Here is a 243,793-nt window from a genome sequence, read left to right on the forward strand (position 1 = left end):
ACATGAGTCTCTTGCATCTCCTGCACTGGCAGAGATTCTTTATCATCGCGCCACCTGGTAAGCCCATATGTATATGTACATGTATGTATACAACATATAGAGCGTAGCATACATATATATGTCTATACATATATGTTCCCTGTAGGATGGGAAAGAATCTGCCTGAGGTGCAGGAGACCAGGGTTTGTTTGATCCCTGGGTCGGGAAGATCCTCTGGAGGAAGGAATGACATCCGCTCCAGTCTTCTTGCCTGGAGAATTCCATGGACAGAGGACCCTGGCGGGCTACAGTTCGTGGGGTCACAAAGAGTCTGATACAACTGAGCAACTAACATACACCAATAATATGTTCAAAAGAAGATGCGGACAATATTTGAATCCCCAGTAGAAGTAGTCTGCACTCTGCCTTGATGGAAAAGAAGAATTTGAGTTGGAAGCCATGAGTCAGGAGGAAAGACACTCACAAGAAAGAACACTGGGATCCAAGAACACGTGGAGTGTGACTATGCTTCCAGCCAGGTTGTCATGGGAAGGTCAAGAATTCCCCTCGAAACGGTGACTTTCCGTGTCCCAGAGCCATCTCAGACCTCAGCTTCTTGGACCACAAAATTAGACCACATTTCCTTTTTTATAATTTTTAAATTAAAAATATAATTCACAGACCATAAAACTGACCCTTTTAAGGTCTACAGTTCAGTGGTTTTAGTACATTTGCAAAGTTGTGCTTCCATTATGGTTATATAATTCCAGAACATTTTGTACGGCCCCCAAAGAAACTCTGTACCCTTCAGTAGTCATCCTCCAGCCCCTCCTGCTCCCAACCCCAGGCAACCCCTACTACACTGTCTAGGTCTATGGATTTGACTAATACAAGTGGAATCATAAAAAATGTGGCCTCATGTGACTTCTTGCATTTAATATAATGTACTCAAGCTCCCTCCATATTGTGACATGCATCAGTACTTCACTCCTTCTTGTGGCTGAATAATATTCCATCCTATTTATAGACCCCATTTTTTTTTTCATTCATCACTGGACATTTGGCTTGTTCCCACTTTTGGGCTACTATGAATAGCCCACTCCCATGAACTTTCACATACAAGTTTTTTGTGTGTGTGTGAACATATATTTTCAGTTCTCTTAGGTGTATTCATAGGCATGGAATGGCTGGATCCTGTGGCAACTCTATGTTTAACCTATAGAGGAACTGCCACTGGTAAAGAATCCACTTACCAATGCAGGAGACTCGAGAGACATGGATTCAATCCCTGGGTCAGGAATATCCCCTGGAGTAGGAAATGGCAACCCACTCCAACAGTCTTGCCTGGAAAATTCCATGGACAAGAGAAGCCTGGCAGGCTACAGTCCATGGGGTTGCAAAGAGTCAGACACGACTGAGCACAGTTCAGTTCAGTCGCTCAGTCGTGTCCGACTCTGCGACCCCGTGAATCGCAGCACGCCAGGCCTCCCTGTCCATCACCAACTCCTGGAGTTCACTCAGACTCACATCCATCGAGTCAGTGATGCCATCCAGCCATCTCATTCTCTGTCATCCCCTTCTCCTCCCACTCCCAATCCCTCCCAGCATTAGCGTCTTTTCCAATGAGTCACTTCGTCACATGAGGTGGCCAAAGTACTGGAGTTTCAGCTTTACCATCATTCCTTCCAAAGAACACCCAGGACTGATCTCCTTTAGAATGGACTGGTTGGATCTCCCTGCAGTCCAAGGGACTCTCAAGAGTCTTCTCCAACACCACAGTTCAAAAGCATCAGTTCCTCGACACTCAGCTCTCTTCACAGTCCAACTCTCACATCCATACATAACTACTGGAGAAACCATAGCCTTGACTAGACGGACCTTTGTTGGCAAAGGAATGTCTCTGCTTTTGAATATGCTATCTAGCTTGGTCATAACTTTCCTTCCAAGGAGTAAGCGTCTTTTAATTTCATGGCTGCAGTCACCATCTGCAGTGATTTTGGAGCCCCAAAATATAAGGTCTGACACTGTTGCCACTGTTTCCCCATCTATTTCCCATGAAGTGATGGGACCAGATGCCATGGTCTTCATTTTCTGTATGTTGAGTTTAAGCCAACTTTTCACTCTCCACTTTCACTTTCATCAAGAGGCTTCTTAGTTCCTCTTCACTTTCTGCCATAAGGGTGGTATCATCTGCATATCTGAGGTTATTGATATTTCTCCTGGCAATCTTGATTCCAGCTTGTGCTTCTTCCAGCCCAGCGTTTCTCATGATGTACTCTGCATAGAAGTTAAATAAGCAGGGTGACAATAGACAGCCTTGACGTACTCCTTTTCCTATTTGGAACCAGTCTGTTGTTCCATGTCCCGTTCTAACTGTTGCTTCCTGACCTGCATATAGGTTTCTCAAGAGGCAGGTCAGGTGGTCTGGTATTCCCATCACACATGCATATATATAGGAACTGCCAGACTGTTTCCCAAAGCAGCTGCATCTGTTCATGTTTCTACTAGCAACATAGTAAGGTTCCAATATCTCCACATCCTCACCAATACTTGTTAATTGTCTGTTGTTCTTATCGAAGCCATCCTAGTGGGTGTGGAGTGGTGTCTCATTGTGGTTTCAATTTGCCTTTCCCTGATGGCAAACACATTTCCTTTTAATGGTCCAGTCATGGTATGTAGAGCTTCCCAGGTGGTGCAGTGGTAAAGAATCTTCCTGCCAGTGCAGAAGATGCAAGAGACGAGGGGTTGATCCCTAGGTTGGGACGATCCCCTGGAGTAGGAAATGGCAACCTACTCCAGTTTTCTTGCCTGGAAAATCTCGTGGACAGAGGAGCCTGGCAGGCTACAGTCCCTGGGGTCAAAAAAAGTGGGACACCACTGAACACACACCCACCGTGGTAGGTGTTTTCCCCCAAGCTTGACTGTTGGAAACTAACTCCACTGAAAGGGATCTCTAGAGAGGAATTTCTTGTGGTGCCACTTGAGCCCACAAACCAGCAGTTTGCCAAACTCAACATGGCTATTCCACCTCCTTTTGCAGACCATGCTGCTCTGCACCCTCTGCCCACAGACCCATATGGGAAGACTTCCTTGCAATCACAACTCAATGTTCATGCTGAAAATCCTGTCTCCAGCAGCCCTGTGGCTTGCAATCTTGCTGGGTTCAGAAAGAGGGGGACAGAGTGCTGTTCTGTTCCATTGGGAGGCAGAAAATCACTTTTCTCCAATTCTGATGAGGGACAGGGAAGCCTGGCATGTTGCAGTCCATGGGGCCACAAGAACTGAACACAACTGAGTGACCGAACAACATCAGCCAATTCTGGGGATAAATCCAGCTCCGCACAGAGTCTGAAAATTCTCTAAAGAAACGTTCTCAGGAATTCCCTGGTGGTCCAGAGGTTAAGACTTGGCGCTTTCAGTACCATGGGCCTAGCTTTGATCTCTGGTCGGGAAACAATGATCCCACAAGCTGAGCAGCATAACCAAGAAGAAAAAAGAAAGGAAGGAAGAAAATGAAAAAAGAAATGTTCCCTAAGCTTCTGACCAGCTCTCCACTGACGAACAGTGTTTACAGAGCCAGACGAGTAATGGAACGTACCTAGGTGAACATCCTCCAATACTCTTGTAAGCCTCTTCCCCAAATCCATCCTTCTTCTAGTTCAATGTTACACATTAACATAATTGATTGAGAGTGTCCGCTGAAGCCCTGGATTGACACAAGCCCTGAGCCTGGGCCCATCGATTAGTGATGTCTGCCATGAGCAAGGAATGGAAGGTTGTGGCATGCGTGTAACGGGTTTCCCATCCATACTCTAATCTTTCGTTGAGCAGATGTGGACCAAACACCTGAACACCAGGAAGACATATCCAGGTCATGCTGTAGGAAAACATGTGAGCATGCATGCTCAGTCCCTCAGTTGTGTCTGACTCTTTCTAATAAGCCTATGGACTGCAGCCCTCCAGGCTCCTCTGTCCATGGGGATTCTCCAGGCAAGAATACCAGAGTGCGTTGCCATTCCTTTCTCCGGAGGATTGTCTCAACCCGGGGATCAAACCTGCATCTCTTGCATCTCCTGCATTGGCAGGTGTATTCTTTACCACTGAGCCACCTGGGAAAGCCGAAACATGTGAGAAGAGGTTATAAAACTAAAATATGGTTTATCATAGAGGTACAAACACAGCGCTATGGCAAGACAGCGAAGGAAATTGGGAACTATGTCTGGGCAATCAGGGAAGAGTGTAGGACCAATTAAATAGGAGTTTGAACTTGGAGAAAGAATAGGAGTTTTCAGGTGAACGAATGGGGAAGACATAGCTAAGCAAGAAAGGATAACATGCATAAAAGAGAGAGAGGGTTTCTGGAATTTGGTTAAAGATTAAAATGTTGGGACTTCCCCAGTGGTCCAGCGGCTATGACTTGGTGCTCCTAGCACAGGGGGAGGCGGGGTTGGATCCCTGGTCCCTAGACCCCACATGCCACTACTAAGATCTGCCAGCCAAATAATAAAATAAATAACATAAAAAATAAACTAAAATGTCAACTGACTGAAACACAGAGTATATCAGGTCTGGTGGCAGAAGGTATAGCTACAAAGGTCACCTGGCAACAGCAAGGAACCAAAGTTCTTTTTAAACAACCGAAACACACACAATCAAAAACAAAAACCCACAGAGAGAGAGCAGCCACACATGTGTAGGAGAGAGAGATGGGGGAGCTAGAGGAATGAACTAATGACAAACAAACTTGGGGGACTTCCCTGGTGGTCCGGGTGGCTAAGACTCCATGCTCCCAATGCAGAGGGCCTGGGTTCAATCCCTGGTCAGAGAACTAGATCACACTTCCCACAACTAAGACCTGGTACAGCCAATTAATCTATTTTTTAAAAACCTTGGAAAACATGAAGTGGGGAGCCTAAAAACTCTCTCATAAAAAAAAATAAATAAATCAACAGGTGCTAAAACCTGCCCTCCCATGCCCTAAGGCTTTATGAATCCTTAGACCTCATAAGGACAGTAACCACCCAGTGTATACTCAGCAAATGAAGGGATGCAGGTTTTCTTGGTAGTCTCTCATTGGCCAGGTACATTTAAAGTATCCTACTTAATTCTCACAACAACCCGACAAGTCTTTCTCAGCCTCTCTATTTTATAAATAAGAAACTGAGGCTCCCAGAGGGTTCCCCCTTTTAGAGCCCATGTTGTAACTCAGGCCTTTTCAACAAGTACCTTCAACCCAAGGATGGAACTCTTACCCTGTGAATCGAATCATTGGTCTGAGAGCATGTGAATGGAATGAAAATGCATAAATCCTGGAGGCATCTCCTAGGGTCTAACCACAGGGCTACACAAATGCCATTAACAGCTGTGTCCTAGGGCTCCACAAAAATCAAAAGCGAAGTTGTTTATTTTTTAAATAACTCAAAATAAATAAAGACGAGTGATTGTTCCAGCATCCGCTGGATCTGTGTGGAGTGTCGGCATGGGGATGGGTTTTGATGTGGGGAAGAGTTAAGCCTTGAGTTATTATCAGAATTAGGGTGCTTTATTGGTTCACATCGTCCAATCTGCCCCAGCCATTATGGTTTTGCCGAAACATTAAACTACTTTAAACTTTCATTTTCCTCTTAAAACTAAATTAGTTTGGAGGAAATTGTATTTGCCCAGTTCTAGCACCAGCCTCGGGCAGAGAGAGTTACAGTACAGCGCACAGATAAACAACAATCAGGGCCTAATTACTAAGTGGTAAGAGCAGCGTTTCTCCAGTTACATTTGCTTTAGAGTCTCTGAGGTCCTGGAGGAAGGTAGCCCTCCTGATGATTTGCTCACAAAGCTTTGTGTTATTTAGATGGTGGTCTTCCTGCTTCTCTGGCTACAGGAAGCAAAAGAGCAAAGGCATTTATAAACCACCTACTGTGTGCCTGCACTGTTAGGTTCTAAATGTATTACTCAATCCTTACTACAGGTATTATGAGATTCCCATTTTATAGATAAGGATCCTTGAGATGAAGGCCAATGCATAGAGGACAATTGGTTGAGGACCTATTTCTAGGCCAGAAAATATGCTGGGATCTTTTTTAAAAACAACAACAACTATAGCAGAAGTCTATTACTTCTCTCTGAAGCACTTTCCTTCTTTGGAAAAATAACTGCTCTTATTTCAACCACACATACACTCCCAAAGAGCAGTCATGTGATTAAAGCTGAGCCAATCACGGACCTCACCACTCTAGCCACAGTGATTCATCCAAGGAGTGGGAACAAGGTGAAAGCCAAATTAATCACACTTCTTCCCCAGGATATCTCTACCTGCAGCTGGAGGTAGAGTTCTACCCTCTCTGATGGAGAAGCTACAAAAATCTCACATGGAGGCAAGTGAAAACCATTCTCAGAAAGGCAAAAAAAAAAAAAAGGTTGACAGACATAGAGGGAAAAGCTGAGAACTGGAAAAAGAAAGAAACCTGGCTGTATTCCCATCCTACCCAGAGTTAGGCTACTCAAGCCCATAACCCACCACCACCTCGGCCCTCCACGAGTTTAGTCAAGAGTCCTGATGACAACCTCAGTGCCATAGCTAACATTTACTGGGCCCATACTCTATGCTGGGCACTAATCTAAGTGCCTCAATATTGCTACATTCAAATAACTTAACGAGGTCGGTACCAACAGTCATCTCATACATTTAAGGAGATTGCATGCTAAGTCACTTCAGTCATGTCCGACTCTGTGACCCTATGGATTGTAGCCCACAGGCCCCTCTGTCCATGGGATTCTCCAGGCAAGAATACTGGAATAAGTTGCCATGCCCTCCTCCAGGCGATCTTCTTGACCCAGGGACTGAACCTGCATCCCTTCATCTCCTGCATTGGCAGGTGGGCCCTTTGAAAGCAAAGCACAGAGATATTAGAGTTACTTGTCCAAGATCTCAAACCTAGAGCTTCCAAAATGACAAACATAGAGTATAGATGGTTCTCATGTATCAGTGCTCACTTGCAAATTTGGGGGTAGGGGCTGAGAATCTCATGTCTCATCTCTATCGGATGGGGAAGACAAGTCTCAGTGTTTAAGGAAGAGTCTCAGTGTCATGGAGCCCAGATTTGCACCCAACTCCAAAGCTAACACACTCATTCCCTACCTTCAGTTAACTCAAGACAAAATCTTCCTGTAGAACCTGCTCGGATATCTTATCAGTTCACTGCCCTTCACTGATCTCTTTTTCTTTCTACAAACAGAAACATCTTTTTCTGTTTTCCCTTTCTGATGACTCTAAAGATGCTACATGCTACCCAATGTTATTCTTATCAGCAGACTACAGAGGGTGAGGGCTGAAATTTCCTGTTATACAACAGTTCCGAACTTCCTAGGCTGACTGCCCCTGGCAGAAGCTGCCCCAGAACAACCGGAGGGTTTGATGCTGCCAGAGCATGTCAGGGCTGCCCAGGCATTTGCTAGCCTCTTTCAGTTTTGAAAGCAAGAGAGTCAGGATGCTTGAAACAGAAGGAAGACAAGACAAGGAGAGAGGAGGCAAGGTGAGATGATACAGTGCTTTTGCAAAGCAGTAGTCAAGAGCAAACTGGTATCATGAGGGCTCCTTCCCCCGCTAGGTTCCTGGTGGACGGGGCATGTGAAGATGCTCTTGAACATGAGAATCTGACCAAGGTAATCTTTCACACAAAGACACTCCATTCAGATTTCCCTGGTGGTTCAAGGGTTAAGACTCCCTGCTTCCAATTCAGGGGGCACAGGTCCCATCCGTGGTTGGGGAACTAAGATCCCACATGCCACCTGAGGTGTCACCAAAAAATAAAGAGAAGTGAATAATTTTTTTTTTTTAATGCTTCATTCACCGAGGAACCCAGGACTCTTCCTAAGTGGGCACGGCAGTGGGCTTGGTGTGAGAAGATTTCCTTATCTTCCCATTAAACCTTGTGATTCAATGATATCGATGCACATGAACAAATATGGAAAAATCTCCAGGACCACATCCCCTTTGTAGGAAAAGAATGACACAAACTTTCAGGCACACACAAATCCTGCACCCTCTTCTGTCAAAGTCAGGATAGTCTCTCTGGTCACGGGTGTCCTCTTAGGCCATTATGTGGCCACAGAGCCAACAGAGGCCATAGTTGGTCCTCCAGGATGTCGGTTCAAAGGAAGCGTGACAGTCACATCAGAGGTTGCAGTGAGGTGTGGGGACGCAGCTGTGGGGTGTCCGTGCATCCCGACATGCAGGTGCTCCTGGACACCCCAGCTGCATGAATGGGTTGCTGCAAACTCATGCTGTGTCAGCAGAGCATCTGTCTAATGGAGTCTAGGGCTCTTGGGCCTCAGCTGGAAGGGTTCAGCTGGAGCCAGGGCAATGGGTCCAGATTCTTGGACCACAGACAGGATACCAGTGGGACACCATTGCCCCTTGAAGAGCGTCTTCCATTCTCCCATTCAACTGAAGTTCTGGGTGCATAACGAGCTTTAAAAGGCTTGAAAATGAGGTTGGCTTGCTTTCTTTTCTCAGGTTGAATGTCACAATTAATGTCACTAGGAAAGGTTCCTGTTCCTTTCTACTGTGTTTCTCTTTGCATTTTCCCTCTCTCTCTCTCCTTTTCTTTCTCTCTCCCTCTGAGTGTATGTGTGCATGCATGCACACACACATCTCTCCCTGTACACATGTGTGTGTGTGCAAGCATGTGCACCCCTGCACCTGTGTATCTGAGTATCTGTTTCTCTCTTTGGGCATTTCTGTGCCTCTTTCAATTGTCCTCAGGACTCTGGTCTGAACCCTCTCATCTTTCTCTCTTTTTTGATTCCACCCCTTGATTCTTCTCCCGTTTCTGTCACTCTGCATCAATCTCCCTCCGTCTTGCGTGTGTCTTTGATCTTCCTCTCCTTCTTCCATTGTCTGCCGAAGGAGAGTGAGAGAGAAAAGAGAGCGCCCTGACTCTCTCCCGCTTCCCTTTCTTCTCTCTCCATCAGTCCCAGAACATGAGTTCACGTTGCAGCCCTGCCACACAGCACCCTGCAGCCAGAACTCCGGGGACCAAGAGTCAGCCCTAAGCACAGAGGAAGCACACCCAAGCTGCTGATGGGTTTGGTAGGACCATCACTATTTTTAAGGAAGTTGCAGGGTTCTCAGTGGAGCTTCCCACATGGCTCAGTGGTAAAGAAGCCACCTGCCAATGCAGGAGACTCAAATTCGATCCCTGGGTCAAGAAGATCCCTGGAGAAGGAGATGGCAACCCACTCCAGTTATTCCTGTCTGGGAAATCCCATAGACAGAGGAGCCTGGCGGGCTACAGCCCATGGGGTCTCAGAGAGTCAGATATGACTGAGCAACTGAGCATCAACAACTAAGTTCCCAGTTTCTTTGATTTTTCCCCGAGAAGAGCAGAGACCACCAGGCTTCTCCACATCCCCGTCCAAGTGCCACAAACCAGCTTACAGTCAGCAGTTTTATTGTGAACTTTCTCCATTAAAAAACTCTTCCACTCGAGGACTGTTTGGGAATGAGGCTGAGAGAAAAGAAGAAAAGAATCATCGTGTACCCAGCTCTTGTCAGCTGCAGACTCTTTCCTCCCGCTATATGTATCTAGTCATAATCTCACACACATAAAATTTAAGCACCACTGCATTGTTAGCATTTTGCAAAGAGAAATTTCCTAATACCACCCCACCAATTTACTTGAAAGAAGAGCTGGGGTGGGCATTTACAGCTAATGGGCCAAGTTTTGCTTATCACGCTGCTGGTGAACCGGATGGCAGGTGCCACTGGTTTTCCTTTATTCCAGTCTTCATCCGTGTAACATGCGGGCTTATTATGAGCCTGCTGCTTCTCTGACAGGGACAAAGCCCCACTCTCAGTCTCTTGTTAGGGAAGATGGCAAAGGTACTGAGGGAAAATATTGGACGTTGGAGCCCCCGCCCCGCCCCGCCCCCAGCTGGAATTACGATCTTACTCCTGCACATACTGTCTTGGTTACTTTCAGCAAATCACTTAACCCTGATGAGTTACACTGCTGATTCCTTAAGTGCAAAATAAGGACAACGATCCTATGTCTAGGCTGTTGTAAGAATGGCATGAAACGCTCTATCTGCATGTCCCCAGCACATACATTGTACACACACGGCACATATAAGTTACAAGATGATCAGTGTCCATTCTCCTGTCCCTTCTAGGTCAGGGTACGACTCTAGCAAACTGAGTTCCTCAATCAATCAATGGCTGAAAGAGTGCTTGGGGTCTTGGGTGGGCTGTGGGTGGGTGGGATCAGACTCCCTGCTTCTAGCAGCTGACAGGGCTCCATGGAGGTCTCCAAGTTAAGATTTTTTAAAGCCCCTTTCCTCCTCCTGCTTCTAAAGTCTTTCCAGCTCAGGCATTTTACAACTTTAGCACTCCAAGAGCAGAATACTGGCGACAGAATTATAGGAGTCACAATTTTCTTTCATGACAAAAGCCCATATCAAATTGCCTTAAGCAGTAAAGGGTACTATTGGACTACATAACTGGCTATTCAAAGGATGGCCTCCTTCAGGCATGGCTAGATCTAGGGGTCAGTAATGGCTCTTGGAGTTCGTTCTCTCCAACTTGTAGTTCTGTTTTCCTCTGAGTTGGTTTTTTAAAATATTTATTTGGCTGCATCAGCTCTCAGTTGCAGCCTTCGGGATCTAGTTCCCTGAGCAGGGATCGAACCAGGGCCCCCTGCCCTGGGAGCACAGAGTCTTCGCCACTGGTTAGTCAGGGAAGTTCCCTTCTGAGTTGGTTTTAACATGGCTCTTTTCACAAGGTAGGTCTTACATTCCTGCTTTCCAATGGTTTTATTTTAAAATAGAAACTGGCAACAGCCCAAATCCAGTAGCCTGCCTGTTTTTGTAAATAAAGTTTAATGGGAACACAGCCACGCTCGTCCATTTTTGTATTGTTGGTGTATTATATTGCATTGTATTTTTCACTACAAGAGCAAGCTTAGTAGATGCAACAGGGATGGTATAAACACTTAACACTTGGATCTTTACAGAAAACACTCATCACTCTCTGATCTGGAAGGAAGAGTCCTACCTTTGCCCTGCGCAGGTATAAACTCCCAAGGGTCCCACTTGGTCCTGTCCCTCTCCCTGCATCACTTGCTGTGGCTGGAAATGGAGAAAGCTCCAGCTGGCCAGCCTTCATCACGGGCCTGCCCGTGGCTAGGGGTGGAAGGGGCACACTCAGCTGAAAGCCCCCTGAGGCCACAGGGAACGGAACACTGGCACTTCTCCTGGGGAAGAGCCATGGGCTGTCACCTAAAGAAGAGGGAATTCACTCTGTGCAGGAAAAACCAAGGGTTGTTGTTGTTGCTTCTGTTCAGTTGCTAAGTCGTGTCCGACTCCTTGAGACCCATAGACCGCAGCATGCCAGGCTTCCCTGTCCTTCACTCTCTCCCAGAGTTTGCTCAGACTCACATCCATTGAGTCAGTGATGCCACACACTCATCCTCTGTTGTCCCCTTCTCCTCCCACCTTCAATCTTTCCCAGCATCAGGATCTTTTCCAATGAGGCAGCTCTTCACATCAGGTGGCCAAAGCATTGTAGCTTCAGCTTCAGCCTCAGTCCTTCCAATGAATATTCAAGGTTGATCTCACCCAAGACAAAGATATGAATGAATCAAAATAGAAATCGAGCCCGAGGTAATGGGCACAGATGGAAGACTCCCTGCCTTTTGAAATAGGTCTCCAGCAATTCACTCTGATACAAGTTTGAGTCAATGAGCTGATGCTTCTTTTCTGGAAGAAGGACTATCACAGATTCCTGTGATCAAGAATTCTAGGGCTATCCGGTTCTTACCACTGATGATGAGTCAGTGGAGGAAAGAGAAAACAAAATAAAATACTATTGATCCTTGAGTTCAAGATATTGCCAAGGGCAGAGGCTGAATTGCTCAAGCCTCTTAAACCAGAGCTATCATCTGAAGCTGGAAATGACCCTTCAGACACTGCCCAACAGCCCCTAACGTGCTAGTTAAAAGACCTGGAGGAGCTAGTGCCTTACCCAGAGGGGCTATGAAACTAGCCAAACAATTTAGATGGGAATGTAAATACATCATCACCTCCCCCTCCTGCCAAGAACATGGAAGACATAGCCAATCTATCACAGAGTTCTTCAACCCCTGAGCAACAGAGCAGGCATGCACTCAGCACCAGTTGATAGTAGCATTAAATGTATTTATCTTTCCTCGTTAGCCAGATCCAAGATTCCTCGCCTGGCCACAAAGTGCCTCTCCCTTCTAAACTCCTGCCCATTCCCTCAACCCCCCAAACATTTTTCTCCATGAATGTCCATACACAACAGTCTTTTGCTCAAAAGCACTAAATAACAAACCAAATGTCCATCAAGAGACAAATGGAGGGACCTGCATGGTGGTCCAGTGGTTGAAAATCTGCCTTGCAATTCAGGGAATGCAGGTTGGATCCCTGGTCAGGGAATTAAGATCCCACACGCCACAGAGTAACTCAGTGCATGCACCACAACTGGAGAGTCAGTGTTCCACGACAGGGATTCTATGTATGGCAACCAAGACCCGACGCAGCCAAGTAAATAAATAATTTTTTTAAAAAAGAGACAAATCAATAAACCCAATGTAGTATATACATATAATGGAACATTGCTGCTGCTGCTGCTGCTGCTGCTAAGTCGCTTCAGTCGTGTCCGACTCTGTGCGACCCCATAAACGGCATTTTTCAGCCTTAAAAAGGAAGGAAATTCTGACACACACTACAGCATGGATAAACATTAAAAATTTTATGCTGAGGGCTTCCCTGGTGGCTCAGTGGATAGGAATCCATCAGCCAGTGCAGGAGACGTGGGTTCAGTCCTTGATCCGAGAAGATCCCGCATGCTGCGGAGCAACTCAGGCCGTGTGGCATAACTACGGAGGCTGTCTGTGCTCTAGAGCCTGGGAGCCGAAACTGCTGAAGCCCGTGTGCCCCAGAGTGTGGCACCAAGAGAAGCCACTGCAACGAGAAGCCCGCACGCCACAGCTAGAGAGTTAGCCCCACTTCCCGTAACTAGAGAAAAGCCCAAACAGGAACGAAGACCCAGCTCGGCCAAAAAATACATAAATGCATTTTTTTTAATTTATGCTGAAAAAAATAAGCCAGATACAAAAAGCCAGATAGTATATGATATTACTTATATGCATTTCATGGAATAGTCAAATTCAATGAGACAGAAAGTAGAATGGTCGTTAGCAGGGCCTGGGGGAGAGGGAAAGGGGAGGGAACGTTTAAGGGGTGCAGAGTTTCAGTTTGGAAAGACGGGAAGATCTGGAGATGGATGTTGGAGATGGTTGTGCAGTAAAATGAATGTACTTAAATGCCACCGAACTGTATGCTTTAAATGGCTTAAAAAGTAAATTTTATGTTTCGTATTTAAAAAAGCAAATGGCTTTGCATTACCAGAGTGATATTTAGCTTCTTCACCATCTACATCCATGATTCCAGCTTTATTTCCCCTATTTTTCATATTTTTAATGCTCCTACCACAGGTTGCTTTCCCAAGATGTCCTGCATGTTTGCTTTTATCACCATCCCTAAGTCAAGCAATTTCCCTGGGCTATGGGGTGGACGGTGATAGCTGTATTTCTTTTCTCCCTGGGACACTCATCCATTCCCCCACTCTTTTTACTTCCTTCTGGGGCCCCTCTTTCACTTCGTGTGACTTCAATATCCTGCAAATCTTACTCTAAACCCACCTTTCTTTCGTGTGTGTGTGTGCTAAGTCGCTTCAGTCATGTCCCACTCTTTGTGACCCTATGGACTGTAGCCCTCCAGGCTCCTCTGTCCATGGGATTCTCCAGGCAAGAATACTGGAGTGGGCTGCCATTTCCTCCTCCAGGGGAGCTTCCTGACCCAGGGATCGAACTCTCATCTCTTATGTCTCCTGCATTGACAGCTGGGTTCTTCACCAGTAGCACTACCTGGGAAGCCCTTCTTCTTTCATACTCTCTTGATTTCTTCAAGGCAAGTTCCGTACCTTGCCACCATCTGTTTCCCTAGACCTCAGGCTTACGGTGCCCCTGCCTTAATCACGCAGAGTCACACCGAGTTTGGGGGTGCATGACCCTTGAGAAACATGTCCCTGTCATGCCTGTAAAGCCAGGACATCTATTCTCCAACATTCTCATACATCAGCTCACCTGAGAGTTTGTATTAAAAGCAGACTCTGCACCCCTTCCCCATCACCCCCAGAAATTCTGGTTCAGTTTCCCTAACACTGATGGGCCAAGGGCCACACTTTGAGAAATCTGTGATATGTACCTAGGTGTGATATTTCTCTACATTTCTCTCCATCTTTCTTTCCCCTTCAATCGATTTCTGACTTAGTTTTGCACAATCACTGTTAGATACCACTAGGTACTATCATGCCTTCAACTGTTGAAAAGACCTTGATGCTGGGAAAGGTGAAAGGCAAAAGGAGAAGGGCGCAGCAGAGGATGAGATGATTAGATTGCATCACTGACTCAATGGACACGAGTTTCAGTAAACCACAGAAGATACTGGAGGACACAGGAGACTGGCCTGTTGTAGTCCATGAGGTTGCAAAGAGTTGGACATGACTTAGCAACTGAACAACAACTATCATTTTGAATCAATTTTTGTTTGTGAACTAACAATGGACTTTTTTATTATTTATTTTTTATTGACTTGTTTATTTATTTATTTGGCTACACTGGATCTTAGCTGTGGCATATGGGATCTAGTATCCTGACCAGGGATTGAACCCAGGCCCCCAGCATTGGGAGAGCAAAGTCTTAGCCACTGGACCTCCAAGGAGGTTCCAGATACTGTCATCCTGGTAACTTATCCTTCTACAAGTAGCATAATTAAGAAACCCCCCCATATGGTGTCTCTTTCATTCCATTAGTTACTGTGGGCTGTTTTAACCACTGAGATGATAAACCACAAGAAGGTGCCACCCTCCAAACGATGCGTGTGTGTGTGAGTGCATACTGAGTCACTCCAGTCCTGTCTGACTGCCAACACTATGGACTGCAACCCACCAGGCTCTTCAATCCATGGGATTCTCCAGGCAAGAATATTGGATTGGGTTGCCATGCCCTCCTCCAGGGAATCTTCCCAACTCAGGGATCAAACTCAAATCTCTTACGTCTCCTGCATTGGCAAGTGGGTTCTTTACCACTAGGGCCACCTGGGAAGCCCCCTCCAAATGATGAAAAGTACCCAATTTGTAGGTATGGTGTATAGGAGGCAACACTCAGCCTCCATTCATTCATCCAACTGATATCTACTGAGTTTGAGCCATCCCAGCACTGTGCCATGTAATTGTGTCCTGGGAATCCAGACAAATAGAAGATTGAATAATCTATCAATTAGAAGACCCAAACTGGTAATCTGAGAGGCTTAACTAACAGCCGTTGATAAAGCAGCGGTCCAGAGAGACAGACAAGAGGAAGAATGCCTCTAATCCACTAATTAACCATGGTCTTGTTCATTTCTCATTGCCTGCCTCCCCAAAACCCTTAGTCCAAAAAAAGTCAAGGTTTTGTGTTTGAACCAATCATGGTAACCAAGGGAGTGAAATATGCCAGGTGTAGATGACGTTTGTTTTTCTAAAAATTTCAAGTCTACATTGTTGTTAACCATGGTCACCGTGCTGTACACTAGGTTTCCAGTACATATTCGTCTTATAACTGAGAATCTGTGCCCTTTGCTTGACATTCCCCTTTTTCTCCCATCCCACAGCCTCTAGTAACCACTGTTCTATTCTGAGTTCTCTATGAGTTTCAGTTTTTCAGATTCCACATATAAGTGGGATCATGGGGTATTTGTCTTGCCTGTCTGGCTTATTTCACTAATGGCCTGCAGGCTTATCCATGTTGTTGCAAACAGCAGAATTCTTTATTATGACTGAATAATGTTTCATTGTATATATAATACCACATTTTCCTTATCCATTCATCCATCAACAGAGTTTAGACTGTTTCCATAGCTTGGCTGTTGTGAATAACGCTACAAAGGGCATGGGAATGCTGAATTCATTTCTCTAATTCATTTCCTTTGAGTATATACCCAGAGTGGGCTTGCTGGATTGTATAGTAGGTCTATATTTAATTTTTGGAGGAATATCCATACTGTTCTCTGTAGTGGCTGTCCCAATTTATATTTCCACCAACAGTGCGCAAGGGTTTCCTTTTCTCTACATCCTAGCCAATCCTTGTCAACCTTTTGACTTGTTACTGATAGCCTACCTAAAGGAATGGGAGAAAATATTTGCAGACCATGTATCTGATAAGGGGTTAATATCCAAAATGTATAAGGAACCATACAGCTTCACAGCGTCCCTGATGGCTCAGACTGCAAAGAATCCACCTGTATGCAGGAGACCCAGCTTCAGTTCCTGGGTTGGGAAGTTCCCCTGGAGACTGGAATGGCTACCCACTCCAGTATTCTTACCTGGGAAATCCCATGAACAGAGGAGCTTGGTGGGCTACAGTGCATGGGACTGCAAAGAGTCAGACCTGACTGAGCAACAAACACTTTCACTTTTCATACGACTTAATAGCAAAAGAAAAAAGCTACATAACCTGATTTTAAAATGAGTAAAGGACGTGAACAGACATTTTTCCAAAAAGCACATATAAATGGCCAATAGGTATACGGAAAGATACTCATCATCACTGATAATCAGGGATGATTCGCATCAGGGAGATGTGAATGAAAACCCCAACAAGCTATCACCTTGTATTTGCCTGTATCCCACTTAAAGGCTTAAAGGGGGGTGTTGGGTCAGTCCTACCCCAACTACAGAGGCTGGGATCCAGGCAGCGGCAGTTACCCAAAGGAAAATGCCTTGCTGTCATCAGAAGAAGGTGAGGGTTGCACTAATCCCACCAGGCGCTCCTTTCACCACTATATCCATTTCCAAAGCCAACTGGATAACTTGCTCCCGGGGATCATGACTCCATCTGGGAACCCCCATCACCACGACTCGTCTTTGCCCACCAGCTTCCTGGGGCTCTGTATCCTGTCCCTGAAGCCTGCCCACTTCACCCTGGCATGACAGGATAAAGAACTGGGAACCAGCTACTGGTGGTGGAAGAGACAGGCAGTCTCTGCTTGATCCCATAACAAACAGGCACCTGTCAGAGAGGAACTTAGACACGGCCCCTGAAGATCTCTTGCTTGTAGACTTTACATTTTTCCACCGCTCCCTGGTTTGGCTATTAATTAACATTATTATTGTCTTTCACTGAGATGGATGGGAATACTAATTGCTCCTTTCCCACCAATCTCTCCACAGTCATACTTGTCTTCAGATAAATAACAATCTAGGGACAAATGGTGGAGTCCCTACATTTAAGACTCTTTTTATGAAATGAACAAGAAAGAGGACAATGAGGTTGAACTTCCATACTTGAGCGTCCTGTGCCAACCTGTGTGTCGCCATCCAGGAACCCTCTGTTCTGAACTCTCCTCTCCACTGCCCTCAGCATCTCACCCTTCTGTCTGTCCCTCTTTCCGCAGCCTCTTCCTTCGGTGGCCACACTGCTGGTTACTTAGATGGTGGGCAAAGACAGGGAGAGATCTCTTTGAAATAGAGTATGACCTAGTGGGAGAAAGGGGGCCTATGGAATCAAACACACAAGACCCAAAGCTTTAGCTGGGTTGACTATGAGAAGTCACCAGTCCCTCAAAGCTGCCTCAGTTTCTTGGAAATAACGGAGACCACCCACATGAGAACACGTTCTGTTGCCATATGTGGTCTGGTCGCTGTCCATTTGTATACTCAGTCTCCAGTTTCCCTGATCGTAAGATGGAAATGAAGATAAACCCTAACTCAAAGATGGCAGGGGGCTTCCCTGGTGGCTCAGTGGTAAAGAAACCGCCTGTCAGTGCAGGAGCCTCAGGTTCAACCCCTAGACGGGAAGACTCCCTGGAGCAGCAAACGGAGACCCACTCCAGTATTCTTGCCTGGGAAATCCCATGGACAGAGGCGCCTAGAGGGCTACAGTCAATGGGGTCACAAAGAGTCAGACACGACTTAGCAAGTAAACAGCTAGGAACATGGTAGGGGAAATAGCAATTAGACGTGATCTAAAAATGACTTGAACGGAACCCCTGTATATACTGTTGGTGGGAATGCAAATTGGTGTAGCCATTATGCAGAACAGTACAGAGTTTCCTTAAAAAACTAAACAGAACTGCCATATGCTCCAGCAATCCCACTCCTGGGCATATATATGAAAAAATGAAAGCACGAATTCCAAAAGATACATGCACCTCAATGTTCATAGCAGCATTATTTACAATAATCAAGACATGGAAGGAACATAAGTGTCCACTGACAGATGAAGGAAGAAAGAAGAATACAATACATATACTATATATATGTAATACAATAGAATACTCAGTTCAGTTCAGTTCAGTTCAGTCACTCAGTCGTGTCCGACTCTTTGCGACCCCATGAATCGCAGCACACCAGGCCTCCCTGTCCATCACCAACTCCCAGAGTTCACTCAGACTCACGTCTATCGAGTCAGTGATGCCATCCAGCCATCTCATCCTCTGCTGCCCCCTTCTCCTCCTGCCCCCAATCCCTCCCAGCTATTACTCAGATATAAAAAAGAATGAAATAATGCCACTTGAAGCAACCTGGGTGGACCTAGAGATGACCAAACTAAGTGAAGTAAGTCAGACAAAGACAAATATCATATGATATCATTTATATATGGAATCTAAAAAGTGATAAAAATGAGCTTCTTTCTAACAGAAATAGACTCAGAGACATAGAAAACAAACTCATGGCTACACAAGAGGAAAGAGGAGAGGAATGAATTTGGGATTAACAGATACACATTAATATATATAAAACAGATAAAGACCTGCAGGACAGTGCCTGCATGCTAAGTGGCTTCAGTCGTGTCCGACTCTGCAACCCCATGGACTATAGCCTGCCAGGCCTGTCCGTGGGATTCTCCGTGCAATAATGGAGTAGGTTGCCATTTCCTTTTCCAGAGGATTTTCCCGACTCAGGGATCAAACCCGCATCTCTCGCAGTGTCTCGTGCATTGCAGCCGGATTCTTTACCACTGAGCCACCAAGGAAGCCTCCTGCTGTATAGTTTAGGGAACTATATTATTTTCTAATAACCTATAATGGAAAGGAATCTGAAAAAGAATGGATAGATAAATGGATAGATGTGTACAACTGAATCACTTTGCTTACACCTGAAACATTGTAAATCAATGCTACTTCAATTTAAAAAGAAAAAAAAATCACTTGACTTCACTCCTGGCATTCATTCACGCATTCCACAAAAGTTTTTCAAGCATCTTTTCTTGGAGATACTGCGAAGGGCAAACAGGAAAGGTTCCCAGTCCCACTGAACTCACTTTCTAGTGGCAATACGCAGCTTTGTTATTATTGTTGTCCAATCTTTGTGACCCCCTGGACTGTAGCCCGCCAGGCTCCTCTGTCCATGGGTTTCTCCTGGCAAGAATACTGGAGTGGCTTGCCATTTCCTTCTCCAGGAATATGCAGCTTATTGTGTAGCAAACTATAAATAAACGAAATAGTTTCAGACAGTGAAATATGCTATGAAGAAAATCAAAGAGGGCCTGGGAGCAGGGTTCCCTGGGAAGTGGGGCCGTCTGGTACTTTAAAAGGGTGGGCAGGAAAAGCCTCAGTAAAGATTGGAGACTTCCCTGGTGGTCCAGTGGTTAAGAATCTGCCGTCCAATGCAAAGGACGTGGGTTCAATCCCTGGTCAGGGAACTAAGATCCTACATGCCTTGGGGCAACTAAGCCTGGGTGCTGCAACTACTGAGCCTGCATCCCACAGCTAGAGAGAAGGCCCCCAAACCAAGAGCCCCCATGACCCAACTAAGACCCGACGCTGCCAAATAAATCAATAACTACTTGTGGGGTATTTTTTTTTAATAAAAAATAAGGATGATATTCAGACCTGAAGGAGTCAGCCACGCAATGTCCTGGAGGACAAGTGTCGGGTCAGGGGCATTTTTTAGGAGCATGATGAATGCCAGGGTGGGTGGAAGCCCGTGAACCCTGGGGAAAGATGAAGACACAGCCTCAGCGAGGCAGACACGGGTCAGCTCACAGAGAGGACTTCGGCTTTTATTTTAAAAGCAAAGAAGAGTCACCAGTGGGTTGAGACAGGGTAGAGCCACATAAGGTGATCTGCATTTCTAATGGATCATCCAGAGTTAAGAGACTATCCTGGTGCTTTGAGCAAGAGATGGGTGCCTTAGACCAAAACAGCAGCAGAGATGGAGGGAAATTATCTGATCCCACGTGCATAACTAGAGGCAGAGCCAAGGGGCCCTGCTGATGAGTGGGACTTAGGGCAAGAAAAGGGCAAGACAGGAGGCAGAGTGGCTCCTGGGTGTGGGGAACGGAGAGGGAGCATAATCAGTGTCTTAATTGCTATTGATCATCAGCTGCTGGGAAGAGTCGGGAGCCAAGTGTGTAGCTGGAGGGGTGGCAGGGGAGAGGAAAGCTTCCAGCCAGTTCTGAAAACACATGAAAAGTCCCTCTGTGGCCCAGAGTTCCCTGAACACACAGGCGCATGCTTTTCTGTCCTCTCCCTTCTCATCTGGATGCAGCCCCTCCCTTCCCTTCCGCGGGGAGGAGGGGGAGACCAGTTTCCAGTGGCCAAACTTTCCTAATTACCTTCACAGCGGCTCTCGGGTCCCTGGGAGACTCTCCTGAAAAAGAGAAATCGCCTCTGGATGCAGGCCCCAAGCAGGGAGCAGGCCTGCGATTGGCCCAAGATAATTGGGCTGTTGTCTGGGTCTCAGGGAAAGGTCTGTTTGGGAACATTAGCTGAGGCCACAGGCGTCTTGCTGGGCTGGGGCGTGCAGAGAGGCAGAATGAACCAAGTGGGGGGTGTTCTGGTCATCAGAAACGCTGCTGGGGCCCAGGGCTGCCTCGGGTCCCCTGGGGGTGGGGGTGGGGTGGGGGAGGATAGAGTAGGGATGGGGAGGACTGAGCCACCAGCCCGGCTGGGGGCTACAGCATCCTCTCTGGCCCCTTCTCTGGACAGGCGTGTTCCGCTTCACTGTTGGCTCTTCAGGGGTGTAGTGGACAAAGCATTGTTTTCCCAAAAGCCCTAAAATACCTGGGATTCCCCACCTGCTGCTCAATCCAATTCACTCTCCAGAACCCTCGTTTTCTCACCTGTAAACTGGAGATGAGGATGCTACATTACTGGTCGTGGTCAAGGATTAAAGGAAAATGCTATGGTTTTTCCAGTAGTCATGTACAGATGTGAGAGTTGGACCATAAAGAAGGCTGAGCACTGAAGAACTGATGCTTTCAAATTATGATGCTGGAGAAGACTCTTGAGAGTCCCTTGGACTGCAAAAAGATCAAACCAATCAATCCTAAAGGAAATCAACCCTGAATATTCATTGGAAGGACTGATGCTGAAGCTGAAGCTCCAATACTTTGGCCACCAGATGCAAAGAACTGTCTCATTGGAAAAGACCCCGATGCTGGGAAAGACTGAGGGCAAAGGGAGAAGGGGATGGCAGAGAATGAGATGGTTGGATGGCATCACCAACTCAATGGACATGAGTCTGAGCAAGCTCTGGGAGATGGTGAAGGACAGGGAAGCCTGGCGTGCTGCAGTCCATGGGGTCAAAGAGTCAGGCAGAACTTAGCAACTGAACAACACAAGGGAAATGATGAATGTGAAAATGTCCAGAAGAGCCTCCGGGATGTCCCATAAATATTACCTCCTCTACTCTCTACTTTAGATGGAGCCGCTCTTTTTTAAATATTTATACTTATTTATTATTTATTTGGCTGCATCAGGTCTTAGACACAGCACACAGGATCTATAGTCACCGCATCTGGAATCTAGTTCCCTGTGTGTGCACATGGAATCACTCAGTTGTGTCCAACTCTTTGCAACCTAAGGGACTGTAGCCCACCAGGCTCCTCTGTCCATGGGATTCCCCATGGAAGAATATTGGAGTCAGTTGCCATTTCCTACTCCAAGGCCCTACTCCAGGGGATCTTCCCAGCGCAGGGATTGAACCCATATTTCCTGCGTCTCCTGCATTGACAGGCAGACTCTTTACCACTAAGCCTCCTAGTTCCTGACCCCCTGCACTGGGAACATAGAATCTTAGCCACTGGACCACCAGGGAATCCCCTGATGGAGCCACTCTTAAGATGCCTTCTTTGTCCCAGCACCCAGCCCAAACCACAGGAACCCCCAGGCTCTTCCTGGATCCCTCAGTGAGATTTCTCTCCCCTGCCCCAAGCCCTGCCACCTGCCACCAGTCCTCGGCCAGGTTTCCATATTGCCTTTCGGCTCCTACTGAAGCCCCCTGACAGGTGATGCACCAGAGACCCTAACAGGTCCCTGTTAGAGCAATACCTAACATCACTCTGTGTTTACAAGGCACCAGGCACTGTGCTGGGCCTTTCCCAGGTGCTACCGCAGGAGGCAAAAGCTATTGCCACCCCCCGTTTCAGCAGTGGGTACAGGAAATCTGCCATCACCCTCCAGAAAGCCAGAGATGCTTGTTCCTTGGTGTTCTCTCTCCTCTCAGCAGCGTACACATCCTCCCTGGGTGTCCCAAGGTACCATCCACGTCCCAGTCTCAGCCACCATCCACCTCCCACCAAACTCATGGGGCTCCTTTGAGCTTCAGAGATCCTTCTTTCTCATTGGTTCACTTCTTCCTTATTAAACCCAACTCTGCCACCCTCTACCGGAGAGCATTCCCAGAGGCCCCTCTGGTTTAAGGATGAGAACGTCATCAAAATGGCCTAATTGCACCCTGGGGAGCAAGCGTGGAGTCTGATCACTGGTTTGCTCCTTACTGAGGAGTGGTAAGTAACTCATCGTTGGAAAAGACCCTGATGCTGGAAGAGATTGAGGGCAGGAGGAGAAGGGGACAACAGAGGATGAGATGGTTGGATGGCATCACTGACTCAATGGATAGGAGTTTGCGCAAACTCCGGGAGATGGTGATGGACAGGGAAGCCTGGCGTGCTGCAGTCCATGGGGTCGCAAAGAGGCAGACACAACTGAGCGACTGAACAGCAACAAGTAACTCACAGATTTCTTCCAGAGTCCCTGCTCCTGTAGAGTCTGGAGAAGGATTCCTTGTCCACTCCAGAAGAGGCAGATCATCCAAACTCTCTCCCACTTGAAGAGCCCATTGTGCTTTGTCACCCCATTCATGTTGGCTCCAACATGGCATGTTTGAGTGAGTTTGCAGCCCATCTCTCAACCAACCAGAACACCCACGCACTCTCTCGAGAGGACACCTTACCATCCTCACGCACTGCAACTGGCTGAGACGTTAACGAATTTCAGAAAAAATGGGTTCCATGAAGATCCAAGTTTCAACAGGAAGGTCATCTCAGCAGGGGTGTCAAACGAGAGATGAATGAAGTGTTTTCCCTGGAAGTGAGTCGGAGTCATAGGGAAAATCAGAAGACAAAACCAAAGTGATATATCCACCAGTTCATCTGAGATCAAAGTGAGCTCCAAACCAAAGCAGTCTGAGCTGGATTACTGGGGAAACGACAGAAGCCAGAGTCCACAGTGGGTCACATGAACAGCTCCACGAGGTATTTAGGTGGGAAGCAGTGCCCATCACCCGCCGTGTTGCTCCGCGTTACTCCACGACCTCACCTTGGCAGCCTGAGATCAGCCATGCTGGGAGTATATACACCACCGTGATTGACAAGCTCTACAAATCAGAATTTTGATTAGTTTGGTTTTGGTTTTGTTTTTTTGCAAGAAGCTGGTTGTTAAAGTTTACCAGCACACCAGTGGTAGCATGGCCGAGTGGTTAAGATCACGGGGGTTGTAACCAGACAGACTGGGAAACCTGAGTATGTTATTTAACCTTACTGAGCCTTGATTTTGTAATCTGTAAAAAGGATTGGGTTATTTTAAAGGAATTCATCAGATTAAATGTTCTCCTTGTATAAGGCATGTCTTAATGTCCATCAGCAGGGAAATGGATAAAAAAGGTGTGGTACATATAAACCATGGAATATTACTCAGCCATTAAAAAGAATGAAATAATGCCATTTGTGGCAACACAGAAGGACCTACAGACTGTCGCAAAGTGAAATAAATCAGACAGAGAAGGAGAAATGTCACATGGCATCCCTTATATGTGGAATCAAAAAAGAAATGGTACAAATGAACTTATCTACAAAACAGAAACAGACTCACAGACTTAGAATATGAACTTAGGACTGCTGAGGGGAAGGATGGTGGGTGGGATAATTGGGGAGTTTGGGATCAACATGTAGACAGTGCTACATTTAAAATGGACCACCAAGTACCTACTGTGTAGCACATACAATGTTATGTGAGCAGAGTTATGTATGTAACTCAGAGTTATGTATCTGGGAGGGGGGTTTAGGAGAGAATGGATGCATGTATGTGTATGGCTGAGTCCCTTCGCTGAGTCTACCTGAAACCATCACGACATGGTTAATCGGCTATACCCTAATACAAAATAAGAAGTTTTAAAAAATAAAATAAATGTTCTCCTTGTACAAAGCACTCAGTCAATGTCAGGCAGTCAGGAAACCCTCTTTGATCATTGTATCACAAATGCCATGCTCCCGGGGCTACTGTAACAGAGTTAAAGGCTTCTTTTCCCGTGTTGCCTTCCACGGTCATGCCTGACCAGCTTAAAGGAGACAGGCAGCTCAGAAACTGAAAAAAGCTGAATATACAGAGATGGTTTCAGAAGGGCCAGGGTTGAGAGGAAAATGTCGGTGTCTCACCTCTGCCAACTTACTTTTTGAGTGTTTGTTTCGAAAAAGAATAGAGTTAGGAAAGCCAAGTCATTCTAGGAGAATTTTTCAATAATTGCCTTTTTTTCCTTCAGATGTTCAGAGGTGATCTCCGCCACCGTCAAGATCCAAATAAAAAGAAAGTCGAGTGTCTCAGTGCAGAGCCTGGCCTGCGTCGTGAGCAGGGAGGTTATAACGAGAAGACAGCTGTCTCTAAGAAAAGCTAGTCCGCCGTTTTCACGTCCAATCTTTACAGATCAGGCCCGTGTGGCGGAGGTTGAATCACTCTCTCTGAAAACAAATGCAAAAACCTTTCAAGTTCATTCAAAGTCATTACAGCACTTTCCAGAATTGAATCCATTACCGTAACCTCTGTGGGTGTGTAAAATATGAAATGACCAGCACCCTAACATAGCCAGAGGATGGGCAAATTAGCAGAAATTTATTATGGAAGCTTTGGGAGCAGCCCCTGGTGTATTAAGTGTCTCGGTGACAAACAGCAATACATCATTTGTGAAATTTTGTTTGATGAAATTGTCTTGTCCGCTAATGGGGCTTCGCCTTGCTGATCACAGATTCTGCTGTCTACCAAACTGACGTGGGGGCTGAGCTTACCATGTTGCAACGGATGGCAACAGGAGAGCGCCATGGTGGGGATACGTCTGATATCCATTTTGTGTGACAGTCAGGATGGGAATGGAGTCATTCCAGACGAGCTCAGCATGGTTTCTCCTCCCTCCACCCCGTGGGTCATACTTTCAGAGCAGACTATCATTTAAACTTCTTTTGCCCTGCTCCTCACCCCCTTCTCACACCCTATTCTTTGCTTCTCTTCCCTCTTTTTATCTTATGGATCCACTTCTGAGCCAACTTTGTTAGCAGGCAAGATCAAGGTACCCTAAAAGATAAGTCAGCCCAGTGTAGTCCTTTCTCCTAGCTCCTGGTTTCTGGTTTATGTGTATATATATAATTGAATTCTTTTTAACTAACTTATCCATTTTGGCTGCATTGGATCTCCTTTGCTGTGCAGGCTTCCCACCGCCCTGACTTCCCTTTTGCAGAGCACAGGCTCTAGGGCGTGCTGGGTTCAGCAGCTGCAGCTCCTGGGCTCAGTAGTTGTGGCTCCCGGGCTCTAGGGCACAGGCTTGGCAGTTGTGGCACACAGGCTTTGTTGATCCGTGATATTTGGGATCTTCCCGGATCAGGGATCGAACCCGTGTCCCCTGCAATGGTAGGCAGATTCTTTACCACGGAGCCACCAGGAAAACCCCTGGTTTATGAGTTGATTTGAATCAAAGTTAGTTGGTTTGCTGGGAACGGAGAAGGAAAACCAGCAGTAGGATGAAACCCTCCAACATTCCAACACTAGCTTGCTGAGACCTCTAGGCTCACAATAACATACCCTCTAGAAAGAGGTGTGACTCTGTGACCTCGCTTCTCCCAACTTAGCCATGACTGGGAGACACCAGGCATGAGCCCCTGGAGCAAAGCTGCACCCTTTGGCTCCCCTTCTAGGACTTCGCTACTTGGAAGGCTAAGTAGGGGCTGTATAGCTCCGAAGCTGAGTCGTGGCACTCTGGGCTTCCCTGGTAGCTCAGCTGGTAAAGAATCCACCTACAATGCAGGAGACCCCAGCTCAATTTCTGGGTTGGGAAAAATCTGCTGTAGAGGGGATAGGCTACCCACTCCAGTGTTCTTGGGCTTCCCTGGTGGCTCAACTGGTAAAGAATCTGCCTGAAATATGGGAGACCTGGGTTTGATCCCTGGGTTGGGAAGATCTCCTGGAGAAGGGAATGACTACCCACTCCAGTATTCTGTCCTGGAGAATTCCATGGACTGTATAGTCCATGGGGTCACAAAGAGTCGGACACAACTGAGCGACTTTCGCTCACTCACTCATGGCACTCTAAGAGAAGCATCATGGAATCTTGAGCTTAGGTCATGTGAGGCGCACCTGGTTGGCTTGTGTGAGCTTAGTTCCTGAATCAGGGATTGAACCTGGGCCCCCAGCAGTGAAAGCACCAAGTCCCAAACTCTGGACCACCAAAGAATTCCCAGTTCTTGCCTTTATTGATTCTTTGTTATCCACTACTTTCTGGGATTCCTTATGTTATCACCTAGTTCCTTCTCAGTAAAACCCCTCTTTTTTTTTAACTGTTTGCTACAGCTCATTTCTATTGCTTGTAAACCAAATAGCTTTAATACAGTAAATACAGAGAAGGTATAAACAATCAAACTCGACTGAGCGATATGGCCAGTGATTTCCACACTGTTTATGTGGTGAGTAGAAGAGTCTGGGCTTTTAAATCAGACCCAGGTTTGATTCTAGTTTGACTGTCTGTTGGCTGAATATTAGAGCTGGTTCCCTCATGTCTCTGTGCCTCGATTTCTTCATCTGTAAAATGGGGATAAACTGCTAAGCTCTTGAGGCTAATATCTTTTTTTTAATTTATTTATTTTAATTGGAGGTTAATTGAAGTATAGTTGATTTACAATGTTTCTGGTGTACAGCAAAGTGATTCCGTTTGTTGCTTAAAGGTGCAGGAAAATGGTACCTAACAGAGCCCCCTCTTAGAAAGGTTAGTCCTCCGGAGAATAGCATGACCCATGCTGAGAAAGCTGATATGTTCTCCTAACCACCCAGGTGTCCCTTTAAAAAGACATCTGGACACCTTCGAGCAGGAACCAAAAGCAGAAAGAGCTCAGGTAATGAAACTCAAATCGCTACACATGTTCAGAGCCATCAATGACCACCTGAAACCTACATTTCTAGCCTACCCATCTCTCCAACTTCCACCATACCCTGGAATTCAGCCACATAAAGGCAATACTCCCAGCTCCCTGGTATGCAAGGAAAGTTAATGGATGTGGGTTAAGTTAGAACACATGAACATTCTTCCATCGATATTTTAAACTTGGGATATGAAGACACTGAGAGAAACCAGACACAAAAGGACAAGCATTGCATGATCCTATTTGTATGAAATGTCTGTAGACACAGAAAATAGAATTGAGGTTGCCAGGGCTGGAGGGAGGAGGGAATGGGCTTCTTTCTGAGGTGATAAAAATGTTCTGTAATTAGATAGTGATGATGGTTGGCCAACTGTGAATATACTAAAAACCACGGAAATGTATGCTTTAAAGGAGTGATTTTTTTTTTTTTTTTTTTTTTTTGTGGTGACACGCAGCCTGTGGGATCTTAGTTCCCGGACCAGAGATCGAATCCTCACTCCCTGCAATAAAAGCACAGAGCCTTAACCACTGGACTGTTGGGAAGTCACTTTAACAGGGTGGATTTGATGATATCTGAACTATATCCCAATTTTTGGAATTAGGAAAATAGTGGAAAATGGAAAAGAAGAAGGAAGAAAAAAGTGGAGGAAAGAAAGGGTTGGATTTAGGCTCTTAGGGTGGTGGCGGTCTTGCAACCCCGTGTACAGTACATTAGCAGACTCCTCTGTCCATAGGATTTCCCAGGCAAGAATACTGGAGCAGATTGCCGTTTCCTTCTCCAGGGGATATTCCCGACCCAGGGATTGATCCTGAGTCTCCTGCATTGAAGGTGAATTCTTTACCACTGAGCCACCAGGGAAGCTTCTTAGGCTCTTAGGAGTGGGAGATAACTGTTGGAGTTAACTCTTAGGGAGAGTCAGAGTTAATAAGGGTGGTGGTTCAGCTCAGTTCAGTCACTCAATTGTGTCTGACTTTTTGCAACCCCATGGACTGCAGCACGCCAAGCTTCCCTCTCCATCACCAACTCCCAGAGCTTGCTCAAACTCATGTCCATTGAGTCAGTGGTGCCATCCAACCATCTTATCTTCTGTCATCCCCTTCTCCTGCCTTCAATCTTTCCCAGCATCAGAGTCTTTTCTAATGAGTCAGCTCTTCGCATCAGGTGGCCACAGTATTGGGTGGTGGTTAAGAGTGTGAATTCTGAAGTCCCGCTGCCTGGGTTCAAGTCCCAGCTCCTTTGCTTACCAGCCATGCATTTGGGGCAGGTCACTTTACCTCCTTCAGCCTCACTCCCCTGGAACTAAGACGGAAATGATTTGGAAACTGTTGGGAGGATGAAACTAAATAATCCATGTAAAGTGCCTAGCGCAGTACTTGGCACACACTCAGGGCTTCAGTAAATATTTGTTCATTTCCTTAGAAAGGGAGGAAATCATTGAGTTGAAGGGAGAGGAGAATTGAGGTAGAGGAAAAGAAAAGGAAGATGAGTTGGGAAGCAGGAGGGGAGGAGGTTGGGGCTCTCTCTCAGGGATAAAGTCTGAGGGAAGAAGCTTGCTCGGAGAAACAGACCAGTACCTGCAAGAGAGATCAGGGCAGCCCCAGTACAGACACCGCAGTCAGAGCTCTCACCTTCCTGCTGCTGCTTGAATGAGATGCTCAAAACCCAGCCCTGCAGAAAGGACCCTAGCCCTCCAAAGTCAGCTCGTGTTTTCCAGACTGCTTGCGGGGCCCTGGTGAAGCAGGAACACAGAATGCTTTTCCTCTCCCTCTCCTAAGGCAAAGCTGGGTTGGAGGTGGGAACAGGAGAAGATGGCAGTGTTTAGTGAGCTCTCACCAGCCCGGGTGCCTTTCCATGCACGACCTTGGGGTGCAGTTTTCCTTTCCTTTTGATATCATGAGAATGCATTACATCTCAGCCTTCCATGTCCCCAAATCGACCCTGTGATGCAGGTATAGCCACCTCCATTCTATGGAGAAGGAAACCGGGACTCCGGAAGATGAAAGAGCTTTATCGACTCCTTCACTCATCCATTCAATCCATTCAACAATATTTATTGAGCACCTGCCTCATGCCAGACAATGTCTCCAGGCCTGTGGCTGCAGCAGGGGAAAGACAGAGTAGTTTACATTCTCCCAGAGGAAAAGAGACAAGAAGCAGGAGATAAATCACTGAACACAACGATTACAGACTGCGCCAACCTGGGGAAGGAAGGAGGGAGACAGAAGCACCGCTTTTCCTAGGGTAGCTTCTCGGAGGAGGGGACATGACAGGGTGAGATCGGAAGGGTGAAAAGAGCTGAGGTGTCCAGATCATGGGGAAGCGCATCCTGGCAAGTGCAAAGGCCCTGGGGCAGAACCAGCTCACCTTGCATGGTACAATGGCACCGTACAAAAGCCAGCACGGTGTTTAACTCTGAAGTGAAGTGAGCCGGAGTCACTCAGTCGTGCCTGACTCTTTGCGACCCCGTGGACTGTAGCCTGTCAGGTTCCTCCATCCATGGGATTTTCCAGGCAAGAATACTGGAGTGGGGTGCCATTTCCTTCTCCAGGGCATCTTCCTGACCCAGAGATCGAACCTGGGTCTCCAGCACTGCAGGCAGACTCTCTACCATCTGAGCTACCAGGGAAGCCCTGTTTAACTCATAGCAGGTACACAAATAGTATTTAATAAATGTTCATCCCTCACTGTTCATCTCAAAGGTTTTTGCCGCTTTCAAACCCATGAAACCAAAAGCAGCAAAGGTCTTCTCTCGGTCTGTATGCTCGGGACCTGGCATAAAGTGGAGACCTCTTACCAAATGGCTTAATAAGGAGGTTGTGTCATTGGCTACCCTGTTCTTGCTAAGTTTAGATGTCAGGGAGACCCAGATTCAAATCCCAACTCTGCCTGTCAGTGCCTGTGGGATTCAGGGCTCAATTCTTATCCAAGCCTCAGTCCCCTCACCTGTGAAATGGGCATAAAATTGTTACAGGAAGGGGGAACCCCTTCCAGGGCCCCAGACCTGGCTCTTGTCTAACACTTGGAAATGACCTGTCCAAAGAGACACTCCTGCTGACAAAGGAAGAGACTTTATTGGGAAGGGGCGCCCGGGTGGAGAGCAGGAGGGTAAAGGAAATCAAGAGAACTTCTCTGCCACATGGCTCGCAGTCTCGAGATTTACGGTGATGGGATTAGTTTCTGGGCTGTCTTTGGCCAAGCATTCTGACTCAGGGTCCCTCCTGGGAGTGCATGCATTGCTCAGCCAAGATGGATGCCAGCAAGAAGGATTCTGGGAGGTGATAGGACACGTGGCATCTCCTTTTGACCTTTCCCGAGCTCTTCCAGTTGGTGGTGGCTTGTTAGTTCCATGTTCCTTACTGGGATCTCCTGTCATAAAATAACTCACACAAATGGTTACTACGGTGCCTGGCCAGGGTGGGCGGTTTCAGTCAGCGCGCTTCCCCTAACACAGTGGATACTTCCCCATGATTTCGTTGTTAGCACAAAATGAGAAAATGTATGTAAATCCCAAACAAGATGCCTGGTCTATGATAAGACTTTTTTTTTTTTTTTCGGTCATGAGATTTTTCTGACTTGAGCCAATCACAATGAGCTCTTTACTCTGAGCCTGCACTAATTCCCTCTCCTGTGTTGTCCTTGAATCCTCATATGAGACCATTAAGGGAGGTAGTTTTTGCCCCACTTTGCAGGAAAAGGAAGCTATGCCCAGAGAGGTTAAGGAACTTGCCTAAAGTCACACAGCAGTAAACAGCTAATAAGCAAGATCTGACTCCAAATTAAACTCCAGTACCTCATGCGAAGAGTTGACTCATTGGAAAAGACTCTGATGCTGGGAGGGATTGGGGGCAGGAGGAGAAGGGGATGATGGAGAATGAGATGGCTGGATGGCATCACTGACTCAATGGACGTGAGTATGAGTGAACTCCGGGAGTTGGTGATGGACAGGGAGGCCTGGCGTGCTGCGATTCATGGGGTCGCAAAGAGTCGGACACGACTGGGTGACTAAACTGAACTGAACCCTTCTTTTCCCTATAAAGGGTGGTGGGGGAGCATTCTGTGAGCTGTTTATTTTTAGCAAGTTATTATTTTGCCCTCCCCATCATCTCCATGAGATCTGTCAAGCTGCTTGTTTCATGATAGATTCTGGTATGAATTTACTCACCCAAAATGCACTCACATATACACACTCTCACTTTCTCTCTTGCTGGCTGCGTGTGTGCTAAGCCTCTTCAGTCATGTCCAACTCTCTGTGACCCTGTGGACTGCAACCCGCCAGGCTCCTCTGTCCATAGGATTCTCCAGGCAAGAATACTGGAGCGGGTTGCCATACCCTCTTCCAGGGGATCTTCCCGACCCAGGGATCAAACCCAGGTCTCACTACATTTCCCCCGCATTGGCCAGCAGGGGTTTTTTTTACCACTAGCTGCGATTCATGGGGTCGCAAAGAGTCGGAGACGACTGAGCGACTGAACTGAACTGAGCGGTACCTGGAAAGACCTTCTCTCTTGGAGGAATCCTTAATTCCTGATAAGGCACCTGGCTTCCACCCACTGTCCCCCCCTTCTCTGCAGACGCCTCCATGCTGATCTAGTTAATAGGCCCTGCTGCGCCTTTCTGACCTGCTCCTCCAAAGCCAACAAGTACTCCCAAAGCATCCAATCATCGCTTCCCCCACCTCTTGCACAGTGGGGAGTGTCTCAGAAGGAAGCCAGAGCAGAAGAATGAGCTTCTAGGGGAGCAGGACAGACTTCCACGGATCAGAGGGGAGTGACTTAGCTGCTCCTGGCTCTGTTAACATAATGAGGGGATAACCTGGTATTTAAATCGCAGCCCAAGTGGTAAATCTGCATTGTCAGCCTTCAACGTGATTTACAAAATAATTTTTAAATGCATGAACCTTCTTCTTGATAAAGCACGGCAGTGGGGAGCGGGGGTTGCTATGGTAGCTTCTAAATATTTTATCTCCCAAGGTGAGCTGTTTGCCTTGTGGCCATCACTCATGGAGCTAGCAAGGGGGGCTTGAAGTGTGTGAGCTTCTGAAGACCCTCCTTCATCAAGTTCATTGCCATCAATTGGGTAGGGGGAGGGTGTGGGCAGTTCCTGTCACCTCTGGTCCTTGGAATCATGCTTTGGCTTGCCATCTTTCTGGAAAATGGCTGCTTGCAGACATCCCCAGCAGGCTTAAAGGTGCTTCACTCATTAGGACCTAGCCAAAGATCGCTGATTTTGAGGGTCTACCTGGGCAAGGATGTCTGGAAGCCTAAGGGGAACCTGCAGGGCAGACGGGGGCGCCACTTAGACAAGCACTTTGGAGAACAGGTAGGGAAAAAGCGGCCTCTCCAGCAGCTTTGCTACCTGGAAGATGACCAGGGCGAGAAGCAAGGACAAAGATGCCTTCAAACTGAGGAAGAGAAGAAATGCCACTTGAAAGAAGCAGCTGTTGTTTTGTTTTCTTGTATCACTAACTTCTTAGCCAAGGCAACGGTCACGTGCATATCCCTGAAGCTAAATGTTGTCCCACACCGGTTCTGAGCAGGACTCCCAAAGCCATCTTTGTCCGTGGGACTCAAATGAGAGTTCTTACAGGCCGATGGGGTGGGAGAGGTTCAGGAAGAAAGAGAACCAGGTATGGATTTCTTGACATAAGACAACCCTTTCTTTTTTCTTTCTTTTTTTTTTTTTTTTTTTTTTGCCATGTGGCTTATGAGATCTTAGTTCCCCAATCAGGGATTGAACCTGGGCCCTTGGCACTGACAGTGGGAAGTCCTCACCACTGGACCGCCAGGGAAGCCCCAAGACAAGCCATTTTTGACCTAAACCATTTTGTGATCTAAGCCTGGTCTCAATGCTTGCCCTTGAACAGGTCTCAGTAATTAATGATCTTAAGGGAACAAAAGGATTCAGGAACAAAGAAAAAGCAATTAAGAAACAACAGTTCCCAGATAAAACAGAGTCCTAGTTCCTCCTCAAGGGAAATACATTACAATCCAATACAAATCTTTGGGTTCTATAGAAACCAAGGCCTCTACCCAGGTGGAGGTAACTGCAGGCCGAGACCCCAGGTTGATCAGAACCTCAGTGCTGATGATGTTGACTCTTTCTGACCTTTGTGACTTCAATCAGCTAAAGCTTGGATTCTGTCAACCTTTGCCCTGATTCTATGCTGAATTTTTCTCTGCCCAAGCCCCTTCATGAATATGCATGTACCCTTAGCTTCTGTGTGTGTGCTCACTTGCTTCAGTCATGTTCATCTCTTTGTGACCCCATGGACTGTAACCTGGCAGGCACCTCTGTCCATGGGATTTTTACAGGCAAGAATACTGGAGTGAGTGGCCATTTCCTTATCTAAGGGAACTTCCCGACCCAGGGATCTAACCTGAGTCTCCTGTGTCTCTTGCATTGGCAAGAGATTCTTTACCACAGTGGCACCTTTAGCTAAAGAATTCCCCAATTTTGCTGTTCAGGAAGATACTGCTTTGGGAAAGATCCCCAATGCTCTCCTTACTTGCCGCAAGTAATCAATCTTTTCTTTTTCCCATCTTTGGCTGGTTGTGTCTTTTAACTCGATACCCACAAAGAAGTGAACCCAGTTTTCAGGTAACACCCTGAACGTCAATCCATCACCTTGGATCTGGCTCCTCACTGTCACTGGAAGAGAAGTGGTGGCTGGACAACGGGCCATGGAGGAACGGAATCAGAATATCTGGGAAGACGAGCCCAGGAACCAACATTTACAATCAACTTCTGCAGTGGTTCTCATGCACACTAAAATTTTAGAACTTCTGGGCTACAGAGCTTCTGAAGCACTGTGTTTGGACATTAGAATTTGTAAAGTGCAAGTTTTAAAAAGTGCTGATGCTCCAGATCCCAGCCCCCAGAAATCCTGATTTAATCAATGCTCCGTGTCACTTGGATGTGAAGAGCTTTAAAAGCTCCCCTCCAGCTGAGATGCAGCCAAAGTGGAGTCACTCAGTCGTGTCCGCCTCTTTGCAACCCCACGAACTGTAGCCCACCAGGCTCCTCTGTCTGTGGCGTTCTCCAGGCAAGAATACTGGAGTGGGTTGCCATTTCCTTCTCCAGGGTGGTGCAACCAAGGTTGACCTCTATGGAAGCAGAGGCACTTTAGGCTCTTGGATTCCCATGAATTTGTGTCTGCATTCAACTTGAACTTCTCTAAGTAATGGCACGCTCCCCACTTTACCTGGTTGGCCATTCCTTGACTGATCATCTGATTTTGAGACCTTATACCTCCAACTGAGCTGAAACTTCACCTCAATTCCACTTGCTGGTCCTAACTGCCTTGAGATCAGTCATCCCAATGGACAAAGTCTAGACTTGATGAAATTCGCATTTGCTGAAGTTGATGAGGTTGCATTCACTTTTCCCTGTTACATTTCTTCTCTCAGGGCCCTCACCTCTTTCCCATCCTCTAATCCCACCTGGAAGCCAGGGCTCTAATTGCTCTCCCTCCATGAAAACACTCTCAAGGAAAGTGTCAGAGATGAGTCAACTGCACCTTAGCATGGGAGAGCTGATGGAGGGGTGAGTGTTACATGTCAGCGACCTGACGCCAGCTGGTTCTACTCATGTAGGATCTTGGATGTGACCCATTCACTCTCTGGGCTTCAGAGCTTCCATCCTTAAAACAAGGAAGGGTTCATCTAGATCCATCTTCGGCTCCTGCAATCCCATCTGGGAAAGGTAGGAATAATGGCTGATGTAGCTGACCGATAGAAGGAGAATGATGGGGGTAGGTGTCGGGGAGAAGGAAGGAGACGAGAAGGGAAGGAGGGAGGAAGGAAGGAAGGGAAGAGACAAGGAAGGAAAGGGAGGAGAGTCAAACAGGAGATGAAGGATGGGAGGGAGGGAGAGAAGCAGAGAATGGGAGGAGGGAGGAAGGAAAGGAGAGACGGAGGACGGGAGAAGGAAAGAAGAAGGGAAGGAGGGAAGGGAGGGAGGCAGGGAGAGGAAGCGGGAAGGGAGAAAGGAAGGATGGACCCCTGGAGTCCTTTGAGAACTTTCTAAGGCATGAAGTAAAATATTTTGAAACTGTAGACAACACAACTCTTTATATAGTTACTTATTACACGGTGCTGGTGTGCTGTTTGAATCACAAATTGCATGCTAATGGTCTAATTCATAAACCATTGACATTCTTTATGAGTCCTTAGCATTCAGAAATGAAGAATTTGTGTGCAAAATGTAATTTGCATTGCAAAATCCAATAATTTAGTTTCTCATATTCATTAATGCCTAAAACCACAACACATAACTTATCCCATTCCAACTCCCTCTTTAGGACCCTGGGAAAAGAAGTGGTTCAGCCAAGATCTCAAGTACTGCCTTTTAGGGCCAAGTAGGGAACGGCTCTGAGAATCATCACCAGGGGCAGCCATGCTTTCCTTAAGGAGTGGACCCTGGAGGAGTCTGCACGCTAAGCAAATAGAGCTAGGAGAGCCTCTTCAGCACATGCTTGTTTCAACTCCCCAACTGAAGAAACCCCGTCTGAGACTTGCCCAGCTCAGATGGTAAAGAATCTGCCTGCAGTGCAGAAGATGCAGGTTCTATCCCTGGGTTGGGAAGATCCCCTGGAAAAGGGCATGACAACCCACTCCAGTATTCTTACCTGGAGAATTCCATGGACAGAGGAGCCTGATGGGCTACAGTCCAGAGGATCATGAGTGGGACACAATTTAGCAGCTACAATAACAACCAAAAGAAACCACATGAGTGTATTCCCAGCACCCAACCTACACATCATACATGCTTGAGAAATAACCCCCATTCACTCAGCAGATGTGCTCTGAACACGGACAGTGTGACGGGCTACCTCCTGTCACAGTGAAGATGCTGTGAAGAGCAACACAGATCGAGTCCCTGCCTCTGTGGGGCTTCCATTAGAGTGGAAGAAACAGGCAACAAACAAGTAAAGCTCACATAAATGAATGCAAGCAAGCAAACAAGCTCACATAGTGATAAGAGCTGATAAAACGGGCTTCCCGGGTGGCTCCGTGTTAAAGAGTTGGCCTGCCAATGCGGGAGACTCGGGTTCTCCCACAGGAGATGCACGTCTCCTCTCTGAGTCAGGAAGATCCCCTGGAGGAGGAAATGGCAACCTGCTCCAGTGTTCTTGGGGGGGAAAATCCCATGGACAGAGGAGCCTGGCAGGTTACAGTCCATGGGGTCTCAAAGAGTCGGACATGAATGAGTGACTAAATAAGAGCTGATAAAATAAGGTGACGAGGTGGAGAGTGGTAGGGATGGGCTCTTTAGATTAGGCGCTCAGGCTTATCCTGACAGTGGGGGGAACATTTAAGCTGAGATCTGGACCAACAAGAGGCAGCCACGGGAAGATGTGGAGGCAAAGCACTGGAAAGCGGGTGCGGCAAATGCAAAGGTCTTGGGCAGAGACATGGCTCTGTGTGTTCACAGAAGATGAGCAAAGGCCCAGATGGATGGGGTACTGCGACCGAGGGACAGTGAGTAGGTGAGGTGGTCAGAGGAGCACTGGATTATGTAGGGCCTCCCAGGCCCCCGGTCAGGAGTTAGGAATTTATCCTAAGTGTGACAGGAAACTCTGGAATGTGCTAAGTAGGTTAGTGGCACAATCTGGTCCTTAGCTCTAAAGACGCCGCTGGGATGCTTCATGACAAACTGAATGGTTGAATGAATGGGGATACAAAATATCTCCTCTGTGCGCCTAGGAGGGTGATGCCCACCCTTGAGAAGGACGCAGTCAAACATTTCAGAAACCCAGCGTGACCCCTGCTGTGATGGCAGCTGGCCGGGAGAGCCACTGCACCCACCTGGCACCCAGCTCCTCGATGTGAAGCCAGGAGTGACTCTCATTCGAAAATTCACTCAACATTCGCCTCCTCCCATCTCTGCACACTCTACAGCCTTGTCGTGAGACCAAGTCGTTCGTCAGCAAATCTGGAATATTTATTAGGCATATTTTAAAGGCCAAAGTGCTACCTCACTGAGCTCTGCCCAGAAAGGGACAAACCTTTGTAGTGCCAATGACCAGGATGAGGACGTGCTGGACAAAATTGCAGACGATTAATCTGAACAAATGGAACTCTCTTCAAAGGGGACTGAAGAATTCACTTAGGTGCCAGAGACAAACCAGCCTATAATGACCACCATTAAAATTTAATACAGTTTGCTTATTTTGAGGAAATTAAATTCCTCATGTCCTTTACGGCCATCACTTATCCTGCAGGGGAAATGTGAGAGACGGTAGGACTCCTCTGAGGGCAAATGTTGAACCAGCTGCTGCAAAGAGGGTCTCTCCAGAGGCATCCACATTGGTAGATGTTCATCCAACACTACTTTTCCTCGGGGAGAGGTGAGATAAAATGTGTAAGTCCTTGGTGGAGGTGTTGGAGGAAGAGGCACTGGTGGGCAAGGTGCACAGGGTGGTGCAAAGTCTCTAGTCTTCTCTAAGTCTCAGGATCCTTATTTACCAAAATGAGGTGAGAGGAAAATCTGTTCCGTGGGGTTGTGGTGAGGACTGAAAACAATGGCACGTGCAACAGGCTGAGTCCTGTGCTTGGCATCTGGTCTCATTGGATCCACATAACCATCGTCATGGTTACGCTGGATCCACGTAAGCATCATCATAGTTACATCGGATCCATGTAACCATCATCCTGGCCAATGGTGGTTGGGGTACCATTGTTACAGACGTACTACCTAGAGAGCAGCTATGGGGCTTTGGGCAAATCTCCTAATCTTCCCATCAAATGGGGTTACAATTGTCTCTTCCCTACAGAGTTCTTGGGAAGATTAGACAAGGCAACATATGCCAATACTTAAGACCGAATACAACTCCAGCTGTTCCCATCATTATTACCATCTTCATCATCTTCAGAGACTGACTTCATCCTCATTCGGGAGTCATCTTGGACCTAAGGCTGGTGCTCAGATGTTTTCAGAGGGGAACTAGGCAGTCGGAAGTCTCAGCATCCAGGTGCCTGCTCTCCCTAATCCCTATGCTTCTCCATACCTCAGTGTCCCCAGTCGGTGTGCCAGCAATCATATTGGGCCCACACTTTTCATTAGCACTGTTTTCAAATGAAATGCAAGAATGGATACTAAGGACCTTTGTTGTTGTTTACTTGCTAAGTTGTGTCCAACCTTTTGCAACCCCTGGACTGTAACCCACCAGGCTCCCCTCTTCATGGGATTCTCCAGGCAGGAATACTGGAGTGTGTTACCATTTCCTTCTCCAGGGGATATTCTTGACCCAGGGATCAAAGCCATGTCCCCTGCGCTGGCAGGCGGATTCTTTACCACTGAGCCATCAGGAAAGCCCACCTAAGGCACTAGAAAGGTTTTTTTTTTTTTTTTAAAAGCTCTCTATAAATATAAGGTGTGGATGGTTATTATTTATTAAGTAAAGAGGAAGGGGTTTTTTTGCTATTATTTTGATTCTTCCAGCCCTGAGATAGCAGATAAATCAGAGCAACATCAAGTTAGAGTGAAACATGTGTTTCCAAAATCCAGGGAACCAAGTTTCATGGGGACTTTTTTTTTCTTTTGGCAATCTTTGCTGAAAGACATTTGAAGTGAAGTTAATAATTGAAATGTAATGAATAATTGCAGTTTGGGGTCCATAGCACAATCATAATTGCCAGTTTATTACTTTTTTAATATATTTGCCGAGTATTAATAATATTGAAATAATGCAAGAAGATCATGGGGAAAAAATGAAATATATCATTTGTCAAGAAAAAAGGATTTCCAAACTGTAGGCACTGCTCTTATGAGTTCTGTGATGAATGTGGCAGGGCGCTGAATCCTTCATCATAGAGACATCACCTGCAAATTTGGGTTCCTGCAGAATTCTCATCAAGTCAAATCAACGTGAAGATCCAGAAGGTTCCTTGTGCAGACAGCCCTGCCATCTTTTATGTGCTTCTTGCAGAGGGGAGGGTGTGGGTTATGTTGCCATAGAAAGTCCCTGATCGAGGAAGAGCCCTGGCTCTTTGGTCTTGGACAAGTCCCTTCCCCAAACAGGCCTTCCTGGAAAAGTGGATGAACAGCATATAAAGTGGGAAGCAAAAACAGAAAAATAAGATAAAGGGGTTAGGAACTTCCATGCTGATCCAATGATGAAGAATCTACCTGCCCACACAGCGGACATGGGTTCGGTCCTTGGTCTGGGAAGATCCTGCAGGCCTTGAGGCAGCTAAGCCCGTGCACCACAACAACTGAGTCTGCACCCTGGAGCCCACGCTCTGCAGTCCAGAGAGAAGCCCCACAAGGAGAAGCCCCCGCACCACAACTAGGGAGTAGCCCACACGCAGCAACAAAGACCCAGCGTAGTCAAAAATAAGCAAATAACAAATTTTAAAATGACACAGAAAGCTTGGAATAAGACCTGGATCTCAACTCGGTTATCTCTAAGAACCCATTTTATTATTTCTCACACACACACCCCACCCCCCAGCCCAGGGACTGCCTGCTTTGAAAGTTCTTCATATACTAATTTGAACTTGACTCAATTCACAAATTTTACTTTGCCCACCTGAGGTGAGGAGCTGACTCATTGGAAAAGACCTTGATGCTGGAAATATTGGGAGCAGGAGGAGGAGCGGGCCACAGAGGATGAGACGGTTGGATGACATCATCGACTCAATGGATATGAGTTTGAGCAAACTCCAGGAGATGGTGAAGGACAGGGAAGCCTGGCGTGCTGCAGTCCATGAAGTAACAAAGAGTTGGACATGACTTAGCAACTGAATGGTGACAATTCACCAAGGCTTATCTTCTGCTAGAGGAGTAGTAGAGGGAAAATACATCCTCATCTGTCAAGGGAACAGGCTGATTTGGGCAGAGGCATCTCAGCACTGGAGAACCATGGCTAACAATGGGGAGGTCACAGCTAATTTATTACTACAATCAGCTGAAGTGATGATGTTCACAAATGAGGCTCTAAAACAAATGAGAGTGGATTTGAAGATCTCTCTGACAAAGCCATTCCTGCTTCTTTATGTACAGACACTTTACCTTTTATCTGCTACATGTCTAAGGCACTTTTGACATGCCCAGCACCCAGGGAGGAGGTGGGCTTACAGCTGAGGTTCCGAGGACCACCACCATTCCCGGTCTGTGTCTTCCACCCTCTGCTGCTGCTGCTGCTAAGTCGCTTCAGTCGTGTTCGACTCTGCGACCCCACAAATGGAAGCCCACCAGGCTCCCCCATCCCTGGGATTCTCCAGGCAAGAACACTGGGTTGCCATTTCCTTCTCCAATGCATGAAAGTGAAAAGTGAAAGTGAAGTCACTCAGTCATGTCCGAATCTTAGTGACCTCATGGACTGCAGCCCACCAGGCTCCTCCATCCATGGGATTTTCCAGGAAGAGTACTGGAGTGGGGTGCCATTGCCTGTAGGGTTGCCATCCTCACCCTATAGTAAAAGGCAATACACTGGGTCTGGAGGATGGGATCACAGCCCCAGTAAGCCTGGAAGACAGAGCCTTGAGCCAAAGAGGATTATTCTCCAGTCTTAAGATTTCATGGAATTTGTCTCATAGTTTGGACTCCCTTGAAATCTGGTTTTGCTTTTTTTCTTATTTTCTATTTCTCTTTTTGAGAATAGAAATGTCTGTCCCACACTTGTCCCAGAATTTCTTATGATGAGCTCTGCACATAAGTTAAATAAGCAGGGTAACAATATATAGCCTTCATGTACTTCTTTCCCAATTTGGAACCAGTCTGTTGTTCCATGTCCAGTTCTAACTGTTGCTTCTATACCTGCATACAGATTTCTCAGGAGGCAGGTAAGGTGGTCTGGTAGTCCCATCTCTTGAAGAATTTCCCGGTTTGTTGTGATCCACACAGTCACAGGCTTTGCATTGTCAGTAAAGCAGAAATAGATGTTTTTCTGGAACTCTCTTTTTTCTATGATCCAGCGGATATTGGCAATTTATTTGATCTCTGCCTTTCCTAAATTCAGCTTGAACATCTGGAAGTTCTCGGTTCATGTACTGTTGAAGCCTGGCTTGGAGAATTTTGAACATTACTTTGCTAGCATGTGACATGAAGACAACTGTGCAGTAGTCTGAACATTCTTTGGCATTGCCAAGTTCTAGCACCACGGATTAGTTTTGCCCCTTCTCGTAATTCATGTAAATAAAATGATACAGGTTTGTCATGCTGTCATGCCTCAATAATTTGTTCTTTCTTATCGCTGTAGAGCATCCCATGGTATGATTATACTAAAAATAATTTAACCAGTCTCCTGTTAATGGCCACTTGAGCTATTTCTAAGGTTCTTGTTGTTGCTGTGATTAGTATATTCTAAAGAAGATGTGGTACACATATCCAATGGAATATTACTCACCCACCGTTGTGTTTTAGAAGCTCATCATCTGTTGGATTTCACATGGTTCATGCTAGAGAGCAATTTGTCTCAGGATGACTCAGACCTGGTGTCTCTCCCATCTCTGATTGAGGTCATGCTTAGATGAGATTTAGGATTTTAGACTTGAAAGTTGATGTTGAGATGAGTTAAGATTTGGGAGCTGTTGGGATGTAATGAATACGTTTTGCAGGTGAGAAAGACATGAATCAGGAGGATCAGGAGTGGATGCCATAGACTACATGTTTACAGACCCACCACCACCACCAAATGACACCGAAAGCTCAGCTTCTCTGCACACCAGTGCGGAATTGAATCTCAGAGACAGCTTTGGGTGAAACAGAAAAGGGGCGCTTTATTACTTTGCCAGGCAAAAGGGGACGCGGTGGACTCATGCCCTCAAAACTGTGTCTCCCAACTTGGGGAAGATAGAAGTTTTAAAGTAATGATTCAAAGAGGGCATGATCATGTCATGGACATTCTTCTGATGAGTTGGTGGTGAGGTAAGTAGGAGTCAGCATCATCAACCTTCAGGTCCAACTGTTGGTCCAGGGTCTACATGCTTGTGGGCAGTCATACCATCATTAATCTTTAACTTCTCCCACCTGGAGGGCAATTCAGCATCTGCAAAACAGCTCAAAGATATTGTTGTGGGTATCAGTCGATGGGGAAACAGGACCTTGCCCTGAGGCTGCTCTTGACCGTTTCTCCCTGGTCTCGTATCCCCTCCCTTCCCTAATTAACAACTGCTTGAATCTGCCCAGTAGAACTCAAGGAAGGCCATGGAGGCTGAATGAAGCCTGTATAGCAAACGAAGCAACAAAGAATTAATCTCAAAAATATACAAGCAACGCCTGCAGCTCAATTCCAGAAAAATAAAAGACCCAATCAAAAAGTGGGCCAAAGAACTAAAGAGACATTTCTCCAAAGAAGACATACAGATGGCTAACAAATACATGAAAAGATGCTCAACATCACTCATTATCAGAGAAATGCAAATCAAAACCACAGTGAAGTACCATCTCATGCTGGTCAGAATGGCTGCTATCCAAAAGTCTACAAGCAATAAATGCTGGAGAGGGTGTGGAAAAAAGGGAACCCTCTTACACTGTTGGTGGGAATGCAAACTAGTACAGCCACTGTGGAGAACAGTGTGGAGATTCCTTAAAAAACTGGAAACAGAACTGCCATATGACCCAGCAATCCCAGTGCTGGGCATACACACCGAGGAAACCAGAATTGAAAGAAACACGTGTACCCCAATGTTCATCGTGGCACTGTTTATAATAGCCAGGACATGGAAGCAACTTAGATGCCCATCAGCAGATGAATGGATAAGAAAGCTGTGGTACATATACACAATGGAGTATTACTCAGCCATTGAAAAGAATACATTTGAATCAGTTCTAATGAGGCGGATGAAACTGGAGCCTGTTATACAGAGTGAAGTAAGCCAGAAAGAAAAACACCAATACAGTATACTAATGCATATATATGGAATTTAGAAAGATGATAATGATAACCCTGTATGCGAGACAGCAAAAGAGACACAGATGTATAGAACAGTCTCTTGGACTCTGTGGGAGAGGGTAAGGGTGGGATGATTTGGGAGAATGGCATTGAAACATGTATATTATCATATGTGAAATGAATCGCCAGTCCAGGTTTGATGCATGATACAGGGTGCTTGGGGCTGGTGCACTGGGATGACCCAGAGGGATGGGATGGGGACAGAGGTGGGAGGGGGGTTCAGGATGGGGAACACATGTACACTCATGACGGATTCAAGTCAATGTATGGCAAAACCAATACAATATGATAAAGTAAAATAAATTAATTAATTAATTTTTTAAAATGACAATTTTTTTTAAAAAATAGGGGACACAGAAAGGCTCTGTGCCCAGGAGACTGAGTCCTGATGGGTACCACAGATTCATATGCTGAAATTCTAACTCCCAGGGTGATGGTATGTGGAGGTGGAGCCTTTGAAAGGGGATTAGGTCATGAGGGTATGGCCTTCATGAATGCAATTTGTACTTTGGAAAAAAGACCCCAGAGAGCTCCTTATCCCCTTCTGCCTTGGGAGGACTCAGAGAAGACAACTGTCCATGAACCAGGAAGCAGATCCCTATCAGACCCCAAATCTGCTGGCACCTTGACCTTGGACTTCCAGCCTCTAGAACTGTGAGAAAGAAATGCCTGTTGTTTATACCCACCTAGTGGCTCAGATGGTAAAGAATCTGCCTGCAATTTGGGAGACCTGGGTTTGATTCCTGGGTTGGGAATTTCCCTGGAGAAGGGAATGGCAACCCACCCCAGTACTCTTGCCTGGAAAATCCCATGGACAGAGGAGCCTGGAAGGCTGCAGTCCACGGGGTTGCTGAGGGTCAGACACAACTGAGCGACTTCACTTTCACTTTTCACTTTCATGCACTGGAGAAGGCAATGGCAACCCACTCCAGTGTTCTTGCCTGGAGAATCCCAGGGACGGGGGAGCCTGGTGGGCTGCCATCTATGGGGTCGCACACAGTTGGACACGACTGAAGCGACTTAGCAGCAGCAGCAGCAGAGTTACTAACACTTTCACTTTTATGGGTTCGATCCTGGGTTGGGAAGATCCTCTGGAAAACAGAATGGCAACCCACTCCATTATTCTTGCCTGGAGAACTCCATGAACAGAGGAAACTGGCGGATTACAGTCCTTGCACAAAGAGCTGGACACTGCTGAGCAACTAACACACTGTTTTACATAAACATGGTAATACAGGTGCTCAAATATAATCTGGGTTTTTTTTTTTCCACCAGTTCTATTCTATGCCAGGAACTTCTTTTCATGACAGCAAAGCCCTGCAGAAGTTTTCCATTGTATTGGTTTACTATTAATAATTCACCATTGACATCCCCACAGCTATCCAAAAGTAGCAGTAAAAAGAACATGAAAGCTTTTTTGTGTACTTACAGGGAACAATCTTTAAGATCAGTTGTGAAGCGTAGAAAGCAAGGTTAGAACAGTGTTTACTTTGCTCCCATTTGTGTAAAAATAAAAAGAAAGAAAAAGGTGGAGTAGGAAGAATAGATAAACTGCTCTGTATATAAAAGAATATATAAAGCAGGTATATAAAAGAATATATACCTGGTCTGGAGAACCTAAAGGGATGGTGGTGCTGGGTGGTTTCTGGGAGAAGCCCCAGTGGGCAGGGACCTGAAGCTGGAGAGAGACCACTCATTACAGACACGAGTCTATCTTCTGAATTTGGGACCATATGATTGTATTAACCCAGACAAGACACGTGTGTGTTGTGTTTTTCATGTTTTATACACTTCACTGTGTATGAGTTAAGGTTTGGGGTCTGTCTTGCCTGGAGAATCCCAGGAACAGGGGAGCCTGGTGAGCTGTCGTCTCTGGGGTCGCACAGAGTCAGACACGACTGAAGCGACTTAGCAGCAGCAGCAGCAGCAGGATATAATGAGTGTATTCTGCATATGAGAAAGACATAAATCTGGGGGACCAGGACTGAATGCTATAGATTAGATCTTTGTCTATAGCCCTTTAGGTTCTCCAGAGCAGATATGTTTATATATTCTTCCTACTCCACCTTACTTTTTCTTTCTTTTTATTTTTATACAATAGCAAAGTAAACAGTTTTAACCTTGTTTTTTACACTTAACAACTGATCTTAAAGATTGTTCCCTGTCAGACAAAATCCACCCAGTGCTTACTGACCACTCAGTGTATAAAAACATATCATTTTAGACAGGGTGCTCAGGGCTGGTGCACTGGGATGACCCTGAGAGATGGCATGGGGAGGTAGGTAGGAGGGAGGGTCAGGATGGGGAACACATGTACACCCATGGCTGATTCATGTCAATGTATGGCAAAAACCACCACAATATTATAAAGTAAACAGCCTCCAATTAAAATAAATTTTTAAAAAAACATATCATTTTAGATGACACAAATGAGCTTATCTATTAATATGAAATAGAAACAGACTCACAGGCATAGAGAAGACTTGTGGTTGCCAGGGGGGTGTGGGAAGGGATGGATTGGGTGTTTCGGGTTAACAGATGCAAACTTTTATATATAGAATGGATAAGCAGCAAGGGCCAATTGTATGGCACAGGGAACTACATTTGTGCTCAGCCGCTTAGTCACGTCCAATTCTTTGTGACCCCACTAGACTGTAACCCGCCAGGCTCCCCTGTCCATGGGATTGTCCAGGCTAGCATACTGGAGTGGGTTGCCATTTCCTTCTCCAGAGAACTACATTCAATGCCCTCTAATAAGCCATAATGGAAAAGAAAAATAAACTTTTTTTTCAATTTATAGCTATTCTCCTTTCTTTTTAATTCTCATCAACTTCTACCATCTTCAAAAGATGATTCTGGTGTTGTTGCCTATAATTCTTGGAAATAAGTATGTAAAAGCAGCAATATGTATCATTTTAATATTATAGTGAAATTTGTGCTATATTTAAATTATACCATTATACCGTATGTATTTGAGACTTAAAAATATATCCCCAGTCACTGTATCCTCACTCCCCAACCAAGTACCTAGAATACAATGAAGGGCTCAATAAATATTTATTGACGAGTTTAATCCCTGGATAGATTAATACGTTGATTACTAAAATACCATATTTGTGAGTTGCTATTTTTTCCACAGTTACTTCCATTCTCTTTAAACTTGGAGGTTTTGTCACCATCTGGCTGTCATCTGTGTGAACGATATAGGGGGTGGTGAACAAATGTTTGAGATCCCTGAGCCATTTTTGCTCAGGCAGTCCAGGGTTCCAGGACAGTATCTGGAACACACGAGAATCAGGAGTCTTGTCCCTGTGGGATGCTTGGGGAGGAGGGGAGGGAAGGTGGGGGCGTGGCTGGGGAAGAGGATGGGGTGAGGCTGGGGGTGCTGTACAGTAGGACCTTGCCAGTTATCTATTTTATATGTATGTAGTGTGGATATGTTAATCCCGAAGTCCTAATTTATGCTTCTCCGCTTTCCCCTTTGGTAGCCACATTTCATTTCTGTTTTGCGTGTAAAGTTCATTGGCATCATTTTATTTAGATTCCATATATAAGTGATAACATATTGGTCTTTCTTTGGCTGGCTTACTTCGTTTCGTACGATAATCTCTAGGTCCGTTCATGTCACTGCAAATGGCATTGTTTCATCCTTTTTGATGGCTGAGTCATATTCCATTGTATTAAATTCACCCACTTCTCACTGACCACTTGGGATGCCTTATCATTGCAATGGGTACCAGGAACCAGTGACAAGCAAAGGGGACACAGTCCCTGCCCCCTTGGTGCTGACAGCCTGGCAAGAGAGTTGAGCATGAACCAAAGGATCAGCAAACTGAATGGAAAAGCGCTCCAGTGTCAAGTTCTACAGGAGAGGGAGGTGTGTGATGCTGCAGGAGCTGATAATGGGGGATTTGATCTCACAGGAGGAGTCAGGGAAGGCTTCCCTGGGAGTGATGTTTGAACCAAGATCTGAAGATTAATTAAGAATTATTCAGGTGGAAAAGGGAAGCAGCCAGTGGCCTGAGACAACTCGACAGACACAAAGAACCAAAAGAAGTCCCAAGTTGCTGGAGAGAGGCTGCCTGGAGGAGTGCAGTGGGGAGATGAGGCCAGGAGATAAGTATGGACCAGGCCTCTGCAGAGTCTAATGAGAGTAATGACCACAGTTATGATGACAGTGATCATATATTAGTCACTTGCTGTATGCCAAACACTGTGCCAGCCATGTCACTCATCTCAACCCCTAATAACATAAAAGTAGCATTACTATTATCTCCTCTCTACCAGTGAGGATCCAGGCTTGAGAGGTATTGTGCTCCAGTGTTCATTGCCGCAGTCTCTACAATAACCAAGACATAGAATAAAGAACATAAAGTGTCCACCGACAGATAAACGGATAAAGATATGATACAAACATGTAATGGAATATTACTCAGCCATATAAAAGAATGAGATAATGGCATTTGCAGCAACATAGACAGAGTTAGAGATTATCAGACTGAGTGAAGTAAGCCAGACAGAGAAAGACAAATACCATATAGTATCACTTATATGCACACACACACACACACACACACACACACGTGGAATCTATAAGATGACACAAATGAGCCCAGCTATGAAACAGAAACAGACTCACAGACTTAAAGAATGAACTTACGGTTGCCAGAGGGGAAGGATGGGAGGAAGGGACAGTTTGGAGTTTGGGATGGACACATACACACTGCTTTATTTAAAACGGATAATCAATAAGGTCCTACTGTGTAGCACAGGAAACTCTGCTCAATGCTATACGGCAGCCTAGATGATAGGTGAGTTTGGGGAGAGAATGGATACATGTAATAATATAGTAATGGCTGAGTCCTTTTGCTGTCCACCTGAAACTATCAAAACATTGTTCATTGGCTATAGTCCAATACAAAATGAAAAGTTTAAAACAAACAAAAAAATTTTTTAAGCAAAATTTACACTCCATGGGAGGAAAAAAAAAGTGCTGTGGTATACCAAGAACTTGAACCAGTTATGTCTAGTGCAAAAGTCCTTGCAGTCTTGGACTCAGGCCATATAATTTGTCACCCAAACAGGAGCAGCGATCATTATCAATAATGCCAAGAACACGAACATAAACCAAGACCATCCCAGGCCATACTAGAAAATATCTCAGATAAGGAAAATGGAAGGACTTTGTAAACAATCCCGTCCTTTAAGAGACATGAGACCTTATTAAGCTGAGCTTGGGGTTCAGGGAGGGAAAATTCAGCGTCACCAGAAGATGGTTTCTGGAAACAATTCTTCCCTCTGCTGCAACAGGAAACCCTGTTCTACTCTGGTCCCACCTCTGAAATATCCTTGACATTTCAAAAAAAAAATTTTTGTGTCAGTTTTATTAATGTTTTAAAATATAAATTAAAAATGTGACAAATGAATGAGAAACAGCAGTCTGTTTTAATGAAAATTTCATTCTCTCCATCAATAAATCATAGATCAGAGAGAACCCAACATGGGCCACAATATTTCTTGCCTGTCAGGGTAGGGGTTACTGGAGTTTACTAATGTTAACCTGGCAGGATTCCATTCGGGGACTGGGAATCCCTTGTCCCGGGAGGGTGGGAAGCCGGCCCCCTCCCACCCCCCCACACCTCGGTGCCCCTGGTCCAGACTCTGTTCCAACTTGAGGACTCATTCCCCAAATTTTCATCCAGAACCTCTACTATTTTGTCTTCTCTTTTTTGAAGTCTTATAAGACATGCTTTGGGCTTCCCTGGCGGCTCAGCAGTAAAGATTCCACCTCTAAGGCAGGAGACTAGGAGACAGGGGTTCGATCCCTGGGTCAGGAAGATCCTCCGGAGGAAGGCATGATGACCCACTCCTGCATTCTTGCCTGGAGAATCCCATGGACAAGGGAGCCTTGCAGGCTACAGTCCACACAGTCGCACAGAGTTGGACACGACTAAAGCAACTTAACACGCACTTGGAGGGTCTTCAGTTGCGGCATTTGGTATCTTTAGCTCTGGTGTGTGGGATCTAATTCCCTGACCCCGGGAATAGAACTTGGACCTCCTGCACTGAGAGCGCAGAGTCCCAGCCGCTGGACCACCAGGGACGTCCCCATCCGAGCTAGCTTTTAATCCGAAACTTGGCTCCTGCCTTCAACACCATCTTGGAAAATCTTCATATTTGATCTGGGGTTTACAAAGAAGTGAGTCAAGGACTTCCCTGATGGTCCAGTGGTTAAGAATCCACCTGCCAATGCAGGAGACACAGGTTCAATTCCTGGTCTTGGAAGTGACCACAGGCCATTAAGCCTGTATGCCACCACCACAGAGCCGGCCCTCTAGAGTTCATGAGCTGCAACAAGAGAGGCCACTGCAGTGCACTGGACAGTGGCCTCCACTGAGCGCAACTAGAATACGTCCGCTGGCAGCAACCAAGACTCAGAGCAGCCAAAAAGAAATAAAATAATAAATAAATTTTTTAAAAATTCACTTTAAGAAAAAGCAACCAATGGAATCAGTTCACTGTGTCCCGAATTAGTTGTTGGAGAGCTTTAAGTACACAAGAATGACTTGGGGAAAGTGGGGCAGCTGAAAATGCAGATTCTTGGGCCAGGGTCTTTTAAATGCTGATTCCCTGGTTTGGGGAAGTGGGGACCAGGAGTGTGCCTTAGACACAAGCATTCCACGGGGTCTAATGAAGGTCATTTGAAGACCATGCTTTCAGAAGCACTAAGCTGAACAAGCCTTGGCTGGAGCATGAAGTCTGAAACCTGGGTGGGCAGGGGGTGGGTGCTTGGGAAAACTGGGATATTTCTCAGCTCTCTAGTCCTCCTGGACTCTTTCCTCCTTTTACGCCCGAGTTGAGCAAACCTCGTCTTCCGAGGCCAGATTGAAATGCCAGAATGTATGGAGATTAATCACAGAATAATACAAACTGCCGCTTATCATCTCCCATATATTTGACATAATTACCCTACAAGCAACATGAAAATGTTATACTGTAATAACTCCCAGGCAGAAGAAAAAGCAGTGTTGCTGATAACGTGAAAATAGAGAAGACAGAATAGAGCCCTTCGAAAACTTTTAATTAATTTTCTCCCCTTTCAGCATAATTGATGTCAATTCAGGCTTCAGCATTTTCAAAGCGCTTGGCCTCAGAGCAAAGGAATTTAGGGCTGGAGGAGGCTAGCTACAGAGCAAAGTTGGGTCCTCCTGCATTTCTGCATCTTTTTAAATTATTCTATTGAAGGATAGTTGATTTGTGATGTTGTGTGATGTTGTGTTGATTTCTGCTGTATAGCAAAGGGATTCAGTTATATGTGAATATACATTCTTTTTCATATTATTTTCCATTCTGGTTCATCACAGGATATTGAATATAGTTCCCTGTGCTATATAGCAGGACCTTGTTGTTCATCCATCCTGTATATAATAGTTTGCATCTTCTAACTCCAAACTCCTAACTGACCCCTCCCCACCCTCCTCCAGCTTGGCAATCACAATCTGCTCTCTTTGCCTGTGAGGCTGTTTCTGTTTCAACATTCATTTGTGTTGTGCTGCAGACTCCACATATAAGTGAGGCCATGTGGTATATGTCAGTGGTATATGTCTTCCTCTAACGTCCTTCGCTCAATATGATAATCTCTAGGTCCATCCATGCTGCTGCAAATGGCATTATTTCATTTTTTAAGACTGAGAAATATCCCACTAAGGGCTTCCCTGTTGGCTCAGTGGTAAAGACTCCGCCTGCCCAAGCAGGAGACATGGGTTTGATCCCTGGGTTGGGAAGATCCCCTGGAGAAGGAAATGTCAACCCACTTCAGTATTCTTGCCTGGAGAATTCCATGGATGGAGAAGCCTGGCAGGCTACAGTTCATGGGGTTGCAAAGAGTCTGACATGACTTAGCTACTAGACAATAACAACATATGCTGGTAAAGAATCCACCTGCAATGTGGGAGACCTGGCATCGATTCCTGGGTTGGGAAGATACCCTGGAGAAGGACGTGGCAACCCACTCCAGTATTCTTGACTGGAGAATTCCACGGACAGAGGAGCCTAGCTGTCTACAGTCCCTGGGGTCATAAAGAGTAGGACAGGACTGAGTGACTAACACTTTCACTTTCATTTTCTGTGCATATAAAGAGGAGAAACTCACAGGTCTCCTCACTGAAGGAATTCTTTGTCTCCTGGGAAGCAGTCATGATCACAGCACAGTGCAGGAACCTGACATGGTGGAGGCATGTCCTGGGCACCATAGGAGTAAAGAAAGCAAAACATGAGGCTTCCTGGGGGAGTTGGGAGGGGCTTCCTGGAGGGGGTGGTGTCGAGTGGGGTCTTAATGGACACATAGGAGTTCATCAGTTTGCTTCAAGAAAGTGCAGTGATCTTACAGGAGCACCACATACGGGATGGAGGGGTCAGCAGACGACCAGCCTGTTAAGACAAGGGAAGGCTAGATCATGAAACACACAGAGGCAGACCCCGCTGCCGAGTTTAGATTCTATCCTACGGGCCACTGGCCTATAATAACTGTTTTGCATACCGGGATCCTGTTTCAATGTTCAGAAATTTCACGGCAGTAGTTTCATTGCAAATTATCTGAGAAAACATATCACAGCGAAAGTTATGGTAAGCTCAGTGATGCATTTAAATTAATTTGTACTTTGATCAGCCCAATCAAATCTACAGACGTTTGAAAAATAGCTGTACCCAGCAAAACATACGCTGTTCTCCTCGTAGCTATAAATAAAATATGACTGGGTCTATTCTACTCGGTAAACCTTCTCCCCAGCATCTTACATGGTGAGGCTCAACACTGAAGTACTATGATCTCTGCATTATGTCTTTCTACGTGGTTCCCACTTGTGGACTGCTTTTATCAGTTGCTTCTCTCTTCTATTTAATTACGCCTGTTCTGCACCTTTTCTCTTCTTTATAATTGCTTTCCACTTTCTTTCATGTTCTTTCTGGATAATCTGTTGTCAAATTGCACTCTGAGGTGTTCATCTAAATCAGTGGTCCTCCAACTTTCCTGCTCATCGGCATCACCAGAGGACTGGTTAAAACACAGAGAGCCCAGACTTCCCTGGTGGTCCAGTGGTTAGGAATCTGCCTGCCAATGCAGGGGACACGGGTTCAATCCCTGGTCCAGGAAGATCCCATAAGACTCGGGGCAACTAAGCCCATGGACCACAATTACCTTAAGCCCTCGAGGCCTAGAGCCCACCCTCTGCAACAAGAGAAAGAAAATGCAAGTGTTAGTCATTCAGTTGAGTCCAATTCATTGTGACCCCACAGACTGTAGCCCTCCAGGCTCCTCTGTCCATGGGGTCCTCCCGGCAAGAATACTGGAGTGGGTTGTCATTCCCTTCTCTATGGGATCTTGGCAACCCAGGGATTGAACCCAGGTCTCCTGCATTGAAGGCAGATTCTTTTACCAACTGAGCCATCAGGGAAGCCCAACCGGCTATACCCCAATACAAAATTAAAAGTTAAATGTTTGTTTTTAGTTTAATGTAGAAAATTAATTAATTAATTTTTAAAAATACAGATTGTTGGGCCCACACCAGAGTTCCTAGTTCAGTGGACTGGGGCCTGGAAATGAGCATTTCTAACAAATTCCCAGGTGATACTGATGCCACTGGTCCTGGGACCATTTAATTACATTATTTCTCTACTACTTTATTATCAGCCTGTCTATGGTTTCATGGATTTCTTACATAGTTTTATCTTCTTAAAATTTTCAAACTCCTGATTTCCTGGGTTTGGGCTCATACACTTAGGGTATATAAGGTTTTCAAAAAAACTGGCCGGGGTCCTTGGCTAAGAGGAGACTCTGCCTTGGGCCCGCCGGTGTAACAGACTGCACTCCGCTATCTGCATTGTCCTTCTGAGTGAGTTTGTTTCCCGGAACGTGTGGCTACAACAACTGAACCCCAGGCTCGCTGCATTGGGAGCCTGGAGTCTTAGCTGCTGGACGACCAAAGAAGTCTCAGTGCCTCACTTCCAAGTGGCTCATCCCCAACCTCCCCATGCCAACAGCCTCCAACCAGGGCACATCTGAAGTCTCCCCCTTTTTCTCCTACAAAGCTTTCCCACTCCTCTGCCTGCCTTTGAGCCTCTGCCAAAACACAAGGGAGTCAGCCACCATCACTTGTGTTTTGTCAAGCTCCGAATAAATAACCTTTTCTTGTTCTCATCTGATTGGTCCTTGTTTATTTCCTATGGAGGAGCCAAAGGAAAGCCACAGCCAACTGAACCCTGGAGAAAAGTGTTAGTTGCTAAGACATGTCTGATTCTTTGCGACCCCATGGACTGTAACCTGCCAGGCTCCTCTGTCCATGGAATTCACCAGGCAAGAACACTGGAGCAGGGAGCCATTCTCTTCTGCAGGGAATCTTCCCAACTCTGGGATGGAACCTGGGTCTCCTGCATTGCAGGCAGATTCTTTACCATCTGAGCCACCAGGAAAGCCCTTAGGGGTGTGGGGGGTGGTGTCTCTAAAAAAGCATTTCATGAAAAGAGTTACACTTATAAACCCCATGAGGGTATTTTTCCAGACTATGTACAATGGTGGCTGTGCACATGTGTTCTCAGGCCCTTCTTTGTAATTTATGTTAAAGGATCACGTGGCCTCAGGGATGGCAAACATGGCTGTAGGCGAGGGGAAGCCCTCTAAGAATTTTTGAGCTGAGACATGTATGATCGGTGAGTTAAAAGCACCATCTTAGCAGCTGTGTGGAGGATGAAGAATAAGGACGAATAGGATGAGTCAACCAGGGCTTCTTTAAGGAAACAGAGCTAGAACTCTAGATGAATCCGGCATCCAGCGCACCTTTCCTTGTCCTGAAGTGCATTTCCATCGTCCTTGGAGAGCCAAGCTTTCATTCCAGATCAGAAAGGGTGGGGTCATCGTCTCCCCAGGCTTTCCCATTGTGTTCTTAGGGTCTTGAGTGAAGCTACATGGAGCCCCAGGCCACAGTCATGGTTATTTAATTAGCAGGGTAGATTTTCAACAGGAAGCTAGGGGCATATTCACAGCTGAGAATCCCCTCTTAACTGCTGGGTATGGGATGCCCATCATTCCTTTGATGGGAATGAGGCTTGCTCTTTTGACCTCCACCATCCTGCCTTGCTGGGGCCATGGAAGTGATTCCAGGCTTGGTGACTGGAATCCCAGGAATGAGACTCCGGCCTGAACATTTGGCGAGACTTTAAATTCCATGAGAATGGGAAATGCAAACTTCACACTCTCAGAGACGCTGCAAGCGAGACCTCCCAGAAAGCCCTGCATGTAACTGCATCTGTGAGCATGCGCAGTCATGTCCGACCCTACAACCCCGTAGACTGTGGCCCGCCAAGTTCCTCTGTCCGTGGGTTTCTCCAGGAAACAATACTGGGGTGGGTTGCCATTTCAACCCTGATCTCCCAGTAAGGTCAGATGTCCCCAAGTTTGATCCAAGCCTCAGCACTTAGCAACGGCAAGATCCTGAGGGTGCAAGCGCCTCACCGCTCCACCCCTCCACTTCCTCCATTTGTAAGATGCTGCAACGTGAACATCTGCCTCTCAGAGAGAGATGGTGGATCTGAAGGACTTGGTAGTCTGGCGCACAGCAGATGCTGATGACAGTTATGACACACACATCTCAAGTTCCAGGTGACACTTTATGGCGTCCCGCAGTTGAAGTCAGCAGTTCCCAAATGCCACCCCTCGGGCGCAAGAAGATCCACAGCAGCTCTTCATGAGCTTTCATTCACCATCACCTCCACTAAACAGTCTTTTAGACTTCTTTTCTTAATTGCTACCCCACCCGTGAAATTTTAATAGCACAGATACACTGTACATTTATGGACTATAGTTCTTTGGAGAGTCAAAAGCCATGAATTTTTTTCACCTTTAACAGCCAATTTTTCTCAGCAGAGATGAAATCTTACATGCATTTTTGACTCTTCTCCCCAGCCAGAGGAAAGTTAGCTAAGATTCACTGTATCGATACATGTGCAAAGCATATACACACATGTATGGATGATGGTAGCTTTAATTAACGGATATGTTAGGGGAAGCACACTGATTGAAACCACCCATCCTGGCCAGGCACCATAGTAACTATTTGCATGAGCTGTTTTATGACAGGAGATCCTGGTAAGGAATCCAGAACTAATAAGCCACCACCAACTGGAAGAGTTCGGGAAAGGTCAAAAGGAGACACTGCATGTTCGTCTAGTTCCTAGAATCCCACTCGCTAGCATCCATCTTGGCTGAGCGATGCGTGCGCCACCAGGAAAGACTCTGAATTAGAATGATTGGCCAAAGACCACCTGGAAACTAATCCCATCACTATAAAACCCGAGACTGCGAGCCACGTGGCAGAGCAGTTCTCCTGGGTTCCCTTCCCCTACTGTTCTCCACTCGGGAGCCCTTTCCCAATAAAATCTCTTGCTTTGTCAGCACATGTGTCTCCTCGGACAATTCATTTCCAAGTGTTAGACAAGAGCCCAGTTTCGGGCCCTGGAAGGGGTCCCCCTTCCTGCAACAGATATGACAATGTAAAATATTTACATTTTACATAGAAGAGGGACCAGTGTTAAATAAAGCACCTCCTAAATTTAAAAATTAAAAAATGTCAATTTTCGCTCATGTTAAGAATGCATGGGGACTTCCCTAGTGGTCCAGAGGTGAAGACTCCAAGCTCCCAAAGCATGGGGCCCAGGTTCCATCCTGATCTGGGAACAAGATCCCACTTGCTGCAACTGAAGTTCCCGTGTGCCACAAATAAGACCCGGTACAGCCACAAAAACACATATTTTTGAAAAAAGAAGTTACATACTGTAGCCTCCACTCATGTCATTGTCCCTAAATGACAAAACTCTGGTGATGGAAAATGTGACCAACATGGGGCAGTGGTGGATATGCAACTCGAAAAGTGTAGCACAAGGCCGTTTGTTTGTGACCAGGGGAAAGTTCTGCGTCTTAATTATAGTGGGGGTGCAGGAATCTATATAGAGGAGGAAACTGCATAGGACTATACATCAGGGGCTTCCCTGGTGGTTCAGACAGTAAAGAATCTGCCTCCTATGCAGGAGACCCGGGTTCAATCTCTGGATCAGAAAGATCCCTTAGAGAAGGGAATGGCAACCTACTCTGGTATTCTTACCTAGAGAATTCCATGGATAGAGGAGCCTGGTGCGATACAGTCCATGGAGTCACAAAGAGTTAGACAGGACTGCGTGACTAACACTTTCACACAAACACACATACACACACACACACGCGCACACACATGCACACAGAAATGAAGTCTGTACCCCCTCTTGTCAAGTTCCCAAGCTTAACATTGCACCCCCATAACAGGGTGTCACCCCCGGGGTTCACGGGACTCTGTGCACTATTTTTGCAACTTCCTGTAAATCTATAATTATTTAAAAATATAAAGTAAAAGCCCCAGCAAAAGACAATGGCCGTTGCACCAGGCTTCTCTGGCATTCTCCAACTCTGAGACTTGAAGGGGAATCCTCGCTGGGTGGGCACCAGCCCCTGCCCTCTCTGCAGCCCCGAGTCAAGGCTGACACAGCTCTCACCCAGCTGCGCTGTGAGTCCAGAGCGCCTCTGATCCTCCCTCTCCTCTCTCTTCACTTAACGCTGCCTGTGTTTCACGCTCCCTGACTGATCTCCATCGTTTCATCCAGGCCCTTTGATGACTTAGCTCTGGTCACTCGCTAATCCAGCCAAGCTTCCTGCCTCCCACCAGGTTTTCTTCCATCTTCTCATCATCTCCTCTGTTGCTGGCCCTTTGCTGGGCTGAGAGGCCATGACCAAAATGCCAGGAGACTGGGGAACTACTGACCACACCTGGGGCCTCCCTCTGGCCTGAGGAACACTAAGCTGACCCTGGGACTTTGGCTCACCAATTCTGCATTCCCAGCCAAGACCTATGATTTAATGGGCATCGTTTCATAACACTTTGAAATTGGTGTGCTGGGAAAATCCAGCAACAGGTGGTTCCTTCTGCGGGTACTTGCAGCCAGAGAACTCATTCAGGACCACTACAGAGGCTGTTGAGTTTAAAGAATCAGGAGGTGGGGATTCACACAGTCGCATTACCACTTGCCAACAAGTGGTTACCTCTCCTGGAGACAGAAATAACTTGTTCTGGACCTACAGATGTGCTCCAAGCAGATGATAAGACAAAGGCAGGAAGGAGATTTGCAAACAGGACAGCACTTTGCCAATTAAATTTATAAGTTACTACCCTAGCGACTGGTGGTCCAATGGCTAAGACTCTATGCTCCCAGTTCAGGGGGCCTGGGTTCAGTCCCTGGTCAGGGAACTAGATTCCATGTGTTGCCACTAAAAGAACCCGTATGCCACAAGGAAAGATACAAGATGCCCTGCCGTGCAATTAAGACCTGGCACAGCCAAATAAATAAATATTTCTTTAAAAATAAAAAATAAAAGTTAGTACCATAGTTTCATCTTTCTCTTCTGAGAACACTTCTTTGCAGTTGCCTCACTGGTGGTTCCATTGATGTCTTTCTGTCATTAGACAAATCGAAGATGTCCCATCTAAAGGCAAGGAAGCTGGAGTATCTACAAGCTCTACCCTGTTGTAGGTTGAGAGATGCTCCCAGGGATCCTAATTCCCCTATGCTTACAGCCTAATCCAGGTATTAGGCAAGCAGACGTCTGAGGACAAAGAGAGGGTCGTGGATGCTAGATACATCAAACCATTGGGCCAGAAGGAAATGACAGCCAAAAGGAGACGAGTGGGCACTGACGGTCTCTGCTGTAAACACAGTATTCCACAGAGTGCTGTTCTAGGTGGCCTCCCCAGTGGCTCAGCAGTGAAGCATCCGTCTGCAATGCAGGAGACAAGTGAGACGTGGGTTTGACCCCTGGATCAGGAAGATCCCCTGGAGGAAATGGCAACCCACTCCAGTATCCTTGCGCGGACAATCCCATGGATAGAGGAGCCTGGTGGGCTACAGTCCATGGGGTCCCAAAGAGTCTGACACAGCTGAGTGACTGAGCAGGACCATGACTGTTCTACGTATCCAGTGCTGCCTAAAAAAACACCCCGAAACAGTATGATCTATCACCACAACCACGTTTGTTTTGCCTGTGAGTCCACAAGTCAGCAGGGCTCGGGGCAGAGAACTAGTCACTGCTCCACTCAGCCTCAGCCGGTGGTACAGCTCGGAGGATGGGATTTGGAGTCCTCTGAATGGTCACTCCATCACACGGTCCAGGGGTCGATGCTGGCTGTCTCCAGGACCACAGCAGGGACCAGAGCTGGCACACTGCAGATGGTCCCTCCACGTGGCTGCCTGGGCTTCCTCACAACATGGCAGCTCAGTTTCAAGGGCAGAGAGGAGCAGAAAGAGGCAAAAACCGGGCAGAAACTGCACTGTCTTTTATGACTGAGCCCCAGGAGTCATGCAACAGTACTTCTACTGCCTGTTGGTTGAGAGCAAGTCACGAGGCTAGCCCGTATTTAAGAGAAGAGGGGGACTCCCTGGTGGGCCAGCGGTTAAGCATCCACCTTCCAATGTTGGGGATCAACGTTTGATCCCTGGTCAGGAAGCTAAGATCCCACCTGCTGCAGAGCAACTAAGCCCGCATCACAGCTAGAGAAAGCCCGAACACTGCAATTAAGACCCAGCACAGCAGCCAAAAAACTTTTTTTTAATTTTTTTAAGAGAAAATGAATTAGATTTCACACTTTCAGAGACTCTGCAGACGTAGTTTAGAGCCACCACACTACACTTCCATTCAGTTTTACAAACAGAGCATTTCCTCTCTGTCAAGCATTCTGCTAGATACCAAGGTGACAGGACGGACAATTCATTTCGAAAAGAGATTTTAAAAAGAATTCTGGAGTCAAAGTGTTTAGGTTCATTGCCGTACTTATCTCAACAGTAGTTTTATGATTTGCATGAATTTTTGACTAATGCTAATTTCTTCAGAAATGATTCAGAAATACGTACGTTGTTCGAGAATGCTTTTGTGCTCAGGGCCAACACTTTCGGTGGGGCAGGGTGAGCACTGCACTAAAGCACTTTCCCCCTCCCCAAGGAACCAAGGTGGGGAAGAAATCCAAATTGCACCTGCTCATCAGACAGTGCCCCACTGCTGGGCTGGCTCATAAAACGGTGTTTTCTGGTTCCATGTGCTAAGCCATTCACCCCTACCTGGAGGGGGTATCTTTTATTTATTTACTCAAAGGTGCCAAAAATACAAACATAAGTGACAGAAGCAATATTATTTAAAATTTTAATAAAGTTTTTTTTTTAAGAAATGTGTCAAAAAAAGAGAAATGTGTCAAAATATTAATAGATGTCATCACTGTGTGGTGAACTATAGGAGGCTTTTATTCACTTTCTGTTGCTTATATGTATTTTTCAAATTTTCTATAATGAATACATACTATTGTTATGAAGAAAAAAGTAATAATAAATTGTTGAGACCCATTCAACTGTACCTGTCAAGCTGTCCAGGGAATGGAGCAGAAAAATCCCCTTGAACTTGGATCTGACCCTAGACCCTAGTTTGTGACCCTGAACACACTATTTTTTTTTCTCTGGAAAAGTTTCTTCATCTGTGAATGGGTGAACACCTCCCATCTTGGGTATTTTCTGGGATACCCAAAATCTCAAACAAGATCTCAGAAGTGAGCAAGCCGTAAGATGCTCTACAAATAGGAAGAACATTTCAACCCAAATACCCTCAAAATAAAGGGTAGGTCCAGCAGGAGCCCACAGGCATCAGAACTAGGGTGAGGCAGTGAGCCACCGGCCCTGGGTGCAAAATCTAAGACCACCTCAACGACTCGCTCATCTGGATAAATAACACAGCAGTTTCCTGCTTGTTAAAAAACAACTTTAAGCTTTTTATTTTGTACAGGACTATAGCCAATTCACAACGCTGTGATAGTTTCGGGTAGACAGCAAAGAGACTCCGCCATACATGTATCCATTCTCCCCAATACTCCTTTCCATCCAGACGGGCACAGAGCATTGAGCAGAGTCCCCCGTGCTACACAGCAGGTCCTTGTTGGTTATCCATTTTAAGTATAACAGTGTGTACATGTCCATCCCAAACTCCCTGACTACCCCTTCCCCCATCTGAACTTCCCCCGTAAGTTCACTCTCTGTTTACGAGCCTCTCTCTGTTTTGTAAGTTCATTTGTCTCATTTCTTTTGCGATTCCACTTTTAAGGGATGTCATATGATATTTCTCCTTCTCTGTCTGACTTACTTCCCTACTGGGACGATATCTAAGTCCATCCATGTTGCTGGAAATGACATCATTTCATTCTTTTCAATGGCTGAGTGATATTCCACTGTGCATATGTACCATATCTTCCTTATCCTTTCCCCTGTCAGTGGACATTTAGGTTGCTTCCATGTCTTGGCTATGCTGCAATGAACATTGGATGCACTGCTTTTTTAAGCTTCCAAATACCCATGGTGAAAAGAATAGCAACATCTGTAAATGAAGACAGGATCTGACTCAGCACCTCCACCAGCTTCACTCTCCTCACCCTGGTCTCGACCCTGAGACCTGGACTCTAGAGCAGAAGTGATTGGAGGTTTAGCGTCCAGGAGGGGAATGGCCTGAACTCCAGGTCATCCTTCTGGTTTGGAGGTCCAGCCTGAACCAGGGTCCAAATCTCCCAGCCTTTAACCAGGAGTATTTTCCATCATGCCAGGTGGTACCCACCCCCTGCCAGGATGACACTTTATGGAAGATGTCTGTATGTGTGTGTCCCCTGTCCCCACCATCTATACTAAAATCAACCCGAACAAGCAGGTGGTTTTCTCCAGAAAAGCCAGGAGGCTTAAGGAACAGCTTTAACACTGCCCCTGTTTCTCTACATTTTCACCCACATTTTGAGAACTTGGTGTTTCAATCCAAAGCTGAGCTTGAAGAGACTGAAGCCCCCTTCAATAGAAATAGCAGGCCCTAAGACTGCTTCACAGGAATCCTTTCTCCAGGACGATGAAAGATGCATTGGAGAGGGTTTCCATCCTTGACTTGCTCCCTTGGTGGAGGGTCAGGCCCTGCAAACAGCTGTTGCAGAGTTGCCTGCGGAAGCTGCCTGCAGCTGAACCGAGAAGGCAGCTGAACCGAGAAGGAGTCTGCATCCCGGCTTCTCTTGCCCTTCATCACAGCACTTGTCTCCATCTGTAATTACATGTGTGACATTTGATTAATATCTGTCTCCCCCAGCCCGCCCCAAGCCCAGGCTTTCAGCAGGCCGGGGTCTGCCTGCCTCCTGCTCACTGCTCCTCCCCCAGGGGGAGCACGGAGTAAGGCTCCTGGACATATTTGCTGAATGTATGACTCATGGAGTTAATTAAACCCGTGAACTAAGGCAAAGTCCAGGTCTGGAAATGAGCAGAATACTAAAAACAGCAGCCCCGGTTTACACTTTCAAATGAGAAGCCCGGTCTGAAGCTCTGTGCGGCAGAGACACATGAAATCAACTATCTCGAAGCCAGGCACTGCTGCAGGTACCTGTCTTAGGGCTGAGGAAGTAGAGACATGAGAGGCTTAAGCTGTTGGCCCATCACACTCTGCAGTCCCTCCCTGGCCACAGAGTCCAAGCAGAAAGGTGATGCTCACAGCAGGCGAACAGAGGGAGATGGGGGTAGCAGACCACACCCTGATCTGCCTTCTTCTGGGCTTGTCCCTCCTTCCTTCCCCCAGCCCCTCCTTCTTGGTGAGTCTGGTGGTCTCTGCTGGTTGTGCCCCATTGGAGCTGGGGCACAGACACAGCGGGCCTCTGCGCTCTCACACCACAGTGACCCTCTGAGCATCTCAAGGAGTCCAGAGGTTTACACCACCTTCTAGATACAGACTCTCCAAAGCACTGGACCGAGTAGTTCTCACCAGGAGCAACTGTGCCCCCCAACCGCAGGGGACATCTGGCAATGTCTGGAGACATTTGTGATCGTCACGCCTGAGAAAGGGCTGTAATTGACATCTTCTGGGTAGAGTCCTAGACAGCATATTAAAAAGCAGAGACCTTACGTTGCCAACAAAAGTCCATCTAGTCAAAGGTATGGTTTTTCCAGTAGCCATGTATGGATGTGAGAGTTAGACTATAAAGAAAGCTGAGTGCCAAAGAATTGATGCTTTTGAACTGTGGTGTTGGAGAAGACTCTTGAGAGTCCCTTGGACTGCAAGGAGATCCAACCAGTTCATCCTAAAGGAAATCAATCCTGAATATTGATTGGAAGGACTGATGTTGAAGCTGAAATGCCAATACTTTGGCCACTTGATGCAAAGAGCTGCCTCATTTGAAAAGACCCTGATGCCGGGAAAGATTGAAGGGGACGGGCGACAGAGGATGAGATGGTTGGATGGCATCACCGACGCAATGGACATGAGTTTGAGTAAACTCCAGGAGTTGGTGATAGACAGGGAAGCCTGGCGTGCTGCAGTCCATGGGGTTGCAAAGAGTCGGACACGACTGAGCAACTGAACTGAACTGAATTGGGTCGAGTCCAGAGATTGGGCACCCCATCAATGCACAGGGTAGCCCCCATAACACACAGTGACCTGACCTCAGACATCACTAGGGCTGAGGCTGGGAAGTCCCAGCCGATCTCACCCTCTGTGCTGACAAGCATTCCCAGGAATTCCCTGGCAATCCAGTGGTTGGGACTCTGCACTCCCAGAGAGGATGGTAGTCCCTGGCCGGGGAACTAAGATTCCACAGGCAGCACAACGCAGCCAAAAACAATAATAATCCGGAAAGCAATGTGCACGTGCGTCTGCTGTCGTGTCTGAGTCTCTGCGACCCCATGGACTGCAGCCCACCCGGCTGCTCTGTCCGTGGGATTCTCCAGGCAAGAATGCTGGAGTGGGCCGCAGGGGGGCCTTCCTGACCCGGGGCTCGCACCTGCATCTCTTGCATCTCTTGCACTGCCAGGTGGGCTCTTTTTTAGAAAAAATGTTTATTATTTATTTGGCTGCTCCAGGTCTTACTTGCGGCACACGGGATCATTAGCTGTGTCATGCAAACTCTTACTTGTGGCATGTGGGATCTAGTTTCCTGACCAGGGGTTGAACCTGGGCCCCCTAGCTTTGGGAGCTCAGTGTCTTAGCTACTGCACCAGCAGGGAAGTCCTGGCAGATGGATTCCTTACTACTGCACCACCTGGGAAGCCCTTTCAAAGCAATGCATAATTTTAAAAAAAAAAAAAAGGATTCCCAGCTGCCTCCTGTGTGGGTCCACTTGGACATCCCCTGAGGTCTCAGTGTCCTCCAGAGAGAAGTCATACTTTGCACCCCTCCTCCAGCATCACCAGTCAGCTGGCCTTCCAGCATTTTCCAGTCCTGGAAACACCAGTTCCACGCACATTACTATCCCACCTGGGAAACTGTTATCACCTGGGCACATCGGGCACCCACCCACTTCAGTAACCCCATCACCTAAATGCCAGCTCTGAATTCTTCTTGCCTTCCCATCACCTGCGCCCCGCCTGAGCCCCCACACTCCCTGCACCGACCAGCCTCTCTGCTGGCCTTGATCCCTGCAGCTTCACCACCACCCACTCTGGCCCATCACCCACGCAATGAGCAGAGAGAGCCTTCTCGAGCCTGAAAGTGTCGCCTCTGGGACTTCCCTGGAGGTTCAGGGATAAAGACTCTACATTTCCAATGCAGGGAGCATGGGTTCAATCCCTGGCTGGGGAACAGAGTTCCCATATGCCCCACGACTCAGCTGAAATATAAAAAAATAAAAGTATCACCTCCTCCAGAAAAATCCCCATTGAGGACAGCGTTTCCTTTTGGAGTGATGATAATGTTCTCGAACGAGACGGCGATGCTTGTTTACCATTGCGTAGGCGCTAAATGGCCCTGGACTGTGTGTTTTAAAAAGTTTAAACTTTTCTCTGTAGATATTGGACCGCAATTTCTTAAAAACCGCCCCCTTGACCTCTGGGCCCCTCTCTGTGGCTTCCACAATCTGGCCTCTAACTCTCCCTCTGGCCTTCTTTCTTGCTAAGGACCCAGATCAGTCACTGGGCTTTGCTGGGGACTGGAGCAGGGAGCGGCGGGGAATGGGGGTGCCTGAGACCTTGCAAGCGGAAACAGTGAAGCAGTGAGATTAAGAAAGAAAATTAGACTGCCTTGGTGCTCCAGTGGTTAGCACTTTGTGTTCCCACTGCTGAGGGCCCAGGTTCAATCCCCAGATGGGAAGCTAAGATTCCGCAAGTGGTGTAGTGCGGCCAAAAAAACAATAATAAAATAAATGGAAATTTTTTTAATTAAAAAAATAAATAGAAACTGCCCGGGCAGCCTGGCAGTTAAGAATCCACCTGCTGATGCAGGAGACACAGGTTTAGTCCTTGGTCCAGGAAGATCCCACATGCCAAAGGGCGACTAAGCCTGAGGCCAGAGCGTAGCCCCTACTCAAAGACCACAAGAGATTTAAAAAAAAAAAAAAAAGATGGCTGCTGGTTTTAGATGCTGCTTTTGGGATGACGTGTTACGAAGCAACAAAGAAACAGGCACCTGGTCAGCCAGCCTCGACCCGTGTCCCAGACCCACCTCTCACCAGAGGTGCGCGCTTGGGCCATCATTTCCCCTCTGGAAGCCTCAGTCTAACTTCCCTGGTGGCTCAGATGGTAAAGAATCTGCTGCAACGCGGAAGACCTGGGTTCGATCCTTGGGTCAGGAAGATCCCCTGCAGAAGGAAATGGCTACCCACCCCAGTATTCTTGCCTAGAGATTCCCATGGACAGAGGAGCCTGGTGGGCCACAGTCCATGGGGTCAGAAAGAGTCAGACACAACTGAGCAACTTCACTTTAGCTTCAGTCTGCTCATCACGGAAGAGAGAAAACCAGCACGTGCCTCACAGGTGTCTTCAGACAGAAGAAGAGAAAGTACGCTCAGCACGTGACAAGTACTTACTAGTGTAGCTGAGGTTACTATTCTGACGTGCTTTTTAAAGTACGGATTTGGCTACACCAGGCCTTAGCCGCAGCATGTAAATCTCTAGCATGTGGGATCTAGTTCCGCAACCCAAGATGGAACCCCAGCCCCCCTGCATTGGAAGTGCAGAGTCTTAGCCACTGGACCACCAGGGAAATCCCTATTCCGATTTTTTAGAACAACCCTGGTCATAGGGCCTGTATTCATTTCCCAAGACCACCATGACAAAGGACCCGAAACTGGGCACCTAAAAACAACAGAAATTTATTCTCTCACAACCCTAGAGGCCAGAAGTCTAAGACCAAGGTACCAGGGGACTTCCCTGGTGGTCCAACTCACTGCCAGGGCCCAGTCTCAGTCCCTGATTGGGGAACTAAGATCCCGCAAGCTGAGTGACATGGTCAAAAAAAAAATTTTATGAAAAAAAATAATAATAATAAGATCAAGGGTCAGGAGGGCCATGCTCGTCTGAAGACTCCAGGGCAGGATCCTTGCTGCCTCTTCTCGTCTCTGGAGGCTCCAGGTGCGCCTTGGCTTACGGCAGCATCGCTCTCTTCACCTGGTCCCCTCTCTGTGCGTTGGTGGCTTCCTATGGCTTCTTATGCCCGCCAGTGCCGAAGACAAAACAGACTCGGGTTTGATCCCCAGGTTGGGAAGATCCGCTGGAGGAAGAAATGGCAACCCACTCCAGTATACTTGCCTGGAGAATCTCGTGGACCTGGTGGGCTACAGTCCACAGGGTCGCATAGAGTCGGAGATGACGGAAGTGACTCAGCACACGCACACACGGCTTCTTATAAAGACACCAGTTACTGGATTTACCCTGATACAGTGTGACCTCGTCTTAACTAATTACATCTGCAAAGACTCTCTTTCCAAATGAGGTCATGTTCATAGGTACTAGAGTTACAAGTTTTGGAGTATACCCCTGAGCCCACGTGTGTGTACGCACGCATATACCTGTTCAAGTCCCACTCTTTTTCAACCTCATGGACCGTAGCCCACCAGGCTCCTCGGTCCATGGGATTCCCCAGGCAAGAAAACTGGAGTGGGTTGCCATTTTCTCCTCCAGGGGATCTTCCCGACCCAGGGATCGAACCTGCATCTTCTGCATTGGCGGACAGGTCCTTTATCTCCGAGCCAATTGGAAAGCCCTTGAACCCAGAGCAGTCCCTTTGCAGGTAGGCGACTACCTGAACACACACCTCCCCTCTCAGGGCCTCACGGGTGAAAGATGAACGTCAGGTGTGGACATCAGGCCGTCTAGGACTGACACCAGCTGGTTGCGTGGTGCAGACTCAGGACCACGTCCTCAGTGAGGAGGAAAACCGACAGCCTGCTCCAGGCATCACAGGTGAGGCCTCAGCTCGACGCTCGGGCTCCCCCAGGCTGCTGCTTCCAGGCAAGGACTCAACTACACAGGGAGGCGCAGGAGGGAGCAAGCCCCACGAAGGAGCAGGGAGGCAGGGGACGGGGGAACTCGGCTCTCCCAGCGCATAAATATTGTATTAGTCATCCCAGGCTTGTTCCTCCTCTGGGGCTCCGAGTATTCCATTAAATTAAGCATTTCTAATTGAGGAAATAGAAAGGAACACGGAACAAATGCCAATGTTCTGAGAAAGTCCCCATGTCCTCCTGACGGGGAGAGGTCCGCTCCCCAAGCTGTGGTTGGAATACAGGCGACTTAACCTGGTTGCTGATGAAAGGGCAGGATCTCCAGGGACAGCTGCATCAGGTGCCCTGGGGCAGGGGGATCCTCAGACCCCAAGGAGGGTGGAGGCGGAGGCAGAAGCCTGTGGCTCGGCTGAGTGATCGGAGCACCAGGTTTGGGTCTTGGTCCCGGCCCATGACCTTGGAGCGTCCTTGGCCTCGCGGAGCCTCTGCTGGTGTGCATCTGACGATGGGAACCACAGAGGACTCCCCCACCCCGCCCCTTGCAGGACAGCAGCTGGGCTCAGATGGGAGCCAGGACCTTAGGAAACTCTCAAGTGCTCCCAGGTGTAAGTCAATCCTGTCTGCTGGGTGACCCACCTTCAATGGTGCTCCCAGGAAGCTTCCAGAAGAGGCCAGAGCAGATGACCCGTGATTGGGCCCAGGGGAGACGCCTCCTACAGACCTTCAGCGACATCTGAGCAGCTGGGAGGTGATGTGCTCCCTCTCCACTGGCCTGGCCTCCCGAGAAAAGCTCAGACCCGCCAGGGAGGTGAGAAATGGAGACCCGAACACGAGAAGGGACTTTCCCAAGTCAGCTGTCCAGGAAGCAAAAGAGCACGTGTTCAGGAAGCAAAAGAGCACGTTCCCAGGAGCCGGGCGGCCCAGGCACAGCCCGCAGCCTTTTGATCCCTGAACCATGCTTTCTCCCCGCCAGCCTCAGCCCCACTTACAGAGTCTCTTGTCCCCTGGCTGGACCCCTGCTTATGAGAGAAGGTGACGGGGTAACGGCCACCAGAGAGCCACTAGAATAGGGGACGCCATTCCCCTAGGCGGGACTAGGGTTTCGCAGGACCTCGTGACCTGTTTGGCTAACTGGTGCGTTCCCAGTGCCTGGCTGAGGACTTGGCATGAAACGGCTCTCAGGAGAAGCTTGGGGGACTGAACTGGATTAAATGGGCTTGGGGAGGATGATCCGTGTGCCCATTTACAGGCAAGAAGACTGAGGCCCAGAGGGAGCCAGGGACTTCCCCAGAACCACACCCCTGAGCTGGAAGAAGTGCATCGGCTGTTCCTGGCCTTTCTCAGACCTGACATTTCACAGCTTCCCAGTCTCAGCTGGGCTTTCTGCGTTTTCCTGAACCTCCCTCAGTCTCTTCCTGTTTTTCCCTCTTCTTTCTCTCTGAACTTGGCTCCTTCCTTCTCTGTCTGCCTCTGCCTTCAGTCCACTCTCTCCATGCCTGCACGCTCAGTTGTGTCTGACTGTGCGACCCCATGGACTGTAGCCCGCCAGGCCCCTCTGTCCTTGGGATTTCCCAGGCAAGAATACTGGAATGGGTTGCCATTTCCTTCTCCAGGAGATCTTCCCGACCCGGGGATGAACCTGCGTCTCTTACGTCTCCTGCGTCGGCAGGCAGGTCCTTTACCACTGCACCACCTGGGAAGCCCCCTCTCTGTCACTATCTCTGTCTTTATCTCTCTAAGGGTGTTGATATGTTTCTCTGAGCCTCTTGTGTCTGTGTGTATGTGTCCATCTGTCATTCTGTCCTTCTCTCTCCCTCTCCCTTCCCCTATCCTCCAGACGCTCCAGGGGCGGGGCATGCGGGGCGGGGGGTGGTCCCAGTTCTAAATATCTGGGAGGCACAGGCTTCCCAGGTGGCACTAGTGGTAAAGAACCTGCCTGCCAATGCAAGAGATGTCAGAGACACAGGTTCGACCCCTGGGTCAGGAAGATCCCCTGGAGGAGGGCATGGCAACACACTCCAGTCTTCTTGTCTGGAGACTCCCTGGTGGGCTACAGTCCATGGCCCGGGCTACAGAGCTGAACACAAGTGAGCAACTAACACTTTCACTTTCCCTTCATAGGTGAGTGACGACGTGGATGAAGAATATGAGTGAATCACTACGTATTCATACATGATGAACGTATCTGTGGATGGCTGGGTGGAGGGTGGACGGTGAGTCAACCAATGAGTGAACTTTCTCGCCAGGCAGAGACGTCCTGAGTGGGGAGTGGGTCAGTTCCATGGACCATCCACATCAGAGTGTCCAGCCAGGTCTGGACCAAAGGACACAGGTCCAGGCAGAGCTCCCTCTGCGAAGGGGAGGCAAGTTCTTCCTCCCCCTCTTGTCCTATTTACTTTTCTGAAATAAAAGCACCCTCCCCTCAACCCCCGAAGCCCACCCTGAGTCCAAGCCCAGCCTCCTCCTGGTCTGAACACCCTGATGCCCCCAGATGATGGGAGAAGCCCCTCCTCCATCTGCTCTCCACCCCCAGACCAAAGGAGCTTCTGTAGGGGTTCTCACTCCACCCCTGCACAGCACAGTCACCTGGGGAACTCTTTTTAAAAAATACCAATGCCTGGGCCCACTTTCGAAGTTTGGATTCCTTTGGGCTCAGTTGTTAGAAGTTTGGTTTTATTTTAAAGCCCCTGAATGATGCTATTGTGAAGCCTGTGGTGAGAACTGCTGTGTTAGAGCCGATGCGCCTCTGCCATCCAGACAGCAATGGAAGGACTTCCCCGGTGGTCCAGCAGTTAAGACTCTGCACCTCCCCTTCAGGGGGCACAGGTTTGATCCCTGGTTAGGGAACTAAGACCCTGCATGCTGCACCATGCGGCCAAAACATTGAAAATATATTCAAATTAGGGATGGAATGAAAGGGAATGGGATGCGATAGGACAGAATCCCAAACACAGCTCAACCATGAAGAACCTCCTCACCATGGGCCAGAGGAACCCCCAGCCCTCTTCCTCTGCCTCCTCCTCCCCTCTCTAACTTCACCTCCTACCGCCATCCCCCAACACGCCTTCCTTCCCTCCCTCAAACACCTAAGCCTGTTCCCACCTCAGGGCCTTTGCACGTGCCGACACCTACCTGGTCGGCTGTTTCCCACATGGAGGGCTTCTCATCTGAGTCTCTGCACAAATGCCACCTCCCCCCAGAGGCCCTTCCTGACTGTCCTTCCGAGAGTACCCCGCCCCAGCACCTTCCATCTCATGACCCTGTTTTCTTCACCGCGTGAGTTTCTCATATGCCCTGCTGGTTCGCACGTGCGCCGTCAGTTTCCATGTAATGCCAGGGATCTTGTCATCCATGCCCACGGACGCATTCTCAGACCCCAGCGCAGTTTTCGGGACATAGCAGGCATTTGGTAAGTGTTTATTGAGTGAATGAGATCCTTTACAACTGTGCAGTCAGTTCCTTGAGAACACAGGTGCCCTCTCTTTGTCACTATTCCTTTTCGTTCCCATAGCCGGGTTTCTCACACTCAGCGCTTTGACAAGTGGGACTAGAGATCTTTCTTGTTTGGAGGGCATCCCGTGACCTGTGAAAGTTGAATAGCGGCCCCGATCTCCACCCACTGGAGGCCAATAGCACGCACCCGTCCCCAGGAATGACAACCAGAAATGTCTCCAGACACGCCCCAAAGGCCCCAAGTGGAGAGGGAGCAGCGAATCTCCCCCAGTGAAGAACCCCTGCCGTGAGCGTTTAACCCACTGAAAGGCTGAGAACAAATATCCTTGGTCTGATTTGAATATCAAGGCCAGCCTCTGGTGCAGGTCCCCAGTATGACCAGCAGGTGGCAGCAGAGCCCGCCCTCGCACTATCACAGTTTGCTCCCGCTTTGTGAAAACTTTTTCATCTTTCTCCCCAGACTAGAAACTGATTTTTGGAAATGCACTCACCCACTGCCACGAGGTCTTGTGATCCACTTTATTTGCACTTTTTCAGACTAGACAGAAAGGGAAGCAGCAGCAATGATTTGAACCCAGAAGTGCGCTGGAATCAGGTAGATATGAATTTCAGTCCCAATTGTACCCCCTTTCTCTCCTTAGCTTGGGCTTCCCTAGAAGCTCAGCTGATAAAGAATCCACCTGCAACGCAGGAGACCCCAGTTCGATTTCTGGGTTGGGAAGATCCACTGGAGAAGGGATAGGCTACCCACTCCAGTATTCTTGGGCTTCCCTGGTGGCTAGGGAGACCTGGGTTTGATCCCTGGGTTGGGAGGATCCCCCAGAGGAGGGAAAGGTGACCAGCTCCAGTATTCTGGCCTGGAGAATTCCATGGACTGTGTAGTCCATGAGGTTGCAACGAGTCGGACACGACTGAGTGACCTTCACTCTCTCCCAGCTTAGCCAATCTGCCCCTCAGTTCTGACCTGTACGCACTTTGCCCATCTCCATACTCATCACCGTCAGCCATATATTTCACCTGCCTCTGTCCTCAACCGTGTGGTAACTCAGGGAGCAAGGGCTCACTCTGGTGGGGTCACCACCCCTAGTTCCTAGCATAAACGGCCGGCCCTCGGAGGTTTGCTGAATGACTGATTGATGGGTTCACTGGACAATGTGGGGGCAGAGTAAGCAATGACTCAATGGGTGTCAGCCGTGACGATGACCATGCCCTACTAAGGATGCCCTACTTCACGATGATGGCCATGCTACGGTGAGGGGGAGGACATCACAGTGTAGGCAGTGACGTCGTGGCAAAAGCAATCATGTCATGGTAGAGTGATGTCATGGTGAGGATGATGACGTCATGCAGTTGGTCTTAGTGTTCTCATCTTATGTCCACACCAGGGGGCCCCAGGCCTGAACCATCAGCCCTTCCTGTGGAGTTTCTTTAACAGGTATTTTATTTTGTTTTTAGCCATGCCATGCAGCAGGTGGGATCTTGGTTCTGAGACCAGGGATCGAATCCACACCCCTGCATTGGAAGCACAGAGTCTTAACCACTGGACCACCAGGGAAGTCCCTCCTGGGGAGTTTCTTAAACCTGCAGCTCCCCGGCCCTCTGCACATCTCATGACTCAGAATCTTACAGAAGCAGGTTCTCAACCTTAGCTGATGTTGAGTCATCAGAAGAGGTCCACAATTATCAACGCCTAGGCTGCCTCCTCCTCCCGCTCCGCCCCCACCCACCCCCGGCCCCGGAGACCGTCAGAGCAGAGGTTGAGCCCCAGCATCAGGCCTCGTGATTCTAATGCGCAGCAAGGCAACAGCCAGCCCTGACACTTAACAAACTCCCCAGGTCAGTGTGATACAAAGGGTGGTCCCAGCCCAGGAGTGTCTGCAGCACCTGGAAACTGCTTAGAAATGAGCCCCACCCAGACCCACCGACTCAGAGACCCCAGTGGGCCTGGACTCCCGGTGGACTGACGTGTGAGCAGCACTGCCCCGGGGGAGTTCAGACACACAGCCACTCTGGGGCCCCCATCCCCACGGACCAGAATATCAGGAGGAAAGAGGGATGGAACTTTCTGGAGGAGGGAGGAAGAGTTATGATCAGTCCCCAGAGGTCACTCTAGCCATTGACCAACTCCTCGGGGACCTCCCAGCTCCCTATTCTAGACTGAACTTCCCCACCACACAAGAAAAAACCAAACTACAGTGATTTTCACCCCAAAGGAACCGAGTCTTCTCTGAAGAGCGTTCAGTGCCAATGGGGCCACGGAGGCGGGCACAAGCCCCCAGGCAGACCCGCCGGGGCCATGCCAAGAAAACACCTTCCCCCTCCAGTCACAGAGCTGCTATGCTGCTAAGTCGCTTCAGTCGTGTCTGACTCTTTGCGACCCCATGGACTGTAGCCCGCCAGGCTCCTCTGTCCATGGGATTCTCCAGGCAAGAATACTGGAGTGGGGTGCCATGCCCTCCTCCAGGGGATCTTCCTGACTCAGGGGTGGAACCCAGGTCTCCTGAATTGCAGGCAGGAGAATCATCATACCAACGAAGCCTGTAAGGAACCAGGTGAGCATGAGCCTGGCTGGGGCAGGTGAGGCAGGACACATCCACCACCTGGCTGTTGAGGAGCCCACGTCTCTGCGGTCTTCCCCCCGGTTCCCCACAGGGCCTCCTGCCTGGCCCCAGGTCACGGGGAAGCCTGAAGCCCAGTGTCTGAGATGCAGCCGCCTCCACACGCAGGATCCAGGCCGCAGCCAGTCAGCAGGAACCACCCAGAGAAACTGCAATGTCGGAGAATACGCCTGTAGCTTCCTGTGTTTCTCTAACAGTTACCTAACCTCTCTGGTCCTCCATTGTCTTAACAGACAGACTCATCCAAAGGGCAGGTGTGAGGATGCAGTGGAGCCAGAGGAAGTGCACAGAGGCTGCAGTGACCGAGGGGGCGCTTTGTGTGGTCTCACGGGTTCGGGCTCCTCCAGGCCACAGACACACAGGTGCCTGGACACAGCATCCCCCACGCCAGGCAGCGCTAACACGACCGCCAGGCCCGGAGCTCAGCCCACAGCAGCTCTCTGGTGGTGGCCTCAGACCAAGGGGAAGCCACAGCCCACCAGGATGGTGTCCCTGAGCACCGGCCCCTCCAGTCCAAGCCGCTCCCTCCGCCCTCAAGCTGGAGCCCCCCCCCGAATTCAGATGGCCTGGTCCTGCCGCTGTCTCAGGCTGAGCACGCGGGCTGCCGCCAGGAAGGTGGCCCCGGTGAGCAGCTCGGCGACGCAGCTGACCCAGCCCAGGGCCAGGGACCAGCCGAAGCGGATGTCCACCTGGTCCAGCAGTGTCTTCTCCTGCAGGAGACACAGCGCCTCCTGGAAGGCGGCGGCCGAGTAGGCGATGTAGACGCTGATGCCGGCAAGGGTCACCAGGGCTGCAGTGGACAGAGGAGAGCTGGTGGACCCCCACAGACACCCAGCACCACCCTCCTTCCCTCTGCTGCCCGTCCTCTGCCCCCCCGCCTCCTGCCACTGGTAGCTCCTCCCCATCCATCTTTCACTTGTGAGTGTGCGTGTCCCCTCTGTCCATGGGCTCTCCAGGCAAGAATCCTGGAGTGGGTTGCCATGTCCTCCTCCAGGGGTCTTCCCGACCCAGGGATGGAACCCAGGTCTCCCTCAAGTTGGCAGCTGGATTCTTTACCACTGAGCCCCCTGGGAAGCCCCCGTCTATCTCAGCTCGTGTCAATTCCTGGATGCCATCCCCCGCACCCCACAGCTGGCCAAACCACCCCCTCCCATGGTTTCACAGCGCCTCACGGCACTCCATCACTGCCCGGGTCAGAACTGGAATTTTGTATCTGTTTGTGAACCAGCTAATGTCCATCTGCCTCAGTGTGAGCCCCAAGGGGTCCGCCCTGGACTCCCCAGCACCCAGAACAGCACCCTGCACACGGCCGCTCCCTGTCCCTGTGTGATTAGGGCCCGCTGTCCAGTCTCACAGTCAGTGGACCCGGGGGGCTATTTAAACACATTAGCCTCAGTCTACATCTCAGCTCCACGCTGGCACCTGCCACATGTCAAGCGCTATATTGCCTGGTCTCGTGGCAAATCAGAGATGGAGACTTCTCCTGGGGAGGCGCCATTTGGAGAGTTCATCACTGGGCAAACTGTTAATGCCGATATTCTTAATAACATTACAGTGAATGGAAGGGAGCCTATGGTATTCTCCCCTCCAGGCACTACTCTGCCGTTCCCTCCATGGATTTGATTGTGTGTCATCCCTGTTCTTGTTTTGTGTTGCTTCTGTGACTGTGCAGGGTGTTTAGTTGCAGCTTGTGGGGTCTAGTTCCCTGAGCAGGGACAGAGGCAGGTCCCCTGCATGGAAAGCATGAAGTCTTGGCCGCTGCACCGCCAGGGAAGTCCCTGTTTTTGTTCTTTTCTTAAGGACCGTTTCAAATGACCCAGGAAAATTCCCTAGTGGCCCAGTGGTTAGGACTTCACACTTTCACTGCCAAGGGCTCAGATTCAATCCTTAGTCAGGGAACTAAGACCCCACAAGCCATGCAGTGCGGCCAGTAAGTAAATAAGCAGGAGGCTATAAAGCTCCGGAGAAGGCAATGGCGCCCCACTCCAGTACTCTTGCCTGGAACATCCCATGGACGGAGGAGCCTGGTGGGCTGCAGTCCATGGAGTCGCTAAGAGCTGGACATGACTGAGCAACTTCACTTTCACTTTTCACTTTCATGCATTGGAGAAGGAAATGGCAACCACTCCAGCGTTCTTGCCTGGAGAATCCCAGGGACGGGGGAGCCTGGTGTGCTGCCATCTATGGGGTCGCACAGAGTCGGACACAACTGAAGCGACTTAGCAGCAGCAGCAAGTGCTAGATCCCATCTTTGAAGCCCAGCCATTGCCTGACTTGCCTGATTTTAATCAATCAAAGCAAAGCAATGTGTCAGGATGGCAGGTGTGCATGAGACAGCGAGGGTCTCCCGCCAGCCTGTGACCCTGACCCTGAAGCTCTCGGGACTCAGCTTCTTTTATGAAACAGTGAAAACGATTCTCAGAACCTGCTCTCACCCCCAGGCTTCTCTCCTGGGACCACAGACCCAGGGACCCTGGGCAGGAAACCTGTTCACCCCTTCCAGCTAGGAGATCACAGCGGGGCAAACCAAGCCCCAGAGGGGATGCGGTCTCCCCCACCCTCCTTCCTTCTGGGGGACCATGCACGGCTCCTCCCAGCACCAGGGGCCCCATGCCAGCCAGGCACCTACCTCCAAAGAGGAAGAGGGTCCCCGTGAGCAGGAGGAGGCAGGAGGCTCGCAGGAGGAAGCTCAGAAAGCCCGTCATGCCCCCGAAAACCATGAGGATCAGGCTGAGCGGCAGCAGAATCACGAACGTCCCATGCATGGCTTAGGGGAGACAGAAGCAGGCAGTTACTAACATCCTTCAGTCAATCAACAAACACCTACCGAGCATTTCCTGTGACCAGCACCCAAACGCTGGGGGGAGGCGGGGAATTGCCACTACTACTGCCGATAATGATGATGATCTGGGCTTCCTGGTGGCTCAGGGGTAAAGAACCTGCCTGCTAACGGTGGGGGCAAACAGGTTTGACCCCTGATCTGGGAAGATCCCACATACTGCAGAGCAACTAAACCCACGCCCTGCAACTACTGAGCCTGTGCTCTGGAGCCCAGGAGCTGCGACTACTGAAGCCTGTGCTCCGAAACGAGCGAAGCCCTGGAACCTCCACTAGAGAAAAGTCCGAGCAGCAACAAACCCAGCACAGCCAAATAAGTAAACAAAATTATAGAAAATAGCCATGATAAGAATATGATTAATGTGCTGCGCTAAGTCACTTCAGTTGTGTCTGACCCTGTGAACCGTAGCCCGCCCGGCTCCTCTGTCCATGGGATCCTCCAGGCGAGAATACTGGAGTGGGTTCCCGTGCCCTCCTCCACGGCATCTCCTGACCCAAGGATCGAACCTGCGTCTCTTGGGTCTCCTGCACTGACAGGCGGGTTCTTTACCACTAGAGCCACCTGGGAAGCTGTGGTTATTGAAGCTGTTATGCCAGGCTTTGTGCTGTATAAGTACCATCTCGTTTAAATCCCACGCACCCTGTAAGTAGGTATTGTCCTTGTTTGTCCGCTTATTCACTCAGCACATGTGTATTGAGTACGTGCTGGGTGCCAGGCTCTGTCCCTAGATTGGCAGACGCATAAGCAAATTCACCAAGGTTCCTGCCGTGTGGGGTCAGCAGTGAACAAGTGATGAAGCTGAGAAACGGTGACAAACGCACCAGGAAGGGAGTGAACAACAACGCTGAGAAGCGGGCAGGGCAGCGGCTCTACTGCGGAAGTGACATCAGAGCAAAGACCTGAAGGAGGTGAGGGAGGCAGCCGTGAAGAGGGGCTAGAACTGAGGGACAGCAGGGGAGGATGGAGCAGGGAGGAGTCAGAGATGGGAGGGGGTGTGCCCGGAGGGGCTTCCTCCGGGAGAGCCAGCCAGGGTGGCTGAGGGGAGGGAGAGTGAGGACGTGGGGAGGGGAGATCGTTCAGAGCAGCTTGCGTGGGGCTCGGGGCTCCGGAGCCATCGGGAAGATTTTTCATTTCTCTCCGAATGAGAGGGCTTCCCTGGTAGCTCAGACGGTAAAGAATCCGCCTGCAATGCAGGAGACCTGCGTTCCATCCCTGGGTTGGGAAGATCCCCTGGAGGAGGGCATGGCAACCCACTCCAGTATTCTTGCCTGGAAAATTCCAACGGACAGAGGAGCCTCCCAGGCCACAGTCCATGGGGTCACCAAGAGCCAGACAGGACTGAGCGACTAAGCACAGCACTGATTGAGACAGAGGCCTCCAGCCTGCCTTGAGGCATGAGAGACATGGACTTTCACTTCAGTTTCTACAGGTTGCTCTGGTCGCTCTATTGAGAGCAGCCAGCAGAGGGGTGTAGGCGGTTGAAAGAAGGCTCCCAAGTTCACATCCAGACTTCATTTCCTTGGGCTCCAAAATCACTTCAGATGGTGACTGCAGACGGTGACTGCAGATGTGACCTTAAAAGACGCTTGCTTCTTGGAAGAAAAGCAATGACCAACCTAGACAGCATATTAAAAAGCAGAGACATTACTTTGCCGACAAAGGCCCGTCTAGTCAAGGCTATGGTTTTCCCAGTGGTCATGTATGGATGTGAGAGTTGAACCAGCAGGGAACACCGCCAGAGAAGATGCTTGAGTTCACATCCCGAAGGGTCTGCCCCAGCCATGCCCCCCTCTCCCCTCCCAGCCACGGGAGCCTGAAGAGTGACAGGTTGGGGGGGGGCGAGGATTGAACAGGAGAGAAGGGGGGAAGCCAGAGAAAGAACCACTCAGAAAAGTGCCACCCGTCCATCCCCTCCCCCTGCTCTGTCCCCAGACTGCGTGTCTCCTGTGAGTCACTTCATTCCTCAGAAGCTCCGTTTTCACGTCTCTGACCTGGAGGTCATGAGATGCGGTTCGCTGTGTTACCACAAGGACAATGTGCATGGAGGAGATGGAGAGGCCCATAGAGCCCGGATTAAATCAACCATGACCGCACCAACCGTACAGATGATGAAGGTGATCGTCCGGCCTGCCTTCCCCTGTATCACACCCCTTGGTCTGCAAGCCCCTAAATGCCAGCAGCCTTGGCGAGTCGAGGAGACAAGGCCCATCTCCTTCCCGGGGCTGTCACAGGACAAAACGTGATTCCAGGGCACGGGGACTTGGGGTCTTTCCTCCTTTGCTCCCTCCCTCTTTTCCTTCCTTCCTTTCTCAAGGAAAGATCTTGGACAAGGAAGCACAACAGCTGGTGTGAAAACCGGGTTCTGTTAAGATCAGTCTGGTGCATGCTACTGCCTCCAGACACTAGCTGAGAAATGAAATCATTTCTCATTTAGAAATTAATGAGGTTTCCCGGAGTTGATTCGTCCCTGCAGCCCCACGTGCGAGCTCCCCAGACACACTGCCGGCTGAGTTCCTGTACATGTTCAATTAAATATCTGGACGAGAACAGGTCTCCCCCTGGGAGAGTTGTAACATTTCCTGCTGAAATTTGGTTTAGTACTTTTTTATTTTTTTTTAATGTGCCTTGGTCTTCTGTTAGTTTTTTATTTTCAGGACTGCTGTCTGGGGACATAAATATTGATTCTGAGTTCTGTTCTACTTAGAAAGGTCCCCATCTCCAGGTACATCTCATTCAGAAACGAATGTCTAAGGGCCCCATAGAGCCTGGGCATCAGCAGGGCACAAGGTCTCTGGCCTCACTGAGATCACAGTCCAGGAAGGAGACAGACTCTCAGGAAAATAAAGGGGATGATTACAGACCGAGTGTCACAAAGGACATGAGCGTAATGATGTGGAAAAAAAACAAGGTGGCCACTTCTATAGCTGAGATGGCTGTTTTAATTTCCTAGAGCTGACATCATAAATTACTACAAACTAGGTGTCATGTATGGATGTGAGAGTTGGATCATAAAGAAAGCTGAGCACTGAAGAATTGATGCTGTCAAAGTGGGGTACTGGAGAAAATTCTTGAGAGTCCCTTGGACAGTAAGGCGATCCAACCAGTCAATCCTAAAGGAAACCAACCCTGAATATTCACTGGAAGGACTGAAGCTGAAGCTCCAATCCTTTGGCCACCTGATGCAAAGAGCTGACTTGTTGGAACAGACCCTGATGCTGGGAAAGACTGAAGGCAAAAGGAGAAGGGGGCAGCAGGGGATGAGATGGTTGGATGGCATCACGAACTCACTGGATACGAGTTCGAGCAAAATCTGGGAGATAGTGAAGGACAGAGGAGCCTGGCATGCTGTAGGCCATGGGGTCGAAAAGAGACTTGACTTAGCAACTGAGCAACAACAGCAGATGTCTTAAAAGCAGGAGGAATTTATTCTCTCACAGTGCTGGAGGCTCTAAGTCTAAAATCAAGGTGTCAGCAGGAACTTGGTCCCTCCAGAGGCTCTGGGGAAGACTCCTTCCTGCCTCTTCCAACCTCTGGTGGTTGCTGACAAGGCTCGGCATTCCTTGGCTGGTGGCAGCATCCTTCTGATGTCCACCTCCATCTTCCTATGACCTTCTTGTCTCTCCTCTGCGATTCTCCCTTTTCTTACGAGGACACTTGTCATAGGATGTAGGTTAGTCCACAATGATCTTGAGAGCCTTAACTATATTGGCAAAGATGTTTTTTTCCAAATGAGGTCCCATTCCCGGGTACTAGGATCATGTTTTTCTGGAGGGTGATACCCTTCAGTCCACTCCAGCATTGGGACTTCCCCGGTGGTCCAGTGGCTAAGACCCCCGCACTTCCAATGCAGGAGCCTGAGTTTGATCCCTGGTCTAGGAAATAAGATTCCACGTGCTGCGTGGCAAAAGCAAAAGACTCAATGAACCCAATCCACTACAGTGTTTACAGTAGGAGCACGACCCAGGAAGAGCTAAGATTACCAACTAGAATTAATCATGGGCCTTCCTGGTGACTCAGTGGTAAAGAGTCTGCCTGCCCATGCAGGAGACACGGACGTGATCCCTGGGCCAGGAAGACCCCACGTGCCATGGAGCAGCCTGGGAGCCTCAACTACTGAAGCCCGAGCACCCTAGAGCCTGTGCTCCACAACCAGAGAAGCCCCCGCAGGGAGAAGCCCTCTCGCCGAAACTAGAGCAAAGCCCTGGGCAGTGCTGAAGACCCAGAAGAGCCATAAATAAATACAGTTGTTTAAAATGATACTAATAATCGTGTTGGCGATCAGGAAGACGACGATGGTGCAGTTCCGGTCCTCCAAGGAGCCACGTTCTAGTGACAACAGATTCGAAAATTCACCAAAAAAAAAAAAAAAAATCTGCCTGCAATGCAGGAGACGCAGGCTAGACCCTTGGGTTGGGAAAATTCTCTGGAGAAGGGCATGGCAACCCACTCCCGTATTCTTGCCTGGAGAATCCCATGGATAGAGCAGCCTGGTGGGCTACAGTCCATAGGTCACAAAGAGTCGGACTTGACTGAGCACGCAGACACCTCTCTGCTCTCCATAACAGAAAGACTATTACTTCTTAACTACCCTGGGGCTTTCTGACCTCGCAAGCATTCCGGAAGCCTGCTCTGCCCATCAAGCTGTTCTTTGAACAGTGCGATAATGGATCGTTCACGAAGTTATTCTTGGCGTGAACATCTTGGCTTTTCTCAGGGTTTGCTTTTCCTTTGCAACAAAGCATTTCTGAATCAAAAAAAAAATCTCTTGCACCTGGGTACCTATTTGCTCTTGATGAAAAAATGACATGTTGCTGTCAACATTATTTGTATTATTAATTCTACATGGTAATCTTAGTTCTCAAGTGTTGAGCTCCTACTGCGGGCAGTGGAGAAGAGCGGGGTTCTGAACCCAAGAAACAGGCTAGGAATTTTTCTTCCGGTCTCAGCACCGTCACATTATACTGAAATTACCCTCGGCGTAGCATCATTCTAAGAGAGTAGAAACTGCCTGTGTTCAAATCCCAGATCATCCAGTTACTGTGCAAACTTTGGTCACTTACCCAACCTCTCCATGCCTTGGTTTCCTCATTTGAAAACTGAGGATAAATCACAGTGCCTGCCTCATGGGACTGTTGTGGAGATTAAATGGATGGAAACACATGAAGACCTCAGGACAGGGTCTGGCACCCAGCACCTGCTCTGTAAGCACTGACTGTTATTTTTACTGCTCTTCACCACTCCACAAAAGGGGTCCCACCTCCCTTTACTCCATGCCCCTGTTTTATTTCCTTTGTTACAGCTACTACTGTTTGAAGCCATTTTAGTTTATTTATTCACTGCTCACCAGGTGTTTGTTACCTGCCTCCTGCATTAGACACTAAGCTGTAGGCGGCAAGCACCCCACCAGTCTCACCATGTTTTATCCCCAGCATTAAGTAAAAAAAAAAAAAAAAAGGAGTTTGCAATGATTACCCCCATTTTAGGGCAGGAGGAAAAGGGGACAACAGAGGATGAGGCATCATGGACTCAATGGACATGAGCTTGAGCAAACTCTGGGGGACAGTGAAGGACAGGGAAGCCTGGCATGCTGCAGTCCAAGGGGTCACAAGAGTCGGACACAACTTTGCAGCTGAACAACAACAACAAAGCCCCATTTTACAGATGAGAAGCCTGAGGCTCAGGGAGATAACATGACTTTAACGCAGAAGACGCAACTCCCCTCCTGTTTTAGGTAACCTAAGCTGGATTCTTTGCCATCTCTGAGTGACTAAAACAGCTATGCTGGAAGCTTTGCTTATATGACCTCATTTCATCTCAAAGCAACCCATTTATTTTTTCAATTTATTTTTCATTGAAAGTGAAAAGTGAAGTCGCTCAGTCGTGTCCAACTCTATTCGAATCCATGGACCATAGCCCACTAGGCTCCTCAGTCCACGGAATTCTCCAGGCAAAAGTACTGGAGTGGGATGCCATGGTACATTAATTACTGCTGTACAGGAAAGTGACTCAGTTATCATATATATATGTTCTTTTTCATATTCTTGTCCATTATAGTTTATTACAAGATATGGAATATAGTTCCCTGTGCTATACAGCAGGACCTTGTTGTTTATAAAACAGCCCATTTATGGAAGCAGATGACCAGCCAGAAGTTACAGAACTGGTCAGAGGGACCTTATCTATGATGAGGCTGACCCCACCTCATCTTGTTGAGAGAGGCACATGACTCAGCCTGGCCAATCAGCACACTCCTTGCCCTCGGCCATACTGATTGGCTCAGTCCTAGGCATGTGATCTGATCTGATCCAATGAGAGACCTACCAGGAGTTGCAGAATGATTGGGCAACAGTCTCCTATTTTGGTTGCTGAGACTGGAGAGCATTTAGTTGAAAGCAGAATCCAGAGGCAAAGCCCAGAGAGAAAAAGAAAAAAAAATGTGTTTAACTCTTTAGGTCCTGGGGGTGGGGGGGGGCGTGAGCTTTTCAGCGCCATGGACCAGGAATTCCGTGTTTTGTTTCAACCAGTATGATTTGGGGGCTTCCCCGGTGGCTCAGCGGTAAAGAATCTTCCCGCAATGCAGGAGCTGCAGGAGATGCGAGTTCGATCCCTGGGTGGGGAAGATCCCTGGAGGAGGACATGGCAGCCCCCTCCAGTATTCATGCCTGGAGAATCCCATGGACAGAGGAGCCCGGTGGGGTACAGTCCATAGGATCACGAAGAGTCAGACACAACTGAAGCAACTTAGCATGCATGCACAGTGTGATTTGAGTTTCCATCACTTTCAAAAGGCTGATACAGCTAGCTTGGGTGGCTCTAAACTGTGGCTCTTTTATCTAAACTGTGCTGGGACTTCCCTGACAGTCCAGTGGTTAAGACGCTGAGCCTCCAATGCAAAGGGCAAATCCCTGGTCAGGGAACTAATACCCCACATGCCATGCAGCAGGGCCAAGAAAATATTTCTAAAATATAAAAGTAATAATAATAAACTGTGCTGAATTTGAAGATTGCCTCTCTCTGCCAAAAAAAAAATTCCCAGTCCCTAGCCAGGGAAGCAAACCCTTGACATCCCCAGAGCTAATCAAGAAGGTAAAATATCCAAGCAAGGTGGAGTTTTACTGGGTACAGAAGTAAGCTGCCCGCATGGGTTTTCTTGGAGGAAAAATCAATGGTTCTTCCCATACACCCTCAGGAGGGGGTCTGTCTAGAAGGCTGACTCACAGAGCATGCAGCTTGTCACTTGGTCTTCATCCTCTCTGACTCTTCTGCAGGTCCGAAAAGGAACACGGCCTCTTTGTGCAATAAAAGAACTTGGCCAGCATTCAGAACTCTTTCTGGGGATAAAGAGATTCTGGGAAAAAGCTGTCTCTGGGGCTGATTTTCAGTGAGCACGAGGTCTGAAGGGCCAGCCTCCTCTCTGATGATACAGTGGTAGCAAGAGCAGCTAATACTCGGGGTACACTTACAGGGCCAGACACTGGAGGAGGCTCTTGAAATACACTCTCTCATTTCAGCCTCGACTGTTCTTATAAGGAGAGATGAGAGTTATCTTCAATTTGCCCATGAGGGAACTGAGACTCAGAGAAGTAGAGGAATTCGCCCAAAGCCATCATGTACAGATGTGAGAGCTGAACCATAAAGAAGGCTGAGCACTGAAGAATCAATGCTTTCAAATTGTGGTGCTGGAGAGGACTCCTGAGAGTCCTTGGACAGCAAGGAGATGAAACCAGGCGATTCTAAAGGAAATCAACCTTGATTATTCATTGGAAGGACTGACACTGAAGCTGAAGCTCCACTACTTTGACCACCCAATGTGAAGAGCCGACTCATTGGAAAAGACCCTGATGCTGGGAGAGATTGAGGGCAGGAGGAGAAGGGATGACAGAGAATGAGATGGTTAGATGGCATCCCCGAGTCAATGGACATGAGTTTGAGCAAACTCTGGGAGATACCGAAGGACAGGGAAGCCTGGCGTGGTGCAGGCCATGGAATCACAAAGCGTCAACACGACTGAGCGACTAAATAACAACAACAACATGCCTGGCTGGCGGTGAAGCCGGGGCGTAGACCTGGGGCAGAGGGTGAACAGATGCACAGACTGTGGACGTGGGTTTTGCCTGTTTCTCAAAACCCTGGACCATGCAGGGCCGCTGCATTGTCAAGTTTCACAAAGAGGCCAGACCAGTGCTGACTGGTTAGCCATCCAGTGTACCCACTGATGTGATAAGTAGGCTGAAGGCCAGCATCCAGCCCAGCAAAGGGCCACAGATGTGACTGCATCTAAAAGAGGCTGGAAGGAACGGTACAGAGGACTAGAGTTTACTGATCACTTAGTATGTTCCTAGCACGTTTACATCAAATCATTCTTTGATGCAACAGGGAGATCACACAACAACAGGCACTAAGCCGGGTGCCAGGTAAAGGTCCATTTTTTCATCCAGCTAGTTCGTGGAATCCTGACCCCACACCCCTTTAGGGTTTTGTTATCTCGTTTCAATAAATATGGAAGCTGAGGCTCAGAGAGGTTAAGACACCAACCCCGGAATCACAGAGGGGTCCTGGTAAAGGTCTAAGCTGGGCTTTGACTTCTAGCCCTCAGTTTATGGGCAAAAATTCTTGATTATTCTCCACCCACCCCACCCCGCACCCCCCACCCCCCGCCCCGCCATGGGAAAGCCCTCTTGTTTACTTGATTAAACAAACAAACAAAAATAAGCTGGGCTTCCCTGCTGGTCCAGCGGCTAAGACTCTGCACTCCCAATGCAGGGGGCCGGGGTTCAATCCCTGGTTAGATCCAGGGTTAGATCCCAGGGAACTAGATCCTGCATGCCACAACTAAAAAGATCCCTCATGCCACAACAAACACCCAAGATCCTGTGTGTTGCGACTAAGACCAGGCGCAGCCAAATAAATACATTTTTAAGTTTTAAATAAATAAGCTGCATAGGCATAATTTCCACGTGCAAAGGGACACCCACCTTTGGTTTAAGGCTGTAGTAAGTGATACAGCATCTCCTGGTTATGTGGACCAGAGCTATCCATTCAGAAGCCTGCTAACTAACTCATAATAGGAGGTTTGGAACGGGAATTCCTGATGATGCTTGAAATGCTCTGAGAACACCCAGAGGTCTTCCTGGTGCAACTTGGAGCTGAGGACAGAGTTTGTGAGATCCTTTCCTTTCCTCCATGCCCCGCCCCTCACATTCCAAGCATCTAGTGGATATTTCCTTCAGTGGGACTTCACGCAGTGGTGTGCAGGTGGTGGTTTAGTCGCTAAGTCATGTCTGACTCTTGTGACTCCATGGACTGTAGCCTGCCAGGCTCTTCTGTCCATGGAATTCTCCAGACAAGAATACTGGAGTGGGCTGCCATTTCCTTCTCCAGGGCATCTTTCCGACCCAGGAATTGAACCTGGGTCTCCCGCATTACAGGCACGTTCTTTACCAACTGGGCTACAAGGGCAGCCCATGGTGTACTGGAGCTGGATTATATCAGAGTTGTTCTATTGCTAAATCCTGTCTTGCTCTTGTGACCGCAGGGACTGGAGCACACCAGGCTCCTCTGTCCTCCGCCATCTCCTAGAGTTTGCTCCAATTCATGTCCATTGAATCAGTCAACTGTTAAGTTTTCAGGAATATGCAGAACCAGTTGACGTAATGTAGACAGCTTGAAATTGACCACAGTGGGAATATTTACTGCACAGAGGTTGGCAAATGCCACAACTCAAGATGCTCCCCTCCCCCAGAGAGCCAATTGTTGAGCATTTTCCAGCACACCAGTGGACTTCAGAGAAGCAGTCCGGTTCACTCATGTACTCATTTATTCATTCAACAAACATGGATTGAGTTCCACCTCTAAAATATAGTTTGCATTCACTCTCACCCTGCTCAGCCAACCTTGGCTCGTGGGCTACTCTGTGCCAATGCTGTGTGTGCTAAGTCACTTCAGTTGTGTCTGACTCTGTGACCCTATGGACTGTAGCCCGCCCAACTCCTCTGTCCATGAGATTCTCCAGCCAAGAGTACTGGAGTGGGTTGCCACGCCCTCCTCCAGGGGATCTTCCCCACCCAGGGATCACACCTGCATCTCCTGCATTGGCAAGCGGGTTCTTTACTGCTAGCACCACCTGGGAAGCCCAGGCTCTGTGCTAAATACTAAATATTCTGTGCTAAATTCCAGCTGTGACAAGAGAGACATGGTCCCTGCTGGCATGGAGCTTGTTTAATGAGGGCGTCAGCTTTTAACTCTAAAAATGTCACACAACCTGTACTGTGAGTAGGAACTAAGTCAGGCTGGCAGGATGGGAGCAGGGGGACTCGAAGTGGAGGCAATGGCGTGTGCAAAGTCCCTGTGGCAGGAGGAGATGCGGCACCTTCCAGGAACTGGTGCATGGCCAACACAGCCGGAGAGGAAAGAGCAAAGGGGAGAGTGGAGCTGAAGAGGGGCCCTGGCAGCCCTCGTGGGCCATGCCAGGGACTTGTCTTTGTTCTAAGAGTCCCATCCCCAACCCTCACTAAGTCTATCAAAAGCTGCCCATACTTTTCAAGGTCTGTGGAACTCCGTTCTCATTTCCTCATCATTTCCTTTGTATGGCACCTCTCACTACACGTGTTTCCTCTTTGCAAAAGTAATTAGGATGGAGATGACAAGAACTAGAACTTTGTAGGAAGGCTGTGGGGATTAAATGAAGGCTGAAATGGAAAGCGTTCAGCTCCAGGTCTGGCCGCAGGTGAACTGAACTATGACTCTGATTTTTCCCCCCTCCCTCCAGTGTCTATTCAGCCCCTTTGCTCTCCCGAATTCTGTCCTCAATCCTGCCAGCTTTTCTGACTTCGGAGCACCGTGCCAGGCACTGGGAAGTCAGCCAGGAACAACAGACACAAGGCCCCTGGCGATGGGGAGCTGTCCTTTGCCTCCTGGTTTTCCTCTCTTGGATCGTTCAGCCAATATTTGCTGCATCCTGGGTGGTGCTGCCAAGCGCTGGTCCTCAACAGCGAGGATGCAGCGACGGCTGACCACGGGGTGTGCCAGGCAGCTCCCCAGGCTGGTTAAGGTGTCTTCTCGGGCTCCGAGTCACCCTCCCCCGTGCTGCTTGCCACTCTGAAATGGAACTGCGCACTTCCCCCTCGGTCTCGCCCGCTAGCCTCTGCGCCCCCTAAGCGCTCTGCCTGGGGCTTGGAGCGCAGCAACCCGCTGCCCCGCGCACCGAAAGCCTGCAGCCAACGTTTGTCGAATGAATCCCCAACCACACAACTTCACGCGTGGAGCCAGAGGGTCCCACCGCCTTCTCCTATACCCCTTCCCCCGCTCCTGCCCATGTCAGAGGCCACCTCTGCCGCCCTCTCCTCCGCAGGGCCCCCGCCCCCTGTTTGGATAAAAGCTCCCAAACTGGCGTCCAGCCCCGGGTTCCGCTCCCCATCTCACCCTTCCCGGACTCACTGAGAAGTTGTCGGCTCGAGTCGCTGACGGTCACGTTCTCCTGCCAGAAGGGGTTCATCAGCGGCGCACACGGGCTCTGGACTGGGTGGGGCAGAGGAATCGGTGGGCGTGGGGGGGGGGTCCCCGGGGGTTCAGACCCGGCCCGCGCCTTCGTCCCCACGTCCCTCCTGGATGTCCCACCCGGGGGGTGTGGGGGCGCGGAGCAGCGGTGGCCTGAGCGGGGCATCTCTTTATAGGGGCGATGGCAGCCCCAGGACCCCGGGCCACCTCCCGTCCGGCCCCGGACCTCGCGTTTCGCGGGCTCCGAGGCTTGAGAGCCGAGTGCGCGCCAAGCAACAGGTCCGGCCACCGCCCGGGCTCCCCGGGTGCCCCCTTACCCCGGCAGGTCCGCCAGAGGCCGGAGTGCGAGCTCAGAGGCTCGAGCTGGCTGTGGTTGGCGGCCCCCGCCGGGCCCCGCGCCCCCGGGCCGCCCCGCTCCAGGCGCTCGGTGTCGATGATGTACCAGAAGTCGGTGCCGATGGCCGCCGCCAGAAGCACGAAGCTGAGCGCCCCGGTCAGCGCCGCCGCGCCGGCCAGCGCGCCCAGGTGCACCCGCATCGCCGAGCCGCGACCCCGCCTGCCGCCCGCAGCTCGCGCGCCCCGGATCTGGGAGCCAGAACTGGGTCCGCGGGACCTCGATCCCTCCCTCCGCCCCTGGCTCCGCCCCTCAGCCCCTCACCTGCAGGATGGGACGGGCACCGCCTCCCCGCTCAGACCCCATCACGATCTAAAACCCCACCTCCATCAACACTCGCAGCCCGGCGTACCCTTTCGCTCCTGCTGCTCAATTGCTCGCAGACCTCCCATCTATCCGCTCCCGCACTCCCCTCGCATCCCACCTGTTCGCGGCTCTGCCGGGCGTCTGCGGTTCCTCCCAGCCCTGCCCCGCGACCCCACCGCCCACCCCCAGCTCAGGGAGTCTGCCCTCCGACGCCCTTCCCACAGCTCTGGGCTCAGTGGACGCGCTCTCCTCGGGGGGATTAGGAAGGACAGCTCGCACCTGTCCTGTTGGCAGGTCATCCTCAATAGCCCCTCCCTCCAGCTTCAACCACCCTTTCTCCAAAATCTCCCTCTTCAGTTGATTTTTCTAGGCTTGCTACACAGAAAAAAGACAGGTCAGTTTTTTATATAAAAATTCTTTAATGGATAATCAACAAGGTCCAACTGCATAGTACGGGGAACTATATTCAGTATCCTATGATAAACCACAATGAAAAAGAAAGAAGAATGTGTGTGTGTGTGTGTAACTGAATCATTTTGCTGTAGAGCAGAAATTAAGAAAATACTGTACGTGGAAACAACAGATGAATGGATAAAGAAGTTTGGTATATATATATATATATATATATATATATGTATAATGGAATATTACTCAGCCATGAAAAGGAATGCATTTGAGCCAGTTCTAATGAGGTGGATGAACCTAGAGCCTATTACACAGAGTAAAGTAAGTCAGGGAGAAAAACAAATAATGTATATTAATGCACATATATGGAATCTAGAAAGATGGTACTGATGAACCTATTTGCAAGGCAGCAATGTCCATGGGGGTGGCACAGAGTTGGACACGACTGAGTGACTGACACTTAGTGGAGACACAGACATAGGGAACAGACTTGGACACAGTGGGGGAAGGAGAGGGTGCGACGAATTGAGAGCGTAGCATGGGAACATATATTAATACACTTCCAAATGCAAAATTAGAAAGCCAGGGGAAATTTGCTCTGTGATGCAGGGAGCTCAAACCCTGTGCTCTGTGACAACGTCGAGGGGTGGGATGGGGTGGGAGGTGGGAGGGAGGCTCCAGAGGGTGGGGACGTATGTGTCCCTGTGGTTAATCCATGTTGATGTATGGTAGAAACCAACGCAATATTGTAAAGCAACTAGACTCCGATTAGAAATAAATAAAAATTTTAAAAGACCACATTGTAAATCAACTATCCGTCAATAAAAGGGAGTCTGGTTTCTAGTCTCGGCTCCTGGTCAGTGTGGAGAAGAGTAGGTGAAAAGTTGTAATTTACATTTTTTAAAATCTCACCCTCCCTACAGATTTTGTTGTGGAGCAGAGACTGTAGAGAGACAGCACAGGAAGAGAGGAAGCCAGTTAGGAGCAACTCAACAATAGAAGCACGAGAGGTGTTTGGATGGTCAGGCCCCAGTGGTGGCAGCTGCGACTAGGTGGGGAAGTGAATAGATTGTCTTTTTAATTGAGAGGGGTTGCCTTGATAGGATGTGGTGATAGACTAAGGCTGACAACTACTCTTTCCCTTGTTTAATCCTCTCTTACCAACACCATCCTACTCTTCATCACTAGCGTCCTCATCTCCACTAGCAGCAGCAGCAGCACCCTGAACAGAGCCATCACCAGCAAGAACACATGCTCCCCTTGATTTTACCACACCATTCTGCTCTAGGACCCCTTCAACCACCATCTGAGTAGGACTGATATCTCCCGTAACCATCCCCTTAGTTATCCCAGGTGGCACAGTGGTAAAGAATCTGCCTGCCAATGAAGGAGACGCATGAGACATGGGTTCGATCCCTGGGTCGAGCATCCCCTGGAGAAGGAAGCATCCCCTGGAGAAGCATCCCCTGGAGAAGGAAGTGGCAATCTGCTCCAGTATTCTTGCTTGGAAAATTCCATGGACAGGGGAGCCTGGTGGGCTACAGTCCATGGAGTCGCAGAGTTGGTCATGACTGAGCTTGAACACACGCAGTTAACCATCCCCACTAAAGAGTCTGCCTTCCACTCTATCATGTTACTATCATTATCTTCAATTACACCATCATCCAAACAGTCCTCAACTGTTCCATCAACATGTGGGAGCTTAACTGAAGGTACAATTCAATGAGGTGGGTCCCAGGACCCCCTAATAACGTCTTCAGGGTTTAATCTCTTCTCTCTCCATTCCTCTCCATCTCTCAGTTGTTGGTCCTCTCCTGGCTTTGTTGTTACTCAGATTCTCATTGGTTGGAACCCCAGGAGGTACTTTTTTCATCACTTAGCGATCCCAACAAAAAGAACAAATGTCTTTCTCAGTGGTGCAAGTCAGATTTCCAGGATTCCCTTCTCTGACCCAATCTCTAGGAATGACAGGAGTAGAAGGCACCGCCTGGCCAAGCCTGGATCAATCACCTGCCTGCTCCTGAAACCAAGGGAGGGTGAATCGGTCCCATCGCCACCATTTGAGTTAAGAGGCATCCTGGCTGCCAGATGTAGCAAATAAAAACAGAGGCCTCAGTGACATCTGAGGCCTTCCCAGGGGCGCCGGAGGTAAAGAATCCACCTGCCAATGCAGGAGACTTAAGAGATGCAGGTTTGATCCCTGAGTCAGGAAGATGCCCTGGAGGAGGAAATGACAACCCACACTGTAGTATTCTTGCCTGGAGAATCCTACAGACAGAGGAGCCTGGCGGGTTGCAGTCCATGGGGCCACAAAGAGTCAGACACGACTGAGCGTGCACACACACACACACACACACACACACAGAGTTACATTTGAATTTCAGATGAATAATAAAATTTTAGTATAAATATCCTCCATGCAGTATGTGGGAGACACTTATATTTTAAAACTGTTGTTGGACTTCCCTGGGGGTCCAGTGGTAAAGAATCCACCTGCTGATGCAGGGGACACAGGTTCGATCCCTGGTCCAGGAAGATCCCACATGCCGTGGGGCAGCTAAGCCTGAGAGCCACGACTGCTGAAGCCTGCATGATGCCCTGGACGCTGTGCTTCACAAGAGAAGGCACCGCCATGAGAAGCCCATGCCCTGCAACTAGAGGGTAGCCGCATCTACCACAATTAGAGAAGGCCCGTGCACAGCAACGAAGATGCCGCGAAGTCACTAATTAATTATTTAAGAAAGAAAATAAAACTGTTGTTGCTGTTTAATCTGAAGTTCAAACTTTACTGAGTATCCTGTCTTTTCTCTGGCAAATGTAGCTGGCTCCCCAGGGGACAGTGAAAATCACTCAGTCGTGTCCAACTCTTTTCGACCCCATGGACTACACAGTCCATGGAATTCTCCAAGCCAGAATACTGGAGTGTCCCCAAAGGACAACCAAGGCACTATGACCTCAGCCAGGAGAAGGGGCGGTGGCAGGGTGGATGAGACCCCCTCCACCCGGTAAGGGCACTTTCCTTCACTGGGTCCCATGTCCCTCGTCTCCATAAGGAGAACTTCCACGCCCCATTGCAAAGGCAACCTTGTAGGCTTTGATCATTCTATTTTTTCCTGAGGATTTTGATAGAATCTACCTGAATCATGCTCAGTCACTGTAAAATGAACAGAAAGTAATGTTTTTCAATGACGCTGGGGCCGTGGGGGAGGTGCACATCAAACCCTGGATGCTCTGACTACTCAGCCGGTCAACTGAAGACACAGGATAAAACTGGAAGGCTTCCAAGGCAGGAACCGAACAAAGCGCCACCTCTAGGAGTAAAGCCACATGCTGAACCCCAAGCTGGTAGAGAAGGGCTTTGCACAGGGGTTCAGGAGGCTGGTCTTGAGTCTTAAATCAGCATCTGTGTGAGCCCTGAGAAGTTGCCTCTCTGAGCTTCAGTTTTGTTTTTTTTCTTTCCCAGCTGCAAAAAGTGGGTAATCGTACCCACCAGTCCCAGCAGGGCACTATAAGGGTATCAGGATGGTGGGTGTGAAAATACTCTGTGACCAGGTTTCCAGATAAGAATCCGCCTGCCAACTCAGGGGACACAGATTCAATGCCTGGTCTGGGAAGATCTCCCCTGCCTTGGGGCAACCAACACAACTACTAGAGCCCGTGCTCCCTAGAGGCCGTGCTCCGCAATGAGAGAAGCCACAGCAGTGAAAAGCGTGCGCACCGCAGCTAGAGGGTAGCCCCCATCACTGCAACTAGAGAAAGCCCACGAAGCAACGAAAACCCAGTGTGGCCAGAAGTGAATGAGCGAGAGAAAGAAAGTCTGTTTAAAAAAAAAAAAAAAAGTACTTGTGACTTAGGCAGAGTCATACCAATATTATTACCAGAAGATGTGAGAGACACTTTGAGAAGCGGGGAGGAGTGCATTTCAGAGATGCAAGGAAGAAATATTTGAAAGAAAGAGAAGGGCAGAAGGGAAGGAGGGAGAAGTCAGGATGCTGGAAAGAAGGGTTTCCTTTCATTATGAAGCGTCGAGTGTCATGGGAAAGCCAATATTTTTTTTAATCAGTAAGCTCTGGATTTGTGCACGTGTGTAGCCCTGAGGCCCTGCCAGCCTCACCAGCCTCACACACCTGGACCTCGAACACATGAAGTTCGTTGCTGCCTCTGAGGCTTTGCACATGCTGTTCCCTTTAACTGAAATACTCTTATCCCCAATTTTTAAAAAATATCTCAACTTAAAAATTACCTCTTTGGAAGTGAAAGTGTTAGTCGCTCAGCTGTGTCCAACTCTTTGCCACCCCATGGATTGTAGCCTGCCAGGCTTCTCTGTCCATGGAAATCTCCAGGCAAGAGTACTGGAGTGGACTGCCATTCCCTTCTCCAGGGGATCTTCCCGACCCAGGGACTGAACCCAAGTCTCTTGCATTGCAGGCAGATTCTTTACCATCTGAGCCACGGGGGAAAACTCCTCTTTGGAAAGGGCTTACCTAATACCCAACTTTGGTTAAAAGCTCTCGGGATATGATGATTTATGATGATTCAGGTAGAGTTAATGCCCATCATAGCTCCTTAGGCTCGCAACCGCTTAGTGCATTTCTGCAGCATCCACTACACGCACCTGTGTCTTTCCATGTATGGACTCCTCTCCCCAGGTGAGAAGGCTGGAATTGACGGAGGGTGAAGACTCCCAGAACACCAAGCATGAAAGAAGTTGGAGGATAAACAGCCTCAGCTATCTCCCTCCTTCAGGGAGGGAAAAGCTCTGAGGCCTGTTCTACTCCATCCCCCAGAGTTTCCCAGTGGGAGTGAACCCCAGCCGCCCACGGCAGCGAAAAACTGATAGCCTTCCTTCTTCATCTTAATTTCCTACTCTTGTACCAGTGTGTCCTAGGATCACCCGCCCCAGTAAAATCACTAGTCTTAAATCCTTATCTCAGAGTCTACTTCAAAAGAAACCCACACTAAAACACAGGCTATCTTGGCAACCACACTGTCCCCATAGTAATTAACGGTTTTTAAGCAATGAAGTTGTTTTCTACCATCTGCTCCTTTGGACATTCAGGCAGGATGGTACATACTATAAGATGGTTTGTCCAACAGCAATCTCCCCCTTCACTTTTGAAGGTACCTTCTAGCCAGTGGTGGCCACGTGACAGACATAATCCTAACCAATGACTTAGAAGCAGAGTCTGCTGGGAAACAAAACAAAACAAAAAAAAAAAAGACCAGGCCCTGGGAGTAGAAGGCTTTTGATCCACTTGGGATAAAGATGTAATGTCTGGAAGCACAACAGCGATCTTGAAACCATGAGGCTAAACCTCCTGCTGCTAAGTCACTTCAGTCCTGTCCGACTCTGTGTAACCCCGTAGATGGCAGCCCACCAGGCTCCCCCATCCCTGGGATTCTCCAGGCAAGAACACTGGAGCGGTTGCCATTTCCTTCTCTAACGCGTGAAGGTGAAAAGTGAAAGTGAAGTTGCTCAGTCGTGTCCAACTCTTAGCGACCCCATGGACTGTAGCCCACCAGGTTCCTCCATCCATGGGATTTTCCAGGCAAGAGTGCTGGAGTGGAGTGCCATCGTCTTCTCAGAAACCTCCTAGTGAGTGGCAAAAACAAAAGATACAGAGTCTGAGGCTCTGATAGCATCACTGAACAGCTGCCCCATCCTTGAATTGCCTACCTCAGGAATTCTTTTTAGAAGATAAAACTAAGCCCCCATTTGTTTAAGCCACCCTCTCAGGATTGTCTGTGTTTGCAGATGAATTCCTTGCGAACCTCTGCAGACACGGATTGTGTTGGTCCTATCCCAAATACATCACTGGCTTTTAGGTTAGTGCATGATACACAGTAGATGTGTAATAAAGATTTGTGGATTCAATAAATGAAAAGTCTTCCCAAAAGTCTCTTCTTGCAAGCACAGAGCTTATTTTGTGTGGCAAACTCATAAGGAACCAACTCAAAGTTATAGACATATAGCCAAGATATTGGTACGGTTATTAAGATCACCACACTAGAAGGAAATGGCCTCTGTCTATTAAGTCTCATGAGGTCATGATGTTGTTAGGAGTCATTTGACTCCATGGACCTGACCTGTGCATAACCATTTAAGTGTAAAGCCTCCATCTGTCTGCTAGAAACTTCTGGAGGGGCTCACTGCCACTCTTCAAATCCTATATGATGTAATCAACTTTGAATGAAAAGGGATCAGTAATGCACTGGTCTAATTTTCCCATCACATGTCTGGCATGATACCAAGAGATGAAGGCTAAGCAGCCTTTTTTGGTTTCAGGGAATCTCTTCCCAAATTGGAATAAAAATCCCTCAGCCAGAGAGAAACCGCTTCTGGGAGCAACGTGGTAGGGAAAGAGCTAGGACCATGAGCCAGTGCACCTGGATTCCAGCACCACCAGGAGCCTGCTGAGAGATCTGGACTGGTTGCTTCCCCTCTCTGAGCCTCAGTTTCCTCATCTGTAAGAGGGGCTAGCACAAGTGCTCTTCTGGGAATCTATTCCTGCAGCAGCTTACATGCTGCACTGCTGCAATGTGGAAGGCATCACCATGCACCCGGGCATGTTGTGCGCTTGCTCAGTCGTGTCTGACTCTTCGCAACCCCATGGACTGTAGCCCACCAGGCTCCTCTGCCCATGAGATTTCCCAGGCAAGAATACTAGAGTGGGTTAACATTTCCTTCTCCAGGGGACCTTCCTGACCCGGGGACCGAACCCAAGTCCCTTGCATCTTCTGCATTGGCAAGTGGATTATTTACCACTGTGCTACCTGGGAAGCCTACGTATATAAGCAACCTTCTCCAGTATTCTTGCTGGGAAATCCCATGGACAGAGAAGCCTGGCAGGTTATAATCCATGGGGTTGCAAAGAGTTAGGCATGACTTAGCAACTAAACCACAAGTAGATACACAAATTTGTAAAAGCCTAGGCCGGACTTGCCCAGGCTTGAACAAAAGGAATTTTCCAGGCAATAATACATTTTAGGCATTCTAAGGCTGAACCGCAGGACACCTGGCTTTACTTTCCACCCTGTTCCACAGACCAACACCAACACATGCGACGTGAGGGGAAGAAACTGGGAAGCTGATGCCCACAGGCACACCGGGCCACTTGCCCCTGCAGTTCCTCATCACTGAGACAGAAATAGTAGGTTAGCTAGAAGCTTCAACAGTTCAACTAATGGGACTTCCCTGGCAGCCCAGGACTTTGCCATCCAATGCAGGGGGCGCACGTCCCGATTCCCTGGTCCGGAAGCTAAGATTCCCACGTGCCTCGTGGCCAAAAAAAACCCTCAAACCATAAAACAGAAGCAATATTGTAACAAATTCAATAAAGAATCTTGACTGAAGATCCTGTGTGACTCAACTAAGACCCAGTGCAACCTAATAAACAACTCTTTCCAAAAAGAAAGGAAGCAGGAGACGTCCCTGGTGGTAACTCAGCTGGTAAAGAATCCACCTATTCAATAGAGACAATGATCCACACACACAAAAAAAATCTTTTAAAAATGGTAATAATAAAGTGAGCACATTCAGAGACTTCCCTGGTGGTCCATCGGCTAAGACTCCACGTCCCCAATATAGGTTTACATCCCTGTTCAGGCGACTAGACCTTACACGCTGTGACGAAGACCAAAGATCCCATGTGACTCAACTAAGACCAGTGCAACCTAATAAATAAATATTAAAAAAAAAAAAAAAAAGTAAGCAGGGGACTTCGCTGGTGGTAGCTCAGCTGGTAAAGAATCCACTTGCAATGCGGGAGACCCCAGTTCGATTCCTGGGCCAGGAAGACCCACTGGAGAAGGGATAGGCTACCCACTCCAGTATTCTTGGGCTTCCCTTGTGGCTCAGCTGGTAAAGAATCTGCCTGCAATGCGGGAGATCTGGGTTCAGTCCCTGGGTTGGGAAGATCCCCTGGAGAAGGGAAAGGCTACCCATTGCAGTGTTCTGGCCTAGAGAATTCCATGGACTGTATACTGAGCGACTTTGACTTTCCCAGGTGGTAGAGTGGATAAGAATCTACCTTGCAATGCCGTGGACACAGGTTTGAGCCCTCATTCGGAAAGATCTCACACGGCACCGAGCAGCTAAAGTCCATGGGCCGCAACTACTGAGCCTGCGCTGTAGACAGCCCACCGGCCACAACTACCGGGACCACGTGCTGCCAACTGCTGAAGCCCACGGGCCAAGAAACTGCGTCCTGTGGCAAACGGAGCCCCTGCAATGAGAAGCTGCGCACAGCAAAGAGCGGCCCCCTTGCTCCCCGCAGCTGAAGCGAGTCCGTGCACGGGAATGAGGACCTGGCAGAAACAAAATTAATTTTTTTTAGGTGAGCGCAATTCTCTTTTCTTCCTCCCTCCTTCCATTCTTCCCCTTGGCCCTGAGGTTTTGTTCAGAAACACCTTTCCAATGTTAAGAAATCTCTCTTTTCTACAACAACCGAGGGAAATGAGGTGTCTAGACACAGGCCAGACGAGCCTGGCCTTATCCAACCGCAGCCACGACTTAAAGTCTGAATAGAATCCCCCAGAGAATGTGTAGGCAGGGACTCCTGGGATGGGCTGGGCCGGGAAGGTGTGGAAATGTTCAATATAAAAACCGTGTGTAACTTTTTTTTCTTCTTGGGAAAAAGGGGGGAAATTAAAATGGTATATTATCCAAGAGCTGGAGAAACCTCTATGAACCTGCCATGTACGTTTCTGATTTTTTTTTCTATGAATAAAATCATGATAGTAGCATTGATTAAGCTTTCTCCGGGGGCAGGGCCCTGCTCTAAGAGTTTTACATTCTTTGCCCCAGTTGTCATGGAGGTTCTGTGAGGTAGGTGCTGTACCATCCACCATTAACAGACAGGAAAATCCAGACAGAGAGAGGTGAAGCAATAAAATGATAAACAGAGCCAGGATGGTGGACAAAAGCACAAGTTCTGAGGGCAGACCACCAGGAGTTCTTTTCTTTTTCTCTAACTTTATGTATTCTTTGTGCAGGTAACATCGACACAAGTTGTGAAATGCACAGGTTTTAAAATGCAAAAGGTATAGGGACTTCCCTGGGGGTCCAGTGGCTAAGACTCCACACTCACAATGCCAGGGGCTTGGGTTCGATCCCTGGTCAGAGAACTAGATCCCACATGCATGCATGCATCCCTAAATTGTGTCTGACTCTCTGCAACCCTACAGACTGTAGCCCGCAAGGCTCCCATCCCTGGCCTGGGATTTTCCAGGCAAGGACACCGAAGTGGGTGGCCATTTCCTTCACCAGGGGATCTTCCCCACCCAGGGCCGGCAGATTCTTTACCACTGAGCCACCTGGGCTTCCCCTAGTGCCCATAAGCCTCACCTGAGAGTTTGCATGCTGCAACTAAGGATCCCACATGCCACAATGAAGATCAACGATTTGAGTGCCACGGTAAGACCTGGGGCAGCTTTTAATTCAAATGTTATAGAATGCCATATGCGAAAAATCTCCTTCCCTCTCCTCATTCCAATCACCAGGTTCCCTTCCCCGGAGGGAACCACACTTGGCAATTTCTTTGTATGTTCCCAGAGATGTACTGTGCAAGCAAATACGGTTTTGGACACATGTTTACATGTGTGTGTCTCTGCACGCCATTTCATTTTGCACAAACTGGCAGTCTACTCTATACCTTGCTTTGTCAAGTTAACCACTTATCTCACGGGTCATGCATCAGTCAAGGGTGGGTTCTAACTTAATCCATGCATATCTCTGAGAAGATACTTAACTAGTTCTTCCTGAAACAACACAGGTAAAAACATTTAGCTGGAGCCTTACCCATAGTAAGCACTCATGATATGTAAGGTCTAATTATTGGACTTTTAATCATGCTATGTGCAGAGTTTTCTCTTCAACTGTCATTACATCATTCAGTTGGACATCATTTGCAAACATATAAACCTCAATCTGCACCCTGCACTAGATAGAAAAATTAATTCCAAAGGGCTCACAGGCCTAAGTGCAAAAACTAAAGCTATGAAACTACTGGGGACTTCCCTGGTGGTCCAGTGGTTGAGAATCCACCTTCCAATGCAGGGGATGTGGGTTTGACCCCTGGTTGGGGAACTAAGATCTCACATGCCACAGGGCAACTACTGAACCCAGGTCCTGCGACGAGGGTCTTGAGTGCTGCAACTGAGCCCCGACACAGCCAAAAATAAATAAATATTTTTTTAAAAAAATAGGGGAGGACATAGGAAGAAATCCTGTGGCCTTGGAATCAGAAAGATTTCCTAGGCAAACACAAAGAACACAATTCACAAAAGAAAGACGTGATGGTCCCCAGTGAGCCCACCTTCATGTAATTCCCCTCTTTGTGACTGTGAGTGAGACATGGGACTTGTGTCTAACCAGCAGAATGCAGCAAAGGCGGCAGGATGTCATTTCTGTGGTTATAAGAGACTGTGATGATCTTGCTGGCATGCTTTCTGCGTTTGCCTTTTCAACCTACACTTGATGTTGCAAAGGCCAGCATGGCCAGCAGCTATACATGGCCCTCCAGCTAGTGAGGAAATGAGACCCTTAGCAAACAGCTCTGGAGGAATTCAGTCCTGCCAACAACCCGAGTGAGCTTGGAATCAGATCCTATCTCAGTGGAGCTTTCAAATGAGACCCCAGCCCCAGCCAATAGCTTGACTGTAGGCTTACAAAAGACTGAAGCAGGACTTCCCTGGTGGTCCAGTGGTTGAGAAGCCACCTGTCAATGCAGCGGCCACAGGTTTGAACCCTGGTCTGGGGAGATGCTACATGCCACAGGGCAAATAACCCATGCATGACATTTACTGAGCCTAAGCTCCAGAGCCCACGTGCCCTGGAGCCCTGAACAAAGAGGAGCCAGCACAATAAGAAGCCTGCACCCTGCAGCTAGAGAGCAGCCCTCACTCACTGCAACTAGAGCAAGCCCGAGTGCAGCAGCAAAGACCTAGCACAGCTAAAATAAATTAAAATAAATTTTTTTAAAAAGACTTAAGCAGAGGCCCTAACCTATCTACACCTGGGCTCCTGATCCACAGAAATGGTGAGCTAATAGAGATGTGCTCTTTAAGCCACTAAATTGGTGGTGATTTGTTACATGGCAACAGATAACTAATACAATTGGCATGTTTCTGAAGAGCAGTCAGGGGCTGTGTGTCGAGGACCTTAATAAGGGCATACTCTTGATCCTGAAATTCCACTTTAAGAAACAGAGAAGCAATTGCTCCGAAAGGTACATTCAAAGATGCTCATCACAGAGTTCCCTAGTCTGAGAAAAGTATCTGATGTCTCATGAGGACCTGCTGTTACAGAGTCCAGGCTTGCTCTGCTTGCCACATGACAGGCCAGTTAACCAAGAGACGAGGTGTTGAGGCAAGGAAAACGACTTTATTCAGAAAGCCTGCTGACCGAGAAGACGGAAGACTAATGTTTCAAAATAACCATCTTACAGGGGCTGGATGCCATTAATCTTGCAAATGTCTCCTAGAATGGCCAGTCTCAGGGAGGGGATGTGTTAATTTCTTCCTTCCTGTAGCCATCCACAGGTGGACAGGGTCCCAAACAAAGGCATTTTGGTTTAACCTTCAGGCAGAAGGGCAGGGATCCCTGAGGCAGGCTGTTATGTATGGACAGTATACATTTAGTGAACAGAAGCAAAGGTTAAAGTAAGAGAGACAGATCCAACATGGAGTCAGTTCTTCCCTGTAACACTACTACGATATGCCAGGTGCTCTGTATGTTTTACTTACTTAAGTCTCCCAACAATCTTATTCTTACAACATTACGCCTACTTTGAAAGTGAAAGTGTTAGTCACTCAGTTGTGTCCGACTCTTTGTGACCCCATGGACTGTAGCCTGTCAGGCTCCTCTGTCCATGGAATTCTCCAGGCAAGACTACTGGAGTGGGTAGCCATTCCCTTCTCCAGAGGATCTTCCCAACCCAAGGATCAAACCTGGGTCTCCTGCACTGCAGGCAGATTCTTTACTGTCTGAGTCACCAAGTCAGAACACACCTACTTTACATACTAGCAAATGAAGTCTCCAAGAGACGAAGTGACTCGCTGGAAACGAATCAGATAATGTTCATCAAACTCTTAGCACTGTGTCTGGCCAAAGGGTAAGTGCTCAATAAATCCCACACTGTTTATCCTCATTCAGTTTCAAGTTGCAGAAACCTAACTCAAAGGAGTCTAAGCTCAGGGACTTTCCTGGTGGTCCAGTGGCTAAGACTCCAACCTCCCAATGCAGGGGAACTGGGTGTAACCCCTGGTTGGGGAACTAAATCCCATTTACTGCAACTAAGACCTGGCACAGCCAAATTAATTAATTAAAATAAATCTTAAAAAATATTTTTTTAAAATAAGAGTCTAAGCTCAAAAGAGCTCATATAATTGGGGAGCTCTGGGTGGTTGGCTCCAGGCATGGCTATATCCAGGAGCTGGAAGGATCTCTATCAGCAGGACCCTGTCTTTACCAATCTATGAGCTCTGCTTGCTTCTGTTTTTCAGGCTCTGTCCACATGCTTCCTCCTGGCCTAGCAACCCTAGGAGAACAAAAGCATCCATCTCCCCAAATCCACAGGCTAATCTGAAAGGAGAATCTGATTGGCCTGATTACATCACCAGGAGGTTGGCACTTTATGACTGGCCATCCGGGGTCACATGACCATCTTCCAGGCACAGGAGTGTCATGATTAACAGTTCCCACCCAGAACCCAGGTCCACAGAGTGATTTAAGGAAGGCGTGTTGGGGACAGAGTGAGCATAGCTACTTCCATTTAGCAATTATGACTCCGGCGTGGACACTGAGGGAAGACGGGTCAGAACACCACCACCCTGCTTTGGGCCTCACGTTCTTTCCATTATGCACACCTCATCTCCCACCTCCCCACTTTAACCTTTTCACACTTCACACTGTCAGCTGGCCTGAAAAACACCTCCTCTGCCTGACAGTGTGCAGCAAAGAAGCGGCTCGTAAAAGAGCCTTCTTGAAGGGAAGTTGACTGGACGCAAAGGTCAGAGCAGATGGGGTTGACTTGCCCACTGGTCCTTGCACATCGGGGCTCCAGGGCTACCAGCATTTTCAGCGAGCTCAGGAAAGGGTCTCTAGAAGGGTCTTCTCTGTGTCCCTGCTGTTATTGTTTAGTCACTGCGACCACATGGACGGCAGCCCCGCAGGCTGCTCTCTCCCTGGGATTCTCCAGGCAAGAATACTGGAGTTGGTAGCCATTTCCTTCTCCAGGGGATCTTCCAGACCCAGGGATCGAACTCAAGTCTTTTGGGTCTCCTGCAAAATTAGATTAGATTAGATTAGATTAGATTACTGACTCCTGAGCCACCAGAGAAGCCCTTTCCATGTCCCTACCCAGATGATTTACAAAACTATCACAAATCAGCAAACATTTACTGAGTGCTTGCTGTGTCCTTGGCCCTGTGAGAAATACTGTACCCACATTGACTCCGTCCCCGCAAAAACCCTATGAGGAACATACTAGCATTATTCCCACTTTACAGATAGAGAAACTGAGGCACACAGAGGAAGCGATGTAATTTGCCCAGAACAAACACTCCTAACCCTGCAATCCTGATGCAAAGAGAAGTGAGGTGTTCAGAGCCCACTAGAAAGACCACCATATCCCCCGGAAAGCTCTACTTTAAGTCAGGCATATTTTCATAGGCATTACCAATGATGCCCCTTTCTGACTTGCGATGGGGGGCCAAGGGGAGGGGGTTCCCTGTCTGACCCTGGACACCATGTCCTAACACATGATTGTAGGTAAGGAAGATGCTGAATGGGATGCTTACTCCTTGGAAGAAAAGCTATGACAAACCAAGACAGCGAATTAAAATGCAGAAACATCACTTTGCTGACAAAAGCCTGCATAGTCAAAGCCATGGTTTTTCCAGTAGTATGGATGTGAGAGTTGGACCATAAAGAAGGCTGAGCGCCGAAGGACTGATGCTTTCGAATTGGGGTGTTGGGAAAGGCTCTTGAGAGTCCCTTGGACAGCAAGGAGATCAGACCACTCAATCCTGAAGGAAATCAACTCTGAATATTCACCGGAAGGACTGATGCTGATGCTGAAGCTCTGGCCACCTGATGTGGAGAGACAACTCAATGGAAAATATCCTGACATTGGAAAAGATTGAGGGCAGGAGGAGAAGGGGGCAACAGAGAATGGGATGCTTGGATGGCATCACCGACTCAACAGACATGAGTTTGAGCAAACTCTGGGAGATAGTGAAGGACAGGGAAGCCTGGCGTGCGTCCATGGGGTCGCAAAAAGTCGGACACAACTCAGCAGCTGAGCACCAAAATCTGCACTAAACTCGAAGGCACCCTGCTCTCTGCTCGCCAAGACGCTTCATGGCAGAACGGCTTCTGGGGCCGTGACGAGAGTTCCTTGGTGGAGATCTGGATGAGAACGTTGTAGAAAAAGACAGAAACGAGTGAACAGCCTTTGGCATATGCCAGCCAAACAGGCCTGCACGAGCTAAACACCGTTGCTGTTGCTGCTGCTAAGTCGGTTCAGTCGTGTAGTCTTTAGCTATTACTACTAATGAACGCTTGCAGCTAGACTTGTCCTTCACAAAGCTAAACAAAGCTAATTACTCTCAGACACCGTGTGAATTGTACTCTGCACCTGGCATTGTTCACCTCCTACACTCTCTGGTAGCAGTCTGCATTTCAAAAAGAAGGTCAAGGGCCGATAACTTCAGGGACACTGGACCCAGCTGCTCAGCCACCTGATGCCAGCTTTGGCAGTAAATTTGCAGAAGAAAAGAAATGCAAGGTCTTCACTTCCCGAAGCCCTGGATAAAAAACCTCTCCCTACTTCCCACAGAGAGAGTCACAGTTCTTGAGGCACAAGCCTCTAGTCCCTCTTTGCCTGGCAAAGAATAAAGCTACTCTTTGCTCGTTCCCCTGAACCTCTGCCTCCCTTTTGCTTTCGGGCATCAGTGCACAGCGAGCCAAGATTTTCCACAAAGCCTGCTATTGTTGTATCATGTGAGAAGCCACAAACGTAAACGAGTGGGCCTGGCTGTTTGCCAATAAAACGTTATTCACAAAAGCCAGGCTGGATTTGGCCTGAGACCAGAGTTCTGTGTGAACTGTTCAGGGACTGAGGAGAGACAAGTGTATTTATTGAGCAAACATTATAAACCATGGACCAAACTGGGCTGTTCCCTTTAGTCCCTGGAACCATTCTGTCATGTGGGGGTGCTACTTATCCCCATTTTACAGATGGAAGAAACTGAGGCTCTCAGACATCAATAACTTGCCCACATTCACATAGCTTGTTAGCAAAAGAGGACTTGAACCCAAGACTTCAAAGCCTGGGCCTTGGGGTCCACGTGGCACTGCCTCCCCTGGGGATGGCTGTTGATTCTGAAACCATGTACAAACCCCTGTGTCCTTGTCTTTTGAAGTGAAATGCTGACTCGAGAGGTAATGACCGGGAAAGGTGAAGAGGACTAGCTGTTGGGGCTGGAGAACTGGTAACAATTTAGACTCTAATGCTGCCCCTTAGCCGAATCACAGAACCCCCAGTTCCCTGAAAGCTACAGATAAAGGCCTGACACACTTTCCTGAGTTGCTTTTGCAGGAAGCCGACCCCCTCCAGATGGAACTGCTGACCACAAGAACACAGACCCTAGACTGGTTGCAACCAGAAGGCTAATGATACTTGAAGCTTCACCTCGATGCCAACCAATCTGAGAAATGTCCACAGGCTGATCACGCCCTGCTCCTTGAATGCTACAAAACTCCTCACTCCCCACTCCAGGGTAGGTCACACAGTCTTCAGGGCATCAGCCCACTGTGGCCCCCTTTGCCAGCCAAACCAATGAAAGCTACTCTTTCTACTACATCCAAAATTCTTGTCTCCACGTTTATTTTTTTTTAACTATTGTTTATTTCTGACTGTGCTGGGTCTTCATTGCTGCGTGTGGGCTTTCTCTAGTTGCAGTGAATGAGGGTTACTTTTCATTGCAATGCACAGGTTTCTCACTGCGGTGACTTCCCTTGTTGCGGAGCACGGGCTCTGGGGCACGTGGACTCCTGAGGCTGTTAGGATTTATATCTTGGGCTCTGCAGTTGTGGCTTAGGGGCTCAGCTGCCCCAGTGTGGAATCTTCCCAGACGAGGGATCAAACCCTTGTCTCCTGCACTGGTAGGTGAATCCTTTACCACTGAGCCACCAGGAAAGTCCCTGTCTCTGAGTTTCTATTTGGCACCGGGGAACAGAGGCCAAGTTTGGGCGACAGTTCCCATACCCAGTTCCAGGTCCCTTGTGGGTGCCCCCCTTCCCACAGCATCCCAGCCTCAGGATCCAACTTAATCCCAGACAACGTGAAGCACCTCCTGCCTGCCTTCCTGCCAGCCCACCTTCCCAGAACCGCCCCCGCCTCCCTGACTCTCTTGTTCTTTCCTTCTCCACTGAGCTCAGTGCTGCCCTGAGCTGCAACACATTTTCCCAACTGGGAACGAAGAAATCGAAATATTTGTTTTTTTGCGCAGAAGCTGCCCTTTTCAACCGTGGCTAAAATTCCCCCACAGAACAGGAAGAATAGACACAGTCACACCAAACATCAATACTTATTGAGTTGGCACCACCACGGCCAAAAGCTGGCTGGAGAGAGGAGGGGCAGACCACAGTGTAGCCACCTCCAGGAGCTGACAGAAGGAAGCCCAGGGCCCCCTGCGGGAGCACAGAGTCCCCTTAACTCAGCCCGGCAAGGGGATGGGGAGGGATGGAGAGGAGGTACTATTTAACGGCCAAGGCACAAGGGAGGGCATTCTGGGTACCCAGAGTGAGAGCATGGTCTTTGCAAAACCACCAGCACCCTGATATGCCTGGCACACCTGGAGTGGGAAGGGACTCTAGGTGGGCATCTTGGGTTTACGGCTGCCCAGCACCCTTCTCCTTCAGGCAATGGTATCCTAGTTTTTCTTAGGGGAACTAACTGCTCCGTTGCGCAGTCTTAGGGGACTGCCAAATAAGGTCCCCTGTTCACTCATGGCAAGGTAGACCAATTAGATGCTCCTGTTTCCGAAATCTGCATTGTGAATAGAGAACTCGATGAAGGAAAGTGCTTGAGGCTACAATTACCCCATTTCTAACGTAACGCCTTGAGCCAGGACCCTTTTCTTCAGTTCTAAATTTCCCAAGCTCTCTGGATCCTGTCCCTCTGAAGGGCTGGCTTTCCCAGCTTTTCCATTTGTTTGATGCTAGAGTCCCCAAGCACATGGTCACACTTTTTAGTGTATTTTTGCCATTGCTGGTTTCCAGGGCTTCCAATCAAGCCATCAAAAGCGGTATAGGGCTGGGACTTCCCTGGCGGTCCAGAGGTTAAGACTCCATGCTTCCAATGCAGGGGGGTTGGTGGGGAGGGGTATGGGTGTGATCCTTGTTCAGGGAACTGGGATTTCCCATTCTGCGTGGCACAGCCCAAAATTTTAAAAATTAAAAAGAAGAGGTACAGGAATATGGGCTTCCCAAGTGGCTCAGTGGTAAAGAATCCACCTGTCAAGGCAGGAGATGTGGGTTTGATCCCTGGGTTGGGAAGATCCCTTGGGGAAGGAAATGGCAACCCACTCCAGTATTCTTGCCTGGAGGATCCCATGGACAAAAGAGCCTGGTGGGCAAGAGTGCACGGGGCTGCAAAGAGTCGGACATAACCAAGCACGTGCACACACGCGCAAGGCTGTGCAGGGTCAGATGCTCTAAGAAAGCAGCAGAGTAGATTAGACATTAGAGGAGTGAGTCTGTCGTCAAAAGGTCATCTTGGATTATCTCTTAGAGCCCTAGATCCAAAGGTTCTTGTAAGAAGAAGAGAAGATATAGACACAGTAGAGACGGCCACACAAAGATGGAGGCAGGGACTGGAGTCTATAAGGCAAGGAACGCCCAGGGCTGTCAGCTGGAAGACAAGCGTGGGGTAGACCTTTCCCAGCGGCCTTCAGCGGGAGCCTGGCCCTGCCAACACCTTGCTTCTGGACTTCTAGCCTTTGGAACTAAGAAAGAGAGAGAGAGAGCGTGTGTATGTGTGTATATGTGTGTGCATGTGTTTAACCGGTAACTCATGTATGACTCTTGCAACCCCATGGACTATAGCCCACCAGGCTCCTCTGTCCATGGGATTTCCCAGGCAAGAATACTAGAGTGGGTTGACATTTCCTCCTCCAGGGGATCTTCCTGACCTAGGGATCGAACGCGGATCTCCTTCATTGACAGGCGGGTTCTTTACTGCTGACCCACTGGGGAAGCCCAGTCATAAGAGAAACTCCTGTTGTTCTAAGCCACCTAGTCTGTGCTCCTTTCTTACAACGGCCCTAGGAAACTCCTGCAGAGAAGGCAATGGCAGCCCACTCCAGTACTCTTGCCTGGCAAATCCCATGGACAGAGGAGCCGGGTAGGCTGCAGCCCATGGGGTCGCTAGGAGTCAGACACAACTGAGCAACTTCACTTTCACTTTTCACTGTCAGGCATTGGAGAAGGAAATGGCAACCCACTCCAGTGTTCTTGCCTGGAGAATCCCAGGGACGGGGGAGCCTGGTGGGCTGCCATGTCTGCGGTCACACAGAGTCGGACATGACTGAAGCGGCTTAGCAGCAGCAGCAATGCAGGAAACTCCTGCACTTGCCTCAAGGCGAGAGAAAGACTGTGCCGCGACCTCTGCCCTAGGGCTCCCTGCGGGATGGGGCTGAGGCTGGCCTTCCGCCTGACCTCTCTCTCCTGCTGGTATTCTCGCCTTCCCTGTCCTGGCTCCCTCACTCCCTTCCCAGTTTCTCCCGGAAACACTTCCTTGATAAATCACTTGCCCATGAATTCTCATCTCTGGGGCTGCTTCTGGGAGAACCTGATCTAAGAGGGGGAGGAGGGGCAAGGACAAGATTGGCCCTGAGGCTGCCTGACTCCAGAAAGTTGAAGCACATCTTAGAAGATTCCCTTGACTTTTCCAAACCACTTTTCAGGGTCGGACTGAAATGGAGCAGGACCCTCTGGTCCTTGCCCCGCCCCCCCATACCATGCCGTCTGCCTGCCTTCTGTCTGTGGAAAAACTTTAATCAAAGAATAAGTTTAATCAGAGAAGTGAGAAATGCACAAAAAAGGGAAACAATCAAAATAAAAAAGGAAACCAAATAATAATGATGTAGTCATTAAACATAGTCAAAGACCTTTAGTTCTTTCTCACGGGCTATTGATAATATTCTGAGCCACATCCTGAGAGCTGTCTTATAGATACTAAAACACCAGGTGGAGAAGTTAGCAACATGGAGACCAGACTGTACCCAGGACATGAAATGCCACAATTCCGAGAACTGACCACAAAGAAATGGGAACAAATGGACTCTGGAACTGAAGATTAACTGTACCTAAAACAACCAAGATGATGTCGGTCAGATCACCGATGACCAATCTGAAGATGACTGTCAGATTCTGCATGTAGTCCCCCAGCCCCGATTTCTGTCTATAAAAGCTCATGCCCCGCTGGTTGCCAGGGAAGGGAAAGTCAGCCTCTGGACAGATGTCCACCACCCTCAGCACCCCCAACCAGTGGCCGGCATCTGAAATAAAGCCTTTCCACCAACCTGGCCTGTTTATTGGCTTTTGAACGGTAAGCAGCCAGACTCCACACACTTTTCGGTGATAAGACCCATCTGGGCCAGCCCCCTAGGAATTCAGTGACTGTGAATCTCTGAGCCTCAGTTTGCTGGTCTGCAAAATGGGGCCAGTCTTGGTGTCTCCCTCTTAAGGCAGCTTGGAGAATAGGAGATGACCCGTGTAAGCATGCAGCAAGCCTCCGAGCCAGGTGCTGTGTTCTGCACTGCTTTGTGGGTCCAGGGTGGGTGCAGCCAGCCGAGTGTGAGTTCCCAGGTGAGGGCACCCCCATCTGAGGCAGGGCTTTTGAAGGAGGCCCTGGAAGACGTGGACCTTCCATGAGCCCTCTGCCACTCTGTATTGATTAGATCTGGTTTGCCAAATGTTTCTGAGATAAAAGGATCTGATGATGGTGAGCCATATGATCAAAGCAGCTCTGTGAGATCTAAAGGCTCACGGAGTGTCATCAGCTGACAAAGAGAAATTTCGAGTTGGAGAAAGGTGGGGAGCGGGGGGAGATGACAAAGGCTGGGAACAGAATCAAAGGGGCCCATCTGCAACCTGACTCTCCAACAACTCTCCACTCCTGTTCTGGGGGCAGGGGTGCCTATGTGAGGGTGGCAGGGGGGAGCACTGCAGGGGAGAAGGCATTAAATCAGCCTGTTCTGGTCCACCCAGAAGGAAGCCAATGCTCAGGGTGGTCAGCCAAAGTCTCACAGGTGGGGGCCAAAGTCTCATAGGTCTACTGGAGTCCAGAGCCCAGAAGCTCAACCCCTGCCTCCCTTAAGCTGCCTGAGACCCCTCCTGACCCCAATTCTGTGCTTTTCCTCCTCCCCCAGCCTATTCCCTATCAGCCAAGTCCGGCATTTCAAACCACAACATATTCTAGGAAGTCATTACTCAATACAGCCACAACCCCCAGAGGACTCTCGGACAAGAGAGATTTCCCTGGTGGTCCAGTGAGTAAGACTTCACCTTCCAATGCAGGAGGTGCTTGCTCGATACCAGGTTAGGAGTCTAAGAACTCACATGCCTCCAGGCCAAAAAACCAAAATGTAACACAAAAGTAATATTGCTACAAATTCAATAAAGACTTTTAAATGGTCCACTTTTTTAAAAAAAATCTTTAAAAAACAGACAAACAAAGAAGAGAGCCTTGCTATGAGAGGAGTCATGGGCATCCATCAAAGTCACCTGAATGTTGAGACCATGACTACCCACCTGTGCATCAGATTTCAAGGCACTGGGAGAAAAAGGAGCTACAGCTCAGATGGAGAGGTCCCTGGGGCTATGGACTGCGGGTAGAGGGAGCAGTTTGCAGGGGACACATTGAAGCTAAATCTCTGTAACTTTCCATTCAATTTTGCTGTGAACTGCTCCCAAAAAAATAACATTTATTAATATTCTTCATGTTTTAAGAAAAGAAGGATGGAAAGGAGGGGAAAATAAGGAAAGGAATGGATGCTAGGCCCACGACTTAACCCCTCTGACCTCTTTGTAAAATGGGAACAATACTTCTCTCATAGAGTTGTTGTGAGAATTAAAAGCGATTTAAAAAAAAAGTGAGATGCCTGGCACAGCCTCTGTTGGTTCGGGAATTACTAACCAGAACACGGCTTCGAGTTCCAGATTTGCTGCCCCTAACACAGCTAGCAAAGATCAATTCCTGCCCAAACTTGAAGGAAATAGATATATGTAAAATAAGATGAAATAGGTACCAGAGAGGAGACCCACCAAAAGAGGCTGTTGGGGCAGAGACAGTTGAAAAGCAGCTCTAGGGTCTCCCTGGTGGTCCAGTGGTTAAGAATCCACCTGCCAATGCAGGGGACACAGGTTTGAGCCCTAGTCCGGCAAGATCCCACAAGCCGTGCAGCAACTAAGCCTGTGTGCCATAACTGCTGAGCCTGAGCTCCAAGAGCCTGCGCTCTAAAACAAGAGAAGCTACTGCGAGGAGAAGCGCGATTACCAGAACAAGAAAGTAGCCCCCCGTGCGCTGCAGCTCGAGAAAGCCCACGTGGAGCAATGAAGACCCAGTGCAGATGAAAGTAAGTAAATAAAATGTTAAAATTATAAGAAAAAGAAAAGCAGCTACAAGATAATTTTTTAAAGGGAGGAAGGAAGAAAGGAAAGAAAGAAGTTAATCCTTCCCTGGGTGGGGGGTATGGTACATTAGTTTCCCCCCATCCCCCAATACTGCCCCCGCTTTTCAGAGGATGTACCCCACTAACTAGACACTACTGATTCCACTGCTTTGCTACCTACAATAAGGGCCAAGATACAGCGAACAGATACCTTGTGAGGAGATGGCCATAATCAGAAGAGGGAGGGAGCCTTGCAGGGAAGAGAAGGTGCCATTCAGGGTCTTCCCCCAACATCCTGGGTCCTGGGGTAATCTGGGGAAAAAAGGAAACAGAGCAGGCGCATGACACTTGGAAGTATTCATTACTCTTAAAAATATTCATTACTCTCCCGAAGCCAGACACGGGAAGAGAACAGGGTGACTTCTTAAGCTGATATCAAAAAGAGAACATTTTGATCCACTCCGACCGGGATTTTCTTTTCCCTGCCACGCACAGAGTCACTGGGGTGTCAGAGGGCAGCTTCTCTGAAGCTACATCGTCCCCATGACACGCGGGTGCAACAGAGCCTCCAGAGGCGCTCCGAAGGTCTCCAGCCTCTCCTTCATCCTGCAAAGAGCCCCTTATTGCACCCCAGGTGCTCAGGATAAGAATGAGGCAGGCAGGCCTGGCCCTGCTGTCTCGCATCTTACATTCTAGTGCAAGAGACAGATGATAAACAAGAAGAAATTAAACAGCAGGTCATTCTGGAGCGCCACAGGCTTAGGAAGAAAATAAAACAGGTGTGCAATAGAGATACTTGAGTGGATGGTTGGTGGTGTTTAGCTGCTCAGTCGTGTCCAACTCTTTGCAACCCCATGGACTGTAGCCCGCCAGGGCTATCAGAGGACCCCATGGCTGTCCTCTGTCCATGGGATTTCCCAGGCAAGAATACTGGAGTGGGTTGCCATTTCCTCCTCCAGAGGATCTTCCTGACCCAGTGATTGAGCCCACATCTCCTGAGTCTCTTGCATCGGCAGGTGGATTCCTTCCTACCGAGCCACCTGGGAATACAGAACTGAAGGTTACTTATACTTAAAATGATCAAGATGATGCTGGTCAGACCACCACAGAACCAATTTCAAGATGACTGTCAGAGCTCACTGCTGTTTCTACAAGCACCCCCTCCTCTGTCTATAAAAGCTCTTGCCCACTGGTTGTTGGGGGTGTTGTGGCCGGGGGCGGGGGGGAGTCAGCCTTTGGACAGGTGTCTGCCCTCCTCCCGGTTGCTGCTGCTGCTGCTAAGTCCCTTCAGTCATGTCCGACTCTGTGCGACCCCATAGACGGCAGCCTACCAGGCTCCCCCGTCCCTGGGATTCTCCAGGCAAGGGTACTGGAGTGGGGTGCCATCACCTTCTCCCGGTTGCTAGTATCCAAAATAAAGCAAACTTTCCTTTCCACCAACCTGGCCTCTTTATTAGCTGTTGAGTGGTGATCTGCCAGCCCCCCACTTTTGGTTACAGGAGGGCACTGATGGGCTCAGGGTTTGTTTGAGGGTGATGATCCTATTCTGGAATTAGACAGTGGTGCTGGCTGTGCAATGTGAATGTGAATACACAAAATCCACCCATTTTTACACTTTAAAATAGTGACTTTGATGGTATATAAGTTATCTCTTGGGCTTCCCAGGTGACTCAGCGATAAAGAATCTGCCTGCCAACCAAGCAGGAGACACAAGTTCAATCCCCAGGTCGGGAAGATTCCCTGGAGAAGGAGGTGGCGACCCACTCCAATACTCTTGCCTGGAGAATCGATGGGCAGAGGAGCCTGGTGGGCTACGGTCCATGGGGTCACAGAGTTGGACACGACTGAGCGACTGAGCAGCAGAAGCAGCAGACTGTTAAATCCTGGTTCCTTCCAGCTGTGATCACAGCACACTTCAGCCTGGGCAGCTTATAAACAACAGGAATTTCCTCCTCACTGCTCTGGAGGCTGCAAGTCGGAGATCAGGTCAGTGCGGACTGTGTGTCTATCTTATCTCTGAACTGTCTTTTCCCCAAGAGAACATCCACTGATGGCTCTCCTCTGGATCAGTCATTATGTAGGTGACTTTTAAGACTGACTTTCTATCACTATTCACCCTTCCGTCCAGTTTCTCACTGAAGCTTTCCATCCATGCCTTCCCTCTTAAAAAGTCTTTGAGGTAATCATATGGCTTTTATTTTTCAATTTGTTAATGTGGTGAATTACGTTGATTGATTTGCGGATATTGAAGAATCCTTGCATCTCTAGGATAAAGCCCACTTGGTCATGGTGTATGATCTTTTTAATGTGTTGGATTCTGATTGCTAGAATTTTGTTAAGGATTTTTGCATCTATGTTCATCAGTGATATTGGCCTGTAGTTTTCTTTTTTTGTGGCACTTTTGTCAGGTTTTGGTATTAGGGTGATGGTGGCCTCATAGAATGAGCTTGGAAGTTTACCTTCCTCTGCAATTTTCTGGAAGAGTTTGAGTAGGATAGGTGTTAGCTCATCTCTTTAACAAGTGGTGCTGGGAAAACTGGTCAACCAGAATAAAACTAGAACACTTTCTAACACCGCACACAAAAATAAACTCAAAATGGATTAAAGATCTAAATGTAAGACCAGAAACTATAAAACTCCTAGAGGAGAACATAGGCAAAACACTCTCTGACATAAATCACAGCAGGATCCTCTATGACCCACCTCCCAGAATACTGGAAATAAAAGCAAAAATAAACAAATGGGATATAATTAAAATTAAAAGCTTCTGCACAACAAAGGAAACTATAAGCAAGGTGAAAAGACAGCCTTCTGAATGGGAGAAAATAATAGCAAATGAAGCAACTGACAAACAACTAATCTCAAAAATATACAAGCAACTCATGCAGCTCAATTCCAGAAAAATAAACGATCCAATCAAAAAAATGGGCCAAAGAACTAAATAGAAATTTCTCCAAAGAAGACACACAGATGGCTAACAAACACATGAAAAGATGCTCAACATCACTCATTATCAGAGAAATGCAAATCAAGACCACAATGAGGTACCACTTCACACCAGTCAGAATGGCTACAATCCAAAAGTCTACAAGCAATAAATGCTGGAGAGGGTGTGGAAAAAAGGGAACCCTCTTACACTGTTGGTGGGAATGCAAACTAGTACAGCCACTTTGGAGAACAGTGTGGAAATTCCTTAAAAAACTGGAAATAGAACTGCCTTATGACCCAGCAATCCCACTGCTGGGCATACACACTGAGGAAACCAGAATGGAAAGAGACACGTGTACCCCAGTGTTCATCGCAGCACAGTTTATAATAGCCAGGACATGGAAGCAACCTAGATGTCCATCGGCAGACGAATGGGTAAGCAAGCTGTGGTACATATACACAATGGAGTGTTACTCAGCCATTAAAAAGAATACATTTGAATCAGTTCTAATGAGGTGGATGAAACTGGAGCCGATTATACAGAGTGAAGTAAGCCAAAAAGAAAAATACCAATACAGTATACTAACACATATGTATGGAATTTAGAAAGATGGTAACAATAACCTTGTATGCGAGACAGCAAAAGAGACATAGATGTATAGAACAGATTTTGGACCCTGTGGGAGAGGGAGAGGGTGGGATGATTTGGGAGAATGGCATTGAAACATGTATAATATCATATAAGAAACAAATTGCCAGTCTAGGTTTGATGCAGGATACAGGATGCTTGGGGCTGGTGCACTGGGATGACCCAGAGAGATGGTATGGGGAGGGAGGTGGGAGGGGGGTTCAGGATTGGGGGTTCATGTGTACACCCGTGGCAGATTCATGTTGATGTATGGCAAAACCAATGCAGTATTGTAAAGTAAAATAAAGTAAAATTTTTTAAAAAAAGAGAGAGAGAGAAAAAGGGGAAAAAAAGTCTTTGAGGACTTCCCTGGTGGCTCAGAGGGTAAAGCATCTGCCTTCAGTGTGGGAGACCTGGGTTCGATCCCTGGGTGGGGAAGATCTCCTGGAGAAAGAAATGGCAACCCACTCCAGTACTCTTGCCTGGAAAACCCCATGGATGGAGAAGACTGGTGAGCTACAGTCCATGGAGTCATAAAGAGTCAGACACGACTGAGCAACTTCACTTTAGCTATTTATTGTATAGTATCCAGGTTTTAAAAATAATAATAAAAAAATTTTTTAATAAAAAGTCTTTCAGTTTCATTATGAATTCATGGATTTTTAAAAATATTTATTTATTTTGGTTGTGCTGGGTCCTAATTGTGGCATGCAGGATCTTTAGTTGCAGCACAAGGGATCTTTTTTCTTTTTTTTTCAGTTTCAGCATACAAACTCTTAGTTGTGACATGTAGAAACTAGTTTCCTGACCAGGGATAAAACCTGGGCCCTCTGCATTGGGATCAAGGAGTCTTAGCCACTGGACCACTAGGGAAGTTCACTCATGGGTTTTTTTTTTTTTACCAAAGTAAAACTCATATAAAATACATCATTCTAAAATGTACAGTTTAGGGACTTATCTGAACCCTGGCCCAGCGATTTAAGAATCCACTTTGCAATGCAGGGGACAAAAGTTCGATCCCTGGTCTGGGAACTGACATCCCACGTGCCTCGGAGCTACTACGCTGGAGAGCCACCACACGCTACAACTAGAGAGTCTGTGCCCCACAACGAAAGATCGCACGTGCCGCAACTAAGACCTGAGGCAGCCAAATAAATTTTAAGAAATAAAGTGTACAGTTCAGTGTCATTTAGTATATCTACACTGTTGTACAGTCACTCTACCTGGTTTCAAGCCATTTTCATCACCCCCAAAGGAGTGACCCATCAAGCAGTCTCTCTCCACTTTTTCCCTCTCCCCTGTCCCTGGTGGCCACTAGTCTGCCTATTGTCTCTGTGGATTTGCCTTTTCTGGATGTTTCATTACACTGGAACCGTACAGTGTGTGTGCGGTCTTTTGTGTCTCCCACAGTTCACTGAGGGTCACTGTCCATCCACATCGTAACACGTATCAACACTTCCATTTTGAGGCTGGATAATTCCCCACTATAAGGAGAGACCACATTTTATTTTTCCATTTTTCAGTCGATGGACACGTAGGTTGTTTCTTTTTGCTACTATGAATAGCGACTTACCAACACTTGTGTCCAAGCATTGGCCAGAATGTATCACGCCAGGGGGGCCTTCACCACAACCATGCTGGCACCCTGATCTCAGACTGCCAGCCTCCAGAGTGGCCATTGTTTATACAGCACCCAGTGTATGGTCTGCTGTTACGCAGTTTCAACAGACGGAGACACATTTGTTTGAGTACCTATTTACATGGATTGCTTTTATTCAGTGCGTCACATTTTTTTCTCACCAATATATATTCAGAGGCTCCCGTGCTCGGTCGCTTAGTCATGTCTGTTTCCACGTTCTATTTCACTCCTTCTCACAGCAGTGCTTCAAGGTAGGTGGTGTTATCATCAGTACTTAAGAACTTAGAAACTTAAGTTTCAAAGAAGTAACTTGCCCGAGTGCCTAGCATGTGAAAAGCTCTCCACCATCAGGCATCAGATGAGTGTCTATGATTACTCAGTGGCCCAGCTGGGATTTGAATCCAGCTCATTGTACACCCAGGTCAGCTAGGTGCCTCTCTACACAGAGCCAGGAACCAGAGAGGCATTCACTGTGCCTGTGTAGCAACTGCTGCCAGAAGCTGGTGGGAGGTGGAGTGGGGTTGGGGACAGAATTATAATCACCTGTTCTCAGCAGATCCAGGGGAAGAGCTGTCTCTCCAGGAGGACAAAATCTAGGGCCAATGGGGAAAATGCATCAAGCGTTTGGTAAATGCATGACCTCTGCAAACGTGGTGACTCTGAATACCCAGGCTAATAATGATCACCTAATAGCGATTTCCTGCAAGCTGGTTTCTTTCCACATATCTGGCAGTCCGTCCGCTTTCCTCCGTTGCATACATGATCTGTCATTAGCCAAGGCAGCGCGGGTGATGTGTGCTCCAGGGTATGGGAGTTAGCACAGTAACCCTTGCATCGCCAAGCCTAGGGGAGCCTCTCAAAGGAAGAGAAGTGCCTGGGATGCCAGAAAGGGCTTTTCACTCTAAGGCTCCATCCAACAGACTCACAGGGTGGTTTTGCAGACCTGAGTCTGCACCCCAGATCTGCCATTCAGTGACCGGCACTTTGAGCAAGGCACCTCACCTGTCCGAGCTTCAGAGGTGTTTGTTTGTGTAACTGAGACTCAGGCGCCTGGGGGGCCACCTCTCCCTAACCGGCAAAGCTCTGCAAAGAAGGGCAGTGTTTCCTTCCCCTCTATTCTGAGCGTCTGTGGCTGTGTTACAAGTGAAAGTAAAAGTGTTAGTCACTCAGTGATGTCTGACTCCTTGCTATCGTATGAACTGTAGCCCACCAGGCTCCTCTGTCCATGGGATTTTCCAGGCAAGAATACTGGAGTGGGTTGCCGGTCTCTTCTCCAGTGGATCTTTCCAACCCAGGGACTGAACCCCAGTCTCCTGCATTACTGGCAGATTCTTTACTGTCTGAGCCAAGGGAAGTGTTATGTTGCAAACTACCCCCAAACATAGTGGCATGATGCCACCAGGGGTCCCCAACCTCTGGGATCTAATCCCTGACACTCTGAGATGGAGTTGATGTAATAATAACAGGCATAAATTCATAATAAATATCATGTGCTTGAATCATCCCAGAACCATCCTCCCAGTCCATGGGAAAATTGTCTTCCATGAAACCAGTCCCTGGTGCCAAAAACGTTGAGGACCACACAGACCATAAGAACATTTCTGCTATGTTTACAGATTCTGTGGGTCAGGATTTGGACAGAGCAACATGGGGCTGGCTTTTCCCTGCCCCGCGATGTCTAGGAAGAGGATCCTGGTAGCTGAGGTGACTCACAGCTGGGAGCTGAAAAACAAGGTCTTCAAGCATCCTTTCCAAGACATTTCCCACTGGGAGTCAAATTATGTTCCCCCTGCTCAAAGATACGTTCAAGTCCTAGCCCCAAACCTGTGAATGTGACCGTATTTGTTAATAGGGTCTTTGAAAGGTGAGCAAGTAATTATGAGGTCATACTGAATTTCATTGTTGTTTAGTTGCTCAGGCCTGTCGGACTCTTTGTGACCCCATGGATGGTAGCCCGCCAGGCTCCTCTATCCATGGGATTCTCCAGGCAGGAATACTGGAGTGGGTTGCCATTTCCTTCTCCAGGGGATCGTCCCAACCCAGAGACTGAACCCATGTCTCCTGCATTGATAGGCAGGTTCTTTGCCACTGAGCCACCAGGGAAGCCCCGTAATGAATTAGCAGGCCCTGATCCAACAACTGGTGTCCTCAGAGAAGAGATGTGGAACAGACACATGGGGAATATGGCCATGTGAAGATGAAAGGAACTGTGTCATTGAATCTACAAGTCAGGGGTCACCAGAGTCACCAGAAGTTGGGAGAGAGGCAAGAAAGGCATTATGGACTAAATGGGTCCCCACAGATTCATATGTGGAAGCCCTAACCCCCAATGTGGCTGTATTTGGAGATGGGGCCTCTAAGGAGGTAATTAAGGTTAAATGAGGTCATAAGGATGGACCCTGATTTCATAGGATTAGTGTTCTTATAAGAAGAGACAGCAGGACTTCCCCAGTGGTCCAGTGGTGAAGACATCACCTTCCAAAGCAGGGTGTTGTGGGTTCGATCCTCGGTTGGGGAGCCTTGCAGCCAAAAACACCAAACAAAACACAGATAAAAATGGCCCACATCAAAAAAAAAACCTTTAAAAAAAACAGAAGAAGAGAGACACCAGGGAGCATTCTTCCTTTCTCTCTCCTCACACACTCAAGAGAAGAAGTCACAAGAGGACATGGTGAACAGGTGGCTGTCTGCAGCCCAAGGGGAGATTCCGCACCAGAACCCAGCCATGCTGGCACCTTCATCCTGGACTTCAAGCCTCCAGAGCTGTTAGGAAACAGATTTCTGTTGTTTAAGCCACTCAGTCTACGGCATTTTGTTACTGTAGTTCAAGCTGATACAGGAGGATTCTTCCCGAAAGCCTTCAGGGAGAACTCAGCCCTACTGACACCTTGATTTTGGACTTCTGGCCCCCAGGACTGTGAGAAAATAAATGCATTTTGTTTTAAGCCATGAAATTGGTGAAAATTTGTTACAGCAGCCATAAATATTAATACATTTCCATTTGCAGGGCCTGGCCGGATGGTGAACGATCAATCAAGCTGAACCTATTCACCAAACGGTCTCAGCCGCCCCTCTAACATGTCTGGTGTTAGGCAGAATAAACTACATACATATAAGAAATAATATAGTAGAGCTTCGAACAATGCAGGGGTTGGGGGGGCACAGATTCTCTGCACAATCAAAAATTCAAATATAACTTTACAGTCTGCAGATTCAAACAACCATAGATTGTGTCATACCACAGTACTTATTTAGTGAAAAAAAAAATGCTTCTATAAGTTGACATATGATGCACAGTTCAAACCCATGTTCAAGGATCAACTGTAATAGTCTAAAAGTACTGTGGCTATATCTTGAGTGCTCATAGCGTGCAAAGGACGACGTTAACTGTTTTCCAAGCATCATCCAATTTTTCCCTTGCAGATATGGACAAATTTGGTATGAGTTGCTGATGAAAACTAGCAGCTGCTCCTGCCTCCAAGGCACTCACAACCTGGTAGAGGAGTCACACGCACTCTGATGGGGAGAGTGGAGAGGACTGGGCAGGCCCACAGACCCACCAACATGAACTGGCAGAGGAGGAATCAGGGAAGGCTGCCAGAAAGAGGTGACCCGCAAGCAGGGTTGCCACTCTGCCAAAACTTAGTGTAGGGAGGGCCCTCAGGGCAGATCTGTTTTGGGCTTCATGAATGAGGATGGGACAAAGTATCAGGGATCAAGGACTCCCCAGCCTCCTTCTCAAGAAAGGGTCCCAGAAACTGCTCTATAACACTCCTCTTACATTCCACTGCCTTAATCCCATTCGTTTAACCCCATGACTTCACTCTACTGCAAGGGAGGCTGGGAAATAGTTTTTAATTTAGAGGACTTTCCTGGTGGTGCTAGTGGTTAAGACTCCATGTTTCCACTGCAAGGGGCACAGGTTCAATCCCTGGTTGGGGGACTAAGGTCCCACATGTGGCCTGGTGTGGTCAAAAAAAAAAAAAGGATGAGAAGAAAAAAATAACACACAAAAAAAAAAACTGAGGGAGAGGCATGTGCCCAGCAAAATATTATACAACTATGGGAAAAGATGAGAATGGATACTGTCCATGCCTCAGGGCGCAAAGGTTAACGGGGTCCAGATAGAAGAGTTTGAACTTGACCCTGAGGATTGTTAGGAATCCTGCAATGACGGGAATTCCCTCAACATCACAGTGAGGGACCCAGACCCCCAGTGGGTCTCCAGCTCCCTAACACATCCCATCCCTCTCTCTTTCCCTCTTTCATTCGACAAATTGAACTTTCTGAGCAGTTCCCATGTACCAAGAGTGCCTGGGTGGGGAGAGACAATTATTTTAAATAGGATGGTCAGGGAAGATCTCTCTGAGAAGAGGATGCCTGATCACAAGCCCAAAGGAGGTGAGGGAATGGGGCAGGGCAGATGGGTGTCCTGGGGAGATGTACCCTCAGTGAGCAGAACAGTCAGTGCAAAGCACGTGAAGGGGAACACAACTGATCAGGGTGGCTGGAAGGGAGCAGAGTTGGGTGTGAGATGGGAATCGGATGCCTTCGAGAACCCTGGCTTCCCTTTCTGCCCAAGGTAGGGATTTGAACAGAGGACAGATGTGATCTGACTTTTGTTTTTAGAAGATGACTCTGCCTGCTTAAGGGGCTTCCTGGTGACTCAGGCGGTAAAGAATCTACCTGCAATGCAGGAGACCCGGGTTCAATCCCTCAGTCAGGAAGATCCCCTGAAGGAGGCAATAGCAACCCACTCCAGCTTTCTTGCCTGGAGAATCCCCATGGACAGAGGAGTCTGGTGGGCTACACAGTCCACGGAGTCACACAGAGTGGAACACGACTGAGTGGCTAACACTTCCACTTTCTGCCTGCTCTCTTCTCACAAGTTTTTAAATAAAACAACTCCAGAGGTGTCTATGTCATCTTCCCCAGTGACCTTCCCTCTTTCATTCAGCAAACTGAACTTTCTGAGCAGCTCCGATGCGCCAGGAGTGCCTGAGTGCCTCCCACTCAGACATTGCCTGAGAACAACCCAATCAAGACTAGAGTGAGGTTTCAAGATACACAGACAACTCTCCGTGTACTGTTCTGGGCAGTTCAGGAAACAATGTTTCCTTAGAGAATATTTATGTTGTTTGGTCACCGTATTAACGCCGCGCCAGTTTTATCCATAAAACTTACATTAATGCTCCGTAAGTGAAGTAAAACTGTTAGTCGCTCAGTCATGTCTGACTCTTTGCAACTCCATGGACTGTAGCCCGCCAGACTCCTCTCTCTGTGGGATTTCCCAAGCAAGAATGCTGGGGTGGGTTGCCATGCCCTGTTTCAGGAGATCTTCCCCACCCAGGGATGGAACCCAGGTCTCCTGCATTGCAGGCAGATTCTTTACCGTCTGAGACATGGGGGAAGCCCAAGACTTACACATGCATGCGCTCTTTACATCTGTGGTCCTGTGTGCTTGGAAACTTACTCAACGTGCAACAGCTGTATCGGATTTCATTTCCTACTAGATGCCAATTAACACGGAGGTTCTTCATTCACCTGATGTTGGAGACTTGATGAGTGGATGAATGAATGAAGCAAGTACCAGCTATTATATTAATGAGGACTAAGAGCAAGATGACACCACACTTAGTGCACAAAGCAAAGAAGAACTCAAGAGCCTCTTGATGAAAGTGAAAAAGGAGAGTGAAAAAGTTGGCTGAAAACTCAACATTCAGAAAACTAAGATCACGGCATCCAGTCCCATCACTTCATGGCAAATAGATGGGGAAACAGTGACAAGCAATTTTGGGGGGCTCCAAAATCACTGCAGATGGTGACTGCAGCCATGCAAGTAAAAGACAGTAGCTCCTTGGAAGAAAAGTTATGACCAACCTAGACAGCATATTAAAAAGCAGAGACATTACTTTGCCAACAAAGGGCCGTCTAGTCAAGGTTATGGTTTTTCCAGTAGTCATGTATGGATGTGAAAGTTGGACTATAAAGAAAGCTGAGCGCCAAAGAATTGATGCTTTTGAACTGCGGTGTTGGAGAAGACTCTTGAGAGTCCCTTGGACTGCAAGGAGATCTAACTAGTCCATCCTAAAGGAAATCAGTCCTAAATATTCATTGGAAGGACTGATGCTGAAGCTGAAGGTCCAATACTTTGGCCACCTGATGTGAAGAACTGACTCATTGGAAAAGACCCTGATGCTGGCAAAGATCGAAGGCGGGAGGAGAAGCGGGGATGACAGAGGATGACATGGTTGGATGGCATCACCGACTCAACAGACATGAGTTTGAGTAAACTCCGGGAGTTGGTGATGGATAGGGAGACCTGGCATGCTGAAGTCCATGGGGTCGCAAAGAGTCGGGCACGACTGAGCGACTTCACTTTCACTTTTCACTTTCATGCATTGGAGAAGGAAATGGCAACCCACTCCAGTGTTCTTGCCTGGATAATCCCAGGGACGGCGGAGCCTGGTGGGCTGCCATCTATGGGGTCGCACAGAGTCGGACACGACAGAAGTGACTTAGCAGCAGCAGCAGGGAGACCTGGGGTGCTACAGTCCATGGGGTCGCTAAGATTCGGACACGACTGAGGGACTGAACTGAACTGAACAGCAAGGATAATAATAATTAACAAATATCTAGCACAGCGCAGGCTCTAGAGCCCTATTAGCCGGTTCGAATCCCAGCCTCGCCACTTAGCTGGGTGACCTAGAGCGAGTTATGAAACGGCTCCCGCACTCGCAGGTCCATCCCACCCAGGAAAGCCACTCCCGCCAAACCTGGGCAGGTGAGAGCAAACCTGCGCAGGTGAGAAACGAGCTTCTTCCGGGCTGCCCCTGACGGCAACGCTGGCGTGCACGCGCGATTCGGCAGGTGGGCGTGGCCACGAAGCGACGCAAGGAAGACGGGTGCGCGGGGGTGGGGCCGCGCCTGCGCAGGCCGCCCCACCATGGCGGCCGCCTGAGGGCCGTGGTGAGAGGCTCGGGTGTGACTTCGGGCTGCGGCCGGCAGCGGGTAAGCCCTTTGGAGGAGCGGCGGCACGGGGAAGGATGCAGGGGACCTCTTGGCACCGAACCTGGCCTTGAAGCGCGGGCTTCCCCACGGACTTGAAGCCTGGGTCCCGGGTCAGCCTCAGTTTCCATAAGCGCGCATGTCGGGGGGCGGGGGGCGGAGCCCATGCCTGCCTGTGGGTTTCCGTCTGGGGTCCAAGCAGCCCCTGGGTTTTGGATTAGGAAGGGACGACGATGCTGGAGCTGTGACTCCTGATTGAGAGGGCATGCGTAGCCCGCCGGCTGGAGTCCTCGGAAGCGGCATGACAGAGGGAACGAAGAGTCCTAAGGACCGAGGACCCTGGAGCCCCCGACTCTGACCCGCGCCGTGGCCGGGGCCAAGTTTCAGGCCCCCAGCCCTGGGTCTCGGCTGCGGAATTGCACCCAGTTCCAGGCGACTTCACTTTGACTTTTCACTTTCATGCACTGGAGAAGGAAATGGCAACCCACTCCAGTGTTCTTGCCTGGAGAATCCCAGGGACGGGGGAGCCTGGTGGGCTGCTGTCTCTGGGGTCGCACAGAGTCGGACACGACTGAAGCGACGCAGCAGCAGCCCGGTCATTGATAACCCTGTGACACCTGGCAGAGAGAGAGCCTGGGAGGCAGGCAGGTGGTTCAACCCCCTAGATCCCGGCAAACTGGTTTTAGCGGGCAGCCCTGGCAGGGTTAGGATGACAGCGTCGGCGTCAGGCCCCCATAGCCTAGCAGAACCAAAGACACTTGTCAGCAACTCCTGTGAGATGAATCTGCAGCACGAAGGAGGGGGCGGAGGTCCCATTGCATTTGGGGTGTCCTTTCCCTCCTCCCCAGTCAGGAGAGGGGACTGAAGCCCATCCAGCCTCAGAATTCCCAGACCGACCGTGAGTCAGCTGTTCCTAAGTAGAGAAACTGATTATTGCCTTTTCCCATCTTCCAGCACATCCTTTAATAATTACTCTTATCAATGCTATAATGATTAAAGTGAAAGTGTGAGTCACTCAGTCGTGTCTGACTCTTTGCAACCCCGTGGACTGTAGCCCCACCAGGTTCCTCTGTCCATAGATTTCTCCAGGCAAGAATACTGGAGTGGGTAGCCATTCGCTTCTCCAGGGGATCTTCCCGACCCAGGGATCAAACCCTCTTCTCTTCTCTCTCCTGCACTGGCAGGCAAGTTCTTTACCAGCTGAGGCACAGGGGAAGTTGAGCACTTACTATGTATTGAACCCTGAAAGTGATCATTGTCTCATTTAATGCTCATGTAGACCCTGAGACGGAATTCCCAGAAATCTGGTTCTAGGAAAAGCCCCTTAAAGGGAATCCCCTTTACCTAGTACTTACTCCATTGTAGAGTGTTTCCTAGAAGGCTGGGGCATGTTGGATTTCAAAACAGAAATTTCAAGGAGTCTAGATCATACCACCTGAACGTACCCGATCTCATCTCATCTCAGAAGCTAAGCAGGGTCAGGCCTGTTTGGCACTTGGACGGGAGAAATTTCAACTGCAGATTAAGAAGGGAGCCTATTTTTTTGTCTATATTTAAAAGTATTGGTGTATAACTGCAATGTATACACCAATACATCTTTCAGTCCTCAGGGAGTCAAATATGCCTTTAAAACGCATGGTTGGCCTACACTGTGTTTAGACTGGATCCTCTGTGGATCCATCCTTATTTTTCAAGTCCTCATTGTTTGAGGTCTTTTGCCTGTGAGGTAGCAACCCTCCCCACCCACCCACCCCCCAGCATTTCTCCTCCATCACTTTCATTGACACCATGAAATCTTGCATCCGTTTGTCAGATTCAGCTCACAACCCACTTACTTTGTGCTGGCTTATCGCGTCAGATAGAAAGGCCAGCGTGGAGTGACTCTTTTATAGAAAACGTTTGTGTTGGTGCTTTTGCTTGCCCGTGGCAAGTGCTTAAATGTAGGAACTCCAGTTATGTGGACTCAGATTATAGACTGTGGCTTATGACTATCCCATTTTCCAGTTGAAGGAATGGAGGCTCAAGAGGTTTCATGACATTTGTGGGGCACACCGCTAGTGCACGCATCTACCCAGATACATCGGGGAGGGCGGTCAGACGGGGGTCAGGGGTTGTGGCAAGTTTGTGTCACAAACACCTGAAACCAACCCCATGACAAGAAAACTGTGGGGTTTATTAACAGTTGCTGTGCACCAAGGAGTCTGCTCAGTGCTTGACCCACAGCCTCCACATCCTGCTGCCCCCCAACCCTGCAAGCTGAGAATATAGCTGAAGAAACTGATCCAGAGAGGTGAAATAATTTTCTCAGGGTCACCCATGAGGTTGGAGACCAGATTTAGCACCCGCTCCGCCCAGCATCACAGCCCTCGGCTCTGTCCACATGCTGCTGCTGTTTGATGGTTTTTGACGAGGTGGAACAGTTGGATGGAGGAAGAGCCTTCCTGTTTTTGTTTCTTTTTTTTTTTTTGGCCATGCCTAAAGGAATGTGGGATCTTAGTTCCCTGACCAGGGATCAAACTCACCCCCTGCATTAGAAGTGCAGAGTCTTAACCACTGGACATCCAGGGAAGTCTCAAACCTTTCTGTTTTGTTTTGTTTTTCCCACATTTTAGAAAAGTTTACTTTTGTGTGTGTATGTTGGTTTCTGCCAAACATCAGCATGAATAAGCCACAGGTATATTTATGTCCCCTCCCTCTTGACGCTCCCTCCCCATCCCACCCCTCTAGGCTGTTACAGAGCCCCAGCTTGAGTTCCCTGAGTCATACAGCAAATTCCACTGGCTGTCTATTTTACATATGGTAATATCACCCTTTACTTCCTCCCCTACCCCCTCCCCGCGCCCACCCCCTCCCTGCCACCGTAACCATAAGTCTGTTCTCTATGTCTCCATTGCTACCCTGCAAATAATTTCATCAGTACCATCTTTCAGTCGTGCCCGGACTCTGCGACCCCGTGGACTGTAGCCTACCAGGCTCTTCCGTCCATGGGATTTTCCAGGCAAGAGTACTGGAGTGGGTTGCCATTTCCTTCTCCACCATATATATGCATTAGTATATAATATTTTTTTTCTGACTTACTTTGTATAATAGCCTCTAGGTTCATCCACCTCATTAGAACTGACTCAAATGTGTTTACTTTTATGGCTGAGTAGTATTCCATTGGCTCTGTGCACCACAGCTTCTCTGTCCGTTCATCTGTCGCTGGCCATCTAGGTTGCTTCCCTGCTCTAGCTACTGTAAGTAGTATTGCAGTGAACGTTGGGGTGCATGTGTCCTTTTCAGTTTTGGTTTCCTCAGGGTGTATGCCTCGGGGTGGGATTGCTAGGTCATGTGGTGGTTTTATTCCTAGTTTTTTAAGGAATCTCCAAACTGTCTTCCATAGTCCAAGCCTTCCTGTTTTTAACCGCTTTGCCTCCAGCATGAGTTTCCAAATTTTAGTTATTGCTGGGTCACCTTCATAATTTTTCAAAACCTATGAATCACCTGTACAGTGATTCCTTTAGTTGATTTTGCTTTAAATCCACTATTTTTAAAGTTTAAAAAGAAAATTTTAAAACAAATGATATGTTGGCAGCTGGCATCAATTTCTAGGAAGAAAAAAGATTATAGGGAAAAACTACTAAATGTGATGTGTAAATTGTGATTAAATACTGCTTTAGGAAAAACTAGCTGCCAGAGACAGTTGACTAATGGAGAAAACTGACCATGAACTGGGTTTTAAATGATATAAAGGAATTCTTAGTTATCTTAGGTCTGCTAATGGCCTTTTGGTTATGTAGGAGCATGTTCTTATGAGACAGACATGCTGAAGAATTATTTAGAATTAAAATGTCATGATGTCTGGAAGGTGCTCAGTTCAGGGGAGAAAAAAAAACCTAGATAGGTTGATTGATCACATATGACAGTGTGAATGATCATTGAATCTAAGCAGTGGATATATGGCTGTTTATTACACTGTGCCCTCAACTTGCTAGTATTTGAAATTCTTCATAATGAAAAGGTTGGAAAAAATAGAAAGGGTAGGAAAACTGTTTTCAGTATAAATGGAAATGTGGATCCCTTGCCATAAATAAAAGGTTACTATGAAAGTCAGCACAGTGCAAAACAGAGTGACAGTTCTGTGTATTATCTTGCCAGGGCTCTGAGACTTTCTCCTGCAGGATTATGAGAGGACTCGAAAGGGAAGCCTTTCTTGCAGGGTGACCGGGAGCGCTCTGCCCCCGGGGTGGGTCGTTCACACCGCTCCCCACAAACCCCGGGAGCTGCTGTTTAAGGACTTGCTCTCGCCCCTCAGGTGCTGCTGTCCATGGTCACTGTGGAGCCCGGGCCCATGGTCACCGGCTCCCGCACTGGCCATGGACGAGATCACCTTCAGAAGCGACACCGTGCTGTCAGACGTCCACCTGTACACCCCGAACCAGAGGCACCTCATGGTGCGGCTGAACGGCATGGGGCAGCCTGGTAAGAAGCCCACTGTGTTTCCTGCGTCCTCACAGAAAGGACGGCGGGGACTGGCTTGTCTCACTTACCCTCGCACCACTTCTTAGGAGCCCCTGTCTCACGGAGCAAGCCCCTGAGCTTTCCCGAGCACCTGCCGTGTGCCAGGCCTGATGTGATGCTGGGAGAGTGGAAGGAATGGGCAGAACTCTGCCCTCCGGAGCCCGCGGACCAGTCGGGGAGAGCTGGCCTCTACCAGGCTGGCGCCGCCCACCAGGGCTCCCTGGTTTTCTTCCCACACACCCTCCCCCACTCCTCTAGCCCAAGGGATCTTTTCTTCCTTTCTTTTCAATATTTACTTTTATTTAATTATTTGGCTGCGCCAGGTCTAAGTTGCAGCACACAGGTTCTTTGCTCTTCTTTGCCACACATGGGATCTAGTTCCCTGACCAGGGATCGAACTGGGACCTCTGCACTCAGAGTTCAGAATCTTAGCCACTGGATCACCAAGGAAGTGCCCCAGGGGATCTTTTGAAAAATGCAGATCACACCACCGCCCAGATTCAGACCCTCCGGTGGCTTTCTGTGCTCTCGAATGAAACCAGAGTCCTTACCTTGGCCTTTGAGGCCCGGCCCGGCCCCTGCCCGAGTGCCCACACCGCTCTCTCCCGCCATCAGTGCCTAGCAGCCACTTCCAGGTCCTTCTGTCCCTCACAGCGGGCACACACCTTCCTCTCTGAGCATCTTTGCACCTGCTCTCCCCCTACCCAGAACATTCCCCCTCCCAGGACCTCCCTGGCCGCCCTCCCCAGCTCCTGTCACCCTGTGTTTGCTTATTGCTCTGTCACGGTTGGTCACTCTCCCTTTCCCTCGTGTCCCCGTTTGGATTCCAGGATTCAGGGAACTGGCTCGGGACAGATGAGCTACTTGCCCCGGGGGGTCAGACAGCAGAGGCGGGGAGGACTCTGGCCCAGGACGGCCCACTCAAGTCCTGACACCTCCTCCCTCCAGCCTGGCACCGTACTCTTACCAAAACCTGTCCCAGTGACTCTGTGGGCCCCAGGTGGTGAGGGCCTGGCATCCCTGTCCCAGCCTGCAGACCTCAAGGCAGGACGGTACAGCAAGGAGGGCAGTAGCCCAGGGGTCGGGGAGACTGCATTTGGATCCTGCCTCAGCCATACCCACAGCTGTGTGACCGTGGTCGGCTCACGTAACCTCTGAGCCTCAGTTTCCTCGTCTGTGAGATGGAGCACCACTGTTGTGTTCACGGCCGCTGTGCGGCGTCAATGAGAGCACGTGAGCTGAGTGCCTGCAGCGTAGGCAGAGCTCGGCTGCTCTGAAGGCCGCAGCTTCACGGCCTAGTCACACGGGCCTTCTCTGCTGCCGTCACGACGTCCCCACCTGGCGTGAACAGAGTTCCTTCTGCTGTGCAGTAGGACCTTATTTGTCTCCTCCCCTCTCCCCCCGCCCAGCCTTTAAAACTCTTTCCAGATGGAAATTGAGGAAAGCAAATACAAAAGGAGACAGTGTAGAAATACTCTACTTGTGTGTTTCGCTTTCAGTCTTCCTGTCCCAGTTCAAGCTTCTGTGGGACCGAGACTCTCAGACTGACTCAGGGGCCAAGGGTGGTGACCACACAGAGGGGACCCCTCCCGCTGGCGCCGTCTGCAGCCGCACGGGGGCCTCCCTCCAGGCGGGGGCCGGCACCATCACCCCAGAGGGGTTGGAGGCTCAGCTGGACGAGGATGGGGACTTGGACGTCGTGAGAAGACCCCGGGCTGCCTCCGCCTCCGAGCCACCGGGGCCTCCGAGAGACAAGGTACATCCCACGATTCTAACACAGGAGGAAGACGACGTCCTGGGAGACGAAGCCCCGGAGAGCAGCCCCTACAATGTCATCAAAATAGGTAAATAAAGGGCCGCTCACCTGCCGCCAGGGCAGTGCCACAGTGGGTCAGGGCACACAGCCCCCTGAGCGCAGGCCAGTCCAGGCATCGCAGGGCGGGCCAGGTCAGCGGGACCTGAGCACGGACACTGGAGCCCGCCGGGGAGCGCGCCAAAAGGTGGTCTGATCCCCCTCCTACTCCAGCCTCCTCAGTGGCTCCCATTGCCCTCAGGACACAGTCCGTGTGCTCAGCTTAGCTCTGCCCACCTCCCCAGCCTCAGTTCCCACCACCGCCCGCCCTCTCACTTTCCTTGCGCTTCCTCACCTGCACGCCTCTGCTCAAGCGAACCACCGTCCTGGAGGGCCTGCCCCTGCCCTGCCTCCCTGGCTGACAAGTTCCCGGTTGTCATAGTCCGAGTCCCAGCTAGGCAGTCAGTTGTTCCAGAAGCCTGCTGCCGCCGCTGCCACCTGCATCAGCATTCTGAGCCCATGCAGCCGCCCGGCTGTGGGTCGGGGTTATCGGTGGACGACTGGGCCAGCAGGGGTGGGCACCAGGGAGACCTGGCAGATTGCAGAGCCGGATCGGGGCAGAGGAAGACGAAGAGGGAAGTAGGTCCATAGTCAACCTGGAGGAGCGGGTGGGCTGATCAGATGGCCATGGGAGTGGGAGCTAGAAGCTGGGGGTACGGTGCAGACACAGCGGCGGGAGAGGCGGGGCGGAAGGGGGTCTCAGCAGGCCCTCAGGCAGGGCCCAGAGCGTCCATACCTGCCCGGGGTCAGGGCAGAGGGCGTTGGCGGAGCAGGGATTTTGATCTCTGGAAATGCCAAGAGTGGAAAGCGGCCAGGACAGGAAGTAAGCCAGTAGTGATGAGGCACCTGTTGTGTTTTGATGAATCACCTCACATGGTCTTCACAGCCCCTCTAGGGCGTGGTTCAGATGAGGAGGTAACAGGCTCAAGGCCCTGCAGTATGGGGCCAGTAAGGGAGGTTCTGAACCCACGTGGACCGTCTCCACAGGCAGGACTCCGGCCACCCCAGCCCTGCTCGTCTGCGAGGAGGAGCTCTGATTTGAATCTGTTCACTGAGATCCAGAGTCCAGGTGGTGCCTGGGGTCCCAGGTAAAGGCCTTCCTCGATACTGGCCCAGGTCGGGGGCTTGGGGTCCACTGAACTCTCTCAAAAACCCTAATAGAACAGCCACTCTGATGGCAGCCCGGTCAGCAGCCCAGCGGACAGTGACCGAGCGCCTGCAGGTCTCTGGCCAGCTGGGTCTGGATCCCCCGGTGGGGACCCTTCTCTGTCTTCTGTGGATTGTCTCTAGTCCCTGTGGCCTTCCCAGGGATGACAGTGAAGTCGCTCAGTCGTGTCCGACTCTTTGCAACCCATGGAGCCTACAACGCTCCTCCATCCATGAGATTTTCCAGGCAAGAGTACTGGAGTGGGTTGCCATTTCCTTCTCCAGAGGATCTTCCCAACCCAGGGATCAAACCTGGGTCTCCCTCATTGTAGGCAGATGCTTTACCATCTGAGCCACCAGGGAAGTCCAAGGGATGAGTATTCCCATTTCACAAAGGAGGGAACTTGCCCAGGTCACACAGCTAGTCAGCAGCAGAGCCTTGACTCACACACCGCCCACGTTCCCTACCCACGTCGTGTGATCAGAACATTGGAAAGTTCTGTTGTCAAAAATCTAACAGTACTCGTGGACCAGCTAGGAATTCGCAGACACAAGGTTCCGAGTAAATTATGAGCATTTCCCCCACTTCATAGATAAAGAACTGGAACCCAAAGAGAAAGCAGAAGAGGCAGGGCTGGAACTTGGGCTGTTGGATCTCAAGTCACTTGCCTTTTCCATTGGCCTGTGACTCAGGCAAGTACTTTAACATCAGAGTTCAGTTTCCTCTTCTGTGAAATGGGTATAATCTCCCCTGGTTGTAAGAAACAGAGAGAGCCGGCCCACATAGAGCTCTTAGCACAGTGCCTGGCGCATAGTAGGTGCTCAGTAAACATGAGCTGCCATCAGGTTTCATTCCTGAGGATCAATCTGAGTGCGGAGGAGGGAGATAGCTGAGGAGGAGAGTCTGGGTTCCCACAGGTCTGGAGACTGTCCTGACAGCCGGGCACCCCTCAGACACTGAGACTATTTGCCTCGCCCCCTTTGCTAACCCTGGGGTTTCTCATGGGGCTTCCCAGGTGGCTCAGAATCTGCCTGCCAATGCAGGAGACTCGGGTTTGATCCCTGGGTCAGGAAGATGCCCTGGAGGAGGAAATGGCAACCCATTTCACTATTCTTACCTGGAAAATCCCCTGGACAGAGGAGCTTGGCGGGCAGCAGTCCATGGGGTCACAAAGATTTGGACACAACTGAGCGACTGAGTACGCATGAAAAGTCCCTTGGGCTGGGCTTTTATGCTCTCATGAGGCCACTGGGATTGTTTAAGTATAAACTGGCTTTCCCGTCAGGAGCTCCCCACCCTTGACCCTGGTTAGGGAGGCCTTTGAGCCCACGAATGAGGTGACATTATTTCTACATCTTGTGAAGGAGCAAACCATGGCTCTGGTCCTGAGAAGGTCGGTGACTCATGCCACCAGCCAGATCCGTGACCGAGCCTGGGTCACCCTCAGGTCTGTGAGCTCAGTCCACGTTCTCGCTCATGGGAAGCCAAGCACCCCTTAAATGCAGCCTGAGGCAAAACTTAAGTCCACGGGACCTCTGGGAGAAAAGACCAGGCTCAGACTACTGAGATCCCCATGGAAGGGTGCCCCTGGCTTGGCCAGGCAGACTGGAAGGAGGCAAAGAAAGATGGGATGAGGCCCCTCTGCAGGGGGACCTGAGTCACAGCAGGGACAGTGGGCCAGGGGCCGTGCAGGGGCCACAGAGACTGGGAGGAGGTGGGGTGGGGTCTTGGGACTGAAGGTCCAAGGCAGCTGGAGAAGAGAGCCCCCCGGGAAGGCCCCTTCTCACACACACACTCACTCAGACGCGCGCGCACCGCTTCAGCCTCGCTGTCTCTTCTCCCACGCTTGCTCCCTGCTCCCGGTTTGGTGGGGGTCGAGCTGCCCTGCTGTGCGTGTGTCCTGGCATTTGATTTGCTGGCCGTCACCATCTCGCTTCAGGACGCAAGGGCCGGCTCTCCTCTAACAGGAAGAATGTTCGCCGTCACTCTTTCTCCTTGATCTCGTAGTTCTGTGCTCCATCCCGACCCCAGCAACCGACACTAGATTGCGTTCTGTGTTTGAGCATACTTCGAGTGGAGTGTGGGGTATGTGTTCGTGGTTAAGTCGGGCCAAGTCCTCTTGTGACTGGTGTGTGCAGGCTTCAGTGATCTGAAGGAGAGGAATGCTCATCCCGCCCTGGAGGCTGGCGGAGGGCCGTGTGGCCTGTGTTTCTGCTGCTGTTTAGAACGCCCGCCTCCAGCCCCCGTCCCACTGTGTTGGCCACCTCCCCCGCACCCCATCTGTGTTCTGTCCATCCCCGTTTTCATGGTGGCCCTTTCTCTTTTGGTTTCCGCCCCCTCCAGAGCACACCATGGCCACCCCCCTGGAGGATGTTGGCAAGCAGGTGGGTAGGTCCCATCCACTCCCCGTGGCCCTGCAGGGTCTCTTGATTGCCTCCGGTCACCCGCCGTTCCTGCCCCCCTCCCCTCCAGGTATGGCGGGGTGCCCTGCTCCTGGCAGACTACATCCTGTTCCAGCGAGACCTCTTTCAGGGTCGCACCGTGTTGGAGCTTGGGGCGGGCACCGGGCTGGCCAGCATCATCGCAGCCACCGTGGCGCAGACCGTGTACTGTACAGGTAATGCCCCGCCATCCCAGGCTGGGGGGAGCATTCTCTTCACAAGGGTGTGCTGACTGGATAAAAAACGGAGGGAGGGAGACTGGGAATCTGACCTTGGCAGCTCTTGATTCTGCCCTCCTCCTTGGCTGGTTTTCTCCACCCTCCGCTGTTTTCCCAGCAATCCTAGGGTGCAGGACCAGCAGCTTGACTGGTACCTGTGCTCACACCCCCTCAAGAGAGTAAACATCTCAGGAAATCAGGAAGAATGTGCCTCTAATAAGGCTTAAAGATGGGTTTCCCAGATAGCACTAGTGGTAAAGAACCCGCCTGCCAACACAGGAGACATGAGAGACACGGGTTCAGTCCCTGGGTCAGGAAGATCCCCTGGAGGAGAGACCGGCAACCCACTCCAGTATTCTTGCCTAGAGAATCCCCATGGACAGAGGAGCCTGGTGGGCTACAGTTGCAGAGTTGGACATGACTGAAGTGACTTAGTATAAAGCTTCAGTTCAGTCGCTCAGTCGTGTCTGACTCTTTGAGACCCCATGAACCATAGCACGCCAGGCCTCCCTGTCCATCACTAACTCCCGGAGTTCACTCAAACTCATGTCCATCGAGTCGGTGATACCATCCAGCCATCTCATCCTCTGTCGTCCCCTTCTCCTCCTGCCCTCAATCTTTCCCAGCATCAGGGTCTTTTCAAATGAGTCAGCTCTTCGTACCAGGTGGCCAAAGTATTGGAGTTTCAGCTTTAGCATCAGTCCTTCCAGTGAACACTCAGGACTGATCTCCTTTAGGATGGACTGATCTCCTTTAGGATGGACTGGTTGGATCTCCTTGCAGTCCAAGGGACTCTCAAGTCTCCTGCAACACCACAGGCTTAAAGACAGTTTGTTTGTTTTTTTTCCTGATTATGGAAATCTTGCCTACTCTCTGTGGAAAATTTGTAGAACAGCAAATAAATTTCGTCATAATTTCACAATCCCCAGATAGTGTCAACAGTGTGCAGGTCACTGCATGCCAGACATGGGAAACCTGGGGTGAATGAAGCAGATGAAGTCGCTGTACGCGGGAGGCTTCGGAGGCTATTTTTTAACTGTGTAAATAATTTTTTACAGTCTTTTCCTTTGTGTGTACATGTTCCCAAATAACTTAGATCAAACTATATATATTCAGTGCCTTATCCTGTCAAAAATGTCAGAAAATAGAAAGCACATTTTCCGTTGTCATTAAAAGTTACTTATAAATAACTTTTAATGGCTGATTCATGTCAGTATATGGCCAAAACCACTACAGTATTGAAAAGAAATTAGCCTCCAATTAAAATGAATTAATTTTTAAGAATTAATGATCAAGCTGTATTTCATCCCCTTTTTTTTTTTTAACCATTCTCCTATTGCTAGACATTTGGTTGTTTTCATTTGGTATGGTTGTGTGTTGGTTTGTTTTTTTTTTTTGCTTTTCCTTTGTACTGCAACCAATACCTTTTTGCATCTTCGGTTGATAATCCTTAAAGCAGATTCCTGGGAGTGAGTGGGACCTTTCTTAAGGTTTGATGTAAGTGTGTTAGTCAGTCATGTCTGACTCTGCCACCCCATGGACTATAGCCTACCAGGCTTCTCTGTCCATGGAATTCTCTAGACAAGAATACTGGAGTGGGTTGCCGTGCCCTCTTCAAGGGGATCTTCCCAACCCAGGGATCAAACCTAGGTCTCTTGCATTGCAAGCAGATTCTTTACCGTCTGAGCCACCAGGGAAGCCTGTACTTAATGTACTTAATGATTGCTTTTTAAAAGTTCTATTTTGAAATAATGTTAGATTCACACAGAAGTTGCTAGAACAGTACAGAAAGTGCCTGCACCCTCCGCCCAGCTCCCACCATGATAACATCAGGGATCACACCCGCAAACTGACCCAGGGCAGTACTACCAGCTACGCTCCAGACTTGGCCAGCATGCTTTCTCAGGGACAGTCTACCAGTTTATAAGAAAGTAGGATCTCAGCAGGCTATTATTATTAATGTTACTATTTTTTGAATCTTTAGTAGCTGCTAGGCAGAAAGTGGTGTCTGCTGACGTGCTTTGCATTTCATCAGATTTTTAGTTTATGTTTCTGTGGCGCCCATCTTTTGCATCTGAGCTGAGAAAGGGGAAGCCTGGGAGGCAGGCGTCCTGCTCAGATACCCTGCGTCAGCCACTGGTCAGGAGTCTGCAGTGAGGCCCCTCTGTGGCTCCTTGGCAATTGGGTATAAATGGCCGGTGAATTTCACAGAGTCAAGCCACCAAGCAGCGCCCAAGTGCTGTGCTCACACCTGGAGCCTGACAGCGGCATCTCATCTCTTAGTGATTATCTTCCCCTTGAGAGGGTGTGCATGCAGGCAGCATATTACAGTTAGTAAGGCCTTTTCGTGAGCGCCAGCACCTGCAAGCTCACAATGACCCCAGGCAGCCTGTCACCATCCCCTCTTTCCAAGCGGGAGGTGCTGAGGTCAGGTGGCTGGCCCACAGTCACCCGGGGAGCCCCCTCAGGGCCGACCGAGGGGTGGAGGGTGGAAGCAGCCCCAGGGCTCTGGGTCTCCCTCCCCCACTCAGCCAGCACTGCTCCTCTCGAATCTGCTTGGCACGTTAGAATCCCACACGAGATGTTCTGACAGAAGTACCATAAAGACGTAAAAAGTGCTGACCCAATCCCGTGCTGCCAGGCGCATCCCTCAGTATTCTCTGCTCCTAGAGCCCCGGAAGCAGGAACAGGGCTTCCCACACCCCCACCACCCCCAGGCCCCGCACGGTCCCTGGGGTGAGACAGTGGTCCAGGCCCAGGGAGGTCTGGGGCGGGGGACAGCGGGGGGTGCTCTATGGCTGCAGGGAGCCCAGGAGAAACAGTCACAAGGCTTCCGGCGCCCTCCACATGCTCACTCTCCTGCTTGGAGGTTAATTTTGGCAAAGCACTGCCCTGGCCCCCTTCCAGGGCTCACTGAGCTACAGCTCAGTTTTGCTCAAGTGGCGGGAAGCCCTGCCTGGTCAGAGCAGCAGGCGGGTGGGGAGATGCGATGGTGGCAACAGTGAGTCGGGCCCTGGAGCATGGCCGTCAGCCCACTGACTCTGCTGTGTCCCCACCAGTCACATCCAGATGCCCTCCTGGCTCATCCGTCTTCCGGGGCATGAAAGAGCGAGCCTCAATTTGGAGTCAGAGACGCTTGGGTTCAGGCTTTCCTGATGGTCTAGGGATCCGCTAAGGATCCTGCCAATGCAGGGGACACAGGTTCAATCCCTGGTCCGGGAAGATCCCACATGCCGCAGAGCAGGTTAAGCCCCGGGCACCACAGCTACTGAGCCCATGCTCTAGAGATACTTAGGTTCTACTCCCAGCCATGGCTCCACCCAACCACATGACTCTGCCCCAGCCACTTCGTCTGTGATGAGGGACCGTGACACCAGCTCAGGGTCATTAGATCAAGGGTAGACTCGGGGAGTGTGTGTGTGTTTCATGAGCTCTGAAGATGCTGGAAGCTCTCATTTCTCCTCTCTGGAGTACAGAGTCTGCCCCACGAGGACAGTCTTCTCTAAGGAAGAGATCATAAGAAGGAGCCTTAAGGTGAACATACTTCATTTTGGCATAAAACACACAGGAGGAATGTTGGTTTCCGTTTTGCACATCTCTGCCACCAGGCTGTGGACAGGAGCTCTCTGCCAGCCAGAGCACGGAGGTGAAGGGCCGTCGCGGCCAGCGCTTCATGGCTGCCCTCTGTCTCCCCAGATGTCGGTGCAGACCTCTTGGCCATGTGCCAGCGAAACATCGCCCTCAACAGCCACCTGCTCGCCTCTGGAGGTGAGGCCTGGTGGGTCCCCGCCCGGGAGAGGGGCTCCTCTGTCTGGCAGGTAGGGCAGACACCCAGAACTGGGGCACCGGGAGGCGGGGTTCTGCCCACACCCATGGACGCTCCAGACAGTGGAGGGAGCGGAGGTCCTGGCCTCGTGTCCCTGCAGGTGCGCCGTGCCTCTGTCCTTCCTCCTCTCTGCCCACGCCTCTGCTGCAGCCTGCCTCCGCCCTCTCCTCCCCGCAGGCCACGAGGCCCCCGCCAGGGCTCCCCAGCTCCTTGTCTGACCGCTTCCCTCCCCACTGAGCATCTTCTAGGGGCAAAGTCTGAGCTCCTCCTCTGGCTCCAGACTCCCTGCTCTGGCCTAGCCGACTCCTGCCCCCTCTCCTGACAGCCGCACCGTCCAGCCCTCCGCCCAGTGAGCCACAGACTCACTTCACATGCCCTTCCTTCTGCCTGGGGTGCCCCCCTGCCCCATCGGCCTGACCACCCGAAAGAAGAAGCTGCTGATGGAGGCACACCCCTCCCTCACACAGCCGGGGGAATTTCCCAGACTCGGACAGGGTCAGCTGGTCCTACAGGCTTCAGACCCTTCAGAGATTGCCCGTCGTTCTTGGAGCAGAGACGCGGCTCCTTTGCTCGTCTGTGGGGTCTGGTCCCTGCCCACTGGCAGTCCCTTCCCTACCTCCACTCCAGACATCCTGGCCTGGCTGGAGACTTGGTGCCCTCGGGGCCTTTGTTTGGCTCTTTCCTCCTGTCTGTTTCCCTTCCCTCTGCCTCCTGTCAGTTCCTAATCGGGCTCAGGCCTCCAGCAAGGTCACAGTCCCCTCACAGACTCCCCTTTTCACCCTGAGCCATTGTGTTTGGACATCTGTCCGTGTGACTAGTTGATAGGGATCTGCCATTCCACTAGAGCTCCCGCCCCTGAGGGCAGGGCCCTATCTGTGGTGGACCCTTTGTGTCGTGTTTGCTGAGCACCCAGGACAGAGCAGGCCTGGAAGGGAGGAGCATGCATAAAACACCTCCTTCTGGAAGGCCTCCCTGACACCCCATCCACACGAGAGCCCCTCTCTTCCCTTGCACCTGGTACGTCCTTTTCATATCAGCGTCTGCTGCCTGCCGGTCTCCTGGAACAGGGACGTGCCCCATGAGACTGCTCCCTGGGCCAGCACCAGGCCTGACGCTTAACGTGAAAAGGGTGGGGTGGGGGACTTCCCTGATGGTCCAGTGGTTACTACTCCACGCTTCCACTGCTGGGGCCCCAAGTTCAGTCCTCGGTCAGGAAACCAAAGTCCCGGAAGCCACACAGCATAACCAAAGAAAAATAGTGGGACGGGTGGACCGTGAGGTGAGGTGTGAGGCTCACCTTCCCTAACTGTGCTCAGAGTTTGGGGGATTCCACTTGCGCTTGTTTTGCAGGCGGTATGGTTAAGGTCAAGGAGCTGGACTGGCTGAGAGACGACCTCTGCACGGGTGCGTGGCCTCCTCGCTCGGGCCCCCGTTCGTGGCTCCTCGCGCCGCCTCGAGGCCATCTGCCATGTGGCCTTGACTGGCCAGCAGGGTCCTGTGTCCACTGGCTGATGAGCAGCAGCTGCCCACCTGGCTGCCGCATGCCAGGCGGCCCACGCTCGTTCTGTCGTTTAGACTCGCAGCGTCACCGTCCCATCTGTCCCGTAGTCCCTGGGTCACGGGGCAATACGGGTGCTCAGTGAGGTACAGTGCCTGCCCAGGGTCACAGGCACCGGCCAGGCAGGGTGCGAACCCAAGTCTGTGACCTTGGGGACTGAGCCCATTTGCCTCCAGGAGTCGGGGTCACACAGCGAGTCCACGGGGCCAGGAGTGCCATGGATGGAGGGGCAGCCCCTGTTCTGTTCAAGCTGCCGGCTGAGGCAGCAGGTCAGGCCCCTCGTGGCTGAGGCAGGCCCGGCAGAACCTCCTGCTGGGATTCAGGGCTGCCCAGCGGTGCCCACTGCACCCAGCCTCACCCACTCCGGTTTCTTCTCCTAAAGCTTACTTCAGTCCATCTTGGTGAGAACTGATGGCCCACAGAGCAAGAGCTGAGCCCACGGTGTCCTTCCGTTTTCACAGACCCCGAGGTCCCCTTCAGCTGGTCCAAGGAGGACATCTCCCACCTGTACGGCCACACCACCATCCTGCTGGCGGCCGAAGGTGAGGGCACCTCTGCCTCACCGCACGTGGTCCTCGGGGGGTGGTCCTTGGGTGGTCCCACCACGCTCCTGCTGCTTCCCTTCTGAGCTGCGACTGTTCACATCCATACAGATTCCGACCAGGGGTCCTTGGGATGCGCTTAGGGATCCTCCTCCCTGACGTTTGCCTGTTTTCTTCCTCTCAGTGTTTTACGACGACGACCTAACTGATGCTGTGTTTAAAACCCTTTCCCGACTGGCCCATAAGCTCAAGAATGCCTGCACCGCCATCCTCTCAGTGGAGAAGAGGTAAGCTCCGTGCGGGCCAGGCCACCCTCGCCTCCCAGATGCATCCATCCGTGTTGTCGTCCTCCCTTTCTCATCCAGCACCTGCTGTCCCTGACGTGCGCAGCCGCGTATGACCCCTCACTCAGCAGCGTGTGTGCGGCTCTGCCACCCCCATCGCACAGCCACAGTGGGGGGGCTGAGATCTCAGGCTGGAGCTCCGAGGACCCGTCCAGGCCCCACCGGGCAGTGGGCATCCGGGAGCCTGGATGCATGGCCACTGCGCTCGCCGAGACGCTGCCCGTCTGTGCCCTGGGCCCCTGTCCGCGCTGGCTGCACTCACAGCCCCTCCAGGGCGTTCCCCTCGGGACGTCCTGACACACTAGGGCTCCCGTTGCGGGAGTGACCCTCATGGTGGATGCAGCGCGGGGCCCGCTACACACATTTTCCTCTAATTCATAAGCTGCTAAGTCGCTTCAGTTGTGTCCGACTCTGTGCGACCCCATAGACAGCAGCCCACCAGGCTCCCCCATCCCTGGGATTCTCCAGGCAAGAACACTGGAGTGGGTTGCCATTTCCTTCTCCAGTGCGAAAAAGTGAAGTTACTCTGTTGTGTCCAACTCTTAGCGACCCCATGGACTGCAGCCCACCAAGCTCCTCTGTCCATGGGATTTTCCAGGCAAGAGTACTGGAGTGGGGTGCCATTGCCGTCTCCTAGTTCATAAGCTGGCCCCCAGCTATCCTGAAGGCAGTTTAGAATCGATAGCAGAAGTCAAAACCGAGCAGACTGACTGACCCCGTAGTTCAGCTTCTAGAACTGGCCCTGTGGCAGCAATCGCAGCCAGGCACAGAGCCATCCAGTTGGGCACGGCTGCTCCAGCAGCTTTTACACGATGAGGCCCAGGACTCCCTCCTGCTTGGTCTCCGTGACCTGTGGCACCTTGTGGACCCAATCACTTGGTTTGAACGTGGACACCTGCCCCTCCCCTCTGAGCCCCGTCCTTCGTGGGTGAGTGGAGGTGGTCACTAACCCTTCTCCCTGGCTTCCTGCTCAGCACGCGGCCCCACTCGCTTAAAGTCCAGCGGGACGGGAGGGACCGAAAGCGCCGGGGGTGACGGCTCGCTCTCCGGTTGTGCACAGGCTGAACTTCACGCTGAGGCACCTGGACGTCACGTGCGAGGCCTACGACCACTTCCGCGCGTGGCTGCAGCGGCTGGAGGGGCTGGCCGGCGGGCGCCTGCGCTTCGCGGTGGAGCCGGTGGATGCCACGTTCCCGCAGCTCCTGGTGTACGAGCGCATCCAGCAGCTGGTAGGTGCACACACCAGCGCCGGGCCACCGGCTCTGGGTGAGGCCGTGGGTTGCGGGCATGGGAGGCGATAAGCCAGCGTCCGGATCAGGCCCGGCCCGGGCTCTCCCTGCTGATCGCTGCCATGGGCCCTTCTGGTCTGGCGAGGGCCCGCTGGGTGAATGGTCACCCTGCTTTAGGGCACGTCCTTTCCCTGTGGGCTGTGCGGACTCCAGGGGAAGCCGGCAGGCAGGGGAGGGGGCGCTTGGCTGGGCTGCAGACAAGAGTTGACGGCCACTCTTCACTGTGAAAGTGTGTGGCCTCGCTGGCCAGGGGGCCGGGTCTGATGGCCCAGGGCCTTCTAACTGTGGCAGGCAGGGTCTTCTCAGGGGGCCTCTGAGCTGTCACCCTGATTACAGGGCCAGGTGCTGGCTGGCTCCCCGCCTGGGCAAGGTGAGTTCCCGTGGGAAATGGCAGCTGGGTGTCCTCGGTCCCTCAGTCGTGTCTGACTCTGTGTGACCCCATGGACTATAACCCACCAGGCTCCTCTGTCCTTGGGATTCTCCAGGCGAGAATATTGGAGTGGGCAGCCTCTCCCTTCTCCAGCAGATCTCCCTGACCCAGCGATTAAACCCGGGTCTCCCGCATGGCAGGCAGATTCTTTCCCAGGGAAGCCCAGGTTAACCCTACAGACACGTTGCTTCCTATGACGGTTTTAAGATCAGCACTGGGGGAACATTTGGAAAGTGTAAAATCCCCGTAAAAATCCCTTAAAATGCCCAGGAGCTGAATTCGTAGAAGTCCCAAGGGCTTTCGTTCCCTTGGCCCCTTGTCTGCAGCCGCCCTTTCTCTGGGCCTGTGAAGACCAGGCCTGACTCCCAGGAGGAGGGGTCCTGCTCGGCTCCCCCTCGGCCTGTCCCCCCAGCAAGCACAGCACTGGGCGCACTGCCCCCAGGAGCAGGAGCTGTGTGACCTGCTGCCGTCCTGGCCCCTTAGACCATGGGCAGCCTCAGCCTCTCAGATCCGTGTCAGGACTCAGCACGCAGCTCCTCCATGGAAGAGCCCAAAGCCGTCAGAGGGGGTGCCTGCTCTTCCAGTAGCTTCCACGCTGCCCAGTGTTCGCATCTTGTTGGGGCTTCTCTTTTGCCAATTTACAGCCCTTTGTGAAACTAAAGTCTCGTTTGCTCACCTGGGAATCCGTCCCTCCGTTTGCTGCAGGAACTCTGGAAGATCTTTGTGGAACCAGTAACGGACCCCACCGTGTCTGTAGACACAGCTTCTCAACCATTCTCATGACATTTCTAATAAAATTGAAAGCTCACAAAGTCATGTGCTTGAGAATTTTATCATTGATTTTTTATCATTTAAAAAATACGGTAAATGGATCTTCTATGACGCAATACAGTTTAAACTCTTCATAACCAAAATCGGAGCAGATGTAAAAGCCGCGCCTGGCTGCCCAGGGTCCGGGCCCCCACAGCCATCTGCCGCGTGGGCGTCTCCCTTCCTCAGCCTGGGCTGGCCGCCCCCCGCCCGCCCTTCTCTCCACTGTGTGTCACCTGCGCAGGTGCCTGTCTGGTCTTTAACCCGCTTCCCTGGGCCTCTGCTGCATCTCACCCCTCACCCTGTCATCCCCGCTCCTCCCACCCCCGCTCTCCCTCCTTCTCTCCTGCTTTCCAGTTTGAGTCCCACCTTCCCTCCCTGCGGTCCTCTCCCCCAATCCCCTCGACGCTCCTGCACACTGTCCACACCCCGCCCCGGGTGAGCACGGCCCCATCCCGATGCCCTTCCAGCTCCAGCCCAGCCTCCCCCGCCCATGTCACTGCCCCCCAAGCACAGGTCCCATTTCTGTCCTGACGCAGTGGGCCAGGCTTCTCAGGTCTTGATTCATTTCATTTTCCCAACCACTCTCCTCTAGTAAGTCAGCAGCCTGGTTAGACCGACCCATTTAATGGTTAAGAAGACTAAGGCTGTTGAAGGGGAAAAGTCTCCGTGAAATCAGAGACCTGTTTGTCTTACACACCAATACATTGCTACCGTCTGACCCTGGCCCAAAGCAGGGGCTCAGTGCATTTTATGGAATTAATTGTTCAGAGAAATTGTTGCTTAGGATGGTGTTTTTCACTTGTGGGTGCTCTTGCTTCCAGGGGCACTTGGCTAAGTTTGGAAACATTTTGGGTTGTCACACCGTGGGGAGATGGGTGCCCCCGGCCAAGGAGGCTGCTAAACATCCCATACCACAGGACAGTCCCCGCAGCAAAGAACAGTCTAGCCCCAAAATGGTAGTGGTGCCAAGGCGGAGAAACCGTGGCCTGGAAGAAGAGCATCAGCTACTTTAGGAAAGAAAAACGGGCCTCGGTTGAACCTGCCATGAAGGCGACGCAGAAGAATGAGTCTCAGCCCTTCCCACAGGGAGTGGAACGAGATGTACACGCACCGTCTTTAAGTCTTACCAAGACCTTGAGAGACAGAAGGATCCCTATTTTAAATGTGAGAAATCTGAAGTTCAGAGAGGTTAAGCAACTTGCCCACCACCACACTGCTACCATGTGGCAGAGTCAGGCTCCCAGCAGGCCCGTGCTCGCCCCTCATCCCTGGCAGTGCCATCTCCTGGGAGCCTGTTAGACATGTAGCAGCAAGCCCAGCCCAGACCCGAGTCAGACCTGCATTGACAAGATCCCAGGCGATTTGTGAACACAGAGGTTTGAGAAGCCTAGCCTTTGAGATTTTACCCTTTTCCAAGGTTCCTATACACAAAAAAACTTCCCTGATTGCTAATCAGCTATACCCCAATACTAAATGTTTTCAATATTAAAAAAAATTAAATTTTTTTAAAAAAATTTAAAATTGTGAAAAAAGAAAAAACTTCCCTGATTGACTTGCCATAATCAAGCAGAGTAGCAGATCAAGATAGGATTCATTTATATTTTGATATGGATTTCTGATATAATTCCACAGTAATAAGAGAACAGACTCTGTATAATTTCAATACCTTTAGACCATGAAGTTTTTGTACCTTGTTTTATATCCCTGGATATGTTCCAGTGTCTCCTGGTTTATAGTCTATGGGAACTTGAATTTGTGTCTTACTGTTGTGTGAAAATTGTATAAATCTTAATTATGTGGAATTGGTTCATGGTGCTTTTCAGGTCTACTATATCCTACTTTTCTGTCTATTCTAATAGTTTTTGAGAGTTTGATATTGAAACTCCAGCTAAAAATCTTAATTTATCTACTTAAGTAATTGTAATATATAATGGAACTATATGTAACTTGAAAAGGAAATAACCTCTTGATGAAAGTGAAAGAGGAGAGTGAAAAGGCCAGCTTAAAACTCAGTCTTTAAAAACTAAGATCATGGCATCCAGTCCCATCAACTCATGGTGAATAGAAGGGGAAAAGGTGGAAGCAGTGATGGATTATCTCTTCTTGGGCTCTAAAATCACTGCAGATGGTGACTGCAGCCATGAAATCAGAAGACAATTGCTTCTTGAAAGGAAAGCTATGGCAAACCTAAAAGGCAAAGACATCACTTTTCTGACAAAGGTCCATGTAGTCAAAACTATGGTCTTTCCAGTTAGTCATGCATGGATGTGAGAGTTGGACCACAAAGAAGGCAGACCACTGAAGAATTGATGCTTTGAAACTGTCGTGCCAGAGAAGACTCCTGAGAGTCCCTTGGACTGCAAGGAGATCCAACCAGTCCATCCTAAAGGAAATCAACAATGACTGTTCATTGGAAGGACTGATGCTAAAGCTGAAACTCCAATCCGTCAGCCACCTGATGCGAAGAACTGACTCATTGGAAAAGACTTTGATGCTGGGAAAGATTGAGGGCGAAGAGAGTGACAGAGGATGAGATGGTTGGATGGCATCACCAATTCAATAGACATAAACTTGGGCAAACTCCGGGAGATGGTGAGGGATAGGGAAGCCTGACTTGCTGCCATCCATGGGGTCGCAAAGAGTCGGACACAAATTGGTGACGGAACAATGACTTTCATCATTTAAAAAAGAGAAAAGGGGAGGAAAAAAAGACAGGATTTATTAGTAATAAGTGTTCAAAACAGAGCACCACCGGTGACTTTCCCAGCACTCCTGGGGACAAGCCTATCAAGGTAACTGACACCAAGTGATAGAGTTTTCATGCCTTTCACCTGGTGCATCAGGGGACATGCTTTTATATGCAAACCACTCGGCCTGAAAGCTTCCTCTAAGTGGAGCCTGGAATTAATCTTGATTCACTATAATTCAAAGCATCATCAGATTTTCAGTCCTCGGAGTCTAAATGCACCCTTATCACCGTGTTTTACAGCTTTGCTTGAGCTTCTGGAAGTGCCTGTTTGGCAGTGATAGTTCAGAATCATCAGACCTTCAAGATGGTATATTAGGGTAGGGAATTAATCCAGGCCATTGGACTCAATTTTTTTTTTTTTTTTTTTGGACATATTCTAACATTTTCCGAAGATATACAGCCCAGGGAGGGGACTTAATGGTTCAGGCCTGCTGGGAAATATTTGGTGAAACCAACAAACAGGAATGATATGGGCCCAACACTTCTCATTCTGTGCATGGGAACCACCCAGGGTTTTGACAGACACAGTTTCTCAGTCCCGGGTGGGGCTCCATGCTGCAATTTAGCAGGCTCCCAGGTGACGCTGGTGCTGCTGGTCAAGGGACCGCAGGTCATCCCTTCTTGAGAGCACAGACTCGGGGGTTGGGCAGATCTGGGTTCAGTCCTAGCTCTGCCATGGACCAGCCAGGTGACCTTGGACAAACGACCTAGTCTGTCTGAGCCTCAGCTTCCTCATCTGTTAAATGGTAAGACTCCCCGTCCTCATGGAGCTACTGCAAAGATGATAGTAGATAAGCTGAGGAAGACGCACCAGAAGACTTCCCGGTGGTCCAGTGGCTGAGAATTCACCTTGCAGTGCAGGGGACACACGTTCCATCTCTGGTTAGGGAACTAAGATCCCGCGTGTCCTGGAGCAGCTAAGCCCAGATGCCGCAACTGCTGAGCCTGAGCATCACAACTAGAGTTGTTCCCATGTGATTCAATTCCACATGCCATAGCTGAGACCTGACACAGTTGAATAATTAGTTAAATATATATATTTTTTAATTTTTAAAAAAAGATAAACTGGGGATGTTTAGATGACAGGTATTGGCCCAATGCAGGCTTGTTGGGGTGGGAGCATTTTCAGTTTGTACACTGTGGCCTGCATGGTTTGGTCTGATTATCCTCTTCTCCTGCTGGATGGAATCACCGAGAGCCATCTCTTCCTATCTGTGTCAGTAAAAGGGGTCCTGGGAATTCCCGGGTAGCAGTGGTTAGGACTCCGTGCTTTCACTGCCATGACCCGGGTTCAGTCCCTGGTGGGAGAATGAAGATCCTGAAAACTGAGCTGTGCGACCAGAAAAAAATCCAGACACAATAGCTGGACAGAGAGCAAATCTGAAAAGTCACATTATACAGACCTGCGTAAAATCCCAGGCTCCGCGTTACACACAGAAGTCACTTTGGAGGACTTGGGTGGCCTTTAGAGGAGGAACAGGCAAGTCACCCTCGACGCTGCTGGTAGGGGAACCTGCTTCCTGGGGAAACGATCTTGGGGTCCAGGTATCGCATACAGTAGCAGTGGCCCCCGAACTTTTGGCACCACGGTTGGTTTCATGGAACAAAATTTTTCCACAGACTGAGGTAGTGGGCAAGGGGTGGGGGCTTAGATGGTTTGCGGAGGAATCAAGTACGTGACATTTGTTGTGCACTTCATTTCTATTGTGATTACATCCGCTCCGCCTGAGATCATCAGGCGTTAGTGCCCGGAGGTCGGGGACCCCCGTCACACAGCGTGGAGCTGAAGTGGGATGTCGTGTCTGCCCATCCGTGGTGAGCCCCTCGGGTGTGGGGCTGACCGTGCACCAGCAGGCCGATCCTGGCCCTCTGTGACTGGCATAAAGCTCCTTACAGGAGCCCCAGCTCGCTGGTCTCTGTCAAGGTGACCCTTAGGCATCTGGGCGCTCAACTGCAGCAGCCGTCCAGAGCGCCCCGGCACTCATCTCCTGAGGAGATGATGGTGCTGTGCATGCTGGGTTCCCTGCCCCTCAGCCTTCTAGAAAGCCACACAAGAGTGGTATTAGATCTCAGGAGCGTGACTGCAGGGTCAAACCCACCTCAGCCACTAGACCAGCACACGGGCTCAGGTGCTGAGCAGGCAGTCACCCCACAGATGAGGGAAGAAGGCAGCAGTTCACCCCTGGTCCCAGCAAGAACCTGGGAGAGGCCCCACATTCGGGGCCATTTCCCATCTGGCATGGTGGTACAGTGCCCCAAAGCCAGTATCTGTTAGGACTTGCAGGTCTGACCCTGATTAGTGATTCTGCCCCGAAACACTGGATAGTTTTGAAGTCTGCGAACTTTCAAATGATGTTATGGTCTCCTTCTCTGTCTCTGTCTGTCTGTCTGTCTCTCTCTCTCTCTGGCTTCCCGGGTGGCTCAGCGATAAAAAAATCCACCTGCAATGCAGGAGACACGGCTTCGATTCCTGGCATGGGAAGATCACCTGGAGGAGGGCATAGCAACCTGTCGGGGTCTAGCCCCAGTAGGATCTAGGGGAACCTGAAGGAAAAACGGTGTCGGCGGATGATTTAGAGAGAGAAGGAAAGAGTATTGTAGATAAGAAAATAGAAGAGAGAAAGGCTGATATTGCTTGGTTTACACAGAAAGCTAATAAAGTCTTAGAAGCTCAGGCAGATAAGTGAATGCAGGGAGCCTCTATGCTCCAAGGGATCAGCCTGAAAAAGAGAGGGAAATAAGAGAGAGAGGGAGATAGAGAGAGGGGGAGAGAGAGAGGGAGAGAGAGAGGGGGGAGAGAGAGAGAGGGGGAGAGAGAGAGGGGGAGAGAGAGAGGGAGAGAGAGAGGGGGGGAGAGGGAGAGAGAGAGGGAGAGAGAGAGGGGGAGAGGGGGGGAGGGAGAGGGGGAGAGAGGGGGAGAGGGGGGGAGAGAGGTGGGGGAGAGAGAGGGGGGGAGAGAGAGAGGGGAAGGGGGGGGGAGAGAGAGAGGGGGAAGAGAGAGAGAGGGAGAGAGAATGATTGACGCGGGGAGACCAAGCTGCTTCGGTGAGCGAGGCCCATTTTTTTTTTAATTTTTAAAAGGGTCTTTTATACCTTTACTTGTACATAGAGGGAAATGAAAGATGCAAAGTCATACAGAGTCAGCCCAAACATTACATCTGTTTGGTCTTTATCGAAACCAGGATTTTTTCTGCAAACCTTTCCCATAGACAGTGTTGTGTACATTATCTTCTGGCCTTGGAGGCCTGTGGACATTTTATGACCCTCTTTTGATAAAGGCTGTTCAACCAGAAAACTTATTTTTCCTTGAAATGTTTTTTCTTTATATTTCTAATCTATGTCAGCCTCAGAAAGTATTAAACAAGTTACATTTTTCACGGAGCAAAGGTGCAGTGAGTTACAAGAAAGAACCAATTAGCTCGAAAGTCTGATGTGGTTAATTTCAAGGCTACACTTGTTTTTCTTACTTTCCAACTATGTTAACTAATGCTCTCCCAGGTGCACAGTGGATAAGAGATATGGGAACTTAGCAACAAGCATTGGCCCAATAATGAAATCCTACACCAGCACGACTCTAATAACTTTTAACTCTTTAAAAGGCTCTATGTTTTAAGCTTTCCGTGCCTCTCACAGTTATGAGGCTGTAAATAATCATATGTGTAGCTGCAAGAGTCTGGATATACCTGCCAAGCAAGCTAGAATGCTAACAGAGGGGGTTTGATTTGAAATATTTTTCTCATGTCCAAGAGACTTATTAGCTATAGCCCTAAGTTGATTTTCTCCAGAGAAAGGTGGTCAGGGATTAGCCCCCTGTTAATGTCTGAGGAGTTGGTGAAAGTCATTAAATGGTAAAACAGACAGATTCTGGTTTGGGGGTAGATGCTCCAGAAAGCCTAGGGAGCCCATTGGGTCCTGAAGTCTTGCTTAACAGTTCTCTTCCACATGACCTTGCCATGGGTGGGATCTCCCGTGATGGCTTCCGACAGCAACCCACTCCAGACCTCTTGCCTGGAGAATCCCATGGACAGAGCAGCCTGGTGGGCTACATACAGTCCAAAGGGTTGCAAAGAGTCGGACACAACTGAACACTAGGCATGCACACACGCAAGGTCTCTCTACCAGCAGACTGAGAAGTCAGCCTGCTGGCTTTGTGCATTTTAACCCTCAGTTAAAACCACAGATTTCCCTGGTGGTCCAGTGGCTAAGACTTGGAACTCCCAATGCTGGGGTGGGGCGGGGTGAGGGGGGGGCAGGTTTGATCCCTGGTCAGGGAGCTAGATCCCACATGCCACAATTAAGGGCCTGCATGCCATAACTAAAGATTTAGCATGCTGCAACAAAGACCCAGCACAGCCAAATAAAATATTTCTAAAAAAAATAAAGCTGCAAAGGGCGAGGGCAGCCCTTCAGACCAAAAAGAGACCTGTGGGCTTGGGTGATGGAAGCAGCCCTAAATGCTCAGTCCTCTGTCCTCTCACAGGCACTCTTCTCATCAAAACAGTCTGGTACCCGGGGACTGTGATTTCTGTGCTGATCAGAAAATATTGATGGATGATTGGAAAGAGCATAGGAATCAGAGAAACAATCCCACCATTGATGATCACACCCATAGGAATAAACCAGTGAAGTGCAGTGGACAAATGAATCAATGGAATAAATCAGTCTCTGTTGATTGATAGATGCCTGATCCAAATGGGTCTTGAGTTTGTTTCCCATAGGGAAAGCTTGCTGGTTTTAAGCAGCATAGTTATAATGATTAAAATCTAACTTTATTCTTAAGCTGCCCTCTGTATTATGTGTGCGCGTGTGTGTGTTAGTCACTCAGTCATGTCTGACTCTTCGAGACCCCCATGAACTGTAGCTCACCAGGCTCCTCTGTCCATGAAATTCTCCAGGCAAGAATACTGGAGTGGGTTGCCATTCCCTTCTCCAGGGGATCTTCCCAACCCAGAGATGGAACCCAGGTCTCCCGCATGGCAGACAGATTCTTTACGATCTGAGCCACCAGGGAAGCCTGTCCCATGTTGTAAAACCTTAATTAATTAGAACTCAACCCACTAAACATGCTTCCCCATCACTTCCAAGGCTCAAGCCACTGGGAGTTAAGCATAATATGGGGACTTGAAAAAAGTTCATAGCACAGAAGTCCCTAAACACCTGGGCAGTGAGGAGCCACCTAAAAAGATGGTGACCTCAGAGCCTGAGAAAGCCTGAGACAGGACTTCCCTGGTGGACCAGTGGTGAAGACTCTCCCTTCCAGTGCAAGGGGCACAGGTTCAAGCCCTGGTAAGGGAATTAAGATCCCACATGCTGCAAGGTGCAGCCAAAATAAATAAAGAGAACTCTTTAAGTTAAAAAAAAAAAAAGTGAAGTTTGTCTTTAAAAAAAAACATGCTTTAGATAGATCGGGAGTTTAGGATTGACATGTACACGCTGCTATATTTATAATAGATGACATGGACCTACTATATATAGCACAGAGAAAGCTGCTCAATATTCTGTAACAACCTAAATGGGAAAAAGAATTTGAAAAATAATAGATATACGTATATGTATAACTGAATCACTTTGCTCTACACCTGACACTAACGCAACATTGTTTTTCTTAATACGTTTTGAAAAGTAATTAACACATACTGTTAAGAGGATGAGATGCGACAGAGAATGGGGTGGTTGGATGGCATCATCGACTCAACAGACTTGAGTCTGAGCAAACTCCGGGAGATGGTGAAGGGGAAGCCTGGTGTGCTGCAGTTCACGCGGTTGCAGAGAGTCAGATGCGACAGAGCAAGTGACCAACAAGAACTCATATTGTTAATAAGCTGTGCTCCAATATTAAAAAGAAAAAAGACCTGAGTAGACTGCTCCTCTGGGAGATTCAGATGAGTGAATGAACTGCCTGGGAACCAGGGCTCCCGGGCCTCCCTGCTCGGCCCCAACCCGAGGTGACAAAGGAGTTCTGAAAGCTCCTTTTCTCCTCCCGCCTCGCTTCTGAGCAGGCCCCTGAAGGCCTTTCACCACGGGGTGGCGCCCCAGCCTCATGAATCGACTGCAGTGAGGCATCCAGGACATAGTCGTCTATCCCCTTGGCCACTGGCAGCCTCTCCCAAGCGGACCCCAAGAGTCACGGGGGGACTCTCCACCCAACCCATGCTACATTATTCGATGGCACATGAGTTCCGAGAGCAGCCAGAACCCAGCTAACCCCATACCCTAATTCGGATCAAGCCTGGCTTGCTGGTGGCTCAGATGGTAAAGAATCCGCTGACAATGTAGGAGACCCAGGTTTGATCCCTGGGTCAGGGAGATCCCCTCTGGAGAAAGAAATGGCTACCCCTCGTCTTCTTGCCTGCACAGAGGAGCCTGACAAGCTACAGTCTTTGGGGCCACAAAGACTCAGACATGACTGAGCAACTAACACACCATGGCTCTCATTTATCAGCCCACCAACCCTGAACCTGTTTTAGAGGTAGGTAAGCTGAGGCTCAAAGAGCACACACAGGCTGAGGTCACACTACTCTGAAGTAATAGGAGTGGAATCTAAGCCCAGGTCTGCCTGGCTCTGTAGCCAGCATTCTTCCAATTACCCTCTTGCCCAAGGTGAGGACTGTTTTTCTGAAGGCAAGCAGGAATCCTGTGGATCGGAGACTATGTTATGATGTTGTGCTGGGATAGAGCCAAGGGTCTGAAGGCCTGGACTGAGACATGATTCTGCCTCAGGCCTTAGGAAACAGTGGACATGTGAACCACACAGGACCATTCCTCTGGGGCCAGAGTGTCTGGACCAAGTAATCAAGCTCAGAAATGGGTCCTGTGAGCAGATCAAGGCGTTTCCAGCTTCCAACTTACCACAGAGAGAGCCTGGAGCTGATGGTTTGGGTGCAGGGGTCAGGGACAAAAGGAACTGAGCCTTTTTCCCCCTACCCTCCTCTGCTGGCAGCTCCTGAAAGGCAATGAAGATTGGTGGCTAGAGCATGGTGCCTGGCATCTGAACTAGGCTCAAGGCAGCCCAACACTCGTTTCTCTGAGCCTCGATATTTGTGTCTCTTAAAGATGGTGCTTGATGCATGTAAAGCATGTGGCCCACCACCTGCTTCAGGAGAGGCACAAGAGCGGCGGCCGTCATTTTCAGCTTCATCACCACTGCCACCACCATCACCAGCATCACTCTTATTAAGTGTCCACTGTCCCATCTCGATTGACCGCCTGTCTCAGTGGGGGTTGGAAACTCCCCAAGCAGCTAATGATGTAAAACCATTTTGCCTAAGTGTTGTTTGACTGACAGGATGGGTTATTTTGGGGAGGGAAAAAAAAATCACTCGAGCTCTTGAGTGCACCATCCCTGAAAGGTTTCCACGACAACGCACCCCTGGATGTTCCAGGGGGAAGGCAGCCACGTGGGGGAAGAGCGAGAATGAAAATCAAGAGATGGGGAGGGGTCCCCCCTACTCCGCCTATTTTTCTGGCTGCATTTGTACAGCAGGATGCTTTACACAGGTTCTCTGTTTTACACCTCATCAGGACCTTCAGGGCTAAGCACTGTTACATTTTCCAGATGAAGAAACTGCGACTCAAAGAGATTAAAACTTGCCCAGGGGGTGCTTTCCTGGCCATCTGGCGGTTAGGACTCTGAGATTCCACTGCAAGGGACACAGTTCGATCCCTGGTCTTGGAACTGAGATCCCACATGCTGCGCGGTGTGGCAAAAAAAATATATATATATAGTGTTTCCCCGGTAGCTCAATGGGGAAGAATCCGCCTGCCGATGCGGGAGCCTTAAGTTTGTCCCTGATTCAGGAAGATCACATGCCACGGGAGAACTAAACCCATGCACCACAACCACTGAGCCTGTGCTCTAGAGCTCAGAAGCTGCAACGCCTGAAGCCCGAGTACCCAGAGCCTGTGTTCCTCCAGAGATGCCACTGCAGTGAGCAGCCCAGCCCTGTAACTAGAGAGCAGCCCCTGCTCACCACAACTAGAGGAATGCCCTTGCAGCAACGCAGACCCAGCAAAGTCAAAAAAAAAACACACACAAGAGACTTGCCGTTTGGGGCCAGATAGCTCTTTGTTGCGGCCCGTTCGGTGCACTATGGATACTGAGCAGCATCTCAGGCCGCTTGCACTAGCTTGCACTAGCTTCCAGCAGCACCTCCCTCCTCCCCTGCTCATGACAACCCAAACCCACTCCAGACAGAGCCAGGCATCCCAGTTGCTGACCCTGGGCTAGGTTAATAGTCTTTCCGTACACGTGTAGGACACACTCCATCGGTAAAGCTCTGTCAGAGGACCTGCCTCCTGGGATCCCATGCAATCGTGTGACTTTGCAGTCTTTTAACAGTGAGGATCCTGGGAACTGGGGGTGAGCCCAGTGCCTGAGCCAGACAGACACGGGAAATCAAGGGGAAACTCAACCGTCTAACCTCCTTGCTGGGCAGACACATCTTGCTGGGCAGTACCACCTCTTCTTATGGGCAAGGAAACAGAAATCAGGGTTTCCCAGGTGTCTCTGCAGGAAGGAATCCACCTGCCAGTGTCGGAGACGTGGGTTCGACCCCTGGTTTGGGAAGATCCACTGGAGAAGGAAATGGCAACCCACTCCAGTATTCTTGCCTGGAGAATTCCATGGACAGAGGAGCCTGGCGGGCTATACAGTCCATGGGGTCACAAAGAGTCAGACACGACTGAGCAGCTAAACAAAACACAACAGCAAAACTGAGAGTCGGAGGAGGAGCGGCCCCCGGGGGACCCTGGGCCTGTGAGTGGCAGGGCTGGGTGGGCACCCAGTGAGTGGTCTCCACTGTAGCCTCTAAGGGCTCCAGACCTCAAAGATCATGTTGGTTCACATGGACCCACCCAGCTCCACTTGCTGTGTGGTATCACAGACTGGAGGGTGGGCTGAGGCAGGCAAGGGTCACAGGCATTCCGCTCAGGACCCAGTGTGATAGATGTCAGGCCCTTGGTGACACATAGGACCATGGTATAGGGGGGAGCGCTGTCACCTGCCTGTGGCTACAGAGGAGAGTGGAGGATATTTAAACGTTACATGCTGCAACAAAGATGGAAGGTCCCTCCTGCCACAACCCAGAGGCCTGGTGCAGCCAAATATCTTGAAGAAAAAAAAAGATATTAAGGAGTTCCCATCCTGGGTCTCAAAAGACACTTGCTCCTTGGAAGAATAGCTATGACAACGTAGACAGTGTATTAAAAAGCAGCGTCATTACTTTGTTGACAAAGGTCTATATGGTCAAAGCCATGGTTTTTCCATTAGCCATGTACAGATGTGAGAGTTGGACTATAAAGTCTGAGTGCTGAAGAATTGATGCTTTGAAACTGTGGTGTTGGAGAAGACTCTTGAGAGTCCCTTGGACTGCAAGGAGATCAAACCAGTCAATCCTAAAGGAAATCAACCCTGAATATTCACTGGAAGGACTGATGCCAAAGCTCCAATACTTTGGCCACCTGAAGGGAAGAGCTGACTCATTGGAAAAGATGCTGGGACAGATTGAAGGCAGGCGAAGGGGGCGACAGAGGATGAGATGGTTGGATGGCATCACCGATTCAATGGTGATGGAAGTTGGTGATGGACAGGGAAGCCTGGTGTGCTACAGTCCATAGGGTCACAAAGAGTCAGACACGACTTGGTGACTGAACAACAAATCCTGGGTCTCAATCAGTCTCTGGAAGACACCTGGAGCCCCAGGCGGCCCCACAGGAAAATGGTGAGGCTGTGGGAAATGCAAACAAAGCTGAGGTGAGCAGGGCTTTCTCCACCTGCCAACAGTTTTCTTCACAAGAGTCACAATGAAGCTATTGGAGAACCAGCTTGCGAAGCACTTGGCTCTGAAAATCCTTCTCACAGGCTCCTCCAAGCAGAAACAAGGCAGTGCCTCCTGAATGTCCTATGCCAGGCCCTAACCCGCAGTGATGCTCCATACGTAGACGAATGAATGAGTGAACAGATGAATGGAGACTCCGCCGCCCACTTTGTCTCCCCTGATTGCCTTAGACCAGGGCTTGGCAAACTTTTCCTGAAAACGCCAGATGGTAGATATTTTGGGCTTTGCAGGCTGTATGGTCTCTGTCGCAACTGCTCCTCGGCTCTGCCGGGGTAGCACAAAGACAGCCACAGACATCCAGAAGTGGGTGGCGCGACTATGTTCCAGTAGAACCTCGTGCACAATGAAATGTGAATTTTATGCGATTTTCTTGCGATACAAAATATTCTTCTTCATTTTTTTTCCTACCATTTACAGTGTAAACCCCATTTTATAGCCCAGATTGCAGGTCATGTAAACGGATGGTGGGTTGCATTTGACTACACTTTTGCTTTTTGTTTTTCATGTTAACTATTTGTTCTTAGTACAAAAGCAATGTATATATATATATATATATATATATATATATATATATATATATGACACAAGAAACATGCAGATAAAATAAAATTATAGTCATCCACAATTTGAACATGCAGAGATAACTACTTCTGCTCTACTAGTGGGCATTTATTTTTTTTTTCAGTTATCGATCTATGTATCATCTATATTGGTGATGTCCAGTGTGATAGACAGGAGCTTCCCTGGTGGCTCAGCGGTAAAAGAATCCACCTGCAATGAGGGAGACATGAACTCGATCCCTGGGTAGGGAAGATCCCCTGGAGGAGGAAATGGCAACCCACTCCAGTATTCTTGCCTGGGAAATTCCACGGACAGAGGAGCCGTGTGGGCTACGTCCATGGGGTCATGAGAGTTGGACACAATTTAAGGACTAAATCACCACCACCACCAATGTGTGACTATTTAACTTAAAACAAAAGTTAGATAATATTTTAAAATTCCATTTCACAATCAACTAATGACATGTCAAGTGTTCCATACCTACCTTGGCTGGTGGCTACCATATTGAACAGCACATTTCTACCATCATGGAAGGTTCTATTAGACAGTATTGATTTATTGATATCTATTTATTTAGATTTACCAAAAATAGAATACCAAATAAGCTTTTTTTGGCAAATATCTTTTACCCACTTAATATTTTGAGTAAACCATTCAATATTCAATACCTATGTTTTATTTAATTCCATACCATTCAATATTCAACATCTATGCTGTATTGGAGGCATCTAATTTCATGCAACAGATGTCCTTTCTGAGTCCCTGTTGTACTCAACTTATAAGTACTTATAAGTTGTTTCTAGATTTTTGCTACAAGAAACAAAATGACAGTAAACCACTTTATCACTAAACTTTAGCACCTTTCATTGTTTTAGGATAAATTCATAGAGGTTTAACTGCTAGATCAAAGGGTAAGCTTATTTCTCAGATTTTTTGAATAGGAATACTCAGTTTCTTCCCAGAAAGGCTTTGTACATTGATATTCCCTATAGCAATTTATGAAATTGTCCACTTCCTTGAAACTTCCACAAATAATCCTAATTATAATAATAAAAACAAGGCCATTTTGGTAGATGAAATTTTCCATCTCTTTAACTTGCCTTTCTTTGGCAAACCTTCCTTCCTTCCATATTTACTGACCATTTTATTTCTTTGGACAGTAAAAGGGATTATCTGCATGGCTTGGGTTTTAAGGAGAAATGTATAACCCAGGCCTCATAAAGTTCTGCAAGGTGACAGCATTAACATACCAAAGGGACTGGCAAAGCTCTCGGTTTTAGCAGAACGGTGGTTCGGTGGTACGTTCTATCTGTTCCTTTGCAGTATTCTCCGTTTGGGGCTGCACTGGGTCTTCGTTGCTGCGCTCAGGTTTTCTCGAGCTGCAGTGAGCTGGGGCCACTCTCTAGTAGTGGTGCAGCGGCTTCTCGCTGCAGTGTCTTCTCTAATTCTGGAGCACAGGCCCTAGAGCTCGCAGCCTGCGGGAGTTGTAGCCCACGGGGTGAGTCGCCTCTCGGCATGTGGGATCTTCCCAGAGCAGCGATTAGACCCCGTCCCCTGCACTGGCAGGCAGCTTCTTAACCACTGGACCACCAGGGAGGCCCTCCTTTGTACTATCCTCATGTACTGTTTCTCTTGGTCCCTGTAGTCCCAGACCACACTAGACGGCAGGTGGTTTGTTCGGCAGTTTTTGAATGTATTCATTCGCTTTGGCGTGCTCAGTTGCTTTAGTCGTGTCCGACTCTGTCACCCCATGGACTGTAGCCCGCCAGGCTCTTTTGTCCATGGGATTATCCAGGCAAGAATACTGGAGTGGGTTGCCATGCCCTCTTCCAGAGGATCTCCCCAACCCAAGGATCGAACCTGAGTCTCCTGTGTCTCCTACATTACAGGTGAATTCTTTACCCACTGAGCCACCTGGGAAGCAACCCCCCCCCCACCACAACTTTTTTTTTTTTTCTTAATATTTATCTTAATTCCCAGGATTATAGTCCTGCTCGCCTAATCGAATATAGGGCAGCCTGGATTCATGGAAGGCAGGAAGGAAGGACCTCAGGGTTTTGCAAGATGCAAACAAAGGAAATAGTTACCTGATCAGGCTGAGTGGGGAAACCCAAGCTGTATTCTTTCTTGGCATTTTTAATTCTGTAACAGCTATTTATCATGAGCACTTGGTGAGCTCTTGTTGTTTTCTGATGGGCAGTTTCCTGTGTCTTTGATTTTACCATTGAACCAATGCATCCTCTTTCCAAATACCTTTAGAAAGCTACTGGGCTGGCAGTTATTCACACTTTAGTATTAGCTAGTCTTCATACAGCACTTTAATTTTTGTAAAGGCAGCTTCATCACATCTACCCTCTCACTTGTGCTCATGAAGGAGGCGTTAGTGCCCGAGGAACCATGGGCTCCTAGTCCAGTGATTTTTGCACTGCCCCAAGGATGCACTAGCTGGGAGGTGTTAAATGAATAGCAGCTCAGAGAGCTGAGAGCGAGAAGACCCTGAGCACTTGCCCGGAGGGAGGGTGTGCGTGGGCGGGGTGGTGGTGGTGGGTGGAAGGGGACTCTACGCTCTTTTGCCCTCCCTTTCTTACGGAACCTTGTCTAACTCTGAATCTAGATTTCCCGGAGCCCGAGATCTAAGGCTCATGGTGCAGAGGGGGCAGCTACACACGTCTGCAGCCCCCAGTATCCAGAAAAGGGGCAGGGGGCAATTAAGGTCTAGGTTAAACCAGCCTATAGAGCCTCTCCCCCCCGCCCCCCATTTCAGAGACTGGCTCCCCACACCCCAGCTCGGCTGGGGCTCCTCGCCGCCGCGGTCACAATCCGGCTCCTCCATCCCGGCCCTCGCGGCCCCTCCTCCGGGCCCCCGGCTCCTGCGCCCCCGGGAGGCCGGACTCTGCCCCGGGCCCGCCTTCCCCCGCCCTCCCGGGGGCGGTGGCCCGTGGCGGGCGCGCTCATTGGCGGTGGCGCGCGCGAGGGCCGGGACCCGCAGCGCTGATTGGCCAGCGCGGCTCGGCGGAGCCCAGGAGCCCGGCGAGTCGCTGGGGGAAGCGAGGCAGAGACCGGCCGCCGCCGGAGCGCAGGACGCCGATCGCTCAAGTCGCAGCTGGGCGGATTGGAGTCCGCACATTGGAGCAGAGGCCTGGAGGTAAGGACCTGGCGCCGGGTCGCTTGAGGCGAGCCCTTGCGCGCTAGCTGAGATGGAATCCTTCGGCCCTGCCCCCCAGGGAGCAAAAACGGGGCATCTTCTCTTAAGAGACCGAGCCCTCATCTTTCCGAGACGCGGGTCCCTCTGTCCCGAAAAGAGACAGCCGTCCACCGTCCAGAGAGCAAAATAGTTTCCTTTTCCCTTCGGACATGGGCCCTTCCTTCCTGGCCCCCCAGCTCTAGAAATAAAATTGCTCTCCCCACATTCCCCCTTGGAATGGAACGTGCTTCCCTCCGCCCCCAAAGTGGGTTCCAGCCTCCCCGGGTTTCTAAGGCCCATCATTTCTTGGGAGACGCATGTCTCTACCCCGTCCCTAAAAAACTAAGTTTGGATTCTTCTCCCCACCCTCCCTTCTCAGCTCGGAGATAACGGGGTGCTTCCCCCAGGAGGGAAAATAAGCCCCTCCCTAAAAGAAGGATATCGCTGGCCAGAGACGCTGCATGTAACCCTCAAATGCAATCAGACCTCCGTGTAACCCCACCCCCCCCAACTCAGAAACTGGACTCAATTCCCTATCTCCCCCCGCCCCAACCCCTCTTCATCCATCAGAGAGAGAAGACTGATTGCCTTGAACACCTTTACATTTAAGGCATTTGGGAGATTACTCCTCTTTCTCAAGATGCAAGAGGAGGGGTTTTCACATTCAGAAACAGGGCAAGGCTCCGGTCACTGGTCTGGACCAAGCCACACACCTCACCCCACCCCTTTAACCCTTTTGCACAAATCCCATCCCATAACCACCCCCCTTACCCTGTCCCATCCCTCCCACCTCTCTACTCCACCTAATCCCATCTCCTTTCCTCTCCCACGATTGCCAGAGATAAGAGCAGAGGTTGAGGTTTAGTAAGAAGGTTTAGAAGACTGAAACCCTTAGAACTGGGCTCCTCGGCCTAGAGATCATACCGGAGCCTCCAAACTGCCAGCAGAGATGGCCTCTGAGGCAGCAGGACCAGTGAGGACCACCACCCCCCCCCAAAATACACACACATACACAAAGGACTGTGTTCCAAATAAACTCCCCTGAGATGGACCAACCTGTCTCCTGGAGAAGAGGGTGTCCATGCAGAGAGAAGGGCCCCCATTTGCCTCCTGGGGCTCCCCCTTCCTAGCTCCTGTGGACATTGCCCTGTGGAATTCCCTAGGCCCTTAGCCAAGAGAGATGCTTGCAGGAGCCATCCATCGGACTGGCTTCAGTGAAGCTGGACTGAGGGACAGGTTGATGGTGACCTGATGGGGGCAGGGAACCGCTTTGATCTGGCGGGTCAGAGTCAGGGGTGGCAGCAGAGGAGAAAAAGCAAGGAGCTTTGCTCTGGAGCTGCAGCTGAGAGGTGGAGAAAGGAGAAGTGTGTGTCCCAGATGCCCAAAGAGGTCAGCCCCGAAAAGAGAGAAATGGCGCTACCTGGAGACCTTAGACCTCCCAGGGACTTGAGACCAAAGATCTTGCTCCTTCATTTGACACTTGAACAAGCAGACGCACCGAGACGGGAAGAGACTTGCTCAAGGTCACCCAGCCAGAGAGTGGCGAAGCTGGTCACAGCCTCTCTGGGACTCGTGGACCGGCAGGGTCCGGAATACTACCTCCCGTCCTCACATTTAGAACCAAGGTGGTTGGGCACCAGGCTCCCCACTTGTCAGAGGTGGTGCAGAGGCTCCGCCAATGTCACGCAGCTAGGAGGGGACACAGCTGGAACTCGGTGCCGCCCCCCAGCAGGCCGCTGTGTAGAATCCATTCCCAGGCCCCTGCACTTCCCCGCTCAGCCTGTGGCATCTTTTTATTGAGCCAACTGCCAAATCTAGGGTTGCCAGAATCCGAATGGACTCAGGATGGCAAGTGAGATCAGTTGCATTAGTCTGGAGCTGCTGCTGCTGCTGGAGTATCTCTTGCAGGCGAGGCTTGCTCCAGGCTCTTTGGACAGCACCCCACCCCCACCCCCACCCCGCAATGGAAGTCACAGCCCCTCCCTCCAGGGCCCCCTCCTTATCCATCCCTGCCTTTTCCCTGTGACCCCAAGTTCTCTGCTGCCATGTGCCACCCTAGCTCAGAGCCTGCTTCTTTTCCTGAGGCATTGAACCCCCACAGAGCAGCAGTAACCAGGTCCCTACAGATGGGAGGGTCTTGAGGTGGGGACTCCCCCCTGCCTCCAGCTGAGGGCTTGGCAGTGCTCCAAGTTGGAGCAGGGATCCAAGTTCAAGGTGCCAAGGTGAAAGTTCACAGGATGAGGGAGAAGCTTAGTGCAGTGGGGGTCGAGGGATCCATCTCTGGCCCCTCTATTCAGGGTCAGAGCCCAGACTTGCTACTTAGTATGTGTCTTGGTGGAATGATTAACCTCTCTGCAGCTAATTCCCTTAGTGTCCTTATTAGGGTAAAATGAGTTCGTCCTGGTAAAGTACATAGCATATGGCGAGTGAGGGGAAGCAGTGATTATGACAAGTCATAAAACCTCTAAACCTGGGTAGGGAGCTTATGCTTTTAGGTAAGACTTATGACTCCCAACGTAGATCATCTGTCAGGCAGCGAACAGTCAGCTCTTGCTTGGAGTCTAGGATGGTGTCTTCCCAGAGAGATGGTACGGGATGTGGAATGCACCCCAGGCCCTAAAGTCAGATGGAGCCGGGGATCTACTGGTACCGCTGGCTGGGCAATGTTGGGCAGGTCATCACCTCTCTGAGCCTCAGTTTCCCCATCTTCAAATTGGGCTTGTTGTGGGAAGAGGCTAGGCATCAGATAAAAGATAGGTCTAGAGCAGGGTTTTCTTTTTTTTTAATCATCAACAGTGTTGCCATTTGGGGCCAGATCATTCTGTGTTGCCAGGGGCGGGGAAGGGGGGCTGTCCCATGCATTGTAGGGTGTGGAGCCGCATCCTTACCCTCTACCCAATTAAAGCCAGTTGCTACCATTTCTAGTGATAGCAACTAAAATCATCTCCAAGCATGTCCTCTGGGGGGCAAAATCCCCTTCCCCACATTGAGAACTGCTGGTCTAATGTAGATTCTCCACTCATAGTGGATGATTGACGTTAGGAGAGCATCCTTCTTACTCAGGCTCCTCGTTCCACTTTGTGCATCATAGAGGTCATGTGTCAACTGCTGAGCCTCCTAATGTTGAGGGCAATATTAACCCCTCACATTTCAACAGGAAAATCCAGAGCACCTCCATGTGCATTACTATAAGCTTCCCATTTTACAGGTGAGCAAACTGAGGCCCACGGAGGTTAAAGGACTCTGCTAACAGCATTACCCCCATCCCTGCTAGAAGTCAAAGCAACTGTCCCTGCTGGAAGTCAAAGACAGTTTTAGAAATAACCTAGTTCTGGAGCCATCTCAGTTCCTTTAGCAGTCTCAGAATTTTAACTGCATGCTCTGGGGCCCAGCCATCCCATGGCTAAGAAAAAATCTCCTGTAGAAATGCTAGGCCAAGAAAGAATCTCCTGTAGAAATGCTGGCCAATGCAAGAATGTTCACCCAAGGGCTTGGCAATCCAAGATGGGAAGGGGTTACATTATGTGGAAAAATGAGCCGTCTTTTTAGGAGAATGGGGTGGAACTATGCTGCTGACCTGAAGAGATCTCTAAGACATCATTTAGTAAAAATGATAGTCACAAGATCGATATATAGGTATTTTAGTAAGTATATGTACATACATATAGGGAAGCAAGAAACATGAAAGGGGCCTCTCTGTGTGTGTGTGTGTGTGTGTGTGTGTGTGTGTGTGTGAATGTCTGTCCATGGGGGAGGAAGAGGAAACAGGATCCTTTAGCCAGCTTACCGTGCATTAAAGGTGAGCCAGACACAGCCCCCAGAGGTTGAGACTTGCTCGAAGTCCTTTAGCCACGAAGATGGCAGGGGATGAAGACGGCAGGGGATGACTGCGTCCCGAGTTCTGCACACCAGGCTGGGGCTCTTTCAGCTGCCTGGCCCCCAGGAAAGAGAGGCAGGCAGGGTCTGAGGACTGGACATTCCTGCACACCCACTCCCTCTTTCCTGGAAAGTGGTCATGCCAGAAGCTGCCAGTGACCGGAACTCAGGCCTTTGAGCTTCCTAAGAGTTCTGGAGCCAGGAGACAGAGATGTGAGGCCTCATGTCCACAGGCTGAGCCTCCGTCCTGCCCACAGGGGGTTCTTGTCACCAGCATCCTGGTGGGGCCTGAGGTCACACTGACCAGAGCTGAACTGGGCTTCCACCAGCATGAGGGGGGCTTCCCTGGTGGCTCAGATGGTAAAGAATCCACCTGCAATGCGAGAGACCTGGGTTCAATCCCTGGATGGGCAAGATCCCCGGAGAAGGGAATGGTTACCCACTCCAGTGCTCTTGCCTGGAGAATCCCATGGACAGAGGAGGCTGGCAGAGCTGCAGTCTGTGGGGTCATAGAGTCAGACCCGACTGAGCCACTAACACTTTCACTTCCCATTTTTCCTCGCATCATGACAGTCTAGGCTGTGGCCATTCTGTCTGTCAGTGTTTTCCCATCTTTAGAAGGTGAAAGAAAGGAAAGAAGGAAGGCATAAAGAAAGAAAAGAAAGAAAGGGAGAAAGAGGGGAAGGTAGACGGAGGTGCAGTGGGAGAACGCAGCTCTGGGTTACTGTGAGGACTGGCTGAAACCCTTGTTCAAGCACCTGGTACCTAGCCCCTCTTCAGTAGTGTGAGCCCTGCTCTCCCCCTCTCTCTCCTTGTCTGCCCTCCTTGCCAGGAAGCCCGGGACAAAAGCGTCGTGGGTGACAGCTGGGGGGCCTGAGGGCTTCCACAACGCCCGGCTGGCTGAATCACCACCCGCTCCCCACTGCATCCCTGCAGAAGGCCCAGGAGGTGGTTCTGAGCTGTGTGTCCTCCTTTGTCTCCACCACGTCTGACTAGCCTCGCTTTCCTAGAGGCACCAGGCATTTTAAACTGTTACCCATCCCAGGAATGGCATCGCCTGATACAGCCTCTAATCACACACTCTCTCTGTCTTGAGGTCGACTTCCCAAGGGCAAATTGCACTCCTCCTTCAAAAGCTGTCTCCGTGACCCTTCCCGCCCCCAGCCTCCCCCCAGTGAGGATCCTTTTATCCTCAGAACTGAGCGCTTAAACATCCGAGGCTTCCTTGGGTCTGTGACTGTTGGCTGGGTTTCCTCCCCGTCTGTATCCCTGGGGAGTAGACATACATTCGAGTCTCTTTCACTTCCATCCTGAATGCAGAGCACCATTCCTGGCACACAGTAGACACGGGATGAGCGTTTACTGCGCAGCGTGTGCAAGAGAGTGCTTGTGTGCTCATTCGTGTCCGACTCTTTGCAACCCCATGCACCGTAGCCCACCAGGCTCCTCTGTCCATGGGATTCTCCAGGCAAGAATACTGGAGTGGGTTGCCATTTCCTTCTCCAGGGGGCCTTCCCGACCCAGGGTTTAAGCCAGCATCTCTTGCCTCTCCCCCATTGACAGGCGAATTCTCTATCACTGCACCACCTGGGAAGCCCCAGGTGATTAAAACAATGTGTATGGGATCTCAGTTCCCTAACCAGGGATCAAACGCATGTCCCCTGCATTAGGAGTGGAGAATCTTAACCACTGGACTGCCGGGTAAATCCCTTAATAATTTTAAAAGGTACAATTCAGTGACATTAAGTACTTTCACAATGTCGTGCAACTATCACCTCTCTCTGGTTCCAGAACTCTTTCATCATACCGAAAGGAAACCTGGTCCCCATGAAGCAGTCACCCTCCCTTCTCCCAGCCCCTGCCAACCATTTGTCTGCTTTCTGATTCGATAGATTTGCCTGGTCTGACTGCTTCATATAAATGGCATCATCCAACTTGTGGCATATTGGTCTGACTTCTCTGCGGTAGCATATATCAATACTTTGCTCCTTTTCATGGCTAAATAATATTCTATTGCGTGGATTATAGGCCAGTTGGTTTATCCGTCTGTCAGCTGAGGGACATTTGGGCTTCCGACTTTTGACGGCTATGAATGATGCAGCTGTGGACATATGTGGACAAATTTCGGCTTGAAGATCTGCTTTCCGTTCTTTGGGGAGTGGAACTGCTGGGTCCCACGGTAGCTCTTTGCTTAACCTTTTGAGGAACCGCCATGCCAGACTCCACCATTTTACAAGCCCACCAGCAATGTGCGAGGGTTCCAATGTTTTCCACATTTTTGTCAACATTTGTTATTTTCCGATTACTAGTATTACAATGTATTACCTTATTCTAGTGCATATGAAGCGGTATGTGATTGTGGGGGGTTTTTTAATCTTTTTTTCTCACTTTTTCTCATTGTGGTTTTGATTTACGTTTCCCTAATGATTAGTGATGTTGAACATCTTTTCATGTGCTAATTGGCCTTTTATGTATCTTCTTTGGGGAAAGGTCCATTTAAGTCCTTTGCCCATTTTTGAATTGGGATGTTTGTCTTTTTGTTGTTGTAAGAATTCTTTATATACCTAAGTACATCTTTGTCTTGCTATTTCCTCTAGCATTTAAATATTCACTTAGCTCCTGGGGGTCAGGAGTCACTTTGGGATGTCAAAGTGACTACAGTACAGTTTCTGCCCTCAAGGGGTTCCTAATTTAGAGCAAAGTTTCTTTCTTTTTTCTTTTTTTTGCCTCACTTTGCAACTTTCAGAATCTTCATTCCCCAACCAGGAATTGAACCAAGGCTCCAGCATTGAAAACACCAAGTCCTAACCACTCAACCACCAGGGAATTCCCAGAACAAAGTTTTTTTTACACTATTGCCACGGCTGGGGTGGGGTGGGCATGGAGGCGGGTGGGGTGTCCTGTGTACTAGGGGATGTTCAGCGGCATTCCTGGGTTTTATCCCACTCAATGCCAGTAGCACACTTTCCTCCCAGTTGTGACAAGCAATAATGTCCCCAGACATGGCTAGATATCCCCTGGCTGAGCATCAGTGGTTTAGAAGCTTAGACAGGCATGTCTAGCTACAACTTCTTGTGCCTAACAAGATGCCTAGTGGGCATTCACAACTTATCTGTTGGATGTTGGACAGGTGGGTAGATGGATAGATAGGTGGAATAATGAATGCAATTTACAGGGTCTGGACATGTGCCTGAAAGTCGACTATGTGAAACAAAACATTGTTCTTCCAACTGGAATATTGTACCCCTTTCTGCCTAGCACACTAATTCTCAGGCTTGCACATCAGAATCCCCTGAAGGATGTATTAAAACAGAGATCAACAGGTCCCACCACCAGAATTATCACTCTGTCGAGTCACTGGCCTGGCAGAATTCTCCCAACCTGGTTTCCATGCCTCTTGGGAACCCTGCACCCAACTACCCCGTCTCACCAACCTGTCCATCCTCGGAGTCTCACAGTCTTAACTGTCAGCCTCTCCCACTTGGGCACTAACATTTATTACTTTGAACGATCAGCAAGCAGGGCTTCCCCAGCGGCTCAGCGGTAAAGAATCTGCCTGCGATGCAGGAGATACAGGAGACGCGGGTTCGATCTCTGGGTCAGGAATATTCCCTGCAGGAGAGAATGGCAGCCCGTGCTAGTAATCTTGCAGGGAAAATCCCATGGATAAAGGAGCCTGGCAGGGTACAGTCTGTGGAGTCACAAAGAGTCGGACACGACTGAAGCAGCTGAACACACATCAGCCACCTATTGGTTATCTGTCTTTCAGCCGCTGCTCGGAGAGTTCCTGCAAAGCTGGGACTCACTGTGTCCTGGCATCTTGCTGCTCAAAGTGCGGTCCAGCGCCCAGTGGCATGACATCGCTGGGGAGCTGGGGGGAAAATGCGGGCGCTTGGGCCCCACCCAGCATCCTACAAAATGCAGTCTGCTGTTTAACACTATCCTGGTGGGACGAGGGGCTTCGTGTGCTCCTTCAGGTCGTTTGGGAAGCTTGTCCTTGGCCATCTCTGTGACCTCACAACTCAGAGCTAACCCCTGTAGCTTCGCTGATGTGTTACCTTGACAGCAGCTGTTATACTGTAAATGGTGCCTGAGCCGGAACATCATTAGGGTGTTACTGGCCATCCGTATCTCCGCTTGATGTATTTTATCTCTTGGAATGCGTGAACTGACCTTGCTTCACCCATTGGAAAGCCAGAGGGGCGGCGTCTTGCTCAAGGTCAGGCGATGACCATAAGGCAGAATGGAGAGATGGCCATCCGTTCCCTAGAGGGGAGCAGTTGAAATGCCACGGTTACAACACATGAAAATACAGGGCGGAAGGGTAGAGTTCGGAGGCTGCTGGGGTGCTTTTCACACGTGGAGAGCTGGGAGATGATTTAAAAGTGGGCCAAAAACGGGAACTGAAATGGTATTTTTTAATTAATTAATCTGTTTTGGCTGTGCTGGGTCTTCGTTGCTGTGCGGGTTCTCTCTAGTTGCGGTGTACGGGCGTGTCACTGCGGTGGCTTCTCTTGTTGCAGAGCAAAGGCTCCAGGGCGCATGTGGGCTCAGGACTTGCGGCTCTGAGACTGGGCTCACAGGCCCAGGAGCTGTGGCTCACGGGCTTAGTTGCCCCGTGGCATGCAGAGTCTTCCTGCACCAGGGATCAAACTCGTGTCCCCTGCATTGGCAGACGGATTCTTAGCCACTGGACCACCAGGGAAGTCCTGAAATGGGTTTGTTTTTTTTTTTTTTTTTTTCATTTATTCAGCCAGTGTTTGTTGAGTACTCTGTAGATGTCAGACTTTGGCATCCCATGCATGGTACTAACAGGGGAAACAAGGTCTCCCTCTTAGTGGCTTCTGTCTAGGTGGGCAGTCGAGCAACCTGCATTCGTTCATTCCTGAGTGAACATGCCTGCTTGTTGCACACTCCCGCTTGTCTTATACACTAATGGTAGGGTGTGTGTGCATGGTAACAAGAGACAAACACCCAGCTTCCACGCCAGACGATCTTCTAGGCCAGCTGTCAGGATGTGCTGTGTGCACTAAGTCACTTCAGTCGTGTCCAACTGTTTGTGACACTATGGACCATAGGCCACCAGGGCCCTCTGTCCATGGGGTTCTCCAGGCAAGAATACTGGAGTGGGTTGCCATTCCCTTCTTTAGGGGATATTCCCAACCCAGGAATCGAACCAGAGTCTCTTATGTCTCCTGCATTGGCAGGCGGATTCTTTCCCACAAGTGCCACCTGGGAAGCCCAGCTATCAGGGAACAGGCCCATAAACAACCAGAGAGAAGAGTACCAGGAAGGTGGGAGTAGCTAGAGAAGGAAGAGGTTCTCTGTCTCTGTACCTGGGCATGCTGGGAAAGAAATTTCTGGAGGAAAAGGCAGAAAAGACAGGAAAGATATTCTCAATAGATAGTACACAAACAGGGGCTCACAGACTTCATGGAAAACTCTTAAAATCTTCAGGAATAAGTAAAAAGGGGGGTAGTGATAAAACATTGACTCCCTTAGAGATACAAAGATGAACACTTAATGATTCTGTAAAGCTTATTCAATGAAAGAACCAAGCAGATGTTGGAAGAGGTTCAAAGGAAAAGTCAAATAAAGCACAGTTGTCTATGGAGTAAAGGAATGGTGCAATGCATTGCAAACAGAGGCAAAAAAATGACTGGACAAGACAGGATTGGCTCCTCTGTGAGATTCCTGGGCTTCCCAGGTGACTCACTGGTAAAGAATCCGCCTGCCAATGCAAGAGACGTGGGTTCGATCCCTGGGTTGGGAAGATTCCCCTGGAGGAGGAAATGGCAACCCATTCCAATATTCTTGCCTGGAAAATCCCATGGACAGAGGAGGCTGGCAGGCTACAGTCCATAGGGTTGCAATGAGTTGGACCGACTAAGCAGCTGAACATGCGCACACACATCAGATTCCTACGACTTAGAAAGAGTTGGGAAAAAAAAAAAAAGCTTGAAGATAATGTAATGAACAAGGCTAGAATCAGATATCTTAAAAGTTTGTGTGGTATGTAAACAATGCATGGTTTTCCATTGAGATGGCTTTTCTAATAAAAAAGCAGTGTGCAGAGGATGGGGGAGGTGTTTGGCAGAGGCTCCCCAGGGTGGATGGCTAAGAAGAGGGGAGCTGTGAGAAGGCCAGATCATAAACAGCCTGGTGACCCTTGATGCTGAGTTTAGACTTGACCCAGAGACCCCTGGGGAACCTGGAAGGGTTTTAGGTAAGGAGGTGACCTGATTTGATTAGCACTTGAGAAATACTCTTCAGGAAGCTTCATGGAGAGTGGACTGACTGTAGGAGGAGCCTGTTTGTTAGAAGATGAGATGGTGGGGGCTTCACATAGAGTCCAGCTCAGCAGATTTTTTTTTTTTTTAAGGGGCAGATAGTAAATATTTGAGGCTTTGTGGGCCATGCAGCTATAGTCACAACCACTCGACTGTACCGTGAAATGTAAATGAATGGATGTGTTTGTGTGCTAATAAAACTTTATTTACATAAACAGGCTGGGGGGGCCGGAGGTCTCCCACCTCCCAACCAGTTTGTCGATCCCTGACCTAGAGCGGCTAGAGCTGTCCATGGTTTTGACAGGCCTCCTGTATCCCTTTCTCTAGATGTTTAGAGTCTACCGGCAGCTATTGGTCAGGCTTCCCTGATGGCTCAGCCCCTGTTAGTGGGAGCAGGGACACCGGTCCCCTAACTTTGCGTGTGGGTTCCCTGAGGGAATCAGACAATCGCGGGGGCGGATCCCTGGCCTTTCAGCAAAAGCTTTCAGGACCTCGAAGCTCCTTCAGGGCGAGACTGGCTGAGCAGCCTCTTAAAGCAGCCAAAAGAGCAAGCCACCACCACCACCTCGGCAGGGCCATTCCCATGCGAGATCAGAGCCTGCCTCCCTTCTCCTTGCCCAGAGCTGTAAATAGCTCTCTGCTGGCTTTGCAAGCCGAGCGCCGTTCTGGGGACAGGCTGGAAATGAGCACACGAGGAGCATTTGTGCAAATTACTGCCTGCATGCGGATTTGCACGGCTGGCGTTCTGCCCCAGCTGTAAGTGCACAGTCCTCCCAGGGGCTGAAAACGGGACTCAATGAAGAGCCACCCACAGAAGAGCATGGACGCCACGACCTAGGGTCAGGGTCCCAGAGGCATCCAGGGCTGGGCTGCCAGGGTGATGATCAGCTTCAGGGACAAGAGGAAACATTCAGAGGACCCTGGACAGACTTTCAACTTAGGCTCTGTCCATCCTATTGCAACGGCCCATAAACACTGGCAGCTCATATTTGCCGAGCATTCAGCGGGTGCTAGGGCTGTTCTGAGGGTGTATTTGCTTATCTCATTGCTTGTAACAACCTAAAGAGGAAAGACTGATCAGGTTTCAGAGGTGGGAAATGCAGGCTCAGAATAGATGATTGACTTCAGGCGCTCATAATAAAAACATCAAGTCTAGAGAGAAACCCAGGCATACAGACCATCTGCTAATACTAAGCCCCATGGATGCCACTGTTCTCTCTGGCCTCAGTTTACTCATCCGTCCATGGGAATAATCTTGACTTATCCTTTGATGTTCACAACAGAGTTTGCGAAGACCAGCTGCGATGGCAAATGAGAAAGCAGTGTTCGAAAGTCCAAAATCCTGAATAAAGCTAGGGGTGAGTGGGTTCAAAGTTCAAAGCGCTTCCAGAGGCAGCCAACAACTTGGATCATTTGCAGTAATTGATCAGGTTCAAACCTGTGCAGCCCCTTGACATCCTGCTATGGGCTTAGGTTGGAGTCCGTTGCTTAGATGTTCCTTTGGTGTCAAGGAAGAAGTCCTATGTTTGGAAAGCAGCTGTGTATCTGGCCTCCTGAGCTCCCTGGAGGTTGTGACTTCTGGGTCTCAGTTTCCTCATCTGTAAAATGGCAACAATACTGCCTTTTGAAATAGCATATTGGTGGTTATTAGGGCTTCCCTGGTGGCTCAGTGGTAAAGAATTTGCCTGCCAATGTAGGAAACTCGGGTTCAGTTCCTGGTCTGGGAAGATCCCTTGGAGAAGGAAATGGCAACCCACTCCAATATTCTTGCCTGGAAAATCCCATGGACAGAGGAGCCTGGCAGGCTACAGTAAATGGGATCACAAAAGAGTCAGACACAACTGAGCTCACACACACACACACACACACACACACACACACACATACACACAGAGATTAGATGGTAAGAGTGAGTGGTCGGATGCTTTCTACCTGCCAGGCACTGGGTTCTGTTTGGATTATCTCATTTAAAGCTTTCAATAATCCAGGTGGGAATGACCTTCTTTGTGGTTGTGGAAACAGAATCAGAGAATTTTTTAAGTTTCTTGGCCAAGATCACAGATGAAAGAAGGGCCAGAAACTGGACACATGAAACATAATCCGGTCCATAGCAAGACTATTATGGCAACAAACTGGTTGCCCCATTTAGACTCCGCCAGCTGTGTGTATGAGGAGTCCCCTTCCTCCATACCCTCTCCAGCTCCAGCACCTCAACTTGCTATTATATTTCAGCCATTCCAGGAGTTGTGTATTTTTTTCTAACATTTCTCTACTAACTGAATCCATCACCTTTTCTATGCTATGCATGTTGACTACCTGGAATTCCTGTTTAAGAAGTGCCTATTAAGATCGCTTGTCCATTTCTCTTTGCATTTGTCTGTTTTTCTTTTTCTTCTAGATTTTTAAGAGTTTTCTTAATCTTTCTGGATAAAGATCCCTCTGCCAGTTATGTGTTATGGATCTTCCTCTACTCTGTGGCATGCATTCACTTTTCAGTGGTGACTTTGGGTTATTGGGACTTTAATTTTTAGATGAGCTCATACTCATCTTTTTTGTGTGGTTTTGTGTGCTAGTTCAGGAATTTAAAGTCCTTCATGTTGCCCCTCTATTTTCTAGAAGCTTTCACATTTAGTTTTTCATATTTATCTCTAACATCTGCCTGGGGTTGATTTTTAGGTATTGAATGAGGTAAGATCATGCTAAATTTTTCTTTCTGTATGAATAATCCCACTGAGCCAACATCACAGACTCTTTAATTTATTTATTTAGTTTTGGCTGTGCTGGGTCTTTGCTGCTGTTCGCAGGTTTTCTCTGGTTGTGGCGAGCGGGGGCTACTCTTCATTTCGGTGGCTTCTCTTGTTACAGAGCAGGAGCTCTAGAGCGCAGGCTCAGTAGTTGCGGTGCACGGGCTTAGTTGCTCCGAGGTACGTGGGATCTTCCCGGCCCAGGGACTGAACCCATGTCCCCTGCATTGGCAGGCGGGTTCTTATCCCCTGGGCCACCAGGGAAGGCCTCGGATTGCTTCTATGCTGGGGAATCTGTTACCTCTGTAGTAACACATGGGTCCTGTGGCCTCATCCCACAGTTCCTGGCTCTGAGCATCTTTGTTTTGCCGGCAGTGGAAGCAACAGTTTTTCCTCGCAGGCAGCCCAGGTTTCGCTGGCGATAGCATCTGCCAGGCTCGACATCAGGTCTGGAACCCTTCCGTCCCCGCCAGCGAGCATGTCCTGCCTGCTGGGCATTTGCAGGACGTGCCTGATGCAGGCCCTGCGCCATGGACTTGAGCCAGTGCTCTTCATTCATTGTCATCTCTGCTCATCACCCCACGGATGAGCAAACAGCAGCCCAGAGCACTCAAGCCACTGGCCTAAGACCACACAGCTTCCAAGGGGCAAACGTGATGGTTTTCTTTCTTATTTAAAATGTTGTTTATTTCTTATTTTAGTTTTGGATGTGCTGGGTCTTTGCTGCTTTGCACAGGATTTCTCTGGCTGTGGTGTGTGGGGGCTACTCTCTAGCTGCGTCGTGCGGGCTTCTCACTGAGGTGGCTTCTCTTGCTGTGGAGCATAGTCTCTAGGCTTGCTGGCTTCAGTAGCTGCGGCTGTAGATGCAGACTCCATAGCCGTGGTGCACGAGCTTAGCCGCTCTGTAGCGTGTGGGATCCTCCCGGACCAGGGATCAAACCCGAGTCCCCTGCATTGGAACGCGGAATCCTATCCACTATGCCTCCAGGGAAGTCCATGACGGGTTTCAGCTTGCTACGAATTTCATTTTCTAAACTTGAATAGTACTTTTTTTTCCCCCCTCTTCCAAATGGTGGATCCTATTCTTCAGTAATTTCACCTGAAGAATTCCAATTTTGTTTAGAGTCTGGATTCTAAAATATTCCCAAATCTCTGCCTAAGACCCCTCATTCTGCCCTTGGCACTGCTTTTTCAATTTTGTGCCCAGCATGAGGTTTTGTTTCTTTCTGCACCACGTAGAATAATTAAGAAGATTTTAATGTGTCAAGATACATGTCTGCTGGTTTTTTACAGAACTGGAGGCGGGGGGAGAGAGCTCTGTCTATGCCAGCACTCAAAATCTCATTAAATGGATCCATCCCTGTTTGGGGAGGGCTTCCCTGGTGGCGCTAGCAGTAAAGAGCAATGTAGGAGATGTAAGAGACTTGAGTTCAGTCCCTGGGTCGGGAAGATCCCCTGGAGGAGGAAATGGCAATCCACTCCAGTACTCCTGCTTGGAGAATCCCACGGACAGAGGAGCCTGGTGGGCTACAGTCCACCGGGTTGCAGAGAGTCAGACATGACTGAAGTGACTTAATACGCACTGTTTGGGGATGGGAAATCCAGACAGAGCTGACAAGATTGATGATGTTTTCATGAAACTGGGCATCTGTTGTGTTCCTTGTGGGTTCTTATTGCAGGAATTTTCTGGCAAGAGGACAAAGAAGCAGAAACTTTAGAGTCTGGAGAGATGGTATAGTTTTGGAATAAGGATCCACTTCCCCCTCCACAGTGGGATGCGTGGGGGGTGGAGATGACTACACTTCCGACTACAGATTTCCATTAGTCCCTCCATTTGCAAACTGCGCTTCCCATACTGGCTCCCACTTCTGTTTTCTGAGCACCTACTCTGCACGGTGGCGTGCTGGGTGCTCCAGTTACCCTCACCTTATAGTTGTTGTTTAGTCGCTAAGTCATGTCCAACTCTTTACGACCCCATGGACTGCAGCCCACCAGGCTCCTCTGTCCATGGGATTCTCTGGGCAAGGACACTGGAGTTCCCTTCTCCAGGGGATCTTCCTGACCCAGGGATCAAACCCACATCTCCCTCATTGCAGGCGGATTCTTTACCACTGAGCCACAAGGGAAGGTCACCTCAAAGAGAAATAAAGCAACTATACTCTAATAAAATTAATTAAGAAAGCAAGCTGGCCTTGGGCCACATCTGGGATAGTGCTCACGGACAGAGAAGGAGAAAGAAACTCTGGAGGCCACCACATCCTAACACCAGAGTTCCAACTGGGGACCCTCAGAGGGTGAGTTCACACAGCTCTGTGCCCCATTCTCCACCCACACAGCGCACATCCCCGACCTCCTCCCCGTCCCCCACCTAAGACCATGCTCTGGGAGCCGCTGAGCTGGTACTGGGAATGCTGGCATCCACCTGTGTCTACCCCGAGTTCATAGCCAGAACTTTTTCCCCACCTCTCTTCAACTCTGTGGAATGAAAAGCCCCAGGTTTGCCTGGGGACATCCTTTGGAAAGAAGTGGCATGTCAATGCCACATGGTGATCGGGGAAAGCTGCTGAGTCTGCAAGGCTGGCAATGGGAGCGAGAACTCCTCGGAGACGTCTGTGAAAAGACAGGAATGAGAAGCAGATGGTTCCTAGTGGCTGTGATAAGAGGCCAGTGACTTGGTGTACTTCTCATTTTCTGCAGGAGCCAAATGATGGTAGAGATTATGTTTCTCCGCGAGCATAGTATCACCCCATAGCACCGTGCTCGTGATTCTGCAGAAAAGCAGGCCCCATTGTCACTTATTCAATACAGCAGGGGTGGGGGGTGGGGAGGGGTGAGACTTACTTAACCTTCTGTGGGTCTCAGTGTCCCCATCTGCAAAAAAGCTCTGCCTTTGCCTCACAGGATGTTTACAAACATCATTGATCAGAGAGCAGAGAACACCAAGGGGCACTTCAGCTTTCTTTGCCTTGGCTTTCTCATCCACTGAATGGGAAGAAGTCTTCCTTGTGGAGCAATTCTGATTCCTGTGCTGGGTCCTCGTTGCTGTGCACTCCTTTCTCTAGTTGTGGTGAGCGGGGGTTACTCTCTAGTTGCGGTGCATGTGCCTCTCACTGCGGTGGCTTCTCTTGTCACAGAGCACAGGCTCTAGGGCTCAGTAGTTTCAACACTCGGGCTTAGTTGCCCTGAAACATGTGGGGTCTTCCCAGAACAGGGATGGACCCTGTGTACCCTGCATTGGCAGGTGGGTTCTTAACCACTGAGCCTGATGCCCCAGCCCCAGAGGTGTCCACATCCCAAGGACTGAGCAACACTCAACACGTAAGTTATATTTTGCGTCAACAATAAGAGAGAGGTGAAGGGGAGCTTGCATCCTGGGGCAGGGAGACAGATGTATCCATGAACAAATGGAAAACGGCGAAGGGCCTCAGTGAAAATCAGATTCCGTTACTTGAATTAATGGGAGTCAGCAAAGCCATGTAAGAGTCAGACCATAAAGAAGGCTGAGCTCCAAAGAATTGATTCTTTCAAACTGCTCTGCTAGAGAAGACACTTGAGAGTCCCTTGGACTATAAGGAACTCAAACCAGTCAATCCTAAAGGAAATCAACCCTGAATACTCACTGGAAGGATTGATACTCCAATACTTTGGCCACCTGATGCGAAGAGCCAACTCATTGGAAAAGACCCTGATGCTGGGAAAGACTGAGCGCAAGAGAAGGGGGTGACAGAGGATGAGATGGCTGGATCGCATCCCTGGCTCAATGGCCATGAGTTTAAGCAAACTCCAGTAGATACTGAAGGACAGGGAAGCCTGGCGTCCTGCAGTCCATGGGGTGGCAAAGAGTCAGACACGACTGAGTACCTGAAGAAAGAAAGAGAGGCCTCTCTGACTGGGTGGTTTCTGAGCTCTGAAAGATGCCAGTCGTTCAGAGACAGGGAAGCATGTTCCCAGGTTGGGGGCTAGGCTCTGCACAGCAGGCGCACGCGGGACCCAGTCCAAGGACTTTGAGGTTATAGTGAGAAGGTGGGGTTTTATCCTCTTTGCAATCAGACACTGTTGGTAGGTTATTAACCACGGAGTGACGTGATCTGCTTCACTTTAAAGCAATCGCTCTGGGTTCAGCCCTCGCTACAAAACTGGTCCCTGCTGCCGGAGAGGTTGGGGACCACTGCTCTACAGTGACCTACAGCATTTACAGCAAATAATACCGCTTTCAGACACTAGAGTGATGTACAGGTTTTCACTTAAAATTTTTTCTGGTCAAAAAGCAAGATGGGGGCCTTCCCTGGTGGTTCAGTAGTAAGGAATCCACCTGCCAATGCAGGAGACATGGGTTCGATCGCTGGTCCAGGAAGATCCCACAAGCCACGGAGCAGCTAAGCCGGTGCACCACAACTACTGAGCCTGTGCTCCAGAGCCCGTGAGCTACAGCTATGGAAGCCCGAGTGCCCTAGGTCCCGGGCTCAGTAACAAGAGAAGCCGCTGCAACAAGAAGCCCGCTCACCGCAGCTAGAGAGCAGCCCCATCTCGCCGCAACTAGAGAAAAAGCCTGCTCAGCAACGAAGACCGAGCACAGCCAGAAATAAATAAACAACTTTTTTTAAAAAAGCAAGATAGGATGTCCCTGGCGGTCCATTGGTTAAGACGCCACACTTTCCTTGCAGGGGACTCCGGTTAGATCCCTAATCAGGGAACCAAGATCCCACAGGCCACACGGAGCAGCCAAAAACTAGGGAAACAAAAAAAGCAAGATCACGTCAAGGTGGGTGTGGGGGAATCTTGTAAATGTTGGTAAAGACAGAAAAATGGGGCAGACAGCAAATGCTGGCTCCGGAGGAGCACACACCTCCAGCGCTGCCGGTGTGTCAGCAGGAAAAAGAGCCCGTGCGTGCTGCAGCGGGTGGCATGGCCAAACCCGCGCAGCGCGCTTTCTCTACAGACTGAACTCTGAACCTGGAGACCCGTGCGTCACCGCTGCGTCCTAAGGAAGATAGGATCGATCTGTGGTTTCAAAGCTTGGAAAGCTTGCATCAGTGTCGGCTAACTTTTTCTGGAAGGGCCAGATGGCCAGTGTTTTCCGCAGTGCGGCTACATGCTTTCCGTCGCAGCCACAGAAACGAACAAGCAGGGATGAGTCTTCATTTGCAAAAATCACGCAGCTGGCCACAGTGTGCAGACTCATAGCCTAGAATTTGAATCCCCGGGCTGCCAGGCCTCAGCACATGCTCTTGCCTGGCCTTCCAGGAACCCCAGGTTTCCTTTCCCAAGCTCCCCTTTCCTTCTGTGTCTTGGGATGAGTCTAGAAGTTTCGAGTTGTGGCGACAAGACGTGCGCTGCGCTCCCTGACCCTGCTGACCTACTTTCAACTTTCAACTATTTTACACCTGGGATCAGAATCCAGTTTGACCTGGTTCAGTGCCAGAGAACAAATGTCCTCTTTGGAGTCTATCTGAGAGCTCATCTCTTCCCACACCTTCGGAAACCAAACTGAGCACAGATCAATGTCCCAGTGCCTGTGAGGCTCTCTGTGAATGCCAATAATGTCAAGTTATCCAGTACTTATTTTCCTGCGATTAGCTGTCTAGACACATTGCGCTGCCATCAACACAAGGCTGCCCGTGTTATAGTTTCTTTCTGTGTATTATTAGAGAAGGAGAGAGGCTGCTTTCAGGTCATTAGAGAGGATTCAGAAAATACCAAGAGGTGGAAAACAGTAGACTTCTCCATAGTTCCATATCCAAGGCAAAACGGTGTTGAACAGAAATTTCATTTCTTTCCAGCCTTCTTTTTCCCGTATTGGTTTATGGGCTTGTTTTTGCGTCTGTATGAAATTCTAGCCAGACTGCATATAAAATTTTATGGTCTTTTCGCTCTCATTTATATCACTTCAAAAATCGTTCCCCTGCCATTCTACATGGTTTTCAGTAAATAATTGTCATATCACAACTTATTTGAGCAGTCCTTTGCTGCTGCTTGTTTACATCGTCTTTAGTGGTCCACTCTTCTAAAATACACTGTTCTGAACAACAGAGCCTGGAACTATTACTTTATTTAAGATTGATTGCATTAGCTACGTTTCTGGGGGTGGAATTATTTGGGATTCAAATGTTTAATATCTCTTGACTCTTTGGGGCTCCATTGTTTTCTAAAAGTGTTGAACCCAGATACCGTACATCACAATCTGTTTGGAGAGAGAGCGGGCATGATGTTCTGACTCTCAGATCGGAAATGCAAATAACATAACTCCCAGGTGCTTGCTTGCTTGGTTGGTCCTACCTTCTGGGTCTCATTTCAAAGAGAGGGAATTGACTCCATAGTTAACACACACCCTTAATTTCACAGGTGCTATTTCTTGAGGTTAACTGTTTGCTAGCAAATTGGCCACATTTCTAGAACTTCTATACTTGTTGGATTAGGACTTTGCACACAAGAGGATGTCATTCATTTTTTTTCTTTTGCCTTTTAGTTAACTATAAGGTGTTGAATATAGTTCCCTGTGCTATACATTAAGACCTTGTTGTTTATTTTATATAAAGTAGTTTGTATCTGCTCATCGCAAACTCCTTGTTTATCCCTCCCCGCCTCCCTTTCCACTTTCGTAACCATACATTTGTCTTCTATGTCTGTGGGCCTCTTTCTGTTTTGTAAAGTTCATTAGCATCATTTTTTTAGATCCACATGTAAGTGATATCATATGATGGATATCAATAATTTTGTAATATAGGTGTGTCATTTTGGAGAAGTTTATTTTCTTCTAAGTCCTGAGCTCTCTTATCTATAAAATGAGAATAGTAAGAATCCACTCAGGTCAGGAAGCAACAGTTAGAACTGGACATGGAACAACAGACTGGTTCCAAATAGGAAAAGGAGTACGTCAAGGCTGTATATTGTCACCCTGCTTATTTAACTTATATACAGAGTACCTCATGAGAAACGCTGGGCTGGAAGAAACACAAGCTGGAATCAAGATTGCCAGGAGAAATATCAATAACCTCAGATATGCAGATGACACCACGCTTATGGCAGAAAGTGAAGAGGAACTAAAAAGCCTCTTGATGAAAGTGAAAGAGGAGAGTAAAAAAGTTGACTTAAAGCTCAACATTCAGAAAACTAAGATCATGGCATCTGGTCCCATCACTTCATGGGAAATAGATGGGGAAACAGTGAAAACAGTGTCAGACTTTATTTTGGGGGGCTCCAAAATCACTGCAGATGGTGATTGCAGCCATGAAATTAAAAGACGCTTACTCCTTGGAAGGAAAGTTATTACCAACCTAGATAGTATATTCAAAAGCAGAGACATTACTTTGCCAACAAAGGTCCATCTAGTCAAGGCTATGGTTTTTCCTGTGGTCATGTATGGATGTGAAAGTTGGACTGTGAAGAAAGCTGAGTGCCAAAGAATTGATGCTTTTGAATTGTGGTGTTGGAGAAGACTCCTGAGAGTCCCTTGGACTGCAAGGAGATCCAACCACTCCATTCTAAAGGAGATCAGTCCTGGGTGTTCTTTGGGAGGACTGATGCTAAAGCTGAAATGCCAGTACTTTGGCCACCTCATGTGAAGAGTTGACTCATTGGAAAAGACTGATGCTGGGAGGGATTAGGGGCAGGAGGAGAAGGGGACGACTGAGGATGAGATGGCTGGATGGCATCACTGACTCAATGGACATGAGTTTGGGTGAACTCCGGGAGTTGGTGATGGACAGGGAGGCCTGGTGTGCTGCGATTCACGGGGTCACAAAGAGTCGGACACGACTGAGCAACTGTACTGAACTGAACTGAACTGACTCAATACATAGTGCTCGAGTGCGGGGCACTGTGCTGGGGACCCATCCCTTCTCTGGGGAATGGGGAATGGCCTGGAAGACACAGATTAGGGAAATACGCAGGGCTTCCCAGTGGCCCAGCAGTTAAGATTCCAGCTGCCAGTGCAGGGAACACTGGTTCAATCCCTGGTCTGGGACGATTCCAAATGCCACAGGGCAACTAAACCCATTCAGCACAATTGCTGAAGCCCACGCTCTCCAGAGCCCATGTTCCACAACAAGAGAGGCCACCACAGTGGGAAGCCCGTGCACAGCAGCAAAGACCCAGCACAGCCCCAAATAAATAAACAATAAAAATTGTTAAAAAGGAAGATATACAAATAAATGTAGATGTGCAATCTGTGATAAATGTGAAGGAATAATAACACAGGGAGCGGTGAGAAATTCCAGCAGGATAAGCATATTTCCATGAGGTTATAAAAAAAAAAAAACAAGCTTCTCTAAGGAGATAACATGTGATGTTGGAGACCTGTGTGTGTGTGTGTGTGTGATCTCAGTTGTATCCAACTATTTTCAACCCCTTGGACTACAGCCCACCAGGCTCCTCTGTCCATAGGGTTATCCCAGGCAAGAATACTGGAGTGGGTTGCCATTTCCTTCTCCACAACTCCAGTATTCTGGCCTGGGATAACCCTATGGACCGAGGAGCCTGGTGGGCTTTAATCCACAGGGTTGCAAAAGAGTCAGACTTGACTTAGCAACTAAACAAAAACAACGTTATATATAACCTTAAAAAAATTGGAATTACTGTATCAGCTCTCTAGAGAACATGATGCTGCCATCACACCACTTTTCATATATATCCTTCCATACTGAAATCCCCCCAAAACAACGGGATTTACCTCATTTTCATTAAAGAATAAGAAAGAAAATACCAAAAAACAAGAACACTGGAGTGGGTTGCCATTTCCTTCTCCAGAGGATCTTCCTGACCCAGGGATGGAACCTGTGTCCCCTGAATTGCAGGCAGATTGATTACAGTCTCAGCCACCAGGGAAGCCCCAAATAGGACATACAACTAACTTTAAAATTTCATCTCTTTCCCTTTTTTGGTAACATATTCAGTGGCGGGGGGTGGGGGGCAGAGTTTTAACAGGGATATTCAGTCATTTGAGAATGGCTCAGGTCTTTTTTTTTTTTTAATTTTTATTGGAGTACAGTTGACTTACAATAGCTAAGTGAATCAGTTATACATATATCAGCTCTGGTCTTTATCATGTCCTATTTTAGATGTTAGGTGATCTATGAATTTCCCAATGATTTATATCTTTTTATTTAATTTTAAAATTTTATTAAATTATAGTTGATTTAATAGAAGATTTTAAATTACATACCTGACTCGCATTTAGAATTGACCCTTGACCAACAGATTGAACTGCACAGATTGTTTTCAATAAATATAGAACCTAGAGACTTCCCTGGCAGTCCAGTGCTTAAAGACTTTGCCTTCCAGCGCAGGGGATGTGATTCAGTCCCTTGTGGGGGAGTTAAGATCCCACATGCCTTGCAGCCAAAAAATCAAAATATAAAACAGAAGCGATATTGTAACAAACTCAACAATGACTTTAAAATAATGATCCATATCAAAAATATCTTTTGAAAAGTACAGTACCTATATTTTCACCTTAGAGGTCTTTGAACTAACTAAGCGTGGTGGAGAGTTTGTGCAGGATTAGAGCTCACAGTATGTGGAATACAAAAAACTAAGATTTGCATCCTGATTCTGTCCACATATGTCAGCTTCCTGCCCCTGGGTGAGTCGTTTATCAGTTCTTTTGTTTTTGAGGCAGAGAGAGCGCTACGCAGATTTTGGACTGTGGAGGTCGGTGCCCATGATCCCCATGTTGTTCGAGGGTCAGGTGTCTATTTTTAACTGCACTGATCTAAATGGGGCTCCCCAGGTGGCACAGTGGTAGAGAATCCACCTTCAATGCAGATGACACAAGAGATGCAGTTTTGATCCCTGGGTCAGGAAGATTCCCTGGAGAAGGAAATGACAAGCTGCTCCAGTATTCTTGCCTGGAGAATCCCATGGACAGAAGAGCTTGGTGGGCTACAGTCCCTGGGGTAGCAAAGAGTCGGACATGACCAAGTGACTGAGCATGCACACACACAAAGTTCTGATTTAAGAAGTAGGAATGATTAAGGAATGAGAAAATCGTGGACTTGGCAGCCAGAAAGATTTGGGGGTACCCGCGTAGCACCCTTCTGTATGTTATCGGGGAAGCTCATTAACCTCTCTGTGTCTCTTTCACATCTGCAAAATAGGAGGAAAAATCCCTAACAGAAAGGAGTTGTTTTGAGGCTTAAAAGAGATTATATAGGAAAAGTGCTTACCTCAGTCCTAGACACAAAATAAGTGCTCAGACAGAAGCGACAGCTACAGCTTTTGTTCCAGGTGCTTAGGGGTGTTTGGCATTCAAAAGTGCCTGAGCATGCTATAGAGAACAGTATGAAGGTTCCTTAAAAAACTCAGCATTCAGAAAACTAAGTTCATGGCATCCGGTCCCATCACTTCATGGCAAAAAGATGGGGAAACAATGGAAACAGTGAGAGACTTTGTTTGGGGGGGCTCCAAAATTACTGCAGATGGTGACTGCAGCCATGAAATTAAAAGATGCTTGCTTCTTGGAAGAAAAGCTGTGACCAACCTAGACAACATGTTACAAACCAGAAACATTACTTTGCCAACAAAGGTTCATCTAATCAAAGCTATGGTTTTTCCAGTAGTCATGTATGGATGTGAGACTTGGACTATAAAGAAAGCTGAGCACCAAAGAACTGATGCTTTTGAACTGTGGTGTTGAGAAGACTCCTGAGAGTCCCTTGGACTCCAAGGAAATCCAACCAGTCCATCCTAAAGGAAATCAGTCCTGAATATTCATTGAAAGGACTGAGGCTGAAGCTGAAGCTCCAATACTTTGGCCACCTGATGCGAAGAACTGACTCATTGGGAAAGACCCTGATGCTGGGAAAGATTGAAGGCAGGAGGAGAAGGGGATGACAGAGGATGAGATGGTTGGATAGCATCACTGACTCAATGGACATGAGTCTGAGCAAGCTCTGGGAGTTGGTGAAGGATAGGGAAGCCTGGCGTGCTGCAGTCCATGGGGTCGCAAAGAGTCAGACATGACTGAGCGACTGAACCAAAAAAACCCCTAAAACTAAAGTTACCATGTGATCCAGCAATCCCACTCCTGTGCATCCCAGTGTTCACAGCAGCAACGTTCACAATAGCCGAGACAGGGAAATAGCCCATCAGCAGGTGAATGCATCAGGAAGAGGTGGTCCATGGACACAACGGAACACTACTCAGCCACGAGGAAGAATGAAATCATGCCATTTGTAACAACATGCATGGAGCAGAGATTATCATGCTGAGCAAAGTCTGAAAGAGAAAGACAAATACCGTATAATACCCCTTATATGCAGAATCTAAAATGCAACACAAAGGAACGTATTTGTGTTACAGAAACAGACTCAGACACATAGAGAACAGACATGCTTGCAAAGGAAGAGGGGCGTGGGGAGGGGGGGAAGGATTGGGAGTTTAGGATCAGCAGATGTAAACCATTATTTATAGGATGGATAAACAACAAGCTCCTACTGTATAGCACAGGGGACTATATTCAGTATCCTGTGATAAACTATAATGGAAAAGAATATTTTAAAAGAATATACATATACACACGCATATAGGTGTGATTGAATCACTTTAGTGTTCGACAGAAATTAACACAACATTGTAAATCAACTATAATTTAAAAAGAAGTGGGCTGGGGCTTCCCTGGTGGCAGGGTGGTAAAGAACCCGCCTGTCAATGCAGGAGACGGGGATCCAATCCCTGGTCTGGGAAGATCCCACACGCTGCGAGGCAACTAAGACCCGGCAGCACAGTTACTGAGCCTGTGCTCTCGAGCCCAGAGCCACGACTACTGAAGCGCCCACACCCTAGAGCCCATACGCTCCGCAGAAGAGAAGCTACTACAGTGAGAAGCCCACACCCTGCAACTAGAGAGCAGCCCACACAGCAACAAAGACCCAACACAACCATAAATAAATAATTTTACAGCAACTAAAAATAATACAAAGTGGGCTGAGCAGATCTGAAGGTAACTCCCTGGGCATAGCAAGATGGCTTCGGGATACGCTTTTCACCTCTATCACCACCTTTGATCTTGAGAACCACCCTGCAAGGTATAGTCAGCCCCTTGCAGAGCTGGGGAAACTGAGGCACAGAGGCCCTGCAAGGTCCAAATGTGACCGCAGACCAGGTGTCCTGTCAACCCCGTCGTGCTCCCTTGAAATTTGCCACACTTCCGAAGTGTGTTCCATTTTTTGCTTCACCCTCTGGTTATGTATGGCGCTAGAGGGGGCAACCTGGTGGGCTGCCTTCTATGGGGTTGCACAGAGTCGGACACGACTGAAGTGACTTAGCAGTAGCAGCAGTGGTGAAAGAACCCACCTGTCAACGCAGGAGACTCAAGAGATAAGGAAATGGCAACTCACTCTAGTATTCGGGCCTGGAGAATCCCATGGACAGAGGAGCCTGGTGGGCTACAGCCCGTGGGGTCGCGAAGGGTCGAGCACAACTGAGCAACTAACACACACTCTGCCGTCCTCCTGAAACCGGGAAGAAGAGCCTCGTCGAGTACCGACCAGCCCCTGCAGGGCTGACCTTCCCTGAGGGTGCAGTGGGGGTGCTATGTGTTTTCTGGGGAGGCTCACAAAGCAAGGAGGCATTTCTCATGAAGAGCTAGTGTTGACACTTGTAACTGCTCATAAAGCCATGTTCCCCAGACCCACTGGTCCACTTAAGTCTCAAACCAATGTGATATCCAAGTCTAAGAGCTGCTGGGGACTCAGGGGACATTGTCCCATTCTGCTCCTTTGCAACTTCTTTGGCTTAGATTTTGATCAGTTGCTCTCCCAGGTATTTATAGAAATGTGTGCCCCCACCAGCACGATCAGATAGTTCATGATGATCAATCAGTGTGGAGAAAGCGGAGCAAGAGTGAGATGGCAGTCAGGAGGCTGGGGCAGCCATCCACCTAAGCCACGATGGGGACCACAACTGGGACAGGAGAAAGAGGAGAGCATGGAGGCTGGAGCTGGTGTGGAGGGGAAATGCCAGGGCGCAGTACTGAGCGAAGGGGGGGAGGGAGGGATCAAGGCTGCGTCTCGGGTTTCCGGCTTGAATAACTGGGTAGACAGTGGTTCTACTTGGTGCTGTGCTGAACACAGGGAATGGAATAGAAGCGGTGAAGGGGAAAAACGATGGTGTTTGGCTGGAAGTGTATCGAGCTTAATGTGCAGGACTCCGGTTGGAACAAGGAGGAAGATTCAGGGATGGGGAATCATGTGTGGAAACCATGAGCGCACATGAGCACTCCCAGGGATGGATGGAGGGATGGATGGATGGATGGATGGATGGGTGGGTGGACGAGGGGGAGACTGGGTGGGTGGATGGATGGAAGAAAAGATAGGTGGACGGGTGGATGTTTAGGTAGATTAGTGGGAGACTGAGTGGGTGAATGAATGTAAGAAAAGACAGGTGGACAGATGGATGGATGTATAGGTAGATTAGTGGGAGACTGGGTAGGTGGATGAATGTAAGAAAAGATAGGTGGACAGATGGATGGATGTATAGGTAGATTAGTGGGAGACCGGGTGGGTGGATGGATGGAAGAAAAGATAGATGGGTGAAGGCAACTGGAAGTATGTAAAAAATCTGATTTGTGTAATGATCTTATATAATTTGAATATTTTTTTTCAAAATCAATACTGTGATACTACTTTTGAGTTGAGGCTCATATATATCTAAATCTGAACATTGTCTTTCTATTTCCTTTTCCTGTGAAACTTGTTGATTATGTATTATGCAAATAGTTTTCTCCTAGATGGACCTCAAAGGCATGTTGCTAAGTGAATAAGTCAAACAGAGAAACACAAATACTGTATGATCTCACTTATATGTGGAATCTAAAACAAAAGTACCCACAAAACTCATAGGAAAAAAGGTCAGACTTGTGGTTGCCAGAGGTATGGGCTACAGGAAGGGAAAATTGAAAGAAGGCAGCTGAAAGTTATGAACTTCCAGTTATAAGAGAAATAAATACTAGGGATGAAATGTATAAGGATGACGATAGTTTACACTGCTGTATAATATACAGGAAAGTTGTTCAGATAGCAGACCCCAAGAGTTCTCATCCTAAGGAAAATTTTTATTGTATCTATGTGAGATGATAGATGATAACTAAACTTACTAGGTGATTAGTTTACAGTATATGTAAAACAAACCATCATGCTGTATACCTTAAACTTAGTGATGTATGTCAGTTATTTCTCAATAAAACTTAGAAACCTTTTAAAAAAAAAAGATAGATGGGTGACTAGATGGATGGTTGAATGAGTGGGAGACTGGGTGGGTGGATGGATGGAAGAATAGACAGATGGGTGAATAGATGGATGGATGGATGGATGGATGGATGGATGGATGGATGGATAGAAGGATGAGTGGGAGACTGAGTGGGTGGATGGATGAATGGATGAGTGAGAGACTGGATGGATGGATGGATGGGTGAATAGATAGATGGGTGAATAGATGGATGATGGGTGGGAGGATGGATGGATAAATGAGTGGATGGATGGATGAATAGAAGGATGAGTGGGAGACTGGGTGGGTGGATGGATGGAAGAAAAGATAGATAGGTGGATGGGTGGATGGACAGCTAGATGACAGAAATCTAGATTTTATTCTATTTAGATTGAATCAGGTGGAATTGCTGTTTTGGTTGTTAAAAATGATCAAATATTTAATTTTTTGCAGGCTGAAGCACTTGAGGGGGAAGGGTACTGATGTCTGCAATTTGCTCTGAAATGCATCAACAAATCAGGAGGGTTAATGGATGAAGAGAGGGGTAGATGCTGTGATGAAGTGATTATGGTAAAAACGTTAACAGCAGAAGCCGGGCTGTGGGCGGACAGGTATTCAGTGTCAAATTCATCTTTGCTGTATGTTGGGAATTTCCATAATAAATTCAGGGAAAATGTTTTCCAGTGGTCAAATGTTGACATTTTCGTGTCGTTTCACCGAGTGTTTATTCCTCATTTCGCCAAAAGATCCTTCCAGGTTTCCTTTCTGTGTCATCAACAGATCTGCCTTGCTGAGACTCCTCTGGCCTTATTCTTCCCAGAATTGGGGGCTGGGGGCGGGGGTTATTGTCCCCCACACCACCCCCAAAGTTCAGGTTGAACTGCCCCAACGTGCTGATTACCGCCCCAAGTTCACCGGTATCTGGCTTGTAATAATTATAGATTTCCTCTGCGATTTGATCGCACTGGTTGCCACGGCAACGGCGTAATAGCTCAACTGAAGCGCTGTCGCGGTGATTTAGAACCAACCCGTCTCTCTTGCATCCTCCGGTCTGGGCGACCCCACCTCCTTGCCGTCGTCATGGCAACTGATGAGCAGCATGTGATGGAAAGCTCTGGGCTCCCCCCACTCAACCTCCCCATCTTGTGACCATTTCCACGCCCTCTTCTGGGCCCCGCTGTGGTCAGGCACTGACCCCAGCTTGGGCTGTAATGGGGAGGCTAGAGTAATCCCTCAGACCCTCTCCCACAGAGGCGGGTCAGATGGACTGTAAGGACCAGGGCAGCCGCCCCTCCCCCTGGCCCCAGAGGTCTTAGAGATGACCTGGCACCCCTCAGAGCCCCTCAGGGCTGTGACACAGGCTGGTTCTGCCACCACCGTCCAGGGGAAGCCATTTAGTCTTCCACAGCCTTGGGTCTGTGCTTTGTAGGCTCAGGAATTCCTGAGCTGGCTAGAGAAAAATCAAGAGAGAGGCTCCTGGAAGAGGTCAAGGGGACAAAAACAGCCTATTTCAGAAAGTCCCAGAGCAGGTGGTTCCTGTGGATCTTTTCCTTTCTGCTTCTGTCCGGAAATCTTTCTCTCTGTCTCTCTGAATCCATCTTTCCACCTCACGCTCTCTCTCCCTTCCCTCCTCCTCACCTTCTCCCCATCTCTCTCCTCTAAGCACTTGCTAGGAGCCAGCTGAGTGCATCCTTTTCCAAAGCTGCTTTGCTTCGGAGGAGCCCTGTTCCCCCTCCAGTATCTGAGCCAATGTTCTGGGGACAGCCTGGGAGTCTAGAGCATCCTCCCAAGGGGGGAACTGGTACCCGGCGGCGCCTCTTAGGACGAACCAGCTGGCCGCGTCCCTGAAACTCTGCAGGATGGCATAGAGGAGACATTGTAAGCAGGCAAGAGCTGGGCTTGCTGCAGGACCCTGACGACCGGGCACTGTGAGTGCAGACGTGTGTGTGTGTGTGTGTGTGTGTGTGTGCATGTATTTGCACGTATTGCATGTATCTGCTGACATATGGAGGTGTGTCACTGTTATCTGTGGTAGCGGGTGTGTAAGTGTGTACCCCGCGGCACATGTGCGAGTGTCCCTGTGGGTGACTTTCTATCTGAAGGACACACAAACCTGCATGACAGATTTTTTAAGGATATTTTGCCAAGAGAACATGGCAGGATGAGCCCTCCTATTTTAATTTTTTATTGAAGTTTAGTTAATTTTTTTTTGATGTATGAGCTCCTTTCAAATGATAACAAGATAAACAAAGATGGATGTTAAAATGCTAAGTAAGGAATTGAATTTGCATCAGTAGGTTGGCAGAACCACTTCTGAATGCATCTGCCTTCTGGCCCTAGAAAATGAAGTGAGGGTCACCTTGAAAGGGCATTTTTGCTCAAGCCCCCAAAGAGATCCTTGCCTTTTGTCATAAGGGCTAAAACAGCACATAGGCACACACACACGTACACACACGTACACACACGCACACACACACGCACAACTTCCTCTTTGAAACTCGAAGGCTCAGGGGGTCCCTTCAGGGTACATTTCGCTTTCTTCCTCCACAAGACAGGAGGGATTTGCTTGACATATGGGGGGCTTATGACAGGGAGATGTAGGAAACTTTGGCTGGAACATGCTCACAGTGTTTATTTCTGTGGTCGATTAGAAGTTCCTTTTGTATTTTTTGACTGAAGCAGCCCAGGCCTCAAGAGGCAAGCAGGTTGAGAAAGGGAGATTTGATTTCCAGGGCAAGATGTGGAAACCCTGGCAACTTGCCGTTTAAGATCGAGCAGTTGGTGCGTGAGGGCAGGAGGCCACGTCACTCCCTGGAAGGGAATTCTTTGTGCTTCTCCGTTCCTAAATGTCTGGGAGGCTTGGCGGCTAGTATCTGCGGGTGAACGCTGCTGGTGGGCTGGGCAGTGCCCTTGGCATTTTGAAGGAAAGAACAGATCCAAAGACAAGGACCAGCCTCAGGAAGGTTCCAGTTCACGTAGGCATGGACCCTGCTTATTCAGCACCTCGCCCTCGAGACCTCGCTGCTATTTGTGATTCTAAGTTGCTGCCCTCATTCTCCTACGCTGCAGCCTCTGTCTGCAGAGGCCCTGCCACCCTGGCCCACCTGCCAAAGTTCTAATCACCTTTAAACATCCTCCGTTACTGCTTCCGGGAACCTCTTAGACCCAGGTAGACCGGATGCCCTACGTCTTCCTCTGCAGGCCCCCAAGTCCTCTGCATCTCTGGCATCAGGTACCCTGTAGACTGCTTTCTGCATTTACCCATGAGCTACAGTTAACTTTACAAGGAGTCAGAAAAATATGAACACATTCAAAGTGACCCGCCTGGACTCTTAAAATATCAGTGGCATGAAAGGCAAAATGGCTGAGAAATGGTCCCAGGTTAAAAAGAGATGAAAAGAAAGAAAAAAATGAGAGAGAGAGAGATGAAAGAGCCTTGCACGTGAGTGTAGTGATGAGTGGTTCCCAGGGGGAGTCTGAAAAACAGAAAGAGCCACCAGACATGTTTTGGGGACAAATGGGGAAATTTGAATACAGAAAATATTTGATACTATTATGTAAAGAATCCACCTGCCAGTTCAGGAGACACAGGTTCTATCCCTGGATTGGGAAAGTCCCCTGGAGAAGAAAATGACAACCTGCTCCAGAATTCTTGTCTGGGAAATCCCATGGACAGAGGAGCCTGGCGGGCTGCAGTCCATGGGGTTGTGAAAGAGTTGGACACGACTTAGCGACTAAACAGCAACAAATTAAGTCAATGGTGAATTTCCTGAAGGTGGCATATGTCGTGTCTCAGATCATTTGTACTGAAGTTCTAGGAGACAAGGTCTCGTTTTCAGAATGTACAGGCTGGAGGATTCAGGGATGAAATATCACAGAGTCTGCAAGTACCTCTCAAAGAATTCAGAAGAGAGAGAATCAGTACCTTGATTGATAGATGGGATAGGTGCATATGTGGCTCAGTGCTAACGGCTGGTGATTCTGCGATTATAGTTGGTTGGTGAGCAACTCGCAACTTTCCTGTGGGTTTGAGACCGTTTGAAGCCCCACCACGTGCTGGACATTCTGCCTAGCTCCGTCCGTGGACGGCCTGAGAACCCCTGGGAACCACTCATCACTACACTCATGTAGTCCGTGGACGGCCTTACGTAATGCTCAGAGAAGCCCCAGGTTGGGGGAGCTCTGTCATACCCATTTTCCAGTTGAGAAAACAGAGACAAAGCCAGATTCCGGCCCCAGCCCAAATCCGCACAGTGCCACCGCTCTACTGCCTCCCTTCTGGGGAAATTACGAAGGGAAGTCTTGCCCACTTCCAGTCTGAATCTGAGTGAGTTCACATCTTCACTCTGGTGTAGAGGTTAAGAGCATTGGATCAAGAGCCAGCCTGGGCTTGTAGCCTGGCTCATCTGCTTAGTGGTTCTGTGTTTTGGGGCAAGTCACTTAACCTCTCTGTGCTCCCATTTCTTTTTTGGTAAGAGAGGATGATAACTGTAACTGCTACAGAGAGCCATTCTAAAAATTAAAAGCCCTAGTATATGTAATGGAGAAGGCGATGGCACCCCACTCCAGTAGTCTTGCCTGGAAAATCCCATGGATGGAGGAGCCTGGAAGGCTGCAGTCCATGGGGTCGCTGAGGGTTGGACACGACTGAGCGACTTCACTTTCACTTTTCACTTTCATGCATAGGAGAAGGAAATGGCAACCCACTCCAGTGGCTCAGATGGTGAAGAATCTGCCTGCAGTGCAGGAGACCTGGGTTTGATCCCTGGGTTGAGAAGATCCCCTGGAGAATAGAATAGCAACCCACTCCAGTATTCTTGCCTGGAGAGTCCCATGGACAGAAGAGCCTGGCCGGTTACTGTCCATGGGGTCACAAAGAGTCAGACACGACTGAGCAACTAATACACACACACACACACACAAACACACACAAGTGATGTCTAAATATTGTTGTTGCTATTCCTATTACTCTTGTAAACCTGGCATCCTTGCCTCAGCCAGTAATGGATAATCCTAGAGGGGTCTTTCTCTTCCACACCCAGGCCTGGCTTGCTTTCTAGACCCTGGCAGTCTCTACAGAGATATCAGGCCGGGGTTGGGGGGTGTGGTAAGAGACTATCTTATCCCACCTCTTCCCAGCAGAGCTGCCCTCCACAACTCACCTGCGAACCAGTTTCTCAGGTATGCTGTAAAGACCTCCAGGGAAATACACACCAGTTTAGTCAGAGCTCGTAAGCCCATGAGCTCCTCGGAGCCTTCAAAGTCCGTCCCCAAGGCTGGAAGCAGGCGCCTGTGTTTCGTCTGTTGGGTGTCGCTCTCACCGCTTGACGTTTTAGGGGCAGCTCCGCAGGGTGATCAAGAAAGAATCTCGACCGGGAGTGTTCATCCATTCCCTCGTGGCCTTTCGGTTTTGTGAACCGGATGCTCGCACACCTGAAAAGTCATCCTAGGAGTGGACTGTGGGGGCCAGGGGTGGGTGGGGGGTCGTGTCTCAGTCCTGAGCAGCTGGGGTGGTCCTCGGTCACCCTGGTCCCCCTCCACCTCCCCCTTTCGAGAGGTGGGAAAGGAAAGGACTGTCACCATGGTGATCACAGAACCCAGGCTGCCTCGGCAGGACCCTGTGCTCAGAGCATCCCGCGTGTGAGGTGCTGCTCGGTGCTGGAGGTGATGGGTTGAATGAACAGGCCACTCTCTGTCAAGGGATGCTGATGACTCTCATCACAATGGGAGATTATCTTCTTTGTTTATTTATTTATTGTCTGTCTCTTCGGCCGGAACAGAGGGCCAGGACTCTGCTGTCTGGTCCCACCACCGCCGCCTAGGTCGTCGGGATTTACTGTTGTGTGTTTAGGTGACAGGCGGTCAGGAAATAGCAGAGCCTGATGGCAGACCTGTGAATGAATGAATGAGTGAATACATGCATTTCACAGGCTAAAGGCAGAGACAGGGATTGTGAACAGATTGTCACAGTACAGGTGAACATGCGTAAGAATATGTGTGTAAACCTGTGGCTAATCTAATCATGACAGATACTGACAGTTGGAACAAGGTGATAGGTAGAGCTAAGTTCGTCTTGGGTGTTTGCTTTTTTTTTTTTGCACGGGGTAGGGGGCCACCGTTCAGATTGCAGAATCTTTGTTCCCGATCAGGGATCGAACTTAGGTCCCCTCCAGTGGAAGCTCAGAGTCCTAACCACTAGACCTCCAGGGAATTCCCCTGAACTTTTTTATTGAAAAAAAAAGAAAAGAATGATTGCTGAGATTTCCCTGGCGCTCCAGTGGGAAGCAGGGGGCGTGGGTTCCATCACCAGCTGAGGAACAAAATTCCACATCCCTCAAGGTGCGGCCAAAAGAAAAAAAAGAATGATTACTGGAGAAATACAGATGAGTGGTGTATAACCCTGAACTGAGTGCCAGGAAGGCTTCTTGGAATTGGTGGCCAGAAATGGCTACTCTGAAAAAGCACCCAAGATTCAGGGAATACCCACAGGAGGAGGGGGCAGAGAGGACCATCCAGCAGACAGAATCTCGTGAGAGATGACCTGGAGGCAGCAAAGAGCAGAGTGTAGGTGAGTCAGCGCCCAGGGGACAGGGGGAGGGGCAGGGCATACAGGTTGCAGGCGGTGGGGGGGTGGGGGTGGGGGGTACCCAGATAAGCAGCTGGGCTTTATCCTGGGGATAGCAGGGAGCCAGGGAATGTTGGGGCACCCGTGTAAACTAAGATGATTTCAATATAAAGCTTTTAATTCCTTCCTGCAACCCTTACCTTTTTGCCTAGAGGATGGCTGGGGGTTTTGTACCTGTCTCAAGGAGTATCCTTCCCTGGTGGTTCAGTGGTAAAGAACCCGCCTGCCAATTCAGAAGATGCAAGGGACTTGGGTTCGATCCCTGGGTTGAGAAGATCCCCTGGAGGAAGAGGAAATGGCACCCACTCCAATATTCTTGCTTAAAAGAGAATCCCATGGACAGAGGAGCCTGGCGGGCTATCCATGGGATGGCAAAAGAGTGGGACACGACCGAGTGACTGAACAGAAGCAAGGAGTATCATTTTAGAGATGTGCTTTTTTTACTTAGCAAGTCTGTTTTCCTAAAATTGTCTAAACGCATAAAATGGAGGCATTTTTCTCAACAGGAGGTAAGGTAGAAGTAAGGCAGAGAATGGCTGCTGATGACAGAAACCAAGGGGGGTTTGGACACCTGGGTGGGTTTCTCCTCCAGGGAGCATGCCAACCAGGATAAATTCCATCCCAGGTTTTGTTGTTGTTGTTGTTGTTGGCAGCGGGGGGAGGCGGGGGAGCTGTGCCACGAGGTATACAAGGCTACCTCCGTGGCTCAGCAGTAAAGAATCCACCTGCAATGCAGGAGTTGTAGGAGACTCAGGTTCAATCCCTGCATCAGGAAGGTCCCCTAGAGGAGGGCATGGCAACCCACTCCAGTATTTTTGCTTAGAGAATCCCATGGACAGAGGAGCCTGGGGGGCTACAGTCCATGGGGTCGCAGAGTCAGACATGACTGAGCAACTGAGCGCAGACGCATGCAGCATCCGGAATCTTAGTTCCCCAGCCAGGATAGAGCCCAGGCCCCCTGCAGTGGACACCCACAGTCTTAACCACCGGACCAGCAAGCAAGTCCCCATCCCAGTTTTATTTACTCTGAATATCTGGCTCTATGTGGACAAAAGACAGGAGAGGCGATTGATGTTTTGCACTTCCTTGACACTCTACTTTGCACACTGATAATCACCAGCAGCTGGGACCAGCCTTCCTCCTCAGGTTCAGGTCCCAGCCCTTTCTTTGGCGCTCTATTGTGTCCTCGGGGCCCCACTCCTTTCAATAAAAAAGCTAAACAAGGCATTGCAAGCTGTAGGGTTAAGAGCTTCAGCCACCTGCCCTCTGGTGCCTTGGGAAGCCTCCCTAAACAGACAGGTTACATTTGATGTCTCAGATGCTGCCAGACTGCAGGGGAGATGGGGGGAGGTGGATAAGACTGGCATGAGGATCTTGGAAATCAACACACATGTGTCATCCAGAAGGCCCCAGGTTTTGGCCAGGGTCACGTGATTGACGGCCATTGTGCCAGTCAACAGCTTGATTGGTTCAGAAGACGATGCATCAGGGGCTTTTTCATGACTCTGTCCTTGGATCTCCCCTCCTCTTCACTGTCTCTCCTGCACCAAAATTTTAAAAGCATAGGCTAGAAGAATTAGGAAGCAAGAAAAGGTAGGCAAACTTGGTCATATATTGATTTTTTTTTAAATTTTATCTTTTGGCCATTCCACATGGCATGCGGGATCTTAAGTCTCCAGACCAAGGATTGAACCCATGCCCCCTGCATTGACAGCGTGAAGTCTTAACCACTGGAGCACCAGGGAAATCCCTCATACACTGATGTTTGAAATGTGCAGGCAGCACTCTCCGTTCCCTGGAGCGGTCCTGAGTGCTGTAGGGTCACAGAGATGTTGCTTCTTGCACACCAAGGACCTTACGTGCCTTAGGGTAGGATAGAGTGCCTCGTGGAATTCAGACCTCTGCACCCTGAAAGGGAAGGTGGGATAAGAACTGGGATGTAGGGAAAGTGCCAAGTGTGGGCTGAGGTTGGAAATGAGTGCGAGGCCAAAAGATGAAGACTTTCTTGGGACTTCCCTGGCAGTCCAGTGGGTAAGACTCCATGCTTCCAATGCCAGGGGTGTGGGTTCGATCCCTGGTCAGGGAACTAAGTGTCCTCATGCTGCAGCCGAAAAAAAAAAAAGAAAATGCACAAACCAAAAAAGATGAAGATCTTCAGGAAGACTGCAAACAGTGACAGCTGTTAGGTATTTTTGTCCCTGTAAAGGAACTGTTTGTTGGTCTCCGTTGATTGATGAGGTTTCTGGGTAAGGACCACAACCACCAATCTGGTAATATCCCCCGATCTTGGTCTTCAAGCCCAGAGGGCCCTGGTTCCAACCCAGCTCCACGATCTCTGGCTGTGTGTCCTTGTGCAACTGTCTGAACCTCTCTGAGCCTGTCCCCTCACCTGAAAAATGGGAAGAGTAGAATTTGCATTTGGGGAGCAGATGAGATGGTGTGGGTCACATTCAGCCCAGCAGGCATTTGTTTGCTGAATCATAGCAGACCCTCCATCAGATCCTTTGAATTTCTGAAGCTAAGGCATTTCCAGGGGATTGTAGGAATACTGTCAGGCGTAGGTGGTACCTCCGATCACCAAAAGAGTGTTTCCAAGTTGCCCTCGGTGCAGACTGGGGAGAAAATAAATGGCCCGTTTGTAACACGCTGCGGTATTTGCACCCTCAGCAGTTCCTGGAGTCCTTAAAACGATCTGGTTTCTCTGAACAGGAAACGTGTCTCTTCTCATCACGCGGGCCTTATCTGCTGGTTTTTCCTGTCCACCCCCCAACCCCCCCCCCCACCTCTCGCAGGAACGCTGGGTCCCCAGGGCAGAGCAGAGCCTGTGTTCACTGGATTGACACCTGGTAAACATTCACGAAACTGAGCAAACAGACTCCAGTCCGCTGGCCCAGGTCAGCTTGTTCAGCGTTGGCACAGCATCTTTCCCAACCCAGATTCTGTTCTCTCACTCCCGCTCCCTTGTGGAGTCAGAAATCCGGAACTCACCCAGCACTTCCAGGACGTGCCTTTCCGCTTATGTCCTGCCTCCAGAAGGAAGCCTCTGCCTCTCCCATTCAGGGCTCGGGTTCGAAGCCTTGTCTGTTCTTTTCTCCTGTATCCTAGAGACGCCGTGTCCACGCTGCCTGCGTGAGGGATTTAAGTTCACCTTATTCTCCTGACGGGGCTTCCCAGGAGGCTCCATGGTGAAGAATCCCCCTGCCAGTGCGGGAGACCCGGGTTCGATCCCTGGGTCGGGAAGATCCCCTGGAGGAGGGCATGGCAACCCACTCCAGTATGCTCACCCGGAAATTCCATGGACAGAGGAGCCTGGCGGGCTACAGTCCATGTGGTCGCAAAGAGCCGGACAGGACTTTGTGACTGAGCACACACACACACATTCTTCCCGATAGAGCCTAGGGGCCTGGGGCAGTGTGGGCAGGTGAACTGGGAGACAGAAACCTAAGGATGGAGAGTTTGAGGCAGACAAGCTTCTGTCTCGTGGAAGCTAGATCTTCAGGCTCGAGCAGAGCCACAGATTTGCACGTGCAAATGGTCCCTCCCAGGACGTTAGACTGTAGAAGAAATGCCTTCCCTACAAGGTGGAGGTTTCTTTGGAAACTGAGAACGTGGCCTGCGAGGAGCAGTCTCTTCTACATCCTGTGTGCAGGCTTCAGTTGGCCAAATTCTGTGCCTTGTGACCATGTGGGTAGGTTTAATTCTTCCCATTTCACAGATGAGGAAACTGAGGCCCTGGTAAGCTCAGCAACCTTTTTTTTTTTTTTTTTTTTGGCCATGCCATACAGCTTGTGGGATCTTAGTTCCCCAACAAGGGATTGAATCTGGGCCCTTGGCAGGGAGAGTGCGGACCTCTAAGGAATTACTGAACTGAGCAACTTGCCCAGTCATCGAGCTACTAGGTGGCACATTTGAGCCCAGTTTCTGGCTGACGTTACTTTCTCAAATGCACCCTCGGTCTGTCTTAGGAGTCAATACTTGCCCGTTTCTAACAGTATTCCTCTCCCCTTATACAAGTCAGTGATGATTGTATGGTGTTCCATCAGCAGGTTATAGGAAATCATGAATTCATGAAAGCAGGGAGGAAGGGCCGGGGTCTGTTTTGCAGAGAAAGCTGGGGTGGGGAGGGGGCTTGGAGGAGGGAAGCCAGGTCCGAGATAAAACCTTCTGTCCCAAGGCCATCATCACAGGCCCTTGAATGGGGCCCTGTTAGCCATCTGCAAAGGCCAGGCCTCTGGCTTTATTGGTTGCCATGGCGACCCCTGGCCTTGACAATGGAGGCCCACTTAGCTTGAGCCCGTCATTGTGTCCCACTGAGTCTGCAGAAAAGCCGACAGTTGGGGCTGCAGACAGGGAAAGGAATGTCCCCAGCCTCTGCCAGCGTTTCTGTCTCCGTTCCAAGAGCAGATAGAAGAATGAGAGAGAGTATCTGGGGGGGCCTCAGAGAAGTCCAGAGGTTCCATCTCCAGCCAGTGACACATGCGAATGGTAGAGAGATGAGTCCGTCTTCATCGGATGGTTTTGGCGCATTTAGTGTGTATTCAATGATGGTTTGCAGCGCGGCACTGGGGCTGGGGATAGCTGTTCACCCGCAGCTAGGCCATGAGTCAGGTGCAATTGGGGTTGTCCCCATTTTACAGAGGAGGAAGCTGAAACCCAGAGAGGTTACTTAAGATGCTCAAGGTCACACAGCAGGCGAAAGAGGCTGGTTTCACATCAGGCACTCCAGCTCCCCAAAGGGCCACCTTGGTCTTCATCTTTTTCTCTTCTTTTTCATCTTTGGAATGTTTAACTTTCAAAGCCATTTCCAAGGACCTGGGGACAGTGGAGACCGGGGTCAAGTGCAGGGCCCACCGTCTACCCCTTAGGGAGGCGGTTGCAACCCTGCCTCGGGAGCGTCGCCAGTCCCAGGTCACACTCACGGGTGTCCCCGGAGGGAGGGGGTGTCATAGATGGAGGGCTCCCCTGATTCTCACCAGCAGCAAGGGAAAGAATCACTGGCTTTTGAGCCCCAAGACCGTGGGGGGTCATTCACCTCTGAGCCTGTCACCCGAGGCAGACACAAGATGTCACACAGAAGGTTCAATGCACACAATAGGTGAGCCGTAAGCGGCAAGCAGCACTGGGATTGATTGTTGTCGTTCAGTCGCCAAGTCGAACTCTTTGCAGCCCCATGCAGCATGTTTGTCTTCCCTGTCCTTCACTGTCTCCAGAGTTGGCTCAAACTCATGTCCGTTGACTCAGTGATGCCATCCACACGTCTCATCTTCTGCCCCCCTCCCCACCAGCTTCTCCTCCTGCCCTCAATCTTTCCCAGCATCTGTGTCTGTCTGTTTATTCTCTATGACTTTTTATTCATAGAAAAAAATCAGAAGCTTTTTTTTTTTTTTGCCCTTTCACTTGAATTCCTCTCGCCCTATTGATTTCAACATTGCTTCTGCCCAGCCCACCCTCCAAATGCACCAGGAAGATAAGAGGCAGCAGAGAGAACTAATTAGCATTTTAATTAAAGGAACCGGGATAGGGAGCGGTGGGTGGAAACCCAAGGACTCCTGTATCTGGTGAGACCAGGGTTTCAACTTGTTTTGACTGAAACCGCACACTGAGAAACAGATTCTTTGTAGGGGCTCCACGTGTCTGAAACAAAGGTCACCCCCCACCTACCGTGCGCTCTGATGGTTCCTATTTTCTTTAGTTTATTGATTGATTGAAATTTCTCTTTTGGTTCTCATCATGGCAAGGAGAAAAGTTCCTGTCTGATGCTAGCCTGCTTTTAACACCTGTCTGAGAGCTGCTCGTCTCCATCTTAGCAAGCAGATGGGACCCTCTGCAGAAGATGGGGCCCAGCAGAGGCTGGAAACCTTGGGCAGTCAACCGCATCCAGCTTTTAATTTCACAACCTGCCTTGATTTTATTACGTTCTTTCCCCGATCACTTTTATTTGCAGCAAATGAAAGTTTGAGGGAAGGATGCTGGGCAGTGATTAGTAGGGGCTGTTGTTGATCAGTCGTTCAGTTCTGTCTGACTCTTTGTGACCCCATGGACTGCAGCTTGCCAGGCTTCCTGGTCCTTCATTATGTCCCGGAGTTGGCTCAGACTCATGTCTATTGAGTCAGTGATACCATCCAACCATCCCATCCTCTGTCACCCCCTTCTCCTGCCCTTTATCTTTCCCGGCATCAGGGTCTTTTGCAATGAGTCGGCTCTTGGCATCAGATGGCCAAAGTATTAGAGCTTCAGCATCAGTCCTCCCAATGAATATTCATGGTTGATTTCCTTTAGGATTGAATGTTTGATCTCCTTGCAGTCCAAGGGACCCTCAAGAGTCTTCTCCACCACCAGCTATAGGAAAGTAATTTTAAATAGGAAAGTTTAAAAAGCAAGTTGATCTCGAGAAGTACGTTAAGTGGGGACTTCCCTGGCGGCCCAGAGGTTAAGACTCTGTGTTTCCACTTCACAGGGCATGGGTTCAATCCCTGGTCAGGGAGCTGAGATCCCACATGCCGCGTGGTGGGGCCAAAAAGACAAGGATTTCAGGGGCCAGGGGTGCCTGGCAAGCAGCCTGTTTCCCATTCAGAGTCGGGATTTCTCCAGCCCTGCCTTGATCCCAAGCCTCAGGGTGGGCTGGTGCTCAGAAAGCTCCCCCTCCAGCCCTGGATTCCTCGGGCCACCCCATCCCTTTTCCAGATGTGCAGCAGATTGCAGCCGGGGGGTGGGGTGGGGCCCGGTGGAGGGGAGGCTAGTGCCACTGCTGGGGCAGGAGTGGGGGCCAGGGGCAGCGCTGCAAGGAGTTCTCCATAAACTGCGCCCCAGATGCTTCTCAGGGTCAGAAGAGGCCTCAGCAACGACATGATCCTACACCCACGTTTTACACACAAGGAAATGGAGGCCGGAAGTGGGGTGTGTCTTCGATTCCAGAGCCAAACAAGGGCTGTGGTGGACAGGCAGAGACTCAGTGACTTCGGAGTTAGGGGAGGGGAGTACTACTATTAAATTGCCCTTTTAACACGGATTTCAGACCTGCTCACTAATTTTATTTTTTTAATTATTATTTTTGTTTTTAGCTGAGCACGGTCTTCATTGCTTTGCACCAGCTTTTTCTCTAGTCGCGGAGTGTGGGGACTACTCCCTAGTTGCTGAGTGGAGGCTTCTCATTTCAGCGACTTCTCTTGTTGTGGAGCATGGGTTCAATAGTTGTGGCTCAAGGGCTTAGTTGCTCCTCAGTTGTTCTGTAGGATCTTCCCGGACCGGGGACCCCGGCATCGGCAGGCAGGTTCTTAACTACTGGACCACCAGGGACATCCCTGGATTTACATATCCTCGAAGTTTCAGACATAAACAGAACCTTACAATAGGAGACCCTTTATGTCTGGATTCCTGCACTTACGATGTCTTTAAGGTTCATGCATGCTGTATCAGTGCCTCTTTCTTTCCTTTTCATGGTGAATAATAATCCATGGCATAGACAGACCACATGGTGCTCATCTGCTCATCCATCGGAGCCCGCTGGGTTGTTTCCACCTTTTGGTGATTGTGAATGGTGCTACTGTGAACATGTGTGTTCATGTTTTTCTTCAAGTTGCTATTTTCAGTTCTTTTGGGTGTATATTTAGAAGTGGAATTGCTGGACCATATGGTAATTCTGTGTTTAACATTTTGAGGGACCCATAATTCTCAAACCACCCACTCTAAGGCTGGGGGTTTAGGAGCTGGTCCCTGGCTTCTTCCTTGCCATCAACTCCCACCCGACTTGATGTTCTCCACTCAGCTCATCCTAGCAAGTCCCTCCCCCCAACTCATCAATGACCCCAGCATCTCATTAACATCCTGAGTACCTATGCCCTCCTTGCCCTCTGGGACTTGGCTGAAGAGGTTCCTTCTGGATAAGACAAGAGCAACTGGCACCTTCCTTCCTTCGGAGGGTCTCTAGTGGGTTCCATCTGGCAATTAGAAGATTTTTTTTTTAATATTTGTTTACTTGGCTGCGCTGGGTCTGTTGTAGCATGCGGAATCTTGAATCTCTATTGAAGCATGTGGGATGGTATAGTTGCCGCTTCCGGGGCTAGTTCCCTGACCAGGGATAGAACCTGGGGCCCCTGCATTGTGAGCATGGAGTCTTAGCCACTGGACCACTGGGGAAGTCCCATGACCTAATTCTGTGCATCTTCCATTTCACCGCTCTGAGATATCATGCTTGAGTCCATGGGCATTCCTCATCCTTTTATGCCTTTGAGCATTAGCTCAGCTTCCCAGGTGGCCCTAGTGGTAAAGAACTCGCCTGCCAATGCAGGAGACATAAGTGATGTGGGTTCGACCCCTGGGTCAAGAAGATCCCCTGGAGGAGGGCATGGCAACCCATTCCAGTATTCTTGCCTGAAGAATCCCATGGACAGAGGAGCCTGGCACAATATGGTTCATAGAGTTGCAAAGAGCTGGACACGACTGAAGCAACTTAGCATTCATTTCTTCATTCATTACCTCCCCTTTCTTTCTATGGCTTCTGGAACCTTGCAGCTTTTCAAGGGGCAGCACCGCCACACACATACGCTTAGAATTAATTCCTCTGTTCCCCTGGCAGCTTGTTTATACCAGCAAAGGTAAAGATTCCATTCTGTCTTATGCAGAATTAGCTGTTGACAGTGAACTGGGCATTTCTTTATCTACATATCCTGCCAGGTTATTTTAAGGATTTATTGACATGATGGGTAAAGCAGTTACTACATTAAATTCTCCTGTTTTCTCCCCCTCATTCCTCTGACACTAAATTATGAGCTTTAGAAAGAGAGCAGCATTTTATTCATCTTTGCTTTCTCCTGTGTCTAGATAATGCAGTGCCTTTCGTGAAACAGGTACCTGATTAATTTTGTTGATTGGATTAGGGGGCCAGAGAAAGTGAATGAATGACATCAACTCTTCTGATTGTTGGAAATATATTGTGCTGAGAAGTAACCTCTGATAGAGATCAGGTTTCGTTATAAGGTCAGTTTCAACTGCGGGCCACTGAAATGTCACCGAGATATATTTCCCAATGTGACATTTTGTAATTGAAAGTGTACGGGTGTGACTTTCACTTTTGCAGAGCTTTCAAATGTTAATATTCGAGTTCTCCGAGATTCTCGCATTTTCAAACACATATCTAATGGAAATTGAATAGTGTGGAGTCCTTAGTGCTCCCATTTGAGACGAATAGTCTTCAAAGAGAGATAGCAATCGCTCTTTCTGCCTAGTTGTGTTGTTGCGCTTAGTCACTCAGTTGTGTCTGACTCTCTGCAACCCCATGGACTGCAGCCCGCCAGGCTCCATGGGATTTCCCAGGCAAGAATACCGGAGTGGGTTGCCATTCCCTTCTCCAGGGAATCTTGCCAACTCAAGGACTGACCCTTAGTCTCCTGCGTCTCCTGCATTGGCAGGCAGGCCTTCACCACTAGCACTATCTAGTTACCAGGCTGCTAAATTAACAGGGTTGCATTGAGTTGTCTGTTCTGGAATAGATCAAAAAATCCATTGAGTTATCACAGAAAGAGTCTGGTTTCTCAGTTAATTTATGGTCACACTTTCCAAGACCATGCTTTCCTCAATAATATTTTCTCAGGTGAAAAGCAGCAAGATTTCCTCTCTTAACAGGAATATTTGTATTCATCAAGCCCCTTGCTTCTATAGTTAGGTGTTTTGCTAGTCACTGAATTAATCCATGTTGTCATGAGCAAGGGTTTGGGGTTAGGCAGCCCCAAGCAATCCTATCATCAGGCCAAATACCATGACCTCTCTGAACTTCTATCTCCTCATATCAGAAATGGGGAGATACCGTACTCCCTGGATGGTTGAGCAAATCGAGGGGGATCAAATACCCTTCAAAACAGTCACTTCTTGGAGGAGGAAATGGCAACCCACTCCACTATTCTTGCCTGGAGAATCCCATGCACAGAAGAGCCTCGCAGGCTACAGTCCATGGGAGTCGCAAAGAGTCGGATGTGACTGAGCATGCTCACACATTAATTAAATGCATCAATATGTTTTTAGAGAGGGATATGATCAATTAGTTTGAGAAGCACTGCCCTGGGGGTCTTCTGGTCTCACTTATTTCTTTCCCACACCTAGAGTTGCTAATATTTCCCACCCTATCTCTTTTGACTTTTTTTTTTTTTTTTTTTGGTGGCAAAGGGAAATAATAACATTTCAGCAAAAGATGGAAAATTTCAAAATCACTCCTATTCTAAGCTTTCAGATAATAGTGGTTTCCACTGTGTGTCTATGTGTTCCCTTCTAATCTTTGTCCACATGCAAGATATATTTTTTCATAAAAGCCTTCTGTTACAACATTGAAAAAAAAAAAAAAAGGCAGTCACTTCCATCCTGGAGGATTCTGGTGGCTCAGATGGTAAAGAATCCATCTGACATGCAGGAGACCCAGGTTCAATCCCTGGGTTGGGAAGATCCCCTGGAGAAGGGAATGGCTACCCTCTCCAGTATTCTTGCCTGGAAAATCCCATGCACAGGGGAGCCTGGTGGGCTACAGTCCACGGGGTCACAAAGAGTCAGACACGACTAATCACATACAGGCCACACCACAGCAGAAACCATTGCAGCATTGTAAGGTGACTATACTCCAATAAAAATGAATGAATTAATCCATATACAGTGAGAATCAGAAAAATAATAAGATAAATGAAGGCATCCCATATTCATGTGATTGCCATTTTGTGAATAAAAATTATATTAAAAAAAAAAAAAGCAGAACCTGAAAATTCCACATCCTGGAACCCTCTTGGTCCAGAACACACTTGGGATGGTTGGTTGTGCTGGAGAAGTCCACCCCTCAAAATGGGCCCCGGCTACTGTTCTGGATCTGCAGGGTTCCCAGCGACCCAGCCACCAACATTCTGGGTGTGGACAGGGCGGGGGGCCTCCTGGCCTCCCCCACTGAGCGGTCACCAGGACGCCTGCTCTAGAGTTTTCTCCATCTGAGTTTTTCCATCATGTAGGACACAGGCTGCTTATCCAGGTGGACGAGGCCCTCTCACCAGCTTGCCCACAGAGGGTCCTCCAGCCAACTCTGTCCTCTCTCTTTGTTTTTCCATCTGGAATGTGGGTGTAATAATCCTACCTAGATACAAGGTCAAGAAAAACACAACGTGGGGAACTTCCCTTCCAATGGCTGAGACTCCAGCTCCCAATGCAGGGGCCTCAGGTTCGATCCCTGGTCAGGGAACTAGATCCCACATGTCACAGCTAAGAGTTCGCACACTGCAACTAAAGATCCCCCATGCTGCAACTAAGACTCAGCGCAGCAAAATAAACTAGAAAATTAAAAAAAAAAAAAAACCCACAAGGTGAACAGGCTTTGATTTAAAGTGTATATACTCTGGAGACCTCCCTGGCAATCCAATGGTTAGAATTCTGTGCGTTCACTGCCATGGCCTGGGTTCAATCCCTGGTTGCGGAACTAAGCTTGTGCAAACCAGGCAGTCAGAAATTTTTTAAAAAATAAAGTGGGACTTCCCTGATGGTCCAGTAGTTAAGAATCTGCCTGCCAATGCAGGGGATACTGGTTCGATCCCTGGTCTGGGAAGATCCCACGTGCCAGGGAGCGACTGGGCCCAAGTATCACAGCTCCTCAAGCCTGTGCTCCTCGACAAGGGAAGCCACTGCAGTGAGAAGCCTGCCCACCACAACTGGAGAGTAGCCCTGATGGCCTCCACTAGAGAAAGCCCTGGAAGACCCAGCAAAGCTAAAAAAATAAATTATAATTTTTTTGAATCATAAAAAATAGAGTGTGCCTTCTGCATGAAAGCAAAGGCTCTGATAGTAGCAGAACCTTCTCTACCATGTGGGGAAATGGTGGGGAGTGGGATGCTTGGCCAGCAAGGGCGTGGCCTCTGTTGGCCTGACTCTGAGTTTCTGGTTTCTTTCAGGGCCAGAGCGTGTGACGGGGGTCTCTGTTCCCAGCGGAGGGGACCATGGCCTCCATGTTGCTCACCCAGCGGCTGGTCTGCAGCTTCCAGCACAACTACCGCCTGTTGGTGCCGGGTAAGCCCTGCGGGATCTTGGCAAGGACTGGTCCTAATGGAAGATGCAATCCAGCCCAGAGACTTAGGGGTCCAGAAGAGTTCTTGGGGACAAAGGGAACTGCTGTCCCACCCACCCCCAAGAAACTGTCCCCTTGGCTGCCCCTCCCATCTCCAGCATGTGCTCCTGTGCCCGGGAGGACAGCTCAGCCATGAGCAGGGAGCTGATCTGCCCTGGAGCTGCTCTGCTTGCCAGAAGGGCCCAAACCATCCCCACAGGGACTGTTGGGGGAAATACAGAGCTAGGTTTGCTGCCAAGAAACAAGGAAACTACAAAAACCCTTGTAATTCACCTAAAAGCTTCAAGGACGCTAGAGAGTGGGCCCTATCCAAGGAATGGCCACCCTGCCCCTCCCTCTCCCTTACCTCCACTCACCCTGCACCCAAATGGCCAGCAGCTCATGCAGTCACCGCAGCCCCTCTCAGTTCAGTTCAGTCGCTCAGTCGTCTCCAACTCTTTACATCCCCATGGACTGCAGCACACCAGGCTTCCCTGTCCATCACCAACTCCGGGACTTTACTCAAACTCATGTCCATAGAGTCGGTGATGCCATCCAACCATCTCGTCCTCTGTTGTCCCCTTCTCCACCTACCTTCAATCTTTCCCAGCATGAGGGTCTTTTCCAGTGAATCAGTTCTTGCATTTGGTGGCCAAAGTACTGGAATTTCAGCATCAGTCCTTCCAATGAGTATTCAGGACTGATTTCCTTTAGGACTGACTGGTTTCATCTCCTTGTAGTCCAAGGGACTCTCAAGAGCCTCCTCCAACACCACAGTTCAAAAGTATCAGTTCTTCAGTGCTCACCTTTCTTTATGGTCCAACTCTCACATGCATACCTGACTACTGGAAAAACCATAGCCTTGACTAGACAGACCTTTGTCAGTACAGTAATGTCTCTGCTTTTATATGCAGTCCGTCTCAGATGCTTCCATTTTTCTCTGCCTCACTGAGTTCAGGCAGCATAGCCCAGTGAGCACCCTGCCTGTATGATCTCAGGAGACCTCCCTCCATAGGTCCCACAAGGAAGGAAAGGGTGAACCCCAGTTTACACATGAGAAAACTGAGGGTCAGAGAAGGCAAGTCACGCAGCCCCTTGAATGCAACTCAGATGTGGGAAATAGAGCCCACCGTCCCAAACCCAAGGAGTGGACTTGGAGACACCAGGTGCAGCGAGAAGCAAGGCTTTAATGATGATGTTGCAAGATCAGGCGTCTGGTGGGCAAGTTACAGTGGGGTTTTTATCCTCTCAGCGCCCAAGTCCCTCCCCCAGTCCCTCACTGGTTGTGTACTACGGGGTTAACAATCTTCCTGGGAAAGTCACCTGGATTTATTACTCCCCCTTTGTCTGGATTTTCCCACGCAAGTATCCTAACAGCTATTACATCAGCAAGCTGTCCCTCTAGGCTAGCTGTCCTTGAAAATGGACCACTATAAGTTTTTCTTACGTCAGTCCAGCTCCAAACACTGGATTATTATCCACCCCCTCAATGTGCCTCCTGGGCTCTCTGGGGGCTCTGTGGTAAAGAACCTGCCTGCCGATGCAGGAGACGTGGGTTTGATCCCTGGATGGGAAAGATCCCCTGGAGAAGGAAGCGGCAACCCACTCCAGTATTCTTGCCTGGGAAATCCCACGGAGCCTGGCGGGCTGCAGTCCATGGGGTTGCAGAGAGTCGTGCATGACTTAGCGACCGAGCATGCATGCAGCTTGCCTCCCAGCAGCTCTGGGAGGAGGAAGCTTGTGGTAGCCTGCTTCGGATGCCTGCCCCTCCACGTCGCCCCCAGTTCTCAGAGCTCCATGCTTGCCACCACGATGTCCCCTTCTTATTGTGTGTCCCATCTGCCTTCTGAAGACAAATTGTCAGTGGAGTCCTTGGTCTCCTTGTTGAATGCGGCAGGCGTTTCTATCTTGAGTGTGATAAAAAGCAGGAGTGTTCTCTCCTCTCCCACAGGCTTTATTTTTAAATATTTTAGATGTGCAGAGAAATTGCAAAGACAAAGAGATCCCACACGCTGTTCACCCAGTTTTCCCCAGTCTTATCATCTTGCATCACCAGGATGCATTTGTCATTGCTGAGGAACTGACCTTAGTACTTTGATCTGAACCGAAGAACTCTAGACTTGCGTGTGAATTTCGGCAACTTTTTCTCGGGGCCTCCTTCTGCTCCAGGGTCCAATCCAGTTTCATTGTCTCCTCTGGTCTATGAGTTTTCTCCATTTTTCCTCTTTTTTTTAAAACGTTGATAGCCTTGAGAAGTTATTAGTGGGTTTTGAGGGTTTGTTTTATTTAATTAGAAGATAAGCATATTAATGCTTACCCCTAATTATGTAACAAATAAACTCCAATGATGCAGGCCTGTTGTGTTCCAAGTAGAAGGGAGAGTCATTAGCACGGAAGATTCATCAGGTCTTAGCTGCAGCTCATGACTACCTACCTAGCACAGGCTTAGTTGCTCCACGGCTTGTGGAATCTTAGTTCCCCTGACCAGGGAATGAACCTGCATTCCCCACATTGGAAGGCAGATTCTTAACCACCGGACCAGCAGAGGAGTCCCAGGTGTTTTGTTTTAAACAAACGCAGAGCAAATAACTCCAGTTGAACTTAATCTTGATTTTGGCTAGGCTCACATAGAGAACCCTTGCTGTTTGAGAAAATGGCATTTATTTATTGCTCTCAGAAGAAGATCTAGAGGACATTAAAAACATCGGATGGCAGCTTTTACAGTTTGGAGTTAAAAACTGACTCTGTGGATTGCACAGTCATGGAGGGTAGTGAGCATCATTATCAGACCCCAGAGGATTGGGTTGAATTCACCCATCCTGCCTGGTCTTGCCTGTCAGGGCACGCCCCTGCCTTCTGGGTGTGCTATTTTATTCATGAATGAAAATGTTGGATCATTCAGTGTTGATTCAAACTTCTTCCTCCTTTTGGTAGTAATTTGCCTTTGGGAGAAGTGAGTTGTTTTGCTGCGAATGTTTCATTTCAAAAATCCACACTAGATGAGATGGACTATACACCCATGATGCTCACAGCATCTGGGAAAGGAGAGGTCCAGTGGACAGACTGCCAGCTTTGCCACTTTCCATCTGTGTGACTCTGGGCAAATTAATTGGCCTTTCTGAGCGTAGTGTCTCCTTTAACATAAGACTCATAATAACATTTACCTCCGATAGGGTTGTGAGGATTACGCGAGGTAATCCATGGAAATAACTCGGAATAATGTCCAGTATGTTCACCGTGAGTGTTCAATAAACGGACATCTGCTCACACAGCTGGATAGAAGGGGTCCTGGAAAAGGCTTTCTTGGTCATTCAAATCGTGTTCTTTTTTCTCGTGGTTTATGGCACTACATGTCTTCATTAAGTGTTGTGTTGGCATTTGGTTATTTTCCTCTACGAAAAATCACAACTGTGATACAGTAAGAAAAGTACAAGTTTTCTGGACTCAAGTTCTGGCCTTGCAAACTCACTAGCTATGTGACCTCAGGAGACTTGCTTAACCTCTCTGACCCTCATCTGTGAAACGGGGACAGTATCTTCTCACAAGAAGGTTGTGGATTAATCAAAACAATAGGTGAGGGGCTTCCCTGGTGTTCCAGCGGTTATGACATCACCTTCCCGTGCAGGGGGTTCAGGTTCGATCCTTGGTCTGCGATCTGAGACCCCACAGGCCTAGGGGCCAGAGACACCAAAACATAAAACAGAAGCGATATTGTAACAAACTCAGTAAAAACTTTAAAAGTGGTCCGCATCAAAAAAAAAAAAAAAAGGTCTTTAAAAAAAGAATGAAATAATAGGCGAGCATTTTCCTGAATATATGTGAGCTTCTCCATCTTCCTTTTTCCAATAGCACATTTGCAAACAAAAAAAAAACCTCACCAGACTGCGATTTTCAGAATTTCTGCCCAGCATTTTTGCCCTGTCCCATCCACACCCAGAAAGACTTGGAACACGGTAGGAACCAGTGCGGTTCCTGACCCAGGTGCATCTGCCTCGCGCCTGGCTTGGCATCCCTGTCTCATGCCCCATCCATCTCCGCTGTGCCTCCCAGGTCCTACCCCACCCCGCCTCCCAGCCCTGTTTACTTATGGTCCCGGCATCCTCGTAACCACAGCTCTCCAGGACCTCACACGCTCCGCCTCAAGATCCTTTCAGCTGCAGGTCCCACTGCCAACTGCCTCCACCCCTGGTATTCCTGCTTTCAAACCCCCAAGAAATTGCTACAATGTAACGTCAAGACATTTTCTGGAGAAAGGAAAAGAGGACTTGTGTGTCCTCATGAGAGGACAGCTTAGAGAATGACTTACTGCTTATAGATGTCCCACTTTCCGCCCTTCTCTGGAAAAAAAGGAAGATCAGCAGGTTAAGAGCCCTATTTATCCAAGTAGACCTGTTGAATGCAGGTCTGGTTGGAATCAGTCTTGACCAGCAATGCTGAGTTCAGGCCAAGGAAGCGAGAAACAGTTGAGTGTGTATGCGTTGTTTTTTTTTTTTTTTTCTTAAAGTCATCAGTATGGTCCATGATTTTTAACTCTCTGCTGTTGGAATAAGATCTTTAGGAATTCCTTTTTCATTGTAAGATCAAACAAAAGATAGTAAAAGCTGGTATCTTCATGCCTGAAAATAAGGGTGGTATTGGATTTTAACTGGATTTTATGTTCAAAGGGCTCCACTTTATTGCATAATTAATTCAGAAACCTTCTTTGATATTCCAAGCAATTATGAAACATTAAGAATTTATGTTTTCTAATATCATGGCTTTTTATAGATTGGCAGGTCATGTGTGTGTGTGCGTGCATGTGTGTGTATGACAGACACTAGCGTGTTTTAGTATTTGTTTCCCCTCCTGTGTAATGCAATAAATAGCAACTATCCCTCAGGGTTGTGTAAAGATGAAATAAGATCACATACATGATTTGTTTTTCTTTTTTAAAAAAAATTATTTATTTATTTTAATTGGAGGCTAATTACGTTACAATACTGTGGTGGTTTTTGCCATACATCAACATGAATCAGCCACGGTGTACATGTGTCTGTCCATCCTGAACCCCCCCCCACCTCCCTCCCCACCCCATCCCTCTGGGTTGTCCCAGAGCACCGGCTTTGAGTGCCCTGCTTCATGCATTGAACTTGCACTGGTCGTCTGTTTTGCATATGGTGATATACACGTTTCAATGCTATTCTCTCCAGTCATCCCACCCTCGCCTTCTCTCGTGTAGTCCGAAAGTCTGTTCTTTACATCTGTGTCTCTTTTGCTGTCTTGCCTACAAGACAAGCAAGACATCTTGCCGTTGTTACCATCTTCCTAAATTCCTTGTATATGTGTTAGTATACTGTATTGGTGTTTTTCTTTCTGGCTTACTTCACTCTGTATAATAGGCTCCAGTTTCATCCACCTCATTAAAACTGATTCAAATGCATTCTTCGTAATAGCTGAGTAATACTCCATTGTGTATATGTACCACAGCTTTCTTATCCATTCATCTGCTGATGGACATCTAGGTTGCTTCCATGTCCTGGCTATTATAAACAGTGCTGCAATGAACACTGGGGTACACGTGTCTCTTTCCATTCTGGTTTCCTTGGTGTATATGCCCAGCAGTGGGATTGCTGGGTCATAAGGCAGTTCTATTTCCAGTTTTGTAAGGAATCTCTCACTGTTCTCCGTAGTGGCTGTACTAGTTTGCATTCCCACCAACAGTGTAAGAGGGTTCCCTTTTCTCCACACTCTCTCCAGCATTTATTGCTTGTAGACTTTTGGATCGCAGCCATTCTGACGGGTGAAGATCACATACACGATTTATGTGAAACATCTTATTGTTTAGTCACTAAGTCATGTCCGACTCTTTCTGACCCTAGGGACTGTAGCACCCTCTGTCCATGGGATTCTCCAGGCAAGAACAATGGAGTGGGCATGCCACACCACTTTCAGGATCTTAGCTCCCCAGCCAGGGATTGAACCCTGGCCAGGACAGGGAAAGCATCAAAGTCCTAACCACTGGACTGCCAGGGAATTCCCATCTCCTGGATGATTTTTAATTGACACAACTTGGAGCACAACTCGAGGAGATGCCTCTGACCTCTAGTGGCTGGAGGCCAGGGATGCAGCTAAACATCCTATAGCACCCAGGGCAACCTCCCACAGCAAAGAACCATCCAGCCCATAATGCCAGCAGTTCCAGGGCTGACAAATTTGAGTCTATATATACATATGAAGGAGACACAGGTTTGATCCCTGGGTTGGGAAGATCCCCTGGAAAAGGAAACAGCAACCCGTTCCAGTATTCTTGCCTAGAAAATTCCATGGACAGAGAAGCCTGGCAGGCTACAGTCCATGGTGTCCCAAAAGAGTCAGACATGACTGAGCGTGCACACACAATACATATGGATATAGATTAATTTTTTTTACAAAATTTGGATAATTTTTATTATGGATACATAATATTCCCAATATTCTACTGTCCATGAAAATGATGGGACATGGCACATTCTATTTACTGACCCTCCTTTGTTGGATGTTTAGGCTGTTTCCTCTCTGTTGTTGTTAGAAATAATGCTATGGTGAATATTTTTAATCTACATCTTTTTGCACTGGTCCAGTTATTTTCCGGATGAATCCTGAAAACTGAGATTGCTCAGTCAAAAAGACTAGGAAGTCGGCATCACCTTAGCCTCACGACAGTGGGATGTGAGCATGCCTGCTTGCCTACAGCATCACTGGCAGCAGGCTTTCCCACTTCTTGAACTCCTCAGGGTGCTTGTGGTACCCATGTCTGACCACACTCAGAGTTCTGGGATCGTCAGGCTGGCGTGGGTCTCAGGCCCTGGCACTGCCTCTGTTGGGCACTCCCAGCGTTGTAAGGGCAGGATTCTCGTATCCTCTATGCTCAGGGGTTTCTCACCACCTCTGTTTACTGCAGGTTCCAGACACATCAGTCAGGCTGCAGCCAAAGTCGACGTTGAATTTGACTATGATGGACCTTTGATGAAGACGGAAGTCCCAGGGCCTAGATCTCGGGTGAGTTGAGCACACTTGAGTGGTGTGTTTCAGAAAAGAGCGAAAAGGGCCCATGGGGCAAAAACACAGCCATGCTGAGGGCCCTGTATCCTTAGCTGCTTTCAGAGAGTTCACCGTTAGAGATCCAGAACTTTAAACCAGGCCATCCTTCCATAAGAAGTCAAAGAAGTCTTTCTAGAGGATATGTTCAGTTCAGTTCAGTTCAGTCGCTCAGTCGTGTCCAACTCTTTGCGACCCCATGAATCACAGCACGCCAGGCCTCCCTGCCCATCACCAACTCCCGGAGTTCACTCAGACTCACATCCATCGAGTCAGTAATGCCATCCAGCCATCTCATCCTCTGTCGTCCCCTTCTCCTCCTGCCCCCAATCCCTCCCAGCATCATAGTCTTTTCCAGTGAGTCAACTCTTTGCATGAGGTGGCCAAAGTAAGTTATCAATTGCTGTAATAGTGCTGCATAACAAACAGTCCCAAAACCTCATGTTTTGCCATACATCAACATGAATCAGCCACGGTGTACATGTGTCTGTCCATCCTGAACCCCCCCTCCCACCTCCCTCCCCACCCCATCCCTCTGGGTTGTCCCAGAGCACCGGCTTTGAGTGCCCTGCTTCATGCATTAAACGTGCACTGCTCGTCTGTTTTACTTATGGTGATATACACGTTTCAATGCTATTCTCTCCAGTCATCCCGCCCTAACCAAGTTGCTCATGCATCCATGGTTAACTGGCAGTTGGGTAGGCAGCTGTGTTGGGCTCATCTGTGTGCCTGAGGGATGACTGTCCACTAGTTGATCTAGGTTAGGCTAGTCTTGGGTCGCTGTGGTAATGTGGCTCTGCTTCACGGGTCTCTCATATTCCAGCCAGCCAGCCTGGGCTTGTTCTCACGGTGATGGAAAGGAGTGCTTGCCCTGTGTCTCTTGAGCCAGGCTCCCCACTGACCCACCATTACTTCCACCTTGTTCTGTTGGCCAAAGCAAGTTACATGGCTTGTTTCTGAGTCCAGAGTCAGGGGCTGGGGCAGAGCAACCCACCAATAGTGAAAGAACCTGGCTGTGTGATGTAGCACAGGGCGTGTGTGGCAGATGCCTCCCTGAGCTTGACCTTAAAGGGCCACAGGGAGCAACTGGCAGGAGTGTGTTCCGTTCTGGGTGAGGGGAATGGTGACAAGCCCGCAGGGGGACAGTGCATGGTGTGCGAGAGACTTTGGGCAGCTCAGAATCCCTGGAGTAGATGTTAGAGACACAGACAAATGTGGCGAGGGGTGTTGCGGCTTCTCCCCAAAGAAGCTACAAAATCTGCATACACCACCCTGTGCAGGTCTGGTTAGCCTTGATTCTGGGTCCTGAGTCCAATACTGTTTCCAATGTTTGCATCTAAAACATAACAGTGTAAACCTTTGTGATACAAATTTCTTTTTTCTCTGCATATTTTGCAGGTTTTATCCATACACAGTGTCTTTGTTTTTTAAAAGTCAAACGATGTTTCTTTTGACATTGAAACTATTTAATAAACTAGAAGTCCTTGTGCTCATGTAAATAATTGTAGCTATTTTGCATGGTCTTTTGCTAACAAAAGAAGACTTTTTTCATGCATATTTCTGTTGATGAGGGGTGAATTTTAATTTAATAATAGTAAAATAGCTGGAATAAATTTCATGTTCTTATCATGAATATTATTCTGTATTTTCACATGGAAATATATGATTTTATGACACTAATTGCTAAAGTTTACTTTCTGTGACTTCTTTTCAGAAGTGAAATCCTTGTAGTAGTAAAACCCCGAGTTTATAATTCCCAGCTGCTATGTACAATTGTACAAGTGATTCATGGAATGTTCAGATCATAATTATAAATGGTGCAGATTTCTATTTCCCTAATGGTGTGTTAGAGCTTTTTTTTCCCTAAGTAAAAAAAGAACCCATGCTTTTCTGGACATTAGATAAATATCTTTAGCTCCATTTTTTGTGGTTAAATATTTTAGTTTACTTGATTGTTATCTTTGAAGTGTCCAACCCTCCAACCTGTCTGTTGTACTGGTAATTGAACTGACAAGAATCATTTCCCACCGACTATTTCTCTTAAGGATTTTAAAAAATATGTATAATACTGTTGACTAACTATTAAGTTACTGACATGAAGGGGGGAAAGCCCCAAGACTTGGGAAAAGATGAAAGATTTTAAGCAAGTGTATGTCCTTGCTATGATGCTTTTTTCTTCTCTCCTGCAGGAGCTAATGAAACAGTTGAATATAATTCAGGTGAGTGGGGATGAAATAGCCATCCTATCTTTGCTTCTTGGTTACAACTTAATCTGTGCTGATTCTTTTTATAAAACATGCTTTTGTTCTAAACCTTTTTTCCCCTAATTTCATCTGTTATTTCTTCTTTGACTCGTTGGTTTTTTTTTTTAATATTTGTTTAATTTTTTATTTGGCTAAGCTGGGTCTTAGTTTCAGTATGCAGGATCTTAGATCTTTGCAGCATGGGGGATCTTTAGTTGTGGCGTGTGGGATATAGTTCCCTGACCAGGAATTGAATCTGAGCCCCCTGCCTTGGGAACATGGAGTCAGCCACTGGACCACCAATGAGTGGTGTCCCCCATTGGTTATTTATATAGTGTAATTCACACATTTTGGTGAACTTCCCAAACTTCTGAGATTTCTAATCTCCTTCAACTGGGGTTGGAAAACTTATTCTGAATGATTTCAATCCTTGGAAATTTATTGACCCTTTTTTATGGCCTGGCATGTGGTCTATTCCAGAAAATGTTCTGTATGTGCTTGAGAGGGACGTATACCCTGCCTTTGTTGGGTGGGGTGTTCCACACGTGTTTGTGAGATCTGCTGATTTTGAGTGTTGTTCACGTCTCTTTCCTTGTTAATCCTCTGCCTGGTTGTCCTATCCGTTAGTGAAAGCCAGGGACTGAAGTGTCTAGTCTTATAGAATTATCGTTTCCCTTCAGTTCTGGCAGGTTTCGCTTCATATATTTGGGGCTGTATATCAGGTTTCCCAAGTGGCTTAGCGGTAAAGAATCTGCCTGCAGTGCCGGAGACATGGGTTTGATCCCTGGGTCAGGAAGACTCCTGGAGGAGGGCATGGCTACCCACTCCAGTATTTTTGTCTGGAGAATCCCATGGGTGGAGGAGCCTGGTGGGCTGCAGTCCATGGGGTCGCAAAGAGCCAGACGTGGCTGAGCAACTAAAGAACATCAGCTGCTTACATGTTTGTGGGCTTCTTTGTGGATGGACCCTTCTGTCACCATAAAACGCCTCTCTTTACCTCTAGGAACGTTTTGTTTTTTTAACCGTTTCATCTGATATTAGTATAAAACATCCAGCTTCCTTATGATTACTATGAGAATCATGTATGTTTTCCTATCTTCTTACTCTCAACCTAATTTGTATTCTAGAATCTAAAATATATCTCATGTAGATGACATATCACTGAATCTTTTAATCCAGTCAGACAGTTTCTGATTTTTTTTTTTTTTGACTTGCCTAATCCATGCACAGTTAATGTTACTATTGATGTAGTTGTATTTACAGGTTTGGTTTTATTTTCTGATTTTTTAAATGTATAACATTTGTTTATTTGGCTGCACTGGGGCAGTGGCATGTGGGATCTAGTTCCCTGACCAGGGATTGAGCCCAGGCCCCTTGCAGGGGGAGCAAGGAGTCAGCCACTGAACCACCAGGGAAGTCCCTGGTTTTATTTTTTGTTCTCTTTCTCTTGTCCTTTTTTGTTCCTCACCTTATTTTCTACTATTTTTTGGTACATAATGTGAAAATCTTCTAGTGTACCATTTGCATTTCTTTCACTATATAATATATGTATTATATTATCAATATATAATCACTATCGTTTTTTAGTTTTCTTAGGCCCTAAGACTTACCATATACATCTTAACTTTCCAGAATTTTCTTCAGATTTATTTTTTAATCTTTTCTGTTGGGATAAATAAAACACATACAGAAAAAAAAAATCATCAAATACAAATCCACAGCATCATAAACGATTATAAAGCAAATCACCTATGTATTGATAATTACCTGCAGGGCAAAAAATCCTACACTGTCAACAACCACAGACACCATCCATGTGTCTTTAAATGGTCAGGACATCGTTTGCACCCAGGTCTCCTGCACTGCGGAGGCTTCCCAGGTGGCGCTAGTGGTAAAGAACCCACCTGCCAGTGAGGGAGACATAAGAGACACGGGTTTGATCCCTGGGTCAGGAAGATCTCCTAGAGGAGGGCGTGATAACCCACTCCATTATTCTTGCCTGGAGAATCCCATGGACAGAGGAGCCTGGTGGGCTACAGTCCATGGGGTCACAAAGAGTCGGACACAACTGAAGTGTCTTAGCAGGCATACTCCTGCATTGCAGGCAGATTATTTACTGTCTGAGCCATCAGGGAGGCCCTTTACTTCAGCAGTTCAAGCTTAGTCCTGAAAGACTGAGGGTCTAGGGAATTTCAGTGATCCAGTCTCTTCTTTCCCCAAGAATGCAGAGGCTGTACACTTTTTCTGCAATTATGAAGAAAGTCGAGGCAATTACCTGGTGGATGTGGACGGCAACCGGATGTTGGATCTTTATTCCCAGATCTCCTCTGTCCCTATAGGTAAGAGCTGGAAAATAAATCCTTGGATGGAGCTTCTCTCTCCATGCTTATCTGGACTTCAGTCACTCCTTCCAAGAGACACATCCTTGTGTGTGTGGCCAGACACTTCCCTCAAGGGCAGAGAAAAAGAACAAGTCATTTGCAGAGGGTATATTACAAAAATAACTTTACATGTCTTTTCTCATATACTCCTCCCCCAAAACCCAACAAGTATGGGTCTGGGTGAATATGCCTGTTTTGTAGGTAGATAAGCAGAGCTTGGAGAGGAAGCACAGGTAGGCTGTGATGTCCAACGTCAGCAGTCTTAGGACTCCTGGAAGAAGATCGGAGGTGGGGATTCAGTGACAGTGGTTAATTAAGGGAGAGCTTGGTGGGGAGGCGGAGAGGAGGGAAAGGGGAGGGAGAGAAACAGCAGAGAGCAGAGGGCAGGTGAAGAAGGATGAGGTCTCAGCCAGAGACCAACCACAGCCTGATTCCACGGGGCGGAGGGGGTGGGGGCTCTGGAATGTGAATTACACCCCAAAGTCAATCCCAGACCAAAGTGAAGAGGCTGATCTGTTGGTCCCCCTGGGCCAGTCGGGTCATTGCGCATCAGCTGCCAGAGGGAAGGATACGTCATCTTTCAGGCAAGGCAGCTTCCATTCATCAGGGGCAATTTGCCGGAGGAGGTGGCTGGAGCCACTCTCAGTGTCCTCCTCCCCCCAGTATATAGGCACACGGAGCAGCTGGAAGAGGGGCGGCCAGCCCAAGAGAGTGTCTCTCTCAGCAGGCTCGCCTCCTGGCCATCCAGAGCAAGGCTGTCCTACTGCAGGAGGGAGAGGCAGGGCTGATGGGCACATGCTGTTTGTGGCTTGGCTGGTCCGTGTTTCTTTGGCCGATGGAGTCCTCACGGCATCCGCCGGTCTGTAGGCTGAGTATCTGTGAAGCCTGTCCCTTCGTGGATAATCCTGGAGCATTCACAGCTTCCCACCCCCCTCCAGCCCCCTCCGCTCACCCACTTAGGGTCTTTCCGCAGAGATCCACCCCTCCATTAGGTTTCCACGCCTCCTCCGCTTTCGCCAAGTTGGGTCCCTCAAACCTATTTATTTCCCTTGAAGATGAGATCCAACAACAGGCAGACAGATGACTCATTGTTTCTGCTAAGTTCATCATTCAGAGATGCCTTGGCCTCTGATGGCGACTTGGAGTCTGAGATTTACGAATCTGTCTCTCCACGTCCTACCAGAGTGAAAGGGTAAAATCTCGCATTATCCTGAAACCATGGGCCTGTCTCTTCCTGGCTAACCCCTACATCCTCCCCACCACCACTCAGGGATCCTTCAGGTCAAGTCTCCAGCAGCCAGCTTCTCTGCGGGGCTAGGTGAATTGGGCTGATCAGACTGGCAGCAGTTGTTAAAAGACCAGAAGTTCTAGGAGTTCTAGAAGTCCCCGGGGGCTCAGTGGTAAAAAATCCACCTACCAATACAGAAGACACAGGTTCGATCCCTGACCCAGGAAGATCCCACATGCCCTGGAGCAACTAAGCCCGTGTGCCCCAGCTTGTGAACCCGAGCTCTGGAGCCTGTGCCCCGCAACGAGGGAAGCCACCGCAAGGAGCAGCCCGCGTGTCACAACTGGAGAGTAGCCCCAGCGCTCCCAAACTAGAGAAAAGCCCACACAGCCACGGAAACCCGGAGCAACCCAAAATAAATACATAAATAGGATTATTTTTTATAAAGACCAGAGGTTCTGAAAGTTCTCTCTCTGGCCACCTTTGTTCCTACATCTGTAATTATTGAAATAATTTTTTTAAACTAATAATTATTGAAAATGTCCTGTCTGGCATAGTGTCTTCCAAGGACTTCCTAGGTGACCCTAGTGGCAAAGAACCTGCCTGCCAGTGAGGGAGACGTAAGAGACACGGGTTGGATCCCTGGGTCGAGAATATCCCCTGGAGAGGGGAATGGCAACCCACTCCAGTGTTCGTGCCTGGAGAATCCCATGGACAGAGGAGCCTGGTGGGCTACAGTCCATGCGGTTGCAAAGAAGTCTGCTGAAGCAACCTAGCCCACATGCATAATGTCTTCCATGTTCTCTCATTTAATCCCTACAACCATCCTATAATGTCAGATCTTTTAATATCACCTCAGGCCCATCAATAGGGAGTCAGGTTTCAAGGGGTTTCAGGGTTCCCCCGGCCGTTTCCAAGGAGGCTGAAGGTTTGCACCAATGACTCTGCCTCCTAAGCTTACTTCTATAATAGCAGCCTCCAGACAGCTGCCCCTGCCCTGCAGTGTGGGCAGGGGAGGGAGGGGGCCCATGATATCAAAGACTTGGGTGTGCAGGGACTTCCCTGAGGGTCCAGTGGCTAAGACTCTGCGCTTCCACCACAGAGGGCACAGGTTCAGTCCCTGGTCCGGAACTAAGATTCCACCTGCTGCTCGGTGTGGTTAAAAAAAAAAAAAAAAATCCAGGCGTACGATTTCCTGATCAGAGGGGCTAGCTCTGCTCTCATCTTTCTTTCTGAAGCCAGTAAGAAAAGTTGCATCTGTGACTTAATGTGATTCCCTGACACTGCCTTTATCTACTGAGGCAGAAAAGTCATCAACATCCAGGCAGCATGGTAAGAGTCAGAGCCGAAAGACCTCTGGCCACAGGTCAGTTGGAAAACCCCCCCGAGTATTCCTTCCTTGGGGAACAAGCAATTCCCAACCTTGGTCCCGGCACCCCTGGGCATGGGGTGGGTGGTGGAGAGACTGAGGAAGAGTGTTAATCTCTCTCTCCCCTGGTCCTCACACCACTGCCCCGATCTACACCCTCTGCATCCGACAGAGTGAAGTTAACAGGGCTTTTCCCAGGCAGGGCCCCAGGAATGGGCCTTCGTGTGTGAAAAGGGTTGCAGGGTTGGAAGGGAAGGCAGGGAGCAGGCGATGGAGTGAGGGGCAGGGGACCCCCGGAGACAATGCTGGTCTCTAACGGTATCTTCCTCTCCCCAGGTTACAACCATCCTGCTCTCATGAAACTTGTCCAACAGCCTCAAAATATGGTGAGTGCCCGGGGTTGTGTTCATGGAGATTCAGAGGGTGACTAGGGCAGCCTTTGGAAATGGTCCATCCATTCAGTCCTCCCTGAAATATTTGTTGAGTCCATACTGTGTGCTAAGCCCTTGGAGCGCCTTGCCAACACGGCGCCCTGCTCCCACAGAGGCACAGTTAACCACACACATAAGCAGAGAATCACAGCCATACGAAGCGCTCCCAAGCGAGGCAATCAGTGCTGTGTGGGCACTAGACAATGACCATGATACTAACGAGCAATAATTAAGAGCATAAAATGTATAAATACTGTGACCGGCACAGATTGAATATTGCCAAGTCTCTGAGGCGGCTACTGTTGTTATCCCTGTTTTACAGATGAGGGAGCTGAGCACAGAGAGGTTACGTATTTGTCCAGAGTCACACAGCCAGAAGAGGTGCTGGAGATAAAGAACCCAAGGGAGCTGGGCTTTTTAGGGATGGACGGGCTGGGGGTTGGGGAAGAGTGGTCCCTGTAGGGAGTGGAGGGTGGGAGGGAGAGGTGCGAGGAGCTTCAAGAACAAAAGAGCCAGGCAGAGTCCAAGAGTGATGGGGTGGCAGGCAGGGGCCGCGGGCAGCTTCTCATCCTGGGCATTGCTGCCGTCTGGAGCTGGATTCTGCTCGGTGGCGGGGGCCGTTGACTGATGACGCTGGCGGTAACACACATGGAGATGTGCACACACACTAACCGCACTGTGTGTGTGTAAGTCGCTCAGTCGTGTCTGACTCTTTGCAACCCCACGGACCGTAGCCACCAGGCTCCTCTGTCCACGGGGTTCTCCAGGCAAGAATATTGGCGTGGGTTGCCATGCCCTCCCCCAGGGGATCTTCCTGACCCAGGGATAGAACTGAAGTCTCCTGCATCGTGGGCAGGTTCTTTACCATCTGAACCACCGGGGAAGCGTACTACTGAATGAATTTTCCCCTGTAACCCAGTGTTTCCCAACTTTTTCTTCCTATTATCACTCCCTTAAGGAGCCTTTTTTTTTTTTTTTTTTGGCTGCACCATTCTGCTTGTGGGATCTTAGTTCCCCAACCAGGAATTGAACCCACAGCCCCTGTAGTAGAAGCACAGAGTCTTAATCACTGGAACACCAGGGAAGTCTCTCCAGAGGCTTTTTAGACATTATTTTCCTAATTGTCCTCCCCAACCATGAAACTTTAATACCGCCCTGTTTTAATTTCCTGTTGCTGGCATCACAAACTACCACCAGCCTTAGGGATTTAAGACAACAGCCGTTTGGGGTCTCACAGATCTTGTGGGTCTAGAATCCAGTGAGCAAAGCTGAATGCTCTGCCTAGCAGCTCACAAAGCTGAGGTCAGCTCTTAGCTGGAGGCTCCAGGGGAGGATCTGCTTTGGGGCTCATTCACGTCGTTGGCAGAGTTCGTTTCACGTGGTCCCTCCACCATCAAGCTAGCAGTGTATGATCCAGCTTTCTTTGTATCCCTTCTCTGCCTCTGCCGGAGGTCACAAAGGGCTCATGTGGTTGCAGTTAGCCCACCCAGAAAATCTAGGACTGTCTCCTTTCTGAGCTGAATAGGAAGCTTAATAACATCTGCAAAGCCCTCTCTGCTGTGTAACATATTCACAGTTGTGGGGATGGGATAAGAGTAGGGTATCTTCTTGGAAGCCATAATGGTGCCCACAACACATCTATGATACATGGTGTGTATATACGTATGAAGAAGTGTGAAGCATTAGTCACTCAGTCGTGTCTGACTCTTTGCGACCCCATGGACTGTAGCCCGGCAGGCTCCTCGGTCCATGGAATTCTCCAGGCAAGAATACTGGAGTGGGTTGCCATTTCCCTCTCCAGGGGATCTTCCTGACCCCGGGATCGAGCCTGCATCTGCTGCATTGCAGGCAGATTCTTTACCGCTGAGCCACCATGGAAGCCTCCCCTTACTTCTAACAGCACATAGACAGAATCGTACTGCGTGTGCCCTTTATCACGGTCTGGCTTATTTCACTCAAAATCCATCTGGAGATGTGTCCTTGGTAGCCAAAGGGCATCCATCCTCCCGGCTTTAATCGTTCCACTGTGTGAACGCGCTGTAATTAGCATCCTACCTACCTCGGATGAGCATCTGAGTCACCTCCCACAAAGGCCACTGCTGCGGACCTTCCAGCGTGTCTGTCGGTGACACAGTCATGCGTCCCACGGTACAAGGTGTAGGCAAAGGCAGTCCATCTCTGCAGAAGTGTGCACACACGGTCAGCCTCCGCAGATCCCCGGATCCCCGGACAGTTTTCCCTCTGGGCACTCCCCAACCCACCCCCCACCCCGGGCCCCACGTGTCGTTAGAGCTTCCATTTTTCTCAGAGTGTGACATCATGTCCACACATAAGGGGTGTGATTCCCAAAAAGAAATCAAAGAAAGACAGGACTGAAAGCCTGACCGTGGCAGGAACCAACTCCTATTGGTTTATAGTATTTGTAGACTTGACTGTCTCGGGTCTCAGCTGCAGCCCGTGGATCTTTGTGCGTCATGCAGGATCTTTGGTTGCAGTGCACGGACTTCCTGGGCTTCCCCCGCCCACCCATGGTTCGGTGGGTAAAGAATCAGCCTGCCAGTGCAGGAGCTGCAGGTTCGATCCCTGGGTTGGGAAGATCCCCTGGAGGAGGGCATGGCAACCCACTGCAGCATTCTTGCCTGGAGAATCCCATGGACAGAGGAGCCTAGCGGACTACAGTCCATGGGGTCGCAAAGAGTCGGACACGACTGAGCACGCACACACTCTAGTTCAGCGCGCAGGCTCTTCAGCACAGGCTCAGTAGTTGGGGCAAAGCTCCACGTCATGTGGGGTCTTAGTTATCCAGCGAGGAATCGAACCCATGTCCCTGCACTGTAAGGAGGATTCTTAACCACTGGACCAGCAGGGAGGTCCCCTCTCCAGCCATAAAGAAGCAGCAGAAGATAACAGGAAAAAACTCGGCTCCTCTTTACCTGTGGGCCGGTGCACCTGCCTGGGAGGGACCTGGGGATGGTTCTCGCCTTCGATGGGTTGACAAGTTCCGGGGCTGCTCTGGCAGAAGCCTCGTCCCCCCCACCCCCCAAACCCAGGGTGTCTGGCGAGGCCTGTTGGTGTCTCCAAGCATGTGTTTACATTCAGAGCCCGGCTTTGTTTCGAAACGTTCTGTGGATCCCAGATGCCTCAGCAGTTGGTGCTAAAAAACTCTGTCAACAAGCACGCCAGACACATTTGCCGTGTCAGCTGCCTCCGGAGGCAGAGTGGCCCCAACAGCACATGATTTCCAGGCCCAGGGATTCTGATTTGCGGGGGCAAGGGGGTGGGGAATGCCCTGTGACCACCTATCCCTGCCAAGAACCTGGATACCACCCCTCATCCTCCCTTCCCCCACCCAGGCGGGGACCAGTCCTAGCTCCCCCTCTTCCAGTTGGAGTTTCCCATCAGCCCCTCTCCATCACTCCCTCCCACCTCCATGTCCATTCTCACCTCCTCCAAACCATCCTCCAAACTGCTCTGTGCCTGGAACCCTCTCCCGGTACCCACTGCCTTCAGGATGCCTCCCAGCTCCTCCTCTTCACGTGCAAAGCCCTTTGTGATCTGGCTCCTGCTTCTTCAGCTTCATTTCTTTCTTTTTTTAAAAAATTAATTATGTCGTTCTTGCAGAGGACTGGGTGTGGGGCAGGGAGACTGGCACAGCCTTAGAGAAGTGACCGTTGACCGCCACAAGCTCAGCAGAGTACATCTGAGGCGTCAGACAGGACAACCTTGATTGATGTCTTCCAAACTCTTAGCAAGAGATGTGCTCAGGTGGTGGTCATGGTGTTTTACCTGTCCTGGGCAGGCTATTGCCAAGTCATTGAAGTCCTGAGATGGTGCTTATCAACCCTTTCGTACCCCAACCACATCATCTATAATCCATGTGCCGGGTCACCTGGATCTAACCAGTTGCAGTGAGAACTTATGTCCCCGGGGCGGCCTCATCACACTGCTCACGGGCTGTACAATAATCACTGGTCATTGCCTGTGCCTGGTCACTGCAATAAATGATGAATGCTGACTGGCATCCGTGGTACTTTGGCTGGGCTGGCCGTAGGGCAGCTGACCTTGTCAGCTAAGGCATCAGTGTGACCGCCAGGCTTTCCACCTGCGTGATTCTGTCCTTTAGGACTAGCTCCTGCCTCATTCGTAGGCTGTGTCCTCTCACTGGCTCCTGACGAGCACCCAGGAGGGCATCCTCATTTTCTCAAATAAGGACCAGAGAGGTTACGTGACTTGCCCCAGGTTGCACAGCCACGTAAACCAAAGCCCATTCTCCTCCTTCTGCACTTTACAGCTGCTGAGTCTGATGGCAAGGATTCTAGAAACCTGTCCTCATTGATTCTGCTACCCAGAGTCCCAGATACCTTCTGTTCCTAATGAATGTCACGCTTTGCCGAACAAGAACACCACCCCCACATCTTGCCTGGGCCCAGAGAGGCAGTCAGCCTGGCCATCTCCTCTGCGAGCCGCTTCCCCCACTACCTGTGCTGGAAATTCACCTCCTCCCTGGGCTCATGATGTGTTTGATTTCCTCAGAGGCACATTGACTGTGTGTGGGTGTGCTTAGTTGCTCAGTCGTGTCTGACTCTTTGTGACCCTATGGACTGTAGCCAGCCAGGCTCCTCTGTGCATAGGATCCTCCAGGCAAGAATACTGGAGTGGGTTGCCATTTCCTTCTCCAGGGGACACAATGAATGTCCTGAAGCCAAAACAAAAGGCCACTCAGCGGCTCCCACAGGCCACCCAAGGTCTCCGGTCTCTGCCAAGCCGACTTACCAAAAGCATCTATAGTTTCAGGTGGAGGCTGCCTGCAATACCAGCAGAGGCTGGGATCAGAAGTCAGCCAACCTGGGTTTGACTCACAATTCTGCCTTTCTGTCTGTGTGACTTGAGGCAGGTTGCTTGACCTCTCTGGTCCTCCATTTCCCCAGCTCTGCAATGAAAAGGATTAACTCCCCCCATTGCTTATTAGACCTAGCCAGCTAGTCACAAAGAAGAAAAACAAGAGACACGAGGCTACCACAAAGTCTAGCAGGCCACGCCAAATCGCAGTGCCACAGGAGAATGGGTACTGGGGCCCGCCTGTCCTTGAGTTTCCTCCTGTTTGGATTTGCGCTGAGTTTATTTACACAGCTGAGTCTGAGAGAGAGGGGTGCCTGAGAATTTCCAGGCTCAGTCAATCCTTCCTTCCTTTTTAACTTGACTCCCAGGATCTTAGTTCCTGGACCAGGCATTGAACCTGGGCCCCTTGCACTGAAGGGCTTCCCTGGTGGCTCAGATGGCAGAGAATCTGCTTGCAATGCAGGAGATGTGAGTTCGATCCCTGGGTCAGGAAGATCCCCTGGAGGAGGGAATGGCAACCCTCTCCAGTATTCTTGCCTGCAGAATTCCATGGACAGAGGAGCCTGGTGGACTACAGGCCATGGGGTTGCAACCAGTCAGACATGACTGAGCAGTTAACACTTTCACTTGCTTTGAAACCGGAGTCTTAACCACTGGACCGTCAGGGAAAATCCCCCAGTCCACTTCTTGATGACCTCTTTGCTTATCTGCTGTGCAGACCCCACTCAGACTCTTACTTCCTTCAGGGGGCACTGGCTGCACCTGGAAAGACAGATCAGCTCTGTCCTTATCTCCATTTGCATTTCCATTTGCATCTTTTCCATAAGGGTGGACACATGTTGATACATTTATCAACACCCACAGAAGGTACACCACTCAGTGACCCTAACATACAACTGTGACCTTTGCACATGCCATTTTACCAGCAATACGACATTATCATCAGTGAATGCACCTGCGTTTGCTTAACCTAATTTTGGCGTTTAGTGTGGTTCTCCTTTTTGTTGAGCGACGCTTCCTCATTTCCAGAGTTTCAGAAGCGAGTGTCTATGTAGCGTCCGGTGTGCGCTGCTGATTTCCTTACAGAGGGACTCCTTCTCTAGACCTACATCTATCAAAAAAAGAGTTTTCTAACACTACTTCTCTTCATCGGCAGCTCTTTCATTAGCCAGCTTCTTCATCAGATTGCTCTCCTACGCCTCACTCTCTTTAAAATTTAGAGTTACTGAGACCTCTTCCCCTGTGGTTTTTTAAATTAATTCACATGAGGTGAGATCCATCCTTTGCCATATACAATTCTAGGGGTTTCAACAAACGCATAAACTGGGAATTCCCTGGTGGTCCAGCATGGTTCCACGATAGGGAGCATGGGTTTGATCCCTGGTCAGGGAACTAAGATCCTACAAGCCACCTAGTGGGGCCAAAAAATAAATACAACTTAAAATGTTTTTTTCAAGTTTATTTGAAAATTTTTCAATAATTTTATTTATCATCTATTTATTTTTTGACTGTGCTCGGTCTTCATTGCTCTCCAGGCTTTTCTCTAGTTGCAGGGAGCAGGGGCAACTCTGTAGCTGCAGTGGACGGGCTTCTCATTTTGGCAGCTTCTTCTGGTGCAGAGCACAGGCTCTGAGGTGTGCTGGGAATCTTTGGAAAAGCAGGCGGGCAGTTTGTCAACGTGAGGCTGCCGTCAAGGCGTCCTTCTTAAATAAAACGTTTTGGTGTTGTTCAGTCACCAAGTCATGTCCTACTCTTAGCGACCCCATGCACTAGTATGCCAGGCTTCCCTGTCCTTCACTACTCCCAGAGTTTGCTCAAATTCATGCCCAATGAGTCAGTGATGCTATCTAACCATCTCATCCTCTGCTGCCCGCTTCTCCTCCCTCCTTCAATCTTTCCCAGCATCAGGGTCTTTTCCAGTGAGTCAGCTCTTTGCATCAGGTGGCCAAAGTACTGAAGCGTCAGCTTCAGCATCAGTCCTTCCAGTGAATATTCAGGGTTGATTTGTTTAGGATTGACTGATTTGATTTCTTTGCTGTCCATGGGACTCTTAAGAGTCTTCTCTAGTACCACAGTTCAAAAATGTCAATCCTTCAGCACCAATTCTTTCTTTATAGTGATAGTGCCATTGCCCAGCCAAGAAACTAACACCGTTTTTAACCGAGAGCCATCCTAGTGGATTTCTCTAAAAGTGCAGGAAAATCTTCATTCCTGGAAGTGTGAAACACATCCACTCTGAAAAGCATCGCCGGTGGGCGGGACCTGGGTCAGGCAAGAAATCACTGCCGGCATCCTGGCTTTTTTGCAGAGCACATTCATCAACAGACCTGCCCTCGGAATCCTTCCTCCGGAGAACTTTGTGGAGAAGCTCCGGGAGTCCCTGCTCTCGGTGAGTGACTCCATGGGGACAGACCGCAACACGAGGACCCACCTCCGCCCTCCCCACCCTGGCCCTTGGCTCTGATCTCCAGGAAGCCAGAGTAGCTGGGAAGGAAAGGGTTGGCATCCAAAGCAGTTAAGGATGGGGTGTTTCTGCATTAGTCTCACTCTTCCTGCTCTTTCTTTCAGGATGAGTCTTTTTTAATTTTTCCTTGCAAGAAAAGCTGGGATCCTTTGCATGCTGGGGGATGGGGTAGGGGGAAAGGGAACCCAGGGAACTTAAATTAGCATGGATCCCACAACTGGAGCTTTGCCTGTGTCCTTCAGTCCTCCCTGACTTTGGGTTTCAGTGGCCACGACGATCAGCATCCTTTGGAATCCTGACTTCCCACCTGTAAAATGTACAGGCAGAGGCGGGCAGGGCCATCAGGAGGGACCTGTGGGCTTCATTCACCATTTTTCCTCTCTGGCCTCCAGCCCCCAGGCCTTTCTGGGCTTCTTGCCACCTTCCCGGTCTGGCTGCGTCCAGGACTCCATACCTGGTTCCCTGCCTGCATGTATCGGCCCAGCTGAAGGGAAAGGGGAGTGGGGAGCCCACGACTGTTTCCCTCCTGACAGGTGGCTCCCAAAGGGATGTCCCAGCTCATCACGATGGCCTGCGGCTCCTGCTCCAATGAGAATGCCTTCAAGACCATCTTCATGTGGTACAGGGTGAGGTTTGGGGCATGCATACGTGCACGCACACACACACACACACACACACACAGGCTCCTCAGCCCACACACACACACACACACACACACACACACACACACACACAGGCTCCTCAGCCCCCAGCCGCACAATCAGCCCTTGTCCAATTATCCACCCCAGTTGGCCAGAATATTGGACATCAGTGACCATGTCCAAAATCCAGGGAGGGCCACTGGCTAGTCAAGCCTTTCGAAATATCCCAGCAGAGAATGGTACAAAACCTCCCCAGTGTGCTATGCTAGTTTACCTGGAATAACGTACCATCTCACAGATCTTCACTGTTGCCAATAGAACAGGGATGAACCTTATCCGTCCATCTGTTTCATTTCGAGCACTGTGAACAATCTCATGCCTCCGTCCATACATGTGCCATTGACATGTATGAGCAGTTCTTGAGAAAGCACCCCCTCGTGGCCTAGATGTGGGTGCAAAGCAGCAGCTCTCCCTGCCCCAGAGCATCTCTGAAAATCTTTTCTGTTCCATTTTGTCAGAGCAAGGAAAGGGGCCAGTCGAGTTTCTCCAAAGAGGAGCTGGAGACGTGCATGGTCAACCAGGTGAGCCCAGCACCCCCTCTGCCCAGGTCCTGGGGCCTGGGGTGCGTGGGGTCCTGTCCTCCTCAAGTTGGAGTGTGTCTCAGTTTGTACAAAAAAAAAAAAAAAGAAACACAACATCTGTGAAGTGCGATAAAACAAGCTGCATCTCATATCACATTTGGAGATGAACAAAGGAAAATGACCAGAGGGTATTCTGGAGTTTGTGGGAGAAGGCCCTGGAGTTTTTCCTGGGAGTCTTGGGGTCCCAATGGAGTTGAGCCAGGTCAACCTCCCAGAGACTCAGGAGCCCCCAGGGTGGCCTCTGCAATGTCCCCAGCGGCTCTTCCTGAGTCGCCTGGAGGCAGGTCTGATTTCCTTGCCAAGTGGAGGGTCAGAAGGCAGTGCTGCTGTGCTGTTCGCTTAGGGCCAGGAGAGGCCTGGGCATTTGTGAATTCCTCCTGCTCCCAGGGGCAGCCCTGGAGGGCCAGGGAAAGCTGGTGTTCCTCCCCTCCTGCTGGTCCAAAGCCTGGGCGTGTCCTGTGAGGGGCCCAGCTCAGCATCGGGTCATGGGCGGCAGGTACCACCCCCACACCTGGCCCACCTTGGGCTCTGGGAGTCAGAGCCACCAAAGCAGGGAAAGGAGAGGGGCTGGGAGGAACTCGAAGAGTCCATCGACAGCTGGGGTGGTGATGGCAAGGAGAAAGGGGGTGGTGGGGGCCCTGGGGCAGCACGCCCACCCACCTTCAGGCTTGGCCAGGAAAGATGGGCACCCGTGATGCAGAACTTGTGAGAAGACAGAGGTTCAGAAATGTATCTCATGGAACCTCTTGATTTAAAAAAGAGAAAAAAATCCATGGGCTGGAATTTGACCTCTGGTGTCCAGTTTGTAACTTCTACCTGCGAGGGGACCCCTGGGTCCTCTGAGATTTCATGCTCCTCGAGGTTCATGGGAGCAGCCACTTAGGTCCCTAGTTCACAATCCTGACCGATGGTTGTTTCCTGGTTCCAGGCCCCTGGGTGCCCTGACTACAGCATCCTCTCCTTCATGGGTGCTTTCCACGGGAGGACCATGGGTAAGGAGGGCCGTGGGATCCGGAGGTGGCAGGTAGAGTGATAATAACAATAGCAATAGCTGCCTCTGATCGGGCATGGCGGCTTCTACTTAGTGTCTCCTTGATTGCACACCATTCCGTGAAGACTAGGGGTGGCTGTTCCCACTTTCCAGATGTGGAAACAGAGGCTCAGCAAGGGAAGGAACATTCAAGGCCATTCAGTGGCAGAGCTAGGATTTAAACCCTTGCTGCTCTGCTTTCAAAGAGTTAGTCTGTGATAAATCAGAAAGCAATAACACATAGACACACACACAAAGACACAGGCGTGCCCTTCAGCTTCAGGATGTTCCCAGAACTGGGGTTCTGCAGGCACCGGGTCTCCCCAGGCTGCCCCATATCATTCTCAAAAACAGTCTGGCAGAAACCAACACAATATTGTAAAGCAATTTTACTCCAACTAAAAAGTAAATTTAAAAATAAATAAAAAGCGTTTGCTGTGGTCCTGCTTTATTGAAGGTACCATTCACTGAAGACACAGTAGTTCTGAAATGAAAAAAGTGCAATCTTTGCCATAAAAAATCTAATAATTAGATAAAGACTTTGGGAATTAAGAGTGTATCTTGACCTGCCCTAAAGTTTTTATAACTACTGTGATTAAAACCAGGCATTCGTGAAGGTTTAGAAAGACCATGTAATGGATTTGTTGTTGTTGTTCAGTTGCTAAGTAGTATCTGACTCTTTGCAACCCCATGGACTTCAGCACACCAGGCTTCACTACCTCCCAGAGTTTGCTCAAATTCATGTCCATTGAGTCGGTCCCATAATGATGTAATGAGTCTGTGATGTAATGATGTAATGGATAGAGGGGTTAATTCTGTTTATGAGAAGTCCAATCTTCATTTTCTGTGATCCAAAACATAAAATTTAATACATTCACAAACTTTGAAATTCTTAAAAAAAAAAAAACGGTCCACCCTCCTTCCCCGAGCCAACCTCTGCTCTTCTGTTCTGCTGGGCTTAGGTTGCTTAGCAACCACACACTCCAAAGCCATTCACAAGATCGACATCCCCTCCTTCGACTGGCCCATCGCACCGTTCCCACGGCTGAAATATCCTTTGGAAGAGTTTGTGAAAGAGAACCAACAAGAGGAGGCCCGCTGTCTAGAAGAGGTAACACCCGGACCCTCCCAGTCCTCTCCTCAACACCCCGTCCTGACCCTCAGCACCCCAAGAATTAGCCCAGATAAGAGGAATACACTCAGAGTGTCTGGGGATCCATGTGGCACTCCCTGGGTGGGACAGAGGGACAGGGAGCCACGTGTCCCGATGCTCCATGTTAGGAAAGGTAATGAGACACTGATCTTGCCACCCAGCCTCCATCACTCGGCTTCTGGTACCAACTTCTGTATCATTTAAGTTTCTTTGGGGACAAGCTTCACTGACTCCAGAATAAGAGAAAATGAACTGATGGAAAGAATATGGTACAGCTTATATGAAAACTAATTCCAAGGGATCCTCTAGTCCCCTGTGTGTCAGTCTTCGCCAGAATCCTGGGGCTTTTGAGGGAGCCCTGGCGGTTGCAGGGGTGGGGGAGGGGCTGAGGATGGGCAACCCTGGTCACCACGCCTTCACTTCAACCAACAGCCCCTCTTGATCTGTCCCAGATATTAGGGTTCCATGTAAGACGTTGAAAGGATTCTGTTGTTTGAGGGGGCAGGTGGGGAGTGGCTGTCACTCTTCAGATTTGAATTTGAGCTCAAATAAGGCTGGTTTGCTTCTTACCCACCTCTTTTTTTTGAATTAGTAGGTTTCAAGCTGAGTGCTAGGTATTTCGTTGTTGCCGTGGTTTAGTCACTAAGTCATATCCGACTCTTATGCAACCCCTATGGACTGTAGCCTGCCTGGCTCCTCTGTCCATGAGATTTTCCAGACAAAAATATTGGAGTGCGATGTCATTTCCTGATTCAGGGGATCTTCCCAATCCAGGGATCGAACCCACATCTCCTGCATTGCAGGCAAATTCTTTACCACTGAGCCACCTGGCTATTTAGTGGTAAATAAAGGAAGCAAGATGATGGAGTCCAAGCAAAATAAGGCCAGCCCCATGTCCCCACAGCCTTTCTAGTCATATTTTTTAAAAGTAAAAAGACCTGGGAGAATAATTTTAATAACATTTTATTGAACCCAGTGTATCTCAAAATATTACTATGTGAACATGTCATTAACATTTTTAAATTATTGATGAGATATTTTTTTATATATATTTTTTTTGTTAAACCTTTGAACTTCTGGGTGTATTTTAGACGTAAAGCACATTTCAGTTTGGACCAGCTGCATTCCAGATGCTGGATAGACGTGTCTCTTCTGCATCCTATCAGAAAGTGCAGACTAGAGAGAAACACAGCGCTGGACAAATAAATGGGAAAATAGCCATGCAATGACAAATTGCAAATGACACTCAAAGCAAAAAAAAAGCATCTGACAGCTTCCTTGGGGCCATTGGCGAGGCAGAGACCAAAATTATATCATTCACACAGATGATTTTTCTTTAATTCTGCATAACAGAGAAAGATTGCACTTGGTTACTCTATCTGGGTATGTGGTTTGAGTTTTTTAAATTAAGCATAATTATTAAATTATTAATAAAGTATCACAATTACTATTCCTTAATTATTTATAAGATGATGCCTGTTTTAGAACAAGACTCCAAGAAATATAACCACTTGGGGAAAATCAGATGCTTTTCTTACTACTCCATCACTGTTAACAGTTAAAAACTTATTTTTCTTGTAATGACCTATAGGGAATGAGAATCTGAAAAAGAATATGTGTGGTGTATGTAACTTAGTTTGCTTTATACCAGCAACTAACACAACACTGTAAATTAACTATACTTCAATGTGTTTTTAATGATTTTAATGTAGAAGGGTGCCCATGTCTCCACATCCTCTCCAGCATTTATTATTTGTACACTTTTGCTGGTGGCTATTCTGACTGATGTGAGGTTGTAACTTACTGTGCTTTTGCTTTGCATTTCTCTAATAATTAGTGATGCTGAGCATCTTTTTATGTGCCTGTTGGCCATCTGTATGCCTTCTTTGGAGAAATGTCTATTTAGGCCTCCTGACCATTTTTTGATTGGGTCATTCAGTTTTTGTGTTACTGAGTTATATGAGCTGTTTGTATATTTTAGAAATTGAGCCCTCGTCTGTCCCATCACTTGCAAGCACTTCCTCCCAGTTCGTTGGTTGTCTTTCTGTTTTGCTTATGGTTCTTTCACTATACAAAAGCTTATACATTTGATTAGGTCCCGTTTCTTTATTTTTGCTTTTATTTCTATTGCCTGGGAGACTGACCTAAGAAAACGTTGCTAAAATTTATGTCAGGGAATGTCGCGCCTGTGTTCTGTCCTAGGAGTTTTGTGGTGTCGTGTCTATATGTAAGTCTTTAAGCCGTTCTGCGTTTGCTTTGTGTATGGCCTGAGGGTGTGTTCTGACTTCATTGACTGCCATGCAGCTGTCCAGGTTTCCCAGCACCACTTGCTAAAGAGAAACTGTCTTTTCTCCACTGCATATTCTAATGATAAGACACCGTGACATCGTCAGCATAACTTCCAGGGGTCCACAGCACCCCCCAAGCCCATTCTCCTTGGGGGCTGCCCAAGAGCCCCCACAAGCCCTTGTCCCGTCCCCCTTTGGAATCCAGGTGGAGGACCTGATCGTGAAATACCGGAAGAAGAAGAGGACGGTGGCCGGCATCATTGTGGAACCCATCCAGTCTGAGGGTGGAGACAACCACGCGTCGGATGACTTCTTCCGGAAGCTGAGAGACATCTCCAGGAAGGTCAGTGCACGGGGCCAGTTAGTTGGTTTTCCAGAGCAAAGGGTGAGCCTGGACTCCTTGTAAACTTCCAGAAGTTCAGAGGCCACCTGTGGGCCTTGTGGGTAGAAAACTTGGGGCTGACAGCAGGACAGGGAATTCTTCCCTAAAATCCTCTTCCAAAGTCAGCCTCCAACCTGCCATCTTAGGTGGTGGTGGTGGTTTAGTCGCTAAGTCCGACTCTTTGCAACCCCATGGATGGTAGCCCTCCAGGCTCCTCTGTCCATGGGATTCTCCAGGCAAGGATACTGGAGTGGGTTGCCATTTCCTTCTCCAGGGGATCTTCCCAACCCAGAGATCAAACCCAGGTCTCCCGCTTTGCAGGCAGTTTCCATCTTAGGGACATTCCCAAACAAGAGAATGTCCCAGGGAAAGCCTCAGCCCCCTCGTCCCTTTTCTTTCTAGGGATCCCACGTCATCTTTCAGCCCATTATGGTTCACTCTCCACAGAAACCAAATGAACAAACTTAAATATCATATCTATTTTGGGCTTCCCAGATGACCCTGTGGGCTTCCTCTGTGGCTCAGCTGGTAAAGAACCCGCCTACAGTGCGGGAGACCTCGGTTTGATCCCTGGGTTGGGAAGATCCTAAGCGACTTTCACTTTTAGATGACGCTAGTGGTAAAGAACCTGCCCGCCAATGCAGGAGACATAAGAGATGTCGGTTTGATCCCTGGGTTGGGAAGATCCCCTGGAGAAGGGAATGACAGAATTCTTGCCTGGAGAATCCCATGGACAGAGGATTCTGGCGGGCTACAGTCCACAGGGTTGCAAAGAGTCGGACATGACTGAAGCATTTAGCATGGCTGCATATCTATTTTAATGTTTCTTACATGTATACCTGGCCCATCCAAGCAGTCAGTTTACGGATAAAGGTGATAAAAATTGACTTAAACACAGATGCTAAGTAGATAATAGTCCAGGTGGACTTCCCTTGTGGTCTACTGGTTAGGACTCTGCGATTCCACTGAAGAGCCAGGGGTTCAATCCCTGCTCTGGGAACTAAGATCCTGCCTATAGCATGGTGTGGCCAAAATTAAAAAAAAAGAAAAAAATTAAGACCAATAATAACAATAGTCTGGGTGCTGAGCAGAGCTGGCAGATGTGGCACCTGAAGTTTGGGAAACGGGGCTGCCTTAGGATCGGGACACGACTCCTTCTGAGCACGTTGACCGGCTCAGGGACCAAAGCGAGTGGTTCAAGGAGCCTTTGATGTTCCGATTTTGTTCCAGTTGGGCAGTGGGAGGCCACACGCAGACACAGCCCTGCAGGAGCAGCCCTCCTACGCCTTCGTTTGGTTTTGCACAACCTGAGAACACGGGCTGGGTGTGAGGTTCAGAAAGCAGTGGCTCTTGAGCTGGATTCGGGGATCGAGGTCCAAGGTGGGCGGGCCCGAGGCGGGCGAGGTGCGCGCGGCCTTCATCTCTGCCTCACCCCGCCTGCGCCAGCACGGCTGTGCCTTCTTGGTGGACGAGGTCCAGACTGGAGGAGGCTGTACCGGCAAGTTCTGGGCCCACGAGCACTGGGGCTTGGATGACCCGGCGGACGTGATGACCTTCAGCAAGAAGATGATGACCGGGGGCTTCTTCCACAAGGAGGAGTTGCGGCCCAACGCTGTGAGTGGGGACCCCGTCTGCCTGCACCCCCACCTCTGCTTTCCAGGGCAGCGGGCGTTGCTTTCTCTTAACTGCTTCTTTCTCATCAACAAGGCACTCAGTAAATACCTAAATGTCTCACAGAAGTTTCTGAAGCCTTATTTCTTATCAACCTAATTTAAAGGCAATGGTTACAATCACCCCAGCTCTCTCTGCAGGGTTGACTTTATAGCAGTCTATCTTCAGGCTTCTAATTTTTCTCTCTGTGCACAAGCAAAAATATTGTCAATAGCTGCTGCCGTGAACAGCACCTTTGTCTCTGACCCAGTTCTAAATACTCTGCTTGTACTTTTAATCCTTACAACCTCTAACAAAGTAAATGTTATTTTTCTCTCCAATTTTACTAATGAGGAATCAGGCACAAAGACGTTAAGTAAGTTGTTTAAGGTCACACAGCCGGTTAAGTGACCAAGTCAAGATATAAACCCAGAGCTCATGCTCTTAACCACTTTACTGGAATGCCATATGTACACACAGATTCTCTCTCTCTTTCTCTTTCTCTCACACACAGAGTCATCAAGGGCCCAGGGTTGCTACTTCCATCATTCCTTCATATAGCTCCTACCCTCAACGTCACCTCATGATCCAAAACGGCTGCTTGGCCTCCAGCCCTCAAATTTCAGTTCGAGGCAGTAGGAAGGAAAAAGGAGGCAAGGACAAAGTGGCCCACTTCTCATCCTTAAGCAGCCTTCCCAGAAATCCCACAACGTTTCTGTTTCTCCCGCTTTTGCCTAAGATCTGCTCATGTTGATTGCAAGAGAGGCTGGGCAGTGTGTTTCAGCTGGGCTGCACTGATGCCTGAGAGAGGAGTGAAGTGCGTGGCCTTTAAGGGCCAGGCTGCCATCAGTCCACTCCTGACTCCACCAAAGTGCTGTATTTTCACAGACAAATCACTTCACCTCTCAGAACCCCCGCTCATCCTTTATAAAAATAAGAATTGTGGTGATGAGGAGCCAACTGTCTCAGTTTCCCCAGGATTGAGGGATTTTCCAGGGCCTGGATGAATTGGTGTCCCTAATAGTAGTAACTAGAAGACCCACAGGGCTTCCCCAGCAGCTCAGCTATAAAGAATCCGCCTGCAATACAGGAGACGCAGGCTCAATCCCTGGGTCGGGAAGATCCCCTGGAGGAGGGCATGGCAACCCACTCCAGTTTTCTAGCCTGGAGAGTCCCATGGACAGAGGCGCCTGAAAGGCTACAGTCCGTAGGGTCGCAAAGAGTCGAACACAACTGAAGCGACTTTAGCACACATGTGTAAGACCTACAAGGTTGCTGTAATGTAGAGAATTTGGTGAGACCTTGTGTTATCCTCCCAGCCCTTAGCAACTACTTGCTGATTAATCTCTCTCTTAAACGAGGAGAAGTGTGTCTGAGGCTATGTCTGGAACCTTTCTGATACCCCGTGATATCTGATTCTGATTCCAGCCTTACCGGATCTTCAACACGTGGCTGGGAGACCCATCCAAGAACCTGCTGCTGGCCGAGGTCATCAACGTCATCAAGCGAGAGGACCTGCTAAACAACGCAGCCCATGCTGGGAAGGTCCTGCTCACGGGACTGCTCGACCTCCAGGTACTCTGCCACCCCGGCCCCATCCCAACCCTCCAAGACCCCCACCCATGGCTCCCCACGGCCCCTGGGGCAACAGCTGAACCCTTCAGGGTGGCATCGCACCCACTGCCCCAGCGATTCTGAATGGGCTGCGCCATTTCTGTAGGGAGCGCCTTCCTACCCCTCATTTCCAACCTTGTTCCCAGTTCCTGAGCTCCTAGTTTTCTGCTAACATCCTCCTCTGAGTTCAGACATCCCTCCTTTGAAAAACCTCCCCAACACTCCTCTATCCTTCCCACCCGTGTGTCTCCCGTTCCCTCCCTTGGACCATCTTGTACACCCTGATCACTCCGTAGCAGTGCTCTCTAGGGGGACAGATTGCAAGCTCTTGTCGTTGTTCAGTCGTGTCCGACTCTTTGCGACCCCATGGACTGCAGCACACCAGGTTTCCCTGTCCTTCACTATCTCCTGGAGTTTGCTCAAACTCAAGTCCATTGAGTCGGTGATGCCATCCAACCATTTTATTCTCTGTTGCCCCCTTCTCCTCCTGCCCTCAGTCACTTAGGGTACACTCCAATTTGAACTCACATTTCAACAGCCACATGTGGCCCCCTCATTGGACAGTAGAGCTCTCTATTATAATTATTCTATTCTAATTATTTGCCTTTGTTGTGTCTTTTCCCTGCACGACACACTCTCCTAGATTTTGGGGTGGGGGATGTTGCTGGGAGGAACCACAGTGTCTCCAGGACTGGCCAGTCCAGCCCAGGAGTTAGGAGGAGAGCTGACCCTCCCCAGATGGCTGGACAGAAAGAGCCCTTCCTTCCTCCGGCAGCTTGAAGCATCCAGTCCCTGGTGAGCTCAGCTGAACCGCCGATGATGATGGTGACGCTGACAACGCTATTGACGTTGAAGGGAGGAGGGACGGTAGTGAGAACAGCATCCACTGATTGAGAGGCTGCTCCCACCGAGTCCTGTAACAAGGGGCCTTGGGCATTCCTGTTTAAGTCCAACAGTCATGCCAGTGATGGAGACACCACTATTGTCCCCATTTTACAGATGAAGAAACGGAGGGGGAGAGAGTTATTAACTTGTCCAAAGTTACACAGCTTCTACTGTGCTTCTTTTTCTTTCTTTCTTTTTAAAATATACTTATTTCTTTGGCTGCTCCGACCCTCAACTGCAGCACACAGGATCTTTAGTTGCAGCATGTGGGATCTCGTTCCTCAACCAGGGGTGGAACCCCGGCCCCCAGCACTGGCAGTATGGAGTCTTGGCCTCTGGACCACCAAGGAGGACTTCCCCTGGGGTTTGAACCTGATTTTGGTGGCCTTCAAAATCCGTGTTCTTTGCCAGTGTTCACCCCTCTGACATGATCAAAGACGTCATCCTTTTTAAAATTATTTTTCCATCAATTGAAAATTTGCTCTGTGCCAAGCATTGTGTTAAGTGCATTATCTTATTTAATCCTCAGAATAGGATTACTGCATTTCAAGGGAAAATAAAGGCAGGATCCCCCAGTTACATTTAAATTTCACAAGTCCAAAGCCCAGGGGAGAAAGGCAGGTACTAGACTTGGTTCCCATCACAGGGAAGAGGCAGGAGCTTCAGGGACCAACTTCTTCCTCCCCAGATGGGGATGTGAGAGTTAGCAAATTACAAGACTTTTAGTTACACTTAAAAGATGAGAATTTTTTTTTTTTTTTTTAGCACAAATATATCCCATGCAACGTTTGGGACATACTTACACTGAAAAATTAGAAGTTGCTTGCCTGGAGCTTCCTTGGTGGGTCAGTGGTAAAGAATCTGCCAGCCAGTTCAGGAGACTCGGGTCCCATCCCTGATCTGAGAAGATCCCACATGTCGGAGCAGCTAAGCCCATGCGCCACAGCTATTGAGCCTGTGCTCTAGAGTCCTGGAGCCACAACTGCTGAAGCCTCCCTGCCTACAGCCCATGTTCCAGAACAGGAGTCAGTTCAGTCGCTCAGTGGTGTCCGACTCTTTGGGACCCCATGGACTGCAGCACACCAGACTTCCCTGCCCATCACCAACTCCCAGAGTTTGCTCAAACTCATGTCCATCGAGTGAGTGATGCCATCCAACCATCTCATCCTCTGTCGTCCCCTTTCATCCTGCCTTCAATCTTTCCCAGCATCAGGGTCTTTTCAAATGAGTCAGTTCTTTGCATCAGGTGGCCAAAGTATTGGGGTTTCAGCTTCAGCATCAGTCTTTCCAATGAAGGAAATGGCAACCCACTCTAGTACCCTTGCCTGGAAAATCCCATGGACGGAGGAGCCTGGTAGCCTACAGTCCATGGGGTCGAAAGAGTCAGACACAGCTAAGGGACTTCACTTTCCTTTTTCCTTTCCTGGTACGTACTCTAGAGATATCTGTTCTTTACAGTCTCAGATCGAGGATAAAGATATACAATGCACAGTCCTCAGTGTCAAACCTTCAGGCCTTCCTTGACTCTGTTTAGCGCTTCAGCTAGTGACGCCCTTTCTCAGCAACTCCCTCAAGGCTCTGGGAACAGTCACTAATGGTTTTCCATCAGTCACATCAGTATTTCAACATCTTGTTTTCAAGATGTTTTTCCACGATGTACTTTTTACTGCTCCCAGCCCTTCGCCTGGGGTGATGAGAAAGTCATTCTTATTTTTCAAAGAAGCTCTGTTAATTATAGTACAGGCCTGTGCAAAGCACATTCCCTACAGTACTCCTCATTATCTGGATGGGAATGGGGAGCTTTAAACTCAGGTCTGCCTGATTGCAGACGCTGAAGGGGTTAAGTGTGGCTGCTGAGACAGCTGAGCCCCTCCAACTGTGCGGCTTGTAGCTGAAGGGGGATTTCTTTTTTCTTTTCTTGGACTGGATTTGCATTTAGACTGAGGCTGGGCTGGAGCAGGTGCTAGAAAAAGCCTCTGGGAAGTATGGAAGCAGAAGGACCTTCCCTCCTGCCGCCCGTTCCCTCCCCCGTTGCCAGGGTGGCAGGGGAAATGTCGGACACTTCTGTGTCCCCTGGGGGGACAGCTGGGCCCCAGTTGCAGTTGTAGGTGCCGGAGTGTGGACGTGCCAGGGCCGGCCGGGCTCTGCAAGGATGCTGTTGTTCCGAGGCTGTCCCTACCCTGAGCCGAGTGGCCACGAGGTCCACATGGACTGATGGCTCCCTTTTCCCTTCTACTGCACTGGGTCTTCGTTGCTGCGTGGGCTTTCCCTAGTTGCAGTGAGCAGGGGCTAACCTCTAGTTCCAGCGTGCAGGCTTCTTGTTGCGGTGGCTTCTCTTGCTGCCGAGCACCGGCTCTAGGATGCAGGCCTCAGTCATTGTGGTGCACGGGGCCTAGCTGCCCCGCAGGACATGGGATCTTCCCGGACCAGGGATGGAGCCCACGTCCCCTGCATTGGCAGGCGATTCTTAACCCCTGGACCACCAGAGAAGTCTTGCCTTCCTTTGCACTGATGCCAGCCTTGTCTCCCAACTGCAGGCCCGGTTCCCCCAGCTCATCAGCAGAGTCAGAGGGCGAGGCACCTTCTGCTCCTTCGACACTCCAGATGAATCCGTGCGGAATAAACTCATTTCAATAGCCAGAAACAAAGGTAAAACACCTTGGCCAGGAGGGGAAGTGACCACAGTTCCGGGTGGGGGGGCCCAGTTGGGGCACAGAAGGTGAACCTTCAAGCGACTAAAAATAGGCTGAATCTCCTTTCTGAAGAGAAAGTTACCAGGGAGATTTCTTTATATGTTGATTCATGTGGCAGTATTCCCCGAATAGGTGAGTGGTGCCCACGCTGGAGAGGATCAGGAAACCTTCCTTCAAGGAGCTTTCAGTCTAGCAGGAAGGGGTGACATCAAAGAGAATATTTCAGAAACAATCTATTACAGTTTTAAGTCCTAGGATGGAAGGAAAGGAGCTAGAGAGAAAATAGCTGGGGAAAATGTCCAGGAAATCAGGGAAGGCTTCCTGGAGGAAGCAGCATTTTGCTGGATGAATAGTGGTTGGCCAGGTGAAGAAGGTGAGAAGGAGCATTTTGGACAGAGGGAGGGAGGTGTTCCTTTAGCTGGGTGAGATGGGGCTTAGAGTGTGACAAGGGACAGAGGCAGTGGTGGGTGAATCAGGTTCAGGTGGATGATGTTCAAGATTCCAGACTTTCTCCTGAGAGCTATGGGAGCCCTAGAAGTTTTAAGTGGGGGAGATCAGAGTGCCTGCTGGGTGTCTAAGCCGGTGTCTTTCACGTGGACCATCTTAGAGGATCCCAGGCGCAACCCTGAATGGCAGGGTAATTCATCTCCTCTTGAGAATGGAAAAAAAAAAGTCTCAGAGACACTGTGCAACCCAGGCAAGGACCCCAATCTAGTCAAAGGTGAAGTTGCCCTTTAAAACAAGTACATTCTAGGTGGTCCCTGATGGTCCAGTGGTTAAGACTGGACCATCTGCACTTCCCCTGCAGGGGGCACGGGTTCTGTCCCTGGTCCAGGACACTAAGATTCCCGCAGGCCATAAATAAATAGATTTTTAAAATAAAATAAGCAGATTCCAGGAATTCACTGGTCGTCCAGTGGTTAAGACTCTGCACTTCCACTGTGTGGGGCATGAGTTCAAACCCTGGTCCGGGAAACTAAGATTCCCACAGGCCATAAACAGATTTTAAAAATAAATTCCAGGAACTCCCTAGCGTCCAGTGGTTAAGACTCGGCACTTTTACTGCTGGGACCACAGGTTCCCTCCCTGGTTGGGGAACTAAGATCCCGTATGCTAAAAAATAATAGTAATAAGCAGATTCCGTCTCTTGGACATGCTGCTGACCTGCCCACACTTTTGTAATTTACTTCTTTTTTTCATAATTGTATTTATGCAGTTATTTTTGGCTGCACTCAGGCTTTCTCTAGTTGCAGGGAGCAGGGGCGTGGCGTGCGGGCTTCTCATTGTGGCGGCTTCTCTCGTGGCGGAGCACGGGCTCTAGAGCACGTGTGGTACACGGGCTTAGCTGCTCCTTGGCATGTGGGATCTTCCTGGACCAGGGATCGAACCCATGTCCCCTGCACTGGCAGGCTGATTCTTAACCGCTGGACCACCAAGAAGTGCTGTAATTTAGTTCTTTACTTATTTTCTCTCCCTGCCGCACCATGAGTTCCTGGAAGGCAGGGACTTGGACTCAGGGTTTCTCCATCAGCAGGGCTAGTTTGGGGCAACAGAGCTGGCATTTGCAGTTGGAAGGGAGGGAGGGAAGAGAGAAGGGTGGGTGAGCCGGGCGATGGGAGAGAACCAGAAGGAAGGCTGGATGGGTGGCTAGGGGAAGGATGAAACAGTCCAGATGGATGGTAGCACCCCTGTGTGACCACCCCCCAGGTGGACCCCCAGCAGGTGACTCTGAGCCCGAGCCCCTAACCCACCCACCCCTTGCTTCTCCTTCCAGGCCTCATGCTGGGGGGCTGCGGCGACAAGTCCATCCGCTTCCGTCCCACTCTGGTCTTCCGAGATCACCACGCACACCTGTTCCTCAACGTCTTTAGTGACATCCTAGCTGACTTCAAGTAAAGAAGCCCTCTCCTCCATGCTCTGAGGACGGCCCGACCTCAACCGTTGTCCAATTGATTAGTTTGCCTAATTCATGTTTTCACTCAAAGTTTCAGAGGTGAAGGCATAAACTGGAGGGTTACTCGTGAAGAGGAGGGGATGTCTGTGGTGGCTTGGGGGCAGGGAGGGGCTGGTTGGGGTCTCCGTCTCCAAGGAGCCGGTGGCACACATTGGTTTTCAGCTCAGAGATTCTGCTTGAGCCCTGGACTGTCTTAGGATGGTCCCCGGGGGTCCTGGCCACGTAACTGCCCTCCGGGGATGCCCCAATGCCTTTGGAAGCCAGTCAAGGGAATGACACCTGCTGCTGGGCCTGGTGGCTGGGACTCCTGGGTTCTGTTCCACTCGAGGGACACATTCAAAGGGGGGAGGATGCTGGTTCTCCCTCCCCCGTCCTATGCAAACAGACTCACGTCCCCCTCATCCCCCCTGAGCATGTCCCATGGGCAGTGCAGTGATGGGCAGGACACAGCATGGGAAGGCAGGATGGCAAGGACACAGGACTGAGCTTTGGGCTGTGGGAAGCAGGGAGCTGTGGGAAGGGGGTCTTGTAGCCACTCCCCCAATGCATCTGGGGATTCCTCTCTAAACTGTGAATTCTCTCCTTGAGGGGGCTTCGTCCTGGGAGAATCTCTGGGCGGCATCACCAACAGGTCTTAGCCCCACTCTCATTCCCCAAGTCCCCTCCCTCCTGTTAGGCATCAGCCCAGACCTCCCTCCTGGGAAGGAAAGCTGTAGCCCATCACCCTGGGACACACTCCCGGGAGTGTCAGCCCAAGCCGGGGACAGCAGAGACCCCCCCTCTTCCTCCCCCACCCAGCTTCTAGGGTCTGACTTTGGACCCCAGGTCTGGGGGACCCCTTTCTCTAGCTTCTGCTCACCCACCTCTGCTCCACATGTGAGCAGCGCCCCAGGAACGGCTTTTCCGCTCCGTCAGAGGGAATTGGTTACAGGACCAGGTTTCTTCTTGAGGGAGGCGTCACGCATTAAACACACAGAGCTCCAGGCAGGAAAATGCAGCTTGTCGGGGCGTGGCGATTCCCTTGTTGTTATTGCTCTGAGTCAGAGATTTTCCCGCCACGCATGAGTGTGAGAGGACCAGGCAGGAGATGCTTAGAGGCTTCACTAGAGGATGGCTGAGGTTCAGGGGGTCTCTCCTGGAGGTGAGACAACTTTGCAACTGATTGATTTGACTTCAGATGCTTCTAAAACAGAGCAGCAGGTCACCCTAGAGCAATGAGGTGTGGTTGAGCGGGTAGATGAAGGACGTCTGGCCAAAAGGGAGCCACTGGGGCCTCCCCATGCCTTGGTTGACTGTTTGGGGGAGCCAGACAGATCAAGAATCTCAATTCAGCACTGTTCTCTTTTAATAACTAATCATCCAAAGATCTCAAAGTGCTTTGGTTTTTCCTTCCCGCTTCCACTGTTCAGCAGATTTGGTCATCAACCTATCTTTGCCGAGAGTCAAAGGCAAACTCACATGTCTAACAAGAACACGGACAGATCCGTGAATCCTGGTTCACCCCACATCCTGCACTCAGTGCCACTCTGTTGCTTTTAAGGAGCTCTGCTGTGTCCCAGGGCATGTGCACTGCCAGCTAAATGGAGTTCCCTCTCTCTACAACTTTCACTCACTTGTAGATTCATTCATTTATCCAGTCATTCATTCATGAAACTTGCATTAAATACCTGCTCTGTCCCAGGCCCAGTGCTAAGCACTAGAAATCCAAAGGTGAAATGAAACCTAGTCCCTGTTCTCAAGGGACTCACCCTCCCATTGGGAACAACAGACTCTTAAACCAACAATCAATGCAGAATGGCAAGTGCCGTAACAGCAGTACGTGTGGGAACATCAGGAAATCAGAGGGAGTGACCTGATCCATCTAAGGGTCAGAGGAGGGTCCAAGGAGAAAGTGACATTTAAGCAGGGTTTTGCAGGATGTGTAAGAGTTCACCTAGCAGACAAGGCAAGGAAGTGTTGCAGAAAGGGAACAGCATATGCAAAGACACACCCATTCACAGCCTCACACCTTTCACAGGGGATCCAGATTCCACAGGCAATATCCCAAGATTCAAGGCCTTATTTAACAAACATGCAAACCAAACCATACTTCACATATGCTTTCTCTGGAGAAACTTAGCACTGGATCCAAACATACAGTGAGGTTCCTGGAGTCCAAAAGGTTTTTAAGCCAGTGCACAACCAGAAACATGGCTCTCTTTGGTGGAGAGAGTGGCTCCAATATTTTGTTCTCTCCCCATAGGGCATGGACAGATAAGTGAAATCTTTTTTTTTTTTTTTTTTAATCTGGAGAGTCAGGACCAGACTTATTCAGTCCTTACCAAGGGAAGTTACTTCTTAGAAAACTTTTTACGCTATTTATCTCATTGACTCAGGGCTGAGTGAGTTCCTGAGACATCCTCTTTTGGGGGTGGGGGGAAAGGTAAAGATTCTCAGCAGTGTTCAAGAAACTGTCAGAGGTTAGTGGAACACAAGGAGAGCAGAAGACAGGTGCAGAAGAGTTTTTGTGACCTATGGCCTGGAAATGAATCCATCCCACATTAGTGCCATGGAGTTTAGTACGTGTCGCTAGGAAATCTCATCCCTTTTACAGAAAAACGAGGTCCAGTAATAGCAAATCTTAGCACATCCTCACTTTTACTATAAATGGGTGTTTTTTTTTTATAATTTTTACTGACACTCAGTAACCATGCAGAGTTGTGCACAACATTCATCTGTCTATATATCTATACATGTCTATATCTATCTATATATCAACTCATGGTAGAAAACCATAGCTAGGGAACCTCGCCAACTTACCTGCATACAAAGTGATCTTGTTTACAGTATTCTGTTGACAGTGCCAATAAATGATAAAGAAATTAACATGTCACAATGTAATGGATGACCCTATGCCCAGTTCCATGAATTCAATCTGTTTCCTGTGTCCATTAGTATTCTTAAATTAAAAACAAAATGTTTATAATGGAAACATCTGCGTATAAGTGGTCTTTTTGGTTAGAAATGGTTTTGGTAAGGACTCATTTGACAGGTTCTTGTTAAGCACGTAACTCTTCAGGATGTCTTGGGGGAATTCTGTGCCTGCGTCAATTCTGCCTCGGGAAGCCTGCTGAGGCCATTCAGTTCATCAGAGTTCATCCAAGGTATACCACGTGTCAGGGGTGGACAAGCTGTGGCCCTCGGCTCACCTGCCATGGGCCCGCGTAAGGGCCAGGACACAGGAGGGCGCTGTTTGTGAAAAAAGGGCAGGCCCAAGGCAGGGTGGAAGTCAGGCCCCTGAAATTCAACCTCACGGTTGAGTGAGAACTGCTCCAATGACTCAGAGGAGGGGTAGAAGGCGTTCCAGACCAAGAGAACAGCTAGCTGAAGGCTGGGTGAGGAAGGCAGGTCTGTGGTGTTCAGCATGACTATATCACAAAGACGGGGAGATGGGAAGAGCCTGGAGACCAGGCCAAAGAAAAAGGCAGGGCACGGATCCAGAGGGCCTTCTGAGCCAGGCTGGGCCTGCCACACAGTGATGGAGCCACCAAAGGTCTGGGCTAAGGTGGTAATCCACGTGCATTCTCGAAAGAATATCCTGAGTGCCCACTGTGAACAACAGAGCGCCTGGACCACCAGGTGGGAATCTGTGGC

At 49.1% G+C, this 243,793-nt stretch overlaps 3 protein-coding genes across 10 annotated transcripts; 2 read left to right on the forward strand and 1 right to left on the reverse strand.

The window, feature by feature from the left end:
• TMEM114 (transmembrane protein 114) lies at positions 72,630–87,678 on the reverse strand. Its single transcript, XM_018040101.1, has 4 exons — positions 87,459–87,678; positions 87,082–87,162; positions 75,436–75,573; positions 72,630–73,596 (listed from the first exon to the last, which is right to left on the reverse strand). The coding sequence occupies exons 1-4, from the start codon at positions 87,676–87,678 to the stop codon at positions 73,364–73,366; spliced, it is 672 nt and encodes a 223-aa protein (XP_017895590.1). The 3' UTR covers positions 72,630–73,363.
• On the forward strand, positions 122,028–141,093 carry METTL22 (methyltransferase like 22). 6 transcript variants are annotated; one of them, XM_018040827.1, is made up of 13 exons: positions 122,044–122,133; positions 125,283–125,366; positions 126,425–126,591; positions 128,130–128,474; positions 131,637–131,714; positions 131,973–132,013; positions 132,102–132,246; positions 135,985–136,056; positions 137,465–137,518; positions 138,134–138,214; positions 138,399–138,501; positions 139,619–139,787; positions 140,983–141,093. In XM_018040827.1, exons 3-13 carry the CDS (start codon positions 126,486–126,488, stop codon positions 141,058–141,060), a joined length of 1,272 nt encoding a protein of 423 aa, XP_017896316.1. In that variant the 5' UTR covers positions 122,044–122,133; positions 125,283–125,366; positions 126,425–126,485; the 3' UTR covers positions 141,061–141,093. The 6 variants fall into 6 exon arrangements, with proteins under 6 accessions (XP_017896315.1, XP_017896318.1, XP_017896319.1 ...); XM_018040826.1 differs by lacking the exon at positions 125,283–125,366 and having other exon boundaries at positions 122,028–122,133; XM_018040828.1 differs by lacking the exons at positions 122,044–122,133; positions 125,283–125,366 and adding an exon at positions 122,160–122,243.
• ABAT (4-aminobutyrate aminotransferase) lies at positions 157,281–243,131 on the forward strand. 3 transcript variants are annotated; one of them, XM_005697947.3, is made up of 16 exons: positions 157,281–157,381; positions 203,067–203,181; positions 210,138–210,235; positions 212,464–212,493; positions 214,739–214,856; positions 217,832–217,881; positions 225,074–225,154; positions 225,763–225,855; positions 226,389–226,451; positions 227,440–227,503; positions 228,504–228,652; positions 231,188–231,325; positions 232,811–232,978; positions 234,443–234,589; positions 238,051–238,162; positions 239,981–243,131. In XM_005697947.3, the coding sequence occupies exons 2-16, from the start codon at positions 203,112–203,114 to the stop codon at positions 240,100–240,102; spliced, it is 1,503 nt and encodes a 500-aa protein (XP_005698004.2). In that variant the 5' UTR covers positions 157,281–157,381; positions 203,067–203,111; the 3' UTR covers positions 240,103–243,131. The 3 variants fall into 3 exon arrangements, with proteins under 3 accessions (XP_005698004.2, XP_017896436.1, XP_013830381.1); XM_013974927.2 differs by lacking the exon at positions 157,281–157,381 and adding an exon at positions 185,715–186,460; XM_018040947.1 differs by lacking the exon at positions 232,811–232,978.

This window comes from Capra hircus, chromosome 25, assembly GCF_001704415.2.
Source record: "Capra hircus breed San Clemente chromosome 25, ASM170441v1, whole genome shotgun sequence".
NCBI classification, from domain to species: domain Eukaryota; kingdom Metazoa; phylum Chordata; class Mammalia; order Artiodactyla; family Bovidae; genus Capra; species Capra hircus.

What these genes read in the sequence shown, in the direction of transcription:
- TMEM114 (XM_018040101.1), bottom strand. Translation starts at nt 87,678, where the DNA reads ATGCGGGTGCACCTGGGCGCGCTGGCCGGCGCGGCGGCGCTGACCGGG. An exon ending in CCTCTGGCGGACCTGCCGGG is followed by an intron (nt 87,163 to 87,458) that starts GTAAGGGGGCAC and finishes TGCCCCACCCAG; the next exon opens with TCCAGAGCCCGTGTGCGCCG. An exon ending in CTCGAGCCGACAACTTCTCA is followed by an intron (nt 75,574 to 87,081) that starts GTGAGTCCGGGA and finishes GTCTCCCCTAAG; the next exon opens with CCATGCATGGGACGTTCGTG.
- METTL22 (XM_018040826.1), top strand. Translation starts at nt 126,486, where the DNA reads ATGGACGAGATCACCTTCAGAAGCGACACCGTGCTGTCAGACGTCCAC. An exon ending in GAACGGCATGGGGCAGCCTG is followed by an intron (nt 126,592 to 128,129) that starts GTAAGAAGCCCA and finishes TTTCGCTTTCAG; the next exon opens with TCTTCCTGTCCCAGTTCAAG. An exon ending in GCAGACCGTGTACTGTACAG is followed by an intron (nt 132,247 to 135,984) that starts GTAATGCCCCGC and finishes CTGTCTCCCCAG; the next exon opens with ATGTCGGTGCAGACCTCTTG.
- ABAT (XM_005697947.3), top strand. Translation starts at nt 203,112, where the DNA reads ATGGCCTCCATGTTGCTCACCCAGCGGCTGGTCTGCAGCTTCCAGCAC. An exon ending in TCCCAGGGCCTAGATCTCGG is followed by an intron (nt 210,236 to 212,463) that starts GTGAGTTGAGCA and finishes TCTCTCCTGCAG; the next exon opens with GAGCTAATGAAACAGTTGAA. An exon ending in AGACGTGCATGGTCAACCAG is followed by an intron (nt 226,452 to 227,439) that starts GTGAGCCCAGCA and finishes TCCTGGTTCCAG; the next exon opens with GCCCCTGGGTGCCCTGACTA.